At 37.6% G+C, this 288,358-nt stretch overlaps 1 protein-coding gene across 3 annotated transcripts; it reads right to left on the minus strand.

Annotated features, from left to right (window-relative positions):
- Nucleotides 1-17,413: 17,413 nt before the first annotated feature.
- Nucleotides 17,414-202,321, minus strand: LOC131029893 (CBBY-like protein). Of its 3 annotated transcripts, XM_057960553.2 has the most exons (9): nt 201,897-202,319; nt 201,733-201,803; nt 158,870-159,028; nt 148,855-148,921; nt 91,804-91,857; nt 90,449-90,544; nt 60,105-60,151; nt 26,963-27,043; nt 17,414-17,665 (listed from the first exon to the last, which is right to left on the minus strand). In XM_057960553.2, the coding sequence occupies exons 1-9, from the start codon at nt 202,164-202,166 to the stop codon at nt 17,542-17,544; spliced, it is 969 nt and encodes a 322-aa protein (XP_057816536.2). In that variant the 5' UTR covers nt 202,167-202,319; the 3' UTR covers nt 17,414-17,541. The 3 variants fall into 3 exon arrangements, with proteins under 3 accessions (XP_057816536.2, XP_057816538.2, XP_057816537.2); XM_057960555.2 differs by lacking the exon at nt 60,105-60,151 and having other exon boundaries at nt 201,897-202,321; XM_057960554.2 differs by lacking the exon at nt 91,804-91,857 and having other exon boundaries at nt 201,897-202,317.
- Nucleotides 202,322-288,358: the final 86,037 nt, after the last annotated feature.

A 288,358-nucleotide genomic window follows, 5' to 3' on the forward strand; every position in this document is an offset into this window, starting at 1 on the left:
AAATGGGGCCTGAACCAAGGTGAAAACTGTAACCGGAAGTAGACTTACGATCATCAAGATCGCCATCCCAATCAGAGTCTGTGTAACCAACCAAGCGAAGTCCTATGCTTGCTACGTAGTGAATCCCATAGTGATGTGTACGCTGGATGTAATGGAGGATGCGTTTGGTGGCTTTCTAATGAAGCTCATGTGGTTCCTACATGAAGCGGGAAACCATGCCAACTACAAATGAAATATCAGGGCGTGCATGGGTCAAGTAGATGAGACTACCCACAAGCTGACAATACAAAGTGGTATCAACTAGTGGAGAAGAACACTGAGCCTCAAGTTTGACTCCAGAAAGAAAGGGAGTCGGTGCAGGCTTACAATTAGCCATATGAAAGCATGCAAGTAGATCAAGAGCATACTTGGGCTGTGATAGTGTAATCCCGGAAGGTGACTGTGAAATCTCTATCCCGAGAAAGTAGTGCAAAAGACCCAAGTCAGTCATAGCAAATCTATCATGCAAAGCAGATTTGACACTGCTAATGATGGATGCAGTACTCCCTGTAATGATCAAGTCATCAACATAGGGCACAAGTATCAAGTGAGAGTCATCCTGTCGCAAAATGTAGACATTCAGATCGGAATGACACCTAGTGAACCTTGCAGAGAGAAGAAAGGAATCCATCTTGGCGTACCAAGCTGGGGGAATGCTTAAGGCCATAAAGAGATTTCCTTAGTCTGCAAACCAAAGAAGTATCCTGGATGAAACCCTGTGGCTGCTCCATATAAATCTCCTCATCAAGATCACCATGAAGAAAAACACTCTTCACATCCATCTGATGTACAACCCAACCATGAGCTACAACAATAGCAAGTGTCAAGCGAATGGAGTTCATCTTGGCTACGAGTGCAAAGGTCTCAGTATAGTCAACACCTGTAACCTGAGAGAAACCTTTCGCAACAAGCCGAGCCTTATACTTATCCACACTACCATCTGCTGCAAACTTGGTTCGATAGATCCACTTACATCGAACCATCTTTCTCCCCTTAGGGAGATGGACTAAATCCCATGTGTTGTTCCTCATCAAGGAACTATACTCTTCCTCCATAGCTTGGTCCCACTTAGGAACCCTTGATGCTTCCCTAAATGTCCGTGGATCGGAAGCGGTAGCAATGAATGCATGTGGAAGATCCTGACATTGTGATCGAGTTCTCCGTGTATCTAAAGGATCCCCAACAAGAGAACTCGCAGACTCAAGTGTCTATCAAGCCCAACGAGGTCTAGGTGGAGGTGGAGAACAAGGCTCCTCAACTGCAAGTGGACCTTGCAGAGGTGTAACCCTGCGAGTCGGAGTTGAAGGAGTCTCATCATCTGAATCACTAACATCACTATCCACAATGGAGGAAGGTGGAGGAGGTAGAGAGGCTAAGCTAGGAGAGCTTTCCTCAAAGTGAACACTCCTCTCAATGAATACCTCATGTGTCTCAGGATCCATCAATCTATATGTCTTAACACCCTCAGGATATCCAACAAATATGCAAGGCTGACTCTGAGGTTCCAATGCCTTGCGTTTCTACGGAGGTATGTGAGCCCATGTTGGACACCCAAAGACTCTGAAATGTCTCACAATCGGTTTCCTACCAGCCCAAGCCTCAAAAGGAGTAATACCTTGCAAAGCTTTGTGAGGAACCCGATTCTGGATGTGTGTGGCACAACTGATAGCCTCGGCCCAAAAAGCGGGATCAAGAGAACGTGCATGAATCATATAGCTAGCCATTTCTTTGAGAGTTCTATTCTTGTGTTCTGCAACTCCATTTTGTTGTGGAGTGTATGCTACAGAATGTTGAAGATCAATCCCCTCAAATGTACAAAAATCCTCAAGTCTCTTGTTGACATATTCCCTTCCATTATTTGTACGAAGAATCTTCACCACTTTCCCGAATTGCTTCTCCACACGAGTCTTGAAGTCTTGAAATCTATCAAATACTTCACTCTTATGAATAAGAAAGTAGACCCAAGTGAAGCGGGAGTAGTCATCAATGAAGGTGAGGACATAGCGGGCCTTACTAAATGAAGGTGCTGGAAATGGACCTGCTACATCGCTGTGAACAAGTTGAAGAACTTCCAAAGCTCTCCAAGATTTCCCCTTATCAAACTTTTCCTCGGTATGCTTGCCCATGGAACAACCTAAACATACACCCTCTGAAAAACTGATTCGTGGTAGACATGTGACCATGTCTTTAGTGCTAAGCTGCTGAAGATAGCGGTAGTTGAGGTGACCAAACCGCTAATGCCATAGCTTACTTTCCGAGTTTGAATGAGTAAGCAAGGCCCTAGAAGGTGAACTTGGCACAAAGTCGGAGAATGAATAAAGCCTTGAGTTGTCATTGACTTGTCCCACTGCTACCAAGGCATCATCATCAAGTTCCTTTACCACAATTGAATATGGTGTAAACTCAACCTTTTTCCCATTCCCATAGTGAGTGATTTGGTAGATAGAGAGAAGGTTGGTAGACAAGTTAGGAACATAGAGAACATTCTCAAATGTTCCATCATCCATGTCAACTGAACCTTTCCCTTCAACCTCTACTTGTGTATCATCACCTATGTAAATGTGAGGTACCTTAGATGGCTCCAATGAAGAAAATTGCTCCTTTGTAGAACCCATGTGATATGAGGCACCTCAGTCAAGTATCCACTGCTGTGAAGAACCTGTAGTAGCCACAAATGCTTGCCCTTTTCCCTTAGACTGTGAGGAAGAGGAAGGAGTAGAATCCTTCCGTGTGTAGGCGGATGGCAAGTTGATGTTGTTTTTCTTGAGAAGATTTGTCAACTCATCAACTTGCTTGGTGTGGCATTGATGCTCATCATGACCATACTTCTTGCAATATGCACAAGTTGGTTTATCCTTCTTAGTGATAACTCAATGATGAACCACTAGTACCAAACCGGTACTGAGAGGGGGGGGTGAATCAGTACAAACACAAATATAGTCCAAAATTGGTTTGACAACAAATACTCCAAATGACTGACAAACAGGGATACTGATTGAAACAGAGTACAACCAGTAACCTCCAGTACAGCTCAAACATTCACAAACCGATCACTTACTAAGCTTTCCTCTTAGCTCAATACTATAGTACCATTACGCTCTCATGCATGAACAGGTAAACTAACATAAGATCTTAGTAACAGTGAGTTCAATATGTTTTATAGACATACATAAAACATAGAACCATCATATACTCAACAGGTAAGAACAAAGCATCATAAGATAAAAGCATTACACATGACACATATTTTTCACGTGGAAACCCAATTGGGAAAAACCACGGTGGGGATGAATACCCACAAGTTGCTTTTAAACTCTTTTGAAGTCCACTCTATTAGGATCCTTGTCCGGTTAAAGACATTACAATAGGTTCTGCTAGGAACCGATCCTGTTAGGGATCACCTGGTTAAGGGGTGGCTATAATACCTGGTTAAGGGTTAAACCCGGTAGGGTTACCTTGTTAGAGGATTCCAAGAACTCAATAGCTAAAGGATCTCCAGAGCTCTATAGCTTCTCAGAACTCATTAACTTTGAGTTACCCTGTTAAGGGATTTGAATCAAGCCGGTTAAAGCTACACTGTTAGGGGATTTTGCATCAAGCCCAGTTAAGGCTACCCTGTTAAGGGATTTCACAACTGTTGAAGTGGTTAGAGATCAACAAGAATTACAATGATTTGTTAACAGCACTCAATGCTAATGCAGATCCGTTTTGGCTCCTCTTCTCCTTTTGCACATTCACTTTGCAGGTATCTCTTCTCTCCTTTGGTCTGGCAAGAATCACGTATCACTTCCCTTGGATACACATTCACAACTTTTGTCAACAACCTTAGAAAGAAACACAACATCGACCTTATAGGAAACAGACAGGTCGATAGCCAAAACCCTAAACCCTAAACCTGTTAGGTTAAGCAATTCAAGCGGTTCAATCCTGACCATTGAATCATACTGCATTAAATGCAACAATCTTGAATCGATCTCAAGACATTCTCCATCGTCCATTTTTCCACCGATTTCATGGCGGCTGATAACCCATCACACGTTATCACCGTTTGACAAACTTCGCACATTCCCGAGGTAGATAGGAATAGTCTTCTTCATGCAAGATCCTTCACGCGCACAAAGCTTATGTGGTAGCATGATATGTTCTCCATTATACTGCTAACTCATGACACAAAGATCACCAATTGAGTCACACAGGCTTGAGATACTCCAACCAGAAATCCTGAAGTGGAAACTACCTACCAACCGGTAGTAACACAATACTTCCATGTGTCGGTTCCCATAACTGCATGCCGGTTCATCTTGAACGAATATGTCGCTTCACTTTGGCATATAAACCGCTTCATACATATGCCGGTTCCTCTCTCTTTTCACCTATCACATGTGCCGGTTCACACCATGTCACATATTGACATCAATGACAACATACAATATCATTATGTCTTCATGCCGGTTCACATAATGCCAACAATCTCCCCCTTTGGCATTGATGGCAATATACAAAGATATCTTCTCCGCTTCACATCTTCTCCCCCATTTGCTACAGATATCTTTTCGCTTCACTCCTTCTCCCCCTTTGACAATAATGCCAAAGTGGAGGCACAAGCATCTTTGTTCCATCATGTTGCTCCCCCTGAGAAGTAGCATCCTTCAACACATCAATCAATAAAAAATTGACTTTGCAATACCTGACTGATGTGGAACAATTACTTTTAGTTCACCTCCTGAAGGGGCAATACCCCTAATTCACCTCTCAAATGCACAAATGTAGTCTTTGGGAGAGGCTTGGTGAATATGTCTGCTAACTGCTCCTTACTGGAAACATGTTCGAGTGCAATCTCCTTATTTTGAACCTTTTCCCTCAAAAAATGATACTTAAGCTCAAAATGCTTGGTTCTAGAATGTAAAACCGGATTCTTTGATATATTGATAGCACTTGTGTTATCACAGAATATACTTACCGGTTCAGATACAGGGATCTTGAAGCATTCCAGTACATGCTTCATCCAAATTGTCTGAGTGCAGTTCATGAAGGCTGCAACATACTCCGCTTCTGCTGTAGACTAAGAGATACAACTCTGCTTTTTACTCATCCATGAGACCAGTCTACCACGGAGAAAGAATGCACCACCGGTTGTGCTTTTCCGGTCATCCACATTACCTGCCCAATTAGCATCTGTGAACACTTTCAGATTGAAATCATTGCTGTATGGGTACCACAATCCATAGTCAACTATTCCCTTCACATACCTAAGAATCCGCTTGACTACAATCAAGTGGGATTCTCTAGGACTTTTCTGGAACCTTGCAGTAATGCTAACTGCATGTGCAATATCCGGTCTGCTATGCACTACATAATGCAACTTACCAATCATTGATCGATATTCCTTCTCATCAACTAGTGCGGAATCATCCTCTTTTGTCAATTTACAACTGGTCACCATTGGTGTACCAACTGGTTTGCTATCTTCCATGCCAAAGGTCTTCAATACCTCTGTGACATATTTGGACTGAGTGATAAAGATTCCATCTTCCATCTACTAGATCTGCAATCCAATGAAGAACTTAATCTCCCCTATGAGTGACATCTCAAACTCTTTCTTCATCTCATCAGCAAACTCATGACTCATCTTGTCATCTCCTCCAAAGATAATGTCATCAACAAAAACCTCACAGATCAGGATCTGATCTCCTTCAGACTTTCAGGTAGATATTGCTATCTTCACTTGTTCTCTCAAATCCAATCTTCACAAGATGGGAATGTAGGCGCTCATACCATGCCCTAGGTGCTTGCTTTAGACCATATAAGGCTTTATGTAGCCTGCACACCATATCAATGTCTTCAGATAGAGAAAACCCATCTGGTTGCTCTATATATACCTCCTCTTCAAGTACACCATTTAAGAATGCAAATTTTACATCCATTTGATATACTTTGAACCTTTTAAAAGCTGCATATGCAAGAAGCATACGAACTCCTTCCAATCTGGCTACAGGAGCAAAGGTTTCTCCATAGTCTTCTCCTTCTTCTTGAGCATATCCTTTGCACACCAATCTGGCTTTATTCCTAATCATTGTGCCATCCTCATTCAACTTGTTTCTGAACACCTATTTGGTGCCAATGACATTTTTATGCTCTGGTCTGGGTACCAAGGACCATGTACCATTTTTCTCTATCTGGTCAAGTTCCTCTTCCATTGCCTTGATCTAGTCTTCATCTTTATGAGCCTCTTTGAATGATTTAGGCTCAAATTCAAAGATCATACATGAGTTTTCTCTAATCTTTCTTCTTGTAAGGATTCATGCATCCTTATCTCCTATGATCTACTTAGGATCATGATTCAACTTGACATACCGAGGAATGGTCTTAATTGGTTCTTGTTGCTTTTCCTCTTCATCTTCATCTTCATCAGTATTAGCATTCACCGGTTCAGGGACACTGTTACTGGTACTTGGTTGACTAACAACCAGTTCCCAGAAGGTTGCAACGGGTTCATTTACAACTTGCTCACTGCCGGTTTCCTCAGCTTTCTCAGAGGATTCATCAACTCTTACATTGATACTTTCCAAAATTCTCTGAGTTCTATTGTTATAGCACTTGAAAGCTTTACTCTTGGTGGAATATCCTAGAAATATTCCCTCATCACATTTAGCTTCAGATTTGCCCTGATGTTCACTCCTCTTGATGTAATATTTGTAACCAAATACCTTAAAGTAGCTAACCACAGGTGTCTCACCGGTCCAATACTCATAAGGAGTTTTGTCCTTACCTTTCTTGATGAGTACCCGGTTCATAGTGTAGACTGCAGTGCTCACCGCTTCTCTCCAAAAGGTGTGAGCTATCTTTCCTTGAATCAACATGGTTCTAGCTGCTTCAACCACAGTCCAGTTATTCCTCTGTGCTAGGCCATTCTGCTGTGGAGTCCGGGGGGCAGACAACTGTCTCTTGATGCCAAATTCTTCACAATACTTGTTGAATTCACCGGAAGTGAATTCCCCTCCTTGATCAGTTCTGGGACACTTGATCCTTTTACCACTTTCCTTCTCCACTAATGCTCTGAAAGCTTTGAATTTCCCAAAAGCTTCAGACTTGTCTTTCAAGAATGTGACCCACATCATTCTTGAGCAGTCATCAGTGAGGATCATGAAGTACCTATCACCCTACACACTTCTAGTTTTCATAGGACCACACAAATCAGTATGCACAAGATCAAGCAAGTTGTCAGCAGTGAAAGATTTACCTTTAAGGTTGAGGAAGACATTTTCCCCAATTGACACTCTCTACACAAGGTATTATCCAGTTTGTTTAGCACCGACAACCCTCTAATTGCCTTGATCTTACTAGCCTTCACAATGTTATCAAAGTTTACATGGCAGAGTCTCCTATGCCATATCCAACTATCATCAACCTTAGCCATAAGACATGTACTTACATTTGCATTTAGATGAAATAGGTTACGTTTGGTTTGCATGTCGGTGGCCACCAATTTACCATCTTTTCTGTTGATTCTGCAAACCCCATTCTTGAATTCCAGAGTGAGGCCACTGTCATTTAGCTGGGCAACACTTAGAAGGTTGTGTATGAGACCATCAACCTAGTACACATTGTCAGCACTACTCTTTCCATTCAAAGATATGGACCCTCTGCCTTTGACCATGCATGGTGCATCATTGCCAAAGCAAACCACACCACCATCATACTCCTCCAAGGATAGAAACTTGCTCCGGTCACCAGTCATATGGTGAGAACAACCACTGTCAATGATCCACTCATTGGAATTATCAAACCAGGAGACAAGAGCCTTCTTGTCTGCCACATCTTCCTTTACAACAACAAACACAATGTCTTCATTTTCTTCATCTTCTGATTCCTCATCTGTGACACCTTCATCAACTGCCACAAAACAGTTTCTCCGATTTCCTCCTTTGAATTTCCTGAACCTTTCTGGTTTGTCCTTGTTATCGCCATTAGGACAGTTTATAGCAATATGTCCTATCCGGTTACAAGAAAAACATTTCAAAGGTAGCTTACCTTTGTATTTATCGGTTCCTTTTGGAAGCTTCCTGGCAAGGAGAGCTTCAAATGCCATCTGAATCTCCTCATCATTCATTTCTCTGCTCTGACTAGGTTCCCCACTAGTGCTAGCCTCTTTTCCTTTTCTGGATGGTATAGCAGAGGCTTTAAATGCTGATTCAATCTTTTGAACACTGCCATCAAAACTATTTAGCTCGTAGGTTGTTAACTTGGCTATGATGGAGTCCAAGGATACTTTAGACTTGTCTATTGATCTCAGCTCCTGAATAGCAGCGACCCTTATTGCATAGATCGACAACAGGGATCTCAGGACTTTACTTACCACAATGGAATCTTCTATTTTGCCACCTGCACTCTTGATTTCTCCAACAACCGTTTTGATTCTTATTCCATACTGCTGAATGGTCTCACCTTCAACCATCCACATGTCTTCAAACTTCCCTCTCAGGCTTTCTTCCTTAGCTTGTTTTACATGCTCATCACCACCATAGATATTTTCGAGAGCATCCCATACCTCTTTGGGATTTGCCTTGTCCTGAACATCAATAAACTCAATGTCAGATAAACTACTGATGAGGGCTTCCATGACTTGCCCATTTTCTTGTATCTCTCTCTTTTGGTCATCGGTGAGAGTACCGGTAGGAACAACATATACATTTTCAACATAACTCCAGTGTTGAACACCCATGCTTCTGATGAATATCTTCATCCTGTCTTTCCATATACCAAAGTTTTCCCTGTTAAACTTTGGACCTTCCCTCTTCATCATTTGACTAGGATCTTTTCCTCAAGCGGTTAGGCTTACAACACAGAGGACCTGGAGGTGCTCTGATACCAATTGATAACTCAATGATGAACCACTAGTACCAAACCGGTACTGAGAGGGGGGGGGGTGAATCATTACAAACACAAATACAGTCCAAAACCGGTTTGACAACAAATACTCCAAATGACTGACAAACAGGGATACTGAATGAAACAGAGTGCAACCGGTAGCCTCCAGTACAACTGAAACATTCACAAACCGGTCACTTACTAAGCTTTCCTCTTAGCTCAATACTATAGTACCATTACGTTCTCATGCATGAACAGGTAAACTAACATCAGATCTTCATAACAATGAGTTCAATATGTTTTATAGATAGACATAAAACATAGAACCATCATATACTCAATAGGTAAGAACAAAGCATCACAAGATAAAAGCATTACACATGACACACATATTTTTCACGTGGAAACCCAACTGGGAAAAACCACGGTGGGGATGAATACCCACAAGTTGCTTTTGAACTCTTTTGAAGTCTTCTCTGTTAGGAGCCTTGTCCAGTTAAAGACATTACAATAGGTTCTGCTAGGAACCGATCCTGTTAGGGATCACCTGGTTAAGGGATGGCTATAATACCCAGTTAAGGGTTAAACTTGGTAGGGTTACTTTGTTAGAGGATTTCAAGAACTCAATAGCTAAAGGATCTCCAGAGCTCTATAGCTTCTCAGAACTCATTAACTTTGAGTTACCCTATTAAAGGTTTTGAATCAAGCCAGTTAAAGCTACCCTGTTAGGGGATTTTGCATCAAGCCCAGTTAAGGCTACCCTGTTAAGGGATTTCACAACTGTTGAAGTGGTTAGAGATCAACAAGAATTACAATGATCTATTAACAGCACTCAATGATAATGTAGATCCGTTTTGGCTCCTCTTCTCCTTCTGCACATTCACTTTGCAGGTATCTTTTCTCTCCTTTGGTCTGGCAAGAATCACGCATCACTTCCCTTGGATACACATTCACAACTTTTGCCAACAACCTTAGAAAGAAACACAACATCGACCTTATAGGAAACAGACAGGTCGAAAGCAAAAACCCTAAACCCTAAACCTGTTAGGTTAAGCAATTCAAGCGGTTCAATCCTGACTGTTGAATCATACTGCATTAAATGCAACAATCTTGAATCGATCTCAAGACATTCTCCATCGTCCATTTTTCCACCGATTTCATGGTGGCTGATAACCCATCACGCGTTATCACCGTTTGACAAACTTCGCACATTCTCGAGGTAGATAGGAATAGTCTTCTTCATGCAAGATCCTTCACACGCACAGAGCTTACGTGGCAACACGATCTGTTCTCCATTATACTGCTAACTCATCACACAAAGATCATCGATTGAGTCACACAGGCTTGAGATACTCCAGCCGGAAATCCTGAAGTGGAAACTACCTACCAACCGGTAGTAACACAATGCTTCCATGTGCCGGTTCCCATAACTGCATGCCGGTTCATCTTGAACAAATATGTTGCTTCACTTTGGCATATAAACAAATATGCTGCTTCACTTTGGCATATAAACCGGTTCATACATATGCCGGTTCCTCTCTCTTTTCACCTATCACATGTGCCGGTTCACACTATGTCACATATTGACATCAATGACAACATACAATATCATTATGTCTTCATGCCGATTCACATAATGCCAACACTTGGGTGGTGTCCCCTTCTTGGAAGAGGATGAAAAATCACCTTGTGATGGAGAGGATGATTGTCCTTTTTCCTGTTGTGGCTGTGACTTAGATTGCTTCTTCTTCTTGTTGGAATCTTTGCCTTGACTTCCTTGATTACCTTGATTAGCCACCAAAACCTTGGACTTTGAAGACTTGAGAAACCCCATGTTCAACAACTTAGATTGTTCCTATATCAACATTTCTGTGAAAACATCAAATGAAGGCATAACATAGGAACTCTCCACTGTCAAACGATGAGTTTGGAAGCTAGACACAAATGCTGCATATTCTGGTGCAAGCTTGTCCAACAAGTTGAATATCAACTTAGCATCCTTTTTGTCAATTCCACAATCATTAAGCTTTGCTCTTAGCTCATTTGCTTTGGTGACATAATCTTGGATTGTATCAAAACTCTTGGGATCCAGTTGATCATTTTCATATTGATAAGAATACAATTTGTTCTTGTCATTCTTTTGTCTCTATTTTAATACTTTTCATGACTTAGATTACTTCTTCTTCTTGTTGGAATCTTTGCCTTGACTTCCTTGATTCCCTTGATTAGCCACCAAAGCCTTGGACTTTGAAGACTTGAGAAACCCCATGTTCAACAACTTAGATTGTTCCAATATCAACATTTCTATGAAAACATCAAATGAAGGCATAACATAAGAACTCCCCACTGTCAAACGATGAGTTTGGAAGCTAGACACAAATGCTGCATATTCTGGTGCAAGCTTGTCCAACAAGTTGAATATCAACTGAGCATCCTTTTTGTCAATTCCACAATCCTTAGGCTTTGCTCTTAGCTCATTTGCTTTGGTGACATAATCTTGGATTGTATCAAAACTCTTGGGATCCAAGTTGGTGAGTTCATTGTCAATCTTATAACCTCCGATTTCATCAACTTGACCATACAATTTCTAAAACATATCCCAAGCATCTTTGATTGTAGTACATTTTTCAATATGAAAGATGAGATCATCTGATACATACTTGCGCAAAGTTCCAAGAGCCATGCAATTCTTAGTGAGCCATTCTAATTGAGCATTAGGATCAGCCTTAGGATCAGGTGGTGCTGCTATTGTTCCATCTATGTAATGCGTGAGACCTTTTTCCATTAATTTGCTCCATACTTTAATTTTCCATGATGCATAATTATGTGGAGTTAAAGGTGGAAATTTATGAGGACTCATTGTAACAAAAATGAAAGAGAACAAGGAAAGAGAGACACAATTACACAAGACACCCCCCCAAATTCACTCAATCAAAGAACCCCTCCAAAAGTGACGATTTGACACTTTATAATTAGTGCATGTACAATGGGCCACTTGCAAAAAATGGCAAAGTGGACTTCTGATTTCAATTTTACAACTGCCTCAATAAGGCCAAAAGAGACTCAAACTAATAATGCAAGAGATCTAAACTAAGATCCAAGCAATTTACAAGTACCAAATAGGCCAAATAAGACCAATATCTGAAAGTACAATTTCTACTTAAAATCTCTAAAATCTGATCATAGATTATGAAAGTAGATGAAAAAACATACACTTAAAAAAAAAACGACACTTGAAAAGGAGGTCGTATGAGTTCAAACGAGGCCTTTGAAGTTGCAGAATTGAGGATTGGACAGGTACAGCTGAGAGAGAATATGAAAATTATGAAAAACCTTTGCACCAAAATCAGAAAATAACTACACCACTGCGAAGAGTACAAAAAATTAGCCCAAATCAAAAAAAAATTGCACCCAAAAAGGGGCAAAATTGAGCAAGTTATGGGCCTTCAAAGTTGACCCAAAAATCCAAACTGCTCAACGGAGAGGGGTCTAAAAATTTCCAAAGAAAATGCTGACTGGGCGTTGACTGGGTGCTGCTGACTGGGCGCTAACTGTGCGCCACTGACTGGGCAAAAGCTGACTAGGTAGAAGGTACGAATCCCAAAAAAGATTATTATTATTTATTTTTTTCAAAAAAAAATTTCAAACTGCAAAATAATTTTCAAAAAAATCCGAAAATTCCGTACCGTACCGAACGAATTGGATAGAAAATTTCCTCCACACCCAAAAATCGATTTTCGCCAAAATAGGTCGAATTTATACTCGATTTTTATGGAAATGGCCTCTCGGACGCAATGGTGAGGTCGAAAACGCTCCAAGATGCCTCCAAAAAGCGCAATTCCTTAGATCCGAAAATAGAAGCCTTCCATGTTGTCTCCAAAAACCAATCAATGAAGCCCCAATGGCTAGAGAGACCATGTGAGATTTTGCCAAGATCAAGGGCACAATGAAAAGTATAAAAATAGAAACAAAAGAATGACAAGAACAAACTGTATTTTCATCAATATGAAAATGATCAACTGGATTCACCAATACAATGAATATAGGCAAGGCCATATGGATGTACAAGCACACAATCATGACATGTGGCTCAATGAGAAACAAGGGTAGGTAAGAAATACTAGGGGTAGGTAAGAGAAATAATATAATATTCCACAAGAGGTGGATGACCCACCGAATGTGGAGTGTAACAACAAAATAAGACCACAAAAGGTAGAATTTCTCCTACAAGCTCTATCCCTATGTGCACATTTCCCTAAGTGTCTCAAATCCAAACTACGAAGAGATGCATTATCCTAAGTTAACTTAAGTGTAATAATATCCATAATGAATATTTATTTACACCAACACTCCTTCATATGCCAAACACTACTTTTCCCATACATTTTTTGCTTCCTTAAATCCTTTTACTCTCCCAAACACTAAATCACTTATACAACTAAAAAATATAGCTCTAGCCTTCGCATTAGTCTCCTTCAATTTTATCTCATTTGCAATGTGAGCACCACCCTTCGGAGCTGTATATTCATTCTGAATTATCTCCCAAATTCTATTTTGCAATGTCTCCAAATGCGACTCCATTCTCTCCTTCCAGTACAAAAAAATTGTACCATCAAAGATAGAAACTTTGTAATGCACGTCCCATGCCATACTAGATCTACCTCAAGCAGTTAAGCTTATTCAAAAGGAACCTTGTATTGATACCAATTGTTGAACCCAAGGCAGGAATGAGTGGGGGGGTTGAGGGGGGGGTGAATCAGTCCAAAACATAAATTAAATGCAACATGTAAACAATTAAACTTCAACACACATCCAACACATGAACACCAAGATTTATACGTGGAAAACCCAAACAAGAAAAAACCATGGTGAGCACCTGCCCACAAAATATATCCACTATGTATATCAAATTACTAAGAAAAGAGCTAACTGCTCCAAACTTGCACACCGAGGTTAACTGCTCATAGGGCAAGATACAAAGAGGCCATGCAAAACCTAAAGCTAATTGCACTCAGGGCAAGATACAAAAATAATATGAAAAGAAGGATCTCTTGATCATGAAGTTGTCCTTGAACTTTGCATCAAGCAACCAACATCAACACACACACCTCTGATCTCAACTGCTAACACTCTATTTGAAATCTTTGCCACAGTCTCAACACAACTTACACATCATTCGAACACAACTCTTCTTCTACTCTTTACTGAAATTCACTGATTATCATCACATCTACACACTTTCCTTCCTTGACTCTCTACACAACTCAATCATACACACCCTTATATACAAGATAGATCATCAATGCTTAAACCAAGTCGACTTGAATCAAAATACACTTTCCAAACCAAAAATACACACACTGATCACCTCTAGGAGAAAGAGGGGATCAAAACACAACTTCCAAAGATCAATTCACCGGTCCGCAATCACTGGAACATAACCAACATGTCCACACACTACAAATCCATATAAACAATTATTGATCAACAACATACTCTCCGATGCAAATAACTCAAATCGAGATCTCCACGTGCTACGGTGAGACCCATAACTTATCAAACACACTTCCACAAATCATATCCAGACCTAAGGATATGTTTAACATAGAATCTTACAACCAACAACAATCAATGCCACAACACCCATAGAATACAAAGATTTTTCGGACCACAAAACCATCATATCTATAATACCGAAACTATATCCAATGAAGATAACAACAACACTCAACACCAACAATAGATTCTGAACCCAAGCAATTCTGGAACAACCAATAGAATAATTGCAAAGCCAGCAACACAACAAAACAACTCTGCATGACAAACATTCAAGACCAATCCAGAACAACAAGTTTGACATCAATGGAAACCACAACAACACATACTTGCAACACGTTTCAGTTCTTCCACCTCCACAAACAACTAGATAGATTGATTGGATAAAAATATTGTGTAACAGAAACAATCCCCATTATAGACGACAACCCTTATTACTAAAGATTAAATGATAAATGATTGAATGCAAATAGATAACTAGATATGCAAGAGATTAACAAATAAGATTGCTAGATAAGATGAGAGATAAGAGAGAATTATACAACTATGGCCCCTCTCTTGAGATAACGAGCATGATTGTAAACAAGAGAAGTCTTGGCTATTGCAAGATCGTGGACAAATTTTGACAAAGATTTGCTACATGAGAGGAAGACTGAGAGCGTGAGAGATCAAATGACCAGAGAATGAGAATGAGAGAGAAAAGTGGATTTTGTTGCTTGGAACGGGTGAGAATAGTTGTTTTGGACACGTTTGTGTGAAGGGACACAATGAAAGGGTTCTAATTTGGACTATACTTGTTTGAATCTGGAATCTTTTCAAGACATTTGCACACCACATAGACATCTATACACCACACTTTTGTCTAGCCAAATTGATCCCAAATTTGAACCACACGTTGCTTATGATTGATCTTTGCAATCCATGAAGTCAAAATTATAAAATCCCGATCTTGAATTTTTCATAAATGCACCATATTCAATATGTAAGGTGTCATAAATGCACTGGGTGTAATTTGCAACACAAGTTTGAAGTGGAATATATTGTGCATGTCAACACCACATGTGGGTAAAAGTGCTCTCGTTGGAACTACCCTCTTTTTTCCCTCTCATCCTAAATATAGTTTACAACAACTATAGGTGTGTGCTTATGCCTTGATCATATGGTTATTATAAAGGTAAAGAAACTAAAGGCCCTTCTAGAACATGACACACTCTCATCCAATAACAAGAAGCAAAGTGGCCATCATAGTTCCAACAATTATCATCCTATTATGTTGGATGATCAAAGACAATCAATTAGCAATAAGATTACATATATTCAAAGTTACCATAAAAAAAAGTGCTAGCAACAAAATTATCTTTAGAGGACCTAAATGGGAACCACCCCTAAATGGAACAACAATGAAGCCTCTAAAGGGAAGTCTAAGCTATTTTGGGGTTCGAAAAATCTTGAATGACTAAAGGAAATTTAACTAGGGCTTTTTCTTTGTCTATTGAGTCGAATCCTTGGGGGATTGGTAGAAGGTTTAATTTTTTTTACTCTCATATGTATCAATATAGTATTGGTAGAAAACAATTCACAAAAGACTATTAGCACATTAAGGAAGGTTTCCCTAATTGAATTACAACCAATAGTTTAAGTGAAATAATTTAAATGATTGCCGCATTTATACAAAGTGAAGCCATTGTTGTTAATAAGTGAAATAAGCTACTAGATGGTTTGGTAATCAAGATGCAAAATCCTAAACCACTATATCTAGTGTGGCTCCCCAAAAGGTGGTCTAGTATCAAACGGCTTTGGCTAGTGACTTGGCCATGTTAGCCATCTCTTGAAGATATTATCTATACATAACCTATGCATCATTGTTTCCCATCAATGTTGATAAGATGACGAAGTGAAGACAACACTTGTATGAGTGCTAAGTGGCCTTTCCCCATGATTCAAAAGTATTAAATTAATGCTTCTCTAATCTTTGCTTTCATTATGATATCTATTTATTTCAATGTTCTCATAGCCTCCATGTTAGGTCACCGAGTCTTAAGGGAAACATGTTAACATCTAAAGATGACCTTTATCATTCTTGATTTATAACATTTGCAATTTGTTAAGTGGTTTCTTGGGGATTACATTGTGATAAAGATAGACTTGAAGACAAATTCATTGATTCCTTTAGAAAATAAGCAAACATTGAAGAGAAAGGAAATGCAATTTCTCATCAAACGTTCTTTTTTCAAGGAAGATAAGGAAGACAATTAGCTTTTGGTAGAAAGGAGAAAGAAGAATTGTTGGAACACATTGGCATGTCCATTCGTTATTACAAGACTATAACTCATATTTACTGAAAACTATGCTTGTGTTGTAGATACTAATGGTAATATGACAAGAAGTAATCTAATGTCTCTAATGTAACTTTTGAATCAAACTTTCATTTTAAACCATTCTAATTTAAAACTTACAAACCTCCTAATAGTATAGGTAGTTAGCCTCTTGTATCCTAGCAATCCATTCTTGCATAAAATGGTTATTTATTTGATGCATTAAAGTATATTATTTTAGCTAATATATAAGAAATTTATGAAAAATTCTACATTCATTGATGTATTGATGTATGGTTTCGGCCTTTTAAAGAGCCAAAAAAAAAAAAAGAAGAGCCTATCTAATCCTCATGTATTTTGATGTAAAAAAACATATAGTTGTTTTTTTAATCATTCATGTTGCTAGTTTGTAGGGATCATTTATATTAAGTTTATTTAAATTATTACTAAATAAATTTTTTGTCATAAAATACAATTACTTAGTTCATAGGAATTAAAGCATATTTATAAATTTTCACTTGTCAATGTATTTTATAGTATTTCATAAAAATATTGTTAATGAGGTATATATTATAGAATAAGAAACAATATGTACTTGAAAATTTAGCATTTTCTTTCAAATCAGTAGAAAAATCAATGCATAAATCTTACCATTTTATATAAAGTTTATTTAAGAAATCAGACAAATTATTGATTTTATTAAATTGAAGAACATTAATAAATACATATAAATGGATATAACCATTTTGTTTTAACAAATTTACTAACTCACATATTGTTTCTCTAATAATTTTTTACAAAATTCCAAGTCAAATTGTACATTTGGAGGATCACCAATATAATCGAAAATTGCATCTGCTTTATCAAATTCTTCTTCAGCTGTATACCTACACCATTATAGAAATCTATATTAAGAGAACATAAAAACAAAAACTCTAGTATAAAAAAATGATAAGAATTTTTATTAAAAACAATAGCAAAAATCAGATTATTATTGCAAATAATATAAAAATAAATAAATTTAATAAGTCATTAATGGGTGCTTATTATTATTTACAATAGAAATACTATTCTAAGTATAATATCACTTCATTAAGATTCAAGTTTCTGTTAAGAAAAAATTATTTTGGGAACTAAACAATTGATTAGATGTTTATGGATTATATTACCCTGCTAAATGTGTAATCACTTTTATTCGCGAGTATTGAGAAAAGGATATGCCTTGGCTGGTCCTAGAATGTGTAAATTTGCTATTTGGCTGACAAAATTTTGTTTCCAAATCCAAGGAATTGGATTATCAATTTACAATTTACTAATATGATATAATAAAGTTATTGACATTTGTCAACATTGACTCCGAATTCTGAAGGGAGCTTTGATTGGCTAGAGACAAGATTACATCAAAATGATTACGTATTTCTAAGTGTTCGAGGATGAATAAGAATAGATACTTAGATAAATGCAAAAACCCTTACACCAAAGTACAGGACATTACAGGAAGTAATTTGATGTTTCCTTCAATCTTGTATTTATATTCCATGGCTTTCAATTACTCTTTACTTTTTATTCATTCAAGACTTCAGCTTCCAATAGTCTCATGGGCCAGTTTTGCCCCTCCTTGGACAGCGTCCAATAGTTATTAGTCCTTGCTTTATAAAGTGGAGACTATTGTTTTCACTTCGCTTTTTGCAATTAGTTTGCAGGTTGGAAATCGTGTCATCAAAGAAGAAATGCAGATGCCAGTCACATTTTTCATTTTTTAAAATTTTTTTTCTTCTTTCTGGTTTTTCCTTTTCCCTGATTGGAAGCTCAAATTTTTGAGCATGGCTTTTTAATTTTTCTATTAGAAAGTAGAGGAAAAAAAATTCTGGCAAATCAGTTTCAAAAGTTAGGATGATTTTTTTTCATATGTTCCTATGTTTACGATGATGGCTTTTGCAAATTTCCTATTATTTTTTATCAATAGCACCAAAAAGGTGGCATAGTGCGGCAGGTGGCATTCTTAAAACAATTCACGTGCCTTGTCTAGGCTTCCACATTTTGCATACAGGTTCAGCGAGTGGTAGGAGATTCTATGCACTCGGTTTGTGGTTTGCTTTGCAAGAATTCTTTCAGTGAGAGGAGATAGTCATAGCCAAACCTGAATTGGCAAGAAATCTTTTCCTTCAGACTTCGTTTTTGGACTTGGATCTTCTCCTTATCAGGTTTTCAATTCACTAATATTGTTATACATTTTGGGGTCTCTTGCATCCTTTGTTCCTACGCCTTCAATAAGCTCTATCATCAGTCCCCCAATTACCCCCAATATTATTGGAGGCAGAACACCCAGCATGGCCCCCGCTCCTACCGGTGGTGAAAACTCAACATGGGCTACCAAGGCGGGGAAAATGAGCTTGCTTGGAGCTGTGTTGCTGCCCTTGCTGCTGTAATTGATTCAATAGGTGTCATCAATTGGTTTGATAATGTAGGGTGTTATATATATATATATATATTTATTTTGGAATACTACAGAACATATAGAAGCAGCTTTCTGATCTTCTTCCAAACAAAGTGATGGTGGAGATGCCTCAAGTACTGAAAAGTGTTCAAACATATCAGACACTTAAATTATTTTAATATTTTAAAATGTATGATTGACCTTTTTTGTTTGATTTCTTTCAATATGTCTATAGAAAATATACAAAGATTATTTTTTCATATTGAAATTAATTTACATGTATGTATAAATTTGGAAAAATTAATAAGAAATTAAGAGCGGCTGTAAACTATTATAGTTTTGTGCTTGTTGAGAAAACCCCTAATTTTTTTGTTTGTGATACTCCCTTAATAGGACAATGGTGTGATGGTTACGCCGCTATATGATGGTACAAGAAAATAAAATAAAATTTGAGAAAAATTCATCCATTCTTAACGATGTGATGGAATGTTTGTTTACAAATGAATAGAAAGAAACCGCTACACCTTTTCGTTAATGCTTTACCCGTTGCTTTTGTAGGTGTTCTCTCTTAATAACCTGGATTGTGATGGGATTGACACAAATTGCATAAAGAAAGAAGATCTGACAAATAAATGTCAGTTTGAGATGTTTGTTTCCGAAGGTTTTCTGCTCATATTGATTTGTATCACACATTGATCACAGTTACAAAGCTTTATTCTGTTATGAAATTTCAGACTCCATTGCATTTATTTTGCATTAAATAGTATGGTATCTATGCATCTATGATCGTAGTAACATGTTGTCGTAACTTTATTCCTGAACGGTTGTATAGTTGTGATGGTCAAATAGATGGTACATTTGATATCTTGGAAATCCTAGCATGATACAAATTCCATAAGCACATTTTCAATGTAATGCTTGCACAGGTGTTTGTAAATATACATTTTCTAATCTCTCATTTAAAATCATAAGCACTTTACTGTTTGCAGATGCAATTCAGACTGCAGGTGTGAAGTCCATAAAGTTTATCATAATGTATCAAATAAGAGAGAGAAAACTAATCAGAAAATGTTGTTGGCCGTTGTAAATCCACAAGCCCGAATCTGTGTATTGTTAATACTTAAGCATATTTATATTTCAGTTTATAATTAATGCAGACAGGGATTTCACTAGAGTTTGTAATTGCAACTGTCTTTATATATATAGGTTTATAACAAGGGTTATATTTCAGCATTAATCTGTAACATAAATCAACTCAATTTTTGATACTGTTTGGCATGTTTATTTCATTTGGCAGGGATTGTAACAGCAAAGATCTTCATATGCTGATAATGTTGGGTTCTCCCCATGACCAAAGCTATATTAACCTTAAAAGCAATGTTTCCACTTGTTTCTTTAAAATATTATTTTAATCCTCTTTCAAATTATGTGCTCGATGTTCATACAGAGCAGTCCCACTCGTGTGCTTAGATTTCAACTATCACTTTATTGATGCAAATTGGAATTAAGTAGTAAAGGCTATTTTCCTGGCTTCGGATGACATCTTAGATGTATCATGGTGTCATCTGATTGTTTCCATTGAACATTCATATGGTTGCCTCTATTGTGCTTTGTGTTCTGATTCAGTATTTATTATAATACATGTACTCTTGTACCATTTCCCCTGTATATAAAATGTTGCTTTACCCAGATGCATCATATTTTCTGCTGGGATTTAATGTTGTTTCTGGACTCTTTATTTGTCCTGCTTTCATTCAAGTAATATTTTAAGGGCATGGTATGATTTTTCCTTGAAATAGATTCTTGGTATACATTCATGTGATAAGTTTGAAATAAATCTCACTCCCAAGTGAAATAAATCTCACTCCCAAGTAAAATACAAATTTTCGAAGTCTACTTTCATTAGATTAAAAGTTAGTAATCTAGGACTATGTCTGAGCAATGCCCGTAGTTGGTATCTCAAGACCTCTAATCCACTGTACACCCTGGATGCTCTAAAACTACATTCATTGTTTTAAGCCTATTTACTGGATGTGGATATGAGTTCAAACATTTAACTTCCTGGCCTACACATCTTGAAGGCACATGTTCTCCTAGCTGAGATGTGCATGATGCAAGATATGAATCCGATATAATTTCCGCTTAACATCATTCACTGATGTCATTGCTATTGTCAATAAAGTTGAGTGCTATAACCAATTGAGAAATGAAATTTAAGTCTCCTAACTGTGAGGAGATTCATCAGTCTTTGAAGAAAGCTTCATGTGGGTCAGTGTCTCTTCTTTTATTAAACTGATGTAAATTTTTCTTTGTTGTTTTCTCTTCTGTAATGAGGTTGTCTTCACAAAGAAAATATAACAGTATGGACTGTGAGGAGAAATGAAAAAAGGATAACAATTCATTTTCTTACCGGCAGCAAATATAACAAATCCAGAGAAATCAACTGCTAATCTCTGCATACTCAAATTGATTATTTTTTCACAAATATGCAAGTTAAAAGTATCTTGCAACAACTTTCCTATTCCTATTTGTGTTCCAATAATTTTAGAGCTCAACTTTTAATTTTAGCAGGACAAGCATCCTGGAAGGTGGCAAAGAAATTCCATGAAATCGTTGAGTCCAGAGTCTTGAATTTCCTCCATATCTGCCAGGTAAGGATATATATCTGCAACATCAAAGATTGGATTGATGTCGAATGCTCAGGCGACCAATTTTCTTCATGAAACCTCTCTTTCCAATGGTAAGCCATGATTTATTCACCTTCCATTGCCACTTCCACAGCAACAATACACACTCTCTCAATAGTTTATATCAATTTTGCTTGCAATGGCCAAATAATTTATACCAATTTTGCTTGAAATGGCAAAAACGGATGAAGAAAGGAAGAATTGTGCAGTTGCCCGCTTTGCACTAGAAAACCACATCAATACAATAAAGAATACAGAGGGGGATGTCAATAGTTTATACCAATTTTGCTTGCAATGGCCAAATGTCGTCGCCCCAACAGAAGCTCAGATGGGCACTTAAGCTAATATCCAAAGATCTCTAGTTACGATGCACTGAAAGACCTGGATGGCCATGACCAGGTAGGCATTGAAGAATTGCATGACCAGTATCAACATTTACATTAGCAAAGGGATAAAACTCGGAATTGGTTTCATCAGTTGAGAGAGTTTGTCATCTAAGTTTGGCTCATATTACCGGGATTCTGCAGGAGGCACAACATTTCTCCCATAACATTCAAATACCCACCACGGTTCCGTAAGCAGAAAAACAACTATTGCGGAGAACATTCAAATTCCCACCACGGTTCCGTAAGCAGAAAAACAACTATTGCGGGGAACATTCAAATACCCACCACGGTTCCGTAAGCAGAAAATCAACTATTGCAGCTCCAAATTCACGTCAACCAGCTTCAGTTGGAGAAGTAGTAGTGGGATAACAATTTTGAGAGCCTTCAAGACATATACAAGGACATCCTTCTGGCGCAACAAGGTAAACACACACACTCCATTGCAAATGGGGAACCCCTCTTTTTTGTTTGTTAGGTTAGTTGTTTTGGCTTAGTTTTGCTTAGCTTGGTAGTAGTTTTAGTCTCCTAGCAATTGGGGATTGGGGATGCTAGTAATGTCTTGTCAGTTCGGGAGGGAACTTTTCAATTCATAAGTAAGAGTCCAAAAGGTACGATCAAGACAAGGAAAATTCCCTGTCAAGGTCAAATTTCCGACCTTGACTAGAAAGAAATATCCTTGGATAAAATAGGTTGATTTTCCATTCCTAAGTTGAAATGTGGAATTCAAGCTTGAAATGTTAAATCTAAAGTTGAAATGTTAAAATCCTGATGATGGATCACAGAGTGTGATTCGTGTGATCCGTGTTTTCACACAATCAAAACCAGAAGTAAGAACAACAGCTATCATGGATTGCGGAAAAATAATTTGTTTTGTTAAAATCCTTGTTTGAGATATGAAAATTTAAAATTGAAATGCAAAATCGAATTCCTAAATTGAAAACCATCTCATCTTGGCTGATTTGTTTAGGATTGAAAATCATTTGAAACATTTTGGAGGGAAATAAAATAAAATATAAGACCAACCCGACCTCCTTATCAAGAGTGCAAGTACTATATGGAGTGCATATTAAAGAGGGATTAAAAGCAAATACTTTTCACATGAAGCAAAACAATTCAAGAGTGAATAAGGAGCAGAAGTTAGCGAATTCAACAGCAGATATGGAGTGCAGATTAAAGAGGGATTAAAGCAAATACTTTTCACATCAAGCAAAACAATTCAAGAGTGAATAAGGAGCAGAAGTTAGCGAATTCAACAGCAGATTGTGCCATTTTCCACATGGAAAATCAAGATTCAACGTCAAGCAATGGAGGAAAAGGTGCTGTTGTTACGAACAAAAGCAACGGAGGAAAAGGTGTTCTTGTTATGAACAAAAGCAGGAATGGTTGCAAGGATTAATGTAAGGAAGTAGATGAAAAGGACTCAACAAGGCGTAGGAAGACAAACGTATGGAATTCAGATGATGACAAAGAGGGAGCTTTTCAAGAACATTACTCTATGTTGAAGGAAAGCAACATGGAGAGGTCAAGCTCAAACGTATCCAAGACATCACGAAGGATTGTCATGAAGATGAAGATGGAAGTGCAAAATAGATGAAACGTAAGGAAAGCCTCGTGAAGTTTCAGAAGAGCTAATCAATCTTAGAAACTCATCCAGTGGAGATATATCTTGAGTATCAAGAGATATGAAAGATGAAACTTCTTCATGATGAAATAGAAGTGGAGTTGAAACAAAGAGCTAGATGCAAAGAAAGAACACTTCGAGAAATGTGGAAGCCAAGGTGTTACCCACTCATTTCCAACAAATCAAACACATCAAGGTCAACATGTCTAGATTCATTGAACTTGACTCATCCAAAGGAGAACACGTGGACATGTGGATGCACTAAATGAAATGTCATCATCTACTCCTTGTAATTTGTGCCATTAAGGCTATGTTAATTCTCATTGGTCCTTTTCCTAAAAGGATGTGCGTTTATGGACTTGCAATTTTCTCATTGGAGGATATTAAATGTAGAAGGTGGTAGTTGTAACCAACTTCACTTAGGGTTTCTTTGAATTATCTTGGCTGTTGATTTAGAATCAATCCGGATGCTTCATTTTGTAACTCGAAAGTCTATATAAGGCTTGGCCTTTTCATTTGTAAAGGTTAATAATATAGAATAATAGAATAGTTAAGTAATAGTTAATAGAAGTAGTAGGTGGAGGAGGAGATCAAAAATTGTTGCCAAGACTATGATGGAATAAATACATGATTTTCATTGAAGATATGGTGGATCTTTGTGTATTGTTTCGACATTTTGCATTGTTTCTACTTCTCAAGTTTAAGTTGAGATTTATTGATTTTGATGGAGAAATGTGAAGATATTTGATAAAATTCCTGGGTACATACCATTAGTAGTTTATTCATTTCAGATTGTAGTGTATGGTTAGTCAAAACCTCATTTTGGCAATAGTTTGATTGTGGATGTTCATTTGGATTCCTCCAGCACTAGGTATTTGGATGAATGTTTACAATATGAAAGTCTTTCACTATCCTTAGAAGATTGCACTCTTTCTATGGCATTGTGAGCTATCTCTGGTTAAGTAGAAAGTTGTTCCATAGGGAATTTGTCTATCTAAGCACTATCCATTATCATAATTGTCCTTAGATCTAGATTAGATTCTCTAACCCTTATCCCTTTTGTCTTTTATTTGAAGTTTGAATCAGTTTAGCATTCAAGTTCTAGTTGCTTTGTAGAAGTGAAAAGCATAAGTCCCTTTCTGAAAACACAGAATCACATCATTCATTGAGTCAATCAATTGCATTGTTTAGATATCACATTTATAAACCTTGGGTAGCCTTAATAGATCACATTGTTTAGAATTTGAGGTTTCCTTGTTCAATAGAGGACGGAATACTTTAGATATCACATTTATAAACCTTGGGTAGCCTTAATAGATCACATTGTTTAGAATTTGAGGTTTCCTTGTTCAATAGAGGACGGAATACTTGGTATTTTATTATGGGTTGTAGGGTGTCACAAAACACGCATCAACAAGGACAAGTCAAGGTTTTGAAGAGGGGATGATGTTGTCATGAAATGGACAACAAATAGACATCCAAAGATCTTGCAGTATCAAGCCCGTGGAGCATGAGAGTTGGAACATAGCATGTAGGCTAGGGATACTTTGTAAGGGTCACATTCCATTTTGTAGATATAAATATATTATTGTAGATATAAATATATTAGAAGATACATTCACCAGTAGCAAGGTGAATATAAGGTTAATATAAAGAACTATACAAAGAGGCATGAAAGGAATGTATATGCTATGCATGTATATATATAGAGTTATAAGGATATGTATGATGTATTAAATGAATACAAATAATACAAATATATTTGAGTCCTAATATATTGTGTTGTGTATGTTCTTGTTCTAGTAAATAGCTAATCTTCCCTCTGGATCTCATTCCCTGTTCCCTCAATAAGACCAAGTCTGGAATATAAAGACTACAACACTAGAAAGTCACTAGAACTCAGAACTTTGGTCTGTGTCCCTGAATTTCTTGCTAACAGTATCTTATATACATATTTTTTTAATTAATAGGATGTTTTAGTCTAACCCCTTTCAAATATATTTACAATACTTTTTAACAAATTTATAGTTATTCTTTGTCAAGTATTTACATAATGAACATTAGATTTTCACAGTTTATAAGACTGAGTAAAAAGCATTTTGAAAAAATATGTTTTATAGACATTGGATTACATTCCATGATTCATCATCAAATTCTATATATATATATATTTATATTTTCTTTATACCACTTATACCTAATTACAAAAATAGTTACTAAAAAGACTCCAGCAGAAGGACCTCTTGTAACTGTATTTCTATACTATAAACATATCCTTATTCACTACTGTCCTACTCTAATTCAAAAAGGTATCCCTATTCCTATCCCTATACTTGTGCCCTTACCCCCCAAATATCCAAGTAACTATGCAAAATCAAATATGACATAAAATCCAACATAACAAGGCAGAACAAATTTAAAACATGTTACCTACATAATGATTACAACTACCCAATATTGTAAGCCAATTATTGATTAGATAATTATTCATCTTTAACTCTTTTAATATTTCTTGCAATGGTATGCATGCTGAATTGTCTATTCCAACTTGTAATTTCAGTTGCCTCAAAACTCCTTATAAAGCATTAAGTTGGATCTAGAGACACTAATTTTTTAGTAAATGTACATAAGGGACCCTAGAACCCAAAAAATTATTTGGCAGAGATGCCAACTCCTAGTTGGTATTGAAGACTATACTATTTGAATATATTATAATTGCAATATTACTAATGTAGTTTCTCTTGGAATTGTTTCTTTAGATTTGTGTTATGAGGGATTATCATGATCAAATGGAATCACTAGCATAAATATTCAACCATACAGTAAAAAGAATGAGTACAATTCACCGTGCATTCTTGGCCAAGTTTACAAATTGGATTTTTTGGCAGTTGAAAATTGACGACAGAAACAAAGGAGAATATGATGCTTCAAAAGCTACAGTAGGGTCCATCGAGTTTGTAAAGAATATGAAATGAGGATGATTAGATACACTTCTATTATGCCTGTTGTCAAAATTAGAATGGTCAAATCAAATGGACGAAATATGAACTTACCCACTTTTCGTCACTATGCACTTCATCCCTGCTGCTTTGGCTGCTGCAAGACCAATAGCGCTGTCTTCTATCACAACACACCTTAAAAGAAATGATTATTGTTAGTCAGGAAAGTTTAAGCAATGCTAAACTTATCTAGGTCAATAACCTAGAATAAGATATGCACCAATATATAACCACTCAAATCATTTTTTTCTAAACAAGATGAGAAGAATCTTCTGTACATTCGACTTTGTATTCAAAAATGAAAAGAATCTTCTGTATCATTCGATAAATTACTGGGCCTTGTTTGTTTTCATTACTATTCTTATACTTACTAATTAAAACGCCATCTATTATAATATCATTTTCATTCTCTATTCTATACAAGGTTGCAGGAAAAAATCTCCAGTCTCAAGACATCTCTTCCCTCACTCTAAAGTTCTAAACATGTAAAATAAAAAAACAGTTTTGGAAATATACCATTATTTCTTTTTAGCTATATTTGATTACTGACTCGACGAATCCTTATAAATTATTATACCATTACCAATTACAATCAATAAAACCCTTACACGTTATGGGAAAGAGAATAATAAAGAATTTGTAGACCATTTTTCGCATGATTCATTGGGACACACTTAAAGCATGAAAACATAGAGAAATGAATGTAAGCTAAAAATATTAGTAAATAAGGTAATTAAGTAAATATATAATATCCCAATTAAGTATATACAATTATAGCAAACAAGAGCAAGCAGTTCAAATTATTTATGAAAATAAAAGATATTGAGTTAATCGAGTTCATCCTACGTTGTGAATAATTATGAAACAAGGGTGAATTATTAGTCAAATTGTGTATCAAAATAAAATATTTTGAGTTAATCAAGTTTATCCCATTTTGATAATAATTGAAACAAGGGTGGCGTATTAGACATCAATACATAAAAGTCAATTAGGAAAGAGGTTATCGATGAAAATCTAGAAGCAGTAGATTTTCTAATGATCACCTTGCCTCCCCATGTCTCCTTGTCTTGTGACTAAACACAAATGTGGAAAGATAAGTAGAGTCATGAATACTCAGAAAATTAAACTTCCTTGTAATTAAACAAAAATGTGAAAAGGTCAAGAAGTAACACTCTGTTAGATAATATGATCTAAAAGTTAGTTTGATTTTTATTAATGTTGTGTTAGTTTAATGTAAGTGTGGTTAATATGGTAGCATAACTTTCTAGTTATTTGCTGGATGCAAATTTCATAAGCGAATTGGGCAAAATCATAGTCATCTTTCACACTGATTTAAACTAGCATTGTAGAGCGAATTTCCTAGATTTTGGGCAGCAACACTCTAGCTGGGAAATACTATACGTTGTTGTAGGCATTAATATTTTATACTTACCATTGATCATTAGCATCTGGTTTCTGCATAAATACTAGTTGCAAATCATTTATGTTTGGATGCTTGTGAGTTGAAATTATAAACTGCATTTAGTATTGCATCATATATTTTGTGTTCCATTTTGTTATAAAGATTGCATCTAAAACAATAAATAATATTTGGAAATCACTGACATTAGAGGTTTCGCAACCAATAGCACCTTACTTCCTGCATTATATGTGATTGTGCTCAATTTCTTTGTCAGATGAGTGAATATTGTTGGAGTATAACATTAATTAAATAGGCTTTATAGTTTAATAAATAAATAATGTTAGTGAATAAAATCAGATTTAATAAATAATTAGATGTTAGTTTCTTGGAAGTTGTTCCCGTGAACAAGTTGTTTAGTTTTGTATGGGAATCAATGGCTTTATCAGCCAATGTGCAGCAATGTATCATGAACTCGATTGAATCCATTGAATATTATTTCCCTGTTTTGTTATTAATCTGCAATGATGGTTTAGTTTATTAGCTATTCGCTCTTATATGGTATCAGGCGTTGCAAATGCCTGTGCCTGTGTGTTGGATTAAGATGCTGAAGAGGTGTTGTTGGGCATTTAAAAAGAAGACCAGTAGGAGGCATATAAAGCATTGAAATCTGTAGAAGATGCATTTCAGAGATTTTTGGAGAAGGCGATTAGGAAAATTTTGTTGCACAGTGGTATGATGAGAGAAGATTGGCAATGGAAATGGAGGTTCCATGCTGCAGATCACAACACAATATAAACATTGGAAAGCATTAGATGCTGTGCGTGCCAAGTAGTGGAAATAAACCAGACAGTTTTGTTTGAGCTGTGAGGCATCTAAGATGGAGAGAAAAGATGCGTCCAAAATATGAAATCAAATCAAATGCATATTTTTCAATAGAAGGTGATCTGAGAAAATTCTGATTTTTAGCACGTGCGATTATAACAGTTTCTTTTGAATTGGGGTTTATTTTCATCTTCTAAGGGCGTAGATTGGGGCTGTGTTTCCAAATATCATTGTGCAGCATCAATAAATTGTTTTGTAAACAGAATTTGGAAGGCGTCCTGCTAGGCATAGAGGAGGAGGGGCTTTGCAAGAGGAAAGATTTCTGTTTCATTTGAGTGATTGGCAAATTTTTCCAGTAGTATTAGGTTTTCATTGTTCATCATCGCCATGCAAAAATGAATTGGTAGCTTCACATGCAACAGTTGTTTGCACAAATAGGGGCTTGAATAATTTACGTTATTGTTTTATTGAACCTTAGTTTATTTTCAAAGTTTGGTACTATAGATACATTGGGTGATGTGGTAATATGAGAGGCATATTTCTAAAGTTGGTTTTTTAGAGGTTTTGGAGTTTTCTGAAGTGGAAACAAAATTGGTTGAAGGCGTGGATTTATTCTTTTCTGCTTGAAGGCTTTTTCAGGAGTTTGAATATAATGATTATTTGACATTTTTGGATGGTCAAGTCTTAGCAATAGATGCTAAAGTATTTATTTATTCACATTTGGTTGGTGCTTTGTACAACAAAGGAGGGATTGCTTCTATAGCATTGGAAGAGGAATGAGACACATCGGAGGAGATATGGACTTTCGGAGAAAAGGTGTCTCATGTGCAGCACTAGAGGAGGCATTAGACACACTCGGAGGAGATGTGGAATTTCAAAGGAAATGTGTCTCATTGTGCATGAAGGTTGGGAACACTTTTATGTTCTTTCAGGTTGTGCAGATTGTTGTCGGGAATAATCATTATGTTATGTTGTTATATTATGTTTATGTTGTCGTCGGTAATAATGAGTTACGGCGGTAAGTTAGTTAGCCGACGGGTAGGTAGTTGGAGTCGCGACGGTTGTGTCGCACTCCTTCGGCAGTCATATATTGTACCACCTCCGGATGTTGGAGAACATGTAATATTGATGACAGATATAATATGAACATCCTTTGACATTAATGGCAAGATTATTCTGGTACTTCTTTTGTATTTGCATTGTGCATTACTGTTCGATTTCTGTATTCTTCCTGTTTACCCAGTGAGGTAAACATTTGGCGCCGTTGCCGACACGAACTCGGGAACAGGAGACACGGAGACACGGATGGCGCACAGACACAATGGGCCTACCCGTTGGTGAGGTGAACCCGGAGGTTGACGATGCCCAAACAGAACTCTACGTAGGAGAAGACACTGCGACGAGAGAATTTTCGATTCTACTCCAAGTAGCCATTCAGACCTACGTGCGACGAGAGGCGGCGGAGGCGGAAGTCCCACCAAGTGCCGTGTGGACAGCGTTGGAAGTGAGTCCGGAGGTAAATCGGTTGATGAACCATCTCCCCCGACTGCTAGCACAAGCATCGTTGGCACAACAAGCTCGCCTGGAGGAGATTGCCCGAGAGGAGCGACGCCAAGAAATTTTGCAACAGTACGAGGAATGGGAAGCAGAACGAGATGGCACCAGGTCAGGGGCATTTGAACCGTGAGCCATACGGGACGGAATAAAAGAACACTTATTGTAATAATTATGTCATATTGTTGGCATAAACTTGTCTTCCACATTATGAATGAATAAAAGTGTTCTACTTTTTATGTCAAGTATATAGAAAGCGGTTTGGGAATTAATGCCCAATACACTGAATAAAGACAAAAATAAGCCACAATATATAGATGAACGTGCAGTAGCCCAACGTACCTTGATCCTTGAACAGCAAGCGGAAAGGCGACAGAGGTATAAGCGAAGAGAGGAGGAACGCTCCGAAGGGGACGGTGAGGCCAGCGGCCACCCATGGAGTCGGGAGGAGTTACTTGCGGAAACCCGCCGCAGGATAGAGTGTACCAAAACTCAGTTGAGGGAGTTGAGGGACTTGCCACACACACCAGAGGCTAGCAAAACTCCAAGGAGTGGGGAGGAGGCAGGAGAGGGAGAAGACACCGGGGCTGCCAGGAGTGTCGGAGGGACACCGGGGCACGGCGGTCAAGCAACCCTTATAGGATCTGACCCATCCGGAGTAGGACAACAGCCACCAGTAGTAAAAAGACAAGGCATGGCACAAAAACAAAAACTTCCAAAGTTCCATGGGGATGGGAAAGAAGACCCTGTCCGCCACTGTCGCACTTGTGAAACAATTTGGGGAGCGAATGGTGTTACCGATGAGGACGAGTGGGTAACACAGTTTCCCGCAACCCTGAGGGGCGTAGCCATCGACTGGTTTTCGGATACGGATAAGGCTAAAATTGGCACATGGCCAGACTTGAAGAAGGAATTTCAAGCAGAGTTTCGTCTCCTAAGAGACGATAATGAGATCGTAGCCGAAATATACGGCACGAAACAGAGAAAGGACGAGACTGTTCGAACCTACAGCCGGCGGCTCAAAGAGCTGCTAGGAAAGATGGAGAACCAGCCAGCAGACGGACTGAAAAAACGGTGGTTCGTGGAAGGTCTAAAGAAATCCCTTAGACGAAAAATGAAGATAGTACCTCCCTCTTCATATTCCGACGCCTATAACAGGGCAATGGATTTAGAAAGTGAACAGAAGATGTCCAAGAAGAAGAAAAATAAATCCTCGTCGGAGGATGATTCCTCTTCTGACAAAAGCGATAGCAGTGATGACTCTAAACGGAAGGTACGGGCTCTCCAGAAAGATATGGAGCGAATGATGAGAGAGATAAAGGCAACCAAAGGAAGCACAAGCAAGGGCGACGAAGGGGAGTAATGGTGCACGGACTGCCGTACCGACGGACACACCAAGGGGTCTTGTCCGAAAAAAGCATTTTGTGATATTTGCCAGATTGCCGGACACCTTACCAAGGAGTGTCCGTACAATATGAGGACCCGTAACCAACAGGTTCTCTTTACAGAACCATCTGCGTCAGCCGGCACGTCCCAGCCTGCGAGCAACAACGCCTCGTCTGGCGGCTATCGAAACAACAGGCGAGGAAGAGGTAATAATAACAATACGAACAATAACGGAAGCCGTCTCCAGTATGACGCCAAGGGCCGGCCAATTATCCAATGTAGGGCCTGTAATCAGTGGGGGCACTTCGCCCGTGATTGCACGAAGGAAGCCACCCCTCAGCACCTCTGCCGTTGGTGCGGGCCAGGCGACCATGAGGACGCAAATTGCCCGCAGGCAGGGGTTAATCTCCTCAACATTGAGAAGGCTGAGAAGACTGGTGAGAAAGAAGTACTGGCGATCACCCGCGCCCAGACGAAAAAAGCCACTTATCCCGACCCCCGTACGGAGAAGGAGAGATTACGGGAGGCAAAGGCCAATATTGAACGTGAGATGACGACCGAACGACGGGACAACGAGGTGGCGAGTACATCATTCCGTACGGAAGCGGAAAATAACATCATTGAGCAAATCTTGCAGATAGAGGTGCTGATAAAGGTAAAAGACCTTCTAGACTCTATGCCACAATTGAGGACTGCCATCCTCACCAATGTGCAAGGCACCGCATCGTCGAGTGCACCACAGGTAGGGGTTCCCGCCACCGCTTCGAAGAGTACACCACAAGTGGAGGTTTCCGTTAGCCCTTCGACTGACCCGATGTTACTAGCCGTGAGCAGTGGTAGACACCCAGCTGTGGTAGAAATGGGTATCCGTGGGACCATTCTGAAGGACACCATTGTGGACGGTGGATCTGGGGTGAATGTACTACCAGAAGAAACATGGAAGCGGCTAGGGAAGCCCACCCTATGGCCACCCACATTCAACCTGGTGGGAGCGGACCAACACGGCATTAAGCCACTCGGCCTGTTGATGGCCCAGCAAGTGACAATTGGTACGCAACCATTCTTGTTAGATTTCGTGGTTATTCCCTCGAAGAAGAAAGGCTATGACGCCATCCTGGGGAGAGTGTGGTTGATCAACGCGAGGGTAAACCACAATTGGAAGAAAAATACACTTTCCATGGAGAAGGGAGGGCGAAAATATACCATTGACCTACACACCCAAGATGTCGGCGAAGAGCTCGCCTCTTCCGACTCGGACTCAGAGGACTCTAATAAAGGGGAAGGGGGTCCCGATGAAAGTAAGGGCAAGAACGTGATGGAGCCGAACAGTGAAGGGGTGCTAGAATTGGAGGGATGTTCTGAAGATGAGGTTTGCTCGACTAACGGGCTCTTCCATTGGCAAATGGAGGATTACGAAATGTTCCAAAGCTACAGGCTCGAAGTAGAGGAACCAGAGCAACCAATAGAGGTGTACCTGCCAGAATACAAAGAATATTGGAAGGGAGACGCCCCAAACCCTGGCGACGTAAATAATCCGAAGAATGTTGGCAACGATTGGAACCCTGTGTGGAAGACCACAATCTTCAAAATCCTTATTATTCTTCTTCTTCTTATGTACGGGAAGGAGACCATGGTCCCTGTAGAATTTGTGGTTCCAAGTCTTCGGATGGCCATGGAAAATAAAATTGCCACCAATAGGTTCAAATTGAAACCCTACCATGAGAGGCGCATAGGGGACCCGAGAGGCCGGAAGGACACCCGGGAGTCCGGAGGGGGACTCGAGAGGATGGAAGTGGACCCGAGAGGCCGGGCAAGCGACTCGAGAGGCACGGGACAAAAGCAGGAGACTTTTGGGCGAGGAAAACCGAGAAGGATGAAGAGCGATTCCAGAGACAGGGGTCTCGAGCCGAAGACTCTCTAGACAACTTGAAAAAAAAAAAAATGGGAAAAATCGCACGGTCGTATGATAGCGACTGTACGGTCAAAAAAAGTACGGTCGTATGACAGGCGACCGTACGGTAAAAAAAATTAAAAAAAAAAGAAAGAAAGAAAAAGTGGCCACCGTACGGTGGACACAGCAGATGGCACCACCGTGCGGTGGAACCATCGACGGTGGGACCACCGTGCGGTGGCACCACCGACGGTGGGACCACCGTGCGGTGGACCCACCGACGGTGGCACCATCGTGCGGTGGAAGCCACCGAAGGCCGCGGGAACAACACGCCGCACACGGAGGATAGAAAGAAGACACCGCCGCGCAAGGATAACACACCGCACACCGCACAACACCGACCACGCACCGCACGGCCTGATCAACACGCACAGCAAGGGTTACGCACACCAACGCGCAGCAGCCTTAAAAAAAAAAAAAAAACGACGACGGCCAGATTTCAAATGATTTGCTGGAGTTTGAAGCCAGGACACTGGAAATTCAGAGTAGAAAAGAAAGGTTTTTGGCATCTTGAAATATCACAGAAATGCAGTGCGCCATGGACTTTCGTGGGGTTCTGAAGGTTGTAAATTGGTGTTGGCGGCGGGGGCGCTGCCCCTCGACCCCGCCCTGTACTGCGAGCTGCCCCAGGATCTCGCGAGGGGCGCTGCCCCTCGACCCCGCTGGGGCGCTGCCCCAGACCCCGCGGGGGCGCTGCCCCTCGACCCCGCTGGGGGCGTTGCCCCCAGACCCCCAGTTTATTTTGAGCTACAGAAGACCACGGGAAGTGTTGTGGTTGTCCGTCTTGTGAGAAAGAAGCCTGCAGCTAAGCATTGGCGGGGAAGCCATAAGCCGTAGAGGGAGACGGATTTGGAGGTTGGGAACAAACAGAGTTTGAGGGAAGGCATTGCAGGTCCACGCAGTTGTATGACACCAGGGAGTTATTCAGTTCAGTTTTTAGCCTTTGGGGAGTGTGATGGAGGATTTCAGGTGTCTCCTAGCATTTGTGCCAGTGGATTGTGGCCACCTCCAGGCATGACTGGTACGCTTTGAGGAACTCGGAGGATGTCTCGGCGGGACGTGAGGTTGTCGTGGTGGATGCATAGAGGGCTCGGGAGGAGCCGACCACCAGGTTGGAGGCACTAGTCGCGTGAGACTTAGTTCAGCGTACCCAGGAGTTGGATGCTGGGAGAGCAGCACGGGTGGCTATCGAGGACAAATTGGCTAGGGAGACAATATCAATTGAGTAGCAGTTGGTGGAAGCTGAGACTGAAAAACGTGTTTTGTAGACAAGTTTGGGTTAGGCACAGGAGGACTGTGATGGCAAAGGAAGCAATATTGGTGAAATCCGCACTTGAGCATCGGCTGGTAGCAGAAAAGGTTTTCAGGCGAGGACGCAACAAGTGTATAAGATCTGGGCCCGACTAGCGTCAGTAGTTCCTGCCGTTCATCTCTATTTTGTATTAAGTCGTCGGAGTCGACTTCTTTTCTTGGGGGGGATGATGTTGTCGGGAATAATCATTATGTTATGTTGTTATATTATGTTTATGTTGTCGTCGGTAATAATGAGTTACGGCAGTAAGTTAGTTAGCCGACGGGTAGGTAGTTGGAGTCGCGACGGTTGTGTCGCACCCCTTCGGCAGTCATATATTGTACCACCTCCGGATGTTGGAGAACATGTAATATTGACGACAGATATAATATGAACATCCTTTGACATTAATGGCAAGATTATTCTGGTACTTCTTTTGTATTTGCATTGTGCATTACTATTCGATTTCTGTATTCTTCCTATTTACCCAGTGAGGTAAACACAGATGTTTGCGAATTCTACAGCCAGGAGATCCACTGATGTAGTCAGTTTGGTGTTTCTTGGGTGAGCAAGGAGGGTTAGTGAAGGCACTTCATCAAAGTCTCCAGAAGGGTTGTGTTTAACCCTTACAATGTTCCACTTTTGTTTGGATTGATGTAAGAAGGGGGGGAATGCTGGAGTATTACATTAATTAGATAGGCTTTATAGTTTAGTAAATAAATAATGTTAGTGAATGAAGTTAGATTTAATAAATAATTAGATGTTAGTTTCTTGGGAGTTATTCCCACGAATAAGCCGGTTAGTTTTGTATGGGAATCAATGGCTTTATAAGCCGATGTGCAGCAATGTATCATGAACCCAATTGAATCCATTGAATTTTATTTCTCTGTTTTGTTATTAATCTGCAATGATGGCTTAATTTATTAGTTATTCGCTCTTTAAAAATTGCAATCTGGTATTGATTTCATTTTCTATTGTTTAAATTATGATAAACGCTATCACAATTGCAAATTAATAAAGTGATTCTGCGCTGATATTAATCTAGATTATTCTATCCATTTAAAAAAAAAATCTTTACTATTTAAAAATTGTGTTGCAGGGAGACACGTCTCTGACCCCCTGGGATGTGTTTCTCATATCAGAAGTGCATGCAGAGACGTCCCTATCTACAAGAAACACCCCACCCACTTTTTCTTAAGTTTCCAGTTAAAAATCTAACCACCTTGCTATTTAAACCCAATACAAATCTAATTTTTGTAGTTATGGAGTGAAAATTTGGGAAAAACCAGTGGATTTTGCCGATTAAGGGGATTTTGTAATGTAAAACCTGCATATATAATCCTCTCTGTGCTTGCACTATGTATGCATTCAGTGTTGTTTATTTCCTAGGCACTAAATTTGTATGCAAATTAGGCGATTTTAATGCCTAATCCAACAGTTTTAAATTTTTAATGACTAATCCCATGGTTTGCCAATGTTCAAGGTGGTTGTAATGATTATGCCAATATTTTTTTCAAGGATAAGGGGCAACTTGTAATGGCGTTGCCCATGGTTTTTTGGGAAATTAAGTAATTCTGATTTGAAAGTTCAGTGTCATGATATTTTCAATTTTAAGGTTAACAATTTAATATATCATTGAATTATTTAAAAAAAAAGGCATCTCCAAGTACCCCTTGCCTCCTATATTTCAAATATAGATGTACCAGTACCAATACTAATTTCTCGTACTTGTATCGGTACCAGTCTCCTGGCAGCCATGTTTATAAAAGTTATCATACCTGCTAGGGTTTAGTTTAGTCACTCTAATTTAATTTTGTTGAGTAGGGTTTTATAAGAATCTTATTCCAATTTTTATACAAATTAATGCAAAGTTAGCTTAGGGTTTGATAGTCTAGCTTTAGTTTGCACTTCTTGTCTATTTCAATTATTCTAATAATAGTAAATTCAAAAAAATAAAAAAATCCAAAAAAAAGAATATTTTACTTCTACATTTTCACAAAATATTATAAAAATTTGGTAAATTGTTTATTATCCCAAATTGGACACATTTCAGTGCAATTTGCAAACAACAATTTATGCAACAAATAAAAAATTAGAATTCCAACATGCAAAAGTCAAATTTCAACAAGAAGATGCTTGTAGCAAAGGACAAGTGAAGGTATAATTATGTATTTATCAAATTTTATAGTTATACTTTCAGCTGGTGGCTAATGGAATAAAATTTCAAAATGCTAGAATAGGTTGATACGAAATAATGAAGTTTTCAAAGCTAATGATAAATTAGATGAGTTCCATGTGAAAGTTTTTGAAGACATTGCTGCACAAGAAGGCTTTGAAGAAGTTCAAGATGTTCCCATAACTATGAATTAGTAGTGTGCACATTTCTACATTTTAGAATTGCTAATAATAACAGATCAGTCTGTAAAAATGACAAAACTTGTGGAGATACATCCTAGGCATAATAAAAACTACAATAAATCTCTACCTGCTATACAAAGAATTCAAGATCATAAATAAAAAACCTGGCCTTGGGAATAACTCGGCAGCCCCAAAAATTTTAAAAACTCAGTACTTGGTAAAAATTCAAGGAAAATCTTGGCAATTTAATTGAAAATTTTAAATTACATATTTTTTTTAAAAATTCTTATAAAAAAACACATTGCTGAATTTGTTGAGCATGCTTTCCATCATATATGAATCAAAATTAGAGTTTAATACATATCATAGACCAAAAAACAAGTTCAACCTCTAAATGAGTTACAATGTCGCTTCCACTAGCCATGTCACGTGTAGAAATTGCCTCATCTAAAGAGATTTTTGACAAGTTGTGTAATAATAACATCTAAGTTAGCACACTCAAGAGTTATATCCCAAGTCCTCATTAGCCCCTCAAGGTAGTCAGGTTTCTTTTTTGACAAGTCCCAATAACTAATGGGATTTGAGAGTGGAGACCTTGATGGGGTTGAGGGGCAATGCCTCTCATGGGATCTGGGGGCAACACCCCTTGTGGAGGTTTTGGACAATGCCCCCAATGGAATTGAGGGGCAACACCCCTATCGCAATACAAGGCAGGGTCGAGGGGCAGAGCCCCTGCCACCAAGCCCAAATTAGAGCCTTTGAAACCTTCATCACCATGAAAATCGCAATTTTTTAACTACAAACAAGAAAAAATAAATTATAAGAAATTTGGATGAGTACTTACTCGTGAGTTTTTCAGGTGAAAATCGCTGAGAGTTTTACAAAATCTCGTTAGCAATTTATTGGGTGAGTAACTCACCTGGCAGATTGGATTGCAAGTACTCGAAAAGTTTTGCAACACCAGTTACAATGATGCTTTTCCTACCACTCACTTGGAGTTTTCATGTAAAATGATTTCACTTGCTGTAGAAACAAAGAAATATGAAAATGGCAATGTATCAAATAAATTGTGTCTGTATTACATACAATACTAGTAGGTGAGGTGGAAATTGTTTTACTTTTTCCCATTTCTCTTTACTCAATGTCACAGCCACAACCTTTAGACAATTCTAAGCCTAATGAAAAAACAAGTTTCAGAAAAAAATATAGTTGCAAAAGGGTCTTCTAGTGCACAATTTTCAACACACAATTGAATCATAGTCCAATGAAAGAATGGTGATGAGCTCATTTTTCACATAAGGAAGCCCTTAAGAAAGCTGGAAGTTGTGGAAACAAAACAAACAACCAAGTTAGATAGATATATAAGGATACTACAAGAGCTTTAGGACTGTGGATCAGCAAGCAAAGCAATCTTAGAATGAGAAAGACAGAATACGTGCATCAAACAAAGAAATGGAGAAGACTTCAAGGGAACTACATAAGCAAGCCTTAGCAAAATTTACGCAACCAAAGGAACATATTGCATCATACGAGGAATTCAAAAAATGGAATTGAAAATTACCAAGAACGATTTGGGATCCTCATCTTACAATGATTATCATTCACGAAAAAGTTGGAAATATTGAAATTGCATTGCTTGAAGACGAGCAATTTTGGGAAGGGCACACTGTCATGTTCCCTATTCAAAATACTTTCATAATAATATTTTAAAGTTGGACCCAATAAATTTATTTTATAAGGGCAACTTAAATATAATTTTTTTTTTAAAATGCCAATATAAATGGACATCATAGCTTTAAGTAATACTTAACTGAAAAAGTGTTTTTGAATACTTTTGGATGGAATTTTTGAAGAGTTAAAAGTAATAGACTCCTAATTAATTACAATCACCAAGCCTTTGAATAGGGAGAAATCGTAGGGAATATTTGGATAAATAGAGGTGGGAGATAAGAAGAGAGGGAGGATTCGCAAGCAAGGAAGGATGATAGGTTCATGAAGAGAAGAATAGAATAGAAGAGAGGAATAGAGAAGATACTTTTAAGGTATCGAAGAGAGATAGAGATAGGAATAGATTGGAGGTGAGATGCAACGAAGGATTAGAGAATGGAATGAAGAAGAGAAGGTAGGAAAAGATATAGAGGAAGATAGCAAATAGCAAGTTGGAGCAGAGAGAAATAAAGAAAAAGAGAGCAAGATAGAGGAGAGCAAGAATGTAGAAGAGTGACAAGAGATTAGGGAAAATGGAATAGTGGAGATTTTGATGTGTTTACGATCAAGTCGTAAAAGATCAACGATGATCATCTCCGATTTAGTGTCGAACTTAGGGGTTACGCTCTTAAATGAGTGTTAATTACTTTATTATTATCAGAGAAATTCTCTAAATATAGAAAGGGTAAGGACTCGGAATAGAGATCTCGTGAGATAGAAGAGCGCCGAGGTGGAAAGTATTGGAACCCGGACATATTGCAAACAGTTTGAAGTTATCAAGGATCGTAATAGCCATGGATCGCGTTTCTTGAGGTAGCCTCAAATCTAGTATGTTTTGTTGAAAGGATTTAAGAGATTAAGAATGATCTAGATTTATATTTATGAAATAGTTAGAGTCACAATATCAATCAATTTATTACGATCATGCAAGTATAGATGCATTAATGATATATTTCATGAAAGTTGGTAGATTAAACTTAGTGAAACTCTTAGAAAATTAGATCACCCAATCCTTTAGAAACTGAGTCAGAGGATAGAGAGAGAAACTCTGAAATTGAACTACGAAAAAGATGAAACATTAGGTTTATGACTTATTAAATAGTGTATTAATATAGTTGTAATTCTTATTTTCTTGAAGTCTTAATTTGAAAGCTATTTATGCATTTTGTTGTTTTAAGAAAAGATTGCCTGTATTAGGATCTTGTGTAAATGGTGTTTTCAGTCAAGTTTAAATTCCGTTGCAATTCTGGTTGAGTTGTCATTGTGTCCTATGTTATTATATTTCCTTGGTCAAGTGTTGATGTATAACCTTATTGATGTGAGCCATTATGTGTTTTGTCCAAATGGTCAACCTTTGGTTAGTGATTGTGTATCCTTCACCTGTGGTTTGTCAGGATTAGGTATGGCTATCTGTTTCGCCATAGAGTTCTCGTAGAGAGACCTTTCCTGTAGTGTCCTATGAGAGAGAGTGGCTTTCGAGCGGAGGTCGTGCCCGAAGTGGATGACAGTATAACCCGTCGGAAGTCAGATAAAAAGTGATAACCTAAAAATTGATTAGGGGGTGGTTAGAATAAATATTAATTAAGATAATGTGCCTCGTGCATAGGTGTAGTGCTTGTACAGGGCTCATAATGTTACGAGAAGGCCTGGAATGGTAAACTTACCACCTTGTCTTCATGAAAGGATTGGTAGGGTCTGCATGAAACTTAGTTGGAACTGGAGGTTCGGGAGAGGTTACCAGGATAACCCAGGATGGGGGCCGGGACCTATGGAGGTTGTACCATGGTATCCATCTTAAGCTATGCGATGACACTCTCTCCTTAGAGTCACTAGTGTTTGTGAGTTGAGTCACATGGATGTTTGCGGAGTTTTGTAGTTCTTTCGTACTTGTCTTACTTTGCTTGCTTGAGGGCTTTCTACTATCTCCTAGCACGGTGGGGTGGTTCCATTTCGAGATCACATGGTCGGGTGGTAGTGCCACTTGCCATCGGATGTTCTGGAATGTATCTTCAGGCGAGGAAGAGCTTCGCTGGTGTTCATGGTTCGTGGTTCATGTACCAGCTCATGTTTGTGATCATTGTTCAGTTGAGACCTTGTGGTCATTGTATCAACTTTTATGTAACCTTGATATTGTAACTTTGTAATCCGTGGTATTTGTGGTAACCATGTATTTATGGATATTGTAAAAGGGAATCATTGGAATGTTTATTAATTCAGTTGCCTTAATCTTTTGTATATATGATCTATGAGAAATGAATGCACTGAAGTACTTTGATTCTTTCATTATGGAATTTAGATGTATGGTAGATTTTGTCTTAAGCAATTAATTTTCCTAATTAGCTGAACAATAGGATTAACCGTGATGTCAATAAAGTCTACGAAGTAATCTTTGTTGGTAACCCTTAGGAAATCATGTGTTAGTCTTCCGCTGTGTTATTAGACGTGCAATGGATATAATTATGCACTTAATCTTTTAAAAAAAAAAAAATTTATTATGCCCTTTTAGTGGCCTAGATGTATTGTTTTTCCTTTAGGGTTTCTGGCGGGGCATTACACCCAGCGCTCGAATAGTTCTTGAGCATGCAAAGGGTTGAGGGGCATGAAATCCCTCTTCAACGACTTCCTCGCTCTCTGACACGTATCACAACCTACTACCCATTCTCTGGCATCATTATACAATGTGGGCCACCATAGGCCCGCTAGCAGCACCTTTCTTGCCATAGTGTTTGGTCCCATATGGCCTCCCGCAGGCCCCTCTTGTGCCTCCCTTAGAACGCTTGGCACTTCTTCCTCCATCACACACCGAAACAACACCTGGTCGGGTCCCATTTTATATAACAATCCATTAATCAACTGAAATGTGCGGCTTCTTAACACGAGTTTCCTCTGTTCTCCCAGTGGCATACCTTGTGGGAACATGGAGGTGGGGAGATATTCCCCGATGGTAGTACTGCGATCTTGAATAGGTGAGCATCTGGAAATTCATCATTCACCCCCTCTGGTGGCTCTCCCGACCTAATCCGGGACAACTAATCAGCAATGACATGGCTCTTGCCTGGCCGTACAATTATTGTGAACGTGAACTCCTGAAGGAGCAGTAGCCACCTGCTTATCCTGCCTTGGATAATGGGTTTATTTACTAGGTACATCAACGCCTGGTGATCCACATAGAAAGTGAAGGGTGTCGCCAACAAGTAGTGCCGAAATTTCTATACGGCAAAGACCATTCTGAGGGCTTCCCTCTCGGTGGTACTGTAGTTCTTCTCGGCTTTCGACATCAACCGACTGGCAAAATAGATGGGATGATCCAACCCATGTCCCCCTTCTTGTGCTAGTGTAGCCCCAATGGCATAGTTCAAGGCATCCACGTGTACGTGGAATTCTTGGTTCTAGTTTGGATAGGCCAGAATGGGTGCTGCCACCACTCTCTTGATTTCCTCAAATGCTTCCCCTTGTGCCGATTCCCATATGTACGGTTCACCCTTTCTTGTCAGTTTGTCCAGTGGGAATGAAAGTTGGGCAAAGTTCTTGATGAACTTTCGGTAGTATCCAATGTGTCCCAAGAAGGACTTGATTCCAGTCACATCAATGGGCGACTCCATCTCTACAATTACCCATACCTTATTCGGGTCAGTCTTCAGTCCAACTTTACTAATGATATGGCCCAACAACTTTCCTTGTGGTACCCTGAATCGACATTTCCGCGGATTCAAGGCGAGCCTAGCCCTTCGGCATCTCTCCATGCACTCTCTCAGCGCCACCAAGTGAGCGTCTTCGCTACTAAAAATCGACCAGTCATCCAAAAAGGCTTTAAAATTTTCCATAGACATCTTATCGAAGATGTGAAGGACTATCCTCTGGAATGTTGCGGGAGCATTGCACAACCCGAACGGCATCCGGTTGTACACATAGATTCCATCCTCCACCACAAAGGTGGTCTTCAACTTGTCCTCCTCAGCTATCGAAATCTGATTGTATCCGGATAAGCCGTCTAGAAATGAGTACATTTCATGGCCAGCCACCTCCTCTAGGATGTTGTTTGTGAAAGGTATAGGGAACGGATCCTTGATGGTGACTGCATCGAGGCACCGAAAATCCACGCAGATGCGGATCTGGTTGGCCTCCTTCTTCAGTGAGATCACAATCGGCGAGACCCACTCACTTGTCTCCACCCGAAATATGATTTCGGCCTCCAGCATTCGTTCAATCTCTTCGTTCACCTTGGCAGCATAGTTCTTATTCATTCGGTACGGCCTCTTCCGTACCGATTGGGCTCCCGGGACCAATGGTATTCGATGGACGCACAATTTTGGCGAGACCCCCTTCAGATCCTTGTAGGACCAAGTGAATACGTCCTTGTATTCCATGAAGATTTTGAATGCTGCGGCCTTTAGCACCGGGCTCCAATCGTTGCCTACCCAAATATTTTGAGGGGTGGCAGTGTCTCCCAAGTTTGTCTCCTTCACGGTGGGGTCTTCGTACTGCATTGGTCTGTCCTTTGAAAATTCGTACGCCGAAACATCATTTACTTTGGCATCTCCCTCCTTGTACTTTGTGTATTCTGGTGGAAAATCCTCCTTGCTTGGCTTGCCCTCAATTTGCAGCATGTGACAAGCAAGGTGAAACATTTCATAATCTTCCATTTGCCAGTGGAAGAGTCCATTCAATGAGGAAATGTCATCTTTTGAGCATCCATCGAGTTCAAGCACTCCTTCATCATTTGGTTCCCTCTCATCTTTACCTTCGTAGGAATCCCACTCCCATCTGTTTGATTCCTCTGAATCCGAGTCAAATGATGCAAGCTCCTCGCCAACGACCTGGGTCCTTAGGTCAATGATGTACTTCCGGCCCCCTTTCTCCATGGAAAGGGTGTTCTTCTTCCAGTTGTGGTTCACCTTTGTGGTAACCAGCCACCCTCTCCTTAAGATGGCGTCATACCCCTTCTTCTTCAGTGGGATTACCACAAAATCCAATAGGAAGGGTTGTGTGCTGATGGTCACCAGCTGGGCCATTAGGGTGCCGAGTGGCTTGATGTCGTGCTGGTCTGCTCCCACCAAGTTGAATGTGGGTGGCCATAGTGTTGGCTTCCCGAGCTTCTTCCATGTATCCTCCGACAGCACAATCACCCCCGAACCTCCGTCCACGATGGTGTCTTTGAGGATAGCCCCGAGAATTCCCATCTCTACTATTGTAGGATGCCGACCACTATTTAAGGCCAACAACATTGGGTCAGCCGAGGGGCTGACTGGAACTTTCGCCCATGTCACACTCGAAGGTGCCTGTGCAGTGGTTTGTACGGAACTGAAAATGGCGGTTCTCAACTGTGGCATTGTGTCTAGAAGGTCCTTCACCCTTATCGGCACCTCCATCTGCAATACTTGCCCAATTATGTTGTTTTCGGCTTCAGTACGGGATGATGTACTCACCACCTCTGCATTGTTCCATCGTTTTGCCGTCATCTCACGCTCAATGTTGGCTTTTGCCTCCCGTAATCTCTTCTTCGTATGGGGGTTAGGATAAGTGGCCTTTTTGGTCTGAGCACGGGTGATTGCCATTACTTCTTTCTCACCAGTCTTCTCAATGTTGAGGAGATTAACCCCTGGCTTGGGGCAATTTGTCTCATCGTGGTCTCCAGGACCACACCATCTGCACAAGTGTTGCGGTGCCTCCTCTTTCTGGCAATCCCGCGCAAGTGTCCCCATTGGTTGCATGCCTGACACTGAATCATCGGCCGTCCCTTGGCATCATACTGCATTCGACTCCGATTATTGCTATTATTATTGTTGCCTCTTCCTCCCCTTCGGTTACCTCTGTAACCGCTAAATGATGTCGTGGTGTTGGCTTGAGGTGCGATGTGCTTGCTGTCACTGATGGTTGCTCTTGGGTGAAGAGCACTTGGTTCCCCCGTGTCTTCATGTTGTAGGGGCATTCTTTGGTGGAGTGTCCCAACACTTGGCAAATATCGCAGAAGGCCTTTTTTGGACAGGAGCTTTTTGTGTGACCTTCCTCCTTACATTCTGTGCACCATACTTCCTCATTTTTGCTGGTGCTTCCCTTCATGCTCTTGAATTCCTTCATCATGCGATGCATATCCTTCTGAAGGGCTTGCACCTTTTTACTCGACCCCTCATCACTGCTACTTCCGTCGGAGGAGTCCTCCTCTTCAGAGGATCTATCTTTCTTTTTCTTGGATGTCTTCCCTTCACTCTCCAGGTCCATTGCCCGGTTATAGGCATCTTCGTAGGATGTGGGGGGTACAATTTTCATTTTCCTTCTGAGTGACGATTTTAAGCCCTCCAAAAACCACCTTTTCTTCAACCCATCGCCGGGCTGGTTATCCATTCTTCCCAACAATTCCTTGAGGCGTCGGCTATATGCTCAAATGGTCTCACTTTTCCCTTGCTTGGTGCTCAGGATTTTTGCTACAATTTCATTATCGTCTTTGAGGAGTCAAAACTCCTTTTCGAAGGCTTTGTGCAATTCATCCCAAGTTGTCAGTTTGGTTTTATCAGCATCCGAGTACCAATCGATGGCTACTCCTTGTAGGGTGGCGGGGAATTGCACCACCCATTTCGCCCTATCGGCCATGCCATTGGCCAACCAGATTGTCTCACATGTACGACAATGCCGTATGGGGTCTTCTTTCCCATGTCCAGTGAACTTCGACAATTTTTGCCGATTTGCCATTACGTTCCTTGGCGGCGGCCCGGTCCCTTCGGAACTTGAACTTGTCCCTCCAGGAACTCCTCCAGACGTTGGTCCTCCCGAAGTTACTTCGTCGAGATTTGGTCTGTTGGGTCCCACCAAGTTGCTCTGACTACCAGGGTGTGATGAACCTGCCCCGAACAAATTGCTTCTACTACCGTGACCTTGTGTCCTCCCGACACCTTCGGTCGCACCGGTATCCTCCGCCTCTCTATTCTCGGTCTCTGTCTCGTCTTCCTCCTGGTCTCGACATCTCTGTATGGCGTGTACGACTCTATTGTACTCCCGGCTCTTCGTCGGGGTTACTGCTCGTACCTTCGGGCAATGGTTATCCCATTATCCACGTGCCATGTAGTATATTCCCGTGCTCCAAATTAATTTAAAAGCAACGATGCCATAATGTTTACCGCTACAACTGGTAAATTAAATACAGGAAATAATAATGTACATGACAATGCATACCAGACACAGCAGTAAAACATATCTTTATTCGCACATTCAATTATTACAGAGAAGATACTATTTCCATTCATAATCATGTGTCTTTACAAGTTACCTTCCATGGTATATAAAGGTACCGAGGGGATACGAGGGACAACCGTCGCACCCGTAACTACCATCCCTCGGTTACATTACTAACAAAGTAAAGTACTACCTAATTAACTACTGTTTTATTCCCGTACAATATTACCGCCAACAATTTGTAGAACAAAACTCCTCTTGTCCGTTTGAAGTGATTCCATCCAAGAATTGTATTTGTGCTAAAAGTTCACAATTTGTTCTTGATTTCAATTTGCTACAATGCCTCTATAGTGTTGCTACGATGCCACTATAGTGTCATGTCCCCTCCTTGATCATTATATATAGCATAATGAAACGCTTATTATTATTAATTAATATGATAATTATTAACGAATGATTATTTGAAATTATTAAATATTTATTTAATAATATTTTTTAATCATATAAATGAAATCGGAAAATTGATCATTATATATAGCATAATGAAACACTTATTATTATTATGATAATTATTAACAAATGATTATTTGAAATTATTAAATATTTATTTAATGTTATTATTTAATAATATTTTTTTAATCATATAAATGAAATCGGAAAATTGTCTCATTTATGAGACTTCACGATTTTCCTCTAAAGGTTGAAGGACGACAAAGTAAGGACTTACACATTTATAAATTAGTCTCTCGGCCATCTTTAGGGAACAAGGTGATCTCCATGGACTGCTCGATGATCATTGACCAAGAACGTGGTTAGACATAAGAACATTGAAATCAACCAATTCGATCACCTTCATCTACACTAGGAGTGACTACAGCAGCATGACCATATGATTATTGCACCAGACGTACCACATGATGATTATTTGAGGGATCCCATGTTTCCACCAGGCAATATAAGTCAGTGGCCATTACCACGAAGCATCCAACCAACAATAAGCTTTTAGAGATTCAAGACAATCGTTTATTATTACTTAGCGATCAACATGATGTCCTTAATAAGATCGCCTCCATGGAAGAATGACCATGTATAACTAATCATAAATTAATTAATAATTCGGGTGCGATTAACTTAGAGGAACTCCACACTATAAGGTGCAATCTCTATTATAAAAAAAGGATTATTAAAGGATGCAGCTCCTTGAATAGGCGCCTCCCTCCATATAGTCGCCACTCTCCAAGTATATGAGAGGATATAAAAGGAAGCATTGACGGTGGAAATAAGGGGAAAAAAGGTATATTATCTGCAGCACCGATCAGAGCAGATCAGAACTGTTATTAAGTAACAAGCAGTAACATCCCTGTTCTGGGTGGTATGCATAGGGGATGTGTCTTAATAAAGCTTGCTTGATATATGTAGCCCGATAATGTTTGTATGCAGAATTTAATAATAATAATATTAGCATAAGACTACAACAATATGTATAATACTAATACTAATATAAAGGCATTCCTACTTAATTTCACATAATATGGCAGACCAGATTTGATGCATGTCAGATTTGTCTGCCATCACAAGATTCACAACCATTAGGTAGAATAATGATCAGTGTTTTGGTAAATGGCAGTGCTAGTAGTTTATATTATAGGAAATATAATTGATATATATATATACAAACAAGGGTTGATCAAACAAATAATATTTTATAAAGAACTACTCTGCAGTAAAACACATGGTTTAATACTATCTGAAAATAAATATATATATATAGAATTAGTAATTTAAATGAATAAAATAAATCTGAAACTATGAGTCAGATTGAATTATCAATTCAATAAATAGAAAAGATTATGTATGCAGTATATATATACGTATGTATGCAGTATATATACCAATTCAATAAATAGAATGTATGAATCAATCATAGAAACGGGACTCGCCCAGACTCGCCCAGACTCGACGAGTCCGAGTATGAGTCAGGCCCGGCGAGTCCCAGGGACTCGGACTCGGACTCGTCCAAGTTTGGCGAGTAAAACTCGCCAGACTCGCCGAGTTGGCGAGTTTGGCCCAAACTCGCCAAACTCGGCGAGTCCTGAGCCTCAGACTCGGCCAGCGTCAAGCCAAAAGAAAAACACAAAAAAAATTTATTATGCAATGTTTTTTTAAGTCCATTTTTTTTTGTTAATTATCTTCTATCCCTAAAAGTGACTTTCATTTCATTCACTTGCAAAAAAAGGAGTAAAGTGAGTTGGGAAGAAAAACAAGGGTGCATAGAAGAAAAACCAGCAAGGAGGAAGCTCAAGTTTTCTTCAATTTGTCACATTGGAGCTGCATTGTGTTTCAATTTGGTGCATCAAGAGTTGGATAGGAAGACTTTGTAGCTCATTTCAAGCTTGTTGTAAGAGGTAAGATTGTTTTTTTGAAGATTAGTTTGTTTCTTGTATGCAAAAATTCCATTTTCTATTCATTTATTTTGAAAGTTTTACATTTTCTTTCAAAATCTTTTGTATGTTTGTATGTAGCATGTAGTATGTAGTTGTAGTGTTGTACTATGTAGGGTTTGTAAATTTCTTTTTTTTAAAAGTAGGGTTTGACAAACCCTACTTTAGTTTTTTTGAATGTATGTAATATGTATTAATTTTATTTTGTATTTGTAATGTTTTATTGCAGCAAACTTCACTTTATTATTTGCTTCAACTTCAAGTTTCACAAAACTATCCTAAAATGTCTACTTCAGCTTCTAGACCCCCCATTAGAAAGGACCCTGCTTGGAAATATCATGAGGATTTTCCAGGGCAAGGAAAGGGGCAAACAAATATTATGTTTTGAAAAACAATATTCCATGGAGGTATATATAGGCTGAAATATCATATTGTTGGTGTGCGTGGACATGAAGCCAAACCATGCCTAAAAGTAGTCCCCGAGGCCGTGCGTGAATGTTATGTAATGGTTGAGGAGATTGAAAGGAAAAAGAAACAAAAGGAGGATCGAGCAGCCATTGGGAGAGAGATAGTTTTAGGAAGAGGGACACAGTTAGGTTGTGTTGGAGGCCCTTCTTCCTTACCTCCATATCGTCCCACTCAGTTTGCTACTGCTGGTGCTTCCATTTCTGCTTCTGCTTCTATAAGTGGCAGCGCCACCGCCACTTCTCATGCTCCTAGCACTAGTAGTTGTAGTGGGAGTGTTGCCATTGGACCTAGGATTTGTAAATCTAGGTTGGATTCCTTCTTTGTGCCTCGCACTACTCCTGGGTCCCAACCGTCGCTTGAGGGCATGGGTTGGAACAAGGAGGTCCATGATGCTGCTAAAATGGCAATTGGCAGGTTTTGGAGCTACAACTGTATTCCATTCTTTGTAGCTAGGTGAATGTTTTACTAACTTTTATGTTTGATAACTTTGATTGTTTTAATTTTTATACTTAACTTATCTCGTTGAGTTTCTTTGAGACAGGTCTCCTTATTGGCAACAAATGGTTGATGCCATTACCATATGCGGGGCGGGGTTCAAAGCCCCTAGTGAGAGTGACTTGAGGGGACCCATTTTGTCTCAAATGGTGGATGATGTGAAGAAGGATTTAGATGAACAACGCCAGATATGGAGCACTAAAGGTTGCACCATCATGACTGATGGTTGGACGGATAGGAGAAATAGAACTCTCCTTAATTTTCTTGTTTCTTCCCTAGGTGATTGATTAATTTTAGTTTCATATAGTCTTTAATTTTTTATTTTTTATCTAATGGTTTATTGAATGATCATTGACCTAGCTTTATTTTTTTATTTCAGGGGGCACCGTTTTCATCAAGTCCATTGATGCCTCCGCCCATTGCAAGAATGCCACCTACCTATGTGAGCAGATAGAGGAGGTGATTGAAGATGTGGGTGAGGAGAACGTGGTACAGGTGGTGACCGACAATGCAGCAAATTATGTTGTTGCGGGTAAACTTTTGATTACAAACTAATTTTGTTTGCAAATTAATTACTATCTTGTAGTTTGTACCTCCATTAATTACAATTTACAATGCAACAAATTATGTTGCTACAGGTAGACTATTGATGGAGAGGCACCCATCTATAGTTTGGACTCCATGTGCTGCCCATTGCATTGACCTCATGTTGGAGGATATTGGAAAAATCCCATGGGTCAAGAGATGTGTAGAAAGGGCAAGAAATGTCTGCAAATTTGTATATAATCATTCATGGGTGTTTGCTCTTATGAGACAATACACAGAGCAGAAGGAGTTAGCTCGTCCAGGAATCACAAGATTTGCCACAAACTTCCTCACATTGCAGTCCATGCTTAGGTCTAAGTCTGCCTTAAGACGTATGATTGTTGGTGAGGAGTGGTCTTCCTCATCCTATGCTACCACCCCTGCAGGGAAAGATATGGCAGACTGCATTTTTGATGAGCAACGCTTTTGGGTCCCTTGTGATGAGATAGTGAAGGTAATTTTTTTATAAATTCTACAATTTAAATTTTAACTTATGTTTTATAACTTATTATATGTATTCTCTTATTTGCTCATTTTTCTAAATTACACAATATTTTCAATTTTGCAGTTTGTTAAGCCCTTGGTGGTTTTGTTGTGAGTTGCGGATGGAGATAAGCCCGCAATGGGCTATATATATGAGGGCATGGATAGGGCGAAGGAGGCCATCAGATTCGTCTATGGAGGAGATGAGAGCAAGTATGGTCCCATTTGGGAGATCATTGACAGGAGATGGCATCAACAACTTCATAGGCCCATCCATGCGGCAACCTATTATCTGAATCCGGCATTCCGTTTTATCCCTTCTTTCAAGGCTGATGTGGAGGTCCTTAATGGGCTATACGCAATCATGGAGATGGGACCTGCTAGTACTTCTCAGATAGACCTTTTTCGAGAGCTACAGTTGTTCTCAGGTGCACAAGGGGAGACCTTCTCTCGTCCTGTCGCCAAAGACGGCAAGACAACTATGATGCCAGGTAAAAATAAATTGTAAGGCTTAATTTTAGTTTTATTCAATACTATATTGTAACTTGTTAAATGAGTTCACGAGTGAGACTGATTTTATTTATTTTTCTCATTTCAAACTTAGATCATTGGTGGAGCTTTTTTGGCCTAGAGACACCAAATATTCAGATGTTGGCCATTCGCATCTTGAGCCAACCATGCAGCGCATCAGGTTGTGAGCGCAATTGGAGTATGTTTGAGCACATACACTCCAAGAAGCGCAATAGATTATCTGTGAAGAAGATGAATGATCTCGTCTTTGTTCACTACAACCTTTGCCTGAGAATGAGAAAGAATGCATTAGCTGACATCTCTCCTATCATTCTAGATGAGGTTGATCTTGAAGCAGAGTGGACCAATGAGAATCAGACAACTCCTGGGACTCCTACAGCTGTCTTTAGTGATGATGACATTGATTGGATCGACCAAGTAGATATAGAGACTGAGGTTGTAGCCATGGCGAAGGAGGAGCAAAGAGCACGAGCAAAGACAGGAAATACTAAGACTCAGAGTGACACAGTTGTTCCTGATGTTGGTGAGCATGGCATGGTGTCACGGGGAGCGACTATGGCTATTGAATCATCCAGGACCTACTTTAAATGCCTTCGCAGGGGGGCAGAGCGAGAGGGTGCACGGCCCTCTGAGCCATAGGCTTGTACACTTGTAGTTGTATTTACTATTTACTATTTACCTTTGGTATTTGTATGAAACATTTGATGATGATCATATGATGACATGGATTTTTTATTCCATGAGTTTTGTAATATTGTATACATTTGACAATATTTATATATCTATGTTTGTTATTTTCTTCAGCTAAAATTTGCGTTTATGCTTATGTGATTGATGTATACTTGTGTATGTAATCAAATGAGCCGAGTTTGATGATCTTTTTGTGTCTTTAAGGTGTATTCAATAAAGGGTGTCTCAAACAAGTTTTAAATCTTTAAAAATCTCTAAATTTCTCGAGTTTTTCACTTTCCTGAGTCCAGCCGAGTCTGGCGCCGAGTCCTGAGTCCAAGTCCGAGTTGGCCTTGCCGAGTCCGAGCCAAGTCCGAGTCCCATTTCTTTGGAATCAATAGATATAGGTAATAATATTTAATATATATATTAATGAACATAATGAATAGTTAATATATATATTAAAAAATATAAATAATGAACATCTGAATTCATATGTAAATGAAAGGTTCTTAGATGTTAAGGAATGTGTATAAACATAAGTAGTAAATACATATCAATGAATAGTAGGAATATATGTTAAGGAATAAATGTGAATATTGGTTAATGAACATTTTTATATATGTTGGGTATTACATGTTAAATCAGGAATATGTACATGTGGATTATGGAATAGGAAAATGGTAATAAAATGCAAAAATGTATTATAAATGTAACCACATGTTGGAGGCTATAGGGAGGAAACTCCCTTAGTCTAAGGGAGGGATTAAGATAATCCCTAGGGCAGTATATATACTGAATATCTATATGCATATTTATGGCTTGGTTGACTAAGTTCATCCAAGAAGAGACGGATCTGGCCGGTCCCCTCTGAGGACTTGGATGATGAGATGCATCATCCAAGGCAAGGAATTGACATAGGGTCTTCCTTGGGTGGCTTGGGTGTAAGAAACAAGAATCGAATTAACCTTCGATTTCCTGGATGGCTTGGGTGTAACAAGACAGGAATCAAATTAACCCTTGATTTCTTGGATGGCTTGGATGTAAGAAATTATATCCGAGACATGAATCGAATTCACCTTCGATTTCCTGGATGGCTTGGAACCAAGAGGGGTTCCAAGAAGGCGAGCTTCACGGCCCCCTAAGGACATATCTCTGCATGGCATTCGTATCGTTTTTATTAGATGAGAATTGTGATTATGTTAATTAAGTATTATAAATCACAAGTTAGATTAGTTATATATATATATATATTTGTTGTACTCTAACATTCTATTTTGCAGGCCAATGATCTCTAACTAGTGGGGACATTACAGTGGTATCAGAGCATAATCCTACCAACCTGTGGGACAAAATTACAACATTTCTCTTTAATATGTGTGTACTTTTCAAATGAGAAACACCAAATTTATTCTGCATGTATGCTTCAAGTACTCCTTGCTTATATACTACGTATATTCATGTGTTTGCCTCATGTCCGATATGCTTCCAGCATGTATGCCTTGTGTCTTTATGTGTGCCTGATGACTAAGGTGTCTGTAGCACGATCACACCATGACTGCCTTTTCTTATACATACGTGGTACCTTATATTCATTTGGGCATTGCTTCAAGCCCTACATGTCTTATGTACATACTTCATGCCTTGAATGAATTCTTGTGGATAATTCACCTATACTTCCATATATGATTCATACTCGTGTTTAGATATATATCCCATGCTTAAGTGAATTTATATGTGCTATATACATTTCACTTCTTGACCTAAGTGAATGCCTAGGTGAACTCCATGTTACTTAAGCAAATTCAAGTGGATACTCCATACTCTATATACTACATGTATTTCACATGTGTGCTGCATGCCTTAATTGTATCCATGTGTATTACATATGTTGCACACCTTGAATGTACTCATATCCATGTGTATTTCTGTATATGATGAATACAGGTATTGTGCATAAACTTCATGTGTGTTTCATACCTTTACATATGTATACCTTGTGTTTTTATTGGGAGATGATTTAGTCGAGAAAATTGTTAGTTGCTTGAGGACAAGCAATTTCGGGAAGGATGAACTGTCATGTCCCCTCCTTGATCATTATATATTGCATAATGAAACGCTTATTATTATTAATTAATATGATAATTATTAACGAATGATTATTTGAAATTATTAAATATTTATTTAATAATATTTGTTTTAATCATATAAATGAAATTGGAAAATTGATCATTATATATAGCATAATGAAACACTTATTATTATTATGATAATTATTAACGAATGATTATTTGAAATTATTAAATATTTATTTAATGTTATTATTTAATAATATTTTTTTAATCATATAAATGAAATTGGAAAATTGTCTCATTTATGAGACTTCACGATTTTCCTTTAAAGGTTGAAGGACGACAAAGTAAGGACTTACAGATTTATAAATTAGTCTCTCGACCATCTTTAGGGAACAAGGTGATCTCCATGGATTGTTTGATGATCATTGACCAAGAACGTGGTTAGACATAAGAACATTGAAATCAACCAATTCGATCACCTTCATCTACACTAGGAGTGACTACAACAACATGACCATATGATTATTGCACCAGACGTACCACATGATGATTATTCGAGGGATCCCATGTTTCCATCAGGCAATATTAGTCAGTGGCCATTACCACGAAGCATCCAACCAACAATAAGCTTTTAGAGATTCAAGACAATCGTTTATTATTACTTAGCGATCAACATGATGTCCTTAATAAGATCGCCTCCATGGAAGAATGACCATGTATAACTAATCATAAATTAATTAATAATTCGGGTGCGATTACCTTAGAGGAACTCCACACTATACGGTGCGATCTCTATTATAAAAAAAGGATTATTAAAGGATGCAACTCCTTGAATACGCGCCTCCCTCCATATAGTCGCCACTCTCCAAGTATATGAGAGGATATAAAAGGAAGCATTGACGGTGGAAATAAAGGGGGAAAAAAGGTATATTATCTGCAGCACCGATCAGAGCAGATCAAAACTGTTATTAAGTAACAAGCAGTAACATCCCTATTCTGGGTGGTATGCATAGGGGATGTGTCTTAATAAAGCTTGCTTGATATATGTAGCCCGATAATGTTTGTATGCAGAATTTAATAATAATAATATTAACATAAGACTACAACAATATGTATAATAGTAATACTAATATAAAGGCATTCCTACTTAATTTCACATTATATGGCAGACCAGATTTGATGCATGTCAGATTTGTCTGCCATCACAAGATTCACAACCATTAGGTAGAATAATGATCAGTGTTTTGGTAAATGGCAGTGCTAGTAATTTATATTATAGGAAATATAATTGATATATATATATATATATATACAAACAAGGGTTGATCAAACAAATGATATTTTATAAAGAACTACTCTGCAGTAAAACACATGGTTTAATACTATCTGAAAATAAATATATATATATATATAGAATTAGTAATTTAAATGAATAAAATAAATCTGAAACTATGAGTCAGATTGAATTATCAATTCAATAAATAGAAAAGATTATGTATGCAGTATATATACCAAATAAATAGAATGTATGAATCAATAGATATAGGTAATAATATTTAATATATATATTAATGAACATAATGAATAGTTAATATATATATTAAAAAATATAAATAATGAACATTTGAATTCATATGTAAATGAAAGGTTCTTAGATGTTAAGGAATGTGTATAAACATAAGTAGTAAATACATATCAATGAATAGTAGGAATATATGTTAAGGAATAAATGTGAATATTTGTTAATGAACATTTTTATATATGTTGGGTATTACATGTTAAATCAGGAATATGTACATATGGATTATGGAATAGGAAAATGGTAATAAAATGCAAACATGTACTATAAATGTAATCACATGTTGGAGGCTATAGGGAGGAAACTCCCTTAGTCTAAGGGAGGGATTAAGATAATCCCTAGGGCAGTATATATACTGAATATCTATATGCATATTTATGGCTTGGTTGACTAAGTTCATCCAAGAAGAGACGGATCTAGCCGGTCCCCTCTGAGGACTTGGATGATGAGATGCATCATCCAAGGAAAGGAATTGACATAGGGTCTTCCTTGGGTGGCTTGGGTGTAAGAAATTACACCCACGACAGGAATCGAATTAACCTTCGATTTCTTAGATGGCTTGGGTGTAATAAGACAGGAATCAAATTAACCCTTGATTTCCTGGATGGCTTGGATGTAAGAAATTACATCCAAGACAAGAATTGAATTCACGTTCGATTTCCTGGATGGCTTGAAATCAAGAGGGGTTCCAAGAAGTTGAGCTTCACGGCTGCCTAAGGACATATCTCTGCATGGCATTTGTATCCTTTTTATTAGATGAGAATTGTGATTATGTTAATTAAGTGTTTTAAATCGCAAGTTAGATTAGTTATATATATATATATATATTTGTTGTACTCTAACATTCTGTTTTGCAGGCCAATGATCTCTAACTAGTGGGGACATTACATATAGCATTGTGATAAGTTGGTTATGATAAATGTTAAGAGTACTTGTTGTACCTTGCATCAATATCTATTTGTACTCAGATTGTTGCGACAACAGTAACAGCCTTTGATGTTTAAGGGTTTCCAAAATTATTTATGGCATTTATTGCTGCTGATTATTATTAATGCAATTTGTTTCTAATCGATATACTATGAAAAAGTTTTTTGCAGTACCTTTAAGGGTTTCCAAAATTACTTATGGTATTTATTGCTGCTGATTATTATTAATGTAATTTGGAGTTTCTACTCAATATACTATGAAAAGGTTTTTTGCAGTACCTTGCATCAATATCACGAGTTTCAAATTATTTCCTTAACCATGATATTTGACAATTAATGAATTTCAATAGTTGTTGTCTGGTATTTCTTATTATTACAGTTTGCATAAATCGGAAAAACACAAAAATATTGTTGGATTTAGGAATAGATTGAAAAGGAGCATTATAGAGTACCAACACTATTTGGATAAACAATGTACAAAAGCCTTGGATTGAGCACAGGTAATGTTGCTTGTTAAGAATATAGCGTTGTGCTAGTAATTGCCTTCCTATGCAAATAGCCTAACATATAAATTTCAAAGATCTTATCAAAAAGATTGATGTCATTGGATCAAGGGCATCCAAATATATATCTAATTTTAACACATCATTGGATTAGTGATGTGGCAGACTTATTTTATATCACCATTAAAATCTAGCATTGGATATTTTCATAAGCTTTTCATTCTTTTTTCGTACTATAAAATGTTGGAATAAACACTAGTGCCTAGAGATTCTCCAAGTGGAGCAAAGAAAGTTGGGATCTATTAAGTTGTTTTGGAGTCATGGGTTACTTACCTTTGTAAAATAATAGTCAATTGGTAGCCATAGGTCTTAGATTTGCTAAAGTTTGCCGACTATATATACACAAAGATGCAAAATAGAAAGAGCAATTGCCTCCTACAAAAGTCTATAAATGGAAGACTACACTACTACAAATGCAAGAACCATCATAATCCAAACTCTCTTTTGAAGATCTACAAAAAAACATTAGAAGGCATCCATAATCTAGAACTTCAAGATCCCATAATAAATGTGGATGAAATGAAGCCATAATCCCCTGTCAAGTGCTCCATGAACCCTCAGATCACGGCAGTGCTTCAATAAGTTTAAGTAATACCTTTCCTAATCCTCATTTGTTGCTGCAGGGTGTGAGATGACTATAGAAGACCAACTCAAGTCCTATGCACAAGGGATCTCTTCCTTACCCTCTTTAATAAAGCCTTTCAACATAATTCAGTTACCCAATTACAGCCCTATTACATCCCAAATTTCTAATAAGACCTTCCATGGTGATCAATGGCACTCCCTCATCCTATCTAAACCCAAGAACTCAGAAGTGCAAATTCTCTTCATAATACCCACTCACAAATCATTTCACCAAGGCACATATGCCTTGAAACATTCGTGCCAATTGGTGAGTGATCTATAGGCTCTTGGCCAGCTTAAAGACAATCTCCATTTTGTATTGTCCAGACTCCCGCTGCTATTCTAGAGGTTGCTGGGAAGATTGAGGTTCAAGGATCTGACAAAGAAGTGCAAGAGATTCTAATGAAAGTGATGGTGAACTGCTTACATCAGAAGGATGAAAGAGTTTATCATCTTTAGAAGGGTAATGGAGTACTTGTAAATTGCCTCTGCTATCTCAGCCACAATTTTAAGATATTGGAAAGCAGAGCTGAGGAAATTGAGACCAATCTCAAAACTGAGAAACAAAAGTGCCAACTCACTGAGACTTTGTAGCAAACCACCCATGCAGAGAGACATTTGATGGATCCTCTATGCCTGTCATAGACCAACATCTGATAAGGGGGATGATCCTGAAGTCTTCTTGAAGACCAGAAAATTTTATTTTGCATGATGTCTCAGGGATGTAGGACACACAATCAATGTCAGTGCCTCAAAGGGACTCACCAAGAAGTTGTCGCTTTCCACTTGCTTCTGTTTTTGCTTCTTCATTTTAAAAGTATTTTGTAAATGTTGCACTAAATGATTGGTTATCTAATGTTAATTCTGCCTTTTCATGAATAATTGGATCACATCCCAGTTTCTGTATCATGTAATTTGCTGCCTTCATCCCCCTCTAATCTATACATCTTCACCTGACGTTGTGGCTTTTCGAAAGGATGCATTCTAATAATATAGTATATTGTCTTGCTATCAAAAAGGAAAATAATTTGGTATTAATGGGAGCAGTAAATGTGAAGTTATGTTAAAACAGGATTGTGGCAATTTTTGGGGGTGTGCAAAAAATGTCACTTTCCATGTAACGTGCTCTTTGAGAGGCAAACAGGGTTTCTCTCTTGTCAGCAATATTCATTTTTACCTGCAAGAACACATACATTTCTGACAGTTCTTATAAATATGGTAAACTAATGTTTCATGGCTACCACCTTGTCTCCTTTGGGAGGGAACATAGATATAAAATAATGTTACTAAAATGATGTTAAGGTGTTCACAAAACACTTGTGCATTTACTAAAGGCAATTTGAGAGCAACATTGATTGTGTTTCCCCTTATAGTATTTTCTATTATGGATAATCATGAGTCCAAAACAGTCAGATTATTCCAAAAAACATGAACAATAACTTAGATATCCTTGATCATGTAAAGAATGAGAGCAGTAAAATTTTGGCATAAATGGTCTGCACATGATGAAACTGGACAGATGCATGGGGAAGTTGGGTTGATACAATGTAATTGAGAACCATGGAAACAGAGGTTATAAGTTTTGGAATATTCAAGTAAAAGCAGATGAAATACATTAAATAACTTAAGTTAAATAATCCAGATATTCCCTCTCTTTCCACATTTGATGAATGTGTTTTGAGTCTTGACTGTTCCTCCTATTATTTGAGTGGTTGTCAGATGGCTTAAGATTGACCATGATAAGGAATTTTCAAACTAAACTATTTTCTTGGTTACTAATAAACCAAGCTAATAAACCAAGATGGCATTGCAATTGCTTGCTAGTCTTTGTACAGGGAAAGAACATAAACTTCTTCCATTATCTTGTCTCATATTATGTAACTTTTCTAAGCTCAATAGTTAAGTCTTTTTCAAACTTTGGTAGACAAATAGACTTTTTTATAAACAAAAATAAGGGAATAAAGCAATTACAGGATTTTATATCTCTATTTCCCTTTTCTCAACTTATTCCATTCATCTCTGATTTCCAGTCCAGACAACAAAGGAAACACTAATCTTTCTTTACTTATTGCATGTACTCAACTTTCCAAACACTGAATTTAAATTGCTTTAGAACCACCTTGATGTATTAACTCCAAGCGTTGTTGCTGCAAGGATGTAGATGGCCTGCAAGAGAAAACAACCATGGCTTCACTATATAATGATTATAGCATCATCTATATGAATAATAATAACTCAGTACAAAGTGAAAAATACAAGTATGTTTCAATGAGAGAATGATAAAATAAAAATTGGAACATATGCTCACCAGATCCCATGTCAAAACTAGTTTATAAAAACAATCCCTAGTAAATTCCTTAAAGAGGAAGCCAACTAAAAACAATGATAAAAAGATGGAGCTTTGAATCCATATTTTAAAAATAAATATCAAGTAAATGGAAGATCCTAAACAGAAATTTTCAGGAGGCTGAGCTCCTCAAGTCTAGGCATCTAGATATCAATTCTTGAGTGGTTTATCATGGGACACAACTACCATAGAAATTACTTAGGGTTGATGTAAATGGCAACAACACTCTAGATTGTTGAGATAAGAGTTGGGAGTTATTCCTAATCAATAACTAACAACACTTCAAACCAAGCTTGAAAAACTCGGATTTGGCAATGACTTGGCAAGCCCAACTTTTTTAAAAAACTCAAGACTCGCCAAAACTCGGGGAAAAACTCGGCAATAGTTGGCAACTTTATCGAAAATTTGAAAATACATTTTAAAAAAAAATATTATTCAAAAACACATTTACACTAAATTTGTATAACATATACTAATTTCCATGATATATAAATCAAAGTTTGAGTTAAATACATAGCATAAACCAAAAAACAAGTGCAACATATGAATAAGAGTTCAATACATATTAATTTATCATAGTGACATAGAGTCATAGAGTCATAGACCACAAAACAACAACCTCTGAAAATCTGATTACATATCAAGTTCAAGTTTTGGTATCAATGAAAATGAGAAATCATAAATTGTGCCTATGACTAAAGCTCAAAACAGATTCTTGTTGCTGGGGGGTGGTGCTGAAGTAGTGGCAACATCCTCAATAGGTGCCTCTGCTGCATGATCAACCTCGTGCTCCTCCTCACGTGGTACCACTTCCGCATCCCATTCCTCTCCTGCCCTCTCCGACTCACTTAGCTACTCATCAGTAAGGAATGGATCCAACTCATTATCAACATTATCAGGAGCAGCAACCCATTCTGCTGCAAATGGATCAATGTCATCCAAGTCAAATGCTTCATGTGAATCTTGCCCTAGCACCTTCTCATGCAATCGAACGTTGTACCGCACATAGAGAAGATCATTCAGCGTTGTTAAGTCAACCTATTGCGCTTTTTTGTGTGCATGTTCTCAAAAACACTCCAGTTGCGCTCACAACCAAAAGCACTACAAGGTTGCGATAATATGCGGATGGCAAGCTTTTGAAGATTAGGCATTGTGGCACCATAATCTTCCCACCACAAATCTGCAAGGATAAAAAATGTAATTTATAACTTGTAAAGATTTTAATAATTTTAAAGAGAGAAATAAATGGTAAAATAAAATTAAACATGTGTTTTATTTTACCTGGTCGTAAGATGTCTCTCCTACGTTTGCAATCAGGTGAAGAAAACAATGCCCCTGTGGCCTTCTTATAGCTCTGCAACTCATCAAGTATTAGGTCTCGAAGGTTCTCATCATCAACTAATCTCTGAATGCATGTGTCAAGGCCAATTCTAACCTCTACATCTGCTTTGAAACTCGGGGAGTAAAAAAAATTGGGATTCAAGAAGTAGGCAACAGCATGAATATCTTGGTGGAGTTGATGGTTCCAGCTCCGATCAATTATGCATCATATGGGTTCATACTTGGTCTTGTTTGACCTATACAAGTAATGAATCGCCTCTTTGGCCTTATCCATGGCCTCATATAGATACCCCATGGAGTTATGATCCCCATCCACCATTCGTAGCACCCTCACCAACGGTTCCGACACCTAGATATAAAAAATTTAACAAAATCAACAGATTGAAATATTAGAAAATTAAATAATAAATCATCAATTAAAGTTTCAAAACTTACATTGATGATCTCCTCCACCATCTTGGCAAAATTAGAGTAAAAAATGGCAACCACAACCTTCTCCGCTTCAAGCTTTGTAGCATAAGGACTCCCCAACCATATTTCACTCAAGGACATCCACTTCAGGTTGGGCAATGTAGCAAGTATGCTCTGCAAGGTGAGGAAATTGGTAGCAAAGCGTGTGACCCCTGAGCGCACAAGATCTTTACCATCACTGTGCTCTCCCATAAGATTCGGGACCCATGTGTGATTGTAGATGTATTTGGTGATATTCCTTCCATCTTCAACCACTTTCTTTTCCTAGCTTAGTTTCCCTATGTCCTTAAGGAGCAAGTCAAGGCAATGGGCAGCACAAGGGCTCCAAAATCATGTTGGATGTCTAGCCATTAGAAGTTTGCCGGCTGCCACATATGCAGCTGCATTATCAGTCACAATCTGGATAACATTCTGCACTCCCACATCCATCACCACCTCATCCAACATGTTGCACAAGGTCTTTGTGTTCTTCACTTCATTGGAGGCATCAATTGATTTTAAAAATACTAATTGCCCCCCTGAAGCAGCAAGAAAGTTGATGAGTGTCCTATTCCTACCATCCGTCCACCCATCAGAAGAATGGTGCAGCCATTCTTTTCCCAAATAGTCCTTTGCTCTTCCACTAATGCGTGAGTGTTTTGGACCTCATCCTACAATAACAGTCCACTTATCTCATAACAACTTGGGGACTTGAACCCCTTACCTGCCACAGTCAATGCGGTGACCAATTGGTCCCAAGATGGACTAGAAACAACATTGAACGAAATATCATTGTAGAAACAAAATCTAGCACACGCCACCTTTGCTTGTTGGTGAGCCTCTTTATTCCATGCAGTGCCTAGCAATCTAGGTTGTGCACCAGGAGTGTTACGTGGAACAAAGAATTTTTCCTTATGGCTGCCCACACTTCCCATTCCTCGTATCTATGGCCCAAGGGAAGAACTAGATGCCCCCACATCTGTATGTGACCCTATAGAACTCAAATCTGCCCTTGGGGCTGCCATTGCCTCTGTTGTTCTCTTTTTTGTTGCCTTCCTTTGATCATATGCTTCAAGCGTTGCTATTGCATCCCTCGTAGCCTCTTTAGGACACATCTTACATTTTTTGGTATCTTGGCATTCAATTTGTGCAAGGTGATATTTGAACATATTAATGCCACCTTTTATAATCTTAGTGCAATGGTTACAAAGGACATCTACTCGTTTTGGACCTGGTGTCCCATGTTTCCAACAAGGGTCTCTCTTTTTGCCACCAACTTTAACTGTAGAAGTAGAAGACATTGTCTTTCAAAATTTTTTTGGAAAAGAACCTAGCAAAAGAGAGAGACGACATTTAGAGAACAATAAAACTGTTATTTAGTTATTACATTCCTATAAATCCTACAAGTATAAATCCTATCTATATCACAGTAAAAAAAAATATAAATTATTACAATGACTATATTAAAAAATACAAAAATACAGTCATTGTAAAACTAAAAATACAGTATCCGAGTATACTATTATTTTTATTTCACGGTCAGTCTTGGGCACAATAGTTTCAATTTTTTACATGCTAGTTAAATTGTATTGTATTTTTGTATTTTTTAATAACAGTCACTGTAAATACTAAAAGCAGTGACTGTATTTTAAAATTTTAAAATTTAGGTGACTGTATTTTAAAATTTTAAAATCTAACTAGCATGTAAAAAATTGAAACTACTATGCCCAAGACTGACTGTGAAGTCATCAACAGTTAAAATTGATGGAAACTCTGATAAAGTAAATATAACTAATCATAAATTAATCAAATTAATCGTAAATATAATTATCATAAATATAAATTGATGGAAACTCTATGTAGTCATATTAATCGCAATGATGGTCATTCTTTGAAGTTTGATCAAACAAATTCCAGACAAAAAAAATCCAAAGATAAATATAAGTGGTGCAAAATCGCAGATTGTAGAAGAATTGAAGGACAGATGATGTAAAAAAAATTAATAGTGTAAAAACTTTTAGTCTAACACGGATTGGGAACCTGAAATTTGTTGTATCCTCCGATTTGTCTGCAAATGTGCCCTAATCGTGTTGCGCGAATATGGCTGCCATCGTGTGTCGTGTGAATATGGCTCCCGTCCGAAAAAAAAATGAAATCGTGAACTTTTTAGGGTTTTCTAGCCCTTAAACATTTTTTTCGTTTTTTCCTGCTGAATTTCTGGGCGATTTTCAACGGGTTTTAGTGATTTTAAAGGGAAAATCACCGCGATTTTTTGTGAAACCCATCGCCGATTTTATCAGCGAGTCACTCGCGTTGGGATATGATGCGCGAGTACTTGCGATTTTCTGATTGAATCGCCGAGTTTTTCAAGCTTGCTTCAAACATATACGACATAATTGCAAACACAAATAGCATATTATTCCAACAAGAATCATTTATTACTTAAAATAACCATTGCAACCTTCACTGACAGAACAAACATTGGAAAATAAATAACAATCAGAAAATGATAATTCTTGTTCCATCTAGCATCATAGAGATGACAGATATGGTAGACTTAAAGAATTTTGTAGTTTATCCCTTTATTAAGTGTCTCCATAAAAGTGAAACCCAGTTTTGAAAGGAAACCAATTACCAATCACATCTTGAAATTGCATTCCATATTATAGAATACCCAAGCCTATTTTCGTGGTTGAGGGATACTTGGCAATGTACCCGAAACTCCAATCCCCATCAATGTGCCATGAATAAACATAGCCAGATGAATGTAGTTAAGAAATTTCTGAAATGTGCATCTTAAATCTAATTGTACTAGCCATAATACTTGATTCACAATATCAATGTTGTTCGAAGTTTAAATTTTAAATCAAATAATACCAAAATTAAGGGATAAGGAATAAAATATTGAGAAAGAGAAAGGTTGGAAACGGAAAGTAAAAAACTTGAAAGGGGAAAGGTTGGAAGACCAACCAACATACAAGGACATCAAAGTTTTAAACACATACTTTTAGCACACCATATCCTTGAAGGATTCTAGAAGCTTAGAAGAGAATAATGTTGGAGTTCATTATAGAAGTTTTTATATGCAGAACATTTTAGCAATTTAGTTTGTCTTTTGCAAGGCAATGCAAAGTGGAACAGTTTGTGAGGTACACTTCCCTTAAAATTGAAGGGATGCTCCCTTGTTACATACAACCTAAAATTAACCCTAGAAGCTATATGATAGACAAAATCTACAAGTGGGCACACTGCACAATAAATAGGTATCTAAGTATTTTGTTAACGGAGATAAACTAAACTAAACTAAATTTGCCCTATCTTTTAAGACTCGGGTATAAGCACAAGACAGAGACAAGTTCTTCTCTCACAAAAAATATTTTATATTTTAAGGCTATGAACTATATAAATCAACAACGTTTATGAACACAACAATCACTTCTCCTATCAGCTAAAAATAGAAACCAGCAAGTCTGTGTATATGAAGGTTTTGAGGAGTAAACTAATCTAACACACAAATAACATTAGATTTCAAAAATCAAATAGCTAAAGCAGCATACAAAGCTCTGAATTAGATGGAAAACACTGATATCAGGCTTGATGCTATTGCTCTCTTTCAATTCAATTGATGAAACCTTAAACACAGTAATTACAAACACATGGAAATCAGATTGAACACACATACTTAAACAATAATTTCAGCACCACAAGAATAGCTTCAACTATCATTAAGGCAATATTGTGCACGAAGCACTTATTTATAAGATTACAAAAAATCTATTTTTTGGACTTTAAGATGACCATTAAATAATTTCAAAAATCAATTTCTTTAAAGCTCACCCACGAAAAATACCTTAAAAGTTGAGAATACGCACTTAGAGCTAAAATGAATTAAAATGATGTCCGGATAAAAGATCACTAAAACTAAGTAAAAATGAGGTCTCTAGAATCTGCCAAAAAAATAAGACCTCTAAAACAATGATAAGCTAAAAATAAATAAGTTGAAAAATCCTTGCTCTTACTTTGGAGAATCTAGAGTTGGCATTTTGTCCTCACATTGAACTCTTTAAATGAAACTATTCATCTCCCCATCCATGTGCTTTGAAATGATTCTTTCCCTAACAAGATAATTATGCTAAAAACTACTCCATTCTTCAACCATATCTTAAATTATCAGAATTTTTTTTTCCTACTAAAACATCCTAATAGCAAGGCCCATCAATTCATCCATGCTATCTAGACTACATGACAAGCCTCCCAGTTTTCCTTGAACTAATCGATCAAACTAGCCCTCATTTATGTTGATGTGTTTTTTATGCTCCTCGAACACAGAATAAAATACTAAGTATTCTATCCTTTCTTGATCAAAGAAACCTCATATGTTATACAATGTGATCAAATGAGAAAGCTCCAAGGTTTACAATGCGAACAATCGACTTTATACTTAGGATAGACTCAATGTTTATGATATGAATTGCTGGAATCACAAGGGGACTTACGTTTTATGAACTCCACTAGAACATGGACTCTATACTAAATGCTTAGGAAATAAAGACAAAAGGACAAGGGTTTAGAGATCTAATCTACTCCTAAGAATGTAGGAAACCATTGTTGACTCGATGCAACCAAACCAAGCTTTGCTTCACCATGTGGGAACAACTACACAAAGATGGTACAATCTCCTAAGGATAAGAAAATGATTTTCATATCACTTATGCACACCAACATTATGAACAATGAGCATATAGCAATTGAAGTTAAGCTTTTAATCAAGTTCACTTTAACCACACACTGCAATTTGCAATCAACAAACTCCAAGTGGTATGAACATACGTTCACCATTCATCAACAATATCTTCCATTCATCTAATTAACATCTACGCTATGAGAAGTAGAGACCATGCAACAAGTTGAAATAGCACACCAAATCCACCATAACTTCAATGAAAAAAGTATGTTTGTTACAACAAGCCTTAGCAACAATCTCCTTTCCTCCTACTCTACTACTACTTCTATCTAACAACTATTAACCTTTACAAATGAGAGAACTGATCCTTCTATAGAGATCTCTTTACAATTAAATGGCTCAGATTGATTCAAGATCAATGGGTGAGATTACATGACAAAACCCTAATTAGGGTTAGTTATAACTAACTCCATTTGACCAATGAAATAATTATAATGAATGGGACACATGTCCTTCTTTGAATGTGCCCCAATAGGGATTGAGGTTAGGTACATGGAACAATCTCCAATGCAATGCCATGCGTTGCTTGCTCCACCTTTGGATGAGTTAGGTTCATTATATCTGGACGTGTTGACTTGGAATGATGTAATTGAGTTGATGGTGACTGGATGCCACCTCATCTTGCTCTGTAGATCATCACACAGTGTTTGTGGTTGAGGCATATCTCTTGATACTCAACATTATCCAGCTTGCTCAACATGACAAAGATGGTAGGACATATTCCCAAATTGTATCATCTAAGTGATCAAGTTATCTAACTTTGATCAACTCTTCTGAAATTATCTCTCCTTGATCACGCTTGCCCTTCAATCCTCTAACTTAGGAATCCTTGTCCTTATGATATCTTGAATTTTTTTCTTGCATCCTCTTGAAATGTGAACATGTTGTTGCCTTGGAATGTACTTTGACTTTGATCTTCATTTGAATACTTTGATGTTGTAATGTCTTGTGCATTTTGTTGAGTTCCATCCCTTGATCTTGTTGTAGAATCCTTGTGTGATGCTTGCATTGATCCCGAACAGCTTGACAACAATCTTCTTGATCTTTATCTCCACTCTATACTAACTTCAAATCTTGGGTTTCAGAAGGAAATTCAAAATATTTGCAAAGTTTCATCATTTTGTTGAAGTCTTTTGTAGAGCCTTGGCGATTCCCTTATCTTTCTTCTTCATCCGTCTCCATCATCTACCCTAAAATCACATGAAAAGAGAAAATGATTATTGAATGAAATCTTATGTGAATAAAAAACAAGAAGATTAATAATATAAGGTCTTGGGCCCTTTAATTTATATCAATAATCAACAATCCATGAATTTTCTCCATCAATTCTTCCTAAGTCTTTGCCCTTTGCAATGAACTTTGATTTCACTTTCAGACATAGAATTCTGGAAACAACTTAAAATAACAGACTTCAATGATGCTTTCTTGTTTTGAAATCTGGAAAAGATTAGTCTCAATGATGCAAAACAGAAATTGCTAATGAAATAAAATCTGCTCTGATCCTTACAACAATTCTGGTCTGAAAATGGATAGAAATTGCTCTTGAATTCGGCTTAATCTGCTCTTGATAAAATCACTCCAATCCTAATAGCAAATTTGCTCAATAGAATGACCAAATTTGCCCAAAAATCGTCTGATCTAAGGTGATTTCACTCTGTAGTTTGAATTGAAAATGTTTCAAATGGTTGAAACCGATTGGAATTCACCCCTCTATATAGGCGATAATCCTAAGATACATACCCCTTCACCCTTAGCCAACTTCAACTCCTCTTTTTCAAATTTAAATCGTTGCATTACAATAGGTCAGCTGCCTTTTTGGGGTTTAGAAAGAATCAGGTCGGACTTTTTGAATGGTTTGCAATATGTACAAAGTCAGAGTTCTAAATGATTTTGCAATGTTTACAAGATTGGACTTTGCATTGATTTTACACACTCCTTTGTGGTGGACCTTTGAAATGTTTTACATTATTGGGAGGTCGGACTTTTCTCATGCTTGCACTTTTGCCGATCGGACTTTAGACCACTTTGACATTTTCACCATCAGACTTGAATCATTTTGACAATTTTTTACCCTAGCATTGGTGGAGTTTAAGGCAAGTCCGACATTTTCTCACCAAATGAATGGCGGAGTTTGATGTAAGTCTGGAATTCATTGTTGCCACAGCGGAGTTTGAAACACTTTGCACTATTGTGGCAGATTCTAGGGGTGATGCACCAATGTTTTTCCTGCATGATGCCAGACTTCAAGGCAAGTCTGGCATAAAACCTTCTCAAAATGGTGGAGTTAGAGACTTGTTTTCATCCCTCAATAACATTTTGTTCTTCACCTTGTCGGATTTTGTAACAGTTTTGCACTCTTGTGGATCAGAGTTTGTCAAACTTTTGCATTTTTGCAGTCACAAGAGTGGACTTTGCCTTACTTCCACACTTCATCACTTTGTAGTGGCGGAGTTTGATCAAATTCTGGCATAAAACCAACCTTAGTGCAATTTTTGATCAAAACTTAATGGCGAAGTTTGAGTCAACTACTGCATTGGATCAAAGTGGATAGCGGACTTTGTGTGTTCTCTTGCATTGCTCTAAGTTCAATGGCAGACTTAGCAAAGAGTTATGCATAAACTACCAAGGGGGTGGAATTTCACCAATTTCAAGCATGCATAGAACAAGATGAAAATTGGAAGACTTCATGTATTTACATCAACAAACTTACATCTACCTTACCCTCAATAGTGGAAATTCACCTCACTCACACATAGAAAACATCCTATAACCTTATGAACTTTGACAATATTGATAATTTTACAACTTTCAAACTTTTGACAAAATTGACAACTTTTTACACTTTTGCATTTCAACCCATTACAACAACTTGCCCTCATGATTTCAAACAATTAATGTCAAGGTTGCATGTAACACTTGCAATTCCTGATGGAATCATAAGTAACTTTTCCAATTTGAATGTAACACCTCAACTTGCATTTTCGCCCTCTCAACAATTTTGACAACATTTCTTGCATCTTTGACAATTTTGACAACTTTGCAATATGAGCAACTTTCACCATATTGACAGCTTTGACAACCTAGCAAGCTTAGCATCATTGACAACATCTGTATGATTAATATCATGCCTCCTCAACCCTATCCAGACAAAACCTATCTCTTCTCACAAGCAAAGGCTACTGACACCTAAGAAATGGCTGCAAATCGAACTAAGACTCCTAGGCTAAGCGAAAAGTGGGGGTCCCCATTTGCAATGGGGTGATATGTGAGAATGTCACAACAACTTCCTCAATGTTAGTTTCCATGAATGGACAAGTAAAAACAGATTGTCCCACAATTTGCAACTTCTTATTTTTCTCTCTACTTTCAACTATAAGAATCCACAATTCTATCACTAACTACATGCTGTCATCCAATCTAAAAGAAGATTCTCTTTTGGATCGAAAATCATCCCCAATCTAATTAATTCTTGTGTGCCCAAGGTTCCTATCAACTCCAAGTGATCAATTGCATTTCTTCATGTGGAAATGTCAGTCGTCATAGCATTTTCTAACCCAAAGCCACATGCTCATGTGCTCTATTGGAACCTTAAATTTTTGCAAAATTCAAAGTTTCCTAAAGGTGAAGAAGGTGGTAGAAACCCTAAAATTGCATCCACTGTGAAGTCATATAGAGATGAAGACCATTATAAGATCAAATGAAGCTTGACATTTCCAAAATTTCACATTGTATGTGGGGTTAAAATGTGGCTCCCACAAGGGTAGAGCCCAACATACAGTTCCCATGAGGAGATCCATGCATATAATAGATCAATGTGTTTTCTAGCCTAAGAAATTCAAAAAATCAAATGATAAATAAAGTGTTCAAACCATCCAAAGACCTTAACCGAATTATGCCTTATTTGCCAATTAAAAGAATTCATAACCCTTACCTTTTCCCTAAAAATGTCCTTATACCTTACCCGTCATTTTATCTAAGCCCAAATATGGATATATGATTAATCATTGCTATTTCGCAGGATCTTTGTCTCACTATGTTAGGTGGTTTGCGAAATAGCGACAAGGATAGTAAAGACCATGAAGGTGTCACTATTTTGCAAGACCCTTGTTAGATGGTCTGTGAAACAGCGATACGAAGAATCCAAGACAAGAAGTTATCGCCATATCGCAAAGGGAAAAGGGCAAAATTACGGAGCAGTTGCGAAAAGGCTTTCGCCATATCACAGCGGGAGTGAGGCTGGAGAAAATATGAACTGCGATAAGGCAAAAACAAAGAATTAAGGTTTCTTATTGGCAGTAACCGAAAAAGAGCCATGGACTAGGTTTGAATATCCATCAAAGAATAAGAATAGAGGAATTTTGTCAAATGGTAGACATGGGTGCACAATTTAAAAGTGAAGGCAAGGCACATGAACTTCGGGAAAACAGTGTCCTGAAAAGATTTGGTCTCATAGATTGCAATGATTAATAATAGTCCAGATGAGACAACTTATTTCCACATGCTATTGAACAAAGAGAATTTTACAAATTCTTGTGTTATGATTCAACCATCTCTCATTTCATATTCTTCAATGCACCTCCTGAACCATGTTCGAATTGTTTGAAAACAAGAAGAAACCCTTTTTCGCCAAGACTCCTTACATGTCCTAACGATAGAAAAAATCATATCGGCATAACACCGAAGGCCGATAGGATGTGAATCATACTGTGTTGAAAAGCAGTGTCACATCGAAAAATAACTCATCGGAAAGGCATGCTTTGAGTCTCATCGAAATGAAGATGTCGGTGTGACAACAAAGTCTGCCAAAGCCGAAGGAGATCCTGCCGACAAGGAAATTTTTACCGAAAGTGATCTATCGAGGAGACAATGAAAGTCTAATACGGCTAAAAAGAGTCCCGCCGAAGAAGGATCTCACACCAAAAGTGGTAGCCTCGGAGAGATATTTAAAGGTCACACCAAAATGCTGGAGTTCGGTATAATTGTGAATGCCAAACAAAGGAGAAAAGGGTCTCACCGAAAGGGCATCTCACATCGAAAACACAGAAAGTCTCCCTTCTATCCTCCATGGTGATAACAGTTCACTCACTCCTTGTGAATAGTGGAAGGGGATATTGGCAAAAGAGTTTCCCGAAGTGTTAGAAGATATCAATGATGAAGAACATGTGCTGGACAACGTGAAGATTTATATGAACCGATCATACTGGAAAGACTATACCATGAGACACTGCAGTATGAATTTTAAAACTTATAAGAAACAAAGACATATCCATTGAAGTATTTGACCAAGTACCTTAAGGATGAGTATTTTCATACAACCTGATGTGCAAGAATTTTATTGTAAATCGATTATAATTGTAAATGTCTTTTGGTTTTTGTGGGTGGTTAATTAGTTTATTGGGGATAGCTAATTAGTTTCTAGATGAATAGTCATACTATTTCATAGCCAAAAGTTGTAACCAATCTGGAAAGACCCCTTGTGTTTAAAAAAGGGAAATCAAGATTGGATAGAGAGAGAATTAGAACTGGGGCAGAATTTAGAGCAAAATAATTGTAACATACCATTTTTAATAAAGACCTAAGTGTAGAGCTTCTTGATACTGTGCAAAGAATACAATTCAATCTTCTCTAATTTGGTTTAACCTGTTATATTGGCTAAAGTAGCCAAGGTTGTTTGAGAACTTGTAATGTTCCCTTGCCACTGTACGACAAGATTGAGAGTGTGCGGGTGTGACCGTACGGTTGCCACTGTACGACAAGATTGAGAGTGTGCGGGTGTGACCGTACGGTTGCCACTGTACGACAAGATTGAGAGTGTGCGGATGTGACCGTACGGTGAGGGTGAGGCCGTATGGTGGAGGTGACCGGTGAGGGTGTGGAACCGAACGGTGCAAATGAGAGTGCAACTTCAGAGGGCTCAAAACGAGCAAAAGATGTAGGCTGACCGACACCGGGTTGAGCGAAATTTTGAGGTTGGCGATCTGGTATACCTCCGACTTCAACCGTACAGACAATCCTCCTTGAAGACAAGTGGTAAGGAGAAGCTGAAGCCACGTTTCTATGAACCCTATAGGGTGGTTCGGAGGGTGGATGAAGTTGCCTACGCGTTGGAGCTTCCTGAGGGGAGTCGGATTCACAATGTTTTTCATGTGTCATGTCTTAAGAAGGCCGTCGAGCAGCATGTCACAGCGTCCAAGGATCTACCACCCATCGATGAAGAAGGAAAACTAATTTTGGAGCCAGCGGAGATCATTGACGTCAGAGAAAAGAGGCTGAGATCACGCATAGTCAAGGAGTTCCTTGTGCGCTGGAAGAATCTACCCATCGAGGATGCCACCTGGGAAGACGAGCAAATTCTGGAGCATCCAAGCTTGCAATTGCTTGAGGGCAAGCAATTTCTGGCCCAGGAGGACTGTGATGTCCCCAATGTAATTGAATAATAAATTTAATTACTTTATTGTAAGGCCCCAAATTTAATAACAATCTTTCGGGCCCTTTTATTTAATTAGATTAGACGTCTTGGTTGGTCGTGTCGGCCCATTTGTAACCCTTCGGGAAGTTTCTCGGAGCCCATATATATGGCCGAGTTAGTCTTTGTCATAGGTATGCGAGTTTTGGTATTTTTCTCTATTGTGCAAATTCCTGTTGGAGTTCTGTTATCCACCATTTCGGAGGTGAAAGAGCCTCCCTATTTGGTATTTGCAGTTTCGGTGAGATTCACCCCTCACCCTATTCTGTTTATTTGTACTCATTTCGGATCTGGCAAATCTTGAATCTCATAATTGTTTACTTCTCCAGTTGCATATCTATTAATCTGATACATGCACAAGGGATTCCTAATATTCAGAATTTATTGCTTACGGACGATCAACCCCTTCACCGCACATCCACTGAAGCCCACCGTACGGTTATACCACCGTACACCTCCCACCTCCATCGTACATCCCCCCCACCGTACATCATCTCCCTACATCCCCACCGTACGCTCTCATTTGCATCGTACGGTTCCACACCCTCACCGTACGTAGCACCCTCACCGGTCACCTCCACCGTACGCCCTCACCCTCAGCGTACGGTCACACCTGCACACTCTCAATCTTGTCGTACAGTGGCAAGGGAACATTACAGTGGTATCAGAGCCTACGATCTTGCTAGCCTGTCGTGTAGTGGATGCAAGTGTACACTAGAAGGAGGTACCATTCGGCCGATCGAATGGGGGAACCACAGGATCCTGCAAAATAAGTCATGGCACTATTAAGGGAGCTAACTAGAAGCCAAGCTCAGCTCAACGACACCATAACTAGAGGGGAGCAACGACAACAAATCATGGAGGAAACCTTATGACAATTGGCCTTGGGAAAAACGAATGGAGAACAGAATGGGCATGGCGATGATTCGGTCACTGGAAGGTCAAACGTCCAATGCTCACATTCATGGCCATTGATGCCGACTTTTCCTCAAAAATTAGAAGTGCCACGTGGGGAGCATGAACCCACCTTTTAGGAGATGCAAGCACAGTTGAACCAAGATTGGAGGGATGCAAATCTCGAGGGGGACATATCCTTAAAAAATTATGCTGAGTTCCGGATGAAATACTCGGGTGGCAGAAGTCGGGGCTATTATGGACACCATAACAATGACATCAAGCGAAAGGTTGGCAAGATCAACCTGTCATCCTTTGATGGGACCGGAGCAACCTCGGCACGAGCTTGGGTTCAAAAAGAAGACACCTACCACCAAACTCACCCCCAACCGTACATCCCCATCGTAGGCCATACCTCCACCGTACCTTCCCACCATACACCTCTCACCTCGCCGTACATCTCACCCCACCGTACATCATCTCCCTACATCCCCACCGTACACTCTCATTTGCACCGTACGGTTCCACACCCTCACCGTACGTAGCACCCTCACCGGTCACCTCCATCGTACGCCCTCACCCTCACCGTACGGTCACACCCGCACACTCTCAATCTTGTCGTAAAGTGGCAACCGTACGGTCACACCCGCACGCTCTCAATCTTGTCGTATAGTGACAAGGGAACATTACAGAACTCCTATATGTCATGTTTCTCCTATTATATTAATTTGAGTATCAAGAATATTTCAGATTGATCAAAGAGCTTTTAGTATCTTTGTAAGATTGGTTGGCTTGGTTCTCTAAAGGAGAGATTAAATTCATGTTGACAAGTCATAGTAATAAGGATATAATCATTGATGTATAAGGATTCAAACAACTGATAGATTCATGCAAAGTGTGGATGTAAAAATTGTCTAACAAAGTGGTGTAAAACCGGTGTAGGAGCAGAAGATTGACTCTGTTGCCCAATGGACGGGAGGCACTGATCATATCTCGTATCAAAACAATTAAACTACTTTCACTTTTTAGTTTCATGTTGTAGGAGTAGGGATAGAAATAGGGTTTAGATTAGAACCCGTTATCTCAAACCTTCATGCCAGTTTGAGATAAATCAAAGAAGTAATTGAAGATATTGCAATTGTATGATCTGCTCAATCATAGAGAAGGTACACCCGCCTTGGTCTAGCAGAACCAGAAGTGCAGGGAATAGTAACCATACTGGTTCATTCCATTCGTTGGCCAGAATTGATTGTTGAACTTGAGCATAAGGCTTGGCATACCTTTAGGGTTTGGCAACCTGCAATTTTGAGCTCCAACATGCTCCTTTGATATCCTTTGGTATCTCATACAACTCATCAATACTTTTTAGCACTCTATCACATAAACAACCAATCCACTTCTAAGTACTTATTTTTCTCTCTACTTTATACGCTTTCCTCAACTCTATGTGGTGATGAAGATATGAATTCAATCAAAGGATTGACCAGGTGTGCAGAAAAGGCCCTTAGTTCTTTGTTTTCCAATTTCAAAGTTGTCTTCTCTTCAACATCTTTTGTGACCCTTTCTTGATATTATCCATGTCTCCTTGAAACATTGAAGGCTCCAAATCAGTTTGAGTGATCTATAAATCTGCAGCTTGTACCTCTTGCACATTTTAATCTTTTGGAGACGTAAAACTATCTCAACAATGTTTTGTACCTCCTCATTTATCTTGAACCTAGTTTGTTTCTTGATCTTCACCTTTTTCATTTCTTCTTTTTCTAACATTGAATAAACGGTGCCCAAATTAAGTGCCCTAGCTGTCATTACTCCCCTCTTCATGGCAATTGATGCCTTAAGCAACTTTGGGGCACCCTCATAGAATAAATGGTGCCCAAATTAAGTGCCCTAACTGTCATAACTTCCCTGTTCATGGCAATTGATGCCTTAAGCAACTTTGGAGCACCCTCAACCTGTTCTCATGAGTCTAAACTATGGGAATAGTTTCCTCTTTGTGTTGAACAGGAAATGGCTGAGCCAATTGAAAGGATGTACTTGGAAGTGAATTAGGAGCATGAGGTTGTAATGTCCCCTTCTTGAGCCTAGTCAGCAAAGGTGACTGTTTGTCTATTCTCAGGTTCCAAAAGGCTGATTGGTATTGGTAAGGGGGCTCCACTATTCTTGGAGTATGATGGTTCAATTTTTCTTGGTTTTTGTTGATGCGGTAGAGCTTAATTGGTGATTTGGATTGCAATTACACTTTCCGAAGCATTCTCAGAGTTTCAAGGTGTTCTCCAAACTTCTTGGAGAGCATGTCTATTTTTAGGAAGTTCCTAAGTTGGCACCGTTCTTCATCCCATTGCCTCAATTTCATCTTGGTATGCTCAGATTGGATTTCCAATGCTTTGGCAGTGCTTCCAACAACTCAGACAGGAGTATTTTAATATGCACTAACATTCTAATGTTAATGTTGCAATATTTCACTTCAGTGTTATATTGTTAAAGTTACTTATGTCCCCTCAAGTGAATGCCTAGGGAAAGAAGGCTTGCACAAATAGTTTATTTTAAATCTTTGAAAAGGACATTTGAGGGAAAATGAATTATTTTGAATACAAATTACTCTTTTTCCATCTATAAAAGGTCTTATGCTCTCATTTGGTTTATGCAGAAGATTACACTTAAAAAGATGCTGCCAGATTGAACCTACAAGTTCTTTCAAGAATCGATTTGTAGTGTCCATACTTTGAAATATAATTTAATAATAAATAATAAGAATAAAATTAAAATACATAAGAATAAAAATTAAATTAAATTAAAATATAAAAAATATAATTAAAATTTGATTAAAGTTAATGAATGGTCAAAAGGCATGAAATGATAAGTTGTGACTCCCCCAAATATGAGGTATAAAAGGGAGAAGAGAACTCATTTGAAGTTGGGATAATTTGGGAATCAGAAGTGCAGATCTGATTGTGAAAGGTTGTGTCCCTTTCAAAGGGCAGAAATAAGGAAGAGTTGCACTCTTTCAAAGGGGGTTGATGGTGAAAGCGTGTGTCTCTTGCCAAAGGGCATACATGATGAAGAGGTGTGACCTCTCCCTCACATTGAGAGATATAAAGGAAAGGAACGAAAGCATCCAGTGACATCACCATCGATCAGATCAGATCAGAATTGTTATTAAGTTACAGGCAGTAACATCCTCATTCTTGGCGGTATGCATGGGAATGTGCTTAATATGTATGCTTAAAATATGAAGCCCCATAATGTTCTTATGCAGAATTTAGTAGTAATATTAATATAGACTGCAATATGTATGACAGTCACACTTAATTTCATATGCATTAGAAGTTAGTGTACTCACAGCCTAATTACTTAATCAATTCTAATTCTTCTCCCTATAAGGAGAGATGTGGTGTTGTTAGGGAGAGGCGGAGTAAATCCATCCCAAAAATAGATGAGCCCCAAGGGTGAATGGATTGATGATCCTGAAATCTGGGCTGCATTATGTGCCCCAAGGGTGAATGGACTGATGTTCCTGAAATCTGGGCTGCATTATTGAGGTGGTATCATTGCGCCCTAGACAAGTAAATTCCGATCCAGGGTTGAGAATTAGAAGGGATTACAATTAGAGCTTGAATAAGGACAATATCAGTTGTACTATGAGCAACCATAGTTATTTAATATGTAATTAATGTAGCATAATAAGTAGTAATGTATGTTGCTCTTTAGAAATTAACTGCCTCTTAATAGGGGAGATTATGCGATTGAGGACAAAAAACCTTTTTTGGTTATTAGTTTTGGATTTGAGAGATGGTCCCTAGCTGGTTGGAGTAATTCTACATAGGATTCACCATTGTTTTCACAACGTTTGCAGTTTTGGGGTTTCAAAAAAATGAAGATATTCAAATTTGTTTTGATTCCAAGCTTTTTGGGTTGGTTTTTGGTGATTATTGTTGTGATTTTGGTATGTTTAAGATGAGTTTTTGACTTCCAAACTGGCTACCTAGTCAAACCACCCATGAGATGCTTGGAATGGATGTTGCATGATCAAAAATTTATTTAAACATTTGTTTGCTGAGGCTTTAGGAGATGGGTGATCCTGTGTGAAGGGGTTTGAAAGCAGTTTGTAGGTTGCATCTTTTTCTAAGAAAGAGTTTAGAGTGTGGCATGAGACCTCAGGAGGTTAGCGCTTGAGTTCTTGGTGATTTTGATTTCATGATTTGTGGTGCCCAAGCTAGAGATATCAATCACAACCATCCTATTCCAGCACCCTTGTCATTGTTGAGTTTGTCTAAAGGACTAAAAACACAAGTAGTAGTCCTGAAACTTCCATTTCCCATCATTTTGAGGTTTAATAATTAATATTGTGTTGGGTTTTGTTTAGCAAGGTGATCATTTGATGTTGTCATTGGTGCGGTCTGAGGGCTTATAATCAACAACTACTAGCAATAAAAAAATATTAAAGACACAGAATTCAAACTTATAATCAACAATTAGTAGCTGTAAACAAATGAAATCTTGTTTAAGAGCATGTTTTCAGCCATAAATGAACATCCATCTAAACTTTTTTATTGAGCAGCCATTTCATTGATCAATGAACACACCAGACACAATCATGGGAAATGTTAACTTGTATTGGATTCAGGTGTTCTTTAACAACAATGAGAATTATTCAGCAATGAATAATAAACATTAAGCAATATCTCCACACATACAAAGCCATATAGCAACAAATATGAAGCTACTGTCTTAATTTGTCTCTTTCAAGATAAATCAAACCGGAACAATATGTGAAATAAAACCTGTCTTCAAATTATGAGGGGAAGATCCTTGAGATCTAAAACTACCTTAGACAGTGAGCCATAGACAAAATATACATTTATGAATGCTGTATAATATTCTCTTTAAGGGATTTTACATAAATAAAATAACTAATTATCTACCTATGCCTTGGGTATGAGCACAAGATTGGTAACAGCTCATTTCATGAGTGGGACTTCATATTTTTTACAAATTTGAAAACAACTAATCTAAACATAATCACAACAACCTCCTAGCTAAAATAGAGATCAACAATCAAATGTAAACAAGACTTAAAAGGTATCACAACTTCAACATGAGATGACACATGATTACAAGGAATAAACAACTAAGTTCATATAAAGCTACTACTTGGATGAACAAGCTATAGCTTAACTACTTGGTGAGTTGCCAAGCATTTGTGAGATTTTCAAAGCAACAATTTTTTTCAAGTTTAACTCACCAAGTTTGTTAGGGCAAGTATTTGGTCAGTTTTCATGAGTCAAGTAGCAAGTTAAAGGTGAATACCCACTAATACCACGTGCAAAATTCACAATGCACAGAAAAGATTGAAAAATACAAAAAAAAAAGTGATTTTCATCCCAAAAAAAAGGTGTTTTGCCTATTCAAAAAAATTGAAAAGGACATGCATCACGAATGTCTATCTAGTCTCAAAGGATTTCAATTGGTTTTGGTGATAGGGGCTCTGCCCCCTGACTCCACCCTAGATCACAAGAAGGAACACAATAGGGGTACTTTCCTTGAACCCTACAAGGGGTGTTGCCTCGCAACTCCGCTAGCGACACTACCCCTAAACCCTTGTGAAGGGTGTTGCCCCTCAACCCTACAGGGGGCACTAACCCCAAACCCCCACAAGGGACACCACCCCTCAACCCCACTAGGGGAACCACCCCCCACTAATGATACATTTTCTAGCTTTATTTTGAATAAAAAAGTATATTATTTTAGAAATTTAAGTTTTTTTAAAACTATTTTATAAGTTGTAAAGTTTGGTCAAGTTGGAATTTTTTTGGTCTACCAAGTCCAAGTATGTGAACTATGGGGAAAAAATGACAACAAATTTAAATTGAGGAACCAAACCATGGAAACTATTAGGAGAAAACTAAAAAAGAAAGCAAAGATAGCAAAGATAGCAAGAGGGAACTTGAGTTTCAAGATAACCTGGGCATGTTGTGTTAGCAAGCCACAACAACTCAATTCACTCCTTTCTTTCAATTATAATGCTCTATCAAGTAAGGACACCCTCTTGCCTCCTTTCTTTATGTGGTAATGGTTGATGCTCTTGGATACCTCCTACATCATATCATAGAACTAGCACTTGTATCTCTCTTCCACACAAGTGAACTCATACTTTGTTGTTGACCATCTCTTCTTCTTACACAACTTTGAAGTGTTGGATCTCTATTGTGTTACTTATAGTTTGAATCTTTCCAAACATAAAATTGCATTCTAATGATTAGGGTATCTCAACTCCAACCTAGATTCTTGTTGAATGGAAACAAATTGAACATGGTGTGATCATTAGATATCTTGGTATTCAGTTTAGCTTGGGAATCTCTCTATCATTAATGTGATTTGGGTTTCTCCACAGGCTTAAAAACAAATTAGTACATGGAGGTTAAAAAGTTCTCCTTTGCAACTAGGGTTCAAGTGGCCAATAAAATCATTCCTGCCAATCATATCTACTTTTCATTCTATTTGATGCCTTCCAACACCTGTTATGAGAAGATCAACAGACTTATTAGGCAATTTTGGTCATCTAAATGGGATGGTAATGTTGTATTTCATGCCACTTCTTGGTCTCATTGCAAAAGGCCTAAATCTAGAGGTGGGCATGTATTATTAACACTAAGACTCAAGGCACATGCTTGATTTCTAAATGGAATACCTAGGATATGAACCCTATAAAATTCTCATTGGACACGTTTTCTACAGCATTAGTTAAAGGAAAATGGTACACTGTTGATTGGCAAGACAACCTTCTTCCAAATTCCTTTCAAATTAAATCCTTTGCTCTTGTAAACAATGTTTGGAAGACTTGGCAACAGGTTGCTAAGTTCCTTAACTCAAAATATTATTACCTCTATCATGGCTTGAGCTTTCCTTCCTCCTCACTTGGTGGAACAAGCTAATTCAAATTGACAACTAGCCTATTGCCCATAATTGACAGTTGCAAGAGAAAATTATCAACAAGAAAGAAATGATCTCCCAAGAACTGATAATTTGAGAACGCCATACAGTAAATATGAGAATGTCTTAGGATTTCAAATTGATTACAAAAAAATATTATTTTCTGTAATATCCCTTGGCTAATCTGACCCTGTTTCGCTTATTTGAACCCCAAGGAATATTGTCAAACACTTGGCATACAATGTTTGAAGCCGCTGTAGTGAATTCTTTATTTGTCTTCTTTGGGTTTGTAGGCTGCAAATGAAGTTATGGAAAGCTTCTAACAATGCAAAGTTGTTATAGAAATGATATACTAGCTGTTTTAGACCTTTACACACACATGTAATGACTGAAATTAACTAGTACAGCTCGTTGACATTAAGACAAACACTTGTCATGCATCCCAATGTATACCTACAGCCATTAGGCATTTAAGCAAACAATTGGCATGAAAGCTAAGTGGCTGATCAATGTTGAATGTTACCATGAATGTGGAATATGCAACTTATATCTCCATTAAACATATGCAACCTCCAAGTATTTCATGATATAATCATAATAGAAAATGATGCAATGAAGTAATGATTTTCTAATACAATGACCATAGATAGAAAACCTGGAATTTCAATGGCTGCCTTGATATATTGGTTTGATTCTCCTCATACGCAAAGCCCTTGTGAAATATATATAGCTGTTCCCCTTTCTAAATCCCCTTCTATAGAATTCAAACTACTGTAGCGCACTGTTCATGCACACTGTTCACGACACTCTAGCGCACTGTAGTCTCTTTCAATTTGCAAACAAACTCTGAAATAAACCCTCCAATCAGCTCAATATTGACTTCTGAATGAAGCCAACTCTCACAAGCATAATCAGATGATATTGCACACCCTCTATATGCTGTTACAATGAAGAAGCCACGCTCTCCAATGCCGACAAGCCTTGAATCTTGCAGAAACCCTTGGTATTCTACACTTCAATGCTCCAGAGAAACTTCAATCAAAAACTCCAATCACATAATGAAGTTCGATTCCTTTTGCACACTTATATTTCCTCAAGAAGTTCGAACTTCTTCAAAAAGCTCTTAATTAACATTAAAATGTTATAATATTTCATTGGCATCAATAATGTAATTAAACCTTGGGTTATGTGCTCATAAATTATTAATAAACTTGGCCCCCTTATCATGATAAATAGACCCTCATTTAAGTGCTTTATAATATAAAGTCATTTTATAACTTAATAATATAATCTCCAAATAATTAATGTTTAATTGAGCCAATTAAACATTAATATCTCCATGAATATTTTGTATTTTCAAACGTCGTCTGAACTGGGAGCTAACATGAGGAGACTGCATATGACCATACCCCCTTTACTAAAAATAGCAGGGGTCCATCTCTAACATCCCAAGACTTACTAAAAATAGGAAGTAGAGCAAATGATGTCCGAATGATACCAAACTGAAGCACTCTGAACACTGGAGATGATACCAATCCTCAAAAGACCCTCTATCCAACACATTAGCCTACGAGGGTCAGGATAATAGGCTAATCTCACAAAATCCAAGTCTGCTAAAATGGGGACATTAGAGTCTGCCCCTCCTGAAATTGCTTGTCCCCAAGCAATATCGACTGCAAAGAAACTCCTCCACCTGGATCCCAAATGAAGACCTGTGTAATGTCCCTGATATTACCAACCAACTCCTGTAATGCCCACACCAAGGACACAACTAACAAGACCTGCCAAACTAAATCAACATCAAAGCAGGTGTCACAAGAACATGAACATCAAGTGGAAGCAACTCTGAAAACTGACAATGTTTGCTTCCCAAAACTGCGCAAGATAAGTTGCCAAACATATCATCTAACACATGCACAACTGAACTATGCATTTGAGACAAATCATGTAAATGAGAACCTGAAATGAGACTACCAACGATACACACCATGTACATGCAATGAAACCTACTAGGGAACATTAACCGGAACGCGGATGCACACAAAGGATCCCTTAACATACTCGCTAGTGTCCCACATAGTATACCTGGATTCCAAATCCAGGGTAGAAATCTGCCATGTAAACCTCCCTCAGACTTTCGCTGCTCAACACTGATCGCCACTTCACTATGCGAGATGTGGTGAAGCCAACCCATGAGACCTATCCAAACTGCAACACTAACTCTGTCATCACCTGGATCCCAGTGCAATCTATACACACATCCATCTGTACTGTGAAGATAGGAGTACCTGGAAACATCTGCTACGCAACATCTCTCCACAACCTCTGCTAAACCCTCATGGATGTGATATCCAACTAAACCATCATGCCCATTGTCACCATAGTCTCTCTGAAGCCATGTATCCAAAGGTAGCCTTTGTGTCATAGGAGTAAAAATCTCCACTGGATACACATCAACATGATGGGAAACTGAACATTGCTCGAGCAAGTAGCCACCAACAATCAACTGAGTCGGGTACTTGCAACTGCTAGTTCCATCTACTGAAAATGGTAACTCTCCATCCCACAATGGATGGTATAATCCTGAAGCCAATCCACATCGATGCATCATCAAGTCGTCGACGTGTGGATCAAAAGAAAAGTGATGAGCACTCCTCACTGTGTAGTTACGATAAAACGCTCCAACCTCGGTCAAGGGCTCATCTCTAACAATATTGGAATCATGAGATGGCTCCAATCTCTGACCCCGAACAGTTGATTGGGTAGGGGCTCTGGTAACCCTCTCTGCAAACCCAATCACAAAATCTCTATTAGGAAGCATTGTAGTCAGAGTATCAATAATTACTCCCACACCACGCCTGATGGCGAGAGAACCTCGGATGAGAGTATCCTTGGTAGCTCCAAACGGACCCTCTCGAAACTCAAGACTCTCAAGAGGGTACTCAACAAATGAATCTGTGCAATAAAAACAATATAAGGCCAAGTCAACCTTATCCTCTAAGACCTGCAGTTGATCACTTTGACTCTGAGGAACAACAAGTTGGCGTCCAAAATCAGCTGCATGGGATGAAGTAACAGATTTGCTTCCAGGAGAGGGAAACAAATCTACATGAGAGCCATACTCCCAACCAGATGACACTATGCGAGTTCCATGTGAAGTGGATGGAGTAACGTCGCGTACTAACACACAACTCTCTGGAGAGTCCACCACTGCCACACAAGAGCTATCAACAATCTGACCTGTATCATTTGTCATAGCACTAACCTTGAGAGAACCTGATGCAACGAGTGGTTCTCTGCTACTCTCAACCCAAATACTCATCCCAGCTAAGTCACCTGACCTACATCAGTGACGGATGTAACATCGTCAACATACCCATCACTACAACCCGTGGGTGTAAACTCATCACCAAGTGATGCTATAGGAAACTCAACTGTATCCACAGATGGTGAAGACTGTGCTAAACTCAACGCCACGGTAAGTTCCTCAACCTGTGACTGTGACTCACGAAGGGCTGACTGAGCGCTCTCCAACGAGTCCATAGTCACCTCAAGCTCATGGGTGAGCTCATCAACCTCCTCCTCCTTTCCCTTTAGTGCATCGTAGCAAGTGCAATCCCACTCGAGAAGATAATCCCTATCAACAAGTAACTACAAGTAATTCTGTTTCATTATCCCAATAGCTGCTCGGAGTGCATGGAACTCTGCTAGGGAAAGGCTACTATCACCGTGCTCATATGTCTCAGGAGTACTCCAACCAAAGGTTGCCAACATTTGTCGAGCGACATCAAAATGCTCCAAAGCTGTAGCAATCATATCATCATTAACCTTCAACTGCCCAGCCAGATGATGATACCCCTGTGACTCATTCTTTCCACCCAAATCTGCACTATGGTATGAAACTGAATCAACATCACTCACCTCGTGATCAACAACATCATGCGTGCAATCAATTGTGCACACATCAATATCTAAGGTACTGCTGCTATGTACCTCGTAGGATGGCTCAACTGGCAAGGTAGAAGTTGTTGTTATGACAATATCTTCACACACTTCCACTTCCAATGTAACTACATGGCCATCCAACTCATGATTCTGAGATCCTATGCCAAAGCATGAATCTTCAAACTTGTTTTCTAAGGTCTGATCTGAAAAATCAGACTCTAAATGACATGAATCCACATCACACATTACCCCATTAGTACCCAAATCTCGAGTACCTTCATGCGGCAACTTAATAGAAGCATCTTGCACATGTGTAGTCACCGCTCTCTCATGCTGATGCAAAATTTCATCACTGCTGTCATGTAGATCAAAACTCTTATGAGCCAAAATTCCCATGCAATCCTCATTCTTGACACTTGTATCACGAGTGCCAATACTCAAGATCACTCCCACAACACTTTCTGAACTTTCCATGACTTTCAAATCATCATTACGCTCAAGTGTAAGGCTGCTGTCATGAAAATCAGACTTGTTATCATGACTGTTAACAACTTCTTGAGTGCCAATAATCACCACATTCTCTTCAAGTTTCACCTTTTTATCCTTAAAAATAGATGTCATATACCGAGCAATTCTATCAAGTTTTGCAAGGTGCGAAATCAATTCATCCAGCTTCTTCTGGTTTTGTTTTAACTTTTCCAATGAGGAATACACTTGCTTCCTATTCTGGTCCAACTGATTCTGGGTACTTGAAGTAACCATGATTAACTAGCTGAATCAATCTACCCAACAGGTTGGCAGGAGACCGCTCTGATACCACTGTAATATCCCTTGGCTAATCTGACCCTGTTTCGCTTATTTGAACCCCAAGGAATATTGTCAAACACTTGGCATACAATGTTTGAAGCCGCTGTAGTGAATTCTTTATTTGTCTTCTTTGGGTTTGTAGGCTGCAAATGAAGTTATGGAAAGCTTCTAACAATGCAAAGTTGTTATAGAAATGATATACTAGCTGTTTTAGACCTTTACACACACATGTAATGACTGAAATTAACTAGTACAGCTAGTTGACATTAAGACAAACACTTGTCATGCATCCCAATGTATACCTATAGCCATTAGGCATTTAAGCAAACAATTGGCATGAAAGCTAAGTGGCTGATCAATGTTGAATGTTACCATGAATGTGGAATATGCAACTTATATCTCCATTAAACATATGCAACCTCCAAGTATTTCATGATATAATCATAATAGAAAATGATGCAATGAAATAATGATTTTCTAATACAATTACCATAGATAGAGAACCTGGAATTTCAATGGCTGCCTTGATATATTGGTTTGATTCTCCTCATACGCAAAGCCCTAGTCAAATATATATAGCTATTCACCTTTCTAAATCCCCTTCTATAGAATTCAAACTACTGTAGCGCACTGTTCATGCGCACTGTTCACGGCACTGTAGCGCACTGTTTCATATGTCTATCAGGATGACACCCTTCATGGCACTTTATGGCTACGAGGCACCGAGCTTTGTTGACATAGTCTTGGGGGATAGCAGAGTACCCAAAGCCCGAGACTCATTGCAGGATAGTCAGGACATCCTGAGGGCGCTCAAGAAGAATATACATCAGGCACAGAATCAGCAAAAGTTGCATGCTGATCAACATAGGGTGGAGCGCAGTTTTGAGGTTGGTGACATGGTGTATTTGAGGTTACAACCATATAGACAGTCATCGCTCAAGAAGAGCAGAGCAGAGAAGTTGAGACCCCGGTTTTACGGCACGGCACTGTAGCGCACTGTTCATGCGCACTGTTCACGACACTGTAGCGCACTGTTCACGGCACTGTAGCGCACTGTAGTCTCTTTCAATTTGCAAACAAACTCTGAAATAAACCCTCCAATCAGCTCAATATTGACTTCTAAATGAAGCCAACTCTCACAAGCATAATCAAATGATATTGCACACCCTCTATATGCTGTTACAATGAAGAAGCCACGCTCTCCAATGCCGACAAGCCTTGAATCCTGCAGAAACCCTTGGTATTCTACACTTCAATGCTTCAGAGAAACTTCAATCAAAAACTCCAATCACATAATGAAGTTCGATTCCTTTTGCACACTTATATTTCCTCAAAAAGTTCGAACTTCTTCAAAAAGCTCTTAATTAACATTAAAATGTTATAATATTTCATTGGCATCAATAATGTAATTAAACCTTGGGTTATGTGCTCATAAATTATTAATAAACTTGGCCCCCTTATCATGATAAATAGACCCTCATTTAAGTGCTTTATAATATAAAGTCATTTTATAACTTAATAATATAATCTCCAAATAAATAATGTTTAATTGAGCCAATTAAACATTAATATCTCCATGAATACTTTGTATTTTCAAACGTCGTCTGAACTAGGAGCTAACATGAGGAGACTGCATATGACCATACCCCCTTTACTAAAAATAGCAGGGGTCCATCTCTAACATCCCAAGACTTACTAAAAATAGGAAGTAGAGCAAATGATGTTCGAATGATGCCAAACGAAGACCAAATTGAAGCACTCTGAACACTGGAGATGATACCAATCCTCAAAAGACCCTCTATCCAACACATTAGCCTACGAGGGTCAGGATAATAGGCTAATCTCACAAAATCCAAGTCTGCTAAAATGGGGACATTACATTTTCTCTTTATGAGATTTTAAATTATCACTAAATTAGTGAAAGAAGTGTATCCTCCCAGCTCATCTTTCAATCATATGAAATTGTAAATAGCATAACACCCAAAGATATTCTTAAATTCCCCCACAACAGTTGATATTCTTAAATTCCCCCACAATAGTTGCCTCACTTGTCACCCATATTTAATTTTGAATACTTAGTGAGATTCAATCCAGCAACCTTTGATTTGAGAACTTACTCTCCATATCACCACCTTTCTACCTCCCATGCTCCCTCCTATGTAGAGAAAGAGCCAAAAATACTATCATCTGACTCCTGCCACACAAGCAAATACAGCTAAAGATCACTTTACAACAAACCCCCAATCCCACTTAAAAGACACGTCCCAAAGCTTGCAATCAAGCAGTGAACCTGACAAACAGGACACCATTTTAAATTTCTATATTTTTTCTCCCATTAAATACACCCTCTTCATCTTGAACACCTATATCCACTTCACACCTACTCTATGCATGCACAACGACATTTCAAAGGCATTTTCAGATGGACAACCTGGGCAAAACAATGTCTCTGATACAAAGGTAATATCTCTTACTGATGACAGTAAGATGATGTTTGATGAGTCTTGATCTACATCAGTATCAAATATGGTCCAGAATGTATGTTAAAGGGCTTGAGATTACTACATGCCATCACAAAACCCTGATTGGCAAAGTCTACATGATGGCCAAACAAAGCAGAAATAGAACCTTTTAAATTTGCGTTGAGCCTCAAAGTGACGACCAGCTCCTTTATATTGTCCATGATGGCACAAGACATCTAGAAAAGGAGATCTAACCCCTCTTCGTATCTCCCTCCAAAAGAATTGGGAAGGAAAGTTGTGAAGAAAATGTCCTGAATACTGATGATTTTCTCTGTCAGAATGTAGGTAATAGGTTGTTGCAGATGGTTTGCAACTTTGCATTGCATGTGCAGTCTTTTCATTTCAATACCCTGGCCTATGGAAAAAATATTGCTATTGTAACAGGCTAATTCAAGGCCATTTGAGATACTAAAATGCAAGTGTCTGCGTATCTCTGCTCCCCTACAGACTTATATATGAAGGAATAACTCTAACAAGAAAACAGCCACCAGGAGGGCTTAAACCCTATTGATAACATTATCAAGGGACTCAGTAGAGAAGAGATTCATCCTTATTTTTTCTGGACGAGAATGAACAAAGTACCCCTCCTATTGTCAGGTCTTCTGACAAAGATACTGCCAATAATCAACCTCCTAAGGGCATTTCCATCAACTAAAGAAATCATTTCTCTCATAAATCTGCATTTTCACCTCAAAGTGTAAGTAAATCGCTGTCTTACACAACCCACAAGAGTTCTTTACTAACCTTGTTACTGGAAAGTCTAGTACCCCTAAAATGCTGAATATCCCTCACCCATAAGGAATTGTAAATACCATAACACCCAAAGTAAATCATAATCTCCCCCGCCTCTGCCATCCCCAGTATCTCCCAACCCCACGGGCTTTACCCCCATTTTTTCAACTGAGAATGCTTTTTTCATTCCCACTGCTATTAAAACCTCGAACACCTTTGCACTCTTTTGGAATTAGAATAGCTCAGCAACTCCCCTTAAAAAAACCCATCCTCACCTTAACCCTATTGATCCCAATATATATCCAGCAAGCTAAGTGTATTCTGAGGATATTGCTATTTATATTGTACTAACCAGCATTAATGATAGCCAAGGGCTAAACAAGACAGTAAAAGCCAAAAATGAGGATCAAATTATAAGCCATAAATGTACCAAATTGTCAGTTGCCAATTTCCAATTCCTATGGGAAAATCAAATTGCTATACAAAGGTACCTCAGCAAGGAGGAAGACTGCTTACATTAGTTCCAAAAGGTCACCAGATTTTTCTCAATTGAACTAAGGCCATACTGTCAAAGGATAAGTCAAAGAGAAGGCATTTCACTTCAAAATGAGTAGGTAGCTACCATAAGGACCACCCTTGAGATCAACCCTCCTCTTCCAAACTACTTCCTCCTATGAAAGAAAGAAGCATCAATACAAGGTCACCATGAAAGGAAGAAGCTATGAGATGGATCTAATACCAGCCCCATCTTGAAGGAAGACACCATGCTTTTCATGCCCAATCAATGGCAAAAATACAGTGCACACATGCTCCAACCTAATTAGAGAGATGCTGCTCTATGCCTTACTGAAGATCTCTAATAAGTTGATCAAATGTTCAATGGTTATACAAATGACTGCTTTACTCATGTTAGTAGCATATACTTTGAACTGTAATTTCATTATCCCTATGGATTGAATTATTTTCTTGTCTCTTGCCTTCTATCCTAGGCTTCAACCTATATTTTATAATAGCTCTCATATCTCTAGTCTTATTGGCCAGGAATTCTTTATTTTACTTATTAATGATCCTGATATCTTTTAATTATCAACTTTGTTGTGCTTTAATTATTTAAAAAAAAAAAAAAAATCTAATTGAAAGATCAAATCTTCATAATTGTGATTGTTGAAATATCCCATACATTAACTAGTAAGGAACCCTCTAACACAGTCGAAACTATACTTGATACTTTTCAAGGCATTTTAGTTGAATCTATTTCAAATCTAGAAAGAAAAGTAGCACTTACAGGGTCAGGTTTTTTGCGAGGCACAATATCCCCAGCAAATATTGACATCCTTTGGGCCCGTTCTGAACCCAACAAGCCTTGTACTATGGCTGAAACCTGTTTATCATTTAGTTTACAAATAAAAGATGAGAACAAAACAAATGGAAACTACACATAATTTTAAGTGCGAGGGTTAAAATATATCCTACTAAGAACATAACTTAGCCTTTTCAAGTATGTACATCGAAGTTACCTATGTGCTTAATAGTCATTATTTAAGGACAAACTTAGGAACTAAATTTAGCTTGATTAAATGTTATAGTCAATATATCAGTAATTTCACTTTTAAATTTTTTATTCACAGTTCTTAAAAAGAAACTTTTCAATTTTTCCCATTCTGATCAACTGTTTTAATCTAAACCTGAAGAAGAAGTTGGTGAATTGGAACGTCATATACTTATTCCCTTTGTTTTTGTGTCTTGACTGGATTCTTCTCAACTTCATTATGTTTCTCTTCCTAGGGTTGTGAGGGCCTTGCCTTCTCTAGATGCCCATGTTCATCATAGGCCTTACATTGACAAGGGATGTTCCATGCCACATATACTACCCTTAGATGATAAAAAAAAATGGCTCAACTTGTTGCTCATGAGAGAGGTCACATAGTAGTGGATTGAAAACATACATGATCAAAATATGTAGGGTGTCAATAAAATGTATGACTAGTTGAGGAACATACACAAGATAAAGAATGACATTTTAGACAGAGAGCATACCATGCTTGATGATGTCTCTGTTATATCAATACAAATAAAAAGAACATTGTCAATTTTCAAAACACAATATTGTCATTGTTTGTCTTTTGAGTTGTTGAATTTTTGTCTCTCTAGGTTGACTGTTGTATTTGTCATCTATAGTCAATGTCTTTGCCAAGCCAACTGTAGTTAGAATAATAATTCTATTATTTTTTCGGTTAGTCAGCATAGTTAGTTTTTCAGATGTAACCAGTTTCCCTTGGTAGTTGCCAACGGTTGGAAGTTCTCAGCAACTGTTGATTAGTTTTTATCCTTCTATTGTACATTAGAAAAGGGACCACATGTATGGGCATTCCCTAAATGAAACTTATATAAGTGCATATGAATAAATATATTCAGATATCTTCATCCAAATTGCTGGTGTGAATCTTTTATAGTTAATAGTTTATCTGTTATGTTTATTGGGTTACATTCAAGGAACATTGAATTAGGCAATAAACATTTGGTGCCATTGCCTGCAAGAAGTCAGGTTGAGTACGAAGCTAGGTTGGTGAAAAGGGCTAAATAAATGGGGCAACTAGCGGAAGAACCATTACAATCAAACGGAGGAGAAGACGACCTTACATGAGATCTTGCAAATTTGCGGGACATGTCTATCAAGGAGCATAGGGAAGCCATCTGGAGACAAATACCACAAGACATAATTTGGATTAATTTGCAAGTAAACGAAGAAGTAGATCATCTCTTGAACCAACTAATGAGATTCCTAGCATGACATTTCATCATTTTACAAGATTTGCACACGAAAAAAACAAGAACATCGTTAACAAATACTCCAATGCTATGAGGAAAGAAATCAACAAGAAGGTAACACATACTGACAACACACTTGTCAAAATTAATGCCCTTATATCTGAATAAGGATGGGAAAAGATCACAAAGCAGTCATAAGCCATTAGAGGAAAAAGTTAGACGGACCCTAAGAATAAGGGAACAAAGGAAACAAAGAAGAAGACCGAAGGGAATAGTTCAAGAAACTAAAGGGTTTTTACCAAAAGCCCTAGCCCATCCCAAGAACAAAGTAAAAGATGAAGTGTAAGTCAAAGTCGTAGTCACAACGAGAAAAGACTTACATGACAAGAGAATACACAAAGGTAGAGTGGGAAAAAATAGCAAGGCACTTACCGCTCCCTGATGAAATGTTCATGGACCTTGCTGATCAAACTGAGAAACCACCTAAAAATTACCACAAGGGGAAGAAGAGTGGGAAGAAGAGTCCACAATCTCATTCTTAGAAATATACAAGAACAACATCCGACCATTGAGGACCTACTACTTTTAGAAGAACCAATAGTCAAAGGAATTGAGCCTCAAACTCTAGGACAAAGGGAGCATAGGGAGATTCCAAGGGCAACTCAAGCATGCAGAGCACTGAGGAAGGATGAGTAGAGGATTCTTACATGGTCAAGAGTGCAAGAGAAGCATTACAATGTACAAATCAAAACTTCCCAACCAAGCTTGAGTCTTAAAGGTTACATCAAGGAGAAAGATGGTGACTTCTCTTGTAAGTCCAAATGTGGATAGGCAAAAACTGACGAATTGGAGGATCTTGTATAGCATTGTAAAATGTGTGAAACAATATGGATAGCCAATGGCCAAGATGATAGATCCTACTAGTCAAGAGAATTTCTAGCTACTCCAAGGGGTATAGCAATAGACTGGTACACAAAGCTTGAAGCAACCTTTGGAGCTACATGGGACTTGTTGAAAAAAACATTTCAGGAATAATTCAAGCTTCTATGGGATAAATAGGAGACTATTGACAAAATATAGAATACAAAGTAGGGGAAGCATGAAAATATGAGAGCTTACAATCGTAGGCTCAAAGAATTTCTGGTAAAATTGGAAAACCAACAGGTCAATGGTCTAAAAAGTGATGGTTCATTGAAGAGCTACTTTCTTCATTGAGAAAAAAGTTGAATGTAGTGCCACCCCCCTCCTATGTTGATGGTTATAATTGAGCAATGGGCATAGAAAGTGAGGATAAAACGTCTTCTCGAGAGAAATGGAAGATTGAAAAAGATGAGAGTATAGATGGCAATAGTGATAATGAATCTAAAACCGTTCAAGCCCTATGAAATGGTATGATGTGAACGATGAAAGAATTGAAAGCTGAAAAAAAGCCACTAAGGATAGTAAGCAGCTATGGTGTACTTGTTGCATAGGATTGCTAAGCCTTGGGAGCTTAGCATTTGGGCACAATCCTTAGTGACAACAATCGACCACGAGGCGAGTAAGCTATCGCCAATGGGAGTCGAACCCTCCCCAACAAAGTTGTCAATTTTGTTAACACAAACCAACTTCACTACACCAAAAGCTCGAACTATTAGTGAGAGCACCACCAGGGAGGTTAAGGTGTCAAGAAGGGTTGAGGGTACCACGCAACAACAATACTAAATGAAAAAACGATGGTCATATTAAAACAAACTGCCCAAAGAAATTATTTTGTTACATTTGCTAGGTTTTGGGCATTCTAATAAGGTATGTCCATACAAATCAAAAACAAGAAGCACACAAGTGCTCTTACACAAGACGACCAATCTACCCCACCAAATACATTGCCAAAGCAATAGAATAACAATAACAAAAATGGATCACTTGGTGATTTTTGAAATAGAAAAGGAAATAACAATAGGTTCAACGATAATAGTGGGGTGAAAAGTTGTATCTAGTACAATGCAAAAGAACGACCTATGATTTAGTGTCATCAATGCAACTAATGGGGCCATTTCGCCAAAGAATGTCAAAGTAACCAAAATAAGGCAGGATTGTTATGCAAATGGTGTGGACCAGGTGACCATTAAGACACAAACTATCCAAAACAAAAAGGCAACATTAATATGATAGACATGGAAGAACAAGATAAGACGATGGCCCTCACCCATGCGCAAACCAAGAAGGCTACATATCTAAACCCTTGCAGATAACCACTATATGATGATCAAGTCATTGATCCAATGGTACTAGCAATAAATATGGGGAAGAAACCAATCGTTGTACATATGCAAATTCTAGGGAGAATTTTGACAAACACAATTGTAGATGAGGGATCTGGAGTAAACATATTGAGAAAAGATATATGCAAATGCCTGGGGAAACCAACCCTCTGGTCACTGACATTCCAACTAGTAGGAGAAAACCAACATGGGATCACACCATTAGTATTGTTAACGGCACTGAAGGTAGCAGTCGGGACTCAGTGATTTCCTTTTGAATTTTGTGTTCATTCCTTTAGAAAAAACTCTTATGATGCACTGTGATGTCCCCTTCCTAGCTAGCTTCAATAATCAAGTTTAGTCTATCATCAGGTCCTCATAGACTAACAAGGTGGATAGAGGACCCATGATTGGGTTGATTTTCTCATGGTTTAGGCAGCTTGCTAGAATGGTTTGGGAGGTATTAGTTATTATTTTATAATATCTCTAGTTTCTAATTTAAATAAATATTTAAAACTAAGTGAAACTTCTCCAAAGTGTACTTGATAAAGTCTAGAGAGAGAGTGAGTGGGCCCCTTTTATGAGAGAGAAAAAGGTTTATTAGTGAGAGATTAAAAGTAAGTAAACTTAATATAATCAAAAGTGGGCGCTTGGAAAGGAAAAACAACAATTAGGGCATAGGAACACGAGGAGGTCATAAAAGGCAACTTGGAGTCATTTTTAGGAAATGTTGAATATTTCCTTTCTTGCCTCCTAAGGAGTTAGCTGAACCTGAAGGTTTATCGCAACTTTGTGAAGATGAAACCCTTCATAAAGGTTTACACTTGCAGAAGTGAAAGATCTTCCTAGGGTGTGTGAGGAAAACCTACTTCAAGGATTTCATTAGAGCATCAAAGAAAATCAGTTTTGGAGCAGTTGCTTGTTATTTCCTGAGTGAGAAGCTTGCTTATCTAACTTCACCCTTTCCTAGTCATTTTGGAGTTGGAATAAGCTACCCTACTGCTGTTTAGTATTGGGCTACATCAGTTACTTCATTCACGGCAGATTGGAGAAAGTTTACAACAGTTTTCAGAGGTTCAAAGGGTTATTACAATTAAAAATCAGATTCAGCCAGGCTGAACCAGCTCCTTAGAAAAGTGGTGATCCTAGGCTAAGTTGCCTAGGTTTTGGTGACACCTTTTTGCACTTCTTGAGCGTCCAAATCAGACTATCAAATCAAGAGGTATTTTGGGTAGAAGAGGACAGATTTGGAGGCTCTGCAATCAGATTTCTGAGTGACCTAAGTGGCTATTAGCTTGTTGTTTCAGACCCATAAGTCTATTGTTTAGAGGGCTTTCTTCATCCAGATTCAAAAGGACATCTACTAGGTATGCTTAAATCTGATCTGTAAGACCTATTCCTGAACTAGGTTATTCTCTTTGTCTACAAATTTTGTAATACTGATACTATAAGGAAATCTGGAATTTAAATGTTCTCTAGTTGCATAATACTTGATATTGTGTATTTTGTAATACTTGTGTCTATTATTGCAAAATATTGTTGTTCAATATTATTAAACTCAAAACATTGAAAAACAAAACACAAAACCCCTTCTGCGACTTCTGTCTAGTTCTGAAAGATAAAATCAACCAAAAAAAAAATATATAGGGAACAAGCAGATTATTTTCAGTTCTACAGTTTGTTCAGAGTGAATAGGGTGGGACATTACAAGCACTATTGGATGGAGGATTGTAACATCCCAATTTTTTTTCACACCAACATTTTACTTAGCTCTAGCTTTCTCGGTGTGCGCCAGCCTTGTCCGAGGGGATGTTTGAGGTTGGCAATGAGCTCAATTGATCTTAAGGACTCCTATGACCCTTTCCAAAGTGAATTCCTACTTTTTGTGTGTTCTCCAATATTTTTGGAGAGAGCGTCTAATTATAGAAAGTCACCTAATCAACCTCAATTTTTATTAATCAGTATCATTCCAATGTAATCATATTTCGATTCCAATGTGATCATATTTCGATTCCAATGCTTTTCGGCAATTTCCGCAACTCAGATGAATTGTTGAGCAATAATTATCTATTTCACAAAGGTTACTTAATTTTATAAAATAATTTTTAGAAAAAGCACCTTAGTGTAATAGCTTGTTGGAAAGGGGATTAAATTTTTTTATCATGGACACATAAAAGGGGACCTTGCATATCCAATATTGTTATTATTATTTCATAAGCATAGTCTTTTGGAGCAAAAAGGAGCTATTTTATTAAAAATGAATTTAAAAATGAGTCTTCTGGAAAGTTTGTTGGAAAAAAGTATAAAAGGCATTTTAGAAAGCTCATTTGGATTATGAAGATTATTTGATTCCCTGTTATGGAACCCTTGTGGTTTAGTGAGATTGAACATGGTTCATCTAAGCCTTCCTAGGGACGAAAACCCTCATGACAAACATTAATCATGATGATGAAAGATCCTCCTTGGCTAATACGGTGTGGCTCATTTTAAGTTATAGGTTGATTGGAAAAGAGATTTTGTAGGTACATTTGAAAATTATTATGTGAAGTTTTTTGCTGAGATTCACAGAGAGAGTTATTTGCTGGGAATTGGAAGATTCAGTCTTTCAGCAATTGATATTTAAACTAATTGTTGGATACCCTTATTATTGGCATGTTGATCATATTTGATGGGCAAATCTGAGTTTGGAGTGTGCTCTAGCTAGGCATTTCATTTCATTGTCTTTGAAGCCATTTAAGTTGGTCAACAGAGTCACACCAAGTTGGGCATGGGAACATTCAATATTGCAAAGAATGACATTTATCTTGATCAATTCGAAGGATTCTATCCTTCCTTTAAGGAAGGCCTTGGTTTTTTGAAGAGGGTGAACCCCCTTGTTTTGAAAGAAGTTCTTGGCATTGTTTGATTTTCCTTGAAACCTTGTTGGCTTTGCTTATTCTTGCCAAAGCAACCACTTTGGAAATGGTTTGAAGTTGTTTTGTTGCAGGGATTAATTTATTCTTGGTTGAAAGTCCCCATGGGCTGGCCAAACTATCCCTTGAATCATGATGTGACACCTTCAGGGCAAGCGATTGGGCCTTTGAAGGAGTTTGGCTTTGTGCTCAGCGTCTAGCTTCTCTATAGAGCCTACAAGTGTTTATATGTTGTTGTGGTACTTTGATGAATCACCCTTGCTCAAGCGCTGAGGGATAGTTGTTTGTCCAATGCATTTGCTAAGTTGAATCAGACTTTAAGATTTCTCATTATTGGTGTTGATGAGTTTATGAGTGTGGAAACTAGCTCTTGTATTTTGTTGTAGCTAGGAGGTTCTTGAACGAGCTTCCAATTGTGAGAAGGGTGTTTGTGTCGTTTGCTCACACACTGACAACATTTTGGATTCTATGTTCAGTCCATTTCTCAGATATCTATTCATGAAGTGCCTTTGAATCCGAGGTTATTCCTCTCTAGCTTTATCATTTGTTTAGGACTTGTACTTGACCTGGAAGAGAATCACTTTCTATGTCTTGATATCGACATCTTTCGATTACTATATCTTTACACACTAATAAACTCCGAGTCATTATGGTTTTCAGGCGAAGCTGTGATTAGTGAAAAATCTAAAATCTTGCTTCAGCGCCACCACAATCCTCAAACCCTAGTAAGCTTCATTGCTTACAAGCCAAAGGAATTGACGGAATGAAAAAGTAATATCAAAAGAAGAAAACGAGGAAAAAGGAAGAAAAGGAAAAATTGAAAAGAAAATGAAGGAAAATCAAATATCAAAAATTGGCTAATGGGAACATGCGAGTAACTCCATCGGGGCTATAGACGCCTAGTCGGCAATGGAGCAATATTCGTGAGATTGCAGTGATAACCTCGTCGGGGCTATAGACGTCTGACTAGCAGCGAGGCTCTATCCAGGATGCTTATGAAGTTTAGATACACTACGTAGCTAATGATAGGGGAACCTAAAGATCATAGTTGTCTTGTTGAGGGGAATGAATACACTTGCACACACATAGGTAATCAAAGACTAAGTGTCTTGATCTAGTTTGAGATTCTCCTTCCTTGTTGAGTATGTTTCCTAATTTCCTGATAAGTTGGGTTGAATTTTCTAGAGGTTCTAAGTGTTGATTGAGTCTTTATCTTTGAAATGTTCAGCAACATTTATTCGAGGTAGCACTAGATGTTGTGAGGTATTCACATATTGCCCCATTGCAAATGGGGACCCCTACTTTTTGCTTTCTAGGGTTGGTTTTCTTAGCGTAGTGTCTTTGCTATTAATCCTTGCATTGAGGAGTTTCCAGGAGGCTCATTAGGATAGGATGGTCCCCTTGTGTTTTGAGTAAGTCGGTGAGTGGCCCTTCCAAAGGTAGAGGAGCGAATTCTTCTAAGGCTCCCTCTTGATTCCTATTTTGGACAAAATCCTCACTCTAGGGCATGGATTGGAAAGAAATTAGCTTGAACTTGCCCTTAAAAATGAATTTGAACAAGATTCGACTTAGAAATTTGGAAGAAAAGTTAAGAATTTGAGCTGAAGAGCCAAATTCGCTCCTGTCCCTTCCAAGGGTACAGAAGCGAATTTCCCTAGAACCCTCTCTTCTTTCTAACATGGATCAAAATCCTTGATTCCATGCCTTGATTGAATGAAAATTGATCTATACATGCGTTTGAAGTAAGTTGCAACAAGATTGGATGATGAAATTGAGCCATGAAGCCAAATTCGCTCCTGACCCTTCCAAAGGTACAAGAGCGAATTTTCTTGAAGCCTCCTTTGTGCCTCTACTTTGGATCAAACCTATGCTCCAAAGTGTTGATTAAGGTGGAAATAACTTAGACACAACGTTTGAATGAACCTTTGATCACAAGAAGTGAGGAATTTGACTCAAAAGCCAAATTTGCTCCTGACCCTTCCAAAGGTATAGGAGCGAATTTCCCTAAGAGCACCTTCTTGCCCTTTACTTGGATCCAAATTCACGCTTTGAGGGCTCGAGTGAAGGGGACTTGATTCAAACATGCCCTTGAAGTGAATTCAAACAAAGTTGAGAGATGAAATATGAAGAATTTGTGCAAACTTGACAAATTCACTCCTGACCCTTCCAAAGGTACAGGAGCGAATTTACTTAGGAGGTCATGTACCTCTCTAACGTACACAAGTGAAAAGGTTGAGACATGTTTTTGATCCAACATTTTGAGCAAGTAAGCCTTAAAGGTGACTTCTTAGTATGCCTCAAGACCATAGCAACGTGGATAAAGGAGAAGAATGAGCATTTGGTAGACATCTAAGCTTCATGTTCCTAATTCGCTCCTGACACTTCCAAAGGTACAAGAGCGAACTTCTTGGAAAAACCTAATACTTCACCTAGAACATTGAATGGATATCATTTTGAGCAATAGTGAGAGAAAATTGGCTTGAGTATGGTAAGAAAAGGATCAAAGGTCAAGTCTAAAATAAGGTGATGAGAAAAGAAGCATGAATTGAGCTAAGAAACAAATTCGCTCTTGACCCTTCCAAACATACAGGAGCGAACTTCTTCAAGGGACAAATAGTTTCAGAAGAGTTAATCAAAGTCCTCTTCTCATCATCATCACATTGAGTATCAAGAGATATTGCTCAACGTTCCTTGACCAAGCACAAATGCAATACAAGGTGGCATCCCAGTCACTGTTCCTCTAGTCAGAAAGGTCCACATTAGCATGTCCAGATTCAATGAACCACACTTATACATGAAGGCACAAACTTCGATGTACCTACCCTCAACATTCATTGGTCCACATAAACTGAATGTAATTTTCTCATTGGCTAAGAGCGTCTGTTGTAATAAACCCTAATTAAGGTTTCCATCTTATAATCCTAGCCATTGATTGTAAATCAATCTGAGCCATTGAATTGTAAGGAGCTCTCTATATAAAGCTCTGGCTCTTCATTTGTAAGGGTTAATAATGACTAGTTTGTGAATAGGATAGAAGAATAGAAGCTTAGATAGCAATTAGAATAGAGTACGAGGAGAAGGCAAGAGATTGTTGCACAAAATTGTAAATAAATGTAATGTCCCCTTCCTTGTGATGTTGCATTCAGTGGTCCATTGGCCTATTGCGGAGACCCGTAGGCTATGTGGAAAGATGAATTAAGGGTTCCCATGTTCCTTGGAGTTCCAACCAGACTTGTTAGGGGTGGAATGTGAACTTACTATTTTGAGTAAGTTAGGGTTTGGCCGTCAAGATGGTACAGAGTTGCTAAGCTCGCCAAACTCTTTCTCTGGTTACAAAGATAACGATTTTCGGAGCATTATTTCATGACTTACTATTTTTAGTAAGTGGCAGTTTGGGGCATTCTATTTTTGGCAGTCCTGGATTTGGTCTTGTTCCAACACAATTCAGTGATCCCCATTGCTCAGCCTCATCCGGATCCTGTTGATAATCAATATTGGAGTTATAAGCGATTTAATTAAATATTATTCCTTATCCTAAGGTTATTATTTAATTATTTTATTACTGATTGATGTTATGGGGAATTGTGCAAAAATTGATATTTTTCCTAAGTCTTGCCTAGGCGAATTATTTAATGGACATAAGGAGACTTTATTTTCGCAATACTCCAAAGTTATATCATGCCAAAATTGTGGTCTTCTTCCTAGGTGCAATTTTTGGACTTGGGAAGTGGGCGCCACTTTGGGTCCACTACTTGAAATGAAACACAGTTGGAATGAGGTGAATTTGGAGGCAGTTTCATTTGAATTTCAGAGTTGAAAAGCTATATAAACAGGTGTTTGGCTCCTCATTTGTTTATCCAGAGAAAATATATCGTTATGTTGTCGGAATGACTCTAGACTTCTTCGAGGGTGAATACCTCCTAGACCTTTCCTTCCGGTTTCGAGTGTGAGATATCACTCCTAGCTGTGGTTCATAGTTGTGAGCTATTTGGTGACTTTTGGGTGTGTTGATGAAGAGTTGTGTGCTGCTGGTCTTTTTTGGTGTTGCTGGTGTGTGCCGACTGGAAGTGTATTTTGCTCGTAGCTACCTGTGTGTTGAGTGCATCATTCTAGGTGAGGGCTTGTTGGAAGCGTATCGGAGAGACAATAATTATCCTACATTGGTGTGGCATTTGGAGAACTCTCCAATTTACAGTTGCAGATCGAACTATTCAGCCAAAACGCCATTTCCAGAATTGCCTTGGGTTGCATGCATTGTTGTTGTTGCTCTCCAGTTGTAGTTTCAAGGTATTGATTTGTTTGCTTATGTCATACGCTTCATTTGCTTTTGGTTTGGCATGATTCTATCCGGTTTTGAGAGAGTAACAAGCATTTTAGTGGGTTTCGGGATGGCTGGTTCTGCGTTTTCCTTGTGTCTGATTTTAGTACAGCAAGTAGTTTATGGTGAGAGTGTGTTAGTGAATTCTTGAGATATGTACTTCATTCTATCTTCTTTCACATCTCTATCTTTGTAAGAATTGCTTCAGAAGTACTGACCAATTCATTCTATGCTGCATTTCCCGCTGAACAAGTGGAAGAGGATGGCTTAGCCACCTGTATGTTTTATAATTCAGTTTTGTCCTCTCACTGAGCAAGTGGTTGAGCGATATTGTCCTCCCGCTGAGATATGTGGTTGAGTTATAGTTTTATGTAAAAGTCCTCCCATTGCATAAGCGGTAGAGTGATTTGGTCATGTCATGCTCTTGTTGCCTTGGCTGGTTTACCGCCAAGTTCTTGTTCTTCATCCCGCTGAAAAGTGGAAGGGGTTGGCTTGCAGCCCGGTATTGTATTTGCATTGTAATTTCCAGCGGATTAGTGAGCTAACGAACCCCTTCTCACCGTATGCTCTCACCTTCCCACATTGGGCACTTGGTGATCAGAAAGTGGAAGGGTTACTTTTCAGTAGCATTGGGATTATATTTCCTAACTTTAACGGGTGCATTGTACTATTTGTTGTGCTTGAAAACCGAAAAAATAAGTGGGAATATTATAGTGGTATCAGAGCTGGTTTTTCCTGCCAGCCTGTGAAGTCAGGGTAAACAGAGTTCTCCATGAGTGACAAGGACGTCCGCTACTACAACAAAGCACAGAGACGCCAGCAGTATCAGATTCCTACAGTGCCTTTTGAAGAGACATTTTCAGAAGTCTTGAGAAACAAAGATAAGGAAGTTGATTCAGTGGACTCAGCAGATTCAATGGGGGAAAGACTATTTGGACAGAATGAAACAGCAATGGTTGTAGAGAAAATAGAGAAGAAGTTTGACACTATGATGGACAGGATGTCCCAGATGATAGCCACCTTTAGGCAGAGTGCTAAAGAAGGGCATTATCAAGATCCAAATCAGAATATGAGTGGTAATAATGGCAGTACTTCCAACAACTCCGGTGGTAATGGAAATGGCAGCAACAATGGCAGCCATGGTAATGGAATGCCTGTTGGATCGGTGACTAGGCCATTGCAACCTGTTTTCCTTCCAAGGGAAACATCGCCTCCTGAAGTGGAAGTTCCTGTCGCTGAGGAGATTCGGGCCAGCTTTGTGGAGTATGCAACATTTCTCCAAGAGATTCGAAATGCTATGTCTCTTGACCAATACATGAATCAAAAGAAGAGAAGGGAAGGGAGATATGATAATTGTTACTCCACTCCCAGAGATTTTCAACAGGCCCTTGGGAAGGTCACTCTAGCACACTTCGATGGAAGCAGTGTGAGCACAGCTCGAGCTTGGGTGTAGAAGTTGGACAACTACTTGTCCTTGAGACCTATGCCCGAAGAAGAGGCCATCAAGTTCGCCACCTTGCACCTAGATGGAGCTGCTCATGAATGGTGGTACCATGGGTTGATCACCCTTGGTCACAACTTGATCCATACCTATGCTACATTCACCAACAAGTTGATAGAAAGATTTGATACCAAGGATCCGAAGGTGAAGTTTAGAGAGCTAGCACAACTCAAAAAGCAGGGTTCTGTGGACACCTTCATAACTGAATTTCAGAGTCTTTCAGTTATGGTTAGTAGTATCTCGGAGAAAAGACTGGTGGTCCTATTCATTGAAGGACTTGAAGAACCATTAAGAGGTTGGGTAAAAGCCTTTGACCCGCCCACCTTGGCTGATGCAATCAAGAAGGCTAGAAGCATGGAGTTGGCTGCCCCTAAGTCTAAATTTCAGTCAAAGCCTTTCCCATTTCGTAAAGACAAGAAGAAATTTTCTAATCAGCCTAAGAAGTTCCCTCCCCGGATGGATGATTAGCTCCGTCAAGAACTTCGGAGGAAGAATTTGTGTTATTCATGCAAGGAACCTTGGGTTCCGAGTCATAGATGCCATGGAAAGGGTAATGCTTGGCAAATGGAAGCATATTCAGCTGATGGATCAGATTCTGAAAATTCAGAACAGCAGCTTGATTCGGAGGAAAGTGAGTATGAAGAGGCTCCAGAAGGGCCTGAAAGTGATCAAGATGATAAGGGTATAGTTGCCCAACTCTCTAGCTTCCACAAGAATGAATCATTCCAAGTTCGAGGAGCATTGGGAGAGCACCGACTTGTTGCTCTAATTGATACAGGAGCAACTCAAAACTTCATTGATGCTAGGATTGTTGCCAAGAGAGGTCTTATCGCTAATGATGTTGAAGACTTCAAGGTCATGGTGGCTGATGGATCAACAATTTGTTGTAAACGGATGGTGTCGAACATGCCAATGAAGCTTGGTAATTATGAAGTCAAGGAAGACTTCTATGTTGTCAATATTGGAGGGACCGATGATGTGGTCCTAGGCATTCAGTGGCTGCAATCTCTTGGTGAGATCACTCTTAACTTGCAAACCATAAAGTTCATGACTGAAGGGAAGAAGATGGTTTTGCGAGGGATGTCTAATTGGGGTCCTTGGATTGTATCCTTGAAGAGGATGGAGAGGCTGATCCGTCATAACCAAATAGAGTGGGCAGCAGAATGTGTGTTAATGCCATCAAACCCATTGGAAGACAAGGGTAGCTACACTACTGATATTCAAGCTCTAATCATAGACAAGAGCAAGGTCTTTGGAAATCCGCCACTTAGAAGATCTCCTGAGTGCATGGTCATGCCATCCCACTCATCCGAAGAAAGGAGAAGCTATCTTGAAGACATTCAGGCTTTGATTTCAAAGAGGAGCAAGGTGTTTGAGACTCCACCCTCGAGTAGGCCGCCTGAGTGCGGTATTGAACACATCATTGTGTTGGAAGAGGGTACTAAGCCTATCATGATTACTCCTTACCGTTACCCAAAGAAGCAGAAGGACGAGATTGAAAAAGCCATTGAGGAGCTTCTAGACATGGGTTACATTAGGCCAAGCAAAAGCCCCTTTGCTTCGACGGTTGTATTGGTGAAGAAGAAGGATGGGACCATGCATATGTGCGTGGATTATCGAGCCTTGAATCAGAAAACCATCAAGAATCGGTACCCCATTCCTCGGATTGATGAGCTCATTGATGAGATGCATGGTGTCGTGTACTTCTCCAAGATAGATCTCAGATTGGGCTAAGATCGGGCTACCATCAAATCTGAATGAGGGCTTCTAATGTTGAGAAGACTGCTTTCAGATGCCACTTTGGGCATTTTGAATTTTTAGTCATGCCTTTTGGTTTGACTAATGCTCCAGCCACATTTCAGTCCTACATGAACAGGATCTTTCAGAAGCAATTGAGGAAGTTTGTGCTCATATTCTTCGATGACATTCTCATCTTCAGCAAGTCTTAGAAGGAGCACTTACAACACTTAGATGAAATTCTTAGCATTTTGGAGTTTGAATCATTGTTTGCCAAAGAATCTAAGTGTGAGTTTGGAGTGAGGGAGTTGCTCTACTTGGGGCACATCATCAGTGCAAAGGGTGTGAAGGTGGATCCTGAAAAGATTAGAGCTATCCTTGAATGGCCACCACCTGAGAACATAACTCATTTGAAAGGATTCTTGGGTCTATGCGGTTTTTACAGAAGGTTTGTGAAGGGTTATTCTCAGTTGGCTGCCCCCCTCACAGATCTTACTAAGAAAGGAGCCTTTGAGTGGTCTGCAAAGGCACAAACAGTGTTTGATCAGTTTAAGGAAATCATGAGCTCATGCCTAGTTTTGGCCTTACCAGATTTCACCAAGCCTTTTGAGCTGCAGTGTGATGCGTTAGGAGAAGGCATTGGTGCAGTTCTAATGCAAGACAAGCATCCTATTGTCTTTGAAAGTAGAAAGTTGAGAGGGTTTGAAAGGCTATATTTAATCTACGACAAGGAGATGCTTGCCATAATGCATGCCCTTGTGAAATTCAAGCAGTATCTGGTGGGAAGTAGGTTTGTTGTTAAGACTGATCATAACAGTCTTAAGCATTTCATGCACCAGAAAGATTTGAATGAAAGGCAGCAGAAGTGGGTTAGTAAGCTTCAAGCTTATGACTTCGACATTGAGTATGCAAAGGGGAAGAACAACATAGTGGTCGATGCCCTTTCACGGAGACCCCATCTAAGCTCTATATGTGAGCTTACTGCTGATTGGAGGGACCTATTGCTTGCTGATTATGCCAAAAATCAGTTTGTAAGCAGCATTGTTGAAGGCACTTTTCATGGTGAAAAGTACAGTTTGGTTGATGGATTGATTTTGTATAAGGGAAGGATCTTTCTTCTACCTGAATCGAAGTTGAAGGAGAAGGTATTGCAGACTTTTCACGACATTCCCCTTGCTGCCCACCAAGGTTTTTTCAAGACTTACAAGCAGATCCGAGAGAGATTCTCTTGGAAAGGGTTGAAGAGAGATGTCTTGAAGTACGTTAGGGAATGCCATACTTGTCAGATGAACAAGGATGAACACACAGCATCCGCTGGTTTATTGCAGCCATTGCCAATTCCCAGTCAAAAATGGGAAAGTGTCTCTGTGGATTTCATCACTGGGTTGCCAAAGGCCAGTGGGAAGGATTGTATCTATGTGGTGGTGGATAGATTGACAAAATTTGCTCATTTTTTTGCCATCACTAGATCATTTACAGGAGCTCAGGTTGCTGATTTGTTCTTCCGTGAGGTGTTTAGGCTACATGGGCTGCCTAAAGATATTGTGAGTGATACGAACAGCAAGTTCCTAAGCTCATTCTGGCAAGAGATTTTCAGATTATGTGGTACTATGCTCACCCCAAGCACGAGTTACCATCCCCAGACAGATGGACAAACAAAGATAGTAAATAAGTGGTTGGAGGGTTACTTGAGGAACTACGTTTCAGAGCAGCAGAAGGCCTGGGTAAGATGGCTACATCTTGGTGAATACTGCTACAATTCCACTTATCACATGTCCATTAGGATGTCACCTTTCATGGCACTTTACGGTTATGAGGCCCCTAGCTTTGTTGATTTAGTGTTTGGAGATAGTAGAGCACCTCAAGCTAGGGATATGGTTCAGCAATGTTAGGATATTCTTAAGGCATTGAAGGACAACCTCCAGATTGCACAGAATTGGTAGAAGTTGTATGCTGATCAGCAGCGTATTGAGCACTCATTTGAGGTTGATGATATGGTCTACCTAAGACTTCAACCCTTCAGACAGTCTACTATCAAGAAAAGTGTAGCGGAAAAACTCAAGCCACGTTTTTATGGACCATTCAGGGTCATCAGGAGAGTGGGAGTTGTGGCTTACGAGTTGGAGCTACCAACGAGTAGCCGAGTACATAATGTCTTCCACGTGTCACGCCTCAAAAAGGCGCTTGGGCACAATGTGATAGTCTCTTCTGATTTGACTCCTTTGGATGAAGAGGGAGAATTGGTGCTAATTCCTGAGGCCATCCTTGATGTCAGGGAACATTTGTTGAGAAGGACCATCCGAGAGTATTTGGTTAAGTGGAAGGACTTACCAGTGGAGGATGCTACATGGGAGAATGAGGAGGTTTTACAGCATCCTGGCTTATGATTGCTTCAGGACAAGCAATTTAGGAAAGGGCGGATTGTAATGTCCCCTTCCTTGTGATGTTGCATTCAGTGGTCCATTGGCCTATTCTGAAGACCCGTAGGCTATGTGGAAAGATGAATTAAGGGTTCCCATGTTCCTTGGAGTTCCAACCAAACTTGTTAGGGGAGGAATGTGAACTTACTATTTTGAGTAAGTTAGGGTTTGGCCGTCGGGATGGTACAGAGTTGCTAAGCTCGCCAAACACTTTCTTTGGTTACGAAGATAACGATTTTCGGAGCATTATTTCATTACTTACTATTTTTAGTAAGTGGCAGTTTGGGGCATTCTATTTTTGGCAGTCCTGGATTTGGTCCTGTTCCAGCACAATTTAGTGATCCTCATTGCTCAGCCTCATCCGGATCCTGTTGATAATCAGTACTGGAGTTACAAGCGATTTAATTAAATATTATTTCTTATCCTAAGGTTATTATTTAATTATTTTATTACTAATTGATGTTATGGGGAATTGTGCAGAAATTGATATTTTTCCTAAGTCTTGCCTAGGCGAATTATTTAATGGATATAAGGAGACTTTATTTTCGAAATACTCCAAAGTTATATCATGCCAAAATCGTGGTCTTCTTCCTAGGCGCAATTTTTGGACTTGGGAAGTGGGCGCCACTTTCGGTCCACTACATGAAATGAAACACAGTTGGAATGAGGTGAATTTGGAGGCAGTTTCATTTGAATTTCAGAGTTGAAAAGCTATATAAACAGGTGTTTGGCTCCTCATTTGTTTATCCAGAGAAAATATATCGTTATGATGTCGGAATGACTCCAGACTTCTTCGAGGGTGAATACCTCCTAGACCTTTCCCTCTGGTTTTGAGTGTGAGATATCACTCCTAGCTGTGGTTCATAGTTGTGAGCTATTTGGTGACTTTTGGGTGTGTTGGTGAAGAGTTGTGTGCTGCTGGTCTTTTTTGGTGTTGCTGGTGTGTGCCGACTGGAAGTGTATTTTGCTCGTAGCTACCTTTGTGTTGAGTCAGAGTGCATCATTCAGGGTGAGGGCTTGTTGGAAGCGTATTGGAGAGACAATAATTATCCTACATTGGTGTGGCATTTGGAGAACTCTCCAATTTACAGTTGCAGATCAAACTATTCAGCCAAAACGCCATTTCCAGAATTGCCTTGGGTTGCATGCATTGTTGTTGTTGCTCTCCAGTTGTAGTTTCAAGGTATTGATTTGTTTGCTTATGTCATACGCTTCATTTGCTTTTGGTTTGGCATGATTCTATCCGGTTTTGAGAGAGTTACAAGCATTTTAGTGGGTTTCGAGATGGCTGATTCTGCATTTTCCTTGAGTCTGATTTCAGAATAGCAAGTAGTGTTTATGGTGAGAGTGTGTTAGTGAATTCTTGAAATATGTACTTCATTCTATCTTCTTTCACATCTTTTTGTAAGAATTGCTTCAGTAGTATTGACCAATTCATTTTATGCTGCATTTACTGCTCAACAAGTGGAAGAGGATGGCTTAGCCACCTGTATGTTTTGTAATTCAGTTTTGTCCTCCCACTGAGCAAGTGGTTGAGTGATATTGTCCTCCCGCTGAGATATGCAGTTGAGTGATAGTTTTATGTAAAAGTCCACCCGTTGCATAAGCGGTAGAGTGATTTGGTCTTGTTATGCTCTTGTTGCCTTGGCTGATTTGCCGCCAAGTTCTTGTTCTTCATCCAGCTGAAAAGTGGAAGGGCCTGGCTTACCGCCCGATATTGTATTTGCATTGTAATTTCCAGCGGATTAGTGAGCTAACGAACCCCTTATCACCTTATGCTCTCACCTTCCCACATTGGGCACTTGGTGATCAGGAAGTGGAAGGGTTACTTTTCAGTAGCATTGGGATTATATTTCCTAACTTTAACAGGTGCATTGTACTATTTGTTGTGCTTGAAAACCGAAAAAATAAGTGGGAATATTACAATAAACCTCATTTTTCATTGAAGTTATGGTGAAATGTATTGTTTTTTGCAATATGCATGGTTTCTTGTTGGATCTTCATATTAGATGGTAGATAATTAGATTGAATGGAGAAGATTGTTGAATGCACTCGTAACTTGTCAAATTCGCTTTTGTACCTCTCAAAGGGACAGGAGTGAATTACCAAAGAGACTATGTACCTTGTCAAAGCACCCAAGCAAAACCTACTCTTAAGCCTTTTGGGGGTCAAAATGATAGTACCTTCACATGAGAAGGATGCAATCTAAGGCTATAATGACAAGGAGAAGGTAATAACTAGATTGAACAGGGAGAATGAGTGTGCCCTTTCCTCCCAACTTCAAGCAAAATTGATTTAAGTATTTTCTTGTTGATAGTTTGGAGTGAGAAATGCCATAAATATATCATGTACTTAACACCATCTTTCGTTTGATTTGCAGATCAACAAGATCAAGATGGAGGGAGATCAAGCAAGGACATAGAGGACCTCTTCATGCTTCATCAGAATCAAGGATGCCTTGAATGCATAAAAGAGGACTCAAGGTACTACTAAATTGAAGACTTCAAGTGATCAAATAGTTGCAAACAATAAAGCAAGCTATCCTCAAAGTCCTCATTCTATCACATGAAGAAATCACAAGATGTCAAAAAGAGGTTTTACAAACACTTCAAGGCGAGAGAAGCTACTAGAGAAGAAGGAATCATTTGACTATGAGATCAAGAGGAAGCTTCATCAAACATAAGAGGGTCTAGAAAGGGTAGATCATTCATCAAGTATATCAAAGACGAAGAAGGATCAACCAAGGTCAGTGCAAGGGTACGTTGAAGAAGCAAATAGTTTCAGAAGACTTAATCAAAGTCCTCTTCTCATCATCATCACATGCAAAGAAATTCTAATCTAACTTGGAGGAATTGAGAACCATGAATGCAAAGACAACACTTGAAGAGCAAAATCACCAACAATTCAACAATGATTATGATACAAATAGCTGCAGCATATACCAACAATTCTACAAAAACTCTCTTACAAATGAGAGACAAGGAGGTATATATAGAGTCTCTTACAAAATGGATGGCCAAGATTGATATAGATCAATGGCCAAGATCATGCCAACAAAACCCTAGAATTGCCTTAATTAGGGTTTACATCAAAAATGGTGCCACCAACATATGGCCCAATAAAAAGATACCTAGTCATCAAATAGGGAATCTTCTAGAAGATTCTTTCCTGTATCTCTCTCTCTCCTAGCATACTCCAAGAATCTAGCCAATACAGAATCTAACTCCTCCATGGAAATGCTAGGCAAGGTATCCTACTGCAAATCAATCACGTCCAGTGAATCCGAGCAAGCATCCAAAGTGTTCTCCCAATCTGGCATGAGCTTCTGCGAACTATGAACATGAATCAACAAAGAGACCAAGTCATCTATCTAACTCTTCTTCAAAGACTCCAACTAGCAAAAATACATAAATTTCATCTTGTCTCTTAATTCAGCTAAGTGTAAACCACTAGCATCACTAACATCAACACCCAATAACTCCTCAATTGAGGCAAGGATCTTCATCTGAATGTCCTGAATCAATCCCTCCATCTCCATACAACTCGACTGAGCGTTATCATAAGTTGATCTCTTCACGGCCAATGAACAATACCAGCCATGGAAATCGTATCTGTCTCCACTATGCACAATGTGCTCGCTGGCCAAAGTGGAATTAGGAATGTTCTTCAAAGACTAGAGGCATGGAATACTCTTCTCCTAAATAGAGCAGAATTCTTCCCAAACTCCGTCCAAATACTAGATTCTAAACACGAGCCCTATTGTCCTATCATATGCCTCGACAAACTGAGTAAGGAAATCATCTGCCTGCTTTCTTGCGCTCTCAATCCACTTTTCCACCTTCGAGAGTGTATCTCTCGCTACCTCATAGTGTGAATGTATTCCATGGTCAACTGCAATAGGGGAAATAAGGGTGGGATTCTTACGCCTTATACCTACAATATACTCTCTAAGTCTGATATTCTCTTCTCTGTACTTTTCCTTCTCTGCAATTTCTCTGTCTAACCTTGCGTCGATCGCCTTGAGGTTATCACCAACTTCCTGAAACTCTTGCTCTCTTGATGTACGACCGAGGGCACCTGAAGTGATCTGGAAATCCATAGGAGTAGCAATCACTTTGTTGGGTTTCCATAGTCTGCTCTGTTATTTCAATCACCTTAATTGATGAGACACTGAGAGGTGGTCAAGGAATGATAGGTGGAGGAATGATAATCTTTTGTTTCTTCTTCTTCACCTCCTCAATCTTCTTCCCTCTGGCCTTGACTCCTCCTAGCGTGTTCTTCCTTTTCTTGGGAGCTTGACTCTCTTCGTCTGCATGAATCCTGACATCACTGATAGTCCTTTGATCATCTTCGCAAGTAGACTCTTTCGGCTTCATCTTTTCATAAGTGAAGGGAACACCCAATCAACTAACTTATTCATTTGAATATCTACCCATGAACGGGAGGAACTCAAGACCTCTCTCATCAATACATTCAGATCAATCTCCTCTAACTCTGACCAATTTGCTAATAAGATTGCCTTCTTCATTTCATTCTCATATTGTAGATGCGTATGATCCCTGTCATCTAACACCTGATCAGGAATGAGAAAAAGTCCACACTTCCTCATGAAATCCACTGACATTCTGGACCATTCTTCTCTTCACTGCTTGCTCATCCATCAAGTCGGCCCAATAATCTTCTATGTCTACCTTGTGGATGAACTTCTCTCCCCTGATCCTTCCAACTTTCTTATCTGGATCAAATGTTTCTCTTTTCTTGAAGGTTGCAAATCGATAGAATGCAAACTCCTCACTTGCAGTGCTAGTGGCTAAGGCAAACTAGCAAACCTCTGATGTCTTCCCAACTGAAATAGGGAATGTCATGCATGTCCTATACTTCTCTCTTTGAATGGCATCAAACTCTAGAAGTTGTCTCACCACTTCCAACAAGATCATTATGTTGGACGGATACCTAGGAAGCCTGTAGGCTTTGGATTGAAACCCATGAATCCTAAGATACGTGAAAGTGGGAAACTGAATATACCAGGATCCATATTTCTCTATTAGCTCTGTTGCCTCCTCTGACAATCTTCTGTGGATTCCGCCTTACAGCATCTGTGTGATGTACATTGTGAATACGTCATTCACTCTCTTATAGTATTCAATTCTATACATGTTTCATTGGGGGTACCATTCATGACTCCTGAATTGTCCTTGCCCATTCCCGACTTCACCTTTGCATATCAATCCTCTGTATGAAACGAACCGTGCAAGCAGGTATATCAGGTAAAAGATCATGGTGAATGACTTGGACCGCTATACATTCCTCAGCTGAAAGTCCAGACTGTCACTTATGATCTTAGACCAATTTACCAATGACCCTCTAAGACAATCCTGAATGAAATAGAACATCCATCCATCGAATATTGCACCCTGCGGCATACCCATCACTCTGTTGAGCAAGAATACTAAGTCACTATACTCCTCTTTGAAGTCTGTGCACATGAGTGTCTTGGGAGCCTTGGAATGATGAAGCCTAGGCTCAATCATCCACTCTTTGTTTATTATATTCTTACACGCATCCATTTTCTTCCTGTATCACTCTTTATATTCATCCTTGGTCGCATCCTTCATATCTGTTCCGCATGGAATGCCGAATACCTCAGCAATAGCATCCTTAGCAAGGTAGCCAATAACAACGCCCTTAGGAGTTTTGATCATTCGCGTGAGAGGATCATAACATCATGCACACTCCAGGATAAGCTCACTGCATTGTATGGACTGTGGAAATCCAGCGACATGAAAAATACCACTCTTCATAATGTTCACATATGTTGGGGAAGGAATCTGATTTCCGACTCCGAACATCCGCTGTTGCATCTGGTTCAGGTCTAGGAAATGCATGTTTGTATCTGTGATCTCATTCCATCTAGATGAAATCTTAGGCTCTGAATAGAATCCAGTCTCCAGTATCTTTTGTGGTTCTTTCCTTTCCTTAAATCCGGACTTCGACATCACACCTATACAAAGCTTGAACTTAGAACTTAGGAAAATAAATAAAGTTCCTGACTTTCTAAAGATTTTAAGCTAATTAGAGCATAAAGTCAAGAAAATAGTCCACACTCTTGGTAGATCGTGACAATTAGATTCGAAATGTGACAACGTTAAGGTATGGAAACCCTCTATGCAATTCATTAATACCTCCTTATACTTAGAAATTGTGCAAACTAGAGTTCAAAGGAGTATACCGGATCAGTAGTGACTAAGGAAAGGTGTGAAAAGTTGTGTTTTCACACAAAGTATGTCTTAGGACACCTTCCGCAGTAAAAAATGGAGGTCAACAAATATGAAGACAACCTGGAAGTTAAACATTTAAAACATGTTGCAATCACCTAGATATGCATAAATTGATGAGAATCAACTTTCAAAGGCAAACATAAGAAAATATAAGCATGTATGTAGGGCTGGAATTGAAAACTTAGCCTGAAGACAAATCTAGAAATGAAGTTTACAGACTTACCAGCACCCTTAGGAATGATAAAATACTCAGAAATAAACTCCAGAATGAAGCATAAAATGCTTCCCAAGTGAAATTGCAAGGTAGGTAGGTGGCTGGAAAAATTTATTTTCTGAGGACAGCACCCCTACAACGGAGTTTCAGGTCTCTAACAATGGAAGATAACTCTGAAATTGATTGAAAATGCCTCCAATCAGCTCCTTGGATAAAATCACTTCAGGCACCAAATAGCTGGGAACAAGATGCGAGTCTGAAAATTGATTTTCCAGCCAGCTATGGAGGTTGAACAAGCTGCACCAATGGAGGAAAAACTCAGATCTGCAACATATCAGTAAGCTGGGAATGATGGCAGCTACCAAGTGTGAAAGGAATTCACCAAAACAATGGCACAAAACACTTGCCAAATCAAAATCGCAATCTCCAGCTATGGCGCCATCCTTCGAAAATCTGAAAAAATGTCTTCAATGCACCTCCAATCTACCAACAATCTACAATTCAAATCTGGAACAAGCAGCAATAATGGTGGAAAAATCGCCAAAGCTCATCAAACACCAAAAATCGCCACCTTCCACAAAATCGTGATTTTCAGCAAAAATGGCGAACTTCACCAAAAATCGAAAATCTGAAAAATATGGAGGCAATAAACCTCAATGGCAGCAATGGAGAGGATTGCCAAGCTGGAAAAAAAATGGAGGCCTTCAATCAAACACTTCACTTCAACACTTTGCCAAGATTCGCCAATAAGAGAGAAAAATCTCCAAACATGGAGACACCTGACAAACTTAATAATAAAATATTGCTGGAGACTCCTCTGTTATACTTGCTTTTGCCTCTCACTTTCACCACACAAGCAATGTGGGATAAAACACTTGCTTATATACTTGTTTGGTAAAACTAACTTGCTTCTAGAAGGGTAAAAACATTAAATGCTCATTGCAAGTTATTTAATTTTGTTTTTAAAATTTTAAATAATCGTCAATCATCATTTAAAAACAATTAAAATGGGGCTCATTTATTAAATATTTCAATTTCAGTCAAAATTGAGCCCCTAGGGGAAAATCAATATAGGTAGGGATTAAAAAAATCACTTAAACACCAAAATTTTCCCCACAAGGAAAAATCGATATCAGTATGGATAAAATCTATGCTAAAATTCATCAAAATGCACATAAAATAGGCCAGGGGAAAATCGATATGGGCATGGATAAAGAATCCACACTCCAAATTCACTCCATTTGCAAAAAAAACACTCCCTGGTGGAAAAACGACCTCAGTCTGGATGAAAATCAGGACTCAAAACTCATCATATTGCTCTCAGTGGAAAATCGACTTGGGTATGGACTGTGAGTGCACAAAAATCCGCATTAACTTGTCACAAATAGCTGGTGGAAAATAGACCCAGGCATGGAATCATCCTCAACTTCATCCGCACTCCAGTATGCACTCCCGGTGGAAAAACGAAGGTAGTCTGGAAATAATCTTGACACTTAGTCAAATTTGATACTTCCAGGGGAAAAACGACCCAGGCGTGGATAAACAGCGGTGGAAAATCATAGCCAGTATGGATTTCAGGGGAAACCCATGTGTAGTCCGGATTTTGAGTGGGGAAAACAATGGGTAGTCAGGAATATGAAAGGAAAAGAACCTCTAGCATGGAATTTTGACCTTTTAACCCTTAGAATATGGATTTCCCTTAGGAATTTTGACATTTTAACCACTCAAAATCACTAGAAAACTTTAAAACTTGATAAAACTCAATTGGACTTATGCAAATTTTCCAAAACATTGAGCGAAACACAAAGAAATTTATGGGGATAAATTGCGAAATCAACTTGAATAATACCTTAGGAGCGAAAAAACAACTCCAAAAGTCTGAAAATACCTTGGCACTTTAAAATCACCGATGTGCATGTTTAAAACACGTTAACGCTCAAGAAGGTCAACACAGACAAAATTAGGGTCATTAAAATTCCAACGTTTGCAACTTGATCCTATAACCTCAAAAACCCTAAACGGCATTAAGCATGATCAAAGCTCCGAGACTCGAACACGGGAAACACAAAATTGCCCACTAAGCAGCCAAAACCCTAACCAAACAACGTAGCAAGCCGGAAAAGAGGGGGTCTCCGTTAGCAATGGAGCGATGTGTGAAAAGGTCACAACATCTGGCAACTCCACTGAGGAAATGTTCAGAACATTTCGGAAAAGAGGGGGTCCCCGTTAGCAATGGGGCGATGTGTGAAAAGGTCACAACATCTGGCGACTCCATTGAGGAAATGTTCTAGAACATTTCAAGAACAAAGCTCAATCAGACTCTTAGAATCTTTAATTAATCCTTGCATAACATAGCAAAAGGTCAGAAAAGACATTTGAAAAGATGGAATCCAAGAATTGTATCAAGTTACTTAGTCATCGATTATCCATGTGTGTGCAATTGCATTCATTACCTTCACGAGAAATTTGTAAAGTCAAAGGATCCAGTGAGACTAGCTACGTAAGATGTCCATACTTCGTGAGCGGCCAATTATAACCTCACGAATATTGCTCCACTGCCAACCAGGCATCTATAGCCCCGGTGGAGTTACTTGCATATTCCCATTAGCCAATTTAGATATTTCATTTCTTTGCATTTCTTTCTTTCTTTCTTTTCTTTTTTTTTGATATTTCCTTTTCACATAAATTTCGTCAATTGCTTTGGCTCGTAAGTAATGAACTTACTAGGGTTCGAGAATTACAATGGCACTGAAGTAGGATATAAGATTTTTCACTAGTCACAGCTTCACCTGAGAATCTATAATAACTCGGATAAAATTAATGTGTAAAATATAATAATCAAATTATGTCTGTGTCAAAATACAATAAAAGTTTTCCAATTTTGTCAAATACGGATTCAACCTATGATACACTATACAAAAATAATCTCTAATTCAAAGAACTTCATGAGGTATCACTCAAGAAATGGATTGAACAAAACCTGGTGAAACGCAACGTGTCTTGACAACAACTCCCACATCACAAGCGGATATCCCTCGGAACCAACACCTAAGCAAAACCAACCTAAAACCTAAAGCAGAACCGGAAGCAAACCTAAACTAAAGCAAACCAAAGAAGACCTATTCTAACTATAATACAAGGGGTAGGCTTCAAAAGAAACCTAAGGTTGGAAGTAATGCTTGAGGAATTGTCCATTGACGGGCAACGAAACATCCTCACCAGTTAAGGTTCTCATCTTGAATGCATTCTCTCCCAGTATCTCAGCAATCTGATAGGGACCTTTCCATAGTTTGTCAAATTTGTCGTGATCTCCCCTTCTTTCGTGGGCTTTATCCCAATATAGCACTAGGTCTGAAATCCTAAAGGCTTTTACCCGTGCTTGTCTGTCAAACCATCTCTTAACTACGCCCTGATATTTGGCGAAATTCTCTAATGCTTTATCTCTCTTTTCTTCTAAGTTCATCAACTGTGTCAGTCTTGTTTGCACTCTGTCTTCGCCCTCCATGTAATCTTGTATGAATCTCAATGTGGGAATCCTCAGTTGTACGGGGAAGACAGGCTCTTGGCCATATACCAGAAAATATGGGGAAGTCCCTAATGAATTCTTCACTCTCATTCTATCTGCCCAAAGGGCGAATCTCAATTGCGTGTGCCAGTCTTTTGGATTTTTCTCGAATAATTTCTTGATCACACTCAGCAAATTCTTATTCGTTGATTCGGCTAACCCATTACCCCGAGGATAATAATTCGATGAAAACTTAAGGGTTATACCATATTCAAAAGCCCAATTCGAAAATTTAAGTGATGTAAACACAGAACCATTATCACAAACAATAGCATGTGGACAACCAAACAAGGTAATGATGTTCTCTAAAAATTTAATCACAGAGTCAGTTGTACATAACTTCAAAGCTTGAGCTTCTGACCACCGAGTATAGTAATCAGTCGCGGTTAGAATGTACCTGTGTTGCACACAAGAAGGCGGATTGATCATACCAATGAATTCGATACCCCACATAGCGAAAGGTCTAGACTCGATCACAAGCTGCAATGGCATAGCTGGATTCTTCTCTCGAACGGTAGCAACCTGGCATGTGTGACACGTCTTCACATGTTCATGAGTATCTTGGAACAAGGTAGGCCAGTAATAGCCTGCTCTCAAAATTTGGTGCGCAGTAGCCAAACTTGCATCATGACCTGTCCCAAATCTGTTGTGAAAATGCTCCACAATTTGTTTAGCTTCATCCTTTCCAACACATCTCAAATATATTCCTTCATGATTTCTTTAGTATAAAACCGAGCTTTGTAACATAAAATGTTGACACTTCAATCCTTAATGCTCTCTTCTGAGAAAGGCTCATATGCGCAGGGCATTTCTAGGGATTAAGAGATATCCCGTACTTTCTGCATCTTTGAAATACCTTTCTCAAATCTTCAATGTGATCTTCTCTTTTCCTTGAGAAAATGGTAATGTCATCCATGTAAATAATGATGCATTTTCCAATCAAATCTTGAAATGCAATATCCATAGTTCTCTGGAATGTGGCTCCAGTATTGATTAAGCCAAATGGCATCCTTTTGTATGCAAACGTACCCCACTTCATGGTGAAGGTTGTCTTTGATCTATCTTCATATTCTACCATCACCTGATTGTATCCTGAATATCCGTCCAAAAAGGACATCATCTGCTATCCATTCACAATCTATAAAACCTCATCCAACGATGGAAGTGGGTAGTTATCTTTCTCTGATGCTTTATTCAAATTTCTGAAATCAACACAAAGCCTTATCTCTCCACTCTTCTTTCTAACTGGGACCAAATTGGCGACCCACGTCGAGTGTCGCACGGGAAAGATAATCCTTGTTGATAACAATTTCTTCACTTCTTGATATATGAGAGGCTCTAGCAAAGGATTCACTGGCCTCTGTCTCTACCTAAATGGCTTCCTGTCTGGTTTCAAGGGAATAGTATGTGTAATGATTGATGTATCATATGGCTTCAAATCATCATATCCCCATGCAATCACATCGGGAAAATCTCTCATGTTCTTCAATATGCCTTCCCTTTCACTGGGCGTGCATGCTTTCCCTATGAATACATTCTTAACTTCTTTGTCATTTCCCAAATTCACCGTTTCGCAGGCACTTCCACTTGAGTCATGCAATCTTTCTACCTTTATTTTATCTCTAACAAATATTCTTTCTAGCTCTATCATCCCCTTAGGAATGAAGTTTGTCTTCAAATCTAGGATACCATCTGAATAATATTCTGCTTCTTCGGCTTCCTCTTCATCAATAACCTAACTCAGGAAAATATATGTATTTGTCAGAAAATCCAATATATGCTTATCGTCTTCAAAAACTTGTAAATTGGTGACATTGTCTGGTATGGATGGAACTGATGCAAGTTCCACTGTAAACTTCTTCAATCCTTCCATGGAGATGGGCGTAAGGAACTAGCAGCCTGCGCAAGTGCATTTGCCACTTGAAACTGTGATCTGTATATTGACTTGATATTGAAAGCATCAAAGCTTTTGATGAGATCCCATATCCTATTGGGGTATTTTGTCAATCTTTTGTTGTAGCAGACATACTGCTTCTGCACTTGTCTCGCTACAATCTCTGAATCTCCAAAAACATGTAAAATCTTCACTTTCTTCTATATGGCTAACAGCAACCCATGGACTAAAGAATCATACTCAGTAACATTGTTCGTACATGGAAACTGTAATCTATGGGAGGCCAAATAAGTTTCCCTTGAGGGACTGATTAATTCAAATCCGGCTCCCGATCCGTTCTTTGACTTTGAACCATCAAATCTCAATGTCCAAACTTGATCTTTGTCATGTATTTCTTCTTCAGTTTTATCTGTAATTTCTTCATCTGGCCTAGGAGAGGCCTCTTTAATTTCTTCAAGTGTTAAAATTTCAGGAATTCTCTTGTGTATTTGATTCAAAGCTACCCTGCACATTGCGCAAGAGAATTCAGAATGAGCAGCATTGTGAATTCGGCACCAAGTAGGCAATAATAAACCTTGAATGCGAGCACGATTGCCTAACTCAACTCCCTGCTGAATATTCTTGAATACAAATCCTCTGAAACTTTCAAACATATCAACTTCTTCATCTGTATCATGATCACTTTCTACTACGACTTCTGTGGAATTCACAATCTAATGATTTTCTTCTATCTTTTCAATTGGGTTTTGAAGCATCAAAACCTCCACAGCTTTTGGTTTGTAATTCCCCAGATTTGTTTCTAGGAAAAGAATTTCAATGTTTTCCCCATATTCTGTTATCATCAATCTTAATCTTGGGGTACTATCTATCTTGATCTGGTTTGGTACACCTCTCCATGGTAGCCACATGTGAGAGAAATCGGTCGAAAAGTAACCATTCAATCTTTGTGACCAATCTCGACTCAGGAGCATGCTATATCCATCTAGAATGTCTACAACTGATATATCTATGAAGTGCTGGACTATTGGATCCCCAGTCAACTACATATGAATATTGTTTAACTCTCCAATCACGGGTACCTCTGTTTTATCTAATTGCGTAACTCTTTTACTCTGTATGGGAATGAGACCCAATTTCTCGCATATAGCCTTTGGCATTACATTACTTGAAGCTCTGGAATCTACCAGACAATTATGCAAAAGATTGCCGAAAATCCTTACTGAAAGCAAGAACGGGGCTGGCTCATCTTGATAATTCACTATTGGCTTATCCCTATGGACTTGCAAGTTCTCTTCTTTTTTCACACTTTCTTTGGAAACTTCATTATTTTTAACCGCGCTTTCAACGGAAGCAATCTCACTCTTAGGAAGGACTTCACCCTTGGTAGGTTTTTCAATCATAACTGGTGAATCCTTAACTATCTTTACATTGTCTCTTGTGAGAAAAGCTTTGCCTTCTAACATATCTTCTTTCTTTGGCACATTTGTCGTCTTTACTAATTCTTCTTTGTTGGGCATATTAGATGAATCTTGAACTATACATGCCTCTTCTGATGATTGTTGAATATTTGGTTCATCTTGAACCACATTTATGCTTGCTTGAGCAACATTTGCACCTCTCTGAATGTTGGAACTGGTTTGAGTTGTAGCTCTCCCGGCATCTCTGATATCAAGTACCTTCATTAGTTTGAACAATGTTAGGCTTACCTTGACTTTCTTGAATTCTTCTAACACACACAGACTCAGCCGCTTCAACTCCTCTCTTGGAGGGGGAATGCTCTTCTGTCTATACTCATGTGAATCTTGAGGATAGCTTGGTGTATTGCTAGCACTTGGATTTGGTGGCATAGCAAAATTGTTCAAAGGAATGGAAGTAGTTAAAGGCTCTTGATTCCTCTGATTCCTCTGATAAACTCTCGGTCCAGTGTTTCCTGACAACTGATGAAACACTTCTTTAATTCCTTCAACCAAAACAATGTTATTCAATGGTGGGAAATAGTAGTCTGGATATTCAATAGGTCCATTGGCTGAAGCAGGTGGGAACTGAGAATTAGGCGGAACCATATGTCCATTCGCCGATTCTGGAGGAAATCTCCCACCTTGTTCACATATTAAACTTTCTCATAAACTGGAGGAAACTTGAAATCCTCAATGATTAATGCTTGGTCATATCTTGTAGTGGGAACGATTTCATATCCCGTTGTTGGAGCGCTTTCTGATGCTTCATTATTTCGCACTTCCTGCTGGAAAATATCAACAGCAACCTTGAATTCGGGGCAATGTAATTTTGAATGCTGACTAGTGTTGTGTAATCTGCACCAATTTGATAAGGCAGCCTCTGCAAGGAAGACTCTATCAGCCGGTCGACTTTCCAAAGTTGGCGGATTGTCAAGAGGTGACGGCACATTCCCATTGTTGGGCACAATATTCCACGTTCTCTTCTAATAGTTTTGATTATTGCCACGATATCCTTGGTTATTTCGATTGCTTCTCTGATAATTCTGATTGTTACTTTGGTAACCTTGATTGTTAGTTTGATTACCACCTTGATAATTTTTGTGCATACTATAGAGCTGATTGTTCCGGTTCCTCAAATGAGTAACCTCTGTAGATAATTTCTTTACTTGGTCTATTAACTCTTTCATTTCTTCTTTCTCCTCCTGTGTCCTTGTAGATGTCATAGCATTTTGCAGGTACACTAGCTGCGTCTGCAAAGCTTGAGAAATGGGTGCCCCGAAGTACCAACTAATTTGATGGTTGAGCAACTAGATACATCGACTATGGAACTTGATTCATTATTGACGTATGATGCACCAAAGCTTGGCTTAAATTCTAAATTTGATTTGCGGCCACAGGCGACCCCAAATTGAGCAAAGGTCCACTAAGATTCTGACGCAATATTTTGCTAACTTCTATCACCTTTGCATATGCTTCGTTCAAATTTGCTGGAGAGGGATGAGTTCGCACAAACATAGCTGTAAGTGGATCTAGAGCATGATAATATATCTCTCGAGCATCTAGAATAAGATAAGGAGTTTGCAACCTTGTATAAGCTTTCTGGAATCGGTTGTTGAATGAATTGATAGGTTCATTCTCTTGTCTTGTACACTCAACAAACTGTCTATGCAACTCCGATGGGGAAATTTGGATTCCAAACTTTCCAATGAATGTCTCCTTCAATTCTTCCCATGAGGTGATGGATCCTGCAGGTAAACGGATGAACCAATGATATGCTTTTTCTCCCAAAGAATAAGAAAAAAGTCTGCAAGCCAAATCTCCATACTCAATTGGTCTATTTCTCAAATGGTCTTCAAACATCTTGATGTGATCTTCCGTCGTCCAACTCGAGTCACTGGCATTGTACTTCGAACAGAAATTCTCCGTATTTTTTGGCATCTCATGAATGTCATTGAAAGCGAGCGATGACGGCTTGGTAACCAACTAGGTAGCACCATTTGGAGGTAATCCTTGATTCCGGGCCATCTCTTGGTCTTCTTGTTGAAACTGCTGAGCTTCCTCTTGATTCGGATCTTCATCCTGAGATAGAGGATCTGGAAAAGTATTGTCTTCTCTCAGCAGGTCCCTTTGATTGAATAATCTATCTCTATCTGCTATATCTGAACTCGGTGAAGCCTCTCATCTTCCAAGTTTGGATCTGCGAGGGGTCCTCAACTCACAATGTCTTCATTTTCCAAGAGTGGATCTTAGAATTTTCTGAAGTTTCTCGGATGAAAAGGAATTGATGTGCTCCAACGTGATCTATCTAGGATCAATCCAGACTTGTTGTAATCTTTGAGCAAGTAAATCCCTTTCAATTTACTCCTCAATTTGTTCGTCAATTCATTTAGCTATCTCTTCTTCTTCGTCCAAGATAAAAGAAACTCCGATGTATTGTGATGCACTTGTTTTCACTTCCCAGGCAAGGTTTTTCAAACTGGATATAATCTTTCTTTCATCTCCCAGGTTCGGTTGCTTGAACTCAAGTTCGTCCAATTCAATCTCGTTCGTTCTGTCAGGATCAGGCAGCACCATTGTATCTCATACTAACTTGAAATCTTCAACTGGTTCAATTTCTTCTAGGCTGATTGGTAGACTGGTTCTCACGATCAAGTGCTCCAGGAACAATGATAATTGGAGGCAAGTTTCCCAACTTTTCTTCTTTGTCTATCACTTTTCTCACTTGTCTGAATTCAACGTGACTACTTTGGTTTCTCCAAGCAAGAGTGTTGAATTGTGAAATGATATCTCTTTGTTCACCTTGGATAAGTTCTTCCTCTGGCAAAACCATTCTGGAACATAATCTTTGAAGATGATTGCAAATCAGGCCCTTCTTCTAGCGCCCAAAGAATGTTGAGCGTGGAGGAGGGACAAAAGTCTTGGATAACTCCTTGCGAATATGAATTGGTATGATCTGCAGTTCAGCTATACACGGCTTGATAATGCTCAGCCCCCCTTCTAGCGCCAAAAGAATGTTGATGTGTGTTTTATGCACATAACGTTTCAGAACAAAATACCAAGGTAATTTACCCTCTCTTGAACAAAATCACCTTAGATGCTAAGGATAAGATCAACTAAAATGATTCCAAGGTTTCTACATGTCAGGTCTTGACGAGTCGATAACTCAATGGTCGATGTGAATTGTTGTGCTCACTTGTGGACTTACGCAAATGTTAGGATTATCTTCTTCAATTGTGAAAATGCAGAATAGGTGTGTTGACAACTTAGGATTTAACAATATGGATCAAGACTTAATCCCTACTAAAAAATGAGCAAAAGGAATAGGCTTCAAAAAATCTATTATAAGCCTAGGAATGTCGGAAATGATGAACAAATCTAGTGGAATCAAACTAGGCAAGGTCTCACAAACAGGTATTGACACAAGCTTAGTGCAATCGTCTAAGGCATACTTAAGGATTTTCAGACTATTACCATTACACATTGACACCATCCAAGTTGATACTTGTCAAAGGTTGCATAATAGTTGAAGTTAAGCTTACTCAAATTTCGAATTGACCACACAAGGCACACTTACCAGCGGCAAGAGGCTAGTGGCATGGATTAAGGATTCCACACAAATATATTCAACAAATCTTTCACTCAATCTAACATACATGACAATAAATTATTATCTAAAATTATAATCTAACTTGGAGGAATTGAGAACCATGAATGCAAAGACAACACTTGAAGAGCAAAATCACCAACAATTCAACAATGATTATGATACAAATAGCTGCAGCATATACCAACAATTCTACAAAAACTCTCTTACAAATGAGAGACAAGAAGGTATATATAGTCTCTTACAAAATGGATGGCCAAGATTGATATAGATCAACGGCCAAGATCATGCCAACAAAACCCTAGAATTGCCTTAATTAGGGTTTACATCAAAAATGGTGCCACCAACATATGGCCCAATAAAAAGATACCCAGTCATCAAATAGGGAATCTTCTAGAAGATTCTTTCCTGTATCTCTCTCTCTCCTAGCATACTCCAAGAATCTAGCCAATACAGAATCTAACTCCTCCATGGAAATGCTAGGCAAGGTATCCTACTGCAAATTAATCACGTCCAGTGAATCCGAGCAAGCATCCAAAGTGTTCTCCCAATCTCTGTCATGTCCCCTCTTTAGTATGACATGACACTTTACGTGGATTTGCCTATTCCAGACTCTCGTAGGCAGATGGTTGTGATGAGAGAGTCATTTTGGTGTTTATTTGGTGATTGGATGGCTCATTATGCTCTTGGAGACATTATATTTATTATTACTTTGGGGCCAAAATGTTATTGAGGTGCACTTTTTATTTTATGATGTAACTTTTTATCTAAAAAGTGCAATGAGGCTTCTAGAAGATTCCATTATGGATACTTCTAGAAAGACTAAGAGGCTTCTAGAAGATTCTATTATGGATACTTCTAGAAAGTTATGGATACTTCTAGAAAGACTAAGAGGCTTCTAGAAGATTCTATTATGTGTATAAATAGACCCCATGGGTCTCTCATTTGGATCGAAGTCTATTTTCTCTAGTGCATCTACTTGAGCATTTGTGGAGCTTGAAGGTCTGCAAATATCATTGATCTTTGGGAACGATAACTCCCTTAGATTAGCATAACTGAGGAAGTGAAATATCTTTTGAAGGGTTGCGTTATTGGAGATGGTACTCAGCCATTTCATGTTGGATTTCAATTGAAGGTTGATTTGAGGGCTTGTATTTGGTGAATAAGAGTTTTGAATTCATCCCAGCTCAAAATTTGGTACTGCAGCCGCACAGTACGACCCAGGTACGGCCTGCAGCAGGGACAGTACGGTAGTGACAGCAGGGCATTCTTGGGACAGTCCAGTCCTCCTTTCATCAGCATTTCATAATCGGAGTTCAAGGAGCGATTTCCAGGTTCCATTGCATGGTTTTTGTTGTCAATTTTTATGATAGAAGTGCACAGTTGTAACAGTCATATATGTATTCAGAAAACAGTCCATTGTAATCAGACATTGCTATCTTGTAGTTGGATTGATATAGTAGAGAAGGTGCATTGCAAGGTCATTGTTCATGTGTGATAGTTTATACATTCTCTTGTCATAAATTCAGTGCTCATGTGTAAGAGTTTGTAATAGTCATACATTTTTAGAAAATTAGTCTACTGAACAATGCAATCAGAATTTGGGAAATTCATGATATATTAGCATTGAAGTCCTTGCATGAATATTTAGAGTTTCATTATTGTTTATTGTGTTACATTTCAATATTGGTATTGTTATCTCAATTGTACTTGATGCTCAAAACAACTATCATATTGAAACACTACATCACAAACAAAACAATTCAGTGCATGCCAAGTGTTTGACAAATTGTCTCAGTTCAGATTTGGGGTTTATTAGTGGCCTTTATAGTAAGGGTCATTACAGTGGTATCAGAGCGGTGTTCTTGCCATCCTGTTGGGTAAGAAACTTTTATGCATCCATCAGCATTGGGGCATCACAGGTACTACACACGCAGAAGAGCAGCACTAGAGGGTGAACAGGAGTACAGAAACATTCTTACCATGGGTGAGAGACAGTCACAGAGCCCACCTAGAATTCCCAGGAATGAGGATGATGAGGCTAGGGACTTTTTCAGAACCATGGCTACTGGACAGCAGGAGATAGTCCAGTCATTGCGTGCTTTGACCACTATGATGGAGAGAGTGGTTCAGCCCAGAGTTCAGGAGCAGGGTAGAGTTACACCTGATCATGACAATAGGAGTGTAGCAGGTTCACAGGGTGCTCCTAGGCACAGGTCTTGGACAGCGGATAGACTTACTCGTCCTACTTTCCTTAGAGAGGAGGCTTAGGAGGCAGGAGAGGGCGATGTACAAGATGAGTTTCAGGATGATCTTAGAGCTGCTACTGCAGAGTGGCAGGCATTACCACCACATGTACGTGAGTTACTTAATTTTGATCGTTACCTGAATCAGAGGAGAGAGCACATGAGGAGTACTCAGCAGAATAGGAGACCTAGAGGCCATGACAGTGAGTTGCAGCGAGCTGCTAGCAAGCTCACTTTACCTTCCTTTGATGGTAGTGGACGGATGACAGCACAGGCATGGATACATAAGTTGGATACCTTCTTAGCATTGAGGCCCATGTTGGAGATAGATGCCATCAGATACGCCACCTTGCATTTGGAGGGCGCAGCTCATGACTGGTGGTCACATGGTATGGTTACTTTACAGCACAACCAGGTGACTTCATACCAGGATTTTGTAGACAGATTGGTGGAGCGTTTTGATAGGAAGGATCCTGAGATATTCTTTCGTGATCTTGCACAGTTGAGACAGATAGGCAGCTTGGAGATGTATATCAGTGAGTTTCAACGGTTGTCAGTTATGGTACAGGATGTATCAGAAAGACGGTTGGTCATACTATTCACTGAGGGATTGTCTGAACCCCTCAAGGGTTGGATCAAGGCATTTGAACCATCGACATTACAGGAGGCCATGAGGAAAGCTCGCAGTATGGAGCTTACAGCACCTTCTAGCAAATTCACCCCTAGGAGTTCTACTTCTTTCAGAGATAATAAGAAGTTTGATAAGGAGAAGGGGAGGAAGGTTGATACCAAGGGGAAATCCACCACACCCTTGGATACTGAGGCACTTAATGACCTACGCAGGAAGAAGCTATGCTTCTATTGCAAAGGTCCTTATGACAGGGAACATGACTGTCCGTTGAAGCCTAAAGGGAAGGCCAATAGAGTTATGTGGGCATACTATGAGGACTCAGATTCAGATAGCACAGTACATGAGGATGAGCACAGTGACATAGAGCCGGAGGTAGAGGCAGAGGCTACAGAGCCTAAGGATGAGCTGGAGTTACATTTGCAGCAAGCACGCTTGTCCAGTATTCAGCAGGAGGGGTCCTTTAGATTGCGTGGAGTTCTAGCAGGACAGAAGGTGATTACCCTAGTTGACACAGGTGCTACGCACAATTTCATTGATGCACGATTGGTTGAGCGCCGTGGCATTGAGACAGAGGAGTTTGAGGGTCTCCGAGTACAGGTTGCTGATGGTTACACTCTGAAGTGTAACAGGATGATTAGAAACATGCCTCTACGCTTGAACAATTATGAGTTCAAAGTGGATTACCATGTAGTTAACATGGGTGACCTAGACATTGTATTGGGGATGACTTGGTTACATTCATTGGGTGAGGTCACTCTCAGACTCAGAGACATGGAGATTAAGTTTGAGGTTGATGGGAGACAGCATGTATTGAGGGCTATCAGAAATAGTGATGTTAGAACTATTTCTTTCAGGCGCATGGAGAGGTTGGTTAGACACGTTGGGATTGGATGGGCAGCCATGTGTACTCTCATGCCTACACAGGAGAAGCATCAGAAGGCAGAGTATCACCCTGACATTCAGAGATTGAGAGAACGGTATGATAGGGTGTTCAGTGACATTCCACCTGGTGCACCACCTGACAGGGGAATAGAGCACATCATTGAGTTAGAGGAGGGTGCTAAACCCGTGATGATCACACCATACAGGCATCCTAAGAGATTCAAGGATGAGATTGAGAAAACCATCAAGGAGCTGCTTGAGATGGGGCATATCAGACCGAGCAAGTCTCCTTTTGCTTCTTCAGTAGTGTTGGTGAAGAAGAAGGATGGCTCGTTACGTATGTGCATTGGCTATCGGGTGTTGAACAAGAGGACTATTAAGAATAGATACCCTATCCCACGGATTGATGAGCTGATAGATGAGCTTCATGGGGCATGCTACTTCAGCAAGATAGATTTGAGATCAGGATATCATCAGATCAAAGTTAGAGAGCAGGATGTGGAGAAGACGGCATTTAGATGTCATTGTGGACACTTTGAGTTTGTGGTCATGCCATTTGGGTTGACCAATGCACCAGCTACTTTTCAGTCTATGATGAATAAGGTCTTCCATCATCAGTTGAGGAGATTTGTATTGGTTTTCTTCGATGACATTTTGGTATACAACAGATCATGGCAGGAACATCTTGAGCATCTGGAGACAGTATTAAGCATATTGCAGAAGGAGTCCCTGTATGCCAAGGAGTCCAAGTGTGATTTGGGTATGACTAAGCTCTTGTATTTAGGACATATTATCAGTGCAGAGGGAGTAAGGATGGATCCTGATAAGATCCGTGCTATAGTAGAGTGGCCTATTCCTGAGAACTTGACACAGTTGAGAGGGTTCCTGGGCCTATGTGGCTTCTACCGCAGATTCATTAGTGGATACTCACGACATGCAGCCCCTATGACAGATTTGCTGAAGAAGGGGGCCTTTGTTTGGACACCGAAGGCACAGACTTGCTTTGACAGGTTCAAGGAGATCATTACCTCATGCCTGGTGTTAGCCTTGCCTGATTTCTCAAAGCCATTTGAGCTTCAATGTGATGCATCCGGCGATGGTATAGGTGCTGTGTTGATGCAGGACAAGCACCCTATTGCATATGAGAGCAGGAAACTCCGTGGTCCAGAGAGATCTTTCAGCATCTATGACAAGGAGATGTTAGCCATCATGCACGCATTGGCTAAGTTTAGACAGTATCTAGTGGGTGGTAAGTTTTGTATTAAAACTGACCACAACAGTTTGAGGCATTTCCTTAGTCAGAGAGATCTCAACGATAGACAGCAGAAGTGGGTGAGTAAGCTACAAGCTTACGATTTTGACATATCATACGTGAGAGGGACTCAGAATGTGGTAGCGGATGCATTGTCACGTAGACCACATCTCAGTGCATTGATTGAAATATCAGAGGATTGGAGACATATGATAGTGGCAGAGTATGCTAGAGACCCATGGGCGTCAGGGATAGTTGATGGGTCAATTATTGATACCCGGTATACACTTGTAGATGATTTGATTATCTACAAGAGCAGGATATTTCTAGTCCCAAGATCGAAGGTGAAGCAATCTATATTGAGGGCTCTTCATGATTCACCTACAATTGGTCACCCCGGGTACTTCAAGACATATAGACAGGTTCGGGAGCGGTTCACTTGGAAAGGGCTTAAGTCAGATGTTTTGCAGTATGTTCGTGAGTGCCCTGTTTGTCAGCAGAACAAACAAGAGCACACCTTTCCAGCTGGGCTCCTACAGCCACTTCCCATTCCAGATCAGAAGTGGGAATGCATATCTATGGACTTCATTACGGGCTTGCCCAAGGCTCAAGGGCATGATTGCATCTACGTAGTAGTGGATAGACTGACGAAGTATGCACACTTCTTTCCCATCACTACTACTTACACAGCAGTACAGGTAGCTGAGGTCTTCTTCAGAGGGGTCTTCAGATTGCATGGGATACCCCGCAGCATAGTGAGTGACAGGGACAGTAGATTTTTGAGTCACTTTTGGCAGGAGGTATTCAGACTTTGTGGCACTGAACTTACACCTAGCACTAGTTATCACCCACAGACGGATGGACAGACGGAGATAGTGAACAAGTGGGTGGAAGGTTATTTGAGGAATTACGTGGTTGGTCAGCAGAGGGCATGGGTGAGATGGATTCATTTGTGTGAGTATTGTTACAATACCACATTCCACATGTCGATACAGATGACACCTTTCAGAGCTCTATATGGGTATGATGCGCCTAACTTCATTGATTTGCTGATGTCTGATGTTAGAGTTCCACGTGCCGGGGATTTGCTTCAGGAGAGCAAGGACATTGTTGATGCTCTCAAGGATAATATGGCCAGGGCACAGAATCAGTACAAGCAGTACGCAGATCGGAAGCGGATTGAGAGGAGTTTTGAGGTTGGTGATATGGTTTACCTCATGCTTCAGCCCTATAAACAGTCTACTCTTAAGAAGAGTGGGTCAGAAAAGCTTAAGCCGCGCTATTATGGGCATTTCAGGATTATCAGGCGGGTAGGAGAGTTGGCTTATGAGCTTGAGCTTCCAGCAGATAGCAGGGTGCACAATGTGTTCCATGTGTCGCGCCTCAAGAAGGCATTAGGACAGCATGTTGTGCCTTCCACAGTGCTACCACCCTTGGATGATGAGGGGAAGTTGATATTCATGCCAGAGTCTATTTTGGATAGTAGGGAGAAACAGCTCCGCAGGAGAGTTATCAGGGAGTATTTGGTGAAGTGGAGAGATCTTCCTGTTGAGGATGCCACTTGGGAGACTGAAGCCATTCTGCAGCATCCTACATTGAGATTGCTTGAGGCCAAGCAATTTCAGGAAGGGCGGAATGTCATGTCCCCTCTTTAGTATGACATGACACTTTACGTGGATTTGCCTATTCCAGACTCTCGTAGGCAGATGGTTGTGATGAGAGAGTCATTTTGGCGTTTATTTGGTGATTGGATGGCTCATTATGCTCTTGGAGACATTATATTTATTATTACTTTGGGGCCAAAATGTTATTGAGGTGCACTTTTTATTTTATGAAGTAACTTTTTATCTAAAAAGTGCAATGAGGCTTCTAGAAGATTCCATTATGGATACTTCTAGAAAGTCATGGATACTTCTAGAAAGACTAAGAGGCTTCTAGAAGATTCTATTATGGATACTTCTAGAAAGTTATGGATACTTCTAGAAAGACTAAGAGGCTTCTAGAAGATTCTATTATGTGTATAAATAGACCCCATGGGTCTCTTGTAATGGACACCCTAGAATGCCCAAAAATTAACCCCACTGCTGATAGGAATTTAGTCAAACAGTTTGCAGCCAACTCCTTATTCCTCCGTTTAATGTTTCAATGTTTTTTTTGTTTTTAAGTCTTTGCACAGGTATGAAACCACATAACATGAACTAAAAGAATTTACAATAATAGGCAAGCTGGAAATTGAACTACTGCTGTTATAATATTATTTCCAGAATTAACAAAAATCAAATACATAGCAGGTTATTTTCAACTCACTAAATACTCCAGCATTTTGACATAATGTTCCAACCAAAGTTTCTAATTCTGCAGCTACAGTAACATGAATAGTGTCAGGTGAATAGTGTTGCGTGAATAGTGCCAGGTGAATAGTACCCACGTGAATAGTGCCGCATGAATAGTACCCGCGTGAATAGTGCCGCATGAATAGTACCCGCGTGAATAGTGCCGCATGAATAGTACCCGCGTGAATAGTGCCGCATGAATAGTACCCGCGTGAATAGTGTCGCGGCCTGTAGCTGGAAATGCAACCAAATAATGCTGCTGCTTGTAGCTGGAAAAGCACCCAATCTGCCTGTAAATGAAGCTGATAGCAAAGGATTCTAAAGGCCAAACCCCAAGGGAATGACGTCTAGAATGTCACAAGAGAGGATAGACGTCCTCTAATGCCAAGAACGGATCTACAACTCACACACCAAATTCTTCTCATATTCCACCTGCCCAATGAAGCCACAAAAGCTCCCTTTTATTCTTTCTCCAAGGGGCGACCCAACTCACTCAAGCAATGTGGGATAAAACATGTTCAATATAAAACATATTAAAATATTCACTTATGTCTCCCTTGGTTGCCCCTTTGATTTACACATATCTCCATAAAATAAATATTAAAGTAACACTTTAATATTTTACAATTAAATTAAATGTTACTTTAATAAAACTTCAGGCATTAAAATATATTAGCAATCGGACTCCGAATAGCGTGAGTGATAGCTCGTCGGAAAGCTCTCGCCAAGGAGTATCAAATCCAATCACCAAAACTAGCCCCCGTTGTGTCCTGCTGACTTACTAAAAATAGTAGGTATGCCTGAAACTAAGTAAATCAACTTTGTTTTGGCCCAAACTGGAAATGACTAGGCCAAAACACTCCAGGATCCCTTTAAACCCTTCGTTAGCCCTCGGGACCATGTAGAGCTAGGCTAACGCACATATACTTGGTCAATCTGCTAGAGTGGGGACATTACAGTCCGCCCCCCTTGAAATTGCTTGTCCTCAAGCAATCTCAGTCCAGCCTACTGTATCACCTGCTCATTCTCCCATGTAGCATCTTCCTCCGGCAGGTCTCTCCATCTGACCAAATACTCCTTCACTATCTTGTTTCTGAGTTTCCTCTCTCTGGTGTCCAGAATAGCCTCAAGTACTAACACGAGCTTCCCCTCCTCATCCAAAGGAGGTAAATCTGCAGAAGGTACTACACTCTGACCAATAGCTTTCTTAAGCCTAGACACATGAAATACATTGTGCACCCGACTGCCCTCTGGAAGCTCAAGCTCATAGGCAACTTCGCCCACTCTGCGAATCACCTTGTAGGGACCATAAAATCTAGGCTTCAACTTTTCAACTCCGCTCTTCTTGAGTGATGACTGTCTATATGGTTGTAGCCTCAAGTAAACCATATCCCCTACCTCAAAACTGCGCTCTATTCGGTGCTGATCAGCGTACAATTTTTGTTGATTCTGGGCCTGCTGTATATTCTCCTTGAGCACTTTCAGGATGTCCTAACTATCCTGCAATAAGTTTTTGGCTTTGGGCACTCTGCTGTCCCCCAAAACTAAATCCATGAAGCTAGGTGCATCATAACCATAGAGTGCCATGAAAGGAGTCATCCTGATGGACATATGATAAGTGGTGTTATAACAATACTCTCCCATATGCAACCATCTGACCCAAGCTTTTTGTTGTGCAGTTACATAGTTCCTCAAATATCCCTCCACCCATTTATTCACAATCTCTGTTTGCCCATCTGTCTGCGGACGATAACTAGTGCTAGGTGTAAGATCTGTACCACACAACCTAAACAACTCCTGCCAAAAAACACTCATAAACTTACTATCCCAATCACTGACAATGAATCTGGGCAACCCATGTAACCTGAATATCTCTCTAAAGAAAAGATCTGCCACCTGTGCTGCTGTGTAAATGGACGGAATAGCAAAGAAGTGAGTGAACTTCGTCAAGCGGTCCACCACCACATAGATGCAATCCCTTCCCTGCACTCATGGTAACCCAGTGATGAAGTCCATCGAAATACTTTCCCATTTCCTATCAGGAATGGGTAAGGGCTGTAATAAACCTGCAGGAAATGTGTGCTCTCCCTTATTCTGTTGACAAACCGCACACTCCCTGACATACCTCTGAACATCATCCTTGAGCCCTCTCCATGAGAACCACTCTCGGATCTGCCTGTAGGTCTTGAAGATCCCCGGATGCCCAGCTGTGGGTGCATCATGAAATGCCTTTAGTATCACCTCTCTCAAATGTGATGACGGAATCAAATAAACCCTGTCCTGAACTCTGATCAATCCATCTATCACCTCATAGCGATCATCCTGTATAGTACCTGAAATCAATCCAGAAGCCCAAGCATCTCCGACATACTCTGCTATAATCTGATCTCTCCAATCTCCTGAAATCTCTGCCAGAGCACATAAGTGAGATCTCCGAGATAAGGCATCAGCCACCACGTTTTTCTTACCTTTGACAAACTCTATGTCAAAGTCATAAGCCTGCAATTTAGTAACCCATTTCTGTTGCCGGTCATTAAGATCACGCTGGCTCATGAAATATTTTATGCTATTGTGATCAGTTTTGATCACAAACCGTCCACCTACTAAGTATGATCGGAATTTGGCCAATGCATGCATTATGGCCAACATCTCCCTGTCATAGATAGAATAGCTCCTCTCAACACCTCGGAGCTTCCTACTCTCGAATGCAATGGGATGTTTCTCCTGCATCAATACTGCCCCTATCCCATCACCTGAAGCATCACACTGAAGTTCAAATGGCTTCGTGAAATCTGGTAGAGCTAAAACCGGACAAGATGACATCACTTGTTTGAAGTGGTCAAAACATCGCTGCGCTGCTTCTGTCCATACGAAGGCTCCCTTTTTAGTGAGGTCTGTCAAAGTTGCTGCAGTCTGTGAAAACCCCTTAACAAACCCCCTGTAAAACCCGCATAAACCAAAGAACCCCTTAAGTTGTGTGAGGTTCGTGGGAGTAGGCCAATCTACTATAGCTCTAATCTTTTCAGGGTCTACTCGAACTCCATCTGCACTAATAATATGCCCAAGGTATAGTAATTCTGTCATACCAAACTCACACTTAGACTCCTTGGCATATAAAGACTCTCTCTCTAGGATAGATAATACCTCCTCCAAATGCTGTGAATGTTCCTCCCAGGTCTTACTGAAGACCAAGATGTCATCAAAGAAGATCAAGAGAAATCTCCTCAACTGCTCCCTGAATACCTAGTTCATACAACTCTGAAATGTAGCGGGTGCATTGGTTAGTCCAAATGGCATAACCATAAACTCAAAGTGGCCATAGTGACATCGGAAGGCTGTTTTCTCAATGTTCTCTGCTCTCATCCTGATCTGATGGTATCCGGATCGCAAATCAATTTTGGTGAAGAAGCATGCCCCATGCAACTCATCAATCAACTCATCAATCCTAGGAATGGGATTCCTGTTTTTAATTGTTTTCTTATTCAGTGCCCTGTAATCGATGCACATGCGCATTGTCCCATCCTTCTTCTTTACCAAAACTACAGCTGAAGCAAAGGGGCTTTTGCTAGGCCTGATGTGCCCCATTTCCAACAACTCCTTAATTGCCTTCTCTATCTCATCTTTATGTTTCTTAGGATGACGATAGGGAGTGATCATCACTGGTTTGGCTCCCTCCTCGAGCTCAATAACATGCTCTGCACCCCTGTCAGGAGGAACCCCGTGAGGAATATCACTGAATACCTTGGCATGCCTGTCAAGAATCTCCTGTATATCTGGTGGATGACTCTTCACCCGAGGCTCCGATGAAGTTGGCATAACTAAGCACTCTGTTGCCCACTCTATGTCATTATGTCGAAAAAGTCTCTCCATTCTCTTCAAAGAGACTACCCTGCAACTCCCATCTGAAAGTCCCCTGAGAACAACAGTCCTACCCTCATGCTGAAACCTCATTTCCAACTTCGCTAGGTTGAAAGTGAACTCAACCAGCGATGCCATCCATGTCATACCGAGGATGACGTCATAATCTCCCATGTCCACAACGTAGAAATCATCCTCCAACTCATAGCCATCTCCAAATCTAATGTGAAGATTTGAAACCTTCTGAGTACATAATAGCTTTTGGCCATTAGCCACCATGACCCTAAAACCATCATGCTCCTCTGTCTGTAAACCTCTCCTGGCTACCAACTGTGTATCTATAAAGTTATGTGTAGCCCCAGTGTCAATGAGAGATATCACTTTCTGCCCCTGGATAGTACCCCTGACCTTAAATGTGATTGCCTTTTGGGCCCCTGTCAAGCGTGCCAACGATCTATCATCCTTAGGAATGCTGCTCTCCTCTATCATGTTACCCTCATCTGAATCGGAGTGCTGATCCTCCCCCTCTGACTCTGACTCCTCTGCTGAAAAATACTCCATTTGATTTGCCTTAGCCTTGAGAGGGCATTTATGAGATAAGTCCCAAGGCTCTCTACACTGGAAGCACAGTTTCTTCTTTCGAAGTTCATTCAAGGTTTCACTGTCTAGTCCTTTTGATCCTTCTTTGGGTTTGTTATACTCTTTCTGAAATGGTTTTTTGTCTTTGTCCTTGCGGTAGGAAGAATCTGTTGAATGGTATTTTCCTTTGTATACCGAAGGGGCTAAATCTCGTGCCTTTTTAGTTGCTTCTGCTAAGGTGAGTGGATCATGTCCCTTCACCCAACCACGTAATGGATCAGCAAGCCCATCACAAAATAACACCACCAATCTCCTAGGAGAGATATCAGTAACAAGTACAGACAAACGCTGAAACTCGGCGATGTAAGCATCCACTGTTCCTGACTGTTTTAACTGTGCTAGCTCCTTGAAATGTAACTCGGGATCCCTAGTGTCAAATCTCTCAATCAATCTTTCTGTGAATTCCTCATAGGATGTAATCTGATTATGCCCCAGAGTCACCATGCCATGATGCCACCATTCATGCGCAACGCCGTCCAAATGCATAGCCACATACTTGATAGCCTCATCCTCAGGCATAGGATTTAGCTGCAAGTATGTATCTACCTTCTGCACCCAAGCTCGTGCAGTCATCTTCCCTGAAGCATCATAATAAGGCAAGGAAAGTTTTCCAACTTTCTTCCTCAGCTCAAAATTCTGATTCCTCCCTCCTGCTCTAGGCATATGTCTCATCCTCAAGTCCATATAATCTCTGAGGGAAATATCTGCCTGAAACTCGGGTCCACTGGCCTCCCAGTCCCTCCTGAACTGACCCTGTAACTCAGTAATCTGCGGTTCGTTCACTGGTTGAACCGGAGCCCTAGGTGGAAAGGTGGGTAGAAGAGGTCTCGAGCTCGCTGTTCGAGCTGGGTGTGCAATGTGTCTAAAGTTATCCGCCTCAATTCCATTGTCGCCATGTCCATTATTACCATTAATGTTATTCTCAGGGCCATTGTTGTTGCCTCGACCTCCATTATTATCATTGCCCCTATTGTTATCGTTTCCCCCATTGTTATTGTTTCCATTGTTGGCCTCACCTAGATTAATATTAACGCCCATCTGTCTAGCCATAAGCTGCAACATCATGTCCATTCGCCTATTCTGCTCCTGCTGCATACGCTGCCCTTGCTCTAACGTACCCAGCAACTGTCTGAACATTACCTCCCCCTGATCTGGAACGATATTCCTCTCATCTCGGTCACCCATACTGCTGTCCTGATCGAAGAATATTTCCTCTATGTCTGTATGACTAGATTCTATGTCCACCTGCACGGATGAACTAGACTGCTCACTCTGACTATCCGGATTTCTATTTTGTCTGGCCCTGGTATTGCGAAAATTATAATGCCCCTGTCGCATGCTCAATCATACATTCTGGACCTGTTTTATTTCTGCAATATGTTTTGGTGAAAGTTTCCCACAAGATGGCAGAATCTTCTGCTCTGATACCACTGTAATGGACACCCTAGAATGCCCAAAAACTAACCCCACTGCTGATAGGAATTTAGCCAAACAGTTTGCAGCCAACTCCTTATTCCTCCGTTTAATGTTTCAATGTTTTTTTTGTTTTTAAGTCTTTGCACAGGTATGAAACCACATAACATGAACTAAAAGAATTTACAATAATAGGCAAGCTGGAAATTGAACTACTGCTGTTATAATATTATTTCCAGAATTAACAAAAATCAAATACATAGCAGGTTATTTTCAACTCACTAAATACTCCAGCATTTTGACATAATGTTCCAACCAAAGTTTCTAATTCTGCTGCTACAGTAACATGAATAGTGCTGCATGAATAGTGCCAGGTGAATAGTGCTACGTGAATAGTGCCAGGTGAATAGTACACGCGTGAATAGTGCCACGTGAATAGTACCCGCGTGAATAGTGTCACATGAATAGTACCCACGTGAATAGTGTCACGTGAATAGTACCCGCGTGAATAGTGTCGCGGCCTGTAGCTGGAAATGCAACCAAATAATGTTGCTGCTTGTAGCTGGAAAAGCACCCAATCTGCCTGTAAATGAAGCTGATAGCAAAGGATTCCAAAGGCCAAACCCCAAGGGAATGACGTCTAGAATGTCACAAGAGAGGATAGACGTCCTCTAATGCCAAGAACGGATTTGCAACTCACACACCAAATTCTTCTCATATTCCACCTGCCCAATGAAGCCACAAAAGCTCCCTTTTATTCTTTCTCCAAGGGGCGACCCAACTCACTCAAGCAATGTGGGATAAAACATGTTCAATATAAAACATATTAAAATATTCACTTATGTCTCCCTTGGTTGCCCCTTTGATTTACACATATCTCCATAAAATAAATATTAAAGTAACACTTTAATATTTTACAATTAAATTAAATGTTACTTTAATAAAACTTCAGGCATTAAAATATATTAGCAATCGGACTCCGAATAGCGTGAGTGATAGCTCGTCGGAAAGCTCTCGCCAAGGAGTATCAAATCCAATCACCAAAACTAGCCCCCGTTGTGTCCTGCTGACTTACTAAAAATAGTAAGTATGCCTGAAACTAAGTAAATCAACTTCGTTTTGGCCCAAACTGGAAATGACTAGGCCAAAACACTCCAGGATCCCTTTAAACCCTTCGTTAGCCCTCGGGACCATGTAGAGCTAGGCTAACGCACATATACTTGGTCAATCTGCTAGAGTGGGGACATTACATCTCTCATTTGGATCGAAGTCTATTTTCTCTAGTGCATCTACTTGAGCATTTGTGGAGCTTGAAGGTCTGCAAATATCATTGATCTTTGGGAACGATAACTCCCTTAGATTAGCATAACTGAGGAAGTGAAATATCTTCTGAAGGGTTGCGTTATTGGAGATGGTACTCAGCCATTTCATGTTGGATTTCAATTGAAGGTTGATTTGAGGGCTTGTATTTGGTGAATAAGGGTTTTGAATTCATCCCAGCTCAAAATTTGGTACTGCAGCCGCACAGTACGACCCAGGTACGGCCTGCAGCAGGGACAATACGGTAGTGACAGCAGGGCATTCTTGGGACAGTCCAGTCCTCCTTTCATCAGCATTTCATAATCGGAGTTCAAGGAGCGATTTCTAGGTTCCATTGCATGGTTTTTGTTGTCAATTTTTATGATAGAAGTGCACAGTTGTAACAGTCATATATGTATTCAGAAAATAGTCCATTGTAATCAGACATTGCTATCTTGTAGTTGGATTGATATAGTAGAGAAGGTGCATTGCAAGGTCATTGTTCATGTGTGATAGTTTATACATTCTCTTGTCATAAATTCAGTGCTCATGTGTAAGAGTTTGTAACAGTCATACATTTTTAGAAAATTAGTCTACTGAACAATGCAATCAGAATTTGGGAAATTCCTGATATATTAGCATTGAAGTCCTTGCATGAATATTTAGAGTTTCATTATTGTTTATTGTGTTACATTTCAATATTGGTATTGTTATCTCAATTGTACTTGATGCTCAAAACAACTATCATATTGAAACACTACATCACAAACAAAACAATTCAGTGCATGCCAAGTGTTTGACAAATTGTCTCAGTTCAGATTTGGGGTTTATTAGTGGCCTTTATAGTAAGGGTCATTACATCTGGCATGAGCTTCTGCGAACTATGAACATGAATCAACAAAGAGACCAAGTCATCTATCTAATTCTTCTTCAAAGAGTCCAACTGGCAAAAATACATAAATTTCATCTTGTCTCTTAATTCGGCTAAGTGTAAACCACTAGCATCACTAACATCAACACCCAATAACTCCTCAATTGAGGCAAGGATCTTCATCCGAATGTCCTGAATCAATCCCTCCATCTCCATACAACTCGACTGGGCGTTATCATAAGTTGATCTCTTCACGGCCAATGAACAATACCAGCCATGGAAATCGTATCTGTCTCCACTGTGCACAATGTGCTCGCTGGCCAAGGTGGAATTAGGAATCTTCTTCAAAGACTAGAGGCGTGGAATACTCTTCTCCTAAATAGAGTGGAATTCTTCCCAAACTCCGTCCAAATACTAGATTCTAAACACGAGCCCTATTGTCCTATCATATGCCTCGACAAACTGAGTAAGGAAATCATCTGTCTGCTTTCTTGCGCTCTCAATCCACTTTTCCACCTTCAAGAGTGTATCTCTCGCTACCTCATAGTGTGAATGTATTCCATGGTCAACTGCAATAGGGGAAATAAGGGTGGGATTCTTATGCCTTATACCTGCAATATACTCTCTAAGTCTGATATTCTCTTCTCTGTACTTTTCCTTCTTTGCAATTTCTCTGTCTAACCTTGCGTCGATCGCCTTGAGGTTATCACCAACTTCCTGAAACTCTTTCTCTCTTGATGTACGACCGAGGGCAACTGAAGTGATCTGGAAATCCATAGGAGTAGCAATGTCTACTGTCACGCCTACAATAGGAACAGCAACCTGCGCAATCCGCATTCTTGTCTCATCTCTAGCTATGTGTGACAAAATCTCAGCTCTCTTAGGTTCCTTCTCCTTAGCACTCAAAGTTAGGTAATCATCAATGTTATCAATAGGTTGTACCTCTATCATTTTCTTACTTTTATCCATACTTCTAATCAGCCAATCAGGAATAGCGGCCATCTCCATACCATCATCGAGACACATTTCTCGATCAAGTCCTCTCAATGCCAAGATAACATCATCATCATCATCAGGATTATTCCTAGTCAAATTGTATACTTCATTTCCAAAACTAACTTCCAAAAGGATAGTAGGGGATCCCCGCTGATCATCATTCTCATTTGAAGGTGCAGATGTTGCTGTGGCATGTAACTCCTGAATATTCTCTAGTAGTATCACTGTGTTGGAACATTGTTGGGTTTCCTTATTCTACTTTGTTATTTCAATCACTTTAATTGATGAGATACTAAGAGGTGGTGAAGGAATGATAGGTGGAGGAATGATAGTCTTTTGTTTCTTCTTCTTCACCTCCTCAATCTTCTTCCCTCTGGCCTTGACTCCTCTTGGCGTGTTCTTCCTTCTCTTGGGAGCTTGACTCTCTTCGTCTGCATGAATTCTAACATCATTGATAGTCCTCTGATCATCTTCGGAAGTAGACTCTTCTGGCCTCATCTTTTCATAAGTGAAGGGAACCCCCATATCAACTAACTTATTCATTTGCATATCTACCCATGCACGGGAGAAACTCAAGACATCTCTCATCAAAACATTCAGATCAATCTCCTCTGACAACTACCAATTTGGTAATAAAATTGCCTTCTTCATTTCATTCTCATACTGTGGATGTGTATGATCCCTGTCATCTAGCACCTGATCAGGAATGAGGAAAAGTCCACACTTCCTCATGAAATCCAGTGACATTCTGGACCACATTCTTCTCTTCACTGCTTGCTCATCCACTAGGTTGGCCCAATAATCTTCTATGTCTACCTTATGGATGAACTTCTCTCCCCTGATCCTTCCAACTTTCTTATCTGGATCAAATCTTTATCTTTTCTTGAAGGTTGCAAATCGATAGAATGCAAGCTCCTCACTTGCAGTGCTGGTAGCTAAGGCAGACTGACAAAACTCTGATGTCTTCCCAACTGAAATAAGGAAAGTCATGTTTGTCCTATGCCTCTCTCTTTGAATGGCATCAAACTCTAGAAGCTATCTCACCACTTCCAACAAGATCATTCTGTCGGACGGATACCTAGGAAGCCTGTAGACTTCGGATTGAAACCCATGAATCCTAAGGTACGTGAAAGTGGGAAACTGAATATACCACGATCCATATTTCTCTATTAGCTCTGTTGCCTCCTTGGACAATCTTTTGTGGATTCCGCCTTGCAGCATCCGCGTGATGTACATTATGAATACGTCATTCACTCTCTTATAGTCTTCAATTCTATACATGTTCCGTTGGGGGTAGCATTCATGACTCCTAAATTGTCCTTGCCCATTCCCGACTTCACCTTTGCATATCAATCCTCTGTATGAAACGAATCGTGCAAGCAAGTATATCAGGTAAAAAGTCATGGCGAATGACTTGGACCGATGTACATTCCTCAGCTAAATGTCCAGATTGTCACTTATGATCTTAGACCAATTTACCAATGTCCCTCTAAGACAATCTTGGATGAAATAGAATATCCATCCATCGAATATTGCACCCTGCGGCATCCCCATCACTCTGTATAACAGGAATACTGAGTCACTATACTCCTCTTTGAAGTCTGTGCACATGAGTGTCTTGGGAGCGTTGGAATGATGAAGCCTAGGCTCAATCATCCACTCTTTGTTTATTATATTCTTACACGCATCCATCTTCTTCGTGTATCGCTCTTTATATTCATCCTTGTTCGCATCCTTCGTATCTGTTCCACGTGGAATCCCGAATACCTCGGCAATAGCATCCTCAGCAAGGTAGCCAATAACAACGCCCTTAGGAGTTTCGATCATTCGCGTGAGAGGATCATAATATCGTGCACACTCCAGGATAAGCTCACTGCATTGTATGGACTGTGGAAATCCAACGGCATGAAAAATACCACTCTTCATAATATTCACTTATGTCGGGGAACGAATTTGATTTCCGACTCCGACCATCCGCTGTCGCATCTGGTTCAGGTCCAGGAAATGCATGTTTGTATCTGTGATCTCCTTCCATCTGGATGAAATCTTAGGCTCTGAATAGAATCCAGTCTCCAGTATCTTTTGTAGTTCTTTCCTTTCCTTAAATCCAAACTTCAACATCGCACCTGTACGAGGCTTGAACTTAGAACTTAGAAAAATAAATAAAGTTCCTGACTTTCTAAAGATTTTAAGCTAATTAGAGAATAAAGTCAGAAAAATAGTCCACTCTTGGTAGATCTCGACAATTAGATTCAAAATGTGACAACGTTACGGTATGGAAACCCTCTATGAAATTCATTAATACCTCCTTATACTTAGAAATTGTGCAAACTAGAGTGCAAAGTAGTATATCGAATCAGCAGTGACTAAGGAAAGGTGTGAAAGGTTGTGTTTTCACACAAAGTATGTCTGAGGACACCTTCCGCAGTAAAAAATGGAGGTCAACTAATCTAAAGACAACCTGAAAATTAAACTTTTAAAACATGTTGCAATCACCTAGATATGCATAAATTGATGAGAATCAACCTTCCAAGGCAAACATAAGAAAATCTAAGCATGTATGTAGGGATGCAAATAAAAACTTTGTCTGAAGACAAATCTAGAAATGAAGTTTTCAGACTTACCAGCACCCTTAGGAATGATAAAATACTTAGAAATAAACTCCGGAATGAAGCAAAATATGCTTCCCAAGTGAAATTGCAAGGTAGGTAGGTGGCTGGAAAGATTTATTTTCTGAGGACAACACCCCTACAATGGAGTTTCAGGTCTGCAACAATGGAAGATAACTCTGAAAATTGATTGAAAATGCCTCCAATCGGCTCCTTGGATAAAATCGCTTATGGCACCAAATAGCTGGGAACAAGATGTAAGTCTGAAAATTGATTTCCCAACAAGCTATGGAGGTTGAACAAGCTGCAACAATGGAGGACAAACTCAGATCTACAACATATCAGCATGTTGGGAATGATGGCAGCCACCAAGTGTGAAGGGAATTCACCAAAACAATGGCACAAAACACTTGCCAAATCAAAATCGCAATTTCCAGCTATGGCGCTATCCTTGGAAAATCTGAAAAAATGTCTTCAATGCACCTCCAATCTGCCAACAATCTCCAACTCAAATCTGGAACACCAAGCAATAATGGTGGAAAAATCGCCAAAGCTCATCAAATACCAAACATCGCCACCTTCCACAAAATCGTGATTTTCAGCAAAAATGGCGAACTTACCAAAAATCGAAAATCTGAAAAATATGGAGGCAATAAACCTCAATGGCAGCAATGGAGAGGATTGCCAAGCTGGAAAAGAAATGGAGGCCTTCAATCAAACACTTCACTTCAACACTTCGCCAAAATTCGCCAATAAGAGAGAAAAATCACCAAACATGGAGACCCCTGGCAAACTTAATAATAAAATATTGCTGGAGACTCCTCTGTTATACTTACTTTTGCCTCTTACTTTCACCACACAAGCAATGTGGGATAAAACACTTGCTTATATACTTGTTTGGTAAAACTAACTTGCTTCTAGAAGGGTAAAAACATTAAATGCTCATTGCAAGTTATTTAATTTTGTTTTTAAAATTTTAAATAATCGTCAATCATCATTTAAAAACAATTAAAATGGGGCTCATTTATTAAATATTTCAATTTCAATCAAAATTAAGCCTCTGGGGGAAAATCGATATAGGTAGGGATTAAAAAAATCACTTAAAACACCAAAATTTTCCCCACAAGGAAAAATCGATATCAGTATGGATAAAAATCCATGCTAAAATTCATCAAAATGCACATAAAATAGGCCAAGGGAAAATCGATATGGCCATGGATAAAGAATCCACACTCCAAATTCACTCCATTTGCAAAAAAAACACTCCCTGGTGGAAAAACGACCTCAGTCTGGATGAAAATCCGGACTCAAAACTCATCATATTGCTCTCAGTGGAAAATCGACTTGGGTATGGACTAAGAGTCTGCACAAAAATCCGCATTAACTTGTCACAAATACCTGGTGGAAAATCGATCGAGGCATGGAATCATCCTCAACTTCATCCGCACTCCCGGTGGAAAAACGAAGGCAGTCCAAAAAAAATCCTAACACTTAGTCAAATTTGATACTTCCAGGGGAAAAACGACCCAGGCGTGGATAAACAGTAGTGGAAAATCATAGCCAGTATGGATTTCAGGGGAAACCCATGTGTAGTCCGGATTTTGAGGTAGTCAGGAATATGAAGGGAAAAGCACCTCTAGCATGGAATTTTGACCTTTTAACCCTTAGAATATGGATTTCCCTTAGAAATTTTGACATTTTAACCACTCAAAATCACTAGAAAACTTTAAAACTTGATAAAACTCAATTGGACCTAGGCAAATTTTCCAAAAAATTGAGGGAAACACAAGGAAATTTATCGGGATAAATTGCGAAATCAACTTTAATAATACCTTAGGAGCGAGAAAACAACTCCAAAAGGTCTGAAAATACCTTGGCACTTTAAAATCATCGATGTGCGTGTTTAAAAAACGTTAACGCTGAAGAAGGTCAACAATTAGACAAAATTAGGATCATTAAAATTCCAACGTTTGCAACTTGATCCTGTAACTTCAAAAACCCTAAACAGCATTAGGCATGATCAAAACTCCAAGACTCCGGCACGGAAAACACAAAATTGCCCACTAAGCAGCCAAAACCCTAACCAAACAACGCAGGAAGCCGAAAAAGAGGGGGTCCCCGTTAGCAATGGGACGATGTGTGAAAAGGTCACAACAGTACCCCAAGTCATGTTGACATTCTTGATTTGGATGTTGGTACTTCTACTCTCCGGCCTAAGTGGTGGGCCAAGACCATTGGTAATCTTCGTGATGATGAACTCATTGAGGGTAGATTGACTAGAAGAAAGAGCAAGCAAAAGAACACAATGAACTTTGCTCTTATGGCCAACATTCACAATGTCTATGAGCCTCAGACATATTTAGAGGCTAAAGGAATACCTGAGTAGGAACATGCTATGGAGGCTAACATCATAGTCTTCTGAAGAACAACACTTGGGTCCTCTCTGATCTTCCACCTAGGAAGAAACCTATTGGTTGTAAGTGGGTCTACAAAGTAAAGTATCATGCAGATGGCACTCTTGATAAGTACAAAGCACAGTTGGTTGCTAGAGGGTTCTCACAGAAAGAGGGAATCGATTACGAGGAGACTTTTGTTCCCACAACCAAGAATAGCACCATCTAGCTTGTCCTTGACATTGCAGCTCAGTTTGGTTGGAAAGTCCATCAAATGGACATTAAATGTGCCTTCCTCAATGGTGATTTGGAGGAAGAGGTATACATAACGTAACCTCTTGATTTCAAGGTTGTCGGTAAAGAACACCAGGTATGCAGACTGGTGAAAGCACTCTATGGTCTTAAACGGGCTCCTTGGGCATGGTACATGAAAATTGATAACTACCTAGTTGATCATGGTTTTAAGAGGAGTCCTAATTCTAATATGTATGTCAAACAGTCTAGTGATGATATACTTTTTCTTGTTGTCTATGTTGATGACCTAATCACTATAGGGAGCTCGACACATTTGATTGAAAAAATCAAACAAAATTTGTGTCAATCCTTTGACATGACAAATTTGGGACTTATACATTATTGTCTCGGTGTAGAGGTTTGGCAAACTAAAGGTAGTATTTTTATCTCCTAGTCCAAGTATGCTTGAAGTTTGCCTGATAAGTTTCAGATGAATGACTACAAACCTGCATCTACACCTATGGAGAAAGGGCTGAAACTATTAGCCAAATCGGATTCACTACTTATTCATTCAACTAGTGGGCAGCCTCATCTAGCTCACTGCCACTAGACCTGACCTCAATTATTGTAATGTCCCCTCTTTCCTAGTTGATCACTCAGGTGTTGAGATTTGCCTATTATCCATCTCTATAGGCAAATCCAATGGATAGGAGATGTTACTCCAGGCAGGGAAGGACTTAAACGCTACAGTTTGGCAGTTGGTTGTCTTCATCCTTGAGCAAATAATAATATTTATGGCTAAGTCACTTTTTTGCTAAAAATAGAAAGCCATCCATGGCTAAAACGAGTAATTTTATATTATGATGACTATTTATAGAAATAATTAAAAGCCATAACAATGTAACTTTATTATTTTATATTATAAAGTTAAAATAAAATATAACTTAAAAACCTCCCATGGCACGCCCCCCTAGGAGTTGTTAAGTTGTTTTAAAAGGTGGGCACTTTATTAATGATGAATTAGACCCTCAAGCTGATCGAGCTACTTAAGGGAGATAAATTACAAAATAACTTCATTAAAATAAAGGAGAAAACCCTAAAAAGTTTGATTAGGGTTGGGAGACAATAAAATGGCATGAGGTGGTTTCATTTGGGCATTCATTGATTCATTTTTACATCAGCAATTGGAGAATTGAGCTGTGGGGATGAATTTCGGCAGCCTTTCAGACATCTGGGAACGAAAACTCCCTGGAGATTTGTGAATTGGATGGAAACCCAGTTCATAGTTGTGGGAAATCTATACAAGGTTTCCAATTGTGCTTAATTGGAGTATTTTACAAGTAGCTTTACTGGTTATTTCCCAACAAATAAGCATCAAGAGTTTGGTACAATCAGATTGGTGAAATTCAATAAAAATAATTGTTGCCAAGAGAATGATTTTACTGATAATTAGTGAAATTGCCTGCAAGGGTTAATAATAAAATTGTTTGTAGCAGAAATAAGATGAAACATGATAGATTTGGAGGGATTTGAGATTTCTCAAGACAGCTGTACATTCTCCTAAGTTGGCCATACCTTTCCTAAGCCAGTCGTACCATTACACTAGCCATACACTAGCCATACATTCCTTCATGCAGGCCATACTATCCAAAATTGACACTAGGGCTTGAGCAGATATTGTGATCAGAAGTTGTCATCAACAAATATGAAATTCACTAGGGATCAAGAAGATTCTATGATTCAGTTGTTTGGCCAACTGAATAATTTCCAGTTGTAGCCAATAATCCTGCCTACAAGCCAGGCGTGGGTCTTAGCAATTCCACTATTTCTCTCATTATTTGTTTTTGATAATTATTGTTGGTGCAAATAAAGTCAACTGGAGTCATTAAACCTCAATGGATACTCCTGTATTGTGATTACATTGAATTCTACAATAAAACCCTCCATTGATTGAGCGTTGGACTCTGGGTATGCATATTTGAATCAATTCTATAAATTCTGAAAGTTACTATCTTGTTGTTATTAAAAATCAGAATTCTGGATATAATTCTGCAATTTGGGTTCAAAATCATTGTTGAAATGGCATATGTTTCATATTAAACCCTTATTCAAATATTGGCATCACAACCCAAGCAAAAACACTTGAAAACTATCCTAAAACCTTCAATCAGCAACATTAAAATCAGGGAAAAATTTAGTTCAGACTACTTGGGGATCTTTCAGTTATGTTGTCAGCTACATATCTCGCTTCATGACAGCCCCAAAAGCTGAACATTGGGTTGCAATGAAGTGTGTGCTAAGATATGTGAAGGGCACTCTTGAATTTGGCATTCTATACAATAGAAGCAAAGATCCTAGGCTCATTGGTTTTATAGACTTAGTTTGGGCAGGGTATGTCTTCAGTTTGGGCACATGTGCAGTCACATGGACCAGCAAGGAGCATCAAGAAGTAGCTCTTTCCTCAACTGAAGCAAAATATCAGGGAATTGTTAAGCCAACTTGTGAGGCAATTTGGCTTCGAAGGATGCTTTCTGACATGCAAATGTCTCAAGTAGGTCCTTCTCCCTTATTCTATGATAATCAAGGGGTGCTCAAACTTGCCAAAAATCTAGTCTTCCATGAGCGGACCAAACATGTTGAGCTTCATTGTCATTTCATCCGCAAGCTTTTAGAAGATGAATCAATGCAGTTGCAGTATGTTCCAACTGAGGATCAAACTGCAGATATCCTCACCAAGTCTCTGAACTCGAACAAGTTTGTAAAATTTAGGGGGCAACTTGGTGCAATTTATAAAATGACCATTAAGGGAGGGTATTAGCATAATATTCTATATTTGTTATATCAATGGTCATTTGTAAGATATTAGATAGTTTCTATTTTTGTAGTTTGTTCTGTTATGTTTCTTTTTAGAAACTTCTCTTTTGCATTCTCCTTTATAAGGAGATCTTGCTTCTTGTTAATGTATCAAATACCATTACAATAATACTTGAGAGACTCGTGGACTTCAAATTCTCAACAAGCACAACTACAAAGTAGAGTATGATGAATTATCAATCTTCATTTATAATTCAAATTTCAAACCCCAAAAAGGATAGCAATATATCAAAATCTTGATATACTTACCGCCTTCTCATTTGATGTGCTGCATACAGCAACTTTGACTCCGTCTGTCAATGCCTCGTCAATTATCCTACAAATTATTACACACAATCACACACTAAAATTAATTAAACAATTATGTTAAGTTTCCAAAAACTATTTCCTAGTTGACAACCAGATATAGGCAGGTATTTTATGATATTATTTTTCTATAGAAAATAAAATACTTGCTTTAAATTCACAGGATAGCAACATAATGGTCAATTCAAAAATTTCTTTAATTTTTTCAAGGCAAGAACAATCATAAAAAACAAATTAAACTCAATTGATCTCATATATCTGAAGAGCTTTTATTTTTTAAACTATTGTAATGAAAAATACAATTGACCTAGCTATTAAAGTTGGAAATATTTTTGCTTCACAAATTCTAAGTCATGTGATAAATAATACAATGGACCTAAATATTAAAGTTGGAAATATTTTTTGCTTTACAAATTCAAGTCAAGTATTAGGATATTTTTTCCTCCAAGATTAAGTTTGGAATGGGGCTTTTTACCCTAACAAGATGAAGACTAGTACAAGACATAATTTTTCTTTTTCTAAAAATGTTGTATTATTGTGGCAATAATAACTCTTCAAAAACTGGATTCAATTATTAGATGAAATTTGAGAAATCTATCACTCTTAGAACTTGATTGTTCATTGCCAATGATCTTTAAATTATGTTAATATGTTTGGGTTCTAGGTGTAAATACTTTGTTGGCTCTGACTTTAATGTTTTCTATTATCGCAAAATTCCAAGTTTCCCATTCACACCTAAGTTATAGATTTACTAAGTAAAGATTGGCAATCAACTATGACACACATCAACAGCACAAGACAACGAATTTATAGACAACTTCATCATATTGTATCCAACAAAGTAAAGAGTATATTCATGATTCACAATACACCATACCTTAAAATAGATTGCTCCAACCCCCACCCATGCCCTTATGTTTATATGAACACTATTGACAATGCTCAGCTCTAAGATTATGGAATACTAATCTCCAAGGCCACTAGCTCTATCTATTCTACACAAATTGCCTCCAAAAGCACCCATCTTATCATCTCCTAGGATTGTTTGGACCATAGTTTCAAAACTCGTCAGTACTCACAAGCCAAATTGTGAGACAAGTTAATCACCCTACAAATTTAATTGATACCATTAAAACTACAAGTCAACTAAAAACAATTGTGTTAATAACTCATCTAGATCCATATAAGAACCTTTTTCTTGCGTATTGCTCAAACACATGATTTTCATTTCATTTTCACTTGTGATTGGAGACTTAGGGCACCCAACAGTAGATGATGAAGGTTTGTGTGGTTTCAAAGGACCCCACGAGCAACACCTTGTGTTTCTATTGGGGTTGTTTCCCCCAAACCCCTACAAGGGATGCTATTCCTTGACCTCGTTGGCGATATTGTCCCCAAATCCCATGAAGGGCACTTTTCACTCCCAAATCCCCATTAGTTATTGGGATCTCTTGTCAAAGAAGAAACTTGATTAAATGAGGGGGTGACGAGTAATTGGGATATAAATATTGAGTGTGCTAACTTAGACATTATTATCACACAACTTGCCAAAAATCTCTTTAGATGAGGCAACTTCTACATATGGCATGGCTAGTGGAAGTGGCATCGTAACCCATTTAGAGCTTGAACTTGTTTTTTCATCTATGATATGTATTAAAGCCTAGTTTTGATTTATATATGAAACAAATTAGTAATATGCTCTAAAAATTTAGTAGTATGTGTTTTGAAGAATATTTTTAAAAAATTATATATTTTAAAATGTTCAATAAAATTGTTGATTTATTGCCATGTTTTCCCCAAGTTTTTGCCGAGTCTCAAGTTTTTAAATTTTTTGGGTCTGCCAAGTTTTTGCTAAGTCTGAGTTTTTCAATGGTTTGGACCATAATTCCCAAAATTGCCCGAACTTGCCTAGACTCAACGAGTCCCAAGGCGAGTGACCCTTGTTGGGTTTGGGAAACTTGGCTACTAAGTACTCACTAGACTCCCTAAGTCTAGGTGAGTCTAGCAAGGTAGACTCATCATTTCAGTTACTTTTAAAAAAATACGTGCAACCTTTCAATGCTTGTTTGGTTTATGACATGTCATGTAGGATTTCCTTAAAAAAATGAAAATGCTATTTGCCATGAAGGTCTGTGTGGTTTTAAAGGTCTTCACTTATGCTCAATGGCAAGGGCTCCATCCCTCAACCCTACCCTATATCACACTAGGGAACATGCTAGGGGCACTGCCCTAGGACCCTACAAGGGGTGCTGCCCCCAAACCCTCATCAAACTATAAATCTAAACAAGTATTAAGCAATTGATGAATCATGATCATAAAATATACAAAATACATAACCCTTATTGCAAATCTCTGCATCTTCACAATCAAAGACACAATCAAGAAATATCTTTCTTCATACATTGGAAAATTTGTTTAGTATACAAGGACTGCAATAGGAAAAGTTGGCGTGCTGCAATCATTGTGCTGCTGGATACAAGTTAAATCATGGTTGGCAAGATATGCCATTTTCATAATGCAAAAATATATCAATAATGCCATACACAAACAACTCATAGAACAATCCCATCTATTAGTATCCTAGCTAAGGACAAACTAGAAGATAACCATTTATCTTTTTACTTAATTGTTCCTCTTTGTTAATGAGCTTGACAACAAATCATGTAGTCTTGAAGGCTTCAATAAAACTTTAACAATAGATTCCTCACTTGAATATACACACTAGTCACTGAGAAACAAGCAAATATCATGGATACATCATCATCCAAGACCTATCTTAAACTCCAACACATGACTTGTCATGATGGTGGGATGAGTAATGGACTTCTCTAAGCCATAGAATTATATGTTTAGTTTTGGTGCCATGGATTTCATATTCTATGTTGTATTCATAAAAAAAAAAGTAATACTCAGTTTTGGATTTATAAATGTTTTTTGAAATAAATGCAACAAAGTGTCCAGAATGACGTGAATAAATATGATAAATATTTCTTTACAAATGTTTGAATAGGTACTTTATAATTAAATATCAACTCTTTGTTTCATTTTGACAAGTATACGGTTGTTGGAACTTGGCAGTTGCTGCATTTCAATGGATTTTGAGTTTTTTATTGATGCACGTCACTGTAGTTACCTGACTAGTTATGGTAATAGCGTCAAAATGGAACTACAAAATTACAAACACTATCCAATGTATCCATAAGCACAGTAGGTGGCTGAGATGTTGATCCTATGAGATCAACTAAACTAAAATAATTATCCTTCATGCAATTATAACTTCATCATCCCCATCTTCTATGCTGATAGGCTGCATAGATCCCAAAAGTGTAAAGAAATCTTCAACGGCGTTCACTTCAATCCTATAGTTGCTAGGGATCCTGGTCAGAAATTTAATGCCATGGAAGTTGACGATTTCATAGAATAGGGTGTAGTAGAAAATTCAGGTGTTGGGAGGTGGAATGTGTGTTAGTTTCATTTTGGTGTATTTTTGGTGCTGGCTTTGAGTTCTGCAATCACCAATCCAAAGCAGTGTTTTCTCTTTTTCGCTTCATAGCATTAGTTTTTTGTATGTTTGTAATCAATCGTAGCCCTTATGACAGATTTTGTAAATATCTCTGCTATAGCTTGTATGTCAAGTTTTAAGTCACAATCTAATCAAAAGAAGTAAACAAAGATATATTACAGTGATTAATTCTTATTAATTCAAAACCAAGATTAAAATTATTGAGAAGATTTATTTCACATGGCAATAGAAGTTCTACTTATGAAAGTATCCATTTCATGGTAAATTTAACATGCTTATAAAAACTGAAAATCAAGTTAAAACTAATAACAGATTACAATAAAAGGCATGGTAAAATATTTGACAACATTGTTTCTACGAAATGTAATCGATTGGCAAGCTGATCATAAGCTGAATTTTTCAATGACTTATGGAAAGGAATAACTTGTTTGTAATCACTTGTGCCCTTTGGAAAGCAAGGTTGTGATAAAAGAGGAGCAACTGACTGCTTTGCCAATATTTATGTTAAAGCAGTCGTTAATCTCTATGTTTTTTACCAATGTGTTAACTATCAACAAAGCAATGAAGGCATGAGACCAATTTGTCATTGTTATGGCCTCACTCGCATTGTCCAGTGCTCAATTGCAATTTGTTTGTGTCCGCATTCGCACCCTTTGTGTTCCATTCATGAAAACAATGAAAACACCTAAAAATAATGTGTTTTAAATTAATACCGATACAGATGATTTTTGCAATGATTTTTTGGGATCACAGCCCGTTTTTGTGATTTTTACCAATAAAAATCGCCGCACATTTTAAGAAAACATGTCGAGTTTTATGGCAATTTACTTGCCAACATTTCAACCCATGAGTACTCATGTGTCTTGTGAGTATTCATAGGGTTTTTCAACATTGACCAAAACAATGAGCCCTCGACCTCCTTTAATAACTTTTTGAAGCAATAAAATATTCTTTTTTCATTATTTGCTCCAAAAGTAAATACTACACTTTACAACTTCCTCTTCTTTGCTCTAATGAAAACTAGGGGACAAGTAGAACTAGAGGGTCTAGTCCTAGGAGTCTATTGTGGCTCCTCTACCACACTCGAAATGACAAGTTGTGGCTCGACCTCCATCCTAGATGTAGATGCTAGTGGAAATGACTCCTCATCCTCCTCAATGTCATTGAATGAAAATCCCAATGCACCCCCCTCCTCCAATGCCTGCCTCTCCAAATCATAGATGTCATCCTCAGTTAACAATGGAGGTTGTTCATCTTGCCTTGTCCAATCACTAGAAGGATCTATCTCATCCAAATCAATTGGATCACCAAATATTTCCTGAGTCTTTCTTGCGCACAACTAAAGGTTGTATTGCACAAAGACAAGGTCATTGAGGAAGGTCATTGAGGTGTTTCTAAGCTACTTTGTTCCTCTTCTTTGTAAGGATGGCCTTAAACAAGCTCCAATTGTGCTCACAATTGTATGCAGTACAAGGTTGGCATAAAATGCAGAGATCATATCTTTGGAGATTTGAAGTATTTCCTCCCAGATTTGTCCACCAACACTACAAAATAAAATATTGAAGAGTTAGAAAGCAAATGTCAAAACATATTTTAGCAAATTATCAATAGTTGTAAACTTGTAATTTGAAATTCGTAATTTGTAAGATGCATGTGAAAGACTTCAAACTTTATACCTAGTGTTTGAGTGGTTCTTCCTCTCTTAGCTAGCTTCAAAGAAAAGAGCATATCCTTTGATTCCCTATAACATTGACAATGAGGTCTCTCACTTCAACATGGGGTGTCATTTTCTGAATGCATGTAGTGAGGCCCTCCATAAACTCTCCACTAGGATCTAAGAAAGCATTTAAGAAGAAAAAAATGGGTTTGAGGAAGTACCCTACTGCATGGATGGGTTGGTGGAGTTGATTGTTCCACCTCCTATCAATAATCTCCCGTTTGGGATCAAATTTGAGGTGGTCCCCCTTATAATAATTTTGATTGACTCCATGGCCCTATTATCTATACATGGCCTCATAAAGATACCCCATTGGGGTTTGATCCCCATCTACCAAGTGGAGAACTCTAACCAAAGGCTCCAACACCTACAATTTAAAAATACAAAAAGATTAAAGTTACAAATTTATAATGAAAGAATTAAATTAAAAAAATTAAATATTCAATTTGAATTTAAATTTGAAGTTTTGAAGTTACCTTCACAATCTTTGTAGCTCTTTGTGCAAATAGGTTGTCGAATACTATGCATGCAACCCTCTCTCCATCAGGCTTCTTCAAATAAGTTGAGTCTAGCCATGTTTGACTCATAAGCATTTGTTTCAAAGTCGTTAATGAACCAAAAATGCTTTGCAACATTAAGAAAATCATTGCAAACCTTGTAACACTCAATCTTACCAACTATTTTTGTTGGGTGTGACCTCTCATCAAGTGAAGAACCCAAGAGTGATTGTAGATAAATTTTGTGATCCTCCTTGCATCCTCTACAATCGGTGTCACCCAATCAAGTTTTCCCATGTCCTTCAAAAGAAGGTCAAGGACATGTGCTACACAAGATGACCAAAATAGTATCTAGTGTTTCTCTTGGACGATTCTCTCAACCGCAACATATATTATTGCATTATTAGTCATTATTTGCACCACATTTTCAATTCCCACCTCTATGACAATTTACTCCAACACTAAAGCCAAAGTTCTACATTTTTCACTTTGTTGGAGGCATCCACCAATTTCAAAAAAAACACATCATTTATGCAAGCTACTTAAATTTAATGATGGTGTGATTATTTCCATTCATCCACCAATCATAATGAATAGTGTAGCCATATTCTTCCATTCCTTTCTTTGATCTTCCACCACTTCCCTTGCCCTATCAGTTGCATTCATGAGCAACATAGAAGTACAAAGTGAAATTAAGTACACAATTTTAATTTTAAAACAAAAAATAGCTTAAATTCGACATAAATTACTATAGATTAAAGAACATAAATTATCAAAAAAATTACATTAACCAACCTCCCACTCAAGTTTGTGCAAGAAGGTGCCTTGGAGCCTTTTCCCATAACTATCAATGCAGTGACCAAATTCTCCCAATAAGGATTATTTGCCACATTGAAAAGGATGTTCTTAAAGTACCAAAAATCAAGACATGCAATTTCTACATGCTCATGCACCTCCTTGTTCCACCCAATTTCCTCCAATGATGGTTGTGCTCCAAGTGTGCTTTTGGGCATAGAAAAATTGTGGCATGAATGTAGGTGTTGATATTGGTGCTCTACTAAAAGTAGATGAAGTGTATGTGATGGTGGTGAAGTTGTTTTAGATACATGGACCACGAAGAGAGACCACTATGTTATGAAGTGCATCTTCATCTGATTCAAAGCTGACTAGAGCACCTCGAGAAGCAACTTTGGATGCTGCCATGGCTACCTTTACCCTCTCCCTTTGCACTTTTCTCTCTTCTATGGTTGCAAGTATGGCATTCATTTCTCTTTTTATTTCTTCAGTGGTCTTCGGACAACCCCTGGCATCATGATGACTAATGCCTCCAAGATGGTATTTGAGATGGTTTATGCCTCCACAGTATACTTTTTTGCATTTAATATAAAAAATTGACCCAGGTTCTAGTCCTTGATAGCCATATTTCCAAGCAGGGTCTCTAGCTCCTACAAGACGAGTGCCTACAAATGATGATGGCGGTATCGATGGGGCAAACCTTGAGGTTGAACTGGATGCAGAAGCTTATGTATTTGGCATTATTATTAACCTACACATACAAAGTTGAAGCACAACTTGTTAAAAACAACCTAAATTAGTTTCAATCATTATAGATTAGTTTAAACCAGTAAAAAAAATTGGGCTTCAGCCCATAGCTCAAATGGTTGGTAAGGTTGTGCCAAGGCTTTGGGTTCTTCCCATGTAGGTCCAAGGTTCAACTCTCGCGGACTGGGTTAACCCGATGGTTGGGTTGTTTGAGCCTTCTTAGTCATCCATTAAGGTATTCTCACCTCAGCTCGCCCCCTCTATACCCCAAAACCTCAGTTACCGGTTCTTGCCAAAAATGGCCGGGTCCTGGTCTTGGTTCATGCCCGGTCCTGGTCCGAGCCTGGTTCGACCTGGGTCCCACCCGGGTCTTGCCCAGGCGGCTGGGTTCCCTGTGGGTCCTGCCAAGGAGGACCCGGGTGAACCCAAGCCCGTGGGTTCCCAAAAACAGGGCCCACGGGTTAGAAAACAAAGAAAAACAATTAAAAAACAAATTTTTTAATCTTATTTTAACATTTTGAAACTTGAATCAGTTGAAACTTGAAACTTGAATATTATCTTTTTTGCAAATTATGAATATGATATTACATTTATGATTTACGATACATCAATAACAGAATATTTATTGGCATTGGCAATTATGGATTTATGATTTATGATTTATCTGTTATCATTTATGTATCATTGTATGGGAAAGTTACATTGTATGTTTCATATTTGTATGTTTGAAATATGAACATATATAATTTTGATGTTTGAAGTTTGAACATATATATATATGTGTGTGTGTGTGTGTGTGTGTGTGTGTGTGTGTGTGTGTGTGTGTGTGTGTGTGTGTACGGACGAACCCGTGCCCGTACCAAAAAAAAAAAAATTGCCGAATCCACGAATCCGTACCCGAATCCGAACCGGAACCGGTAACTAAGACCAAAACTCAGCAAAAAGTAAGACCGAGGCAAGGTGTGGTTGGGTCGCTGGACTAAGTCACTGGGTTATCTCATGATATCAAAAAAAAAAATCTAATCTAAGAGTTTAAACATTTTCTTCAAAAAAAGGATTTATATAAAAAAAAATAAGTAGGGTATGAAAAAACTATGAAAACAATGAAAAAATCAGAAAAAAATATCAAAAAAGGGTGATGAATCTTGTTTTGTGGAATTTAGATCTCTTTAGACAAATTAGTATTAGCATTGATAAAATAATTTAAAATGCAACAAAAATGTAGTAATTTGTTTTAAAAAAAGAAAGAAAAAGAAAATCAGAAAACCTACCTTTAAATCCAATTTTCCTTTGAAATTCAACCAAAACTCTCTTCAAATCTTCTCTCCTCAATGCAAAATTACTGCAAATGGTGTGCTAGATAGTTGGGAGGGTTTTCTTGGATGGGGAGGTAAAGAGAAAACGAAAAATGAAGTTGACATCATCTTTTTTGTTGCCATGGACTTTATGTTTCTGAGCGACTAAGTAAAAAGCATGGACTTGCCAAGTTTTTAGCAAAAACTCACCAAAAACTTGGCAAATTTTCAAGCAAAACTTCGTGTGAGTAAAACTCTCGTCGCAATTTTTCAAAAATTCATTGAGTACTCAGCAAGTCTTGTATCTATGAGATAAACTATTACATTTTGATTAACAATGAGAAGGTGGTAATTGTATTTTTATACAGATTGTGGTAGAAGTGTAGAACATTATGAGAAAGAAGCGGATCTCCACAGTTCAACTAAATCGTTGTATCCTCACGATTATTCTTGTTTATTGTGTCTTTTGTTGATATTATGATATTCTTTTGTCCTATAACATTGCTGAATGGTCTATCAACTGTGAATGAATAAGCCATGGATAGCGAACAGATGACATGGTAGGCAACTTAAAGCCAAGTTCTTTTATCCTCACAATTAAGTAAGTCATCTGAGCTGCATTAACAGGTGGATCTTCCCAATTTATTATGTTTGGAAGATACCTTTCAGGACCTTTTCATTCATGCCTTTTGCAACCTGAAGAGGAGGATAAACTAAGGACATCTACCCAAGGGCTATAAAGCAAAAGAAACAATCTCTGTGCATCAAGGAGGTCATCTATAAGCCTATCTTTCAGAAACTAGAACAGCCATCTTCTTATTGTCTGCATGTCAGATTGTTGTTTGGAATCAAAAAGAGTTGAAGAAACGGATTAAATCCAAATAGAGGTTCATAGGGAAAGACAAACCATTAGGTATCAAGATGTTGTCTCTTCCTTTAGTTGGGTTATCTTGGGGCATGAAATGTATTCCTTTGATACCCCTGCTGAGAATGATAGGTTGTGAAGGCATATAGTAAGCAACCCTGTTGTGAATGTTGATGATTAACATACATTGAAGAATGTTAAGATTTCTTCTTCTCAAGCTCCTAGAATGGAAAGTTTATGAGGGCAATCTCACTCTCTTTAAATAATGTTGGATAAGACATTCACAATGAAATTGGTTGCTAGATGAGTAGACATGCATCTATTTGTAATGTGTTACATTAAATAATGCATCTATATTATTTTAGTTATGCCACTTTTTTAAGCTACAAGATGTAATGCAGATATATGTGTTATTTTTGTATTTTATCATGTGGAAAGAATATGGACTACTAGATGAATGATGGCTTTATTGACATAAGAAAATCAACTAGGAAGAATCAAACACAATTTGTATCTTACCTTGCAACACCTGGACGAAGAGGAAGCAGTCGTTTTTCAATGAGAGACATAAATAACTCTGTCTTTCTCTTGTGAAGAGAAGCTATAAACTCCTTTCTTTCACCTTCTGTATTGGGAGTTGCATCTGGCCACCCTGTCTTGTTAAAATAGGCAGTCATTCTGCAAGACCCAGCAATGAAAACTATTATCATGTCAGAAAAACAAAGAAGCTCTTCCAAGGCTCTTGAAAGGATTGTTTAAATGCCCATTAAGCAGACGGATACTCATCATAAATTGCATTCAAAACTAACTGTTAATTACAAAATAGATGCTGAAAATGCATTCAGGCAAGTATATGCAATGTTTAAAAATTATATAATTGGTTGGATCAAATAATATGACAACATAGAATCAAAACCTAGATATAAGAATACACAAACCACTACACAAGTATCAGTCAAATATATGGTGGCAGAGTTATAGACAAGAGCACAAAACATGTTTACACTGACATAGAGACCCGCATGTAAGGATCTTGCAAAAAAGCATCATCAAGGAACAACGATAGATGCCAGGGATCTATAATGTGATTACCCTTATTGAAAATATTCATAAAAAATGCTCAGATCTGGAACAATGCAATGAAAATCAACCAAAACAATCACACAAAATACTTAGACTTGAGATGACTACATAGAATAAACAGATGTACACATATAATCTGGTTGAAATGGAGTATTTTATTCAAATGATTACATGGATATGCTACTACAAATATTTGCTGATAATCAAACAGCAATCATTGCAAAGATAGTCAAAAAATGATCGAACTGATGAAATATCCAACTACCACTGAAATCCTCCATGTTGAAGTGCTAATGCAAACTCTATATGAAGCTGCCCTCTAGAAGCTAAAGGATTTTCATCCTATGACCTCCAAATCCAAGAAGTTTCATCTTTAGTTCAATCATTGAACACAAGTGCTTACAATGGGGTTTGGAGATTGTTGGTGTCATGAAAAGATGATCCCAATTGATGAAGTTGCTCACCTTATATAGAAGTTGAAGGTATCACATGGGCCAAAACATGCTGAGAGTCGTTTAAGAGTTTCCTGCTATTTACATTCAAAATTGGGCCATTAATGGCACTCCTAGTCAGATTTTAAGGTCAGTGAGTTCCTTGTTTGAACAGCAAAGTTAAATGAAAGTGCATGCCAAATACCCCAGTTTAGGGAAATGCTTACCAGAAAGTCCAGCAATTAATATTCTATAGACCCAATGTTAAGGTTTCAAGGATTGAACTTCTGTCATGCCAAGACGCAACATGATGGGGTTCAAGGCTCGCATGCCGACAAGAGCAATGTGGCAAGGGTCCAAGGATTTGCTTGCCAAAAGCATAGAGGACTAGGGATTGAGGGTTGGTGATACCAAGTGCTTGAGGAAGCCGAAGTCCACAAGTCTGCAAACAACAAGGAAATAGGGTTTTGGGATATCCAATAATAGCAGGCTAGTGGGGAATGGAAGGAAGGCATGACGGTATGCAGAAGTCCAAAGTCCTGGCCAGGGTTGGAAGTGACTCCATCATCCTCATGCTTAGGATAAGGGACATCACAAAGTATCAATCAAATGTATGGTGGCAAAGTTATAGACAAAAGCACAAAGCACATTTACATTAACATAGAAACCAAGATGTAAGGATCTTGCACAACAAAACATGCCAGGGGTCTCCGTTATATTCTCAAACAACGAAAACTATGCTATATAGGACAATGCAAGTACACGAACAACACGCCCTGAGAACAAAGAAAAAAGGAAACAATAAGAATATCCTATTGATTCCTTCATTGAATGAGAATGTTCAACAACACTTCAACCAGTTCAAGTATCTTTCTCTTGTAGAAACTTGAACCTATGGCATGAATTTGTCAAAATTTGGAATCCACTGAACCTGTCAAATTTCAAATCCTAACGATGTGAGAGCTAGCCCTATATGTAATCTAGAAACATTGCAATATCAAGTAAAATAGATTGTAGGATGAGTAAATGCAATCCAGCTTGTCGGAACCTAAGCTAAGATCGCCTTATCATGGCTTTGTGATGTGATGAGTGATCATCTTCTTGCCACTACGGAAATCTCTATGACTGTTGCCTTGGTTGAACTCCTGGCCAACCCCAAACTTGGGTTATAATCCATAAGCCATGGCAAGGGAACTAGGAGTATACCTATCTAGTTGTTATCTATGCAAAGTAGACCTCCTCAAGAGTTGAGGTGGAGGTTCTACCTTCTCTTTGCTAAGGGAGCATATAGTAAAAGAAGAATTAATGAAACAATCATGAAAGTGAAGGCAGAAAAATGATGCACCTATGTGTCTTTCTGTAATGTCTCTACTAGTTAGGGATCACTATCCTGCAAAAACAGATTGTTAGAATACAACAAACATATAAATATATATGTAATCCAAATTGCAACCGAATTTTAAAATAATTAATTAACATGATCATAATTTTAATCTAATAAAAAGGAAACGAATGCCATACAAAGTATGTCCTTAGGCAGCCGTGAAGCTTGCCTTCTTGGAACCCATCTTGGTTCCAAGCCCTTAGGAAGTCGAAGGTGAATTCGACTCCTGTCTTGAATGTAATTTCTTACATCCAAGCCCTCCAGGAAATCGAACGTTATTTCAATTCCTATCTTGGGTGTAACCTTTTACGCCCAAGCCCTCCAAGGAAGACCATGTGTCATTCCTTGCCTTGGGTGATGCATCCCATCACCCAAGTCCTCGGAGTGGACCGGCCAGATCCATCTCCTCTTGGTTGAACTTAATCAACCAAGCCCTACATATGCATATCAATAATCAGTATATATACTGCCCTAGGGATTTCCATACTCCCTCCTTTAGACTAAGGGAGTTTCCTCCCTATAGCCTCCAACATGTGTTTACATTTGCATTTATAATACACTTTGATGATTTAGTACTATTTTATTTCATAATCCACATTTTATGTTAACATGTATTCCTAATGTATTCTTTAACATATATACATATCAAATGTACCTTATCCTTGTTAACATATGCATTACATCTTCTTTGATAACATCTATATTCCTTAATTATTCTTTCGTGTGTAGATTAGTGTATTAATTAATTGTATCCATTAATACACACAAGAAATAGCTTTAACATATTCCTTACCTGTGCTCAATGAACAATATACATTAATTAATATTAACATATTAATTAATTATCATACTTAGTAAATGGTAATTTAATGCATATTATTAACTGCCTTAACATATTCCTTATCTAATTTAAATTAATTAACATTAATATACATTAATTAATTATCATATTTAGTAAAGGGTAATTTAATGCATATTATTAACTGCCTTAACATATTCCTTATCTAATATAAATTAATTAACATTAATATATATTAATTAATTATCATATTTAGTAAAGGGTAATTTAATGCATATTATTAACTGCCTTAACATATTCCTTATCTAATATAAATTAATTAACATTAATATGTATTAATTAATTATCATATTTAATACCTTACTTCTTACCTGCTGGTAGCAAGGTCCCGCTCCCCAAATAAAACTCTCGTGCCACCCCCCCCTTTACATCCTATTCACCAATGACTTTATACTTTTCAACTTCCCTTAAGAGTTGCCTTTCTTCATACAAGCAGTCACCGCCTTATATAAAGTCACGACTGTCTAACTTGTAAATGTCGCACCCTTATACTTGCTACGATTTGTTAATATTTAATATTAACAATTGTTAACCACTGTTGTTGGTTTAATCACTGAAATTATCCTTTGACCACAATCATTTTACTCTTATGACTGTACGTAGACAATCTATTATGTTTTGATCTTATTAACCTTGACCACATAGAACCACGATCCATTATTTGATGTCGAACTTCCATATGTATTAGAAATACAATTTGCCGTAATATACCTGCATTGTTATCTCTAAATGATCTGCCACTGGTTGCGGACATGAATATAATCTGCATACATATGAAAGATGACCTGCCATTGTCATCAAATTATATATGGCTGTCTCTATATGGCCTACCACGGTTATCGTATTATATATGGCTGTCTCTATATGGCCTGCCACTGTTATCGTATTATATATGGCTGTCTCTATATAGAGTATAAAATATTTTGTTTATGTATTTATACAGGTATGACAATAATACTGTCTATATACATTACAATATAAAGTATTCTGTCTGGATATGATCAGACTGGACCTATATCAGAATTGTTGTCTATATATATATATATATATATATATATTTCAGTATAGATTATACTGTCTCTGTATGATCAGACTGGGTATTGTACAACTGAACTGTTGCATATTGTCATAGGCTTATGTGTATATAATCATGAACTGTATATCTGTGTGCGTACACATACTGTATATAATAATATATATTTCTGAGTCGTCTTTATGCTGTGACCTGTATATACTACAGTCTTCTGTATGTTGAATCTTATATATATTATATATATGGGGACTGTACAAGCAAACATAGCAATTACTTTGACCTCAATGACAAGTTTTAAATAATCATTCATTGGTAATTATTATATTAATTAATTATAATAATTTCTTCATTTAGGGTCGCTCTCTTTCTCTCCATATACATATGACGATCTAGGAGGGGACATGACAGTCCGCCCTTCTCAAAATTGCTTGTCCTCAAGCAATTGACAATTTTCTCAAACGGAGTTATCTCCCAATATGAATCACAAACACGGAGCATACACATAACAAACACGAAGCATACACATGGATAATTTCAAACACAAAGCATACACCCATTGTCAGATTTTTCTTATTGACTAGAATGATTCATCTTTACCCTACAGGATGGCAGGATCATGCTCTGATACCACTGTAATGTCCCTACTAGTTAGGGATCACTATCCTGCAAAAACAGATTGTTAGAATACAACAAACATATAAATATATATGTAATCCAAATTGCAACCGAATTTTAAAATACTTAATTAACATGATCATAATTTTAATCTAATAAAAAGAATACGAATGCCATACAAAGTATGTCCTTAGGCAGTCGTGAAGCTTGCCTTCTTGGAACCCATCTTGGTTCCAAGCCCTCAGGAAGTCGAAGGTGAATTCGACTCCTGTCTTGAATGTAATTTCTTACATCCAAGCCCTCTAGGAAATCGAACGTTATTTCGAATCCTGTCTTGGGTGTAACCTCTTACGCCCAAGCCCTCCAAGGAAGACCATGTGTCATTCCTTGCCTTGGGTGATGCATCCCATCACCCAAGTCCTCGGAGTGGACCGGCCAGATCCATCTCCTCTTGGTTGAACTTAATCAACCAAGCCCTACATATGCATATCAATAATCAGTATATATACTGCCCTAGGGATTTTCATACTCAATAAATAAACTGTACTACTATTTCTTTGTTCAAGAATAGAATTAATTTGTTGTATGGAAAGATCTCAATGGCTATAATGCTTGAAGAGACTCTATAGCTGATAAGAATAATAACTACAATAATAGAAGGCAAGTTGTCATGAGCCGTTCCTAAACCTTGTATTCGATTTCATTCATGTGCAAAATATATAACTTGCTCTAATAATATGGTTCACATTAATAATTGTTAGTTTGTCAGATTACTAATTAATTGTTTGATTGATTGAATTAATAATTTATTATCAATTGATTTGTCTAATATAACATCATCATTGAACATGACTTAATTAACAATAGCATTACTATCATATCATATGAATTAACCTAAGTTACCAGATTCTTCTGTGCAACTGCTGGGTCCTGGTTCGGTTCGCCCAAAATTCTGGTTCGTTGGAAATTCTCCCAAAATTCGCCCAAGGTTCGTATTTTGCCCTGTGGGTTCGATCAGCAGGACCCAGGGAGAATTTTGACGCTTTTCCAGAGAATTTTGACCCCAACAACAGAACCTGAGGAGAATTTGAATTTGGGCGATTTGACCCATTTTTTAATTTTTTTTCAATTTTTCTTTTTGATTCTTCTGTCTTGCAAATTCGAAAGAGTGTATTTTTCAAAGGGAAAAGAATAGTGATATCACTCACCCTATGCTAGGTGCATGGATAACAAATTTGATTCATATTTTGAACTGTTTATAATTTAATTCTATTATAGTTGTGTTTCATGTGTGTTTAATTCATTACAAATAGCTATTCACTGTCATGTCATTTTCTCTTCAAACTGGGGGTGTGGCTATGTAAGTTCTAATGGGTTAGGGCAATTAAAAGAAAGCCTAGGGTTATTACATTGCTATTAGAGACAACAAACCTGCCAGCCTTTTGAGTGTGTGTTGTGTATGCAGCTAAGCATGGGCCTTGGAAATATGCTAGAAGAAGAGTCACGATAGTTAGGGTCTGAAATTGACGGTAGGGGTAAGAAGATGTTGGATTGGGATGAGGATTGGAGAGCCTTAATGCAAATACAACAAATAGCACATAGCTAGGAACAAATGGCAAAACAACAAGAGCAAAAAACATAAATACTTCTTCAAATGTTGTAAAACATGAACAATTCTAACAATTCCACCAAATCTACACATAATAATGGAGTAGAAGGTAGTAACTCAAATAAAATTGTGGACCTACCCTACATAGCCTATATTCTTTCCTAGAGTTAAGTTGACACAAGAAAACGAAGAATTGAATCCAATAGAAAATGATTTCAATGCTTGCATAGATTTATATTCAAAACTTGATCTAGATTTAGATGTCAAATCCCATTTGTATATATTTGCTGCTGCATATATGTATATTTTTTTTTTTTTATATGTTTTAGTACGGACGAACCCAAACCCACCCTCCCCCCCCCCCCCGCCAAAAAAAAAATGAACGAATTTGTGAACCCGAATCCAATTCCGAACCGGGACCGGCAACTTAGGAATTAACACAAGACAGGTCTGTTAACAAGCGGTAAGCTAATAAGCAAGCAAGATTTATTAGTAAGAATTCATAGAGATGCAGCCTTGGGAAATATCCCGTCTCTTGGAAAGGAAGTCTCTCTTACATTTGTCCCTCAACCCAACTTAAATAAGGTCGGGGAGGGAGCTTCTATGGATACAATGGATAAGAGACTGGAGATCAGATAAGAGGGAAGCAGAAATGCAATCTTCAGCAGATTGTAGGCATCACTTATACCAGCAACCAAGCATCAATACCAATCATATTAGTTAAGTTGTATGAAACATATCTATAACTAAATATTTGATACAATCTATTCCAAACTGGATATGTTTAAAAATACAGTAGCATCATTTATTTAGATTTATTCCCTAAGAGATGTATGTACTTGAAGAAGTGGACCAATCTGTTTGCTGCATCTTGTGGGAAGAGGTTTGAGGTGTAATCCAGTGGTGATGTGGGGCTCACTAGTGGCCATAAGGACCCTTGGAGTCAAGGAACCAGATTGCACTCTCTATGCCAAACTCACAAGATGATGTTGTATGGGTAATGGGCTTGAAGGGCAAGCAACATGAGCCGCCAAGTCTAGCAAGGAGGTGAGAAGCAACCATTCCTTGGACTTGGTAGACAACGGACCCACGCAATCCCTTTCATGTCTCATATACCAACTTTTGTCTACTTGCATTAGAATGGATTAGGACTAATGTTGATTGAACATGTATGTAGGTGTTTGCCTTTCTTTTTGGGTGCAGGTTATCCTTACAAGACTCCACTCATCTCACATAAGGTAAGTCTCAAATCTTAATTTATTTATTTTATGATTATAATCATATTGTAGTATTGAGATAATAACTAGATTCATTGTCGCATTAAGTAATAACTATTATTAAAAGTTAAGGATAGTAATTGTCTCCTAGTTAAATTAAGTCATTAATGTATTAAAATGTATATTAATTATTGTTAAACAGACCTAAAACTAGTAGAGGACATTACACAAATGTTATTACTTGACTTTTCTCTATGTAACTCTTCATCGAGACAAAATAGGGTTGATCTAGAATGAATCCAAAAGTGTACAAAAATTCAACATATGCAACCCCACAGCCACAAAGTACTCAGATGGTTTAATGATTTCATAAAATCAAGAGCAACTCGGTGATGGTTGGGAGTACTGTGTAGGTTAGTAATTACATTAACTGTAGAAAATGTTGTTAAATCATGTCATCAAAACATATTGACTCATTATAAAATTATTTTACTAGAGCCACGCTTTAAATTTCTTTCATTCTAAGTTGTGAATTGGTTTATTCTTTTACTACATTCATACTTGTATACATAATAGAAAATTCAAATTACTTGTATGTACGATTGAGAACTACTTGTTGAACCTTTCAATAAGACATCAACTTTTGTGTACTATGTACAAAAATTATGTTTAAAAAGGTTGTGTGTGTATGGATAGAAATTTGTATGCAAGAGTTATTAAGGAAGATTTTTGTTTGGTACACAAAAATGGTTTGTAAGTGATTGTTTATTTTTTATTATTATTTATAAATAATTTTAAATCATTTGTGATGGTTTGTAAGTGATTGTTTATATTTTATTATTATTTTTAAATAATTTTAAATCATTAGTGATTTTTGTTTTATTGATAAAATTGAAGTGCTTACAAAAAACATATGAGGAATTAATATTTGAAAGTGTAAAGATTTTTTATGTTAAAGGAATGAATTTAAGATTGTACCCCAAATGAATTTCATAAAAGAATATTCCTTAGACCAATTCATACACCCTTAGCTTGCACCCTTTTGTTATATTTCACCATTGGCTCACTACCAACAATCACTTTTCACTTAAGTGGCTCACTTTTATTTGCTCAATGGCCAAGTATTGGTTCTATAAATCTCAATGGACCGACTTGTTGAGTTTAATGTCCATCTACCAATCCACTACAATTTCCATGTCATTAGAAAGGAACATCAACTCAAAATCTTCTATGAGGCATGTTGACGTGTATGTTTTCAATTGGTTTAGTGATACAAATCCACATCAAAAAGTGCAATTGGCAGAGTGGAGTAGTTACTTTTCAATGTTGGAATCATATGGCCAAGTGGCAAAATTTGATTGATTGTAACATATCAATAGATTGAGCTTCAACATCGATATATCCAGCTTCAGTAACCTATAGAAGTTGTTGATTTTAGAGGAAGGAATATCTAGGTCATTGATCTAAAAGCAAGGCAAGGAAGTGTTGAGAAAAATTAACTTATTGAATGGTGCAATCAAGCAGTTCTACTAAGACCACATGGCATGATCCAATGAACTTGATGGATGTTTCACTTTGGTGGATTGAACCACCCAACACTTTGGCCATCCACCGATTGATCACAATCATTCATTTGGGGGTATGTCGACCTAGAACATTGACTGTGATCAATATTCAAGAGGAATTTGAGAGACACAAGGCAGTGGCATCAAAAGGTTGCAGTGTATCAATGTGACATGATCCTATGAATATTTATAAATCAGTTGATTGTACCATCCTACACCTTGGGCATCTATAGATCTATCAAAGTTGATCTTCAAAGCAAATCATTCTAGATCATCAATCACAACCGAGACATAATAAATCCAAGGAGATATAGTCATATGCAAAAGTAAAAGGGTAGAGGCTCAATCTGATTGGCTTGCAAGATCAATTGGTTTCTTCAAAGGTGTTCAAGCAATTTCAAGCCATGAAGGAAATCTCTCTCAACCATTGATCATGAAGGGGAGTTAACCTAGACCATTGATCATGAAGGGGAGTTAACCTAGACCATTGATCAAGTATAGGTAGTTGTAATGTCCCCTTCCAAGGATTAGTTGGAGATGACCTGTTTAGCCTATTTAATTCCCATAAGCTAATTTTTAATATTAAAGAATAAATTAAACCAATTAATTAAAATTGTCCAATAAAATAAATTTTACAAATAGCATTATTTTAATTAATTTAATAAAGTGACTATAAGTGAAATTAAAAGGAAATGTTAAAAGTCACTTTATTAATATGCTTTAATAAATTATTTTAAAAGGGAAGTTGAAAAGCCCTTCAAGAATGTTCTAAGAAAAATATAAAAAAGAGATTTGGGAGCTTATTTGGTTATGCTTGTTTACTTTCTCTATTGTGGAATTGGAGCTTGTTGTTGGAGTGAAATCCTAGGATGAAAACCCTAAGGCAAATTAGTTTCGGTGGTGCAATATCTTCCCTAGCTGAGTGCAAGCACAATCATACAGGTGTCACGCTTGGATTGAACAACTTCTAATTTGTGAAGTCTTATAAGCAAGACAAATTATTTGAGTTTGGAAAGTTGAAAATTTGCCAGGAAAGAGTGTGGACACCATGATTGGAGGATTGATTCTTATGGCTGGGCAATGAAATTTAAGTGGTATTGGGGGCGATTTATATCACCTTGGTTGGACACCATTAATATACTAAGTTGGGTGATGGAGTATTTCAGATGTTTTAGCCACCATTATCCCTGTTGTGTGTGGAGGATTGTGAAATTGTTTGGGCATGAATATTGAGGGACATTGTTGGGCATTGGGAATAATAGTGTTCAACTTTTGTTATGTAGCATGTGAAGATTTGGTTGCTGGCCACTAACATCAGTTGGTGGGCATTGAGATTTCATGGGCGAATAAGCATATTTTTCTGGTCGATTTGAGGTTGCGAATAGACAGGAAGGCTTGGCAGGTTGACATGGAGTTTTGGATGCCATTCTTGGTCCTTGGCATGGTAATTCAAGCTTTATATTGCAGGCACGCACCTTGCTTCATGTGTTGTCCATTCATTAATGGAATATTGTTATTAAATGTTGCCTCCAGCTACTCTCGGATGACAAACATTGTTGAAATTCTGAGGTCAGGAAGTAATATGCATGTGTTCCTCCCTTTGTTTATGAATATCATAGTATATTGTGAATGTTATATGAACCATTGTGAACCAAGGAAAATATTTAAATTGCAAATCAGAAAATCAATTAAAAAGTTACACAAACTGTTTGACAAAATGCATGTTCTGTAACACTGAGGAAAGAAAGAAAAAAAAGGTTTAAATTAGTAAGGGTTTTCACCATGGTGGGCATAGAAAGGGGATAACCAAATATCTTCTACAAGGTTACATGGAGCATATTAACTAGGTCTTCGTATCTACCAATCTCCCCAAGTAAATTTGAACCATTGATCAAGGTCAATGATAATTGATTGAAGTAATATAATCAAAGTGACTATGGTTGAAAATTGTGTTAAAGATTTGGACTTTTCAACCCCTAAAGATTCGGATTTGATCCAACTTAGACACAAATCTAGGTTCAGTTTGGCGAGAGATCCATCCAAGGCTCTACAAATCCAAGAAAACTTGTCTCAAATATTTTGTCTCCATTCACTCCTACCACAACAAGCTCATTGCTATTTTGGTTTGTTTTTTGTCTAAAATTTTTATCGGCACTTAATTTTGTCTCATGCTTAAAAATGCCCCCTAACCCTAAAATATGGATTCCAAGGTAAAGATTGTAAAAAAATGCATATCCCTCATTATGAATGCAAAACGAAAATATCATTCATCATTGTTGAACTTTCATTCTTGCTTGCCAATGCATGGATAGTTTTGAAGACTGGATGATGAAGGTTTCCAAGTGGTCGTTTTTCTATTCCTATGCATGTGCAAGAGCCCATTCATTACCAAAAGGATCGAAGAGGAAGACTTTTGCAATTAGAGCTAAAAAAATTTCAAGTTCTTGGTTTTCTTTCTACATTTTTTTTTTTGACAAATGAACTCTTGTTTTGTTTTTGTCGGTTGAAAAATTTTGTACACTTGGGGAAATATACAAAATTGTGGTTTCAACCACAGTGTGTGAGTAAAACTCTCCTAATTAAGGGAAGGCTCCCCCTATCTAACTACAACTTTAAAAATAAAATGGGATGGGACAGCAGTCTTTCTTCTTCTTTCACGAAAGCCAATATCATTTTCTCTTCATAGAAAAGTGATAGCAATTCAACATAAAACAGCAGTAACAACTTTTTGAAATAAAATGAGAGAAAGGAAATGAAGTTTCCTGAAAGCTCAAAGACTTCCATCACTTCCTTCGGGACAGGACAGCAATATCAAGCTCAAAGTCTTGATTATATGAAGTCCTATCTACCCTTTTCTATACTAACACTATCAAGAACAAATTATAACAGCTCAAAGACTGAAACATCTTATTCTTTTCTACATAAAACAGTGGGAAGTAGTATGAGCTCAAAGACTCACAAAATTTGTTTCTAAACTCTCTTAAGAATAAGTGCAAACACAAAGTCTTACAGCTCCTCTCAAAAGAATATTTATTGTAATTTATATTAACCTCCAATATTTGCAGCACAAAGACTGCAAATCAAATTCGATTAAGCTCTTGAAGAGACACTTGCAAGAAAGATAATATAGAACACAAACTCAAGAACGTAGCACAAAGACTCAAAGCTTGAGCAATTTCCTTCTATTTCTTTCAATTCTTGAATTCACACATGAAAGCTCAAAGTCTTCTTTGCTGTAAATTTGGCAAAGTTTTTTTCTTGCTTTCTAAAAGATAAAGATTACAATAGACCCCTCAAGTATTTATAGAAGAGGAGTCTTGAGAAAAAGGTGGGAGGATCCTAACTAACTTGAGAGATTCTCTCAACCACCAAGACTTATTCAATAACTAATTATGACTTATTCCAACTACAGTCCTAATTGAACACAACTTGTAGTTGCTTTACATGTAGTTACAAAAGTGCAAGTAAAGACTTGACTTGCAATATACAAAAGGTTTTTACATGTAACTTGTTAAAAGAAAAACTACAACTAAGAGATTACAATTCTGAAAAAATACAACTAAGTGTTGAAAAACACTTAAGCTGCAGCGTGTGAAGACATGAATCCTTCCAACTTCTAGATGATCATTCGTAGCTCAGCAGGATTCGGTTCATGGGTGTTCTTGGCAACACCCATGGTCTTCACAATGGTATCATGGCATCGAAGAAGCATAGAGTCATTCTTCTTCAAAGATGGACTGGATTTTGTGCAAAAAGATTTGATGTTTCATCAAAACCTGAATTGAGGCAGCTGAAAATTGTTCGCTCCTCCATTCATTATGAATCCTCATCTGTAGATCTGCGAACACTTCTTCTTCTGGTATCAACTCTCCATTCTGACTCATTATGTTACAAGAAGCCTTCTCACAGTGGGAAACAACACCTTGGAATACTTCAACTCGCAATCTCATTGCATCATCAATTTCCTCAATGAGGGATTTGAGAACAAGGGCTTTATTCTCCAGAAGTTCTTCAAATTCCAAGTACATGACCCTGGAAGGAATAATGGCATGCTCCTGACGAACACTCAACTGTTGTTGGGGCATTGTGCCCCAAATTGTCAAACTACCTTCAACCCTTTCCAAATTCTGTTTGAAAGTCTTAGAGGTGTGATTCAATTTTCTTCAATGGTCTCCAACTTAGACATCATTTGGAAAATGTCTTTCAGCATTTGTGCACACAGATCATGAAGTTGATCCACCCAAGAATCCAACACTTGTACATTCTGAGCAACTCTTTCAACTCCCCGAATTGATTCTTGGGAACCGAAAGAACTTGTACGATTACTACCTTCACCAGCAGGTTTTGCAATTTTATGAACAACTGCAAAAAATTGCCTATTCTCCTCTTCTAGCTTGTCTTTCTTTGCTAGAAGTTCATCATACCCTTGAACTAGTGATGCTACGGATTGTTGGGCATCATGTTTGACCACTTCATGTGTTTGTTTACCCAATTCTATCCTTGTAACCCTGTAATCAGCACTTGCATTTCCTCACGTGGCTTATCCGCAAGGGGCTCAACAATTTCTGCCACTTTCATCTTATTGTTGTCAACAGTTACTCTTGAGATTGTCTTGGCCTTTTTACAAACCTTGGGCCTAGACTGTTTGAGTTGCTGATAATCAAAGACATTAGGAGAGATTTCCTGCTTCTTCCTCTTTGGGGTAAAAGAACTAAGCCATGGAAGTAAAACAACTAGTTCTCCTCTAGTAGCTGCTGAAGGAGAAGGAGAAGCAGTTTTTGTTTGAACAGTCGTGGTCACCCTGGGAGGAGTATCTATTTGGATGGTGACCATGGTTTTCTCAGTAACCAAAGGGCATCAAGATTGCCTCATAAATTCTTCAAAGCCAGGAGTAGAGGTACACGCAAGAGTATCCTCAGGAATTTTCAGCAAACTCTCTTGTTGATGATCAAGAGGCAGCTCAACTGCTGAAATAGGAACGACATTCTGAAGAGACTCTTCCACTATTATGTCAGGAGGAGAAAGAGGCATCTCCATGGAAACTGAGGAAGGAATCTCATGAGGTGAGTCTGAAGCTAGAGACTTAGGAGCATCATCTGATTGTTGTCCTTCTTCTGGATTATCAAGATCGATCACATGAACCTAAAGCCAGGACTTTTCCTTTCCACGAACTGTCGCCTCCTCAAGAGGAAGCACTATTGCCCGACTAACCCGCAATTTGATCTCGGTGCCTAAAGATGATGCACCTTCCTTGTTGTCAATCTGAATCTCAGACTTACGTGCAAGAGACCCCGTAGAGTCATCTTCTTTCCCAACCTTGATCTTGATGAGTCTAACACCATTACTTTTGAGCCAAGTGTTGGTGTTAGCCAAGATAAGCTGAAATCTTTCAAGAATGGACGTGCATTCTTTATGTGACCATTGAATTAAAGGAAGTGGGGCTTCCTCAACCCTTTGTGAGACGTACTCTAGATCGAGCACATTACCATCATCAATCATTCCTTGCGGAATGTCCACCAAGTTTAGATCAATAACCTGCTCAACAGTAAGCCTGCAGTAGTCCATTTTGAGAACCTCCATTTCTGTACGGAGATCTACCCAGATATCCTCAATACGATGCACATGTACGAAGGACTTTTTGATCTTTTCCTTCATACCCCGGTAATCAAAATCTACCCTGGACTTAAACCTTTTGAGTTTAATCTCTTGCATCTCAATCTCCATAGCTTTGGCTTTGACGGATGTGACAAGAGAATACCGGCCAATTTTCAATGGGTTTGTTGTAGAAATCCCCATTCCGACCTTATGTCTGACAGATTGATGAGCGTGCACAGCCATGATCTGTCTTCCCAACTCCATAAGAATGATCTTATCGGTCAAGTATCTAGGGAGCATGTATTGCTGCCCACTGTAGCATCCGACTCTCACATAAGAGAAAGTTGGGAATAGGAGAAATAAGCACCCATACTCATTGACTCTTTCCCATGCTTCATTTGACACCCTTCTGATCTTTAGAGTCTTGTCAAACTAGCACATGAAGTAACCAAAGAATGCATCTTGAACTCTTCTGAAATGTAATCTGCTAGGTCTCAAAGGCAGTTGATCATAATATTCCCATTCAGATATAAGCGAGCGATCACCCTTGGTAGAAAGACTAGGGAAATGTCTGAGTGATGCTGCCAAATACACTAAGTATGAATTCATGTAGAAAGTCATGGTGGTAGGGACTGCTGCAAGTTGCTCGAACAAAGCATCACTAATAATCTCTCCCCATGATATATGATGGGATTGCCTTATGAACATGGTAAACTGATACATCCAGGGCTCAAAAACATTAGAGTTCAAGACCCATCATCCTGCTGAGGAGAGTAATGATGTCTCCAATTTCCCACTTAAAGTCACAACGGTACAACTTAGCCCACCTTGTGAAGGCGGCTCGTGGCTCATGAATCCACCTGTTAAAATGCAGTCCTTTTCCCTCTTGGCATAGTACTCGGCTGCACTATCCTTTGAAATTTCCATATAGACAGGTGCTGGTGGAATTCTGAAGACTTTCTCAATTGTATCTGCATCAAGGTGGATTATTGCCTCACCATCATCGTTTCTAATGGTTCTTGTCTCCTTGTCAAAGTGATGGGCGCAAGCGAGAACAAATTCAGGCTCTAGGGTAGCCACTGGAAAAGAAGATGCATGATGGATGTGGCTGTCCAACAACCGCTACATATTACTATCCTGCGGATCATCCACTCTCTTGATGAATTCTGACATGTCCACATGCCCTATCTTCGTGTCCTTAATGTGATCCAAAGGAGAGGAAACTTGTGAAGGCGAAACTTCATTCTGGTACTTGTCATATTTATACTTCATCTTCTTCGGAATAGGAGAGGATGGTAAATCTGACATTGAAGGATAACCCGGTATACTGCGATGAAGACTTAACAGTGTTAAGGCAACATCATAATCAGTTGCAACTAACATTTTTCCTTCTTCAAATGGGAAGAACTCCAACCCTTGCACTTCACGACTTTGTGAGAGAAAGATGGGAAATAAATGGGAATGGTGGAAATTTGACTTTGACAAATTTCGGATCTTGAGGAAAGTTTTACAAGTATACAAGTTAGGAAGAACAAACATGCAATCGGATTTTTAAAACCCGAACACAAGTATACTTGCAAAACGGAAAATGGAGAAATGAGTGAAAAATGAGATTTAGACTTGTGGGAAATGACGTGAACAGAAAGCACGGATATAGGCAATATGAATGGATAAATATGGGAAGGTTTTGGGAATGTCATTTTCAAGAAAATGGGAAGAACTTTGGACATGCAATCCGGTTCTAAAAACCCAATTTTGGAAGGATGGGTGTTTTTCATCTTTGAAACTTGGAATTTCAACAAAAATGGTTAAATTCTTATAACCATAAGGGAAGATCAATTATTTTCATCCCACTTGTAATCGGGATTTAAAATCTCGAATACAAGTAAAGAGGGAAAATGGGGAAGAACAATGCAATTCACAAATTGCTTTGCAAAGGGGAAAATCTCTCTCACAAAATCGATTTTTGGGGCAAAATAAACATATACACAAATTTACAACTAGAATGGAAAAACAAGAAAACATGAAAACAAGAAAATGAAACAAGAAGAAAAGAAATCATACCTTGCTTCAATCCGAAATGCTTCTTCGAAAAATGAACAATCTTTGATTGAAGAAGACAACCCCTTAAGTAAGCAATAAACAAACTTGAAAACCCTTGCCATGCCATGTTTTTGAAAAATGTCTTCAACAGCAAAAACGTGGAGCAAGATGCAAGGAAAAAGGCACAAGAACCGGTCAAATCTCCATCAAACCCCAATGCCTAGGCATATCAAGCAAAAACAACTTGGGAGATGAAAGATCCGTGGAGTTTTGAAATAGAAAATCGTGGTATTTAGCAAGCACGTATTTGCTGTTTTATACCAAAAAACCAGCAAACATAACCTCCAAATGGTGTGATATGTGTTTGAAAATGCATGGAAATAGGCAAGAATCCAAAACGCCTCTTCTTCCCAAAAAATCTCCACAAAATTTGCTTGGAATCTCCAACAAAATCGTCTTCCTTGGTTGGTCGGGTTTTTGAAAATAAAGAACAAGTTCGATTTTGCATGTAATAGTGAAAATCGGCTTTGAAGTTCATATTACATGTTTAAAATTTCACTTTTCTCTATTCTAAGCAAAATCGGGTTTTTAAAACTCAATAGCAAGTTTAAAATGTCTCTTTTATCCATTCTAAGCAAAACCGGGTTTTTGAGAGAGACATACAAGTTAAAATAGCTTGTAAAGCGGAAAATAAAATCCCTTCAACAAGTTTTAATAACTTAACACATGTAATAGGGGAATAAAATCCCCATTACAAGTAAAAACACTAAAATAGGAATTTTACAAAAGAATTACAAGTGACTTTTTAAATATGCAATTTAAAATTAACTTGTAACTTATCCAAAAAATCCCTATTATGACTTAAAAAGCCAAAAAGCATCAAGGGGGAAATAAAAAGTAACTTACAAGTTCTTTTTTCAATAAAGTGTGTTGTCCTCATTTTTGTTCATTTTTGTTTTCAAAAATGAAGGACCATTACATAAAAAAAAATTGTCAAAAAATGAAAATTTTACTCAATGGCACGCTTCCCGAGGTAGAATTTTGCTTCGCCCTTGGACTGGCTTAACCCTCAGTCCATCCTCGAACCATGTTTCAAATTTAATCGCATTCTAGGTTCGTTTGCTTTGTCTTTTCTTCAATTTCGGGTTTTTTCTCCCTGACTGCAGGTGGGAAATTTTCCTTAAATTGCAAGTTTTAATGTTTTCTTTTGTTTTAGTCTTTGTAGGGAAATTTTTAGCTAATTACATGTGCACTTTTTGAAAAGAGAACTTGTATCTTACTTTTTATTTCCCCCTTAATGCTTTTTGGCTTTTTAAGTCAAAATAGGGATTTTTTGGATAAGTTACAAGTTAATTTTAAATTACATATTTAAATGTCACTCGTAATTCTTTTGTAAAATCCTTAGTGTTTTTGCTTGTAATGGGGATTTTATTCCCCTATTGCATATGTTGAGTTATCAAAACTTGTTTTAGGGATTTTATTTTCCCTTTACAAGTTATTATAACTTGTATTTCTCTCTCAAAAACCCGATTTTGCTTAGAAATGGAATTAAGTGAAATTTTACACTTGCTATTGTGTCTAAAAAACCCGATTTGCTCCATAAAGTGAAAATGGAGGCATTTTAAACTTGCAATTGGATTTATAAAACCCGATTTTGCCTTGTTGAAAGAAAAGTGAAATTTTAAACTTGTAAAATGAGAATAAAAACCCGATTTCCTCTATTGCATGTAAAATGAAACTTGTCATTCTTTCCCAAGAACTCGATTTTCCTCTCCTAAAACAATTTTGCCAGTAATTCTTCTCGATTTTTGTGGAGAGATTCATGGAGCAAGGAGGCGATATTATTGCAAGGCGATTTTTGTGAGTTTAGGAACACGTTGCATTTGATTTGGTAAACGGTTTAACCCTCATTTTCTGCAAAAACCATTTTCCACGTGATTCTTCCAAGCTGCATTTTGGGGGGTTTTGGTGCCACGTTTTCACTTCTCCCCTAGGTGTTTGGCTTTGGGACTCTTAGGCGTGGTTCCTCCTTAGCGATTTGGCTCTATAAACTTGCATCTTGTGCCACGTTTTTCTGCCTATGGCGTTTTGGCAAAAACGTGGTTAGGGTTTTGGAATGCGGTTTTTTTCTCTATTTAAGAGTTTTCCTCTCTTCTTTCAAAGATTGATCATCTTTTGAAGAGGCATTTCGGATTAAAGCAAGGTATGATTTCTTTTCTTCTTCTTGTTTCTTTTTCTTGTTTTCTTACCTTCTTGTTCTAGTTGTAAATTTGTGTATATGTTGGTTTTGCCGCAAAATCGGTTTTGTGAGAGAGATTTTCCCCTTTGCAAAGCAATTTGTGAATTGCATTGTTATTCCCCATTTTCCCTCTTTTACTTGTATTCAAGATTTTAAATCCCGATTACAAGTTGGATGAAAATAATTGATCTTCCCTTATGGTTATAAGAATTTAACCATCTTCTAGTGAAATTCCAAGTTGCAAAGATGAAAAATACCCATCCTTCCAAAATCGGGTTTTTTGAAATGGATTGCATGTCCAAAGTTTTTCTCATTTTCTTGAAAATGACATTCCCAAAACCTTCCTATTTTTATCCATCTATATTGCTTATATCCGTACTTTCCATTCACGTCATTTCCCACAAGTTTAAATCTCATTCTTCACTCATTTCTCCATTTTCCATTTTACAAGTATACTAGCATTCGGGTTTTAAAAGTCCGATTGCATGTTCATTCTTCCCAACTTGTATACTTGTAAAACTCTCCCCAAGATCCAAAATTGGTCAAAGTCAAATTTCCACCATTCCCATTTATTTCCCATCTTTCTCTCACAAATTTGTGAAGTGCAAGGGTTGGAGTTCTTCCCATTTGAAGAAGGAAAAATGTTAGTTGCAGCAGATTATGATGTTGCCTTAACACTTTTAAGTCTTCATCGCAATATACCAGGTTATCCTTCAATGTTAGATTTACCATCCTCTCCTATTCCGAAAAAGATGAAATATAAATATGACAAGTACCAGAATGAAGTTTCACCTTCGCAAGTTTCCTCTCCTTCGGATCACATAAAAGACACGGAGATAGGGCATGTGGACATGTCAGAATTCGTCAAGAGAGTGGAGGATCCGCAGGATTGTGATATGCAGTGGTTGCTGGACAGCCACATCCATCCAGTGGCTGCCCTAGAACCTAAATTTGTTCTCGCTTGCGCCCATTGCTTTGACAAGGAGACGAGAACCATTAAAAATGATGATGGTGAGGCAATAATCCGCCTTGATGCAGATACAATTGAGAAAGTCTTCAGAATACCACCAGCACTTGTTTATATGGAAATTTCAAAGGATAGTGCAGTCAAGTACTATGTCAAGAGGGAAAACGACTGTAAACGTCATATTAACAGGTGGATTCATGAGCCACGAACCGCCTTCTCAAGGTGGTCTAGGTTGTACCATTGTGACTTTAAGTAGGAAATTGGAGACATCATAACTCTCCTTAGCAGAATGATGGGTCTTGAACACTCTAATGTTTTTGAACCCTGGATGTATCAGTTTACCATGTTAATAAGGCAATCCCATCATATATTATGGGGAGAGATTATTAGTGATGCTTTATGCAAGCAACTTGCAACAATCCCTACCACCATGACTTTCTACATGAATTCATACTTAGTGTATTTGGCAACATCACTCAGACATTTCCTTGGTCTTTCTACCAAGGGTGACCGCTCGCTTATACCTATGTGGGAATATTATGATCAGTTGCCTTTGAGACCCAGCAGATTACATTTCAGAAGAGTTCAAGATGCATTCTTTGGTTACTTCATGTGCCAGTTTGACAAGACTCTAAAGAACAAAAGGGTGTCAAATGAAGCATGGGAAAGAGTCAATGAGTATGGGTGCTTGTTTCTTCAATTCCCAACTTTCACTTATGTGAGGGTCGGATGCTACAGTGGGCAACCATATATGCTCCCTAGATACCCGACTGATAAGATCATTCTTATGGAATTGGGAAGATAGATCATGGATGTGCACACTCATCAATCTGTCAGACATAAGGTCGGAATGGGGATCTCTACAACAAACCGATTGAAAATTGTCCAGTATTCTCTTCTCACATCCGTCAAAGCCAAAGATATGGAGACTGAGATGCAAGAGATTAAACTCAAAAGGTTTAAGTCCAGGGCAGATTTTGATTACCGGAGTATGAAGGAAAAGATCAAAAAGTCCTTCGTGCACGTGCATCGTATTGAGGATATCTGGGTAGATCTCCGTACGGAAATGGAGGTTCTCAAAATAAACTACTACAAGCTTACTGTTGAGCAGGTTATTGATCTGAACCTGGTGGACATTCCGCAAGGAATGATCAATGATGGTCATGTGCTTGATCCAGAGTACATCTCACGAAGGGTTGAGGAAGCCCCACTTCCTTTAATCCAACGGTCACATAAAGAATGCACGTCCATTCTTGAAAGATTTCAGCCTATCTTGGCTAACACCAACACTTGGCTCAAAAGTAATGGTGTAAGACTCATCAAGATCAAAGTTGGGAAAGAAGATGACTCTACGAGGCCTCTTGGACGTAAGTCTAAGATTCAGATTGACAACAAGGAAGGTGCATCATCTTCAAGCATCGAGATCAAATTGCGGGTTAGTCGGGCAACAGTGCTTCCTCCTGAGGAGACGACAGTTCGTGGAAAGGAAAAGTCTCGGTTTCATGTTCATGTGATCGATCCTGATAATCCAGAAGAAGGACAGCAATCAAATGATGCTCCTAAGTCTCTAGCTTCGTACTCACCTCATGAGATTCCTTCCTCAGTTTCCATTGAGATACCTCTTTCTCCTCCTAACATAGTATTGGAAGAGTCTCCTCAGAATTTCGTTCCTATTTCAGCAGTTAAGCCGCCTCCTGATCATCTACAAGAGAGTTCGCTGGAAATTCCTGAGGATACTCCTGCATGTATCCATTTGTCAGAGATTGATACCTCTACTTCTAGCTTTGAAGAAATTAATGAGGCAATCTTCATGCCCATTGGATACTGAAAAACCCACGGTTGCCATCCAAACAGATACTCCTCTCAGGGTGACCACGGTTGTTCAAGCAGAAACTGCTTCTCCTTCGCCTTCAGCAACTACTAGAGGAGAACTAGTTGTTTTACCTCCATGGCTTAGTTCTTTTACCCCAAAGAGGAAGAAGCAGGAAATCTCTCCTGATGTCTTTGACTATTAGCAACTCAAATAGTCTAGGCCAAAGGTTGCTAAAAAGGCCAAGACAATCTCAAAAGTAACTATTGATAGCAATAAGATGAAAGTGGCAGAAATTGTTGAGCCCCTTGCGGATAAGCCACGTGATCAAATGCAAGTTGCTGATTACAAGGTTACAAGGATAGAATTGGGCAAAAAAATGCATGAAGTGGTTAAACATGATGTCCAGCAATCCGTAGCCTCACCAGTGCAGCGGTATGATGAACTTCTAACAAAGAAAGACAAGCTAGAAGAGGAGAACCGGCAACTGTCATGTCCCCATAATAAGCGATTATGAATATATTGGAATATTAATTATTTTATATAAAGTTCCATTCACTTATATAAATAATTAATATTTAACATACATTGTAATTAGATTAATATTAATAAGTCTTATGTTGCCATAGTTTAATGTTGCAATAGTTTAAGCTGTAATTAACTTAACGATTACGGGAATGCAACCAACTTTTGTCAAATAAAGAATGGAGGAGGAGACGAGAAAGAGAGGAGGAAGCGTGGAAGCGATAATTGAATCTGCGTGTGTGACACCTAGAGCTATATTGCCTTTCGTCAGTTTTACAACTGGCCTATTGGTTTATCGATTCTGGAAGGGAATCGAATTGCTGGATTGAAGTGAACCTTGCCGGGGGTTCCAGGTTGCTACGGGAGTGAATGTTATAGTGCAGAGTCACCGGAAGTAAATCCAGCGCCACACAACTTATCACAGCTGACGGGAATACCATTATGTGAACAGCGTGTATGTCACCGAAAGTACAAGTCGATGCCACACAGTTTATCTCAGTTATCGGGAGGATTGATATTGCACGGCATGTGTGTGTAACAGAATCGCGGGGGGGAGGAAACCAGATTCTATCCATCTTTGCGGTCGGTGGTGGCTCCCAGTCGCTACAACCCGTATTGAATAGCAGAAATCATCGGAAAAGCAATATACTCGTACTGCAAAAACTATAGTCGTGACCCCTGGATAAAGCGATACAACAGTATAGTGGCAACGTCGGGGTATAGCATAGAAAGAGTTGATCATCCCGGAGGAGGCATCGTGATGTATTTACGGACTGCAGAGTACCAGACTCATCAATTTATAGACATTGGGAACTCTGATGAATTGATGTGAAGTTAACCAACAGAAGTCCAGCCGGGTGCATTCTGATACAAACTTATCTCTGTTCCTTGAAAGCATTAATTGATTCCATGTCTACAATATCTGCTCTAGTTGATTATTTAGTGGTGATTACTTAAATGAAATTCAAATCAATGTAAAAAGAGGAAGAATCCTAAACTAGGAATTATTGTATAAGAGGTTATTTCCACCATAAGATTTATTGCACAACAAACCTCTACAATGTTTTGGTTATTAAATTGATTGGGTCAAAGTCGAGTTAGAGAATTTTACAGTGGTATCAGAGCACTAAATCTTGCCAGCCTGTAGGGTACCTTCAAAAAAATTAATGCATACTTTCAAAAAAAGTTAATGCACAGCTGAGTATGCACCAGGGAAATTATAATTTCCAAAGTACTAGGGCCCGTCAAAACAGATTTACAAACTCTCCTCTAGCACAGAGTAGTACATCTATTCCATTTGAAATTGAGAATAGCCACACAGAAACCGACGAAGAAATTATCTTTGAAACCAACATGGGAGACCCAGATAATAATAGGGATCTTTTGGCAGCATTAATCAGAAGTCAGCAAGATATGCAAGATAATGTTAACAGAATGACCAATTTGATGACTCAATTTATGGCCAATAATATAAATCAACATCAGAATAATGGAAGGCAGAATAACCAAAATCAAAATAATGGGGGAAATAATGGGGGTCGAGATGAACAGTCAGTCAACAATCAACAAGAAAGAACAGGAACCGCTAGACCATTTATGCCCACTTTTATTGCTAGAAACCAGCCACTAGAAAATGAACCAACAATAAGGGAAATACAGGCAGAAATACATCAGGATTGGTTAGATTTCGGTGATGAATTCCGATCAACAATGACATTTAGAGAATATTTAGATGTCAGAATGAAACATAGACCAAGAGGACACAAAGGAAATAACAGTGAATTACAAAGAAAAATTGGAAAAATGTCCATTCCTTATTTTGATGGTTCAGGTAAGACAACTGCTCGGGCTTGGGTGCAAAAATTAGATACATACTTCCAATTAAATCCTATGTTGGAAGAAGAAGCAATTAAATATGCTGCGTTACATCTTGACGGTGTAGCACATGAATGGTGGCATCACGGACAAATAACCTTAGGTCATAATTTGATAGGCACTTATGTTGAGTTCACTGAAAAACTTATTGATAGGTTTGATTCTAAGGATCCTGAATTACACCTTAAGGATCTAACTCAACTTAAGCAAACTGGAACCGTTGAACAGTATATTTCTGAATTTGAAAACTTGGCAGTCTTAGTCACTGAAATTTCTGAAAGGCACAATATTGTAATATTTATAGATGGATTGTCTGACTCCCTCAAAGGGTGGGTTAAATCCTTAAACCCTCCTACTTTACAAACAGCTATCAAAAGGGCCAGAGAATTGGAACCATCTTCCAAAAGAAATTTTTTTAACAAAGGACCACCTCCTAAACCGAAAAAAGACAAACAACCTTTCAATAAAGATGATTTCCCTAAAAACAAGTTAGATAAAGAGGAAAGAGAAGAGCTCAGAAGGAAAAAACTATGTTTCAGTTGTAGGGAAGCATGGCAGCCTGGACACAGATGTTTAGGGAAGGGGAAAATTCATTATATTGAGGTTATGTCTGACAGTGAGGATGAAGAGAATGTTGATCCTAACATAGAACGAATACCTCAGAATACTGAGTCGGAAACAGGTACTAAACAGGGGGAAGGAGTAATAGCATCCATGACAGGAACTCCACACTATAATATTTTCAGAGTTAGAGGAGTCTTGAATGGATAGAGGGTAATTGTTATGTTAGATAGTGGTTCCACTCATAATTTTATAGATGCAGCACTTGTGGAAAGACGTGGTTTGCAGACTAAAAAACATGAAGGATTTGATGTTAGAGTAGCTGGAGGAACTAATTTATCTAGCACCCATAAAGTGCCTAAATTGAATATTACTCTTGGAAATTACACAATTACTGATGATTTTTATGTAATTGATTTGGCTGACACTAATGTTGTCTTGGGCATACAATGGATGGAAACATTAGATGAATATACACAGAGCTTTAAAAGAATGGAGTTCTCTTTTAAAATTGACGATAAGAAGGTAGTTCTTCGGGGTATGTCTAACAGTGGTCCCAGGATCGTCAGCGCGAAAAGAATGGAAGCTATTTTCAGACATGGAGATGTGGCATGGTCAGCACAATGTTTAATTTCCAACAAGGTATCTGGTTTTGAATCTAAATCTTATCAAGCTGATTTGTTAACAGTATTAGATTCACATCATCTGGTTTTTAATGATATTCCCCCAGGAGTTCCACCTGATAGAGGTTTTGAACATACCATTGAATTAGAAGAAGGTGCTAAACCAGTAATTACTACTCCTTATAGACACCCTAAAACATTCAGGGATGAAATAGAAAAGGCCATTAAGGAGTTATTGGATATGGGACATATCAGACCTAGTTCTAGTCCTTTTGCTTCATCTGTAGTATTGGTCAAAAAAAAGGATGGAACTCTTCGAATGTGTATTGATTATAGAGCGCTTAACAAGAAAACAATCAAAAACAGGTATCCGATTCCTCAAATCGATGAATTGTTAGACGAATTGCATGGAGTCGTTTATTTTTCTAAAATTGACTTGAGATCAGGGTATCACCAGATTAAGTTAAGAGAACAAGACATTCATAAAACTGCTTTTCGTTGTCATTATGAATTCCTGGTAATGCCGTTTGGTCTAACAAATGCTCCGGCAACATTTCAGTTTTGTATGAATCATATTTTTAACAAACAGTTAAGAAAAATTTTGCTAGTATTTTTTGATGATATACTGATTTTTAGCAAAACTTGGGAAGAGCATTTGAAACATATTGATATAGTCCTGGGTATTATGGAATCACAATCACTGTATGCAAAGGCGTCTAAATGTGAATTTGGAATGACTGAAATTTTGTATTTAGGGCATATGATCAGTGCAACAGGGGTAAAGGTTCATCAAGAAAAGATAAGAGCTATTTTGGATTGGCCACCACCTCGGAACCTTACGGAGCTAAGGGGTTTCTTTGGTTTATGCAGTTATTACAGGAGGTTTGTCAAAGGTTTTTCACAGCTTGGGGCACCCTTGACAGATCTTACCAAAAAGGGGGCATTCAGATGGATTGAGGAAGCTCAACAGGTATTAGAGAAGCTTAAAGAGGCAATGAGTTCTTGTCCCGTACTTGCTCTTCTAGATTTTAATCAGCCTTTTGTGTTGGAATGTGATGCTTCTGGTGATGGAATAGGGGCAGTTTTAATGCAAAACAAACATCCTATAGTTTATGAGAGCAGGAAACTTAATAAACTTGAGAAATTATATTCCATCTATGATAAAGAAATGTTGGCAATCATGCACGCATTGACAAAATTTAGACAGTATTTGGTTGGTAGCAGATTTGTGGTGAAAACTGACCATAATAGTCTGAGATATTTCTTGGGTCAAAAAGATTTAAATGACAGGCAACAGAAGTGGATCGAGAAAATTCAAGCTTATGACTTTGAGATTGAATATGTAAAAGGTAAAAATAATGTGGTTGCCGATGCTTTATCTAGAAGGCTTGAAATCAACGCTTTATCTGTTGTAACAGCTGATAGAAAATCTTTATTGGCGGTCGAGTATTCAAAGGATTCTTTTGCATGTGATTTGCTAGATGGTAATATACAGGATGCTAAATATCAAATTGTTAATGATGTTATCTATTACAAGGACAAGATCTATTTAGTTCCAAGATCGAAGTTAAAAGAAAAAATCCTTCAATCTATGCATGACATTCCTTTAGCAGGGCATCCAGGATACTTCAAAACGTATCGTCAGGTAAGAGAAAGGTTCACTTGGAAAGGCTTAAAAAATGATGTCCTACGCTATGTCAAGGAATGCACCACCTGTCAGCAAAATAAAGCAGAACAAATGTACCCCGTCGGTTTACTACAGCCACTACCCATACCAGATCAAAAATGGGAAAGTATATCCATGGATTTCATCACAGGGTTACCAAAATCCCAGGGTAAAGATTGTATATTCGTCGTGGTTGATAGATTAACTAAATTTGCACACTTTTTTTCTGTCACTACAAAATTTACAGCGATTCAGATTGCAGAGTTATTCTTCAGAGAGGTTTTTAGATTACATGGTTAACCAAAAACTATAATCAGTGATAGAGATAGCAGATTTCTGAGTATATTTTGGGGGGAGCTTTTCAGATTGACAGGTACCAAGTTGAATCATAGTACCAGTTATCATCCGCAAACCGATGGGCAGACGGAAATAGTGAACAAGTGGATTGAAGGTTATCTTCGTAACTATGTAGCTGGGCATCAAAAAGCTTGGGTTCGTTGGTTATATTTGGGTGAATATTGTTATAATACTACCTTTCACATGTCAATTGGTATGTCTCCTTTCAAAGCATTATATGGCTATGATGTACTTTCTTTTCTTGACCTTGCTTTTGAGCAGAGCAATGTACCTAGAACCCGTGATTGGCTTCAAGAAAGTCAAGACATTCTATCAGCTCTTAAGGAGAATTTGCAAAGAGCTCAGAATCAACAAAAAATCTATGCAGATAAAAAACGAATTGAACGCCACTTCGAAGTGGGAGATTTAGTATTTCTCAGGTTGCAACCTTATCGGCAATCTTCTCTCAAACGTAGTGGATCCGAAAAACTTAAGCCTCGGTTTAACAGTCCCTATCAAGTAGTACAGAAGGTTGGCTCAGTTGCGTATGAACTTGATTTACCAGTGGATAGCAAAATACATAATGTATTTCATGTATCTTGTCTCAAGAAAGCTCTGGGGCAGCAGGTGTCAGTATCCGAAGACTTACCTCCCTTGACTGACGAGGGGAAACTTGAAATGATACTAGAAGTAATTTTGGAGACACGGGACAGGAAACTGCGGCATAGAACCATCAGGGAATATCTCATCAAATGGAAACATCTGCCTCAAGATGATGCCACTTGGGAAAATGAAAGAGTTTTGGAGTTGCTTGAGGGCAAGCAACACGAGGCAGGGGAGACTGTCATGTCCCCATAATAAGCGATTATGAATATATTGGAATATTAATTATTTTATATAAAGTTCCATTCACTTATATAAATAATTAATATTTAACATACATTGTAATTAGATTAACATTAATAAGTCTTATGTTGCCATAGTTTAATGTTGCAATAGTTTAAGCCATAATTAATCTTAACGATTACGGGAATGCAACCAACTTTTGTCAAATAAATGATGGAGGAGGAGACGAGAAAGAGAGGAGGAAGCGTGGAAGAGATAATTGAATCTGTGTGTGTGACACCCAGAGCTATATTGCCTTTCGTCAGTTTTACAACTGGCCTATTGGTTTATCGATTCTGGAAGGGAATCGAATTGCTGGATTGAAGTGAACCTTGCCGAGGGTTCCAGGTTGCTACGGGAGTGAATGTTATAGTGCAGAGTCACCGGAAGTAAACCCAATGCCACACAACTTATCACAGCTGACGGGAATACCATTATGCGAACAGCGTGTATGTCACCGAAAGTACAAGTCGATGCCACACAGTTTATCTCAGTTATCGGGAGGATTGATATTGCACGGCATGTGTGTGTAACAGAATCGTGGGGGGGAGGAAACCAGATTCTATCCATCTTTGTGGTCGGTGGTGGCTCCCAGTCACTACAACCCGTATTGAATAACAGAAATCATCGGAAAAGCAATATACTCGTACTGTAGAAACTGTAGTCGTGACCCCTGGATAAAGCGATACAACAGTATAGTGGCAACGTCGGGGTATAGCATAGAAAGAGTTGCTTGTCACGAAGGAGGCATCGTGATGTATTTATGGACTGCAGAGTACCAGACTCATCAATTTATAAACATTGGGAACTCTGATGAATTGATGCGAAGTTAACCAACAGAAGTCCAGCCAAGTGCATTCTGATACAAACTTATCTCTGTTCCTTGAAAGCATTAATTGATTCCATGTCTACAATATCTGCTCTAGTTGATTATTTAGTGGTGATTACTTAAATGAAATTCAAATCAATGTAAAAAGAGGAAGAATCCTAAACTAGGAATTATTGTATAAGAGGTTATTTCCACCATAAGATTTATTGCACAACAAACCTCTACAATGTTTTGGTTATTAAATTGATTGGGGTCAAAGTCGAGTTAGAGAATTTTACAGCAACTTGTTGCAACTATTCATAAAATTACAAAACCTACTGGTGAAGGGAGTAATCCTACAAGTTCTTCCAGTTCCCAAGAATCAATTCGGGGAGTTGAAAGAGCTGCTCAGAAAGTACAAGCGTTGGATTCTTGGGTGGATCAACTTCATGATCTATGTGCACAAGTGTTGAAAGACATTTTCCAAATGATGTCTAAATTGGAGACCATTAAAGAAAAATTGAATCATACCTCCGACACTTTCAAACAGAATTTGGAAAGGGTTGAAGGTAGTTTGACAATTTGGCGCACCATGCCCCAACAACAGTTGAGTGCTCTTCAGGAGCATGTCATTATTCCTTCCAGGGTCATATACTTGTAATTTGAAGAACTTCTGGAGAATAAAGCCCTTGTTCTCAAATCCCTCATTGAGGAGATTGATGATGCAATGAGATTGCGGAGTGAAGTATTCCAAGGTATTGTTTCCCATTGTGAGAAGGCCTCTTGCGACATAATGAGTCAGAATGGAGAGCTAATACCAGAAGAAGAAGTGCTCGCAGATCTACAGATGAGGATTCATAATGAATGGAGGAGCAAACAATTCTCAGCTGCTTCAATTCAGGTTTTGATGAAACATCAAATCTTTTTGCACGAAATCCAGTCCATCTTGGAGAAGAACGACTCTATGCTTCTTTGCTGCCATGATACCATCGTGAAGACCATGGTTGTTGCCAAGAACACCCACGAATCAAATCCCGCTGAGCTACGAATGATCATCCAGAAGTTTGAAGGATTCATTTCTTCACATGCTGCAGCTTAAGTGTTTTTCAACACTTAGTTGTATTTTTCCAGATTGGTAATCTCTTAGTTGTAGTTTTTCTTTTGACAAGTTGCATGTAAAAAAAAAAAAAAAACTTTTGTATATTGCAAGTTAAGTCTTTACTTGCACTTTTGTAATTACATGTAAGGCAACTACAAGATGTGTTCAGTTAGGACTGTAGTTGGAATAAGTCTTAGTTAGTTATTGAATAAGTCTTGATGGTTGAGAGAATCTCTCAAGTTAGTTAGGATCCTCCCACCTTTTTCTCAAGACTCCTCTTCTCTAAATACTTAAGGGGTCTTTTGTAATCTTTATTTTTTGGAAAGCAAGCAAAAACTCTGCCAAATTTACAGCAAAAAAGTCTTTGAGCTTTCATATGTGAATTCAAGAATTGAAAGATATAGAAGGAAATTGCTCAAGCTTTGAGTCTTTGTGCTACATTCTTGAGTTTGTGTTTTATATTATCTTTCTTGCAAGTGTTTCTTCAAAGAACTTAATCGAATTTGATTTGCAATCTTTGTGTTGCAAGTATTTGAGGTTAATATAAATTAGAATAAATATTCTTTTGAGAGGAGCTGTAAGTCTTTGTGCTTGCACTTATTTTTACGAGAGTTTAGAAACAGACTTTGTGAAAAATAGATGTGAGTCTTTGAGCTTATACTACTTCCCATTGTTTTATGTAGAAAAGAATAAGATATTCCAATCTTTGAGCTGTTATAATCTATTCTTGATAGCATTAGTATAGAAAAGGGTGGATAGGACTTCATATAATCAAGACTTTGAGCTTGATATTGTTGTTCCATCCCGAAGGAAGTGACGGAAATCTTTGAGCTTTCAGGAAACTTCATTTCCTTTCTCTCATTTCATTTCAAAAAGTTATTGTTGTTGTTTTATGTTAAATTGCTATCACTTTTCTGTGAAGAGAAAAGGATATTGGCTTTCTTGAAAGAAGAAGAAAGACTGTTGTCCCATCCCATTTTATTTTTAAAGTTGTAGTTAGATAGGGGGAGCCTTCCCTTAATTAGGAGAGTTTTACTCACACACTGTGGTTGAAACCACAATTTTGTATATTTCCCCAAGTGTACAAAATTTTCAACCAACAAAGTGCACTTGTAATTAGCTAAAAATTTCCCTACAAAGACTTAAACAAAGGAAATCATTAAAACTTGCAATTTAAGGAATATTTCCCACCTGTAGTCAGGGAGAAAAAACCCAAAGTTGAAGGAAAGACATAGCAAACGAACCCAGAATGCGATGAAATTTGAAACGTTGCTTGATGATGGACTGAGGATTGCAAAATTCTGCCTCGGGAAGCGTGTCAGAGTAAAATTTTCATTTTTTGACAAAAAAATTTATGTAATGGTCCTTCATTTTTTAAAACAAAAAGGAGGACAATAGTTTTCATTCTTCTATGAATCTATGGCACACGTTTAATTTTTTTAAATTAGTTTAGTATATATAATTTTTTATTTTCATTTGTTTTGAATGTGTTGTTTATTGAACTTATTGTCATAGGGAATACAATAGCATGTAGTTCTTGGTCCATGGCCAACTATTGGAAATATTGTAGTCATGTTGTTGTCATTGATGTCAAAAGTGTATGGGAGATTAATGGCATATTGTCATTAATGTCAAAGGCATGGAGGAAAAAGGACAAAGACCACTAATCGATTCAATATTTTATTATAAGATGGATGAGTCACCCTTACATGGCAGCACCTAAACTTCATTCTATTGCTTGATTAATGCTGGCCGAATTTCTATTCATTGGTGCCCAATATAAAAGTTAATTTTTGATCATTAGTTATGGGCCGAACCATTTTTGTATTATGAAATATACAATGGAATAAATATGTAAACCATATGCTAGCCGACCTTACTATCATTTTCTAAAGACAGGCATATAAAAGGAAAGTCAAGTCAATCAGATGTTTCACTTTCAAATGAGGAAGTTCAAATGGAGGTTAGATTCTTACAAAACCTTTATGCAGAAAAATCTAAGTGATTTGGTCCTTCAGTTAAAATCAAGACATTTGAATGGGCATCAGGATCCTACAAAAGCTTAAGTATACAGAAATGTTCGATTGAACTGGACATGTGGGAAAGGCCTACTGAACTGGTTTTCTGAATTTTCAATTGGTGCAGTTTAGATGGGGACCTGTTTCTACAAGGATTTTCATTAAAAAAAAAGAAATGAACTAGACAAGTGAAAAAGGTTGTTGAAACTAGGCTTTGGACTGACTGGAAGGATAAAATCTGCAGGCTGACTTCTCCCTAATTTTAACTTGAGAATTCTAATTTTGCACAATCCATTCCACAAGCATGATCCTTCATGGAGAAAAGCATTGGAAATTAATAGATAGAATCATTATTCACCAAATATTTCGATTTCATAATAGAGGTCCATAGCTTATTCTCATTAACAAATCTCCATCCCATCTTGGCCATAAGGGCAGTGTTGAACATTCTCATCTTTCTTAGGCCCAAGCCACCCAACTTCTTTGGAAGGAAAACTTGATCCAAGGAAATATTTTTTGTCTTCTTAATTGGACCAAAGAAACCTTCTCTAGATATTCTCCATTTTATCAACAATTTTTGCTAGGAGCCAAAGAAGGGACATAAAATATACCAGAAGACTCTATAAAGTCGATTTTGTCAAAATTGGACATAAGACCTGATCCAAGAGACCAAAGGAAATCTGTTTTTGTCTTCTAAACTATACCACAGAAACCTTCTCTAGCAAAAATGATGACATAAAACAGTCTGTAAGGTTCTACAACATCGATTTTATCAATTGGAACTTAGTCACCTAAATTAGCAAGCAGCTTTTCTAGCTAGCAAGTTTTCTCTTAAATTTGTCTAGAATATGGGACCAAAGAAATCCAAGAGGTGACTTTGAACCGTAGCAACCCAAAATAGATGGAAGGCAGTTTGTCTAATTGACACCCTAAAATACCAGCAAACTTCTCTTGTCTTTCCCAAGGGGTGTTTAAGAAGAACAAACCATAGAAGCAATAATCTGCAAAAAATAGCGATTATACCCGATTAATCTTGAATCCTGGAGCCAGCCAATTTATTCCCCAAAAAAATCGTTGACCAATTGTGGACCCAATTTTCAATGATTTTTTGCATTTAAATCACGTCAAAATCATGTTAAAAAACCCCAAAAATGGAAAAAAAAAGTGAAAAAAATCATTGTAAAAACTTGCAAAACCCTAGAAAAACTCATCAAATTACTGAATTGCTCAAAAATAGGGTTGATCCGAGACAAAATTGTTGTCCCAATTTTTGGATTTTCAAAGATTTGACAACCCCTATGAATTTCTGCTCAAAATGTGTCATTTTTGTCTCTAAAGCACGTTTTACGAGGTGCAAAAACTCATATTTGTTAATGTTAAAACATGCAAGGGTGTGTTTGCCATTGTTGTCCAAGTTTTGGTTGATTTTTGCCTTCATTTTCATAGCTTTCTGTGCAATTTCGGGTTTTAGAGCAGTCACTGCAAGTAGGGATCTTTTTGATGTCATTGAAAGTTAACTCATTGCAAGTTGGGGAACTTTTAGATGTCATTACAAGTTAAGTCACTGTAGGTAGAAACTTTTTGAGGTGATTGCAAGTAAATGAAATTACAAGTCAAAAAAGTAACTTGTAATGTGTCCCTAGAAACCCGAAATTGACTTTAAGTCATATTTGAACTTGTCAAGTTATTTCAAAACTACCATTACAGGTTGTTTTCAAAACTACTATTATAGGTTGTTTTCAAAAAGCAGCTTGTAATGAACCAAAAATAACCCGATTATAAGTAAAAAGGTCTTGTTTTGATTCCTAAATCTCTAGTTGGGTCTTGAGCACCTATTTGCAAGTTGGGGGACTTTTATGTTACATTGCAAGTGAAACCATCACTTGTAGTTGGGCCTTTAAGACCCAACTACAAGTGCATGGGATCGTTTTAATGCAAGTTCATTGTTTTGAATAGAAAGTTGCATTTCACTTGCAATCGGGTTTATTTACCCGATTGCAAGCTATTTCAAAGCAAAAATCGCGTAATGTAATTGCGGGTTTTAGCACTGTCAATGCAAATCATGTTATAGCTTTTAGATCCGATTGCAAACTTGCTTTTCAAGCGGATTTTTCCCCCTCATATTTCCCAACCTGCAATCGGGTTTTTCCTTCCTATGTGCAAGTTCTCTTTGAACACTTGTAAGACCCGACTACAAGTGGTTTATCCACATGTTATTTCCCAAACATGCAAGAAAGGTTTACTTGCAATCGGGTCTTCAAGACCCGATTACAAGTGAAAGTGTAAAAGTCTTTCCCTACATTGCACTTGTAATGAGCCTCCTAAAACCCGAAATTGGTCCAAAATGCACTCACAAACACTTGAAAATGAGTCTCTAGGATCCAATTACAAGTGCAAACTTGTATTTTCCTATTGCACATATGAAGTTGCATGTTTGTTCTCCACAATTGCAAGTCAATGCTCTTGTTTTTGCACACTTGCATTCAGCCTTCCCAAACCCGAAATTGAGCTTTGGCCTCACTTTTACAGCCCCTTTGTCTCATCCATGTCAGTCCCGTTTGCACACATGACCTACCAAATCAACAAATTAAGGCATGGGCCTTATTTTGCAAGCAGATTCCAAGATTGGAGGATAATACAAAGAAAGAACAACAACATGACGGAGCCATACAAGGAGATGGATAAGTGATATAAATGAATGATTGAGATAATAGAATGCTTTCAAGACAGAGATAGGCTTCTTACCTCAGCCTTGCAAAGAACTTCCCTCTTGAAAAGCCAGTACTATGCCAAGCAAGAAGATAAGATTGAAGTTTGTTGGCCAAGGACACAAAGATCATTCAAGATGCAAATTCCCATTACGGTTAAAGATGTCTTCACCAATCCTAAATACTTCAAGTTCTAGCATCCTAAAGCAGCATGAAGATCATCACAGACAAAGGATGATGTAGTTAGAGTCGTGTCTTTGGACGCATAGAATAGTTTCAATTATGCATTTGTAATTTTGTTTTGACAAGTTACATGTAGAAACAAGTTTTGTAATTGCAAGTGTCACTCACTCACATTTTTGGAAAGTGTAATTACATGTAAAGCAACTACAAATTGAGTTAAATTAGGATTGTAGTTGGAATAAGTCATGGTGGTTGAGAGAATTTCTCAAGTTAGTTGGGATCCTCCCACCTTTTTCTCAAGACTCCTCTCCTATATATAGACGAGGGTGCCCTATGTAGTTTTTATCTTTTGGCAATGCAACAAGACTCTGCCAGTTTGTATGTACACTCTAAGACTTTGAGCTTAGTTGTAAATCAGATTGCAATCAATTAAAAGAGGCAAATTGCTTTCAAACTTTACGTTGATTCAAGGTGTTATGTGACGACATTTTTTGGAGATTGATTGTGAGTTTTTAGGTGTTATACAAGAGGGATTCAAGCTTAATCTTGCAGACTTTGAGCTGTTTATTGTGTTTGAAGTTTTAGATTGGTTTTCAGATTTGATACTACAGACTTTGAGCTGCTTGTCACGTTTGAAACTATTGAAGGACGCTCAAGCAAAGGGGGTAATTTGAAGACTTTGTGCTACTTTTATTTTCTATGTTTGTGCATAAGAGTTGTATCATGTAGTTAGACTTTGAGCTGCTACATATTGTGCCTGGTTACCAGAAAATCATCTAAAAAAGTTGATAGGAGAGTAGATAATTGAAGACTTTGAGCTTTCTTTTTGTTTTCTCCTCCCGGAGAAGCAATGGAGGACTTTGTTCCTTTATGGAAACTTTGCTTCTTTACTTAGTTTACTTCATTAATCATTTGTGCTTTCAGCTGTGATTCCTTTTTGAAAGAAGAGAAAAGAATAAGTGTCTTTTCTGAAAAAAGAGAACAAGACAGAGTTTCACCCAGATTTAAAATAGATTTAGAGTATTTTGAATTGTTGAAGTAGAAAGCAAAAGGGGAGCCTTCCCTTTGAAATTAGGAGAGTATATGAGTCATATCTCACACACTGTGGCTGAAACCACAATTTTGTATGCCTTCCTAGGTGTACAAAATTTTCAACCAACAAAAATCAAAGTCAGTGAGAAATCAACGTTGAAAAAGTTTTTTATTTTGTCCCTTAGTTTTCATCTGACCTCTGAAAACCCCTAAATAAAGGAGTGGAGGAGCAATGGCGGTCATCAACCAATTTGAAAGGGCCTCAATCATCCTAAATCATGGGGGGCATATGTGAAAGTATTGAAGTAGCTGGCAAGTCTGCCCTAAATCATGGCTTCAATATGACTCGAGCTCTCTGCACACCCCACCCCATGGATTCTAATGCGAACAAGTATATAATTAATATTGTACACTAGCTTTAAAATTAATACTATTATGCATTATTATAGATGGCATTTTAATGGGGAAGGAGCGGACCCCTATAGTTTACAATTAATACGATGAAGTAGTTTTAAAATTTAAACTATTATAGACTATGAATATATATTAATAGTTATATAATAAACTATAAATTAAAAATAATGTAAAATTTATAATAAACATATTTAATTTTTAATATAATATATAATATATATTTTTTTAATGGAGGAAACTCGGGTTTTTAGCTTGGTCTGATTTCAAAGAGACCACTTATAGAGGATCTCTTCGCACAAGGCCATTTTTGGGGGGTCATCATTCCCCACGCTTGACTTGTTCAAACCCATGAGCTCAAGGGCTCAACAAAGGCAGAAGGCTTGCAAGCTCAATGGCCCAGCAAGGGTTTGAACCTTGGTGGCTGCCTCACCAACGAAGTGTTTCTACCATGACACTAAATGTTTGAAGACATATATAATATATATAGTTATTTTTTGCTCAAACAAAGACATACAATTCATTATGTGAGCAATATATTCAAAGTGCTCCACGAAATAAATTTGAATGACAACAAACAAGATTACATACTTGTAATAAAACAGCCTCCAACACAATCATTAAAATTTTTATCTACCTAAAATAGGAGTTGCAAGCTAGGTATTGCCAAAACTAGCGGCTTGCTAATCTTTTACTTCAGCTAAACAAATGCCTTTTGTTGAATTATACCCCATATAAAAGACTTGTCAATTGCCATCAGGGAATATAAAGCACTGCAACTGCGGAATATGATTTGATAAGCTTTCTCAAATATTGAACTACCCCTAGAAAACTCCTTGCCTCAATCACAATGAAAGTTTTGGATCACTTCAAAATGGCTTCCACTTTTACTAAATTCCTAGCAATAGCTGGATCACTGTCTGATAAATTTTGATCTCAGCTACTTCATAGACTTAGCTAATCTTCAATCTCAGACTTAGACAACTATTTGGTGTATTTGATGACTGCCCTTTTAAAAAGTTAACTGAATATTTGCCTATGTTATCAGCAATATAAATATGTAATGTCCCCACTTTGAAATATAATTTAATAATGAATAACAATAAAGAAATTAAAATACAAAAAGAATAAAAATAAAAATTAAATTTAAATATAAAAGAATAAAATTAAATATAATTAAAATTTGATTAAAGTTAATGAATGGCCAAAAGGCATGAAATGATAATTTGTCACTCCCCCATATATGAGGTATAAAAGGGAGAAGAGAACTCATTTGAAGGGGGGATAATTTGGGAATCAGAAGTTCAGATCCGATTTAAATAAGAAGTGCAGATCTGATTGTGAAAGGTTGTGTCCCTTTCAAAGGGCAGAAATAATGAAGAGTCGCACTCTTTCAAAGGGTGCTAATGGTGAAAGGGTGTGTCTCTTGCCAAAAGGGCATATATGATGAAGAGGTATGACCTCTCCCTCACATTGAGAGATATAAGGGAAAGGAATCAAAGCATCTAGTCACAACACCATCGATCAGATCAGATCAGAACTGTTATTGAGTTACAAGCAGTAACATCTTTGGTCTTGGCGGTATGCATGTGGATGTGCTTAATATGTATGCATAATATATGACGCCTGATAATGTTCTTATGCAGAATTTAATAGTAATCTTGATTTAAACTGCAATATGTATGACAGTGTAATAATGTTTTTCTATCACTAACTGTTCATATGACGATTAAGTAAATTATATGATGGAGTCTGTAATACCTTTCAATCTCACCATCCAACTATGGAGGGAGAATACAAGGAAACAAGAGCACTAGGCTCTAGCAGGTACGTCGACCCCAAGTGTGGGCCAAAGAGGCCAAGTTGATGAGGTCCTTGGTGCTCTTGGGCTTGTTGGAGAGGGATAGACTCGAGGCACCTTGTGTGATTCTCCTTGAGCTCCATATGAGGACAGGTGTAGCGAGAGAAAGGGTTGTTGAATCCTTCATATAAACTAGGCAATATATAAAGAATGTTGAATATATGTTCTATCATGACAAGATGGAAATGTTGTCTAATTTGTTGTGCAGGTTTAGATTAGTGTCCTATTGTTCTCTCTATGTACTAAATTGAGATTCTAGGTCAGAATATAAGAGGGTCCCATTAGGGGACATTAAAGAATATAAACAAAAAAATCTATTTTCTACAATTCATGGGTTAAACTCTATTTTATTTACTCACTATATCTCTATGCTATGGAAATGCCCTTAAGTTTTTAAAAAAAACAGTTTGTGACTATTTTTCTAAAAAAAATTATTATTTTTTACCTATTTTTTCAAAAAATCTTGTACTTTTGGTTTGCCAATTTCTTCCCCAAATGATTTTTGCTGCTATGATATAAAGCATTGCACATGTGGAATATAATTTAATAAGCTTTCTAAAATATCGAATTAACCCTACAAAACTCGTTGCCTCAATCACAATGAAATTCATGGATCGCTTCAAAATGGCTTCCACTTTTACTAAATTCCTAACAGTAGTTGGATTTTTGTCTGTTAAGTTTTGATCTCAGTTACTTCATAGACTTAGCTAATATTTGATCTCAGACTTAGACAACTATTTGGTGTATTTGGTGACTACCCTCTTAAAAAGTTAACTAAATATTTGCCTATGTATTCAGCAATATGAATATAGATAATGGAGTCAATGATCTACCTCCCATGAACAAAGCCAATTTATCGAGGATAAATTAAAGCTAAAAGGATAGATTGCAAGCTAAGGGCGATGAGTTTCATAGATATTTTATAGATTGAATTGCAAAGACTTATAGGTCTGGGTCACTAAAGACAACAACTCCAAGATTTTTCAACACAAGAACAAGTTAACTACCTTGGAATCCCCTTCTCCTCAAACAACAAGCACAAAATGAACGAAAGAAGCGAGGAGATGAGCCTCACCAACAGTAGCCACCCAAAGGGGTAACAAATTTGTCCTTGCTAATTAGGACAAACTCCCCTCCTTCGGAAGATTTCCATTGGACCCCTCAATCATAGTGGTAACCAGATCAACATCAACCCCAAACACAGGAGGATCCTTAGGGAGAGGTCTTTCCCTCACACCAATCCCTCTAGAAGTCTGATTTCTAGCAAGATATCCAATTCTATGACATGAGAAACACATAAAGGAAGAGTTCTTGAGCACAATAGGTTGGCTCCAAGAGCCAAATTTGTATAACAAGGCAACAATCATAGGAGAAAGCTCTGAGCTAGAGTAGACAGTAAGACAAATTCTAGTAAACACCAAATGGTGTCTAGCACAAGTCATTAGATCAACAGACACTAATCAGCCAAAATAATTGGCTGCGCCTCTCAAGACTTCCTCCTCCCAATATTCTAAAGGGAGGCTTGATAGCCTGATTCATATTGGAGCAACATTGATGTTTTCCTTAGAAAGATCAAAGCTATGGTTCCACTTCTTAAGGAACAAACTAGTTTTCCCAAAAAACCAAGGGCCTCCCACCAAAGTGCTACCAACATCTTCAGGACAAGAGAAGGAGAACGAGAAAAAACTCTTTAGCCATAGCTAAGACCTCCAATTGTCCCTAAGGGCTCCTTTTTGGGCTGCCCAACATCTAATCGAGTCAATATTCGGCCTAAGCCCCAAGAAGTTGCCAACTAAAGTGCTATCTATCTTAAATGCTATGAGAGATCTTGCCTTCATCATTGCATGAGAAAAGAATCAAGGGCAGATCCAAACACCCCTTAGCCTTCGATGATCAAAACTTCCCAAAATTGAGCTTTATTGTTGAAACAAATCTACTCAAGATCCATGATCTAGCTAGACACCACCATAAACCACATCCCTAGAAGGAGAAAGAACATCCAACACGCAATTTTTCATAAGGGCATCCACACAATCCACAACAAACTACTCGACAAATCCAAGCATGAGAGGGGACCCCCCACCTAATACCATTAGAGGCTGGAAATCCAAGCCCAACATCAACATCCGAATTGCGTCAATCACAACAAAATAAAATAAAAAATCTCTTCCCACTCACCAAACATCATAGCAAGATAATTTTATACACAAAATAATACTTCGAATGTAAATATAAGTTATGGTAGAAATTCAAACCTATGTTGTTTTTGGAATCATCATTTTTATTTTTTGACATGATATAAGATGAACTTTACAAACTGTAAGATGAGATCTAAGCAATTAGCTTCTAGGAATGTTTTGTCAAAACTAGACTACTAGGTAGGCTGTCCCACAAGGACCACACAATTAAGCAAGCCATCACAAAAGGATTGGGCCATTAGATAGGCTATCCTAGGAGGACCAAGACATACCCTTGGGCATTTGGGTATTATAAGACCTTCTCCTTCGTGTTTTTGAAGCCAAAACTTAACACACAAGCCCAAAATGTTTTAAGACTTTGTTTTTGCCAAGTATAAGTGGCTTATTTCTATTGTGTGATGCACTTTTCGACTAATCTAATAGAATGGAATGTCTTGATGGGTGCATGTGTTTCCCAACTTGGTTTTCTATTGACTCCTTGGTGATTTATGAACTATAGGGTTAAAAGTGGTTGATGATTTAAGCAAACGATGGAAATTCAATCCCAAGCTTCTACAACACCTAATTGTCCTATTAATAATGATAAATTAAATAATTTGATAACCATTCGAGTATCTAGATCAGTCTTAAAGTAGGAGAGCTTAAATATCCTTGTCATGGATGCATACATCTGATATCATCATCTCTACTTCATATCTAACACCTAGGAGATCATTATCCCCTTAAAATAGATTGACCTGAGAATTTGAGCTTGCTCCTCTTGCTATATTCACTACACCACAGCGGCTCTAGTGTTCTCATGGGAAAAGGTCCACATGACATTAATGCATTATTCCTCGCCTCCCCACAGACTTGGGATAGGAGATTCTCAATTATGAATTCATGTGGCTTAATTTGTTAGTATGCGTACTATTCTACTTGTGTAGGTTGCATGATCTATTGTTGGCATAGATGTTCTTCTTTCTTATGTGAGCTAGTTGTTACGTAGGTACACTACACAGTTGGAAGATGGATCTTAGCATGGTTGGTATACCATTGAGGTGTTGTAATTTGGTATAGTATTTCATGTGTGTCACTATCTTGTCTTGTATCTGTCTGTTTATGTATTTTTCAAGTGCTTGTATTGATGTGTTGTAGCATATTGCGAAGTCTTGCTTGTTTTGATATGAGATATTAGAGTATTACTAATGTCTTTAATGTGTGGTGTGGAAGTGGATCGCCTTACTCAAATTGTATGGGTTATAGATTTGATTGTATGTCTATGTGAATGAAAAGGGAAATGAACTTTGAAGATGATCATTAGACTTGATTGTCAGATGTCCAATTTTTAACTTACAGTTAAACGCTATTTCGGACATGCAATGTATTAGCGTTTACCAACGCATTGTGTCCATTTTCATGACTTCACTATTTTTTCACCTTCTTTCACGTCCAAGTTCTGTTTTTCATCTCATTTGATGCATTGGAAAACGTCTGTCATTGGCTATGCAAAGACACTGAATAGAGCTTAAAAGTAGGACATCCGTGAACGTGGGAAGTAAGAATTTGGCAATGACTCACCAGGAAAAGAATGATAGCATTTGACTGACCTATCATTTTATATAAAAAAAAATGTATGGGTACAAAATGGAGGAGAGACAGGAGCGAGGAGGCAAATTCCAATCAAAACTAACAGCACAAGATCCAGAATTTGATGGTGTTGATTCTCCAGCCAGCAGAACGCACCCGCCTCCCATGCACTCTTAATTTTATGTTTAAAAAGTTATTTATATCGGGTGCGTTCTGCTGGCCGCATAGCCAGTGCCGAATTCGATCCACCCTTTGCACAATTCAAGATTGCCTTGGAAAAAACTTTGGTTACATACACTTGTGGATGTTAATAAAATCATTTCGTTCTACTGTATGATTAACCAAGCATTGCAGTAGTTTAGTCTCACTTGTTGAAACACCCAAATGGAATTTAGCTGATTATCTGGATCATAGATACTCGTATCACATAGAATTTTACAAAATGTGCATTTTACAGAACGTTTTGCAAATTCTAGTGGATGATAAATTCGAGCTTTTGGAGGAGAAGTGGAAAACAAATTTGAGTTATTAGGAGAGAAATGAATAAAATAGCGGTTGGGAGTACTAATGTTACCGCTCCTTTCCACCGCCAGTCTTCAGCAATTCTCCATAAAGCTCCACGTCCCAGCTCACATTCAAGCCTTTCTGCAGCAATTCGAGATTGAGCTCAGGCAGACTAGCTGAAGGAGGCACTGAAATGTGAAATGGACGAACGATAAAAAGCAAAAGATCTCAAACCTCTTGGAAAGCTTCATTGAAGGAGACCCTGTGACCATCGCGCTCCGTGTCCACCAGCACACCGTCACAGTCAAAAAGAAGCGCTTCAGGGAGAGGCAGAGCTGCACAGTTTACAACTTTTGCACTTCTTCTGCTACGTAATTTGGCGCTGCGGTGCCCATTTCCATTGTGAAATTGAATTCTAGTGAAGCAAGATATTTGCTTCCCCGTACAACAGATTGGATTTGGCCTTAACAAGAAATTGCATGAAGAGGTAACTCCGCCACCCATGCTTTGTTGCTCTGCTTCTCTGACCAGATAGAGCGTTTCACCCTAGCCACATTTGTGATTGATGGGATATATTGATCATTTCCAGTAATTTATTTACAACCCATTTGCTCATCTCTCTAATCGCTTGCTCTGTTCCATTGCATGTTAACTGGGCTTTTTTTTTTGAGAAATTTAAGAATTCTTTATAATCAGAATGTTTCAAGGATAAGTTTAAAATTTTAAGTTTTAATATTTAAAAAATTGGTGGTGTCCAAATTTAATTTCAATAGGAATACGAAATCTATAATTATATAATTAAATTTAAAATATTATAAATGAATAATGTGAGATAATAAAATTAAAAAAATAAGTGGAAAATTTTTACTCATTTCTAAAACAATTAAAATTTTTTGTCTAGGATCTAAAAAGTAAGGATTCTTATTTTTTTCATAAGATTCTAAATTATTGTATATCATAATTTTATCTTCTCATGACAACTCCTACTCCACAAAAATAATTCTATTGCCAATCATGTGAGATACCTTATTTAGTGAGTGCTTACACAATGTTCCAAGTAGCCCTTTAGGTTATGGTTTTGTGGGGGTATTTTGTATTTCTAAAGTGGATGTCATTGAGAAATATTAGGAATCTAATTCAAAGTAAGGGATTTAGTTGATTTTAGAAGATATTTAAATAAGAAATTATAGCACTTAAATAATAATAGAAACAAGTATGTATGTCAATCTTAAGACACTTATATTATTTTGTTACATAAAACAAGTCAATATCAAATTCATTACATAAAATAAATAGATGTTGAATGTGTTATATAGAATATATCAATGTCTTGAGACTAATATCTCTTGTCAACTAGATATATTGTAATGTCCCATTAAGGAACCCTCGAGGATATGAGCTAAATAGACATAAGAATACATGGAAATGATACTTTTTGAAACATTTAAGTATAGCATATGCAACACAAGGAGTAACAAAGGCCCAAACCTTGAACTTATGACAATTTGTTGACTTGCAACAATGCACTAACAGAGTATTTAGACCATGAAACGTCTACCAAGCAAGGGGAGATATCTCTGAACATATTTGGCAAGGTCAACAAGGTGTTACTACACATACAAAACCTTCCAGGAAGTCGCAAAAGTCTACTCAGCAAATGGGACCTTCTCCTAGGTCCTAGGTGTCCTAAATAGGGAGTGAGTTGCAGAGTTTCTTAAATGGTCTCCTGCAAGTAGTTGATGTCTTGTTTGAGCTTAACAAGAACTGGTCCCATGCATATGTAGTGTTGGTTGAAAATTGTGTACACCTGGGAAGGCATGCAAAATTATGGTTTCAACCACAGCGTGTGGGTTAAAAACTCTCCTAATTCTAAGGGAAGGCTCCCCCTCTCCTGCTTCTTCTAACGATTAAAAATTAACTATAACCTATAAATACTAATTTAACTTGGGTGCGACAACATCCTTTTCTCTTTTTCAGAAAGATGATATTCTTTTCTCTTTTTTCAAAAATGAAACTACAACTAGAGTAACAAATTCATAAACTTTAAGGAAATTTCAACGATTACAAAAGTGCTTATACAATAGGAAGCAAAGTTTCCATAAAAGCACAAAGTCTTATGTCACTTCCCCGGGACGGGAAAATAAAAACAAAAACCCAAAGTCTTCAACTCTTCTATTCTCCTATCAACCTTCTAAAATGATTATTATGGTAACAACGTACAACATACAACAACTCAAAGTCTGTCAATATAATGCACTCCTAAACTACTATGAATAGGAACAATTACAAGCACAAAGTCTTGTAGCTTCTTCTTATCATGAACACTTAACTATGTTAATTTAACCCTCAATATTTGCAACACAAAGTTTGCAAGAAATCAAATTAAAGCTCTTTCTGACAACGTTAATAGAATCTCAAGTATATGTAGAAAAATATATCACTATAACATAAGAATACAATGAATATATGAACAAATTATTAGCACAAAGTCTACAAACTCGAATGTTCTCCTTATATTACTTGAGAGTCAAATTTACAAGTATAAAACACAATTTTTTTATCGCTATAAATTTCTCTAGAGAGTTTTTTTTGCTTGCCAAAAAGATGATATTACAAAGAGAACCCTCCAATATATAGGAGAGGGGCTAAGAGCAAAAAGTGGGAGAAGTTCAACTAACTAAGATTTATTCCACAACTAACTATGACTTATTCCAAATTACAGTCCTATTGTCTTTCAACTTGTAATTTGTTTACATGTAATTACAAGTTGCAAAAATACAAGTAATGTGACTACTTGCAATTGCAATTTTTGACATTACATGTAATTTGTCAAAATCAAATTACAAATGCATAATTGAAAATAATTTAAGTGGCTAAGACATGACTCTATTTACATCATCCTCTGTCTAAGAAGCCTTCATGTTGGCACTTGAAGTATTCAAGATTAGTGAAGGTATTTGTCTAGGAACATCAATTTGCATCATTGATAGTTCTTATATCCTTTGCCAATGAACTCCAACCTCATCTTCTTGCTTGGGGTAATGCTGATTCTTCAAGAAAAAATTTCTCTCATGAAGATCAACCACTAAACTTGAATATAATTAACATTCTTTGTTGGTCACTTTGACAAGGAAAGTCGTTTATTTTTACCACATAGCACTGCTATAATGCACTATAACAATGCATTCATCTGCTACATTACACCTTCATTTGTCAAGTTCTCTCTTTATCTTGGCATTAACCTCCACATTTAGTAAAGGAAATAAAATATTTCCAATGGTGAGACTAAGACTGACATCCTTGATTTTAGATAGGACTTGACTTGGCCATCGTTCTCTACTTCATGGTTCGTGATATTGTGACCATCTCTATGCATATGGCAAAGTCCTCTTTTCATTTTACATCACTACTGTCATCAACATATGATGATGCAGATATCTCATAAAGACAAGGAAGGATTAGGCTCTTCTGAAGAATGCTTAAATTATAATAACAAAAGAAAAGGCAAGGAGAAGGTGGAAGCTAAGAAGAAATCTGAAGATTCAACCAAGGTTCAGAATCCAGGACCTACTGCAAATAGACCTTTGGTTTGACAACCTAATACTCAAAGTTATCCATAATTAAATGGTTACTATTTTTTGTGCAATTGTTTTAGACATAAAGTTGTAGATTGCATACGTAAAGTAAATCAGAATACTCAATGTTTTATCTGTAAAAGTTTTGGACATAAGGCTAATAACTACAATAATCAAGTCATGAATAGAAGCTATAGACCATTTGTGAATGGAGTAAATGGATCACATATGAATAAGCCCTTTCAAGTTTATTGTCACATATGCTAACTTTGGTCACATTAAAGTTAATTAGTGCAGATCTAGAACAAATTCAATGAATTCAGGATAGAGGAATATCAAGTGTTACAATTGCAACAAATATGAACATTTTACTAACAAATGCAGGAGTGTGAATGATCTGGTAAAATCAAATGAATCTAAGATGAAGAATTCTATGGTATGGAGAAAGAAAGAAGCAACTAAGTCGGTTGCACCTGAGTCCGGTACAAGTGCTTCTTCCTCTGGAAATTAATCTGATAGTTTTGGTTTTGGGGGAACTTCAAAGAAAGATCTATTTGTACCCCCTCTCGTGAAGGAAATGCATGTGGTGGCTTGCACATGCTAGTGTTGATCATGTTGGTGTTGTTGGTGTTATGTATTATATGCTCTAATAGATTGTGTATGTAGAATTACAAAATTCAATTGACATCACTATGACAAGACAATTTTTGGCTGCAGAACCCTAGGAAAAGAGAACAAGTTAAATATCTAATTTTTCAAAATCATTTTTTGCATCAAAGAGTTTGAAGACCAAAATTGTTGAAGAGAAGAAGGAAATTTAGAGCAGAGTTATCACAAAAAGGTATTAAAAAACACTTAGAAAATTAAAAAAGTGCAATTAGAGGAATATAATCACGAGAGGATTAGGAATTTATAAGTTCTTTGTCAGATGTAGAATTGCACAAAATTAAGGAATTAGGGCACAAAGGCTTAGATATTTGGAGCGATTTTACATGGTTTGTAGAAAAGGATTTGATAAAGTTTCTTTTAAATCATATTGAGGATGGTCATATGATGTTAGACAAATCCTATATGATTTTGAAGGAAGCAATATCAACCATTTTTGGTCTTTGCACAATGTTGGACCCATTTCAGTGAAGAAATCTATCAAGAACAAAGAAGTCAAAACCCTATCTGGACTTACAGGTGATCAATGGGCATTGATAATTGATACAATCATGGATCTTGTAGTAATGTATGTTGCTTATGGAATTTCTTACAAAATTTATTTTAGAAACAAAGAAGGATCAACTTCGGCGACAACAATATATATTGCACATCAAATGGTGAAAGAAAGCAAAGTTTTTTATTTGTTTGAGTTATTGTAGACACAATTACTAGAGAATATTACTTTGACGAAAAATGAAGGATATCATTTCTGATTTGGTTCTTTGATCATGTGCTTAATGTTTTACTTCATAAGATCCTTACCATTGAAAGAGCAAGTCGTGTGGAAATTGAATGTTTCTATTGGAAAGAAAATTTTACAGGTATCGAGATTGTTTGGCTTAAAAAGATCAAGCATGGAAGAATCATTTCATGAACCTTTAGAAGATGTTATGCTTGGGTCTAGTTCCTAGCATTTTCAGTACTTTTGAGGAGAATCTTTCCTCTAGCAATAAAAGTTTAAAGTGAAGAACTAATGTATATTCTCTAGAACCGATGAAGAAAACTAAGAGTGAAGAAAAGAAAGAGATAATTTGCCTTGATGATCTAGAACCATCTACAAAAGCTAAGGGAAAGTTGGCTTTAGTTGAGAAACAAGAAGGCGGTATGGATGAAGATGATTTTTGCAAAGTTGAAAAAATTTTAAGTATGCTTGGGGAAGTAGGTGGCTTGAAAAATATTGGATATTTATAGCTCTTGCAACCCTCGTATGATCAAGATAGGATTGCAGAAGTTTTAGTTGATTATTTTCTTCATAATAGTATTTCTCTAAACATTATTGCAAATATCCTCCCAGATGTTCTGTTTGAAATGCTTGAAGAACATATGAAGAAACCTCTTAAAGAATCAGGTGAAAAAGGTGAAGTTTAGGAAGATATGGAAAAGAGGTGTGCCTATGCACAAAAGAGATAGTCTGAATGCATTATGGAAATGAAAGATTGTATTGTAGAAGCAACTAGAGTGTATCAGTATTGTCTTCATTGGCTTGCAGCTATGGAATATTTCAAAGCTAAAATTGATTCAATTGAGTTTGAGTTGAATTCCATGGGTAAATCATTTGACATTTTTAGTTATAGAGATGGTGAATGGAGAAAGAAGATAAACTCTTTGCATACTAACCTTATATATTTCCAGAGGCAGAAAGAAGATGTGGTGAATATTTTTTGGAAAGTGAAGGAGTCAATTGAAGCTAGACTGGAAAATCTTTCCAGACTCCTTATTAAAGCAGAAAAGTCTGTGAGGAGTTGTTCCATCCCAATTTCCTTATCTGAAGTTGTCAATATGTTGATATTAAATGACAGTTTAGGTGTGAGTCTCAGTTTGGCCGTGAATTCTTGGAAGACCTTTCTTCTGGAACTCAAAGAGAAGTATAAAAGATTTTTCCAGGCAAAGCATAATTGAAAATTTTTATTTAGCTCAATTTTGTTAACCCCTTTTGTTACCCTTTGTCTTTGATGTCAAAGGGGGGAAAATATTGAGTATTGGTAAAAATATTGAGAATTAAGGAATTATCATCTAAGGGGGAGCTATGACAAAAATGTACAAGTGCATAAAATAAAGGATAGAGTTTTGTCATCAATGACATATGGGGATATTGTTAGAAATATATGTCTTAGTTGTCATTGATATCAAACCTGGTAATCTGGATTGGTCCGGATATGATACATAATAGTGTAAGATAGGTATATATGTATGCAAGGCAATCAACAGTGTTTGTAAGTATGTTACTTGTAATCTCTTCAGGTAGATTGTTAGTTCCAGAATTGTGTAGTGTTAGTCAGTGGATATGTTTCTCATAGTGTTTGAGTTTTGGTGTTGATTGTGACAATCAGTTTCATGATCTAGATGTATATGCTTTAATGATATTGTAGTTTGGTGATATTTAGTTGGCAATTCTCAAGATTGCAATGCTTCACATTCTTGTCTTGTTGTAGATATGATAGCACATTTTTTATATGATAGTTTTCATTACTTAAGTTTGTTGTTTTCAAGTTTTATTGCTCTGAATGTTGTGCTCCAAAATTATATTCGATTGTGCAGTGTTTGACAATTCTATGAGCTCCTATTTCATTTGGTTTTTTTAATTTCTAATGATAATCCTCTTGATGATCCATTTCTCATGTCTTTAACCATTCCTATGCTGAGGTGGATCATGTTCTTTATGCTTCAGAAGTGTGTTCTTGTCAAAATTTGAGGTTATGTTCATTCTGGTTCGGGCCAACCTTGAATGTTTTTATTGTTGTTTTTGCTCCGGTGCTTGTAGTGTGTTTGACTATTGGAATTTATTTTGGGAAAGTGTATTTGAGGTTGGCTTGATGTATATTCTTATTAATGTACACATGTATATATACATATACATATTGTGAACTTGTATATGAGTGAAGGTGATGAGCGAGTGTGAGAGAGTTGATAATTGTGGGTGAAGAAGAAGGAAAGAATTAGCCTAATAGTATTTTGAGTAGATTAGAGTAGGTAGATAGTGAGTGAGTTGTAGAGTTTCTTAACCAAATCTATTGCAAGCAGTTGATGTATTGTCTAAGCATAACAAGAACTGATCCCATGCACATGTAGACACAATTTTCTTAGTTCATTCTTATCTTTCTTGGTAGTAAGTTGTTGTAATATGGGAAGTGAGCCTTTTTGTAATCCCATATAACTAGTTATATTATCTTGAGAGTTAACCCTCTCCGTTGTTTTTTACCGTTTGGGTTTTCCACATATAAAAATTTGGTGTCTCTATTATGGTTGTGTATGTTTTGGATTTCATTTCAGTTGCTTATATCATTTCATGCTAAAGTTAAGTGAGATAAAATTAAGTTTTAGATTTTCAGTGTGTTATGTTTGGGGAATACTAATTCACCCCCCTCTCTTAGTATTCCAGTTTGTTCAACATTCTCGCACAACAATTCCTTTCAGTTTTAGTCAAGACTTGCAAAGATTTAGGGTTAATGGACATAGGCTTATTTTCTTTCCTTATAGGGGAAGGAATGGAAGAAACCTCAATAGGTTGAGGGAAACTAAATGCCAAGCATTTTCCTTTGTAAGAAGAAGGCATATATAGGAGGAATATGAGTATGACTTGAATACTAGGTCTATTATGTAGAGGAGGAATATCCATGGGTGTAGGGTGTCTAGGTTTACTCAAGGATATGATCATCTCATTTTTCCATTTCTGATAAGATAAGAAAATGATGTCATTTTGAAGCTTAAGTGGTTCAATTTGTTTAGGCTAAAAGTAATCAAGAGTGAAATTGCCACACTTTTTGGTGGGTTTGTACAGGCTATGATTAATTGTTATGATAGTGCAATTATGAGGAAATTTCAAATATTTATGAATTGTAGAAGGGATAGCTTTCATGGAAGAGAGCCAAGGATGTCCGAATTTCACACAAAACTAGTCTGATGTAGGAATAATAGCAAAGGTGGCATCTAAACACTTAGTACCAACCTCAATGGGAAGATTAATAGAACCAATAGGGAAAGAGAAACCATCATACACCTTGACAACATCAGATTTATTATAAGTTATTTTATACAATTGTAAAACACAAAGTTATTCTTTAGTGATTGCATTCACCATACACACTCAATCAATGAGCACCTCTCATGAGTGTTTGTCTTTGATCTTGGTAGTGATATATAATGGGCCATCAGGCACAACAATAGTCTTACTAGGATCAAAAGTAATGCATAAGTCTTTTGGAGGTATAGCTTTATCAACAAGGTTCACAACATTATTAGATTACATACCAAGGTCATTAGGAGAAAAAGAAAGACACTTAGACTCAGCAATATTGGTAGAATGAGACAATAATGGATTGGTAAAGATATGGAGGTTTTGATTAGGAGGAGCTACAAATTTATTCCCCTTATCATTAACACCGGCTACAAATATAATATTGTTAACAATGAATTCTTGGATCTTATTTCTCAACTTTTAACACTTCTCAATGTCAGTGCCAAGTTGACGGTGATATTAACAAAAAGATCTAGGATCATGGTAAGGTGACAATGGCTTAGAAGTGACAATGGCTTAGAAGTGTCAATTGGCTTGATGGGAGGAAGTTGGAACAGTACATTAACATTCATTAACCTCAACATTATGCTATACAAAGACTCAGAAAGAGGAGTTAATTCTTTTCTAAAGTATTTGGATAAAGGGGCCACACCTGATGTCATGGGTGCCACTTGAGTGTTCATGTTGTCATTGATTTTGATGAAACCTTTGTTTTTTTTTTGCTTCATTAACAATTGTTGAGCACTCTCATTCTTATTAACCAAAGCCATTGAACAGGATGCTTCAAATTGACTCACTTGAAGCTGATAATTATGAAGCATTGCACACAATTACGTAAAGGAAGTAAACTCAGAAAATAGAAGGTTATATCTCATGTATTTTTGTAAATTAGAAATGAATTTTTTTATTATCATGATTAGGCAATAAGCAATTTGAGAATGAAAATTTTTATATCCACCAATAAAATCAATCACTTTTTCTTTAACTCCTTGCTTACAATAAATCAAATTAGTTAAAGTAATCCTACGACCAATGTCATTTTGAAATTGTTGAATTACAATAAATCAAATTAGTTAAAGTAATCCTATGACCAAAGTCATTTTGAAATTGTTGAATTACAATAAATCAAATTAGTTAAAGTAATCCTAGGACCAATGTCATTTTGAAATTGTTGAATGAAAGCATTAGCCAATTGTTGAAATGAAGTAATATAATAAAGAAACAAAGAACAATACCATTGCAAAGCTTTATCTCTAAAGGTTCTAGCAAACAATTAAGCCATAAGTCTTTGGTCGTGAGAAAAATCACTACACAAAGTTTGAAAAGTTTTCACATGAGTCACCTTTTCCATTTTACAACTCCAAATGAGGAACTTCCATATGTTTAGGAGGAATTTATTAGACAATATCGTCAAATAGTGGGCTTGCTACATCAAATGTGGGAACATTGAACTTGGATTGAGTTATGGAAGTTAATTGATGTTGTAAGGATGTAATAGTTTGGGTTGTTATTGATGGTTGTTTCAATGGACGGATTCGAATTGGACATATTGGATTGTGATGGAGGAGTAACATTGTTGTATGTAGGTGGAGGTTAGGAATATGGAGATGGAACATTATGGTATGTCAGTATGGGAGACGATTGTGAAACAAATGGAACTCATGGAATAAGGTTTGTAAAAATATTGATTAATAGGATTGCCCTCATGACTAATATGTGTAGGATTAACATTTTGTGTGGAAGTAGTCATGATAGAAGATGTAAATGTAGGCACACTAGGCAAGGATGTAGGCATAGGAATGGAATGGTTAACTTGAATAGTGGGTTGAGAGTAACCAAGGACTTCGACACAACTTTTGATTAGCATAGTATTAGAACTTTTCAACAATATGAGAAAGGCCACACAAAAAATCCACACCTATCTTATCACTTTGCACCATTTTTTTTAATCATTCAATAAAGGGGATTGCCTCACTTTAATTGTATTGTTGACTCATACATTGTTGAAGATTCTCAAATTCATTGTCAAACTTCTTTAATTGGTCAATGGTAACCCTAGTTACTAATTCATCCACATCATGAGAAGCATGAGGAGAATGAGGATAAATAATGTCATTTGTTGGGTTAGAGGAAATACCAACGTTCTCATGGAACAAGTTATCCAGCTGAGGCTCCATATCCTTAGTGATCAAACTTTGGGAAGCCTTAAGTCTACAACTTCTTCTCATTGGAATATTGTAAGTAGGACCAATGGTAACAAAACTCATGCACAAAGGAGGAAAAATTAATGAAAACTAAGATCAAACGATGCAATATGTTGTAAAAAGAATTGATTAACCAATTAATTAAGCAATTTGAATTGCAATTTTGAATACTAGATGCTTCTAAATCTGAACATAACATGCATAATAATTAGATCTATAAACACAATTGAAAAATTATGTAGCCCACAAGTCAACTTTAGAATAATAAATTAGGGTTTTTATGAATTTAACCTCTAAATTTACATAATTCAATTGCAAATCAAATTTACGAGTGCAATAATTATTGTCAAAGTGCATACAAATCATATCTAAGACAACAAATTAGAAACAAACATTAAAGGAGTTGGTTTCGCAAAAATGTATTAGATGAAATTTGAACCTAGGGATTTAATTAAGATAATAAAACCACTAAGAAGCCAAATTTACTAAAAAACCGAAGAGGGGTGAACTTAATAGATCTAGCCACAATCCAAATATGGAAGGACCTGCAATTCTGATTAGATTTGCTAGTTGTTAATAGTTGTCCTCTTTCTTAGTTGAATCTGAAAGGTAAGTGTGAAATTAGGGTAAAACCATGAATAATTGAAGTAAATTGTTGAAAATGAACTGCTACAAAATTTCCACAGAGTCAGAAACTAAGATCTAGGCAAAAGAATATGTTTAGAACCTATTCCTAGAAGTTTGGCCTGATTTTTGAAGACCATGTAGTACAGATTCACCCTGGTCCTTCGAATTTTGCTCCATCAAAAGTTGAACCTATTTGTTGTTATCTACCCTATTGGAATCTCAGAGTACAACTCGTGAACCTTAGTCTTGCACACAAAAAGAAAGGGAAAGATGTTGGGGATATTGGTTTGCCTTAATTCAAACCTCAATTTATGAATTAAACTTGAAATTGAAATATGAATTGAAAGAGAAATTACTGCTAGATGCTTCCCTTTTGAGGGAAGGGCCAAATCTAAAGAAAAAATGCTTGTAATTGAAATATAACTTGATGATGTTTTGTTTGATCTTGATGCAAGAGTTGTAGGGTTTCATGTAGAATATCATCAAAGAAAGATGATCATGGATGCCATCTTGAATGCATAAACTTGACTTCACTTATGCTCCAATATTTGATGAATGACCAATTTCTTGCTCACTTGAATTTGCTAAAGTGTAATTTAGATGACTTAAGAGGATTAAGTTTGAAATGAGAGAGGTATACCTCCTTTTATACTTGACTACCAAAAAATAAATTATATTTCTAGAGTAATGTTTGTTGGCATTATAACAGACAATAAGAGATTGTTGGCATTATAACAGACAATAAGAGATTGTTGGCATTTCAATTAGGATATTGAGAAGGTTGTTGATAATTATGGATATAACTGATTAAGGATGTTTACTATCTTCACAATATTATTTTTTCATTGATGTCAAGAAATTGATTTTCTGATTTAGTATGATGTTGCCATATCTTAAGAAGTATGTTCTGAAGAGAATTAAGATGTTGGTAAAAGACACAAAAAGAATGTGATGAATAAGGGGAGGAATAAGTTATTCAATGGGCAACTATTACCGAGTTAGACAATAATGAGATCATGTTGTTTAGATTGTTTTGATATCCTACATATGCTATTGTTTGTAAGGTTAATACTATACTATGTTACCGAGTAAGGAACCTAGTCGGTAAACCCTAAGGTTATCACTATCGGTTAATGAAGGCAGAATGTCTACCAAGTGAAGTTTAGTATTTACCGAGTTGCAACCGAGTAATAACAGAATGCATTGGATGTATACATGCGTTATTTAATGATGGAAGCTGATGAGCTGGTTATAATTAAATGATTGATACAACATGTATAAAGTTTGTTAAGGATCTATGGCAATGGAAGATTGGCAGGAAGATCTACAACTCAGATTGAACCGCAATACCCTAGCACAAGTTCCAAGAAATGTATGCAAGTTCCAAGGCAAGGTAAAACATTTTCCGATCGAAGGATACATTGAACCTGGCCAAGTTTGAAAATCTGATGGCTATGATTGATCATGAGAAATGTGATCAAAGAGATTAAGCGGTTAGCAAATTGTTTATAAATAAGGTATTGTTGATAAACAATGTATGCGGGCAAATGTAAGCACATGGATGCTACATAGTGATTACCGAGCATAGAAGCTTGAAGACCTGTTTGAATAACAGAGTAAGGAGCCCAGCAGAGGGACAAGATAAGTCCTATGACTAGATTATATTGAACAAATAAGAATCTGCTTTAGCATTTTAGATGCAAAGTTGCAGACATACTCATTACTGTTGTTTATTTGTAAGTGACAGAAAATCTCTTAACTGAGTAGACTTAACAGTCTTATTTGTAAATCCTCTAGCAAGGTGACATTCTGATTGAGTGTTTGAAACCCTTTAACAAGGTCACTTCTAACAAAGTGAAGATTCTAACAGATCTGAGGGAAATCCCTTAACCGGGTCACATCTAGCAATGTGTTTGCAATCTTTAACATGATTTACTTTTAGCCTAGCATACTCTAGAAGAGTATATTTCTTAGTGGGTCTGAAATCCCACAGTGGTTTTTCCCTATTTGGGTTTCCACGTTAAATATGGTGTTATGAGTGTTGTTATGATTATGTGTTCTTAAGTTTGCATGTTTTACAGTTTTGGTTACATATATCTGTTAAAGCTACCGAGGTTGAATCTGTTGAATATATTGAAGATTAAGTTTGTATGATTCACCCCCCCCTCTCATCTTGTTAACTTGGCATCTGTACTTAACAATTTGTATCAGAACTATCAGTGTTATCCTCATTTTTAGTGTTAGCAAAAATAAGGTTACCCCACAAAATTTTACTCGTTTGTGGTTCTTCTTGCTCTATGACTCACTTTTTGAAATGTTTTGTGTAATCAAAAACGTGTTTTTCCTTGTTTTACCCCTTCTTCATTAATTGTGAAAGTTTCATAATTTAGGTGTAATTCAGGTTCGTAAACTTGATTTACACCAAGTTTCACAATTTAGGTGTAATTCGGGTCTGTAAACCCAATTTACACCAAGTTTCAGAATTTACGTGTAATTTGAGTTCGTAAACCCGATTAACACTGATTTTCACAATTTAGGTGTAATTTGGGTTCGTAAACCCAATTTACACCAAGTTTCACCTTTTAGGTGTAGTTTGGGTCTGTAGACCCGATCTACACCTCTTTTGGCTAGTTTCACCGTTTAGGTTTAATTCGGGTTACACCTAATTACATTTCATAGGTGCAAATTGGGTTCATAAACCTCTTTGTGGAATTTTTGAAGTGTTGGATTAGGAGTCTATTTTCCTCTTTTAAAGGCTAAATTATCTCTTTAATCTTCATTTTAATCCTTCTAAGATCAAATTTGTGGCTAGAAGGAGAAGGATTCTCAACTTCCATTTTCGGGTATGAATTTCTTCGCTTCAATTAAGGGTTTTTATAACTCTTTTCACTTTAGTTTTCATTCTTCATATTTTTTCACCCGGACGGATCTTTGATCCAAGTCGGGTTTTATTTGATTCATTGATTTAAGTCATAGTGGTGTCGTGACAAGGTCGCAGGCCTACCACGCACCATTGATTGGTTCATGGTGGGTCTGTGACCTCACCACGACACCAAGTATTATCTACACATTGTATTTGTATCATTGTGGGGATGTGGAGGGGGGCCGACAACCCGTCACACACCATAGTGTGGTGTGTGATGGGTCGTCGACCCGCCACATTGTTTCTATCTCGCATTTTTTATTGTGGTGTTGGCAGGGCCTTCGATCTTCCATACACTACATGGTGTATGATAGGTCAGAGACCCTGACCAACACCCCGTCATGCCCTAGTTTTATTAACAATACCCAAGTGGTGTTTTGCGGGGCCGTAGGCCCATCGTAAACCACATAATGGTGTATGTCGGGTCTATGACCCCACCCGACACCATTTCAAAATATTTTAAAGTGCAGTGTAGGCTTATAAACCCGCCCTGTGTTATATGGTTTTCATGCAATTTTTAAGTGTATGGTGGGTCTATATACCCAACCAACGGTGAGGTGAGAGTGGTCGAGATGAAGACTCTATTAGAGATCGAAGGGAAGAGACTAACTTGCTATTCGTAGTTCACCTGGTGCTCGTGAAAGGGATAGAGAGGAAGATTTTGCAGTTCCTTATGATGATCATGATCCACTAGTTACTTATGAAGCAAGAGAAGCATCTGAGCAAGCTAACCGAGTTGATCCAACCCTACTATTCTAAAGGGAACCATCCACCCTAAGGGGTTGCAATAGTTTCTTTATACTAGTGCTAGGACTCATTGAATGTGTAACTTGTCTTAAGGAATAGCCAAGGATGAAGGATCTAACCCCTACTATCTATGGGGTGACACTTTGGTGCTTTTTCTTTAATATGTGTATTTCGGGTTTATGAGCCCAAATTACACTTGTTTATTGGATTAAGTGTAATTAGATTATTTTAAATGAATTCTAACTACGTATTTCGTTCTAAACTTTTATAAATGGATTTTTTCAAACATTTTTGTTTGAAATTCATTTATTTTGCACACATGTAAATGGTAAATTTTGTTCCATTTACTTTGGAAATATCAAGTTATTAAAAATAGGTTTTTGGAAAACCTAATTTTCTCAAATGTACTATTGTCAGAATTTGCTCAAATTATATGAACAAAATGAATTGAGCAAGTGTATCATGTTGATACTAATGAATTTATTTTTCTCTCAGTATTGTTATCATAATAATGACAGAGATGTCTCTAAACAAAAGATGGATGAAATTCAAGAAGCAAGACTACATCAGATTTTTCCTTCTTCTTCAGTTACTTCTTATATTGATCATATTAGAGACACAGAGATAGGTCATGTTGACCTAGAATAATTTCTCAAAAGAATCAAGAAACCACCTTCATATCAGTATATGGAAGCAATTATTAATAATGGTATACACTTAGTTACAACTTTTCCCATGTCAACACAAGATCCTGAATTTGTGATGGCAGTGGTGAAGAATTTTGATCCTAAAAGTAGAAGCATGAAAGATGAATCTGGAAATAAGTTAATCAGACTTGACGAAGAGTTCTTTGATTTAGTGTTCAAATGTGTGAGTATCTAGAGATATTTAGATATCACTATGCAATCAACTGTAGCTTACTTTGACAAAAATTCTGATAAGTGTAGACATAGTATTAATGACAATTGGCTTAAAACTCCAAGGCCAAATATTTCCAGATGGCTGGAAACTCTTCCCAGGTGTGACGTCAATGAATTGATAACTCTTTTGAGTAGAGTTAAAGGACTTCCCACTTCTAATACTTTCTATAAGTGGATGTATCAATACATCCATGTGATCAGACATAATAAAGAGAAGATATTTTGGGGAAAGAAAATTAGTGATGTCATCTATGAGCATCTCACCAAGGTTCCCACTACTCTCAAGTTTTATATGACTTCTTACTTGGTGTACGTTATGACCTCAATGAGACACTTTCCTGGCTTAACTACTATTGGTGACAAAAGGCAAGTTGAGGTACACGAATACTATACCCAATTGGCTTGAAAGTAAGTCATATCATTTATGAAGAGTCAATGATGCCTTCTTTGGTTTTTATATGGTTATGATGGATAAAAACCTATATTAAAAGAGGGTGTCTAATCATGCATGGGAATTTGTTAACCAATATGGATGCATGTTTCTTCAATTTCCAAATTTTACTTATATTAGGGTTGGATGTTTCAATGGTGAGCCCTTCATGCTCCCTAGATATCCTTTTGACAAAATTGTGCTAATGGATCTTGCTCATCAGATGAATGCAGTACATGAGTCCTAATCTGGTTCTCATAAGACAGGTTTGAACTTTTCTATTTCCATTGGAATATATTCTATCAATTATGTTTTCAAGGCCACAACCATGGAGGATGAGATGAGAAGAGTAACTATGAGATTCTTCAAAGTCGGGAAGGATTTTGATTATAGGGGTATGAGAAAAAAATTGAAGAAGGCCTATGTGCATGTTCATCGGATTGAAGATGTTTGGGTTGATTGTAGATTTGAGCATAATATAAGGAAACTTGATTATTGTTAGCTGACAATTGAGCAAATTGAGAACTTTGGTATTGTTGATGTTCTTGATGATCTGGAAGAGGATGGTGATATCTTGAATCCTTATATGAAAAAAACATGGTTGCTTTTACTCCTTCACCTATTATTCAACAGTCACAAAAGGAGTGTATTTCCATTAGAGCACATTTTTAGAGTATTCTCACAAATACTAATATTTGGTTATCTTTGCATGGTGTTACCTTCAAACCTTTATCCTTTGTTTCTGATGATGACACTATTGGCCCAATGGGAAAGAAATCTAAGATTAGAACCAAGAACAAACATGATGTTGTGGTTCTAGTGAAAGCTCCTAAATTGAAATTCATAATTGGATCCAAGAAAGGTAAATCTCAGGGAGAGCCTTCAAGTTCTAATGTTCAGGAGATATCAAAATTGGATACACCAAATGAGTAGGAGGAGGGCTAACTTCCCGATGAAGAGTTAGTTAATGAACGGGAGGGTGATCAGGAACAAGATGAGTTGAATGTAGAAGAGTTGCCACAGACAGAAGAAACCTTTACTCCAGGTATCTTCTCCTACATCTACATTGCAAGTTCATATCTCTAATTCTGATCCCAAGTGGTGCAGGGCACCTAGCACTCCAAGAATGTAAGCTTTGACTTCTTTTTAGTTTGTGAGGTAATGTGTGATGTAATAATGGACCAACCATTGAGGACTCAGTAGAGTCATGGTTGAGTTGTCCAAATTTTAGTTTGAGTCAATTCTGCTCAGGATGTTGTTAGCCTGAGAAATGAGATTCTTAGGTAGTTCATAGGAAAAATAATCTAGATGAATGTATTCATGATTTAGGAGTCTTAGGATACAAGAGAATACAAATTTGCATCCTGGAGCAAAAGTGATCAAAAGTTGCATTTTTGGTTATGGGTATTACGAAGTTGGTCGAACCAACTGAAACAAGTGGATATAAGACAAATTTAACTCCATTATATAGGTTGGAAGGATTGGAATTGCAAGAACATGTTTTTATTTTGAGAAGCAACCTTGTTTCCACTGGTTTTTGAGAGTTTTGTCTTGTTTTTCATTGCTTGCACGGTCCAGTATAGACTAGATGGTGTAAAATCATTTCCATCTTTGTATGTTCATTGTATTTTCTTTTAATGAGGTTGATTTTCAGGTTTGATTGTTCCAGGTTGTAGATATTTCTCTCATTCTTTGCAACTAGGAGCAAAACCCCTGCAAGTAGGGTTTAAGAGAAAGAAATGGCTCTAGCCTAGGCATTCTTTGATGGCACTTGTTGAAATAATTAAGAATGATAGGTTAGGGTTTGTATATAGTTTTGGAATAGGGTGTGTGATGTTGCAGGTCCAGGAGGAGGAGAAACAATGAAGACTTAGGCTCACCGCTGGGAGTAGATGAGTTAGGACACCAAGCAAAGTGCGATTTGTGAGCACATGGAGATTGATGCAGACCCAAGTGGCATATGAATGGAAATCCCTCTGATTTCCCTTGAAGTTTCCCAAGGTGTTTAGAGCAGGAGATTTGACTAGTGAAAGGTTCTAGACCAATTTTGTCCATCCATCGGTTAAGCCTAAAACCCCACAAAATAGTGCAGCATTGTAAACCACACCTGTACGGACAACCCAGATGCACTCTTACAATGTTGTCTAAAAATTCCAAAAGGGTACTCAAATCCATGATTTATTCCTAGGCTTGTTTGGGATTTGCAAATTAAACCCCAAAAAACCACTTAAGGAGGGCTAATGCAATTAAGCCTATTTAGGTGTCGGTAGAGACCTAGAAGACTTCAGAAACCATGGCGATGGATTTGGTGAGTCTTAAACTTTAAAACACAATGAAGACACCTTATTAATGTATTGGGAAACCTTAAGAAGAGTTTGTGTGTTAAGATCCTAGCAGGAGGGGTTGGAGCCCAGGAGGGTGTGTGTGAGTAACTAAGGTGGCAACCTCAAGTGGAGGAGTTGATTGTCCAGAAACCATTGGCTATACCTAGGAGGAAAGTCAAGAAGGTTAAAATCTTGGGGGTCTCATTGTTATAACCCTTGCCAAGTGCCATAGGAAGGACTTGAGTAGTTGTAGGGTTGAGTAGGACAAGTCACTCAAGAAGGTGAAATATTCAAGGCTTCAAGACTCTCTGCATCAGAGTGGTATCAGAGCCATTCTTTGAAATATTTGGTGTATCTCAGATTGTGAAGAATCAAAAGCCAGTCAATGCCTCCAAAGGAAATGACTCCAGAAGCCGTCCGATAGATGGTGGCATAGATGATAGAAGGATTGAAGGATGCAGAAGGAAGTAGAGGAACCAAAGAGGTAAAGAAGGAGAAGGGAAAGGTTAAGACAGAATGGGGTGATGAGACTAATGAAGAAGTGGAAGATGGAGAGCAACCAACAACAATAGCTATGCCTCAAGACCAAAAGTTATTCCTAGATGCAGTCAAGTCCATTTCTAAGGACAACCTGGATGGATTACCCACATATGGAGGAAACCTCAATGGAGAAGAGTTGCTAGATTGGATAGAAGCTCTCAATAATCACTTTGATTATAAAGAGGTAGTAGAAGAGAAAATAGTTAATGTATCCAAATCAAGAATGAGAGGATCAACATTGGTTTGGTGGAATATGATGTAAGAAGAAAGGATACAAGAAGGTAAAAAGACGATAACTTCATGGGAGTGTATGAAGATTAGACTTAAGGCACAATTCTTTTCAGGAGATTATGAAGTTCAAATTCATAAGAGACTGCAGAATCTAAAACAAAGGGAGTTAGATGTCAATGCATACACTGAAGAATTCCATAAGCTCAGTTTGAGGGCTAGGAAGCATGAGAGTGAGGTGGAGAAGTTGGCCAGGTATATGAATGGCCTTAGATAGAATATACAAGATGAAATAAGTATCCTCACACCAGAATCTATCCATAAGTATTTTTAGTTGGCCCTAAGGGCAGAAGAGAAGATCAAAAGGAGGAGTGAGTAAAATCAGAAACATAGGGGAGGAAAGAATTTCAGAGGTAGAGGGAACTTTGGTAGAGGGAAGCAATCACCAAGAAGTGAAGAGCAACAAGGCCAAGAACGCAGTGGAAACTCTCAGAGAGTAGCATTTAGAGGAACCTATAGAGGAAGGAGCAATTTTAGGGGTAGGTTTGGAAACTCAGGTAGAGGAAATACAGTTTTCATCGGTAGGTGTTATCATTGCAATCAAGCTGGGCATACCATGAGTAAGTGCCCGGGGAAAGCCGCGAGCTCATACATGGGGGAAAGAAGAACTCAATTATTGCAAGAGGAGGACACTTAGAGTTTAACTTCTTCAATCAACAAGGCAGGCCCAACGATAGAGGGAGAAAATTTGATGATGAGGAGAACAATGCTCAAGATACCCCAAGCTCAAGAGCCACCACAAATGAAAATCTTGTTTAGGACCACTTGTAGGTCACATGGGAAGATTTGTAAAGTGATTGTACATTTAGGTTCCACTGAGAATATTGTCTCAGTTGAAATGGTGGACAAACTCAAACTGAAAAGATTGCCTCACCTCTCTCCCTACAAGGTATCATGGCTCAACCGGGGTCAACATGTATTGGTTGATGAACAAGCATGAGTGGATTTTGAAATTGGTGAGTACAAGGACATATTATTGTGTGACATATTGCCTATGGATGCTTGTCATATGCTATTGGTCCGTCCATGGCAATATGATGTGAAAGCTACTCATGATGGGGAGAAGAACAACTATCTTATCACCAAGAATGGGAAGAAGTATCAAATGGATCCACTACTTGAACCAAGGGAAGAAAATAAAATAGGCTCAAGTGTGATGCTAATGAGTGGAAAAGAGTTTCTCAAAGATTTGAAACAAGGACATCAAGGCCATGCTATAGTGTTGAAACTTAGAGAAGAAGCTAAGACAGATCCAATGAGTGAAGTGCCTCAAGAGGTGCAAGGACTACTCAAACAATATGCAAAAGTGATAGGGGATGACTTACCTAGTTCCTTTCCTCCAATGAGGGATGTAAATCATCAAATAGACTTAGTACTAGGGTCCAATCTACCAAACAAAGTTGCCTATAAAATGACACCTAGTCAAAATGAAGAGATCGCCAAACAAGTGCAAGAACTCTTAGACAAAGGCTTTATCAAGAAGAGTTTGAGTCCACATGTTGTTCCTACTATGTTAGTGCCTAAGAGGGGAATCAAATGGAGAATGTGCATGGACTCCAGAGCAATCAACAATATTACTATAAGGTACAGGTTTCCCATGCCAAGGATTGAAGACCTATTAGACAATCTAGGAGGTGCAAGCTTCTTTACAAAGGTGGACTTAAAGTTTGGTTACCATCAGATCAGAATCAGACCTGGAGATGAATGGAAGACAACCTTTAGAACCAATGCAGGCCTATATGAGTGGTTGGTGATGCCATTTGGCCTCATCAATGCACCTAGTACCTTCCAAAGGCTCATGAATGAAGTCTTAGTTGAGTTTATTGGTAGATTTGTAATTGTATATCTTGATGACATTTTGATCTACAACAAGTTCAAGGAGGAAAACCTCACTCATTTGGAGATGGTTTTGAAGAAGTTGAAGGAGGCTCAACTCAAGATTAACCTTGAAAAATGTGAGTTTTTGAAAATAGAGCTTGTATACCTTGGTTTTGTTATTTCTCATGGATGTTTAAAAATGGATGCAAGTAAGGTAAAATTAATACTTAATTGGCCTATCCCTAGGGGTATAAGTGAAGTCATAAGCTTTCATGGAATGGCATCTTTTTATAGGAAGTTTGTGAGAGACTTTAGTCATGTTTGTGCTCCTATTCTCAATACTATTAAAGAAGGGATTAAATGTCACTTTAAGTGGATAGAGGAAGCCAATAAGGGGCTTGAGATGTTGAAAACCAAGATAGTAGAGTTGCCAACCCTCAAATTGCCTGATTTCAATTAGTTGTTTACAGTAGAATGTGATGCAAGCCAAAGGGCAATAGGGGCGGTTTTAAGCCAAGAGGGTCATCCTATAGCTTTCTTCTCAGAAAAGTTAAATGAAGCTAAGAAAAGGTACTCCACATATGACTTGGATTTGTATGCAATGGTTCAAGCATTGAAATAATGGCATCACTACTTGCTGCCCAAAGAATTTGTAGTCTTCACTAACAACCATGCCCTTAGTTTTCTCAATAGGCAAGAGAAGTTGAACCAAAGACACCTAAAGTGGGTTGAGTACCTAAAATCTTATACATTCACTATTAAACACAAGAAAGGGACAGACAACAAAGTTGTTGATGCACTAAGTATGAGAATCATGACCATGCAGGAGATTCAATTGCAAAGTGTGGGTTTGAGTGAGTTAAAAGACCTCTACAAGGATGATAAGGATTTTGCAGAGATATATAAGGTTTGTTCTGATTTTTCTAATACCTCACATGTCTCTTATTAAGAATACATGGTACAATAGGGTTTATATTCAAAGGTCATCTTCTTTGCATACCTCAATGTTCTATGAGACAAAATATTATTCAAGAGAAGCATCAAGGAGGTCTAGGAGGTCATTTTGGCATTGATAAGACTTTGGAGCAGGTTGGTAGGTTTTATTATTGGCCTAAGTTGCAATCAGAAGTGAGAAGATTTGTAGAGAAATGTACCATCTGCCAAAGAGCAAAAGGAACATCAAGTAATGCAGGTCTATATCAGCCCTTGGTCATACCTTAGAGGCCTTGGGAATGTTTGAGCATGTATTTTGTGTTAGGCTTGCCTAGGACACCAAGAGGATTTGATAGTGTGTATGTGGCAGTAGATAGGCTCAGCAAAATGGCACATTTCATACCTTGCAAGAGTACCAATGATGCCACCTATATTGCAAGCCTCTTCTTCAAGGAGATAGTCAAAATTCATGGTCTTCCAATTAGCATTGTGAGTGATAGAGATGTGAAGTTTTTGAGCTACTTTTGGAGGACACTTTGGAGGAAGTCAGGCACCAAGTTATCCTTTTCATCTACCTATCATCCTTAATCAGATGGTCAGATAGAAGTAGTCGATCAGTCATTGGGTAACTTGTTAAGATGTCTTACCAAGCAACATGGGCAGACTTGGGATCTAGTAATTGGACAGACAGAATATGCATATAATGACTCAGTGAACCGTAGCATTAATAAAAGTCCTTTTGAGATAGTGCATGGATACCATCCTAGGGGCATATTAGAGCCCAGAGATCTCAGTTCAATGGTACCCAAGAGTGCACAAGGGGAGAAATTTGTAGAAGGCATTAAAGAGGTTCATGATAAGGTAAGACAATCCTTACAACAAAAATTTGAGTAGTACAAGGTTCAAGCTGATAAAACAAGGAGGAAGCTAAAATTTCAAGTAGGAGACTTAGTGTTGGCATACCTTAGGAAGGAGAGACTTCCAAAAGGGTAGCCTATCAAGCTCATGATGAATAAAATTAGACCTCGCAAGGTGGTGCACAAGTATGGGTAGAATGCCTATGAGGTTGAACTTCCACCTACCTTGGGGATATCTCCTATCTTTAATGTATGTGATCTCTATCCATACAAGGGAGAGTCACCAATAAATCAGACAGACATGCCATCACTGGTTTATACAGATTGGGTAAAGGATTTGCCACCTAGTCAACCAATTGAGTTAGAGAGTATCTTGGATACCAAGATAGTAAAAAAGACAAGGAAAGGAGTTTACAAGAACACTCTTGTTAAGTGAAAAGGGTTACCAAATTCAGATGCCATGTGGATGTCAGAAGCAGATATACTTCAACATGGAGTGGAGATTTCAAACCTTATAACTCAAGGGACTTGAGTTCTTTGACCTAGGGGAGTATGGTGCAGGGCACCTAGCACTCCAAGAATGTAAGCTTTGATTTTTTTTTAGTTTGTGAGGTAATGTGTGATGTAATAATGGACCAACCATTGAGGACTCATTAGAGCCATGGTTGAGTTATCCAAATTTTGGTTTGAGTCAATTCTGCTCAGGATGTTGTTAGCCTGAGAAGTGAGATGCTTAGGTAGTTCATAGGCAAAATACTCCAGATGAATGTATTCATGATTTAGGAGTCTTAGAATGCAAATTTGCATCTTGGAGCAAAAGTGGTCAAAAGTTGTTGAGCAACATTTTGCAATTTCTTGCAAAAGTTGAATTTTTGGTTATGGGCATTAAGAAGATGGTTGAACCGACTGAAAAAAGTGGATATAAGCCAAATTTCACTTCATTGTATAGGTTGGAAGGATTGGAATTGCAAGAACAAGTTTTTGGTTTGAGAAGCAATCTTGTTTCCACCGATTTTTGACAGTTTTGTCTTGTTTTTCATTGCTTGTACGGTCCAATACAGACTAGATGGTGTAAAATCATTGCCATATTTGTATTTTCATTTTATTTTCTTTCAATAAGGTTGATTTGTAGGTTTGATCCTTCCAGGTTGTAGATATTTCTCTCATTCTTTGCAACTAGGAGTAAAACCCCTGCAAGTAGGGTTTAAGAGAAAGAAATGGCTCTAGCCTAGGCATTCTTTGATGGAACTTGTTGAAATCATTAAGAATGCTAGGTTAGGGTCTATATATAGTTTTTGAATAGGGTGTGTGATGTTGCAGGTCCAGGAGGAGGAGAAACAATGAAGACCCAGGCTCACCGTTGGGAGTAGGTGAGTTAGGACAACAAGCCAAGTGTGATTTGTGAGCACATGGAGATTGATGTAGGCCCAAGTGGCATATGAATGGAAATCCTTCTAAGTTCCCTTGAAGGTTCCTAGGGTCTTTAGAGTAGGAGATTTGACTGGTGAAAGGTTCTAGACCAATTTTGTCCATCCACCGGTTAAGCCTAAAACCCCACAAAATAATGCAGCATTGGAAACCACACCTGTACAGACAACCCAGATGCACTTTTATAATATTGTCTACAACTTCCAAAAGGGTACTCAAATCCATGATTTATTCCTAGGCTTGTTTGGGAATTTTGCAAATTAAACCCCAAAAAACCGCTTAGGGAGGGCTAATGCAATTAGGCCTATTTAGGTGCGGGTAGAGACCTAGAAGGCTTGAGAAAACATGGAGATGGATTTGGTGAGTCTTAAAATTCAAAACACAATGAATACAACTTATTAATGCATTGGGAAACCATAAGAAGAGTTTGTGTGTTAAGATCCTAGCAGGAGGGGTTGGAGTCCAGGAGGGTGTGTGTGAGTAACTAAGGTGACAACCTCAAGTGGAGGAGTTGATTGTCTAGAAACAATTGGCTATACCTAGGAGGCAAGTCAAGAAGGTTCAGACCTTGGAGGTCTCATTGTCATAACCCTTTCCAAGTACCATAGAAAGGACTTGAGTAGTTGTAGGGTTGAGTAGGACAAGTCACTCAAGAAGGTGAAACATTCAAGGCTGCAAGACTCTTTGCATCACCGAGCCTCCAATATTTGCATGTGTTGTTTCATCAAGTATTATTCATATATCTTCTACAAGTGATAGTGATTCAGCCCTAGACACACCCTGTGATAATATTGATAATGTTTTCTTGGCTTTTCTCACATTGTCTAAAGTGTCTACATTTATATTAGATGATTTTGATGAGTTCGTCAATGAGCCAACTCCTAGGTCAAATGAATCTTCATTAGAAAATTTCCACCAATATGATCACCATAGCCTCTCCTTTTATGACTACAATTATTCAGGACTCTACCAATCCTTCCCAAGATGTGGTGGTTTGTGGAGAAGATGATTCTACCTTGCCACCTTGGTTGTTTTTTAATGCCCCGAAAAGGAAGAAGCAAGTTCATTCCCTCGAAGATTTTAATTTTAGTCAACTTGTTCCTATCAAATCCAAAACTACCAAGAAAGCTAAGACTCTATCAAGAGTTAAGGTTGATAAGAATAAGAACAAGTATGTTGAGGTTGTTTTTCCTCCCCAAGATGCAATTATTGGTCAAGTACATGATACTGATTATACTATTCAAAGGTTTGAGTTGGGAAAATAGACTCATGACTCTACTTTAGGAGATGCAATATCGGATTTGGAAGCTCTTGTTGCCATATATGATGAAGAAAAGGTTAAGAAAGATCAACTCAAAGCAAGGATCAGACAACTCACTTCGATCTTGATCAAGTTAAATAAGTCTTCTGAGACTGTTGAACTAATAACTTCTTCCTTGGAAGAGCAAGTTGTTAAAAGAGCTAAGCAAGTGGCATCTCATAGTAGAGCTGTGCAAGAATGGATGAATCGTATTTTGAGTCAAGTCACATGACTCATAGGTTCAACTAGTACCATTGTCAATAGCCTTGATATCGCTAGGATAGAGATATATAACACAATAGAGGTATTCTCCCAGGAGCTTGAAACACAAGAAAGAGACTTTGAGGCTTGGTTGAAATTTGAATATTATGATTCTAATGAACTCATACAAAATAGTGTTATCTCTTCATGACACATGTATGTTGAGCAGTGAGAAGCCTTAGAACACAAAATGAACATTCTTGAGCATCTAATCAAGGATATGAGGAAGGCTTTAAAGGAATGTGTTGACAAGAATGAAGAGATTGTTACAAAGATCTCAGAAATTCCAATTGTGTTCCTGGATTAGGATGGGAAAGTGTTACCCGTAGATGAGATCATTAAAGAATTCAATATACTTGTAACTGCTGAAAATGACAGAGAGGATTTATCTTTATCCTCGATCGATAAGTTGGTCACCCTTCGATTTTTCATGGATTTATTAGATACTGTTCTGAGGAAGCATAAGAAATGTTGTACCGATTTAGAGGATTCAATTACTAGAGTCAAGATCATCACTAGATACCCAAGGACACGATGGAGTTCAGTTGAAGTATTCTTTTCAGAAGTTTGAGGAATTTTAGAAGAAGAATTCTACCTAAGGAAAGTGACACTTAGTCATTTTCATGATTCTCCAGTAGCTTTTTGTTTTATCCAACGACACTTCAAGTGTCTTTTTGTAGTTGCTCTTGTGCACCTCCTGAGTGCACAAGTCCTAAGTCAAATTGAACTCTTCTGTTGACTTAGTCATATAATTAGTTATATTTTCCTATTTTCATGTTGCACCCCTCTCCTATATATATGAGGGTTTTTATTGTAATGAGGATCTTTTTCCATCTTTATTTTATGCAACAAAACTCTGCCCAAGTGAAGAACAAATTGAAACTTTGTGTTCTTTTTATGAATTTACAATTTAATCAAGAAGGAGTGAAGCTTGGCATTCAAACTATTTTGAATTCAATCTTTGTGTGATATTGATGTTCTTATGTCATTTAGTATCATATGCACTCAATTGATTAAAGATGGTGAAATTTATTGGTGATAGATATTGCAGAACTTTGAATAATTACAAGTAATCTTTGCGTTACTTTGAAGATTCAATAATTGAGATCTGGTTAAGATAATATTGTTTCAAGTCTTTGTGCTTTTACAAATTATCCCTCGAGTTAAATTTAAAAAGATAGAAAGTGAAGTCTTTGGGTTGCGCAAACTATCTAGTTAGAGTATAATATCTTTCAATATATCTGTTAGTCTTTGAGCTAACTGTATATTTGGGTTATAGTGGTTGATAAGAGTTATAATACATAATAAGAATCTTTGAGTTTTTAAGTGTGTGACTTCCCATCCCTAGGTCATTTTTTGTTCTTTCATGGACACTTTACTTTCCAAAATAATTAGTTTTAGTATTACTGCAAGTTTCCAAGTTATTTAAATAAGGGGAAAGTTTGTTATTATAAGAGAATTAGATAGAACTAGTTCTGAAAGAAGAGAACTAAGTTGTTGTACCTTTGATTAGTGTAAAGTTAGTAGGTAGAAGAAAGTAGAATAATTGTAGTAGAAAGGGGGAGCCTTCCCTTATAATTAGGAGGGAGCGTATCTTGCCTTCTGAGAGATATTATCTTGAGTGTTGCTGTGAAACAATCTTTTTGTAACCCTTTACAAGTTTACAAAATTTTCACCCAACAAGTAGTTTGAAACGAGATCAGATTTATCGCTCATTTGAGATGACCATTGTGGGGACCCAAAATGGGCCTTAATTGAGAGGACCAGGGCACTGAACACCCTGGTACTATCAATAAGGGCTCAAACTTGGAGAAAAGGTGATGAATTTGCAAGGTTATGGATGATGTGAGAAAAATTAGAATAGGCATCAGGCATCATAAGTTGAAATGCCAAAGTGAGGTCTAGGCGAGAACAAAATTGTATGTGGATACAATTTACGAGGCTAGAGATGTTGAGACCTCAAAAATTTTGCCAAATTTTGAGGTCCCATGTTGAATTTTTTTCTTATGACACTCATAAATGATCCTTGTAGAATGAATTTGAGTAGCTCACTTTGAGGGCCAATATTTTGACACCCATTGATTGTCATAAAAAACCACTTTGGATAAGTGTCAACCTCTTATTGGAGATGGAATACGATCATTTGCAGATTCCTAGGAGAAAATTTGACAAGTTTTTTAAGTCGTTCTTTTAGGGTCCTAAGGTAGGTTTGTTGTTGCACATTGTTAATCTTTTTTGAGTAGAATTCTTTGAGGGATTACCTTTCATCACTAGTTGAGTGTCAAGTCAAACCAATATTTTTTTATGATTGTATGCATTTGAATGGAACCCCATGTCAATAAGTAGAGTCCCATGAATCCTTTTGATAAGTTTTCTGGCTTTAATCCACTTGCATTTTATTTAGATTCACAAACTAGACTGTGTAAAATTTGCAAAAGTGGCCCTACATTTGAAAGAAAAAATAAGATATGAGTGCAATGCTGAAGTAATGAAGGCTATACTCTATGGGCTTTCTGATGTTGTTTCTTCAAAGGTGGATACGTGAAAGTCTACAGAGAGCTTGTGGGATAGATTGAAGAAGCTCAATGGAAATGGACCTATCACTATAGAACCGGTTTGTGTGAGTAGGAAGAGAAATGAAACACATGAATACTGCAAGTTTTCAAGTTATTTAAATAAGGGGAAAGTTTTTTATTATAAGAGAATTATATAGAACTGGTTTAGAAAGAAGAGAACTAAGTTGTTGTTGTATCTTTGATTAGTGTAAAGCTACTAGGTAGAAGAAAGTAGAATAATTGCAGTAGAAAGGGGGAGCATTCCCTTATAGTTTGAAACGAGATCAGATTTATCGCTCATTTGAGATGACCATTGTGGGGACCCAAAATGGGCCTTAATTGAGAGAACCAGGGCACCAAACGCCCTGGTCCTATCAATAAGGCTTAGACTTGGAGGAAAGGTGATGAATTTGCAAGATTATGGATGATGTGAGAAAAATTAGAATAGGCATCAAGCATCATAAGTTGAAATACCAAGGTGAGGTCTAGCCAAGAACAAAATTATATGCGGATACAATTTACGATGCTAGAGATGTTGAGACCTCAAAAATTCTGCCAAATTTTGAGGTCCCATGTTGAAAATTTTGTTTATGACACTCAAAAATGATCCCTACAGAATGAATTTGAGTAGCTCACTTTGAGGGCCAATATTTTGATACCCATTGATTGTTATAAAAAACCACTATGGATATGTGTCAACCTATTATTGGAGATGGAATACGATCATTTGTAGATTTCTAGGATCAAAATTGACAAGTATTTAAAGTCCTTCTTTTAGGGTCCTGAGGTAGGTTTGTTGTTGCACATTGTTAATCTTTTATGAGTAGCCATCTTTGAGGGATTTCCTTTCATCACTAGTTTAGTGTCAAGTCAAACTAATATTTTTTGGTGATTGTATGCATCTTAATGAAGCCCCATGTCAATTTGTAGAGTCTCATGAATCCTTTTGATAAGTTTTCTGATTTGAATCCATTTTTATTTTATTCAGATTCGCAGACTGGACTGTGTAAAATCTGCAAAAGTGGCCCTACATTTGAATTTTTTTTTCATAGTCTATTGACTTGCATGAATAAGTGAATGTTCCCTGAAAGTAAATGCAAGAGAAAGGAAAGAAAAACAAAATCCAAGTAAGTTTATTGATGAAGTAAATGTTACCAAGATAAATGCAGAAACCTTGGAGCAATTACCCAAATGTGAAGAAGGAAGCACAAGAAATTTTGAAAGGGGAAAAGCAAAGAAAAACCCCTTGTTTTATTATGAATGAGGCAATGCCTAAAATAAGAGAGAGAAATAGAGCAATAATCTCTTTACAATAATATCATTAAGAAGAAATGAGAGAGGAGACATCTCTTAAATAGAGATGAGGAAAGGAGCTACAAAGTAACTCCCAAATATATGAATGCCACCATTCATAAAATGTGTGTGCCATGTGTCCACATCCTCTTATGGAGGAAATCTAAAATTCCTTAATAAAGGAAAATAAAATAAATTACTTGTCCTCACACATGTACTAGAGGACAAATTACATGTAGAGATTTCACAGGAATATCCTAAACTAAATACAAATAAACCTCAGCCAAGTAAAGATTAAATATTCTAACAGTCCCCCTTAAGCTTTACTTGGGGAGTTTACATCAAACCCTTCAATGGGTTGCAAATCAATATTTTTACAATGAAATTGGAACTTCTCTTTTCATAATGGTTTGGTCAAAATATCTACAACTTGGTCTTCCCCCTTGCAATAAAGTAGTGAAACTTTCTTGTCTTCAATTTGTTCTCTAATAAAGTGGTGTTGGAGAGCAATGTGTTTTGTCCTTGCATGGAAAACTGGATTTTTAGCCAAGGCAATGGCACTTTGGTTGTCACAATACAATGGAGTTGGTTCATGTTGACGTAGACCCAAATCTTCAAGTAGTCTTCTAAGCCACAAGGCTTCTTTGGAAGCATTAGTGCATCCTTTGTTGGAATTTGCATGAAGATTGCATTAATGAAATGTTATGTTGTCATTGATGTCAATTATAACTGGTAATGATGTTGTTATAATGTTGTTTTGCTACTGGTAAGTGAGCTTGTGAAGGAACTCGATATTACTAGAGATGAAGTGAGATCAACCGGTAAACCCTACCTATTGATATGATAAACCCTAACCGATGGAGTTTGGTGAATCAATTGTATTGGTTTATGATCAAATGATGAGTATTGTATGAGAAGAGTTTCAAAAGGTTTTTGTCTTGGGAATGAGCAAGTTCATTTCATGTAGTGGAAACCACATGATGAGTTACAGTGTTCGATGAAGCAGTGATCAAGGAGAGATCAAGGATATCTTGAATGATGTGCAGTGATTGTTATGTAATCCAACAGTCATACTTGAACCTATTGATTTGTTTATAAGGTCAATGAGTTGTTTTATTGAAGTGTTGGAAATTTGTAGTTGAGAGTAAGACAGTGTGGTTGCCGAACCAAATGATGTATCTGCAGTATGTGTAAAGGAAAATAGGAGCATGAAAATTATATAAACAAGCAAGTTTAGTGCTATTCAAACATATCAACAAACCCCTATTTTTTTCTAAAAATTACAACAGTCAAATCCCTTAACCGGGTAAGCTCTAACAAGCTTAGTGTTATTCAAATCCTCTAACCAGGTGGTCCATTAGCTTGGATTTCAAATCCTCTACCGAGGTTACTTCTAATAGGGTATTGCTTCTAATAGGGCATTATAGTCAATCCCTTAACCGAGTTGTCCCTAATAGGATTTGTTCTTAACATGACTTATTGTAAAGGTTTAATAGGCTAGGCTCCTAACAAGGCGAACTTATGAAGAGTTCAAAATACTTGTGGGTATTCATCCCCACAATGTTTTTTCCCATTTGGGTTTCCACGTCAAAAATATTGTGTCAAGTGGTGAATGTTTTTGTGGTTATGTTTACTATGGTTGAATTGCTTAACTACTAAATCCACTTTGATATGTTATGTTAACCGGCAGCAATCTGAAATATTGTTTAACTTGTTAGTATTATTGCATTTGTTCAGTATTTGAACCAGTCAGTTTAGAGTTTGCTTTGAGAGGTTGCTTTTTGTTTGGTGAAAGTTTATGTTAGTTTTCTATCTACTGATTCACCCCCCCCTCTCAATAGTTGATCGGATCCTTATTATTTCATCATACCATCAATTGGTATCAGAGCATTTCAGGTCCTCTAAGGTCTAAGCCTAACGGCTTGAGGTAAAGATCTTGAAGAACATGATGAAGAAAGAAGGTCCAAAGTTTAATAGAGAGAACTACAGAATATGGAGTGATAGAATATAAATCTATATCAAGAATCTAGGAATTCAATATTGGGAACATGTTGGTACTCAATATGTTGCACCTAGTGGGATTATGACTGATGATCATAAGAAAGAGAAACAAGAAAAAAATCAAGCATTGGAGGCCATTATCAGTTCTTTGTCTAATGCAGAGTATGTTGATGTACATGGTCTGGAGACTACTTATGAGGTAACTTGAGGAAATCTACAGCAGTGATGAGCATGTGAATATTTCCAAAGAAGAGAGTCTAAGAGGAAAATTTGATGACATGCGGATGGTTGAAGGTGAAAATATACAACAGGATGATCAGAGGATCAAAGAGATAGTTGGTGAGATCAAGAGTGTTGGTGATAAAGTGGAAGATGCCACAATGATTAGTAAGGTGTTGAGAACCCTTCTACTAGTCTACGCTATCTGAGTTGCAACCATTCATGAGATAAAGTCTATTGACAAAACTAAGGTAACCCTTGACTCCATCATTGGTAAGCTTACTGCTTTTGAATTTAATGGTTATGATGGTAGTGTTTAGAAATCTGAATCTGCATTTAGAGCTTTAGTTTCTAACCCATCTATGAGGAAAATTAGAGATGTCAGTCACAGTTATGAATCTAGATCCAGTGGAGAAGTTTATGATGAAGACAATTTGGTTGAGCTTGAAGCATTATTGGCCAAGTAGTTTCCCAGAGGTACCGGTAAGTACAGAGGTAAATTACCTTTGAAATGTTTTGCATGCAATAAGATTGGACACATTGTAGCTAACTGTCCTAATGGTGACAATGAGCACAAGCATGAGAAGTTCAAGAAGTACAAAGGAAAAGGCAAAATAGATTGTCTCATTGCAGTTGATGGTGGTATCACTAATGAGGAATTTGAGGGAGATGCTAATGAAGACATTGTTTTTGTAGCTATTAAAGAGGAGACATCTGATCAGAAGGCATTAGTTTCTCACATGGATAATTCTGATGATTGGATCAGTGATAGTGGTTGTTAACACCACATGACCAGTGACCGTAGAAAATTTCTTACCTTGAAGGAATTTGATGAAGGAGTTGTGAGATTTGGTAATGAGTCACCCTGCATGGTAAAAGGTAAGGGAACTATTTCTCTTAATGGAAAGAGAAATGTAGATGATGTCTACTAGGTTGAAGGATTAAAAAACAATCTTTTAAGTATAGCCCAACTTAATGATAAAGGATATCCATTAGAATTTAAGAATGGTATGTGCAAAATCTATGGGAGCAAAGGTGAACTGATTGCAACCGGCAAGTAGACTAAAGGTAACCTGTTTCACCTGAATCCTAAAGTCAACAACTATTTAATTGCTAAAGTAGATAATAGTTGGATTTGGCCTAGGAGATTTTGTCATATAAACTTTGATAACATTGTTAAGGTCAGTAAGTCCAAGTTAGTGAGAGGTTTGCCTCAGTTGGACAAACTGGTTAATGTTCTGTGTAAGGAATGTCAGTTGGGAAAGATGACATCCTCAACTTTTAAGAGAAAATCTTTTTCAATAGAACGTCTGTTAGATTTGGTTCATACAGACCTCTGTGGACCAATAAGGACTAAAAGTATTTGTGATATTTTGTCAAGATCAAGAGGCAATGGAAAGCACAAATAAGAGAGAACAAAATAGATGATAGAAATAAACTGTATTCTATCAAGATGAAAAATATGATCAACTGGATCATTAAGCATTACATACAATGAATATAAGCCTGCTTATATAGGCAAGGCTATATGGATATGTGAGCACACAAACATGACATGTGGCTCAATAAGAAACAAGGGTAGGTAGGAAATAGGTGTGGGTAGGTAGGAGAAATAATGTAATAGTCCACATGAGGTGGATCACCCATTGAATGTGGAGTGTAACAACAAGATCACACCATAAAAGGTGGAAATTCTCCTACACACACTATCCCAATGTGGCACAAACACCCAAGTGTCTCATACCCAAACTATTATGAAATGCATTTCCTAAGTAAACTTAAGTAAAGTGTAATAATATCTATGATGAATAATTATTTACACCAACACCCCCCCTTAAGTGCAACTTAGGGGAATGCACTTAAGTCTACAATGCAACTAAGCAATGCAAGATGGGTCCCGACTACTAGGCCATGTTAGGTACCCATGTACAAATGCAAATGCATGAAAACCAATACAATGAAATCTCTCACAAAGTAGGGAAAGAGAGAAAAACCCAATGGGAAAAAACCCTCCCCCAAAAGAGAGATGAAAACTAGATACAAAGAACTCTCATAGAAGTATGTGAAGAACAAAACCCCATGTGAGGAAAAAGTCCCCCCTATATGAGAGAAGAAGAGAAGCTAGGAAGCCCCCCCTCAATGTGGATTCTGTACCAATGATAGAAGCTCAAGGTATGAAGAAACTGCTCCATGAACGTCGAACAATATTCCTCCCCTTAGGAAGAAACAAAACCAAAGGTGTATCCATGAAGTCTCCCCAATTATGAAGGGAAGATGTATGAAGAAAACTCATGATGAAAGGAATCTCTGAAAACTGCTCAAGTGTCCCCATGTTGATGCTGAAAGATACCCCCTCCAAAGGTGGTAAACTGTGCCACACTGCTGAAAAAGGCACTTCAAGATCCAGTGGAGATGGATGTAGAACATGTCCCAAAGACTCACATGTCTCCTCAAAAAATAAAGAGACCTCCTCCAACTGCTGTACATAAGTATCCACAATCATGTCAACCTTGAAAGAATGATCATGTAGAGAATGAACAAGAGGGTTAGAGTGTTCCCTCGCAACAATCGAAGAAGGACCATCTTCATCAAAGAGAAGATGAATGTCATCAATGATGTCACCCAAATTTGCAATGTAGGATTCCATAAATAAACCTGCAATGTCTGTCAAGTAATCATCCCATGAATTTGAAGCTGGAAGACAATGAATATCCTGCTACACTGAATCACATGAAGGCAAAACTGTCGCACTATCCACATCATCAGGTGTAATAGGTGATGTGATATCAATATGAGGAGATGGAATACAAGACTCAAGAACGGGGTCACATGTGAGAATCCCCATGTTCAAGTGTCCAAAGTTCTCCTCAAAATTTGAACCATCACAAGAAGTGTGATCATCATGTGTAGAATCATCAAATGTGAAATCATCATCATCAATAAAATCTGAAAAGGAGTATAACCGAGATGCATGATCAACCACCCTAGTTGAAATGATAGCTCTAGTCTCCAAGTCTCTAATGAAAATTGACTCAGGTGTGAACTCCACAACTCTCTTAGTTGCGCCATGTGTGATTTGATATATGGAAAGGAGATTGTTTGTCAAGTGGGGTACACACAACACATCATTGAAGGAGTTATCCCCAATGTCAATAGATCCTTTCCCAATCACATCCATGTATGTATGATTGCCCATCAAAATCTGCGGCATGGTGCAAGGCTCAAATGTAGAGAACATAGACTGAGAAGATGCCATATGATGAGAAGCCCCCCAATCTAGAAGCCATCTCTCTGAATCATGACTGGTAGTAGCACAAAGAGCTTTTCCTTTTCTTGTCCCAAAAGAGTGAGTCTTCCCACTTGTAGAAGCCATGAATGCTTGCCCTTTTCCTTTTGAGTGTGAGGAAGTGGAAGTTGATGAATCGTCCTTCTTGTAGACATTAGGCAAATCAATGTTATGCTTTTTGATGATATGTGTAAGCTCATCAATCTTCTTAGAATGACAGTGATGCTCCTCGTGACCAAACTTTTTACAATAGGCACAAGTAGATCTCTCCCTCTTTGGTGAGTTACCTCTCTTGGAAGAGGATGAATCTCCTTGTTGTGGAGAAGATGGTGCTTTGTCCTTAGGCTTTGATTGCCATTTCTTCTTGTTTGAGTTGTCCTTTCCTTGATTTCCTTTGTTCCCTTGATTTTCCACTAATGCTTGAGACTTATAAGCCTTAAGAATGCCCATACTTATCAACTTAGTTTGTTCCATCATCAACATTTCATTGAAAGCATCAAATGTAGGCATTGTGTAGCTTGAACCCATTATCATCCTATGGGTTTGGAAACTAGAAACAAATGCTACATATTCTTGTGGAACCTTGCCTATCAAGTTGAATATCAATTGAGTATCCTTCTTATCAATGCCACAATCTTTGAGTTGTGCCCTCAACTCATTTGCCTTAGTAACATAATCTTGTATAGTATCAAAGTTCTTGGGATCCAACATGGTGAGATCACTATCAATTTGATATCCCCTAATCTCATCAACTTGACCATATAAGTCTTGAAAGTTTTGCCAAACATCCTTGATTAGAGTACATTTCTCAATATGAAAAAGTAGATCCTTTGATACATACTTTCTTAAGGTACCAATTGCCATGATATTTTTAGTGAGCCAATCCAAGTGACCAACTGGATCAACCTTAGGATCAACGGGAGCAACAATAGTTCCATCAATGTAATGAGTGAGTCCTTTTTCCATAAGTTTACTCCATGCATCAATTTTCCAAGTAGCATAATTATGAGGAGTTAAGAGAGGAAACTTAGAAGAACCCATAGCAGCAAAAAGGAAGGAACACAAGAGCACAAAAGCACAAGAGACACCCCCCAAATTCACTCAATCAAAGTACCCCCCAAAAATGATGATTTTGGCACTTTATATGTAGTGCATGTATAATAGGCCACTTGCAAAACAAGGCTAAGTGGACTTTTGATTTCAATTTACAACTTCTCAAAATGAGATCTAAGAGACTTCAACAAACACTGCTAGTGATCTAAACTGAGATCCAAGCAAAATGCAAGTACCAAATATGCCAAAAATGGCCAAATACTGAAATTACTATTTCTACTTAAAATCACTACAAACAGATTGTAGATTATGAAAGTAGATGAAAAAATATGCACTTTAAAAAAAAAACGACACCTGAAAAGGAGTCCATATGAGCCCAAATGAAGCCTCCAAAGTTGTAAAAATCGAGATTTCGCAATTTCCCAAAAACCTGTATCTGAAAATCAGAAAAATTCTGTACCACTATATAGATCATGAAATTCTACCCCCCAAAAAAAAACATTGCTTGAAAAAACGAGTCCGGATGAGTGAGATATCACTATTTGAAAAATGCCTGCAAAATTATAATTCCTGGAAAATTTCCGTCGGAGCGTCAAACTTCAAATGCCTCTAGATTTGGCCTCCGAAGTCCGATCTGGATGAAACAAAAGGAAAAACTAACTTTCTTGGACCTCTTCAATCCAATGGTAACCTCATATTTGATCCATCAAGCTTCAATAATAATCTGCAATAGAAAATTCCAAAATGCAAATCCCAAATAGCATCAAATTTCTCTCAATTGGCAAACCAATGACACTCTAATGGCTCTGATACCATGTGAGATTTTGCCAAGATCAAAAGGCAATGGAAAGCAAAAATAAGAGAGAACAAAATAGATGATAGAAATAAAATGTATTCTATCAAGATGAAAAATATGATCAACTGGATCATTAAGCATTACATACAATGAATATAAGCCTGCTTATATAGGCAAGGCTATATGGATATGTGAGCTCACACAAACATGACATGTGACTCAATAAGAAACAAGGGTAGGTAGGAAATAGGTGTGGGTAGGTAGGAGAAATAATATAATAGTCTACATGAGGTGGATCACCCACTGAATGTGGAGTGTAACAACAAGATCACACCATAAAAGGTGGAAATTCTTCTACACACACTATCCCAATGTGGCACAAACACCCAAGTGTCTCATACCCAAACTATTATGAAATGCATTTCCTAAGTAAACTTAAGTAAAGTGTAATAATATCCATGATGAATAATTATTTACACCAACAGTATTCAAGGTGACAGATATTTTATGTTCTTCACTAATGATTGCTCAAGAATGATTTGGGTCACATTCTTGAAGGATAAAACAAAAGCCTTTAGTAAATTCAAGACATTCGGGGCCTTAACTGAAAAGGAAAGTGGTAAGAAGATAAAGTGTCTGAGGACTGATCAAGGTGGTGAATTTACTAGATTATATTAAGAAAATGGTATCAAAAGGCAGCTTCCTGCACCGAGGACACCACAACAGAATGATATTGCAAAGAGGAACAATCGGTCAGTTGTTGAAGCTGCTAGAACAATGTTGATACAAGGAGGTGTAGCCAAAACTTTCTGGAGAGAAGCTATCAACACAATTTTGTACACTATGAACTGGATAATGGTAAAGAGAGGTAGGGATAAGACTCCTTATGAATACTGGTATGGTAGATCACCTAATGTCAGTTATTTTAAGATATTTGGCAGTAAAAGTTTTATTAAGAGAGGTGACTATGTTAGTAAGTTTGAGGCTAAAAGTGATGAAGGCATTGATAACTCAATGATGAACGGATAGTACCAAAAAGGTACTGAGAGAGGGGGGGGGTTAATCAGTACAGACACAAACACACTCTTAAACTGGTTTGTCAGCAGACACTGTGCATTGACAGATAAACAGTAACACCGGTCCTTAAATAGAGTACAACCGACAAAACCTAGAATAACTGAGACAAGCATAAACCGGTTGACACTTATCTTCTCATACAATCTAACACTTCATTTCTATTTCACCCTAATGCATGAACAAGTAATCTACCATCAAAGATATATATATATATATATATATATATATATATATATATATATATATATATATAAACCGGTTGACACTTATCTTCTCATACAATCTAACACTTCATTTCTATTTCACCCTAATGCATGAACAAGTAATCTACCATCAAAGATATATATATATATATATATATATATATATATATATATATATATATAAGCAACTAGATCAACATGATTCACCATTTGACAGAAAGCAACATAGCATCACATGAAGAAGACATCACAATGACACACATATTTTTCACGTGGAAACCCAACTAGGAAAAACCACGGTGGGGATGAATACCCACAAGCTTGTTTTTGAACTCTTTAGAAGTCCGCTCTGTTAGGAGCCTTCTCCGGTTAAAGACTGATACAATAGGTTTTGTTAGGAACCAATCCTATTAGGGATCACCTGGTTAAGGGATGGCTAGAATACCCAGTTAAGGGTTAAACCCTGTTAAAGGTTACCTTGTTAGAGGATTTCAAGAACTCAATTGTTTTGAGTCACCCTATTAAAGGATTTACAGCAAGCCGGTTAAGGCTACCCTGTTAAGGGATTTTCCAACTGTTGAGGTGGTTAAAGATCAACAGGTATTACAATGATTTGGTAACAACACTCAATGCCAATGCAGATCCACTTAAGCTCCTCTTCACCTTCTGCACTTCCACTCTACAGGTATCACTTCTCTCCTCTAGTCTGGAAAGAATCACGTATCCTCTTCTCTTGGATACACACACACAACTTTTGCCAAAAACCTCATAAAGAATCACAACATCGACCTTATAGGAAAATAGATAGGTTGGTAGCATAAACCCTAAACCCTAAACCTGTTAGGTTAAGGAATTCAAACGGTTCAATCCTGACCGTTGAGCACACTGCATTAAATGCAACAATCTTGATCCAATCTCAAGACATTCTCCATCATTCATTTTCCATCGATTTCATGGCGGCTGATAACCCATCACACGTTATCACCATTTACAGACTTCGCACATTTTTGAGGTAGATAGAAACAATCTCCTTCATGCAAGATCCTTCACGCACACAAGGCTTACGTGGCAACATGATCTGTTCATCGTTATCATGCTAACTCATCACACACAGTCACCGGTTGAGCCACACAGGCTTGAAGCACTTCAACCAGAAAACCTAAAGTTGAGACTACCAACCGGTAGTCATACAATGCTTCCATGTGTCGGTTCCCATAACCATATGCCGGTTCACCTTGAACAAACACACCACTTCACTTTGGCACAAATGCCAGATCACAGTGTTATACTGGTTCTCTTCTCTTCATCATATTGACATCAATGACAATACACAATGTCATTATGTCCTCATACCGGTTCACATAATGCCAACAATCTCCTCCTTTGACATTGATGGCAATATACAAAGATATCTCTCCTCTTCACATCTTCTCCCCCTTTGATAACAATGCCAAAATGAAGGCACAAGCTTCCCTGTTCCATTATGCTGCTCCCCCTAAGAAGTAGCATCCTTCAACACATCAATCCAAAAAAAAATTGACTATGCAATACCTGACTGATGTGGATCATATGCCTTTAGTTTACCTCCTGAAGGGGCAACACCCCTAGTTCACCTCTTAAGTACATAAATGCAGCCTTTGGGAGAGGCTTGGTGAATATGTCTGCTAACTGCTCCGTACTGGAAACATGTTCCAGTGCAATCTCTTTGTTTTGAACCTTTTCCCTCAAGAAATGATACTTAAGTTTAAAGTGCTTGGTTCTAGAATGTAAAATCGGATTCTTGGAGATATTAATTGCACTAGTATTGTCACAAAATATACTTACTGGTTCAGATAAAAAAACTTTGAAGCCATTTAATACATGCTTCATGCAAATTGTTTGTGTGCAGTTCATGAAAGCTGCAATATACTCTGCTTCCATTGTAGACTGAGAGATACAACTCTGCTTCTTACTCATCCATGAGACCAATCTTCCACCGAGAAAGAATGCACCATCGGTTGTGCTTTTCCGGTCATCTACATTACCTGCCCAATCAGCATCTGTAAATAATTTTAAGTTGAAATCCTTGCTATATGGATACCACAATCCATAATCAACAGTTCCCTTCAGATACCTAAGAATCCGCTTGACTGTAACCAAGTGGGATTCTCTTGGGCTTTTCTAGAACCTTGCAATAATGCTAACTGTATGTGCAATATCTAGTCTGCTGTGCACTACATAATGCAACCTACCAATCATTGATCGGTATTCCTTCTCATCAACCAATGTTGAGTCATCCTCTTTGGATAGTTTACAATCGGTCACCATCGGTGTACCAACCGGTTTGCTGTCTTCTATGCCAAAGGTCTTCAACACCTCTTTGCCATACTTGGGCTGAGTGATAAAGATTCCATCTTTCATCTGCTGGATCTGCAGTCCAATGAAGAACTTTATCTCTCCTATGAGTGACATCTCAAACTCTTTCTTCATCTCATCTGCAAACTCATGACTCATCTTGTCATCTCCACCAAAGATAATGTCATCAACAAATACCTCACAAATCAGGATCTGATCTCCTTCAGACTTCAAGTAGATATTGCTATCTTCACTTGTTCTCTCAAATCCAATCTTCACAAGATGGGAATGCAAATGTTCATACCAAGCTCTAGGTGCCTGCTTTAGACCATATAAGGCTTTATGTAGCCTACATACCATGTCACTATCTTCAGATAGGGCAAACCCATCTGGTTGCTCTATATACACCTCCTCTTCAAGTACACCATTTAGGAATGCAGATTTTACATCCATTTGATATACTTTAAAACCTTTAAAAGCTGCATATGCAAGAAGCATACGAACTCCTTCCAATCTGGCTACAAGAACAAAGGTTTCTCCATAGTCTTCTCCTTCTTCTTGAGCATATCCTTTGCACACCAATCTGGCTTTGTTCATAATCACTGTGCCGTCCTCATTCAGCTTATTTCTGAAAACCCATTTGGTACCAATGACATTTTTATGCTCCGGTATGGGTACCAAAGACCATGTACCATTTTTATCTATCTAGTCAAGTTCCTCTTCTATTGCCTAGATCCAGTCTTCATCTTTATGTGCCTCTTTGAATGTTTTAGGCTCAAATTCAGAGATCATACATGAGTTTTCTCTGACCTTTCTTCTTGTAAAGATTCCTGCATCCTTATCTCCTATGATCTGCTTAGGATCATGATTCAACTTCGCATATCGAGGAATGGTCTTGATAGATTCCTCTTGCTTTTCTTCTTCATCCTCATCTCCATCAATATCAGCATCTACATCTACCGATGTAGGAACACTGTTACTGGTACTTGGTTGACTGACAACTGGTTCCCAGAAGGTTACAACCGATTCATTTACCACTTGCTTACTGTCGGTTTCCTCAGTTTTCTCAGAGGTTTCATCAACTCTTACATTGATGCTTTCCATAATTCTCTGAATCCTATTATTGAAACACTTGAGAGCTTTGCTCTTGGTGGAATACCCTAAGAATATTCCCTCATCACATTTCACATCAAATTTGCTCTGGTGTTCACTCCTCTTGATGTAACATTTGCTACCAAATACTCTAAAGTAGCTAACCATAGGTGTCTTACCGGTCCAATACTCATAAGGAGTTTTATCCTTACCTTTCTTGATGAGTACCCGGTTCATTGTATAGACTGCAGTGCTCACCGCTTCTCTCCAAAAGGTGTGGGCTACGTTTCCTTGAATCAACATGGTTCTAGCTGCTTCAACCATAGTCTGGGTATTCCTCTCTTCTAGGCCATTCTGTTGTGGAGTCTGGGGGGCAGACAGTTGTCTCTTGATGCCATGTTCTTCACAGTACTTGTTGAATTCACCGGAAGTGAATTCCCCTCCTTGATCAGTTCTCAAGCACTTGATCCTTTTATCGCTTTCCTTCTCCACTAATGCTTTGAAAGCTTTGAACTTTACAAATGCTTCAGACTTATCTTTCAAGAATGTGACACACATCATTCTTGAGCAGTCATCAGTGAGAATCATGAAGTACCTATCACCCTGCACACTCCTAGTTTTCATAGGACCACACAAATCAGTATGCACAAGATCAAGCAAATTGTAAGTAGTGAAACATTTACCTTTAAAGGTTGAGGAAGACATTTTCCCCAATTGACACTCTCTGCAAAAGGTATTATCCGGTTTGCTTAGCACCGGCAACCCTCTAACTGCCTTAATCTTACTAGCCTTCATAATGTTATCAAAGTTTACATGGCAAAGTCTCCTATGCCATATCCAGCTATCATCAAATTTAGCCATAAGACATGTACTTATATTTGCATTCAGCTGAAATAGGTTACCTTTGGTCTGCATGCCGGTGGCCACCAATTCACCACTCTTTCCTTTGATTCTGCACACTCCATTCTTGAATTCCAGAGTGAGACAACCGTCATTCAGCTAGGCAACACTTAGAAGATTGTATCTGAGACCATCAACCCAATACACATTGTCAGCACTACTCTTTCCATTCAGAGAGATGGACCCTTTGCCTTTGACCATGCATGGTGCATCATTGCCAAAGCGAACCACACCACCATCATACTCTTCCAAGGATAGAAACTTGCTCTGGTCACCAGTCATATGGTGAGAACAACCACTGTCAATGATCCACTCATTGGAATTATCAAACCGAGAGACAAGAGCCTTCTTGTCTGACACTTCTTCCTTGACAACAACAAATACAATAACTTCATTTTCTTCATCCTCTGATTCCTCATCTGTGACACCTTCATCAACTGCCACAAAACAGTTTCTCTGGTTTCTTCCTTTGAATTTCTTGAACCTTTCCGGTTTGTCCTTGTTGTCACCATTAGGATAGTTTACAACAATATGTCCTATCCAATTACGCGAAAAGCATTTCAAAGGAAGCTTACCTCTGTATTTGCCGATTCCTTTAGGAAGTTTCCTGGCAAGGAGAGCTTCAAATGCCATCAAAATCTCCTCATCATCTATTTCTCTGCTATGTCTTGGTTCAACACTAGTGCTAGCTTCTTTTCCTTTTCTGGATGGTACAACAAAAGCTTTAAAAGTTGATTCAGTCTTTTAAACACTGTCATCAAAACTATTTAGCTCATAGGCTGTCAACTTTGCAATGATGGAGTCTAGGGATACCTTAGTCTTGTCTATTGATCTCAGCTCCTGAATAGCAGCAACCCTTATTGCATAGATCGGTAATAAGGATCTCGGGACTTTGCTTACCACAGTGGAATCTTCCATTTTACCACCTGCACTCTTGATATCTCCAATAATGGTTTTGATTCTTATTCCATACTGTTGAATGGTCTCACCTTCAACCATCCACATGTCTTCAAACTTTCCTCTAAGGCTTTCTTCCTTAGCTTGTTTTACATGCTCATCACTGCCATAGATATTTTCAAGAGTATCCCATACCTCTTTGGGATTTACCTTATCTTGGACATCAATAAACTCAATGTCAGATAAACTACTAATTAGGGCTTCCATGACTTGCCCATTCTCCTGCATCTCTCTCTTTTGGTCATTGGTGAGAGTACCGGTAGGGGCAACATAGGCATTCTCAACATAGCTCTAGTGTTTAGCACCCATGCTTCTGATGTATATCTTCATTCTGTCTTTCCATATACTGAAATTTTCTCTGTTAAACTTGGGACCTTCCCTCTTCATCATTAGACTGGGATCTTTACCTCAAGTGGTTAAGCTTATAACATAGAGGACCTGGAGGATGCTCTGATACCAATTGATAACTCAATGATGAACAGATAGTACCAAACCGGTACTGAGAGGGGGGGTGAATCAGTACAGACACAAACACACTCTTAAACTAGTTTGTCAGTAGACACTGTGCATTGACAGACAAATAGTAACACCGGTCCTTAAACATACTATAGCTGGCGAAACCCAAAATAACCGAGACAAGCATAAACCGACTGACACTTATCTTCTCATACAATCTAACACTTCATTTCCATTTCACCCTAATGCAAGAACGGGTAATCTACCATCAAAGATATATATATATATATATATATATATATATATATATAAGCAACTAGATCAACATGATTCACCGTTTGATAGAAAGCAACATAGCATCACATGAAGAAGACATCACACATGACACACATATTTTTCACATGGAAACCCAACTGGGAAAAACCACGGTGGGGATAAATACCCACAAGCTTGTTTTTGAACTCTTTAGAAGTCCACTCTGTTAGGAGCCTTGTCTGGTTAACGACTGATACAATAGGTTTTGTTAGGAACCGATCCTGTTAGGGATCACCCGGTTAAGGGATGGCTAGAATACTTGGTTAAGGGTTAAACCCTATTAAAGGTTACCTTGTTAGAGGATTTCAAGAACTCAATGGTTTTGAGTCACCCTGTTAAAGGATTTACAGCAAGCCGGTTAAGGCTACCCTGTTAAGGGATTTTCCAACTGTTGAGGTGGTTAGAGATCAATAGGTATTACAATGATTTGGTAACAACACTCAATGCCAATGCAGATCCACTTAAGCTCCTCTTCACCTTCTGTACTTCCACTCTGCAGGTATCACTTCTCTCCTCTGGTCGGGCAAGAATCACACATCCTCTTCTCTTTTATACACACACAAATTTTGCCAACAACCTCAGAAAGAATCACAACATCGACCTTATAGGAAAACAGATAGGTCGGTAGCATAAACCCTAAACCCTAAACCTGTTAGGTTAAGGAATTCAAACGGTTCAATCCTGACCGTTGAGCACACTGCATTAAATGCAACAGTCTTGATCCAATCTCAAGACATTCTCCATCGTTCATTTTCCATCGATTTCATGGCGGCTGATAACCCATCACACGTTATCACCGTTTACAAACTTTGCACATTTTTGAGGTAGATAGGAACAATCTCCTTCATGCAAGATCCTTCACACACACAAGGATTACGTGGCAACATGATCTGTTCATCGTTATCATGCTAACTCATCACACACAGTCACCGGTTGAGCCACACAGGCTTGAAGCACTTCAACCAGAAACCCTGAAGTTGAGACTACCAACCGGTAGTCATACAATGCTTCCATGCGCCGGTTCCCATAACCATATGTCGGTTCACCTTGAACAAACACACCGCTTCACTTTGGCACAAATGCCGGTTCATAGTGTTATACTGGTTCTCTTCTCTTCATCATATTGACATCAATGACAACACACAATGTCATTATGTCCTCATATCGGTTCACATAATGCCAACATGCATATTTCTTGTTTACTCCACCAAGAGTAAGGCCTACAAATGTTACAACAAATGGACACAAAGAATCATTGAAAGTGTTGATGTTAGACTAGATGAGTATCCTGAACTCTCAAGGGAAACCAGTGTGGAGAAAAAGGAAGAAGATCCTTGCGTTCTATTTTTGGAGCAAGAACCAATGAAACCTGAAATTGGTAAAGAGAATGTTGATGTACCAGTTCCACCGGAACAGGTAGATTCTGAAGAAGATGATGATAATGAAGAAGAAGAACTAGAAGATAATGACCATATTATTTTGAGGTATGTGAGACCCAATCACAATCCTGACCAGATTATCAGAGATAAAGATGTTGGAGTGTTAACCAAAAGAAGAATTAGAGAGAACTCTTGCATGATATCCACTATTGAGCTTAGAACTGCTAAGGAAGCATTTGGAGATGATCGCTAGATTAAATCTATGGAGGAGGATCTTGATCAAATTGAGAAGAACAACAGATGGACCCTAGTACCCAGACCGATGAATAAAAATGTGATCGGTACTAAGTGGATATTCAAGAATAAACTGAATGGAGATGGAGTAGTAGTCCGAAACAAAGCTAGATTAGTATGCAAAGGTTATGCATAGGAAGAAGGAGAAGATTATGGTGAGACTTTTGTACCAGTTGCTAGATTGGAAGGTGTCAGAACTTTACTTGCATTTACAGCACATAAGAGATTCAAAGTATATCAGATGGATGTGAAGTCATCATTTTTGAATGGAATACCGGAAGAAGAAGTATACATTGAGCAACCAGATGGTTATGCTTTGACTGATGAAAAAGACATGGTATGTAAATTGCACAAGGCACTATAGCACCGAGAGCATTGTATGAAAGGTTACATTCACACCCGATGAAGATAGGTTTTCAAAGAACCAGTGAAGACAATAATATATATCTCAAATCTGAAGGAGATAAGATACTGGTTAGTGAAGTGTTTGTGGATGATATCATATTTGGAGGCAATGATGACATGAGTAATGACTTTGCAAATGAGATGAAAAGTGAGTTTGAAATGTCTCTAGTGGGAGAGATGAAATTCTTCATAGGTTTGCAAATACATCAGATGAAGAGTGGTATTTTTATCACATAGTCTAAATATGTGTAAGAGGTATTGAAGACATTTGGAATGAGTGACTGTAAAACAGTTGGGACACCAATGGTTACAGGTTGTAAATTGTCTAAAGAGGATGAAGCCACATTTTTTGATGAAAAGGAGTACATGTCAATGATGGGGAAATTGAACTATGTTGTTCATAGCAGACCGGATAAAGCTCATGCAGTTGGTCTAGTTGCCAGATTTCAAAAGAATCCAAAGGAAACACATTTGATAGCAACCAAGAGGATATTCAGATACTTGAAAGGTACTATTGACTATGGTTTATGGTATCCATATGTAGGTAACTTTGATTTGAAGGTTTATACAGATGCAGATTGGGCAGGTAATGTTGATGATAGGAAGAGCACAACCGATGGAGCATTCTTTCTTGGAGGAAGACTTGTTTCATGGAGTAGCAAGAAGTAGTGTTGTATATCTCAATCTACTGCTGAAGCTGCATATGTTGTAGCTTATATGAGTTGTACCCAGGCTATCTGGATGAAACATATTCTGGAAAGATTCAAGATGAAGATTTCAGAATCGGTAAAGATCTTATGCGACAACACCAGTGCCATAAATATTTCAAAGAACCTTGTTTTGCATGCATGAACCAATCATATTAAATTGAAGTAACATTTCTTGAGAGAAAAAGTATAGAGTAAAGATGTATTATTGGAGCATGTATCTACAAAGGAGCAGCTTGCAGACTTCTTTACAAAACATTTTCCTAAGACTTCTTTTGAGTATCTTAGAGGTCAGCTAGGGGTTGTACCCCTACATGAGGTCAATTGAGCATGATGTAGAATACATCCATCCTAGAGCTACTTGTAGAATTTTACAGCAGGATTGGTGTAGAGTGGAAGTTATTCCACAGGGGGAGCATCAAGTTGCAGATTGATGATGCTGAACAGTGAAGTTTGACATTGCATGTTTTACTTTCACTTTGGCATTGCTGTCAAAGGGGGAGAAGAACTATATGATTGAGGAGAAGAATTGTATGATTGACAGAGAGAAGATCTATAGCCAGTTACCAGCTGAAGACATGGAGACTCAGTTGAAGGAGAATACATGGTAAAATGTAAACCAAGATTCCTATTCACAATCATAGCAATCAAGGGTATTGATACTTGTATTGACATCAATTCCAAAGGGGGAGATAGTTGGTATTTGCATGAAGATTGCATTAAATGTTATGTTGTCATTGATGTCAGTTATAACCGGTAATGATGTTGTTATAATGTTGTTTTGCTACCGGTAAGTGAGCTTGTGAAGGAAAACTGTATTACTAGAGATGAAGTGAGATCAACCGGTAAACCCTACATGTTGATATGATAAACCCTAACCGATGGAGTTTGGTGAATTGATTGTATTGGTTTATAATCAAATGATGAGTGGTAATGATTATGACACGTAAGCATGTTGTATGAGAAGAGTTTCAAAAGGTTTTCGGTGCGTAGAAATAATGGTTTTTGTCTTGGGAATGAGCAAGTTCATTGCATGTAATGGAAACTGCGTGATGAGTTACAATGTTTGATGAAGCGGTGATCAAGGAGCGGTCAATGATATCTTAAATGGTGTGCAGTGATTGTTATGTAATCCAACGGTCATACTTGAACTGATTTGTTTGTAATCTCAATGAGATATTAGGTTTGTGATGTGTTACTGACCTATTCATTTGTTTATAAGGTTGGTGAGTTGTTTTGTTGAAGTGTTGGCAATTTGTAGTTGAGAGTAAGAGAGTGTGGTTGCCGAACCAGATGATGTATATGCAGTATGTGTAAAGGCGGATAGGATCATGAAAAGGATCTGAACAAGCATGTGTAGTGCTATTCAAATATATTAGCAAACCCCTGTTGTTTTCTAATAATTACAACAGTCAAATCCCTTAACCGAGTAAGCTCTAATAAGCTTAGTGTTATTAAAATATTCTAACCAGGTGATCAATTAGATTGGATTTCAAATCCTCTACTGAGGTTACTCCTAACAAGGTATGGCTTCTAATAGGGTATTATAGTCAATCCCTTAACTAGGTGGTCCCTAACAGGATATGTTCTTAACAAGACTTATTGTAAAGCTTTAACAGGTAGGCTCCTAATAGAGAAAACTTCAAAAGAGTTAATACTTGTGGGTATTCATCCCCACCGTGGTTTTTCCCATTTGGGTTTCCACGTCAAAAATATTGTGTCAAGTGGTGAATATTTTTGTGGTTATGTTTACTATGGTTGAATTGCTTAACTGCTAAATCCACTTTGATATGTTATGTTAACCGACATCAATCTGAAATATGGTTTAACTTGTCAGTATTATTGCATTTGAAGTTCAGTGTTTGAACTAGTCAGTTTATAGTTTGCTTTGAGAGGTTGTTTTTTGTTTGGTGAAATTTTATGTCTGTTTTCTATCTACTGATTCACCCCCCCTCTCAGTAGTTGACCGGATCCTTATTCTTTCATCATACCATCATCCTTTGTACTCAACTTTAGTGGATCCAAGAGAGGTAGATTGTTTTTTTTACTATTCCAAGAAATTGCTCCTGAACCAACAAAAAAATAATACCCACAAGTAGATTTCCCATCATTGGGATCTCTACCTAGATTAGAATCAGTAAAACCTTTTAAAGTAAATTCAGAATTTGCATCATAAAACAAACCCACATTAATAGTTCCTTTAATATATCTTAAAATTCTTTTAGCAACTTTAAAGTGTGTTTGTTGAGGTTTAGACATTAATCTTGAAACCAAAATTGCACTATAAGCAATATCTGGCCTAGTAAGAGTTAAATAATTCAAACTTCCAACTAATTGTCTATACAAAGTAGGATCAATAAGTGGAGTTTGCATATCAAGCATTAACTTAGTCCCTAATTCAATAGGAATTGAAATATGGTTAGCATCATTCATTTTAAACTTATCAATGAGATCTTGAGCATATTTACTTCGAGATAAGAAAATTACTTTAGAGGTTTGCCAAATTTGCATTCCTAAGAAATAATGTAAAAGACCTAAATCAATCATTTGAAATTTTTTATTTAGTTGAAACTTAATTTCAGAAATCAAATTATTGAAACTTGAAGTCAGAATAAAATCATCTACATATAAAATAATAATCACAAGGTCATCTTCACTATGTTTAATATACAAATTTGGATCATTTTTACTTTTAATGAAACCTTGAGAAAGAAAGAATGCATTAATCTTAGAATATCATTCCCTAGGAGATTGCTTCAAACCATAAATTGATTTCTTTAACTTGCAAACTAAATGTTCATTACCTTCCTTAAAAAAACCAGGAGGTTGAGACATAAATTTCCTCATGTAAATCACCATTAAGAAAAGCACTTTTAACATCCATTTGGTGATTAGGCCAATTTATTCTAGAAGCTAAAGTAAGAACAAATTTAATTGTAGGCATTTTAGTAGTATGAGCAAAAGTTTCACTATAATCTAAGCCTTCAATTTGAGAAAAACCTCTAACAACTAATCTAGCTTTAAATTTACTAACTTGATTATTAGCATTCAATTTAGTTTTATAAAGACACTCGCAAGAAACAAGTTTTTTACCATGAGGCAAGGGAACTAAATCCCAAGTTTGTTTAGAAATTAAAGTATCATATTCTTCGCTCATTGTTTTTTGCCAATGTGGTTGATTTTTAGCTTGATCAACTATTTTAGGATCATTGGAATTCATATTAGTAGACATTAAAGAATAATTACAATAATTAAGTCTTCTAGCTTCAAGTCTATCCATTCTAGCTAAGTATTCATCACTATCTTGAATTAAAGATTTAAACCATTTAGGTCTTCTTTTAGAAGTAATGGATTCATCACTAGAAGAAGAGTCACGAGGAGTAGAGTTATTATTATCATCATCACTATCATTAGAAGGAATAGAAAGAGATGCATTAGGAGTAGGGTTAAGAGAAGGAGGTTGGTCCTCGACAAGCACAACTTTGTTTTGAGCAAGTTCATCATCCTTCACTTTAGAACAATCATGAATGCCTTTTTCTGCAATACAAACATCTCTTGCAACTTTTACCTTGTTAGTAACAGGATTGTAAACTCTATAACCTTTAGCATTTTTATCATAACCAACAAAAATAAAAGAAGAAGATTTAGCATCTAATTTTGGTCTTTTCTCCTTAGGTTTGTGAACATAAGTTGTGGAACCAAAAATTCTTAAATTTTGCAAATTGGGCTTTCTACCAGACCAAGCTTCTTCAGGAGTTTTATCCTTTAAGGATTTGGTAGGTGTTCTATTAATTAAATAAGTTGCACAAGCCATAGCTTCAACCCAAAACTTGTAATCCATATTTGTTGCATTCAATAAACATCTTGCCATTTCCACAATGGTCCTATGCTTCCGTTCTACCACACCATTTTGTTGTGGTGTATAAGGAATGGTAAGCTCATGTTTAATTCCAAAAGATTTCAAATAAGCATTAAATGCATTATTGACATATTCTCTTCCATTGTTAGTACGAAGAATCTTAATTTTAGAACCAAATTGTCTTTCTACAAACATATGAAATTCAATAAACACATCAAGCACTTGATCCTTACTATGAAGGAAATATATCCATGTTCTCCTTGAAAAATCATCAACAAAGGTAAGAGCGTACCTTGAACCTTGGATGGAGGGATTCTCCATGGGACCCAAGAGATCACTTTGAATTAGGTGCAATTTAGTATATGCCCTCCAAGATTGACCATGAGGAAAGGGTTCCCTATGCATCTTACCACTCATACAACCATTGCAAACAATTTGAGAAGGAACAATAGGAGGCAATCCATCAAGCATTTTTTTTTTTGCATCAATAAAATATAATTAGAATTGAGATTGTCAAGTCTTTCATGTCATATAGTAAAATCAACAGTAGTAAGCAAGGAATACTTTGCAGAAGCAAATTCATAGAACTTGAATAAGTTATCAGTATTCATTTTAGCAGTAGCAATAACATGATTAGTTTTTGGATCAATGATATAACACATGCCCCTATAAAAGTTAATTTTATAATCTTGACAAAGTTTATGAATTGAAAGCAAATTCGATTTTAATTCAGGAATATAAAGAACATCATGTAATTTCCCATTAGGGACATTCACATCACCAATAGCTTCAACTTTGCAACTATGATTATTAGCTAATTGAACAAGAATATTGGAAGTATTAGGATGCAAAGATTCAAAATATTATTTATGAGAAGTAACATGCTGAGATGCACCATAATCAATAATCCACTCAAGTGGTTGAGAAACATTATAAGTACACGTAAATGCACGACGAGATGAATTACCATTATTATTACCTTTCTTATAATGAGGTTTATGTTGATTATTTTGATTATTTTGGTTCATGGGCTTTTTACCATTTTGTTTTTTAAAACAATTATTAGTATATATGTCCATATTTCCCACAATATGTGCAATGGGGTCTTGTATGAGAATTATTCATTTGATTATTGTACGTATTATTATGATTATTATTATGAGAATTGTTATGATAGGATTTAGAATGAGATTGATAATTAGAAGATTTGTGATTATTATTATGATTATGATTATTATTATTGGATCTACTATTATTATTATGATTTTGATTTTTAGACATAAAAGCATGTTCACTACTTTTAAGAGTACCAAATTGAATTAATTTAGCTTCCTCTTGACGTGATAAATTACGAAAAATATCATAAGTTAATTGAGTAGCTAAACTAGGAATAGCAAGTTGAGCATGAATATTCGTAATAAATTGCTGAAATTGACGAGGAAGACATTTTTTAAGAATAAGATGAATTAAACGTAAATCAGCTAGTGTTCCTAAACCAGTTAATTGACTATTAATAGAATCAAACTTTAATAAGAATTCATCCATGGTTTTAAAATCCGTATACCTGAGATCTTCGAGTTGATCTTGAAGCTTAATTTTTCGAGATTCATTTGAGCTATCATAGGTTGTTTTAAAATTTCCCAGGCTTCATACGCTTTTGCACAATTTCCAATTAGAACATACAAATTAGGAACCATTGAAATACCAATTAAACCAAGTGCTTCCTCATTTTGAGCCTTCCACCTGTCTTGGTTGGCTTGAGGAGCAGTTGTAGTGGGCTTTATCAGTTACAACATCCAAAAGGTGTTTGAAACGAAATATAAAAGAAATATGCATTTTCCATGAATGATAATTACTATTATTTAACTTAATTCCAGGAATTAAAGTAGACATGACAACAAAACAATGGTTAGTAAAAATTATCCCCTTTGATGAAAAAACAAAAATTAACCTCGATTAAAATTGAACCAAAATTGAATATAATAATATTTAGAAAATACCAATTTATTTATTTTTTTAAACTTATTTATCAAAAAATGTTATTGATAAATCTTTAATACAAAACTTTAATTTAGAATTGTAAAAAAAATATTTAAAAAAAAAAACTTTAAAAAATATTTAAACAAGTAATATTTAAAACTATTTATATTTAAAACCTTAAAAAATAAAAATAATAAAAAGTTTATTTATATTAAAAAAACACTTCTCTTTAACTTTTTGAAACTTTCCATATTTAAAAAAAAACTTAATAAACTTTCAAGCTTTTAAACTATTCTTTATGTAAAAGAAACTAAGCTTTTATAAAAAAAGTAAACTTTAATTATACGTGTATGGAAAACTAAGCACTTTTTAAAACTTAATTTAAATGAAATGCGAGAGTGAATAAAGGTGAGAAAAGAAACGTATGAAGAATGCAATGAAAGATAAAACGCACAATGAAAGATAAAACGAAAAGAGGGAAAAAAATATTGCAGAGACGTTATAAGCTAAGAAAGCATAGGAGGACAGAGCAGGATGAGAATAATATGATGATTATAATTGAAGAGGAACAACGCAAGGTGGAAGAACAAAGGTAGGTAATGGCAGGCTAAAGTCTAATCAAAACAAAAAACACAAGGTAGAGAGGATTAATGCAGGTATTGAGGGAGAAAAAAACAAGAAATGTTGTAAAGTATGAGAGATAGAATACAACAGAAAAAAAAATGAGGGAAGGCCACAAAAAAATGAAGAAAGGAAGATGCAGATATAGTTATTGCAATGAGCATAGGTAAAAATAAATGAAAAAAGTTTAGAACAAACGCTTGAACTACAAAACTATAAGATGAAACAAAGAAATTAGATTGGCACAGGGTGAACATAAATTTCAATGTTATCAATACGAATGTTTGACTAAATGATAAACTAGGTTATAATATTTGAAAAGCAGAAAAGAGGCAAATCAAAATTTTAAACTACGAATACTAATGAATTGAAATATAGAACTGCAAAGCATAGAAATTCATGCCTTTTACAAATTAGAACCTGTAGGAAATGTTAGACCTAGATATTTTTCGTAAATACAAAAAATAAATAGAGTAATAAAATGAAATTTCTATTTATTCAAAAAATTGCAACTAAAATGTTAAAACCTGCAAGCAAATCAGAGAAGCAACTGAATAATGGAAAATGTTTTGGCGGCAAGTCTTCCAAAATTGATAAATATAAATTATAGAATGCAAGAAAAGAGGTTAGAAATGGAGTTTTGGTGGCAAGCCTTCCAAAACCACAAGTTTAAACTATAAAGAAGAAACTTTGGCCGCAAGCCTTCTAAATCCACAACTTTAAACCCGAAATAAGATTAAACCTACATGCAAACTTGTTAACAAGTTTGAAAAAAAATAAATTAAAACTGAAACCAAAACCTGCACAATAGAAAATATTAGAGAAATAACTTCTTCTCCTCTCAAGAATGCCTCCAAGAAGGTGAACTTCACAGAATGGTAACCTTCATCAATCTCAACTTGAAACAAGGATTATAACCTGCTATAATACCATGAAAGAAAATGCAAGAGAAAGGAAAGAAAAACAAAATCCAAGTAAGTTTATTGATGAAGTAAATGTTACCAAGATAAATGCAAAAACCTTGGAGTAATCACCCAAATGTGAAGGAGGCACAAGAACTTTTGAAATGGGAAAAGCAAAGAAAAACCCCTTGTGTTATTATGAATGAGACAATGCCTAAAATGAGGGAAAAAGAGAGAGCAAAAAGCTCTTTACAATAATGTCATTAAGAAGAAATGAGAGAGGAAACATCTCTTAAATAGAGATGAGGAGAGGAGTTACAAAGTAACTCCCAAATCTATGAATGCCACAATACATAAAATGTGTGTGCCATGTGTCCACATCTTCTTATGAGGAAATCTAAAATTCCTTAATAAAGGAAAATAAAAGAAATGACTTGTCCTCACACATGTACTAGAGGACAAATTACATGTAGGGATTCCAAAGGAATATCCTAAACTAAATATAAAGAAACCTAAGCCAAGTAAAGATTAAATATTCTAACATTCCTCATGGTTCCCTATATGTTTATCTACAAATTTTTATTTTTTTAGCCCACATCACTTCATCTGATATTTTTCAAGGCCAATTCTAGATGGACTTTTTCAGGGTTGGGAGATCTACATTTCTAGAATTTTCAAGGAAGGCAAGTTTGGGTGTTAATGTTTTGCACATGTGATCAAATCAGACCAAGCCCTCCTGCACACATACTCATGGTAACTAGATGTATCAATTTGCCAAGTGGCAGCCCCTGAAACTAAGCTTTGATATTTTTTCAATTCAATGTTTGGATGGTTTTCAAGATGGTTTGAAAAGTGTATTTTTAGGAAATGACTCAGTAGGCTACTTCAGGGATTTAAAATTTTCATCTTAGGAATCATCATGAGAAATCGTTTGGTATTCTGAATTCCTTGTATTACATTCTACAAGTGTGTCGGCTTTCAGGGCATGTGGAGGAGATTTGATCAATTTTTGAAGCTAGTTCTGGAGGCTACTTAGGTTGTTTTGATATAAAACTCAGAGGTACTAAACCTCAAATTAAATGGTCACCTACTCAAATTTTCAAATTCAAAATTTGTCCAATTAGTGCTCCAGAGAATTTTCAATGGCCAATTGTCCGGGAACAATTTTTTTTTTTTAGTCGAGCCCACTAGGGGGCCGACTAATGATGAAAACCAGTAAGACTAATTGAAGCTCACAAAAGACAGATATATTATTTAAACCAACTTGGATTTAAATAATATTATTACATTTCTAGATTTATGGACATTGGGATGAATATGTAATCAATTGAGATCATTTACTTGATGTAGACGAAGAAGGTGCAAGAAGGCAATTAAAGTCAGATATATTTTGAATCATTTTTATGATTTAAAATATGTTTTAAATGTTGGCGAAATAGAAAATTACATTTCAAAATGTAACTAATTTGGGAGTGCAAATATTTCAAAGTGAAAAGGGAAAGTTAAAGAGAAAATTCAAATATGATTGACAATCACAATCAGGTGGGTCCATCAAATTTTGATAAAAAATTAAATTTTGATAAAAAATTAAATTTTGATAAAAAATTAAATTTTGATTGCTCTTTAGGAATTATTTTTCCTCACCTTGCGTGAAGAGAGGGGCAACCAAGAGAGGCCCACAGGATAATGGGGAAGGGAGAAAGTTAATTCCTTTTCTACCTTGCAGGACTTCTAAGGAAGGATAAGAGAGGCTATGAGACAACGAGGAAGGGAGGAAGTTCATTCCCCTGTTGGCATTATGGTAAGAAAGATTGTTGATATTCAATAAGGATATTGAGAAGGTTGTTGAAGATTGTTGATATAACTGAAGAAGGATGATAACTATCTTTATAACATTATTTTGTCATTGATGTCAAGAAATTGATTATATGATTCAGTATGATATTGCCATATCTTGAGAAGATTGATTTGAAGAGAATTAAGATGTCGGTAAAAGACATAGAGAGAATGTGATGAATAAGGGGATAAATAAGTTATTCAATGGGCAACTATTACCGAGTTAGACAATGATGAGATCATGATGTTTAGATTGTCTTGATATCCTACATATGTTGTTGATTGTAAGGTTAATACTATACTATGTCACCGAGCAAAGAACCTAGTCGGTAAACCCTAAGGTTATCGATATCGGTTAATGAAGGCGAAATGTCTACCAAGTAAAGTTTAGTATTTACTGAGTTACAACCGAGTTATGACAGTGCGCATTGGATGAATACAAACATTATTTAATGAAGGACAATGATGAGCTAGAGATGTATAAATGATTGGTATGCCATGCATGAAGTTTGTTAAGGATCTATGGCAAAGGAAAATCGACAAGAAGATCTACAACGCAGATTGAACCACAATAACCTTGTGCAAGTTCCAAGATAAGAATGCAAGTCCCGAGGCAAGGTAAAACGTTTTCAGATCGGAAGGATACATTGAACCTGGTCAAGTTTGAAGATCTGATGGCTAAGATTGATCATGGGAAATGTGATCAAGGAGATTAAATGGTTAGCAATTGTTTATAAATAAGGAATTGTTAATAAACAATGAATGTGGGCAAGTGTAAGCACAAGGATGCTACATAGTGATTACCGAGCACATAAGCTTGAAGACCTGTTTGAATAACAAAGTAGAGAGCCCAGCAGAGGGACAAGATAAGTCCTATGACTAGATTGTTTTGAGCAAATAAGAATATGCTTTAGCATTTTAGATGTGAAGTTGCAGATATATTTTATTACTGTTATTTTGTAAGTGACAGAAAATCTCTTAATCGAGTGGACTTAACAGTCTTATTTGTAAACCCTCTAGCAAGGTAACATTCTAAATGAGTGTTTGAAATCCTTTGACAAGGTCACTTCTAACAAAGTGAAGATCTTAACAGATCTGAGGGAAATCCCTTAACAGGGTCACATCTAGCAATGTGTTTGTAATCTTTAACAGGATTTGCTTTTAACCGAGCATACTCTAGAAGAGTATATTTCTTAGTGGGTCCGAAATCCCATAGTGGTTTTTCCCTATTTGGGTTTCCACATTAAATCTGGTGTTATGAGTGTTATGATGATTATGTGTTTATGAGTTAACATGTTTAGCATTTTTTGGTTATGTTGCTGAAGTAGAAGTTACCGATGTTGAATCTGTTGATTTTATGGAAGTTTAAGTTTGCATGATTCACCCCCTCCCTCTCATCTTGTTAGCTATTGGCATTTGTACTTTACAATTAGTATCAGAACTAACAATTGGTATTAGAGCTTTGGACTCCGAAAGAAAAAGTTTAAAGGTACTTGAGGCAAAGATCCGAAGATGTATAAAAGGGATGCACCGAAGTTGAACAAGTCAAGTTTCTCCACATGGCAGAAAAGGATGAAGCTGCATTTATCAGGAATTGGAGAATATGCAACATATTATCTGGAGAATGATTACATTGCACCAAGCACCAAGCACCAACCCTATGACCTTGGAAGAGATTAAGGCAAAGCAAGAACATATTCAAGCTATGATTGAAATAACATTAGCATTGACTGACTTAGAGTTTAATGATCTAGAAGGCTATAATGATGCAAAAGCAATGTGGACTAAGTTCATATCTGCGTATGGAGGTGATGAACATGTTCAAAAAGAAAAAGTAGATAGTCTAAGAGGACAACTTGAATCCATGAGAATGAATGAAGGTGAGAACATAACACAATACAATACAAGACTAAAGGAGATTGTCAATCAAATTAAAGGAGTAGGTGGAACTATTGAAGAAAAGGATATAACAAGTAAGTTGTTGAGAACCCTTCTACCAGCTTATGCTATTCGAGTCTCTGCAATCAATGAATTGAGGTCTGTACCTAACATGCCAGTTTCTTTGGATGCTACTATTGGTAAGCTACATGCATTTGAGTTAAGTAATTTTGATAACAGTGGGTCTTCGGTAAATAAAGTAGAATCTGCATTCAGTTCTTTTCATATTGGTGAATTTGATGATTACAATGATAGAATGAGTAAGTACTCTAAAGGGGATCATAGTGGAGCAAGTGAAAGATTTCGCAAGAACATGGAAAAAGTGCACAAACTGTATGAGGAAATCAAGAAGCAAGAAGAGTTTGAAGCATTATTAGCTAGAAGGTTACCGAGAGGAAAAGGTAAGTATAAAGGAAAGCTACCTTTAAAATGTTTCAATTGTGATAAAATAGGATATATGGTTTCTAACTGTCCTGACAAAGAATCTAGTGAAAAGAGAGAATACCGAGATAACAGGCAGAAAGACAACCAATACAAAGGACACCGAGACTTCAAAAGAAGAGATAGAAAGACATGTCTAGTAGCTGATGAGGAATCCAACGATGATAAATCTAATGAAACTGATACTAAGGAAGTTGTTTATGTGGCTATTAAAGATGGATCAAATGAAGAAAGGTATGAAGAAAAAGCCTTAATATCTCACATAAATAATAATGACTCTTGGATCATAGATAGTGGATGCTCACATCACATGACAGGTGATAAACACAAGTTTGTTAAATTAGAAGACTATGATGGAGTCTTTGTAAGATTTGGTAATGATGCACCATGTCTGGTGAAAGGTAAAGGATCTATAACACTTCTTGACAATGCTAAATGTGACGATGTATATTGGGTTGAAGGTTTGAAATACAATTTGTTGAGTCTAGCACAGCTAAACAATACAGGATATCGAATAGAATTTTAGAAAGGAATTGTCAAATTTCATGACAAGCTCGGAAAGTTAGCTGCTACCGGGACACAAACAAAAGGTAATACATTTCATCTTGACTCAACTCAGAACAAGTGTCTTTATGCAAAGATAGATGATACCTGGTTATGGCATAAAAGGTTTTGTCATGTAAATTTTGATAATTTGATCAAAATAAGTAAGAAGCACCGAGTAAGAGGTCTACCGAGTCTTGAAAAACCTGAGAATGCTATGTGCCAAGGATGCCAGATGGGTAAGATGACAAGATCAAGCTTTACAAATAAGTCCTACACTTCTAAAGGAATTTTAGATTTAGTACACACTGATCTTTGTGGTCCTATGAAAGTTCAAAGTTATTATGGTGATAAATATTTCATATTATTTGTGGATGATTACTCAAGGATGATATCAGTCATGTTTTTAAAAGAAAAATCAGAAGCTTTTCAAATGTTTAAATGGTACAAGGCAAGAGTTGAAAATGAAACAGGAAGACAACTGAAATGTCTTAGATCTGATAGAGGAGGAGAGTTCACTTCTGATGAATTTAACTTATTCTGCAATGATCATGGTATAAAAAGGCAAGTATCTGCACCGAGAACAACTCCGAAAAATGGGATAGCCGAGAGAAGAAACAGATCAATTGTGGATTGCGCAAGAACCCTGATGATAGAAAAGAGGGTACCTCAAACATTTTGGAGAAATGCAATCAGCACTGCAGTTTATACCCTGAACCAAGTTCAACTGAAGAAAGGAACTATGAAGACACCATATGAAATTTGGTATGACAAGAAACCTAATGTAAGTTATTTTAAAATCTTTGGAAGTAGATGCTATGTTCACAAAGATGACAGAAATGGAAAATTTGATCAGAAAAGTGAAGAAGGAACATTTCTTGGTTATTCTTCTAGAAGTAAAGCATTTAAATGTTTGATCAAATCATCTAACAAAATAGTGGAAAGTGCAAATGTGAAAATTGATGAATTTGCAGAAAGAAATGATGAAGGAAATTCCAAAGAACCAGAAGATTATGAAGAATTCGTTTATGTTCAACTGAGAATTCCTACCGAGAAAGCTGCTGAAGCAAATGAAGATAATGTCCAGTTACCGAGTGATGAAGAAGATCATACAGAACCTACCAAGCCTATATTAGCCAAATATGTCAGAAGACAACATGCATCAAGTTAGATTATAGGAGATGAGGATGATCTAGTGATGACAAGGAACAAACTGAGACATAACACATGTCTGATTTCTGAATTTGAACCAAGAATAGTGAAAGAGGCATTTAATAGTGAAGATTGAGTAAATTCCATGACAGAAGAGATTGATCAAATCAAGAAGAATGACACATGGACACTGATCCTAAGACCGAAGGACAAAAATGTAATCGGTACAAAGTGGATTTTCAGAAACAAGCTAAATGAAAAAGGTGAGGTTATTCACAACAAAGCAAGACTAGTTTGCAAAGGTTATGCTCAAGAAGAAGGAATAGATTATGGTGAGACATTTGCACCTATGGCTAGACTTGAGGGAGTAAGAACATTGTTGGCATATGCTGCTTTCAAAAATTTCAAGGTATATCAAATGGATGTTAAATCTGCATTTTTGAATGGTATACTAAAAGAAGAAGTTTACATTGAACAACCTGAAGGATTTGTTGAAGACAGGAGTAAAGATCAGGTATGCAAACTGAACAAAACCTTATATGGTCTGAAGCAAGCACCTAGAGCATGGTATGAAAGACTGCACTCTTATTTGTTCAAGATTGGTTTTATAAGGACAAGTGAAAACAACAATATGTACATGAAGAAAGATGAGGACAATGGAATACTGATCTCAGCCATATTTGTTGATGATATTATATTTTGTGGAAATGACTCCTTATGCAAGAACTTTGGAAATAAAATGTGCAAAGAATTTGAGATGTCACTAATTGGTGAGATAAAGTATTTTATAGGTTTACAGATACTGCAAATGAAAGATGAGATTTTCATTACTCAATCCAAGTACATAAAAGAAATCTTGAAGAAATTTGGAATGGAGGATTCTAAACTAGTAAGTACTCCTATGACTACTAACTGTAAATTATCAAAGAATGATGAATCTGCATATGTTGATGAGACACTTTACCGATCTATGATTGGGAAGTTGCAATATGTTGTGCATAGTAGATTGGATATAGCACATGCAGTAGGTATTGTAGCAAGATTCTCTGTAGATCCCAAGGAAACCCATATGACAGCGATCAAGAGAATTTTCAGATACTTGAGAGGCACTGAAGATTATGGCTTAGTATATGAAAAGAGGAATAATTTTGATTTAAAAGTTTATATTGATGCTGATTGGGTAGGCAACATAGATGACAGGAAAAGCACAAGTGGTGGAGCTTTCTTTTTAGGAGAAAGACTAGTGAGTTGGCTTAGCAAGAAACAAGGATGTATTTCACAGTCAACAATAGAAGCTGAATATGTTGCTGCAACATTGAATTGTACCAATATAGCATGAATCAAACAACTGTTGGAAGGTATAAATGAGAAAGTTACCAAGCCAGTAACTATATTATGTGATAATACTAGTGCCATTAACATTTCAAAGAATCTAGTAATGCACTCTAAGACAAAGCATATATCTATAAAGTATCATTATCTCAGAGAAGAAGTTCAAGGAAGAAAGTTGTGCTAGAATATATCAGTTCAAAGGAGCAATTAGCATACATCTTCACAAAGTCACTGCCAAGGGACACTTTTGAGTATCTCAAAAGCAAGTTAGGGGTCCTACCCCTATCTTCTACTCACTGACAGAGTTCGGTGAAAGCATCAATTCAATGAATCTACAGAATATTATGTGTGGATTGATGCTGATTTACGCACTTTAGAAGATTTTCTAAAGGTGTGCAGGAAATAGTGAATAGAGACAAGTTGCTCTGACCAAGACTGAGATGATACACATCAAGGCAAATCACTTCACAGTGGAAGAAATCATGATTTAGTTCTTTTACTTTTTGGCATTGTTGTCAAAGGGGGAGAAGACTATAAATTTTTGGAAGACTAAATGGTTGACTGAATGGTAAAGCCCTAATGATGGAAATAACATAAGATTAAGGACAAGGGGAGAAGATTGAAAAAGGGAGAAGACTTCAAAAGATTTTAACACCTCAAGGATAACAGGAGAAGTCTAACAACAATTTGAATCTGAATCAATTTGAATATCTTGTTGGTATTACCATTTAATTGTTGGTTTTGTCATCAATGCCAAAGGGGGAGATTGTTGGCATTACAGTAAGAAAGATTGTTGATATTCAATAAGGATACTGAGAAGGTTGTTGAAGATTTTTGATATAACTGAAGAAGGATGATAACTATCTTTATAACATTATTTAGTCATCAATGTCAAGAAATTGATTATCTGATTCAGTATGATGTTGCCATATCTTGAGAAGATTGATTTGAAGAGAATTAAGATGTCGGTAAAAGACACAGAAAGAATGTGATGAATAAGGGGAGAAATAAGTTGTTCAATGGGCAACTATTACCGAGTTAGACAATGATGAGATCATGATGTTTAGATTGTCTTGATATCCTACATATATTTTGATTGTAAGGTTAATACTATACTATGTCACCGAGCAAAGAACCTAGTAGGTAAACCCTAAGGTTGTCGATATCGGTTAATGAAGGCAAAATGTCTACTGAGTAAAGTTTAGTATTTACCGAGTTGCAACCGAGTTATGATAATGCGCATTGGATGAATACACGCATTATTTAATGAAGGACAATGATGAGCTAGAGATGTATAAATGATTGGTATGCCGTGCATGAAGTTTGTTAAGGATCTATGGCAAAGGAAAATTGGCAGGAAGATTTACATCGCAGATTGAACCGCAATAACCTTGTGCAAGTTCCAAGATAGGAATGCAAGTCCCGAGGCAAGGTAAAAATTTTTCAGATCAGAAGGATAAATTGAACCTGGTCAAGCTTGAAGATCTGATGGCTAAGATTGATCATGGGAAATGTGATCAAGGAGATTAAGCGGTTAGCAATTGTTTATAAATAAGGAATTGTTAATAAACAATGAATGCGGGCAAGTGTAAGCACAGGGATGCTACATAGTGATTACCAAGCACGAAAGCTTGAAGACTTGTTTGAATAACAGAGTAGAGAGCCTAGCAGAGGGACAAGATAAGTCCTATGACTAGATTGTTTTGAGCAAATAAGAATCTGCTTTAGCATTTTAGATGTGAAGTTGCAGATATATTTTATTACTGTTATTTTGTAAGTGACAGAAAATCTCTTAACCAAGTGGACTTAACAGTCTTATTTGTAAACCCTCTAGCAAGGTAACATTCTAAATGAGTGTTTGAAATCCTTTGACAAGGTCACTTCTAACAAAGTGAAGATCCTAACATATCTGAGGGAAATCCCTTAACTGGGTCACATCTAGCAATGTGTTTGTAATCTTTAACAGGATTTTCTTTTAACCGAGCATACTCTAGAAGAGTATATTTCTTAGTGGGTTTGAAATCCCACAGTGGTTTTTCCCTATTTGGGTTTCCACGTTAAATCTGGTGTTATGAGTGTTATGATGATTATGTGTTTATGAGTTAACATGTTTAGCAGTTTTTGGTTATGTTGCTGAAGTAGAAGTTACCGATGTTGAATCTGTTAATTTTATGGAAGTTTAAGTTTGTATGATTCACCCCCCCCTCTCATCTTGTTAGCTATTGGCATCTGTACTTTACAATTAGTATCAGAACTAACATCCCCCGCCACCCCGCAACTAAAGATAGGGCAACAAAAACAACATGTGGGGCAGTGGGAAACACAGTGCAAACCAAAAAATAGGTGCGGGGATGCACGCTAATGTTAGAGAAACCAATAAAATCATCCTAGAGAATAGAAGATTAGGGCAGGAGATGAACTACATTGAGCACCAAGAACTAAATTAGGGAAAAGATGGGCACAAAGAATGCTTTCTGGCTGCGATGTTGAAGGTGATACTCCAAAACCTATGGCATTGAGGGAAAATTACTATGATACTTACCTGATTGACTTGAACCAAGGGGAGGATGTTTTTTGTGGAGATAAAAAGGGGTATTACATTTTAACAGAACACGTTGTTATTTAATTGGTTCTTATCTCAAAGTGTATATCAAACACAATGATAGATACACCTCTCTTATTGGAAATGTGTGCAGATTCGAAGGGAGGTCATTATGCCTATTGTGGTTAAATTGGCATGCTTTACTGGTTCCTATATATTGTGCACACCATGATGACATCTCGGGTATTGTAAAGAATGTAGATAATCGAAGTCAATAAGTCTTTGAAATCCCAAAACTAGTGAAGCCTTTGTTGGCATAACTGATGGTGTTGGCACAATGGGTTCATCGGTTATTATTGTCATTGATGACCAACACTTACCAGTGAATAAGGCCAAGCTCATAGGCAATAAGATGTGGTAAACCTCAATGGTTTACTCATGGCTGAAAACAGTATGGAGGATTCAGTACTTCCCAAATATGCATCATTGACACACTTAAGCAGTGTGTTATTAGAAGGCTAATCAGTTGAAGGGAAAACAGAGTAGTCTACTAGTCAGTCAAGCACCCGATAGGTATTGAGATTAATTTCTTCAAACTGGCAGATGAAATGATGATGCGGTCACAAGAGGTGACTCAGATTGTAGTTTAGTAGTCTTATGCACGACTGAAACACTCTGGATAGATAGGTGATCAGTCTAATTGATGATCAGTGATCAGTGGCAAAAGGTGAAGAGTTACACCGGTGAATCGGTGATATAGGTTGGAGGATGATATCCTCCAGGAATCTTGGAATAGTGATCGGTAAGCTGGATGCGATGACCAAAGGTGAGTCAATTATGGTGAGATATCATCAAACAAATAGATAGTGAAGTCTACTGCAGTTAACAATCAGTTAAGGTGAGATTTGTGCAAAATTTTCGGTTCACATTAAAAAGACAGAACACGACCTAGAGGTTGGTGAAATTATGAGTTGCAGAGGCAGTTAAGGATGAGTCATTGGTGAGATTGATGGAGAGTGCACAAAGAGAGTGCAGGAAGATTTGGAAAGTTTTGAATTTCAAATCTACTGAGTTTTGTATAAAGGTTTCTGGCAAAAACCAAAAAGTTTGATCATAAAAATTGTAAAGTGCAATTCTAAGGAGAGGCAATCCAACAAGATGAGAAGAGGGAAGAACTGCTACGTGAATAATAGAGTGGTGAAGAGAGTGTGCAGAGCTCATATAGTGTGAAGAATAGAGAAAGAATGCAAAGCACCGGAAGAGAGTTGAGAAAGTGTGGTGTAGAGCCCCGGTAGAGTGCAAAGCAAGTGTAACCGGTGGTCAAACCAAAGAGCTTCATTTGGATTTTATTAAGATAAGAGTACCTATTACAACAGATCATTCTCTCTATTGTTTTCTAATAAATACAACAGTAAAATCCCTTAACCGGGTGGACTTTAACATGTCCCTTTGTAAAATCCCTTAACCAGGTGACATCTTAAATGATGATCCTAAGTCCTTTAACAAGGCTACCTCTAACACGGTAAAGGTTATAACAAGCCTTAAAGAAAATCTCTTAACCGAGTGGGGCCTAATAGTGTCTTTTTAATATCCTAACATGGATGGCTCCTCACCGTGCATACTCTAGAAGAGTGCAAATTTTATGAGTTTCTACTCACACCATGGTTTTCTCCCATTTAGGTTTCCACGTGATAAATCTTGGTAGTCTTGTGTGTTTCATTTTTTGTGCATGTTTCTTATCAATACTGCTTATATTGATAAGTGTTAAGTTTGAATAAGAAGTTTTGATTAAGGTTAAATCTATAATAATTGGTATAGTGTTGATTCACCCCTCCCCTCTTAGCACCAGTTGGGACTAACAACCTTCATGAATGGATAAGATCCTACAAAGGCATCAACGCTTCATGAAAAAGAGTTAAAGCTATTGCAGGTTTGGGAGGCCATGCAGAGACCGGTTGGGTCCTATTGGTTATGATTAGGTTTTCATGATACTGGTGGAAGCAATCTGGTTTTCATGATGTTGGTAGAAGCAGTCTCTTTTATTCAACCGAGGTTTCGTTGCTCGTATGCTAGGTTGAAATGAAGAAAGTATCATCCCCTATTTTGATCCTAGCCTAGATGGTTGTGGAGGCATTTTGGCCTCTTATTTTAGCTTTGGTCATGCATATTCAAGATGAGGCAGTATGTTTGAATGGGGAACCAAACCAAGCCTTCACTCTATGCACATTGCATCTGAAAGGGAAATACATATAATTGGTAGCGATTGAGTACAATATTTTGGATCAAGCTAAAGATTAACGACAAGCTTCTAGATGTAACAAAGAAAGTTGCTCGATAATGTGGAAGATCTAAGTGTATTTCCTAGAAAAGTAACTCTGAATTCTACTGAGTGGAGTGGTCGATAACTTGTGTTTGAAATTGTTATGTGTTTGAAATACATTGTAGGGTTTGAAAATGCAGTGCAATGATGGCATATTGTGTAAATATGCATCCAAAGATAAGGAATCGAGATCATGGATTGCAAAATGAATTAAAGGATTACTTCACACTTAAGAGGATTATTGGGCACAATATGCAATAGATGGTTTTGGTAACAAATGAATTTTCATTTTGTTGATGGGGTTTACAACATCAAGTCAAAAGTCCTCCTGTCAAATATTGGCAGAATTATCTCACAACATGATGCTGGTATTATATGAGTTACGTAGAAATTAATATCATTGTGCAGAAGTTATTATGGTATTGGGTATGAATATATTAAAAAAATTCTCATTTGAAAAGGGGGAAATGTTGAGGCAAGATATTGGATGCACATATGCTAAAGATTTTGAAAAAGTGGTCCGAGCAAAATGCAAAAATTCTTTCAAAATGATAGAAATAAATGCAGTGTGTTGTGATCAATAGAAAATAGAGGAGACCAAAGCATGGATGTAGAAAATATATTCACTAAAAGGATTTAGAAGCTTTCAACATAGAATGTTAAATGAGTGACAGGATAATTGTACTCACCCAAGTGAAGATTTGTTGGTAAAATGTGAAAAGTATGGTAGACATTTCTCATGTGATAATAATAAGTTTTTGTTTTCACTGATTGGTGAGTACCTTTGATAGGGATATATTTGGGAAAAGGATAAAGTTTCAAATAAATGAACTTATGTTTTAAAGAAAGGTAAGATACAAGAGTGAAATGAAGTTTTCATTTAATGAAATATTTTATGTCACAAACATGTGATAAAAAGGATGGAGTTGATAAAAAGAGGGAAATTTTATTTGCAATATGTCTTAGAGAGAATTGGGGTTTATAATGTCACACTAAAATATTGTTCACATAATAAGTTCACATTCACGCAAGGTGAAAAAGGAGAGCAGATCCAATGCAATAGTGATTTTCACTCAAAAGGGAAAATGTTCATGAAAGGAAAATGATGTTCGACAAAGTACTCATGAGGGAAAAATATTGTGTTGATTTATAACTCATAGATAATGTGCAACAATAAAATTATTTTTACCCAAAAGTGAATGCTTTCATCAACAAGCTAATTCTTTGCACAAAAAATGGTGCTTTCACTTTATTTTTAAAAGGTGAAAATTAATTCATAGAAATTGGCTAAACAAAGGAAAATAAAGAGGTGAATTCATAATGTTCTTCAAAATTCTAAATATGCAAGAAAAGACAAGATTTTATATTACAAACAAAGGAAAGTGTGCATAGAATTTGACAGGGCAATCACCACTACAAAGAGAGAAATTTTCCAATTTTGCTCAAAAGGAAAGTGTAGGCTATGGGTAGAAAAACGAATACTAAAAGAAGAACTTTTAGACAAACACAAAAGGTACAATTTAGAATATGATAAATTGATTTGTCATAACAACTGCGTGAGCTGAAAATAAGTTAGATTTTTGTGTGCAAGCATGGGAAAAGAGTTGCAAGCATGCTGGAAATTTATCTAGATTTGCTGGGTGTCACAAATAGGTTTAGGGATGCAGATTAAAGGCATATTGGAGAAGAGAAAGTACAGATTTAAAAATTTGAAATTCAACAAAGAGAGCCATATGTTAATTCTAGATTCATTCTAGGGTTTCTTTAGGGTTTTATCCTTGTATTTTTAGTTTTCTCATCTCATTTTGATGCAGGAGCATTCCCAGTTCGTGGAAATCTTGCATCAACCAAAAATATTTCCTTTCTGTTTTGCAGTTTCAACATTTCATTCTGTATTCTCTGGCATTGGCTTACCAGATCTTGAGGATTTGAATTTTTTCTTGAGGACTTGATCATCTACCTTACTCCCAAACCACGAAGTATTTGGATCATTTTCCGGCAAGTTATCGCTACCAATTTCTGAGACAATTTTCTCGTACTGGTTGTCTAGACCTATTTGCATTTGTAATCTACAAGAATCTACTGGATCCCTTTCATAGATTGTGGAGCCTTGAGCATTGATTTCTATGTTCCTTGGTGTGTGGTCAACCTTCCCTTTGATCTACACTTCATTCTTTGGATTTTCCAGAGGAATTTCTTTGGCGAAGGCTGACCTTGTTGTTTTTACATGTTAGGTCTTATTCTTCAGTATTTGATCCCTTTTTGGGCCAATTGGATCCCCTTGTATCGTATAAATCATTGTAATTGAGCATTAGAATAGAGATTAGAGAAAATATAAAACATAGAAGCTAGATCTTAAGATTTGAGGTCCCGATTGTGACATGTTCTGTAATTGACCATGTTTTAGCAGGCCAGCGAGCTGGTTTTTGTAACTCGGATGTTATTGGTTGATTATAATCATTTTCATGATATAATTCATTTAGTTCTGCATTGCCTCCATCATATCCTTCTGTTTTCATTGTGTTTACTCTTGCTGACCAGTCCAGATTGATCTCTTTGAGGTCCCTCCTAACCGGTGACTACACCAAGTGGTATCAGAGCAAGATTTTGTTCCAGATATTGCGTTGTCTTGAGAAATTTTGTTGTAGGGTGGCGGATCATGGATCCAACCTGCAGCTGCAGAGGACTGTTGTGAAGAGGGCACAAAGAGGAAATAGGAATGCTGGAGCACGTGGGAATGTAGACCCTACTGTGATGGAAATGTTGCAAGGAATTGTAGCCCAGTTGGAAGCCGTGGAGACAACTCGGAGAAGAGGCTGACATACTGAAGATGTGAGTGAAGATGAAGGAGAAGAATCCCTGATAGAACAAGTAAACCCACCACCGATTGATCCAGATGAAGAGAGGTTTTTGAGGGTTTTGAGTAGGGTGAATACTAAACCACATCTTACCCCACCACAAGATTATAAAAAGTTGGATTCAGATGAATTGATGGATTGAATCTTGGAGATGGAGAAATATTTTAATTTTGAGAACATTGTAGAGGAAAGAAAGGTGAAGTATTCCTGTACCCAATTGAAGGGTCATGCATCTCTTTGGTGGGAGAATTCATAGGTTGATAGATAGAGGAGGTAAACAAAAGATCAAGACATGGGATCAGATGGTTCCTAAGTTGAAATCAAAATTTATGCCAACTAATTATCAATCTGGACCAGTTAACAAGAGTAAACACAACGGAAACACAAGGATATGATGGAGGAAATTCATAATTGAATGAATTATATCATAAAAAATGATTACAATCAATCGGTACCATCTGGGTTATAGAAAATAGCTCACTGTCCTGCTAAAACATGCTCAATTACATAATAGGTCACACACAGGACCTCAAATCTTAAGATCTAGCTTCTATGTTCTATATTTTCTTTGATCTCTATTCTAATGCTCAATTACAATGATTTATACGATCCAAGGGGATCCGGTCGGCCCAAAAAGGGATCAAATGACAAAGAACAAGACCTAACGTGTAAAAACAACAAGGTCCACCTCCCCCAAATAAATTCCTCCAAAAAATCCAAAGGATGAAGTGTAGATCAAAGGGAAGGTTGACCACATGCCAAGGAACATCAGAATCAATGTTCAGGGCTTCGCAAGCTACGGAAGGGATCCGATAGATTACAAATGCAAATAGGTCCAGGCAATCAGTACCAGAAAACTATCTCAAAAACCAGTAGCGATAACTTGTCAAAAAATGATCCAAATGCTTTGCGGTTGGGAATAAGGTAGATGATCAAGTCCTCAAGAAAAAATCCAACTCCTCGAGATCTAGTGAGCTAATGCTAGAGAATGCATACTGAAATGTTGAAACTACAAAACAAAAAGGAAATATTTTTGGTTGATGCAAGATTTCCACGAACCGAGGATGCTCCTGCATTAGACATTCGGGGTTGTTGAAAAGTGAGTCCACTTTGTTGGGGTAAGAGGAAAACCAAGGTGGTCTACCTCTTCCTAAGAAATCCATGATGAATCTTCAACTGGTCTGTCCTTCCACTTTACTAGATACTCCTTATACTGACTGCTTCAGGTACTACGCCCAATCCTACTATCCAAAATGTCTTCAATCTGATCCGGTTCCTTCTAGGGCAACTATTTCTCCAAGTTTGCAATACTATCCTTGATGAATTTTGGTTCATGATACTGATGTAGATCTGCAATGTTAAATACAGGTGAAATACTTAGACTATCCGATAACTCCACTTCATATGCATTTCTAGAACTTAACTTTCTCAAAATATTGCAAGGTCCAAACTTCCTCATCTGCAACTTGCTATAAGTTCCAACTATGAATCTTTATTTTCTCAGATACACCATGACTTCATCACCAACTTTAAATTCCTCGTGTCTCCTCTTCTCATCTTCTTTCTCCTTATACTTGTTGTTCATGTCCTCCAAATGATGCTTAACTTGAATATGTAAGTTCTTTATGTGATCTGTGAATTCTTTTGCTTCTGAACTTCTCTGGTCTTCACTGCTGATATCTATTAATTTTGATATACCTCTAGGGTGTGTTCTAGTAACAATTTCAAAAGGTTTCCTTCCGATACTCCTGTTTACTGAATTATTGTAGGTAAACTCTACTTGTGCAAGAATCAAATCCCAACTTCTAGTTTTGTCTCCAACTAAGCATCTTAACAAATTTCCCAAGCTCCAATTAACTACTTTTGTCTGTCCATCAGTCTATGAGTGAAAATTATAACTAAACTTCAAATCCGTCTTCATCTTCTTCCAAAGTGTTCTCCAAAAATAACCAACAAACTTAGTATCTTTGTCTGAAACTATGCTCTTAGGTAATCCATGCAATCTCACCACTTCCTTGAAAAATAGGTGAGCTATATGCACTGCATCCGATGTCTTCTTACAAAGTATGAAATGAGCCATCTTTGAGAATATATCCACTACTATAAATATAGAGTCATTCCCTCTCTATGTTTTAGGCAATCCAAGTATGAAATCTATGCTTATATCCTACCAAGGTCTCTCTGGTACTCTCAAAGGTTTATACAATCCCACATTTTGACTACTAACTTTTGTAACTTGACAAACTCTACAACTTTGCACATATTTCCTAACCTCTTTATGAATCTTGGGCCAAATGTAATGCTCACTCACCAATGCTACTGTTTTGTCAACACCAAAGTGTCTGACTAATTCTCCATGATGTTTCTCCTTTATCAGATTTTCCCTCATAGAACTCTTAGGTATGCACATTTAACTCCTCCGAATAACATATCGTTCTGAATGAAGTAATCCAACCACTTGCTTCTATCTATCGTACCCGGTTCTCTACATGTTCTCCAAGGTTCTGTAAAATCCGGGTCATCATCATACAAGGTCTTCAACTCCTCAAATCCTAATACTGTCACTCTCATCTTTGTCAGCAAATTCCTCCTTCTACTCAATGCATCATCAACGTTGTTAGATTTCCTACTTGTATGCTTCAACACAAGGGTGCAACTCTACAAAATTTCTACCCATATCATATGTCTTTGATTCAACTTACTCTGACTGTTCAAATACTGCAAAGCTTGATGATCCGTATACAACACAAACTCCTTAGGCAACAGGTAATGTCTCCACTTCTTCAAGGCTTGAACTATGGCTTAAAATTCTTGATCATACACTAAATATCTCCTCCGGACATTATTCAACTTCTCACTAAAATAAGCTACTGCTCTCCCTTCCTGACTTAATACGACTCCAATTGATGTTCCACTTGCATCACAATCCACTTGAAATACTTTGTTAAAATCCATTAAAGCTAACACAGACTGCTCAGTCACTTTATGCTTAAAAAATTCAAAACTTTTGTTTGCTCCGGTGGTCCACTTAAATTCCTTCCTATCTCCCCTCATTTTCTCAATCATAGGGTTACAAACTAAACTGAAATTTCTAATGAACTTCTGGTAGAAACTAGCCAATCCATGAAATGATCTTACCTCTCCAATGCTTTTTGGTGTAGGCCATTCAACAATTTATTTTACTTTCTCAGGGTCCATCTTCAAACCATCCTTAGATATCACAAATCACAAATAGATTAATTATTCCTTCATGAAAGTACACTTCTTAAGATTTATCAACAACTTTTCTTCTCTCAACCTCTGCAAAACTTGTCTTAAATGCAACAAATGTTCCTCTTTTTTCTTACTAAAAATCAGAATGTCATCCAAATATACAATTACAAACTTACCCAAGAATTTATTCAATACCTCATTCATTAGCCTCATGAAAGTACTCGGTGCATTAGTTAACCCAAAAGGGATCACCAACCATTCATATAGTCCTTCAATTGTCTTGAATGTTGTCTTCCATTCATCTCCTTCTCTGATCCTGATCTTATGATATCAACTCTTCAAGTCTATCTTTGTAAAGTATTTGTCTCCACTCAAACAGTCCATTATGGCATCCAACGTAGGCAATGGAAACTGATATTTAACTGCGATCTTGTTTATTTATCTGGAATCAGTACACATCCTCCATTCTTCATTCTTCTTAGGTGCTAATACTGTTGGTACTGCACAAGGACTCAAATTTTCTCTGATCAAACCTTTCTTCAACAACTCCTGCACTTGTCTATTCAACTCTTCAATCTATGTCAGTGTCATCTGGTGTGCATATTTGTAAGGCAAACTAGCTCCGGTAATTAGGTCCATACAATGACTGATACTTCTCACAGGCGGCAATCCATCATTTTATGAAATTATGTCTTCATACTCTGTCAGCAACTCTTTTATCTCTTTCGGTTGTTCTTCTTCATGCTCCGGGTTCTCAGTCTTCTTAAAAACTAAGGCAAAACACACATTCTCATGTCTCATCCCATCCAGGAATTTCCTTCCATCCACCAAATAGATTCTAGCATTCCTAAAGACTTCACTCTTCAAAGGGTCTTCCAAGGGAAACAAGGTTTACTTCATCCCATTGGCCACAATAGTGTATGTATTCTTTCTCCCATCATGTATTTCCTGTCTATCAAACTGCCAAGGTCTACCCAACAATAAGTGACAAATATCCATAGGCTTAATATTACACAAGAATTAATCATGATAATTCCCAATTTTCAATTTCATCAAACATTGCTTACTTACCAACAACTCATGTTCATCCCGAATACATGATATCTGATAAGGCTTAGGGTGTTTCAATGTTTCCAAATTCAACTTATTCACCATCTCTTCTAGAACAAGGTTATCTGAACTACCACTATCAATAACAACTTTACAACACTTACCAGATACCTTACATATGGTCTTGAACAAATTTCTCCTTTGCAAGGGTTCCTCATCTTCTTCGGCATGACACAAAGCTCTCCTCATCATCAACAGTTCTCCATCTTCTGGTTTATTAGCTGATTCGATGGGGATTTCTTCCACCAATGTTGTTCTCCTGGTATTCTTTATCTTCTTACATTCAAAATCATGATGTCCTTCTCCTCCACACTTATAGAAATTTCCTCTAAACACTCTCTTATCTTGTCTTCTGTCACCTTTTCCAAAATTCTCATTCCGGTAGCCATCCAATTCTCTCCTCCGGTAGAAATTTCTATCATCATTCTTATATGAATTACCTTCTTTGCTCACTTCCTTGTCCTTGTTCTGATCCATACAGGTTCCTCTACCTACAGAAAACCTTCCTCCTCTACCTCTTTGTATTTTCTCATGTCTTTTGTTCAACTTCTCTTATACTTTCAGGGCATACTGGTAAGCTTCTTCAACACTCTACAATTTGATCAAACTAAGTTCATCTTGTATAGACATCTGCAATCCATTTAAATATCTTGCAACTTGTTCAACTTCATCATCAATATATCTGGATATGATATTCAACTTGTAAAATGCTTCAGTGTACTCCTTCACGCTAGATTCCTTCTACCTCAAATTATGCAAATTTTGGAACAGATTCACTTGATAATCAGTTGGCATAAATTTTGATTTCAACTTAGCAATCATCTGATCCCATGTCTTGATCTTCTCTTTACCTCTTCTCTATCTATCAACCTGCAAATGCTCCCACCAAAGAGATGCATGACCCTTCAACTAGGTACATGAATACTTCACCTTTCTTTCCTCTGCAATGTTCTCAAAATCAAAATATTTCTCCATCTCCAAGATCCAATCCATTAATTCATTTGAATCCAACTTTCCCTCATATTTTGGTGGCATAAAATGTGGTTTAGTATTCGCCCTACTCAAAACCCTCAAAAACCTCTCTTCATCTGGATCAGTCATCAGTGGGTTTACTTGTTCTATTGGGGCTTCTTCTCCTTCATCTTCACTCACATATTCAATATGTTGGCCTCTTCTTTGTGTTGTCTCCACGGTTTCCAATCGAGCTGCAATTTCTTGTAGCATTTCCATCATAGCAGGGTTTGCATTCCCATGCACCCCACCATTCCTATCTCCTCTTCGTGCCATCTTCACGCCAGTCCTCTGCAGCTGCAGGTCAGATCCACAGTCTGACATCCTATAAAAAAATTTCTCAAGATAATGCAATCTTTGGAACAAAAGGTCTCTATAATACCACTTGCTGTAGTCATTGGTTAGGAGGGACCTCAAAGAGATCAATCTGGACTGGTCAACAAGAGTAAACACAATGACAACACAAGGATATGATGGAGGCAATGTAGAACTGAATGAATTATATCATGAAAACTGATTACAATCAACTGGTAACATCCAGGTTATAGAAACTGGCTCACTGGCCTACTAAAACATGCTCAATTATAGAACAGGTCACAACCGGGACCTCAAATCTTAAGATCTAGCTTCTATGTTCTATATTTTCTCTTATCTCTATTCTAATGCTCAATTAAAATGATTTATACAATCCAAGGGGAGTCGGTCGGCCCAAAAAGGGATCAAATGCCGAAGAACAAGACCTAACATGTAAAAACAACAAGGTAGGCCTCCGCCAAAGAAATTCCTCCGAAAAATCCAAAGGATGAATTATAGATCAAAGGGAAGGTCGGCCACATGCCAAGGAACATCAGAATCAATGCTGAGGTCTCTGCAAGCAATGGAAGGGATCTGGTAGATTCTGGAAGATTACAAATGAAAATAGGTCTAGGCAACCGATACCAGAAAAATGTCTTGAAAACCGGTAGCGATAACTTGCCAGAAAATGATTCAAATGTTTCACTATTTGGGAATAAGGTAGATGATCAAGCCCTCAAGAAAAAAATCCAAATCCTCGATCTGGTGAGCCAATGCCAAAGAATGAAGAATGAAATGTTGAAACTACAAAACAAAAAGAAAAACAAAAAGGAAATATTTTTGGTTGATGCAAGATTGCCACAAATCAGGGATTCTCCTGCATCACGTTTTTGGAAGATTTTGGAAAATGCAATAATTTTGAGTGTAATATTATGGAGGCAAGGCTTCCATGTACAATTTTAAATAGAGTATGTAGAGTTGTGATTTCAACTTATAGTCATTTTTACTATTTCAAATAGTTTATAATTTGAATGCAAGAAAGTTTTAGTGTTTTATTGTAGTTGTCTTCTTTATGCATAATCGCTATTTTATAAAATTAATGATCAAGGATCTTTGATTTTGTCCATGCAAGTTCAGGTGTTTATCTTGTTTTTTTTCTTCTCTTCAAGGAGGAGATTACATTGCTTTTAACAAGATAAAGAGATAGTGTTGTGTGCATGAAGGATAGCAAAGAAATGGATGCAATGGAACTAGAATGGATTGTGTTAATGTAATGCATTAATACTATGAACTCATTGCTTATGTTTTAATCTATTTGGGTTTAATGTCTACATGTTGTAGGTTGACTCTACTAACCTAAGAAAGGCATTGGTTATGGGGCTTGCGCCTAGTTTTTAGAATCACAAAAAGTCTCATTAAACATCATTTATCTGATGTTTGTAGGAGTAGGTTTAGTGTAGGAAACAATCCCAAGTGCTAAGTGAAATGTTAAGAAGCCAATATTGTAGGCAAATCTGGTGTTTATAAACTTTCCTTGGCACATTCTCATTGGGATATTTTTTGTAGCTTGCAAGGCCTTGAATTTGAAATGAATTAGGATATGTAGGCATTGTAGAGGTATACCCACCTTGGTCTTGCAGAGCCAAAAGTGTAGGAGATTTCATTCTTGCGACTGAATCTCGTTCGTTGGCGAAATCCAACATTGAACTTGTTGATAAGAAAGTGGCTAAATCTTTAGGGTTTGGTGATTTATTAATTTGGGAACCAACAAGAGGCGCGTAAGACAAGAAGGAAATAAATTGAGAATACCTATGGTCTACTATAAGGGCAGTGAATAGCAGAGAGGCATGAAGATTTCATGGAATAATGAGTCACAAAGAGAGTCAAGGGCTTATGAAGATAGTCAAAGAAAAATTCAATCCACACCATCACATTTTTAACAAGTGCCATATCAAAGTCACGCATTCAACTCTATCAAAGGGCCTTGATTATATTAAAAATCCATGTTACTAATTTTGTGAACCATCCTCATATAGCTAAGACCTTAAAACCTTATTCTTATCAATGAACAAGGAGAGCTTAGGTTTGTTGTTAAAGTTTTGGACAAATTAACAGTGTAGTGGAGTGCGGTACTATCAATGATGATTTCAGGTGAGGTAAATAGTGTGAGTTCATAATGAAAAAGGAGAAAAACATATCAATCATGCTATTATCCAAGATAAAAAAGGAGAAAAACAAAGGTTTATCATAGTACAAAGTGAATATTTAGCATTTTTTAGGTCTGCAAGGCTATTGTAAATGATACAATGAAGAGTGTAGAGCGAATGATGGACAAGTCATTAGAAAAGTTAGTAAAGCATAATGAGTTGATGATAGTCCGCACAAAAGAAAAGACAAACCTCTACATAATGATAACCTAGCAATGTATTGTAACTAAGGGCTTTATGTAAAAATAACTTATCCTAAATGACAGCTATGAGAAAGTAACACTTGATAGTATGCAAGGGACAATGAAGGAGAACACGTGTTTCTGATAAGGATGATAGCATATTTAAGATGTATAGTGACATGTAAAGAGGAATTGTTGGCAATTGACACTCACTGGATTCATTTTGTTGTCATTGATGGCAACAAGATATGATGGAAGTCATAAACCGACACTAGGAAGCATATACCGACAGATACCAACTTTGGAGCATTCAGGGCTACACCGACACTGACACCGACATCAATACTTCTTTGGAAGCCGACATCAAGCAGGATTTACTTAAATCATTTTATAATTAATTTTGTCAAGGCCAAAATTTTTGTAAGTGTATTGTAAGCCGACATAAGGCATATCATTTGTAATAGGTATATAGATAAGCCTGCTAGGTTATTTTTGAAATGGAGTAAGATATATGATATGTGTGGATATAGGAGAATATAGTATAACCGTACGATCCAAAATATATGTATGGAGATCAATTTGTATGTGAATTCTATATCATGCAATGATCTGTAGATAGCTTGGAAAGCATTCTTGGAGGAGAAGAGATACTAGTAGTAGTTCAGAGTTTATGAACCGGTACAGAGAAAAACTAGAACCATAACTCTATTTGGCATAGCAGATGCATTCTTGAGTTCATTTTCAGTAATTTACTTTGGCAGAAATCTTGTAGTCAGTTCGACTCTTTAGTGATGAGCAGTATGCTCTAGGCAGTGTGCCTTCCTGAAAGTGCAAACCCCTATTATATGTAATATCTTTTCATTTGGCCAGTGAACTGATATTGTGGGTCACAAATCCCACCATGGTTTTTCCTCATTGAGGTTTTCCACGTATAAATACTATGTGTTATGGTGTTCATTTATGTGGATGGTTTATTTGCTTCTTGTTATATGTTTATTTGTTTACCGGTATATATATGCATGGTCTAGAAAGTTAAAAACTGTTCATTCCGGAAGAACACTGATTCACCCCCCCTCTCAGTGTTCCTGGATCCCAACAATTGGTATCAGAGCTTGGTACCTCGGAAGATCCTGAAATTGGAATATTTTAACATGGCTATGGAGAAGCAACTTGAGATGGATCTTGAGGATTATGATGCTGAAAGGAAGAACTTGAAATTGCAAGAAGAATTGAATTTTGCAAATGAATTCATTCTTATCTTGTAAGAAAGGTTATCATCTCCTCAAGCCAAGAGAAAATAACTTTTGCAACAACCGGATGATGAGGATAAAAATTCTCTTAAGGAACAATGTCAGAAACTAAGTCAAGAAAACATGCCCATGAAGAATGAAATGCAAGATTTGACTATGAGGTTATCAAAAGATATTGAGGATTGAAAGAAGAAGGAAGATAATCTTGTTGTATCTCTGAAGAACAAATTTGATGAATGTGGCAGATTGACTCATGAGAATAATTTGTTGAGAACTGATTTGGCACACTCCCAAAACAATGAACAAGAACTTGAAAGACAAGTAACCACTCTGAGAGATGATTAGACTACTGCAAGTGAGTATAAATAAAAGTTGAGGATCAGTGCTGCATAGTTGGATGACTTATTGAAAAGACAAAGATAGATTTATGATTCTAGAGGACTTGGATTTGTACAAGGTGAAAGCTCCGATATTGCAAATGAAGATCAGATAACCGATATGCAGAAATCATTAGAACAGAGGAAACCGGTAAGGCAATCTAATGCTTATAAATTCAATGGTAGATGTTTTGTTTGCAATAAATTTGGGCATATGGCTAAACAATGTAGAAATAAGGCAAATCAAAACTACAATTTTGTTCTCGGTCAATGCACAAACTACAAGAAATATAGTCATAGATTGGAAGAATGCAAAATGAATGTTAAATATCATGCATGTGGACAGTTTGGACATTTTGCTAATCATTGTAGGTCAATAAATGATACTGGATATATCAAAGCAATTCAAAAGAATAATGTTACATGTTATGCATGCAACAAAATAGGTAACATTGCTAAGTATTGCAGAAGCAAGACTCAACCGGTTAATAATGATAAAGATAATGAGAAAGGAAAGCATAAGGTAGATGAAATACAACAAGATCACACCAAGAGATGGGTTAGAAAATCTGAAAATCAAGTGGAGATGGATCTATATCGGTAACTCCACTGGTAGAATAGAGTATTCCTCCATTGGCAGAAAATTCCACCGGTAACTGAGGCATAAATCTTAGGGGTTGGCAAAGTCATTGCTAAATTTTTCATATTACCCCGGAAGAGATCTAAGAAGATCTGGAGAATTGTGTTCATCATCAATGAATGTTCACCTAACACATAAATGTAAAACCGACATCCGTAGGGTTGTTGGTGAAGCATTTTTTACAAAAAATTAATGTTTAATTCGTTGATAAAAGAGGGTAAGTGAATTCATTTTCACTCACCGTTCATTCAAGCATTCAGAATGAAGTAAAGGCGAGTCAAGAGTGAGTAGAAGCATTGTGAAAAGATTTCGAGTAGTTATCAATCTTTCATTGACATTTACTTTCAGATATTTTTTCGACATGACATCTGGATCTTCAACTCCTACTTTTATTGCAAATCCCACCATTGTCGAAATCAAGGATAGGTTAAGGCCAGTATTTAAGGAGGTTCCCAAAATTGCTAAAAAGGAAGACTCCGCGGGAGCATTTTTTAGGGTTCCTAATGACGTAATGTATGTCGAAGATGTGAGGGCATAGATTCACTACACTCTTGAGGATTTGGGCACTGAAGACATCAAAAGCATGTATCAATCTGTGATACTGGGAGACTTTGGAACCATCAAACCAGAATTCAAAGCAATTGAGGATCTAGGGATAACCGGTATTCTGTACATACCAGAATTCACGGATGAGGTGATCAGATACGTTCTGAGCAGGGTTCACAAGGAATTTATTTGGCTAGATAGGCCTTACATGTTCACGAAGGAGGCAATTCAAGCTATCACCGGCTTACCAAGGGTCGGAAAAGAACTTGACAAGAAAATTTCCAGCATAGAGGTCAAAAAACTCACCGACGCTACACTGGATAGCAGATCAATGAGGATAAGCACAGTCTATAGAAACTCAAACACAACCGGCAGCTAAGGAGAGTGTACAGTTTGTACTGGCACAGACCATTTTTGAGCAAGGCAATTTATAGGACACTGGAAATTCTATGGATAATACTCCACCAACAATAACCGACACTGCACCAAGTGGCAAAGCCACCGGTGAAATAGAGGTTGAGATGGACAAGGTAAAAGCTAGTGACTCCATATCGATAGGTAAAATTAATTCCCTAGCAAAGGCTTTGGAAATTGACACTTCTCAGGTTGAGAAGAAATCAATCTCTGAGTTGAGTCCAACTGAATTAATGATGATGGCTACTCAGAAACTACTAATGGAAGGTACTGTAGATAAATGATTAATTGATCAATCAGTCTCTGTATTACATAGATTATTACTTGACTATCAGATTGAAGATGGAGCAAGCCCTTCCGATAAGCTCAAGACTCTAACAGAGCACATATCCAACAATTTTCAATCTTTGAGGCAGTTCGCAGACCGACAGGCTTTGGACAATTTCACAACAATAAAAAGAACAACTTTTGATCAGCTTATAGAAACAAGGAAGAAGAAAATTGAGGAAAAACTTATCCCTATTGAGGTTTGTGTAAAATAATGTATATATATCTACAGAGTGTGTTGTAACATAGAAAGTCTTACAACTAATGTAGATAGCAGATTGAAGGAGTTATATGATAAGATGGCTAAAATTGCTAACTCTTTTGATGGAATGACTACACTAATCACATCTATTGATGGACAAATTTTATCCTTGGAGAAACAAATTTTTTCTTTTGAGAAGGAGAGAGATAAAATCATGAGGAGAGCAAGAAATCTAAGAGGATTGGTAAGTCCTAGACTAGATTCATTGGGTGTTCACAAGAAAGAGTGCATGGATATGATAGCTAAAACCACACCGACATATATCCAGGAGAAAGAAACACTTGCCCACTTACTAAGTGGACTTGCATCTATTTTTGATACCTTTAAATCCGACTGGGATACATACCTTCTGTTATTGCAAAAGGCATACCCGGAAATCCTGAAGATGACTAAGCTCCAGTGAAACCAATAGTATTATTTTATTTCTTTTATTATTTAAGAGGTCTTTGGCATTAATGTCGAAGGGGGAGTATATTCATATGTGAAAAATATCAGGGAACACATTTCAGATGGAGTATATAGCTTAGGGGGAGCATATCGGTAGGGAATCCATTTTTCACATGAGTGTTGCCATCAATGCCAAAGGGGGAGATTGTTGGCAATTGACACTCATTGGATTCATTTTGTTGTCATTAATGGAAACAAGATATGATGGAAGTCATAAACCGACACTAGGAAGCATATACCAATAGATACCGACTTTGGAGCATTCAGGGCTACACCGGCACTGACACCGACATCAATACTTCTTTGGAATCCAAAATCAAGGAGGATTTACTTAAATAATTTTGTAATTAATATTGTCAAGGCTGACATTTTTGTAAATGTATTGTGAGACGACATAAGGCATATCATTCGTAATAGGTATATAGGTCAACCTGCTAGGTTATTTTTGAAATGGAGTAAGATATATGTGTGTGTGTAAAAAAGTGAAATAAGAATCTATACGCTACAAGACACAACACTTCAATTAAGTCATTACATGTATGGTTAGACAGATCTAAGCATGAATAATAAAACCATAACAAATGGACCCATTGCCTTCTAAAAGATGTGAGTATAAGATTGCTCTCAGATTTGTATAAGCAATACCAGTGAATAGACTACACTAAGATGAAGGATTTAATCTATATGAGCATGATATTAAGCTAAATGGATGAAAGATTAAAGCAATATGGATTCAAGCAATCATGAAATCAAGCAATATGGATTCAAGCAATCATGAAATATGCAAAAAGAAATTAAACTAAGATGCCATAATCTAAACAAGTAAGCACAATATATTCAATGACTCCAGAGCAAAAAGTGTATAATAAAAATAAATCTCCAGGGTGTTTTGAATGAGAGATGAAGACTGAATTTATAGAGAATCACAAGAGAGATCAAGAAAAAGCACAATTTAAGATTAATTGAAATAATTGAGAAATCAGATTCAGTTAACCTTGAGATAGATTCCAATTATAGTTTAATTGAAATGCATTTAGAAAAGAAGTTTAAGTTTGCATTGGTGATAGAATTAATTAATTCCATGCACTTATGATAAAAATAGGTGATTCCATGCAATTTCTTTGATTTATTCAAGAAAAGAGTCTTTTCAATGCAACTAAACTTCTTTTCTCAAAAGCTTTGAGTTTCAATTTTAGAGAATGATTAATAATTCATTTTAATTGCTTTTCTCATTTCAAGTTCTCAATTTAGAAGAAAGAAATAATATTTCAAGTTTGATTTCTCTTTCAATTCAATTCTTTTATTTTATTTTCATTTAACTCTTGCTTTGCATATTAATTCCTCTTTTGTGATAAATTAATTCCTTTCTGCATGATTAAATGACAAATTTATTAATTAATTAAATATGCTAGGATATTTAATAAATTAAATAGGATAATTGATCAAAATGATTTTCTTGGAATGATGTAATTAATTAAATAAATATTTAATTAATATAGAATAATTCACTTGCCATGTGAGATTTGATGATTGAAGAATTAATTAATTGTGTGCTCAAAGTTGATTTAATTGCCTTTGGTTAGGACCTTGGTGATTTTGTTGAAATTAGGGGCCCATGGTTTAGGTGACCAATTTTAGGGTATTACATTTGCCCCTCTTTGAATTAATGTGCGAGCAACACATTGGTTCAAACAATAGTTGATATCTAGGAGATATCAATTCTGAACTTGATTGATCACGAACCAGATGAAGAGCGAGGTGTTTAGCTTGATTTGAAGCGATGAAATTGAACAGAATTGATTAAAGAGAAACTGATCCCGAACTTCATTGAACTAGGGCCGATAGAGAGCAAAGATACCGAACTTGAACTTGATTGATCAATAAGCAGATTTTACTGATCTAGAACTTGATTGAACTAGACATAGTGAGTGAAGACAAAATTATTCTTGAACTTGATGGATCAAGACATGATGAGCGAAGATAAACTATCCAGCTCGATTTGATGCGATGAAACTGAACACCTGCTTAGATTGAGCGTGTGATCAAAGATACTCTTTAAAATTTTGATTGAGTTTAAACGAATAATCAGCTTGATGAAAAGTGATGAAACTGATTAACATTAAGAGACTGATTTAGATGAAGACAAATATCAACTTGATATGAAGCGATGAAACTGATATGCCCCTAGCAATTGATTCGATTCAGATGATCGAGAGATCTCAACTTGATATGAAGTGATGAAGCTGAGATGCCCCTTAGCAATAAGAATTTGATTTTCTTTAGTTGAAAAATATTTTTGCTCGACTTTTGATGAAGATTTGAAAATTTTCTCAACTTTGAAGATATGAGGTCATAAGGTAATGAGTATGCCCCCTCGAGAGCGAAATCGAAAGATAGAAAGGGTACATGATGATTTTTGGCAATTGTTGGTGATGATAATGATTTGAGCACAAATGATTCAAAGGAATTTTTGAAAATTTGGCGTTGATTGATGAGAAATGGAGCACAAAGTTGATTTGTAGAATAAAATTGAGATTCAGCGTTGATTACTGAGAAATTGAGCTCAATTTGAAGAAAAAATGAGCTTTTGATGAAAAGCACTAAGTGGTCCAAATTTTATGAAATTGACTAGTAGAATGATCTTGAATTTCGATTTCGATCCCAAAAATGGAATCAGGACAGGCAAATTAGGTAAGGGTACAATTTTCATGTCCATTGGAGCAAGTTGAAAAATTAGGTTTTGGGCTATATAAGGGGTAAAAGTGTCATTTTCAATTCATTTTAACTGTCCAAGTTTGAAAATTGAAAAAACCTTCTGTGAAGAAAAGTGGTGGTTCCCACATAGGAGCATCGATTTGAGCACCAGAGATGACATAATCGATCTTGAAACTATGAGCCAGCGGTAAGTGTCTAATCTTATGCCTTTTAATCATTTCATTTTTGAATTTTTTTGTTGATTTTTTGAATTTTTAGCAATGTAAATGTCGAGTTTTGTCGATTTGTCATGCGAAACAGAATCCTGTCTTGTACGACAAACTTCTTGAATTTCTTTCGTCATTTTAAGTCATTAGTCTTGTCATTCCACATATACCCTTGTATCGTACAAGCTTGTTATAAAAAGACCATTTTGTCATTCTAGGGCTTGTTTCGTGTCGTATCAAAGTCTTTTGTCATACTATGCCCATTCCTGACTCGTACGAGTTTCTCCCTCTACCGTGTTATGTCATTCGGAAAACAATGAGCATTTTTGAGTGTGCAAACTTGAAAATTTATTTTGCAATTAATGTATTTGGATTTGCGTGATGTTTTACTTGTCTTGTAGCATAATTTGAAATGTTGTCTGATGATCTGTTGTTTGATTCTTGCAGGTTTGACTACCTCACATTCTTTTCAGATGTGTCTATCCACTGACCATGACATTAGTGCGTGAGTTATCTAATATAGATAGAGCACATATTAATTTGTGCGGATTGACTCACCTTTTACAGATGCCAGATATCCGTGTAAATCACAGGATGCTCATTGTGCTTGTAGAGAGATTCCATTCTGAGCATAACATGTTTCACTTGTCAGTTGGGGAGAGGACTATTACTCCTAAGGATGTATATAGGATTCTTCGGATTCCATTTGCTAGGGATAAGGTGGATTATGATTCAACACAGTGTCCTAGCCTATTATCTCTGAGGCAAGTATTCCACAATGCAGACATTCTTATAGGGGCTATCAGTTGGGACGACATGATGATGAGGTACAGTGAGCAGTTTCCACTAACATGCGTCTTAGTAGGGTTCATCGATTGTTTCCTTATGCGAGATAGGGGACAATAGGGTTTCTTATGTGGTTGGGGCAGGATACTAGATAGGCTTGTGGAGCATCCCCAGATATTAGGATGGGGTTCTTGTATTCTAGTACACATGTATCGTGAGATGCATGAGATTGTCTACCGGGAGGGGAAGAGCATGGCTGCAGGTGTTTTGATATTACAGATATGGGCCTGGGAGCACCTCCTAGTTTGCAAACCAATTGTGGATGACACCAAAGATCCACAACAGTCGATTGTTTATAGATACTCTGGATACATTACTCAGCCCCATCTGGGCAAGACAAATTATTGGAGACGATAGCTAGACGACTTGATAGTCGTGATATGGAGACCATATAGGGGTTTGGATCTTTGGGATGATTGGAGAGCTGTTCGTAGGGACCTATTCATGACTCAACCTCTCATAGGAAGATTAGTGATAGTGGTCGAGCGATTTTTTGTTACTCGAGTGATGAGGTAGTATGGTAGACCTCAGGAGATCTCGCAGGAGTTTACTACATACACACGTTATGCAGATGAGGAGAGGTGGGGATGGGCACCAAGGATATCATATGCCCTAGGCATGTAGGAGTTGACTAGGTTACAATGACTGAGATGGGATTACATGGATGATATTGTAGATGCAGGGTATTTCCCCAGTACAGGGATTGGTTTCAGCAATACCCTTTCCCAAGATTTACTGATCCAGTAGAGCAGACACCTCGCATAGAGGAGGTTGAGGATGATGCCCCCGTGTAGAGATAGGGACAAAGGCAGAGATAGAGAGTCGAGGCTCTGAGGCGGACAGGTGGAGATCCTGGCACTAGCAGCAGTAGGGTGCCAGTTGGGGGTAGGTAGCAACAAAGAGGAGAGGGTGGATCCCTAGGGGTTGTTGGCGTGAGGCTGAGTGGAGATAGGGTACCTGAGGGTGGTGGTGAGGAGGAGCGAGTAGCTCCCAGACAGGTGAGACAGAGGAGACAAGAGAAGGGGGAGTTGGAGGTGGAGATGGAGGTGGAGAGCTTGTGAGGGAGCAGGGGGCGAATGCAGCGTGGTTGATGAGAGCACGTTTG

Source organism: Cryptomeria japonica, chromosome 3, assembly GCF_030272615.1.
Source record: "Cryptomeria japonica chromosome 3, Sugi_1.0, whole genome shotgun sequence".
Taxonomy (NCBI): Eukaryota; Viridiplantae; Streptophyta; class Pinopsida; order Cupressales; family Cupressaceae; genus Cryptomeria; species Cryptomeria japonica.

Coding starts and splice junctions, on each gene's coding strand:
- LOC131029893 (XM_057960553.2), bottom strand. CDS start 202,166: ATGGGTGGCGGAGTTACCTCTTCATGCAATTTCTTGTTAAGGCCAAAT. Junction 90,545..91,803: donor GCAAATTTGCAAGATCTCAT/GTAAGGTCGTCT, acceptor AATGATAAACAG/GTTTCAGCCATAGTACAAGG. Junction 27,044..60,104: donor CTTGGAGTTAATACATCAAG/GTGGTTCTAAAG, acceptor ATTTCTTTTAAG/GTGTGTTGTGATAGAAGACA.